This window comes from Plectropomus leopardus, chromosome 8 (genome assembly GCF_026936395.1).
Source record: "Plectropomus leopardus strain MGB_pleo_1.0 chromosome 8, ASM2693639v1, whole genome shotgun sequence".
NCBI lineage: Eukaryota > Metazoa > Chordata > Actinopteri > Perciformes > Serranidae > Plectropomus > Plectropomus leopardus.
The window spans coordinates 17,118,846-17,348,563 of NC_142183.1; the positions used below are offsets into that span (position 1 = coordinate 17,118,846).

The following is a 229,718-nucleotide window of genomic DNA, read 5'->3' on the forward strand; positions in this document are numbered from 1 at the left end:
CCATTTTTAGGAGCGGTCAAATTTTGCCTTTTGTCGCCATACTATACTATTGCCTTGTTGGCCATTTTTTTGGACATGCTAAATTATGAGGTTTTTGGCCATTTTTGGCTTTTAATCCCACTTTGTATATTATAACACATTACTACAAGCTATTCTAAGTGGTTTTCAGCCATTTTTAGGAGATGTCAAATTTTGACTTTTTTCGCCATACTATACTATTGCCTTGTTGACCATTTTTTTGGACATGCTAAATTATGAGGTTTGGGGCCTTTTTTGGTCTTTATTCCCACTTTGTATACTATAACGCGTTTCTACAAGCTATTCTAAGTGGTTTTCAGCCATTTTGAGGAGATGTCAAATTTTGACTTTTTTCGCCATACTATACTATTGCCTTGTTGGCCATTTTTTGGTGATGCTAAATTATGATGTTTTTGGCCTTTTTTGGTCTTTATTCCCACTTTGTATACTATAACGCGTTTCTACAAGCTATTCTAAGTGGTTTTCAGCCATTTTGAGGAGATGTCAAATTTTGACTTTTTTCGCCATACTATACTATTGCCTTGTTGGCCATTTTTTGGACATGCTAAATTATGAGGTTTTGGGCCTTTTTGGTCTTTATTCCCACTTCCTTTACTATAACGCGTTTCTACAAGCTATTCTAAGTGGTTTTCAGCCATTTTAAGGAGATGTCAAATTTTGACTTTTTTCGCCATACTATACTATTGCCTTGTTGGCCATTTTTTTGGACATGCTAAATTATGAGGTTTTTGGCCATTCTTGGCTTTTATTCCCACTTTGTATACTATAACGCGTTTCTACAAGCTATTCTAAGTGGTTTTCAGCCATTTTCAGGAGATGTCAAATTTTGACTTTTTTCGCCATACTATACTATTGCCTTGTTGGCCATTTTTTTGGACATGCTAAATTATGAGGTTTTTGGCCATTCTTGGCTTTTATTCCCACTTTGTATACTATAACGCGTTTCTACAAGCTATTCTAAGTGGTTTTCAGCCATTTTTAGGAGATGTCAAATTTTGACTTTTTTCGCCATACTATACTATTGCCTTGTTGGCCATTTTTTTGGACATGCTAAATTATGAGGTTTTGGGCCTTTTTTGGTCTTTATTCCCACTTTGTATACTATAACGCATTTCTACAAGCTATTCTAAGTAGTTTCAGCCAGTTTTTGGAGCGGTCAAATTTTGACTTTTTTTCTCCATACTATACTATTGCCTTGTTGGCCATTTTTTTGGACATGCTAAATTATGAGGTTTTTGGCCTTTTTTGGTCTTTATTCCCACTTTGTATACTATAACGCGTTTCTACAAGCTATTCTAAGTGGTTTTCAGCCATTTTGAGGAGATGTCAAATTTTGACTTTTTTCGCCATACTATACTATTGCCTTGTTGGCCATTTTTTGGACATGCTAAATTATGAGGTTTTGGGCCTTTTTTGGTCTTTATTCCCCCTTTGTATACTATAACGCGTTTCTACAAGCTATTCTAAGTGGTTTTCAGCCATTTTTAGGAGATGTCAAATTTTGACTTTTTTCGCCATACTATACTATTGCCTTGTTGGCCATTTTTTTGGACATGCTAAATTCTGATGTTTTTGGCCTTTTTTGGTCTTTATTCCCACTTTCTTTACTATAACGCGTTTCTACAAGCTATTCTAAGTGGTTTTCAGCCATTTTGAGGAGATGTCAAATTTTGACTTTTTTCGCCATACTATACTATTGCCTTGTTGGCCATTTTTTGGACATGCTAAATTATGAGGTTTTGGGCCTTTTTGGTCTTTATTCCACTTCCTTTACTATAACGCGTTTCTACAAGCTATTCTAAGTGGTTTTCAGCCATTTTAAGGAGATGTCAAATTTTGACTTTTTTCGCCATACTATACTATTGCCTTGTTGGCCATTTTTTTGGACATGCTAAATTATGAGGTTTTTGGCCATTCTTGGCTTTTATTCCCACTTTGTATACTATAACGCGTTTCTACAAGCTATTCTAAGTGGTTTTCAGCCATTTTGAGATGTCAAATTTTGACTTTTTTCGCCATACTATACTATTGCCTTGTTGGCCATTTTTTTGGACATGCAAAATCAGGAGGCTTTTAGCCCTTTTTGGCCTTTATGCCCACGTTTTATCCAATAACCCGTTTCTACAAGCTATTCTAATTGGTTTTCAGCCATTTTAAGGAGATGTCAAATTTTGACTTTTTTCGCCATACTATACTATTGCCTTGTTGGCCATTTTTTTGGACATGCTAAATTATGAGGTTTTTGGCCATTCTTGGCTTTTATTCCCACTTTGTATACTATAACGCGTTTCTACAAGCTATTCTAAGTGGTTTTCAGCCATTTTTAGGAGATGTCAAATTTTGACTTTTTTCGCCATACTATACTATTGCCTTGTTGGCCATTTTTTTGGACATGCTAAATTATGAGGTTTTGGGCCTTTTTTGGTCTTTATTCCCACTTTGTATACTATAACGCATTTCTACAAGCTATTCTAAGTGGTTTTCAGCCATTTTTAGGAGATGTCAAATTTTGACTTTTTCATCCATACTATACTATTGCCTTGTTGGCCATTTTTTGGACATGCTAAATTATGATGTTTTTGGCCTTTTTGGTCTTTATTCCCACTTTGTATACTATAACGCTGTTTCTACAAGCTATTCTAAGTGGTTTTCAGCCATTTTGAGGAGATGTCAAATTTTGACTTTTTCGCCATACTATACTATTGCCTTGTTGGCCATTTTTTGGACATGCTAAATTATGAGGTTTTGGGCCTTTTTTGGTCTTTATTCCCACTTTGTATACTATAATGCGTTTCTACAAGCTATTCTAAGTGGTTTTCAGCCATTTTAAGGAGATGTCAAATTTTGACTTTTTCGCCATACTATACTATTGCCTTGTTGGCCATTTTTTTGGACATGCTAAATTATGAGGTTTTGGGCCTTTTTTGGTCTTTATTCCCACTTCCTTTACTATAACGCGTTTCTACAAGCTATTCTAAGTGGTTTTCAGCCATTTTAAGGAGATGTCAAATTTTGACTTTTTTCGCCATACTATACTATTGCCTTGTTGGCCATTTTTTTGGACATGCTAAATTATGAGGTTTTTGGCCATTCTTGGCTTTTATTCCCACTTTGTATACTATAACGCGTTTCTACAAGCTATTCTAAGTGGTTTTCAGCCATTTTTAGGAGATGTCAAATTTTGACTTTTTTGCCATACTATACTATTGCCTTGTTGGCCATTTTTTGGACATGCTAAATTATGAGGTTTTGGGCCTTTTTGGTCTTTATTCCACTTTGTATACTATAATGCGTTTCTACAAGCTATTCTAAGTGGTTTTCAGCCATTTTAAGGAGATGTCAAATTTTGACTTTTTTGGCATAATATTCTATTGCCTTGTTGGCCATTTTTTTGGACATGCTAAATTATGAGGTTTTGGGCCTTTTTTGGTCTTTATTCCCACTTCCTTTACTATAACGCGTTTCTACAAGCTATTCTAAGTGGTTTTCAGCCATTTTGAGGAGATGTCAAATTTTGACTTTTTTCGCCATACTATACTATTGCCTTGTTGGCCATTTTTTTGGACATGCTAAATTATGAGGTTTTGGGCCTTTTTTGGTCTTTATTCCCACTTCCTTTACTATAACGCGTTTCTACAAGCTATTCTAAGTGGTTTTCAGCCATTTTAAGGAGATGTCAAATTTTGACTTTTTTCGCCATACTATACTATTGCCTTGTTGGCCATTTTTTGGACATGCTAAATTATGAGGTTTTTGGCCTTTTTTGGTCTTTATTCCCACTTTGTATACTATAACGCGTTTCTACAAGCTATTCTAAGTGGTTTTCAGCCATTTTGAGGAGATGTCAAATTTTGACTTTTTTCGCCATACTATACTATTGCCTTGTTGGCCATTTTTTGGTGATGCTAAATTATGAGGTTTTTGGCCTTTTTTGGTCTTTATTCCCACTTTGTATACTATAACGCGTTTCTACAAGCTATTCTAAGTGGTTTTCAGCCATTTTCAGGAGCAGTCAAATTTTGACTTTTTTCGCCATACTATACTATTGCCTTGTTGGCCATTTTTTTGGACATGCTAAATTATGAGGTTTTGGGCCTTTTTTGGTCTTTATTCCCACTTTGTATACTATAACGCGTTTCTACAAGCTATTCTAAGTGGTTTTCAGCCATTTTTAGGAGATGTCAAATTTTGACTTTTTTCGCCATACTATACTATTGCCTTGTTGGCCATTTTTTTGGACATGCTAAATTATGAGGTTTTGGGCCTTTTTTGGTCTTTATTCCCACTTTGTATACTATAACGCGTTTCTACAAGCTATTCTAAGTGGTTTTCAGCCATTTTGAGGAGATGTCAAATTTTGACTTTTTCGCCATACTATACTATTGCCTTGTTGGCCATTTTTTTGGACATGCTAAATTATGAGGTTTGGGGCCTTTTTTGGTCTTTATTCCCACTTTGTATACTATAACGCGTTTCTACAAGCTATTCTAAGTGGTTTTCAGCCATTTTGAGGAGATGTCAAATTTTGACTTTTTTCGCCATACTATACTATTGCCTTGTTGGCCATTTTTTTGGACATGCTAAATTATGAGGTTTTGGGCCTTTTTTGGTCTTTATTCCCACTTTGTATACTATAACGCGTTTCTACAAGCTATTCTAAGAGGTTTTCAGCCATTTTGAGGAGATGTCAAATTTTGACTTTTTTTTGCCATACTATACTATTGCCTTGTTGGCCATTTTTTTGGACATGCTAAATTATGAGGTTTTGGGCCTTTTTTGGTCTTTATTCCCACTTTGTATACTATAACGCGTTTCTACAAGCTATTCTAAGTGGTTTTCAGCCATTTTGAGGAGATGTCAAATTTTGACTTTTTTCGCCATACTATACTATTGCCTTGTTGGCCATTTTTTTGGACATGCTAAATTATGAGGTTTTGGGCCTTTTTTGGTCTTTATTCCCACTTTGTATACTATAATGCGTTTCTACAAGCTATTCTAAGTGGTTTTCAGCCATTTTAAGGAGATGTCAAATTTTGACTTTTTTCACCATACTATACTATTGCTTTGTTGGCCAATTTTTTGGACATGCTAAATTATGAGGTTTTGGGCCTTTTTTGGTCTTTATTCCCACTTTGTATACTATAACGCGTTTCTACAAGCTATTCTAAGTGGTTTTCAGCCATTTTGAGGAGATGTCAAATTTTGACTTTTTCACCATACTATTCTATTGCCTTGTTGTCCATTTTTTTGGACATGCTAAATTATGAGGTTTTGGCCATTTTTGGTCTTTATTCCCACTTTGTATACTATAACGCGTTTCTACAAGCTATTCTAAGTGGTTTTCAGCCATTTTGAGGAGATGTCAAATTTTGACTTTTTTCGCCATACTATACTATTGCCTTGTTGGCCATTTTTTTGGACATGCTAAATTATGAGGTTTTGGGCCTTTTTTGGTCTTTATTCCCACTTTGTATACTATAACGCGTTTCTACAAGCTATTCTAAGTGGTTTTCAGCCATTTTGAGGAGATGTCAAATTTTGACTTTTTTCGCCATACTATACTATTGCCTTGTTGGCCATTTTTTGGTGATGCTAAATTATGAGGTTTTTGGCCTTTTTTGGTCTTTATTTCCACTTTGTATACTATAACGCATTTCTACAAGCTATTCTAAGTGGTTTTCAGCCATTTTAGGAGATGTCAAATTTTGACTTTTTTCGCCATACTATACTATTGCCTTGTTGGCCATTTTTTTGGACATGCTAAATTATGAGGTTTTGGCCTTTTTGGTCTTTATTCCCACTTTGTATACTATAACGCTGCGTTTCTACAAGCTATTCTAAGTGGTTTTCAGCCATTTTGAGGAGATGTCAAATTTTGACTTTTTCGCCATACTATACTATTGCCTTGTTGGCCATTTTTTGGACATGCTAAATTATGAGGTTTTGGGCCTTTTTTGGTCTTTATTCCCACTTTGTATACTATAATGCGTTTCTACAAGCTATTCTAAGTGGTTTTCAGCCATTTTAAGGAGATGTCAAATTTTGACTTTTTTCGCCATACTATACTATTGCCTTGTTGGCCATTTTTTTGGACATGCTAAATTATGAGGTTTTGGGCCTTTTTTGGTCTTTATTCCCACTTCCTTTACTATAACGCGTTTCTACAAGCTATTCTAAGTGGTTTTCAGCCATTTTGAGGAGATGTCAAATTTTGACTTTTTTCGCCATACTATACTATTGCCTTGTTGGCCATTTTTTTGGACATGCTAAATTATGAGGTTTGGGGCCTTTTTGGTCTTTATTCCCACTTTGTATACTATAACGCAGCGTTTCTACAAGCTATTCTAAGTGGTTTTCAGCCATTTTGAGGAGCGGTCAAATTTTGCCTTTTGTCGCCATACTATACTATTGCCTTGTTGGCCATTTTTTTGGACATGCTAAATTATGATGTTTTCGGCCATTTTTGGTCTTTAATCCCACTTTGTATACTATAACGCGTTTTTACAAGCTATTCTAAGTGGTTTTCAGCCATTTTGAGGAGATGTCAAATTTTGACTTTTTCGCCATACTATACTATTGCCTTTTTGGCCATTTTTTGGACATGCTAAATTATGAGGTTTTTGGCCTTTTTTGGTCTTTATTCCCACTTTGTATACTATAACGCGTTTCTACAAGCTATTCTAAGTGGTTTTCAGCCATTTTTAGGAGATGTCAAATTTTGACTTTTTTCGCCATACTATACTATTGCCTTGTTGGCCATTTTTTTGGACATGCTAAATTATGAGGTTTTGGGCCTTTTTTGGTCTTTATTCCCACTTTGTATACTATAACGCGTTTCTACAAGCTATTCTAAGTGGTTTTCAGCCATTTTAAGGAGATGTCAAATTTTGACTTTTTCGCCATACTATACTATTGCCTTGTTGGCCATTTTTTGGACATGCTAAATTATGAGGTTTTGGCCTTTTTTGGTCTTTATTCCCACTTTGTATACTATAACGCGTTTCTACAAGCTATTCTAAGTGGTTTTCAGCCATTTTAAGGAGATGTCAAATTTTGACTTTTTCGCCATACTATACTATTGCCTTGTTGGCCATTTTTTTGGACATGCTAAATTATGAGGTTTTGGGCCTTTTTTGGTCTTTATTCCCACTTTGTATACTATAACGCGTTTCTACAAGCTATTCTAAGTGGTTTTCAGCCATTTTTAGGAGATGTCAAATTTTGACTTTTTTCGCCATACTATACTATTGCCTTGTTGGCCATTTTTTGGTGATGCTAAATTATGAGGTTTTTGGCCTTTTTTGGTCTTTATTCCCACTTTGTATACTATAACGCGTTTCTACAAGCTATTCTAAGTGGTTTTCAGCCATTTTGAGGAGATGTCAAATTTTGACTTTTTCGCCATACTATACTATTGCCTTGTTGGCCATTTTTTTGGACATGCTAAATTATGAGGTTTTTGGCCTTTTTTGGTCTTTATTCCCACTTTGTATACTATAACGCGTTTCTACAAGCTATTCTAAGTGGTTTTCAGCCAGTTTTTGGAGATGTCAAATTTTGACTTTTTCGCCATACTATACTATTTCCTTGTTGGCCATTTTTTGGATATGCTAAATTATGAGGTTTTGGGCCTTTTTTGGTCTTTATTCCCACTTTGTATACTATAACGCATTTCTACAAGCTATTCTAAGTGGTTTTCAGCCATTTTTAGGAGATGTCAAATTTTGACTTTTTTCGCCATACTATACTATTGCCTTGTTGGCCATTTTTTTGGACATGCTAAATTATGAGGTTTTTGGCCTTTTTTGGTCTTTATTCCCACTTTGTATACTATAACGCGTTTCTACAAGCTATTCTAAGTGGTTTTCAGCCATTTTAGGAGATGTCAAATTTTGACTTTTTCGCCATACTATACTATTGCCTTGTTGGCCATTTTTTTGGACATGCTAAATTATGAGGTTTTGGGCCTTTTTTGGTCTTTATTCCCACTTTGTATACTATAACGCGTTTCTACAAGCTATTCTAAGTGGTTTTCAGCCATTTTAAGGAGATGTCAAATTTTGACTTTTTCGCCATACTATACTATTGCCTTGTTGGCCATTTTTTTGGACATGCTAAATTATGAGGTTTTGGGCCTTTTTGGTCTTTATTCCCACTTTGTATACTATAACGTTTCTACAAGCTATTCTAAGTGGTTTTCAGCCATTTTGAGGAGATGTCAAATTTTGACTTTTTTCGCCATACTATACTATTGCCTTGTTGGCCATTTTTTTGGACATGCTAAATTATGAGGTTTTGGGCCTTTTTTGGTCTTTATTCCCACTTTGTATACTATAACGCGTTTCTACAAGCTATTCTAAGTGGTTTTCAGCCATTTTTAGGAGATGTCAAATTTTGACTTTTTTCGCCATACTATACTATTGCCTTGTTGGCCATTTTTTGGACATGCTAAATTATGAGGTTTTTGGCCATTTTTGGACTTTATTCCCACTTTGTATATTATAACGCTGCGTTTCTACAAGTTATTCTAAGTGGTTTTCAGTCATTTTTAGGAGATGTCAAATTTTGACTTTTTTCGCCATACTATACTATTGCCTTGTTGGCCAATTTTTTGGACATGCTAAATTATGAGGTTTTTGGCCATTTTTGGGTTTTATTCCCACGTTGTATACTATAACTGCGTTTCTACAAGCTATTCTAAGTGGTTTTCAGCCATTTTGAGGAGATGTCAAATTTTGACTTTTTTTCGCCATACTATACTATTGCCTTGTTGGCCATTTTTTGGACATGCTAAATTATGAGGTTTTGGCCATTTTTGGTCTTTATTCCCACTTTGTATACTATAACGCGTTTCTACAAGCTATTCTAAGTGGTTTTCAGCCATTTTTAGGAGATGTCAAATTTTGACTTTTTTCGCCATACTATACTATTGCCTTGTTGGCCATTTTTTGGTGATGCTAAATTATGAGGTTTTGGGCCTTTTTTGGTCTTTATTCCCACTTTGTATACTATAACGCGTTTCTACAAGCTATTCTAAGTGGTTTTCAGCCATTTTTAGGAGATGTCAAATTTTGACTTTTTCGCCATACTATACTATTGCCTTGTTGGCCATTTTTTTGGACATGCTAAATTATGAGGTTTTGGCCTTTTTGGTCTTTATTCCCACTTTGTATACTATAACGCAGCGTTTCTACAAGCTATTCTAAGTGGTTTTCAGCCATTTTGAGGAGATGTCAAATTTTGACTTTTTCGCCATACTATACTATTGCCTTGTTGGCCATTTTTTGGACATGCTAAATTATGAGGTTTTGGGCCTTTTTTGGTCTTTATTCCACTTTGTATACTATAACGCGTTTCTACAAGCTATTCTAAGTGGTTTTCAGCCATTTTAAGGAGATGTCAAATTTTGACTTTTTCACATACTATACTATTGCCTTGTTGGCCATTTTTTGGACATGCTAAATTATGAGGTTTTGGGCCTTTTTTGGTCTTTATTCCCACTTTGTATACTATAACGCGTTTCTACAAGCTATTCTAAGTGGTTTTCAGCCATTTTGAGGAGATGTCAAATTTTGACTTTTTCGCCATACTATACTATTGCCTTGTTGGCCATTTTTTGGACATGCTAAATTATGAGGTTTTGGGCCTTTTTGGTCTTTATTCCCACTTCCTTTACTATAACGCAGCGTTTCTACAAGCTATTCTAAGTGGTTTTCAGCCATTTTGAGGAGATGTCAAATTTTGACTTTTTCGCCATACTATACTATTGCCTTGTTGGCCATTTTTTGGACATGCTAAATTATGAGGTTTTGGCCATTTTTGGCTTTTATTCCCACTTTGTATACTATAACAGCGTTTCTACAAGCTATTCTAAGTGGTTTTCAGCCATTTTGAGGAGATGTCAAATTTTGACTTTTTTCGCCATACTATACTATTGCCTTGTTGGCCATTTTTTGGACATGCTAAATTATGAGGTTTTGGCCATTTTTGGTCTTTATTCCCACTTTGTATACTATAACGCTGCGTTTCTACAAGCTATTCTAAGTGGTTTTCAGCCATTTTAGGAGATGTCAAATTTTGACTTTTTTTCGCCATACTATACTATTGCCTTGTTGGCCATTTTTTGGACATGCTAAATTATGTGGTTTTCAGCTATTTTTGGCCTTTATTCCCACTGTGTATACTATAACGCGCTTTCTACAAGCTATTCTAAGTGGTTTTCAGCCATTTTCAGGAGATGTCAAATTTTGACTTTTTTCGCCATACTATACTATTGCCTTGTTGGCCATTTTTTTGGACATGCTAAATTATGAGGTTTTGGGCCTTTTTTGGTCTTTATTCCCACTTTGTATACTATAACGCATTTCTACAAGCTATTCTAAGTGGTTTTCAGCCATTTTTAGGAGATGTCAAATTTTGACTTTTTTCGCCATACTATACTATTGCCTTGTTGGCCATTTTTTTGGACATGCTAAATTATGAGGTTTTGGGCCTTTTTTGGTCTTTATTCCCACTTTGTATACTATAACGCATTTCTACAAGCTATTCTAAGTGGTTTTCAGCCATTTTGAGGAGATGTCAAATTTTGACTTTTTCACCATACTATACTATTGCCTTGTTGGCCATTTTTTGGACATGCTAAATTATGAGGTTTTGGGCCTTTTTTGGTCTTTATTCCACTTTGTATACTATAACGCGTTTCTACAAGCTATTCTAAGTGGTTTTCAGCCATTTTGAGGAGATGTCAAATTTTGACTTTTTTCGCCATACTATACTATTGCCTTGTTGGCCATTTTTTTGGACATGCTAAATTATGAGGTTTTGGGCCTTTTTTGGTCTTTATTCCCACTTTGTATACTATAATGCGTTTCTACAAGCTATTCTAAGTGGTTTTCAGCCATTTTAAGGAGATGTCAAATTTTGACTTTTTCGCCATACTATACTATTGCCTTGTTGGCCATTTTTTTGGACATGCTAAATTATGAGGTTTTGGGCCTTTTTTGGTCTTTATTCCCACTTCCTTTACTATAACGCGTTTCTACAAGCTATTCTAAGTGGTTTTCAGCCATTTTGAGGAGATGTCAAATTTTGACTTTTTCGCCATACTATACTATTGCCTTGTTGGCCATTTTTTTGGACATGCTAAATTATGAGGTTTTGGGCCTTTTTTGGTCTTTATTCCCACTTCCTTTACTATAACGCTTTTCTACAAGCTATTCTAAGTGGTTTTCAGCCATTTTAAGGAGATGTCAAATTTTGACTTTTTTCACCATACTATACTATTGCCTTGTTGGCCATTTTTTTGGACATGCTAAATTATGAGGTTTTGGCCATTCTTGGTCTTTATTCCCACTTTGTATACTATAACGCGTTTCTACAAGCTATTCTAAGTGGTTTTCAGCCATTTTGAGGAGATGTCAAATTTTGACTTTTTCCGCCATACTATACTATTGCCTTGTTGGCCATTTTTTTGGACATGCTAAATTATGAGGTTTTGGGCCTTTTTTGGTCTTTATTCCCACTTTGTATACTATAACGCGTTTCTACAAGCTATTCTAAGTGGTTTTCAGCCATTTTGAGGAGATGTCAAATTTTGACTTTTTTCGCCATACTATACTATTGCCTTGTTGGCCATTTTTTTGGACATGCTAAATTATGAGGTTTTTGGCCATTCTTGGCTTTTATTCCCACTTTGTATACTATAACGCGTTTCTACAAGCTATTCTAAGTGGTTTTCAGCCATTTTTAGGAGATGTCAAATTTTGACTTTTTTCGCCATACTATACTATTGCCTTGTTGGCCATTTTTTTGGACATGCTAAATTATGAGGTTTTGGCCTTTTCTTGGTCTTTATTCCCACTTTGTATACTATAACGCGTTTCTACAAGCTATTCTAAGTGGTTTTCAGCCATTTTGAGGAGATGTCAAATTTTGACTTTTTTCGCCATACTATACTATTGCCTTGTTGGCCATTTTTTGGACATGCTAAATTATGAGGTTTTTGGCCTTTTTTGGTCTTTATTTCCACTTTGTATACTATAACGCATTTCTACAAGCTATTCTAAGTGGTTTTCAGCCATTTTGAGGAGATGTCAAATTTTGACTTTTTTCGCCATACTATACTATTGCCTTGTTGGCCATTTTTTGGACATGCTAAATTATGTGGTTTTGGCCTTTTTTGGTCTTTATTCCCACTTTGTATACTATAACGCGTTTCTACAAGCTATTCTAAGTGGTTTTCAGCCATTTTGAGGAGATGTCAAATTTTGACTTTTTTCGCCATACTATACTATTGCCTTGTTGGCCATTTTTTTGGACATGCTAAATTATGAGGTTTTGGGCCTTTTTTGGTCTTTATTCCCACTTTGTATACTATAATGCGTTTCTACAAGCTATTCTAAGTGGTTTTCAGCCATTTTGAGGAGATGTCAAATTTTGACTTTTTTTCGCCATACTATACTATTGCCTTGTTGGCCATTTTTTGGACATGCTAAATTATGAGGTTTTGGGCCTTTTTGGTCTTTATTCCCACTTCCTTTACTATAACAGCGTTTCTACAAGCTATTCTAAGTGGTTTTCAGCCATTTTGAGGAGATGTCAAATTTTGACTTTTTCACATACTATACTATTGCCTTGTTGGCCATTTTTTGGACATGCTAAATTATGAGGTTTTGGGCCTTTTTGGTCTTTATTCCCACTTCCTGTTACTATAACGCTGCGTTTCTACAAGCTATTCTAAGTGGTTTTCAGCCATTTTGAGGAGATGTCAAATTTGGAATTTTTTCGCCATACTATACTATTGCCTTGTTGGCCATTTTTTTGGACATGCTAAATTATGAGGTTTTTGGCCATTCTTGGCTTTTATTCCCACTTTGTATACTATAACGCGTTTCTACAAGCTATTCTAAGTGGTTTTCAGCCATTTTGAGGAGATGTCAAATTTTGACTTTTTTCGCCATACTATACTATTGCCTTGTTGGCCATTTTTTGGACATGCTAAATTATGAGGTTTTGGCCTTTTTTGGTCTTTATTCCCACTTTGTATACTATAACGCAGCGTTTCTACAAGCTATTCTAAGTGGTTTTCAGCCATTTTAAGGAGATGTCAAATTTTGACTTTTTTCGCCATACTATACTATTGCCTTGTTGGCCATTTTTTGGACATGCTAAATTATGAGGTTTTGGGCCTTTTTGGTCTTTATTCCCACTTTGTATACTATAACGCAGCGTTTCTACAAGCTATTCTAAGTGGTTTTCAGCCATTTTGAGGAGATGTCAAATTTTGACTTTTTTTTCATACTATACTATTGCCTTGTTGGCCATTTTTTGGACATGCTAAATTATGAGGTTTTGGGCCTTTTTGGTCTTTATTCCCACTTTGTATACTATAATGCATTTCTACAAGCTATTCTAAGTGGTTTTCAGCCATTTTGAGGAGATGTCAAATTTTGACTTTTTTCGCCATACTATACTATTGCCTTGTTGGCCATTTTTTTGGACATGCTAAATTATGAGGTTTTTGGCCTTTTTTGGTCTTTATTCCCACTTTGTATACTATAACGCGTTTCTACAAGCTATTCTAAGTGGTTTTCAGCCATTTTGAGGAGATGTCAAATTTTGACTTTTTTCACATACTATACTATTGCCTTGTTGGCCATTTTTTGGACATGCTAAATTATGAGGTTTTGGGCCTTTTTTGGTCTTTATTCCCACTTTGTATACTATAACGCAGCGTTTCTACAAGCTATTCTAAGTGGTTTTCAGCCATTTTAGGAGATGTCAAATTTTGACTTTTTTCACATACTATACTATTGCCTTGTTGGCCATTTTTTGGACATGCTAAATTATGAGGTTTTGGGCCTTTTTGGTCTTTATTCCCACTTTGTATACTATAATGCGTTTCTACAAGCTATTCTAAGTGGTTTTCAGCCATTTTAGGAGATGTCAAATTTTGACTTTTTTAAGCCATACTATACTATTGCCTTGTTGGCCATTTTTTTGGACATGCTAAATTATGAGGTTTTGGGCCTTTTTTGGTCTTTATTCCCACTTCCTTTACTATAACGCGTTTCTACAAGCTATTCTAAGTGGTTTTCAGCCATTTTGAGGAGATGTCAAATTTTGACTTTTTTCGCCATACTATACTATTGCCTTGTTGGCCATTTTTTTGGACATGCTAAATTATGAGGTTTTGGGCCTTTTTTGGTCTTTATTCCCACTTCCTTTACTATAACGCGTTTCTACAAGCTATTCTAAGTGGTTTTCAGCCATTTTGAGGAGATGTCAAATTTTGACTTTTTTTTAGCCATACTATACTATTGCCTTGTTGGCCATTTTTTGGACATGCTAAATTATGAGGTTTTGGGCCTTTTTTGGTCTTTATTCCCACTTTGTATACTATAACAGCGTTTCTACAAGCTATTCTAAGTGGTTTTCAGCCATTTTAAGGAGATGTCAAATTTTGACTTTTTTCATCATACTATACTATTGCCTTGTTGGCCATTTTTTGGACATGCTAAATTATGAGGTTTTGGCCATTTTTGGTCTTTATTCCCACTTTGTATACTATAATGCATTTCTACAAGCTATTCTAAGTGGTTTTCAGCCATTTTTAGGAGATGTCAAATTTTGACTTTTTTCGCCATACTATACTATTGCCTTGTTGGCCATTTTTTGGTGATGCTAAATTATGAGGTTTTTGGCCTTTTTTGGTCTTTATTCCCACTTTGTATACTATAACGCGTTTCTACAAGCTATTCTAAGTGGTTTTCAGCCATTTTGAGGAGATGTCAAATTTTGACTTTTTTCGCCATACTATACTATTGCCTTGTTGGCCATTTTTTGGACATGCTAAATTATGAGGTTTTGGCCTTTCTTGGCTTTTATTCCCACTTTGTATACTATAACGCGTTTCTACAAGCTATTCTAAGTAGTTTCAGCCAGTTTTTGGAGCGGTCAAATTTTGACTTTTTTTCTCCATACTATACTATTGCCTTGTTGGCCATTTTTTTGGACATGCTAAATTATGAGGTTTTGGCCTTTTTTGGTCTTTATTCCCACTTTGTATACTATAACGCAGCGTTTCTACAAGCTATTCTAAGTGGTTTTCAGCCATTTTGAGGAGATGTCAAATTTTGACTTTTTTCGCCATACTATACTATTGCCTTGTTGGCCATTTTTTTGGACATGCTAAATTATGAGGTTTTGGGCCTTTTTTGGTCTTTATTCCCACTTTGTATACTATAACGCGTTTCTACAAGCTATTCTAAGTGGTTTTCAGCCATTTTAAGGAGATGTCAAATTTTGACTTTTTCGCCATACTATACTATTGCCTTTTTGGCCATTTTTTGGACATGCTAAATTATGAGGTTTTGGGCCTTTTTTGGTCTTTATTCCCACTTTGTATACTATAACGTGTTTCTACAAGCTATTCTAAGTGGTTTTCACCCATTTTTAGGAGATGTCAAATTTTGACTTTTGTCGCCATACTATACTATTGCCTTGTTGGCCATTTTTTGGACATGCTAAATTATGAGGTTTTTGGCCTTTTTTGGTCTTTATTCCCACTTTGTATACTATAACGCGTTTCTACAAGCTATTCTAAGTGGTTTTCAGCCATTTTGAGGAGATGTCAAATTTTGACTTTTTTCGCCATACTATACTATTGCCTTGTTGGCCATTTTTTGGTGATGCTAAATTATGAGGTTTTGGGCCTTTTTTGGTCTTTATTCTCAATTTGTATACTATAACGCGTTTCTACAAGCTATTCTAAGTGGTTTTCAGCCATTTTGAGGAGATGTCAAATTTTGACTTTTTTCGCCATACTATACTATTGCCTTGTTGGCCATTTTTTTGGACATGCTAAATTATGAGGTTTTGGGCCTTTTTTGGTCTTTATTCCCACTTTGTATACTATAACGCGTTTCTATAAGCTATTCTAAGTGGTTTTCAGCCATTTTGAGGAGATGTCAAATTTTGACTTTTTTTGCCATACTATACTATTGCCTTGTTGGCCATTTTTTGGATATGCTAAATTATGAGGTTTTGGGCCTTTTTTGGTCTTTATTCCCACTTTGTATACTATGACACATTTCTAGGTTATTTTCAGCCATTTTTAGGAGTGGTGAAATGTTGACTTTTTTCGCCATAGTATACTATTGCCTTTTTTGTCATTTTTTGGACATGCTAAATTATGAGGTTCTTGGCCTTTTTTGGTCTTTATTCCCACTTTGTATACTATAACGCGTTTCTACAAGCTATTCTAAGTGGTTTTCAGCCATTTTGAGGAGATGTCAAATTTTGACTTTTTTCGCCATACTATACTATTGCCTTGTTGGCCATTTTTTGGTGATGCTAAATTATGAGGTTTTGGGCCTTTTTTGGTCTTTATTCCCACTTTGTATACTATAACGCTGCGTTTCTACAAGCTATTCTAAGTGGTTTTCAGCCATTTTAAGGAGATGTCAAATTTTGACTTTTTCGCCATACTATACTATTGCCTTGTTGGCCATTTTTTTGGACATGCTAAATTATGAGGTTTTGGGCCTTTTTTGGTCTTTATTCCCACTTTGTATACTATAACGCGTTTCTACAAGCTATTCTAAGTGGTTTTCAGCCATTTTGAGGAGATGTCAAATTTTGACTTTTTTCGCCATACTATACTATTGCCTTGTTGGCCATTTTTTTGGACATGCTAAATTATGAGGTTTTGGGCCTTTTTTGGTGTTTATTCCACTTTGTATACTATAACGCTGTTTCTACAAGCTATTCTAAGTGGTTTTCAGCCATTTTGAGGAGATGTCAAATTTTGACTTTTTTCGCCATACTATACTATTGCCTTGTTGGCCATTTTTTGGACATGCTAAATTATGAGGTTTTGGCCTTTTTGGTCTTTATTCCCACTTTGTATACTATAACGCTGCGTTTCTACAAGCTATTCTAAGTGGTTTTCAGCCATTTTAGGAGATGTCAAATTTTGACTTTTTCACCATACTATACTATTGCCTTGTTGGCCATTTTTTGGACATGCTAAATTATGAGGTTTTGGGCCTTTTTGGTCTTTATTCCCACTTTGTATACTATAACGCGTTTCTACAAGCTATTCTAAGTGGTTTTCAGCCATTTTAAGGAGATGTCAAATTTTGACTTTTTCGCCATACTATACTATTGCCTTGTTGGCCATTTTTTTGGACATGCTAAATTATGAGGTTTTGGGCCTTTTTTGGTCTTTATTCCCACTTTGTATACTATAACGCGTTTCTACAAGCTATTCTAAGTGGTTTTCAGCCATTTTAGGAGATGTCAAATTTTGACTTTTTCGCCATACTATACTATTGCCTTGTTGGCCATTTTTTTGGACATGCTAAATTATGAGGTTTGGGGCCTTTTTTGGTCTTTATTCCCACTTTGTATACTATAACGCGTTTCTACAAGCTATTCTAAGTGGTTTTCAGCCATTTTGAGGAGATGTCAAATTTTGACTTTTTTCGCCATATTATACTATTACCTTGTTGGCCATTTTTTGGACATGCTAAATTATGAGGTTTTGGGCCTTTTTGGTCTTTATTCCCACTTTGTATACTATAACGTGTTTCTACAAGCTATTCTAAGTGGTTTTCAGCCATTTTAAGGAGATGTCAAATTTTGACTTTTTCTCCATACTATACTTTTCACTTGTTGGCCATTTTTTGGACATGCTAAATTATGAGGTTTTGGGCCTTTTTGGTCTTTATTCCCACTTTGTATACTATAACGCTGCGTTTCTACAAGCTATTCTAAGTGGTTTTCAGCCATTTTTAGGAGATGTCAAATTTTGACTTTTTTCGCCATACTATACTATTGCCTTGTTGGCCATTTTTTGGTGATGCTAAATTATGAGGTTTTTGGCCTTTTTTGGTCTTTATTCCCACTTTGTATACTATAACGCGTTTCTACAAGCTATTCTAAGTGGTTTTCAGCCATTTTGAGGAGATGTCAAATTTTGACTTTTTTCGCCATACTATACTATTGCCTTGTTGGCCATTTTTTGGTGATGCTAAATTATGAGGTTTTTGGCCTTTTTTGGTCTTTATTCCCACTTTGTATACTATAACGCTGCTTTCTACAAGCTATTCTAAGTGGTTTTCAGCCATTTTGAGGAGATGTCAAATTTTGACTTTTTCGCCATACTATACTATTGCCTTGTTGGCCATTTTTTGGACATGCTAAATTATGAGGTTTTGGGCCTTTTTTGGTTTTTATTCCCACTTTGTATACTATAACGCATTTCTACAAGCTATTCTAAGTGGTTTTCAGCCATTTTTAGGAGATGTCAAATTTTGACTTTTTTCACCATACTATACTATTGCCTTGTTGGCCATTTTTTGGACATGCTAAATTATGAGGTTTTGGGCCTTTTTGGTCTTTATTCCACTTTGTATACTATAACGCAGCGTTTCTACAAGCTATTCTAAGTGGTTTTCAGCCATTTTGAGGAGATGTCAAATTTCGAACTTTTTCGCCATAATATACTATTGCCTTGTTGGCCATTTTTTGGTGATGCTAAATTATGAGGTTTTGGGCCTTTTGGGGTCTTTATTCCAACTTTGCATAGAATGACGCATTTCTACAAGCTATTCAAAGTGTTTTTCAGCCATTTTGAGGAGATGTCAAATTTTGACTTTTTTCACATACTATACTATTGCCTTGTTGGCCATTTTTTGGACATGCTAAATTATGAGGTTTTGGCCTTTTTTGGTCTTTATTCCCACTTTGTATACTATAAGCGTTTCTACAAGCTATTCTAAGTGGTTTTCAGCCATTTTGAGGAGATGTCAAATTTTGACTTTTTTCGCCATACTATACTATTGCCTTGTTGGCCATTTTTTGGACATGCTAAATTATGAGGTTTTGGGCCTTTTTGGTCTTTATTCCCACTTTGTATACTATAACGCGTTTCTACAAGCTATTCTAAGTGGTTTTCAGCCATTTTTAGGAGATGTCAAATTTTGACTTTTTTCGCCATACTATACTATTGCCTTGTTGGCCATTTTTTTGGACATGCTAAACTATGAGGTTTTGGGCCTATTTTGGTCTTTATTCCCACTTTTGTATACTATAACGCGTTTCTACAAGCTATTCTAAGTGGTTTTCAGCCATTTTGAGGAGATGTCAAATTTTGACTTTTTTTGCCATACTATACTATTGCCTTGTTGGCCATTTTTTGGACATGCTAAATTATGAGGTTTTGGGCCTTTTTTGGTCTTTATTCCCACTTTGTATACTATAACGCTGCGTTTCTACAAGCTATTCTAAGTGGTTTTCAGCCATTTTGAGGAGATGTCAAATTTTGACTTTTTCACCATACTATACTATTGCCTTGTTGGCCATTTTTGGACATGCTAAATTATGAGGTTTTGGGCCTTTTTGGTCTTTATTCCCACTTTGTATACTATAACGCGTTTCTACAAGCTATTCTAAGTGGTTTTCAGCCATTTTGAGGAGATGTCAAATTTTGACTTTTTCGCCATACTATACTATTGCCTTGTTGGCCATTTTTTGGTGATGCTAAATTATGAGGTTTGGGGCCTTTTTTGGTCTTTATTCCCACTTTGTATACTATAACGCGTTTCTACAAGCTATTCTAAGTGGTTTTCAGCCATTTTGAGGAGATGTCAAATTTTGACTTTTTTCGCCATACTATACTATTGCCTTGTTGGCCATTTTTTGGTGATGCTAAATTATGAGGTTTTTGGCCTTTTTTGGTCTTTATTCCCACTTTGTATACTATAACGCGTTTCTACAAGCTATTCTAAGTGGTTTTCAGCCATTTTGAGGAGATGTCAAATTTTGACTTTTTTCGCCATACTATACTATTGCCTTGTTGGCCATTTTTTTGGACATGCTAAATTATGAGGTTTTGGCCTTTTTGGTCTTTATTCCCACTTTGTATACTATAACGCGTTTCTACAAGCTATTCTAAGTGGTTTTCAGCCATTTTGAGGAGATGTCAAATTTTGACTTTTTTCATCCATACTATACTATTGCCTTGTTGGCCATTTTTTGGACATGCTAAATTATGAGGTTTTGGGCCTTTTTTGGTCTTTATTCCCACTTTGTATACTATAACGCTGCGTTTCTACAAGCTATTCTAAGTGGTTTTCAGCCATTTTAAGGAGATGTCAAATTTTGACTTTTTCGCCATACTATACTATTGCCTTGTTGGCCATTTTTTTGGACATGCTAAATTATGAGGTTTTGGGCCTTTTTTGGTCTTTATTCCCACTTTGTATACTATAACGCGTTTCTACAAGCTATTCTAAGTGGTTTTCAGCCATTTTGAGGAGATGTCAAATTTTGACTTTTTTCGCCATACTATACTATTGCCTTGTTGGCCATTTTTTGGTGATGCTAAATTATGAGGTTTTTGGCCTTTTTTGGTCTTTATTCCCACTTTGTATACTATAACGCGTTTCTACAAGCTATTCTAAGTGGTTTTCAGCCATTTTGAGGAGATGTCAAATTTTGACTTTTTTCGCCATACTATACTATTGCCTTGTTGGCCATTTTTTGGACATGCTAAATTATGAGGTTTTGGCCTTTTTGGTCTTTATTCCCACTTTGTATACTATAACGCAGCGTTTCTACAAGCTATTCTAAGTGGTTTTCAGCCATTTTGAGGAGATGTCAAATTTTGACTTTTTTTAAGCCATACTATACTATTGCCTTGTTGGCCATTTTTTGGACATGCTAAATTATGAGGTTTTGGGCCTTTTTGGTCTTTATTCCACTTTGTATACTATAACGCGTTTCTACAAGCTATTCTAAGTGGTTTTCAGCCATTTTAGGAGATGTCAAATTTTGACTTTTTCATATACTATACTATTGCCTTGTTGGCAATTTTTTGGACATGCTAAATTATGAGGTTTTGGGCCTTTTTGGTCTTTATTCCCACTTTGTATACTATAACGCGTTTCTACAAGCTATTCTAAGTGGTTTTCAGCCATTTTGAGGAGATGTCAAATTTTGACTTTTTCGCCATACTATACTATTGCCTTGTTGGCCATTTTTTGGACATGCTAAACTATGAGGTTTTGGGCCTTTTTTGGTCTTTATTCCCACGTTCTTTACTATAACGCGTTTCTACAAGCTATTCTAAGTGGTTTTCAGCCATTTTGAGGAGATGTCAAATTTTGACTTTTTTCGCCATACTATACTATTGCCTTGTTGGCCATTTTTTTGGACATGCTAAATTATGAGGTTTTGGGCCTTTTTTGGTCTTTATTCCCACTTTGTATACTATAACGCGTTTCTACAAGCTATTCTAAGTGGTTTTCAGCCATTTTTAGGAGATGTCAAATTTTGACTTTTTTCGCCATACTATACTATTGCCTTGTTGGCCATTTTTTGGTGATGGTAAAATATGAGGTTTTTGGCCTTTTTGGTCTTTATTCCACTTTGTATACTATAACGCGTTTCTACAAGCTATTCTAAGTGGTTTTCAGCCATTTTGAGGAGATGTCAAATTTTGACTTTTTCGCCATACTATACTATTGCCTTGTTGGCCATTTTTTGGACATGCTAAATTATGAGGTTTTGGGCCTTTTTGGTCTTTATTCCCACTTTGTATACTATAACGCTGCGTTTCTACAAGCTATTCTAAGTGGTTTTCAGCCATTTTGAGGAGATGTCAAATTTTGACTTTTTTCGCCATACTATACTATTGCCTTGTTGGCCATTTTTTGGACATGCTAAATTATGAGGTTTTGGGCCTTTTTGGTCTTTATTCCCACTTTGTATACTATAACGCGTTTCTACAAGCTATTCTAAGTGGTTTTCAGCCATTTTGAGGAGATGTCAAATTTTGACTTTTTTCGCCATGTTGGCCATTTTTTTGGACATGCTAAATTATGAGGTTTGGGGCCTTTTTTGGTCTTTATTCCCACTTTGTATACTATAACGCGTTTCTACAAGCTATTCTAAGTGGTTTTCAGCCATTTTTAGGAGATGTCAAATTTTGACTTTTTCGCCATACTATACTATTGCCTTGTTGGCCATTTTTTTGGACATGCTAAATTATGAGGTTTTGGGCCTTTTTGGTCTTTATTCCCACTTTGTATACTATAACGCGTTTCTACAAGCTATTCTAAGTGGTTTTCAGCCATTTTAGGAGATGTCAAATTTTGACTTTTTTCATATACTATACTATTGCCTTGTTGGCCATTTTTTGGACATGCTAAATTATGAGGTTTTGGCCTTTTTTGGTCTTTATTCCCACTTTGTATACTATAACGCTGCGTTTCTACAAGCTATTCTAAGTGGTTTTCAGCCATTTTTAGGAGATGTCAAATTTTGACTTTTGTCGCTATACTATACTATTGCCTTGTTGGCTATTTTTTTGGACATGCTAAATTATGAGGTTTTTGGCCATTTTTGGGTTTTATTCCCACTTTGTGTACTATAACGCATTTCTACAAGCTATTCTAAGTGGTTTTCAGCCATTTTGAGGAGATGTCAAATTTTGACTTTTTTCGCCATACTATACTATTGCCTTGTTGGCCATTTTTTTGGACATGCTAAATTATGAGGTTTTGGGCCTTTTTTGGTCTTTATTCCCACTTTGTATACTATAACGCAGCGTTTCTACAAGCTATTCTAAGTGGTTTTCAGCCATTTTGAGGAGATGTCAAATTTTGACTTTTTCGCCATACTATACTATTGCCTTGTTGGCCATTTTTTGGACATGCTAAATTATGAGGTTTTGGGCCTTTTTGGTCTTTATTCCCACTTTGTATACTATAACGCAGCGTTTCTACAAGCTATTCTAAGTGGTTTTCAGCCATTTTGAGGAGATGTCAAATTTTGACTTTTTCGCCATACTATACTATTGCCTTGTTGGCCATTTTTTGGACATGCTAAATTATGAGGTTTTGGCCTTTTTGGTCTTTATTCCCACTTTGTATACTATAACGCGTTTCTACAAGCTATTCTAAGTGGTTTTCAGCCATTTTTAGGAGATGTCAAATTTTGACTTTTTTCGCCATACTATACTATTGCCTTGTTGGCCATTTTTTGGACATGCTAAATTATGAGGTTTTTGGCCTTTTTTGGTCTTTATTCCCACTTTGTATACTATAACGCAGCGTTTCTAGCTATTCTAAGTGGTTTTCAGCCATTTTAGGAGATGTCAAATTTTGACTTTTTTCGCCATACTATACTATTGCCTTGTTGGCCATTTTTTGGACATGCTAAATTATGAGGTTTTGGGCCTTTTTTGGTCTTTATTCCCATTTTCTTTACTATAACGCGTTTCTACAAGCTATTCTAAGTGGTTTTCAGCCATTTTGAGGAGATGTCAAAATTTGACTTTTTTCGCCATACTATACTATTGCCTTCTTGGCCATTTTTTGGTGATGCAAAATTATGAGGTTTTGGGCCTTTTTTGGTCTTTATTCCCACTTTGTATACTATAACGCGTTTCTACAAGCTATTCTAAGTGGTTTTCAGCCATTTTTAGGAGATGTCAAATTTTGACTTTTTTCGCCATACTATACTATTGCCTTGTTGGCCAATTTTTTGGACATGCTAAATTATGAGGTTTTTGGCCATTTTTGGCTTTTAATCCCACTTTGTATATTATAACACGTTACTACAAGCTATTCTAAGTGGTTTTTAGCCATTTTTAGGAGATGTCAAATTTTGACTTTTTTCGCCATACTATACTATTGCCTTGTTGGCCATTTTTTGGTGATGCTAAATTATGAGGTTTTTGGCCTTTTTTGGTCTTTATTCCCACTTTGTATACTATAACGCGTTTCTACAAGCTATTCTAAGTGGTTTTCAGCCATTTTGAGGAGATGTCAAATTTGGAGTTTTTTTGTCATACTATACTATTGCCTTGTTGGCCATTTTTTTGGACATGCTAAATTATGAGGTTTTGGGCCTTTTTTGGTCTTTATTCCCCCTTGTTATACTATAACGCGTTTCTACAAGCTATTCTCAGTGGTTTTCAGCCATTTTCAGGAGATGTCAAAATTGGACTTTTTTCGCCATACTATACTATTGCCTTGTTGGCCATTTTTTTGGACATGCTAAATTATGAGGTTTTGGGCCTTTTTTGGTCTTTATTCCCACTTTGTATACTATAACGCGTTTCTACAAGCTATTCTAAGTGGTTTTCAGCCATTTTTAGGAGATGTCAAATTTTGACTTTTTTCGCCATACTATACTATTGCCTTGTTGGCCATTTTTTTGGACATGCTAAATTATGAGGTTTTGGGCCTTTTTTGGTCTTTATTCCCACTTTGTATACTATAACGCGTTTCTACAAGCTATTCTAAGTGGTTTTTAGCCCTTTTTAGGAGTGATCAAATTTTGACTTTTTTCATCATACTATACTATTGCCTCCTTGGCCATTTTTTGGACATGCTAAATTATGAGGTTTTTGGCCTTTTTTGGCCTTCATTCACACGTTGTACACTATGAAGCTTTTCTAGAAACTATTCTTAGTGGTTTTCAGCCATTTTAAGGAGCGGTCAATTTTTGAGTTTTTTCGCCATACTATACTATTGCCTTTTTGGCCATTTCTTGGACGTGCCAAATAAGATGGTTTTTGGCCTTTTTTGGCTTTTATTCCCACTTTGCATACTATGACGCGTTTCTAGAAGCTATTCTAGATCGTTTTCAGCCATTTTTAGGAGCAGTCAAATTTTGAATTTTTTCCGTCATATTATACTCTTGCCTTGGCCATTTTTTGGTGATGCTATGAGTTTTTTGGCCATTTATGGTCTTTATTCCCACTTTGTATACTATGACGCATTTCTAGAAGCTATTCTAAGTGGTTTTCAGCCATTTTTAGAAGCGGCTGAATTTTGACTTTTTTCGTCATAGTATACTATTGCCTTGTTGGCCATTTTTTGGACATGCTAAATTCTGAGATTTTTTGGCCTGTTTTGGCCTTGATTCCCACTTTGTATACTGTGACGCATCTCTACAAGATATTCTAAGTGGCTTTCAGCCATTTTTAGGAGCCGTCAAAATTTGACTTTTTTTGACATACTATACTTTTGCCTTGTTGGCCATTCTGTGACATGCTACATTGTGAAGTTTTTGGCCTGAAGGGTACATTCTGCAATTCTGCATCATCTTGGTGTTCATCATTCACAGACCAAATAATTAACATTCCATGTAAATGTAAATACTGCCTTTTGCCAGTAGGGGGCGTAATGAGTAGGACAGGCAATTGACATGGTGATGTCTTTGGGTCTGCAATTTGATTACACCTGTGCAAGTTGGTGCCGATGGGGTGATGGAAAGCAAAGTTACAACAACCTCCTGTTTGGCACACAAACTGCATCGTCATGGCAACAGCGTTGAAGGAAAGCCTATAATCTTCACAACAAGGCATGATCAAGGTTTTAAGGCTTTTCTTACCAACTCTGAGCTGAATGTGATCAACCTGTGAGGAGGTGCCCATCACAATATAATGCATGTAACTGGGGAACATCAAAATTCAACAATGTGCCATGGGAAAATTTAGCGCGGACTTTTGATAACTTTTCATCACAAAGGTGTTAAGATTGGACACTGCAAATTTGAAATCCATTGGATTAATCCTGTAGGACGAGTTTGCAAAAGTATGAGGGGTTAGCACAAAATTCAAAATGGATGACTTCCTGTTGGGTTTAGGGGGTTGTGTCCAAGAGGCTTTTTTTGTACATCTGGATATGATAGACACCTGTGCCAAATTTCATACATGCAGGTGAAACACAGTGAGAGGGCTGCCGACCGCAGGCACTATTGAAATTGATGGAACCATTATTAGGACTTATTAGGGACCGAGCACTTGCTTCCACTTTGCATTCAAAGAGGGTCCTCGCACAGTTCGTGCTCGGGCCCTAATAATAATTCCAATAATTTCAATAGGGCCTTCGCAACTGCCTGCAGTCAGTGCTTGGGCCCTAAAACTACATCACTGTATTTTATGTCAAATTAAAAAATGCAATAATATAGTATGCCATAAAATAGATAGATGTATTTTGTGTTTTAAATGTCACTTTTGAAGTTAAAATGTATCTTTTTCTTTATGCACAACTCAATCAAACCCCGTTGGAACAATTTAAAATTTTACGCTGCTTCGATTTTAACCAATATTCATTGCTCTAACTCTTGTGATAATTTTTAATTAAGTGTAAGTGAAGAAAAAAGATAAGCCTCACTGAACAAAACATTTTATTTCAACACACACTCAAGGACGCTCTCCAAACAGACATTCAAAAACACCTTGTAGCAAATAGTCGCTTTTGTTTCAGCACAAAACCACCACCTCTGTGCTGAAAAGCTTTAAGGAAAGAGAGGGGGGCGGGCCTACCTTATGTACAAGGCCAAGACAACAGTGGCTTAGTGCAATTACCTGGAGCGTGATGATCAGCCATGCTATGCTGTTTGCAACTACAGACACAAAGGCGTGATGAAAACACGACAATACTTACATAAACTAACTTCACGCACTGAGAAGCAACTATATAAACTTACATGTGGAATCATCTGGTCATTGAGGTTATCTGTGGCAGTCATAAAGTATCCATAAGTAAACTAACACACTTTGGGGTTTCTTATACAATATTCTTGGGTTCAGAACACAAATGTAATACTTTATAAATTTGCTGTGAGACATAGTGCATTATTAGTTGGGTTTGATTTCACAAAGTCTGGGCTGGAGGTGCTCGGTACAAAACTATGTAAAATACTCATTTATCAAAGGTAAACAGCTTCAGTGAAATGAAAAGTTATCTGTCCGTATGTTTGATGAATAATGGCAGCAGTAAAGGTGAAGAAACAAGTCGGACCACTTGTCTGTGCATCCCTTTGTGTGACTTGGTGCATGGGTGTGGTATGTGGGGAGTGTGTGTGTGTCTTCTACAACCTCTCGAAGCCGACAGAGCAGAGGAGAAATATGCCATAGAGCAGTATGAGACAGAGTCCCAGCTTGCGGTCCAACCTCCAGCAGTTCAGGTGGACACAGAGGACCTGAGGACGGAAAGAGAGAGAGAGATTTATTTCCTGAAAACAGAGGCGGGGGCTCTCAGGCCTTAACAGGGAAAAATTAGATGAAAAACATTGGTAAAAAAAAAGAGGCAGCTGATGTTGGTGCAGACTGTTCGCTCATGCTACAATCTAAACTTTATCTAAATGAATAGTATATCATAATATTTGTCACAGTATAGTATGTTTTGAAAATTAAAAAAGATCAAGCAGAGTTCTTCATAAAAAGAGAAAAAGTGAGAGGATAGTATGTCCTTAAAAGTGCAAAAAAGTCATAGTATTGTAAGTCAAAAAGTGAAAAAATGTTGTAGTATGTTAATGAAATGTTATGATATAGATTGTTATAAAAAAGTCATAGTATAGCATGACGTGAAACACGAAAAACCGTATTATAAAAATGACAAAAAAAATCCTTTAATGTAGTTTCCTTTAAAAAAATGAAAAAGTCCTTGAATAGTATATCATAAAAATTGTCAAACAATCTGAAGATTGAAAATGAATCAGCTTTAGTCGGATATGACAGAGCTCTAACTCACAGTGAGCGTGACTGAGGCCAACAGAAGAATCACTGAGTACACCAGGCCTTTGCTGTTGATAGTCACCTAAAAAAACAGAGACATGAACCATTAACATGTTGTAAAATCATGCGATGGTAAATTCAGTGTCTTAAGGCATTTTTATACCTGCCTTGTTTTAGTTTGGTTAAATCAATTTCGTGTACGAACAGATTTCGTACACAGGTTTGGACCAAAGCAACCAGACTGATACCCCGTTAAAGAGGTGGTCTCGGTCTGGTAACAAACAAACTTTGGGACAGTTTGGATTGTTTGTGTCAAGACAACATGATCCAGCCATGATCCCACCAAACTGAGAGAGCATTGTGCCGTTTTTGGATTAAACCAGCTCCGGTAGTCAGTTGCACTGCACCTGTGTTTGTACTTTGGCTAAAAAAAGAACCTACACTTGTCCTTTCTATTCACATTAGTGCTGAACAGGTGTCGACTGTGTTGAAGACCATGCCAATACCTGTTGAATCTTTAGAAATATTTTAAGCCTTTGAGCAGTTTAGTAGGATCAATATGTGTATCTTCCTCTGAACTGTCTTGGAATGAGCCTTCCCCAAACTCCAGTCAATGCACAACATTGTAACATATTGGTACCTGATTTGGATAAAAGCGAATAAACTATAGGTGTTAATAGGTGTCAAGGTGCTCTATATTGATACACATTTATTTAATTACTTTGGCAACTATTCAGATATAAAGACAAGTCTTCATTTTCTCTTTGAAATCCTGAACTAAGTATTTTCTGGATTATTTTTGCCTTTTTTATATAAATAATTGGAAACTGAAGAGGTGACAAGAGGAAGAGACGGGGGATAACCAATAAAATACAACTCTGTTTTAGGATCATGGGTGATTTCAGCTGTATAAAGATATGAGGCAAAGAGAGACAGTTGTTGTTACCACTGATCCGTAGCTGACGATGAGAGTCCTCAGCGCCCAGGGGAAACCCAGGCCCAGCAGCACATCAAAGATATTACTGCCAATGGAGTTGGACACAGCCATATCACCCATTCCTGCAACATGTGATACACACACAATGAAATTCATATAAAATATGTGATGCAAAGGCATTCAAATGTCATCATTCAGTCAAACAGTTTAAAGTTTTCTAGTTTTTGGCCAACTATTAACTATCAACATCAGATTTATTTTTGTAACATGACAAAACGTGCAACAAAGGTTGATAATGTAAATATGTTGTCAGACAGTTAAAGTAAGTCGCCACTAAAAATGTGATATGCTTACGTTTATGTCCCCTAAAATGAATAAGCTTGGCTATTCTGATTTGTATCTGTGCAAAGTTTATCACTAGAGAGGTGTTTTTACATTCCTCTGCTGAAGGAGGTGATGTCTGTGCACTTTCCTACAATCAATAAGAATAAAACGTATGCCAGGCAAGATAGATTAGGTATGTCGCAAATACAAAAGCCAACCATCGTCTGATACGGAAAACACATAACGATGGCGAAAATGACTTTGACACAAGACAAGCAAAGAAACCTGAAACCCCGAGTGCAGAGCGGCCTCGTCAGCATCGGCATAGTGAATGTTTTGACAGCAAACATGGAAAAATGTGAAGATTTTGGAGGAAAACTGGACCAATGTGAAGTGTAACATCATGGCATATTATTTAGATTTTTATATATTGGATCACATCCACTAATGTTGTGTCAGCCACAGCCAGTTAGGCTACAAGCTAACAAACAGCATAAACCAATAAAACATACTAACTATGCTTACCATTCTGACATGTCTGCTGGTCGCTGATTTTTGCATACAACACACTCCTAACCTGAGTCTGAGACTCAAAAATGTATGGCAGACGGCCTTCTTCAGCGTGTAAATATGAAATATCACAAAAAAACCCACAGGTGACACAGTGCTTCCCAACAGGGACAGCTGGGTATTATGTATTTAAAACAAAGTAATAAATATAAAAATAGATCAATAAGTAAATAAACAAAGTAATAATAATAACTGTCAATAACAATAACAACAATAATCATCATCATCATCTCTGTAATTTTCGTCTAATGCTAATCATCTTGATGCTCTTACACCACTCAACCTTACGAGAGCAGTGATGGAGAAAGTGGCAGGAAAATCTGGTGTCGGCAGCTGTTGTGGACAGAGCAGAGGCCAGATCCTGGATTTCTTAATGAGGAAGACAGAGTAGATCTACATCCAGAGTTTTTTAACCATCATGTGGGAAAACCATGTTGAAGAAAAATTTAGTAAAATAGTAAAATATCCTTTAAAACCTGTCTGGAAGTTAAACACACAGGTGCATCACACACATGAGCGAGTGCACGCACACATGCACACACACACACACCTTGTCTGGCAACGATGAGGCTAGCCATGCAGTCGGGGACGCTGGTTCCAGCTGCCAAAAAAGTGATGCCCATGATGACTTCTGGGATTCCAAGTGTGTAGCTGATAATGGTCACCTGGACAGAGTCAAGAAAACAACAAAAAAAAAGAGACATTTTACACATCATTAATATGGCTTGTTGCTATGATCACACTAATAACCTGTTTTTAAAATTAAAACCATCAAATTCAAAGATTTGGTATATTATAAAATAACCTAAATAATGTTTAGAGCAAAAACAAAATTATTGCCAGGATGTGTACAACGTTGTTTTTTTTTTAATACAGAAGAGCAAATATGATTTAAGTGCTTTTCGTAGTTTTTCTGTACCAAAAGCTAAAAAAAGCCATTAAGAGGAGATGTGTTTCTGTTGTTGGGGTTAAAATATGGAACAATGGTGATATAAAATCACAAAAGTGTAATTCATTTTTGGTTTTCAAAAGAATGGTTTACAACATTATTTCTGAGGGTTACGAGTCCGAATGATTTCCTTTTATTCTTGAAAGGGTGGTTAAGACTGATGAGAATTAGACAGTTATATATAAGCTTTTGCTTTTTCAGTCACTACTTAACACATACCGTTGATTTTGTTCATACAGTTTGTATCGTTAAACTGAAGTAAAACTGAAACACAGAGGCTGTGTATATTTATGTCTCTGTGTGTGTGTGTGCGTGTGAAAGTGTGGCGTTGTTTTAGCGTGTTTCATACCATCCAGACCATGAGGTAGGAGTAGAGGGCTATCCAGAGTGTGGAGGACAGGAAAGTGAGCAGGTACCAGCGCTCCCAGCGTGGCAGGTTACAGTCGGGGATGGTGCAGTAAAGCAGGACGCTCACGGGCCAAGAGAGCAGCCACTTCACACGCACACACCAACCATCTGAGGAAGTTATGAAAACACACACACACAAACACGTGTGCACACAAGTTTCCCCACAGGGATCATTACAGATTCATTGAAAACTTTTCAATTATTCATATGTGCAAATCTTGGCATTGACCCTTTTTAATTAGCTCCATTAGCAATGAAGCTAAAGAGGAATGTTTGTTACAGCAGCATCGATCGTCACACACAGTTATGAGTGATAAAAAGTAGCTTGTTGCCAAAACAGACCAGAGACTGTTAGGACCTGAGAGACGACGAGCGTCTGCTGTCATTCACCGCTCACCTGGCAGAACGAAGGGTTTGAAAGGAGTGTTCTCCTCCTCTCCGTCCTCCTGCTCTTCCTCCTCCTCCTCTTCTTCTTTAGGTTGCCCGCCTGCCTCTCCACGCGTCTCTTTACACCTCTCTCCCTCCAGCGGCTGCCTGTCTCCCTCCGCCATCGTCCCGTTCTCCCTCCCCCAGGCCCCGTTAGCACCCAAACCTTCCTCCCCTGTAGCCCCCCCCTCCTCCGCCCCGCCCCGGGCCCGAATCAGCCTCTGCCTCTGTTGATGAGGAGGGAGTGAGAGAAGAAGGAAATGAAAAAGGGGGACAACAAAATGACATGATTTCATCTGACTGAAGCTGACAATGTGAAAGCTGTGATCAGGCAGCCAGGCATGTCCGCACATTCTCCCGGGGGGATTTGGAAAGCACTGATCGGGGGCATGGTAGCAGGGGCAGCAGTCGCACTTTAATTTGGCACTGAAAATGGCAAGCACACATGCAGGAGAGCCGGGAGAGTGAAGGAGCCGATCTGGAGATTGAGTTCTTGTCTGCTTTTGTGTGGGGGATAATATTATGCATTAGGCAGCAGTCTCTGTGTGTTTGTTTGTGTTTGTGGGCAGCAAACAGGATGCTGTTTGATATGAAAAATCTATCTCTCCATCTTTCTACCTGCAAACCTCCTGATCAAAAAACTGCGCTGAGAGTACAATCTTGCTGCACCTATTTTAACAAATCAATATGAAAAAAAAAACAAAATTATACACAAATAACACCACCACCGAGCTGAAATGGCAGCTTCTAAACTCAAAGGGACTTTTCTTCCGGCACAAAAGGAGCATAAAGATTTCTCATGATGGCCGAAAATAACCTGTTTGGTTCTGCGCAGCAAAGACAGCAACAACAAAGAAACCACATTCTCACTGACCTCCTGTTTTATCAATATCCATAATTCAATATATAAAGCTGCACATTTTCTTTGTTGTCTGCAATGACTGACTTACTAAAAAGTGTAATTTAGTTTAACAGTAACAAATATTTTCCACATATTGTAAACTGTATGAATACTAACAAACCTTTCATCATGTTTACCTAGAAATTTAACATGCGGTACGTTCACGCTGCAAGCCTCAGTAGTCAGTTTGAATTGTTGCTGGAATTTTTTGTTTAATCATTCACATTATTTTCTAAATGCAGCCAGTATCAGATTTCTGTGTGAACTGGTCACAGTCCTGAACTGACCAACATGTGCAAATCAAGAAATAATAAAAGCTACGTTCACATTACAGATTCTTTCCCCACATTCATGTTTGAAGTGACCCGTATCTAACCTAATCTATTAAACTCCTCACATGCATGCTTTTGGGAAAAATGAATGAAATACTGACAACACTATTTTGCATAATATTTAGCCATGTGCTTCTGTTTGTGAGCGTTTTTTTTTCTTTCTTTCAAAGAATGGTCGAGAACCGGTTGGATCGGATTAGACCTGTATCTGATTCACGACCACGTAAGACAGTGGCCCAAATGAGAATTGAAATGATCTGATACTGAGTGATTTGTGCTCTTCATACTGTTAAGAAAAAAACAGATCAGTCACATATGAGCAAAAAAAAATAAAAAATTTTTTTTTTGCCTGCAGTTTGAACATATCCATAGTAAAAGACCCTAAAACAGATCTTTTCCCTCACAGTTATGTTGCAGCTTGTGATGCTACAGTGACTTTTATGAGTTTTAATTGTGCAATGCAACATTTTAAAGAAACTAGCTATTATTTACTAAAAACTTAGAAAGGACTTTACTACACAAACTTAGGAATGGATGAATGCATAGCTGGGCAAGTTTCGGTACACAAGGGTGAGCGCAGTGATCCTTCATTGTATCTAATTTCACTAATATGACTCTGCTCATCTGACAGTGACATGTTAAAGTGCTGCACATGCACACTGACATACCCACCACTCTAGATGTAAACACCACGGGAACTTGAGGTTATGTCAAGTGTGTGAGGAGCGCGTGCAGTGTACCTCATTGATGACCATGCGTCCTGCCATGCGCAGGCGGGTGAAGGGGGGGAAATGCGGGGTGATGAGAAGGCGGAGGCTTGCCTCTGAGAAGGAGAGCTGGTGGGGGTGCAAGTTCAGCAGCTCATCCACCATCACCACCCCTGAGTCCTGGCCGGCCACCACAGACGAATCTATGGAAAGTGCGGGGAGATGGATGCAGGTTAGGAGGAGATAACGGCGTAATAACGCAGCAAACGATGGACAGCTGATAAACAAGGAGACAAAGAGGACAGAGTGATTGAAAAAGTGGAGAGAAAAAAAAAATCTTGTCCATCAAGGTGGTCTAGTTCTATTTCAGCCTGTTGGAAATCCACAGGGGAACAGAAATGGGTTTGACTGGCAGCCTAAACTGTGTCACTAGGTCTGCTGAACGCCGGAGCTTCTTTTATGTTTTGGATGTACCCATGCACACGTACAAACAGGAGCTCCAGCACCTGGCTTCAGCGGCACCATGTCGTTGTCACAGTCTCCAATGTTTCCGACAGCAGTCGTCCGCCGCAGCCCGCTCAGACACGGCTGACCTGCTCTGCTGCAGTGTCTCTCGACCAGGCTGCACAGAGATCTGTTGAACCTACACACACACACACACACACACACACACACACACACACACACACACACACACACACACACACACACACACACACACACACACACACACACACACACACAAAGATGTTGTGCTTAGTGGAGCACATGGTGGATTGATACCAACAGGATGGAGATGAGGGAGAAAAAGACTCACTTCATGATGATTATGTAGATTCCGTACATCGAGATCAGGATGATGGTCTCCCACCTGAAACATGCAAATAAACACAGATTCATCGCAGTGAGAGTCAGCTATGTTGCAGACTGATACTCGAACAACAGAGAACGATGTGTAATAGTGTAATTAAGTTTCACTGCAGTCTCACCACATGACTTTTTCATCATAGATCACCTGCAAATAAGATACAATATCAATCAACCAATTAAAAATAATAAAGAAAAATGATAAAATAATAAAAACCCAAACAATTACATGTCCTAGTAACAGAACATTAAAAAACATTTATTGGCTATATCAGATATGATAGTATTTGCATCTATGCCAAATTTCTGATTGGCTAATTTAATTTGCCTCAGTGGAGTCTTCAGGGCAGTTAATTGCCACAATGCTTATCTGTTTCATTGTTGGTAATTATCTTTGTTGCTGGGGTTCTTGTTTTTGTTTTGTCACTTCTTTCTCAATCATCTTTATTGCTTAAATTGCCTGATTTTATTTGTTTAAATCCTGCAATGTTTTAAATCCTGTTTAAGCATGAGGTAACTTCATTTTAAGTGCTTTATAATTTAAGTTTATTATTAGTTATTTATTATTATTTATATCTTTATTTTTGTACATGTGTAGATAGGGGCTATGAAATGTTCTGCACAGTAAAAATCTTGTTTAAAAATCTAAAAAAACAAACATATTTAAGGTATCCTTATGATTTTGTTGATTTTGTTTCGTTGTTTTTGTTATGTGTTTCAGTAAATCAATGACTGGTAGGATGGAGTTTTGTCCTCGGAAATCTGGTATCAAACTAAGCAATAACATCATATAATGTGCGCAGTTTCTCTCTACTGACAGCAGAATATATGCTGATTTCTCACCAGGATAAGCACCACTATGGACAGGATGTAGAAGACGGCATCACGAAACAAAGGCCACCAGCTCAGCGAGATCGGCTGACGAGAGAGGACACAAACATAATATTTTCATTAGTTATAGTAAAGTATAAAATGAAAGATAAATAATTACAGGATCATTTTCTGGGTTTTACACTGGCAAAAAAGGCGTAAAATAAAAAAGCAAAAATTGCTTTTATTTTTACTTAATTTCTATTTTGTCATTTGTCCTTTTGTAGTAGGTAAAAAGTGACTCTGAGTCTTCTTTTAGGTCCTGGTCTGAACAGGCTGCATGTACCTGTCCAGCAAAGATCCCACAGAGGCCGATGATGACCAGGATGTTAAAGACAGCTGATCCCACAATAGTTCCCACACCTACATCTCCTTTTGTGATAAACACCCCTAAAAACACAGAACAGGAAAGAGCAAGTGATAAATATAAGCAAAAACGGATGTGACAGTCTGTAAGAAATGATGGATTTTACCTCCATCACATACATAAGGCTGCACGTTAAACATAATCTTTCTCTCCTCTGAACAGAAATATTGCATCTTCAGTTATAAGATATATATCCACAGGGGCTGTGGATCTTTTATCTCGTGCTACTCGTGTGGAATATTCACTGCAATATTGCCTAAAGTCACTCCAATACTTATGAAAGCCAGCCTTTCTTCTTTAGAGAATGAAAGCAAACCTTTTTTTCTTTAGAGAATAAAAAGGATTATTTCTGAGGCAATACATGAGGAAATGTCCATTCGTAAAAATTAAAGCAATACATCTGTTACGAGGCTATTTTAATAAACAGTATGTTATTTCTTCTTTGAAAAGCTGCAATATCCTGGATAAATCCCCAAATAGTGTTCTAGTTTCTTGCAGTGTGCGATGGCTTCTGTCTCTGTTTTGTATCTGGGCCACAGTTTCCAAAGACTGAAAACACCACACTTTCTTTTTAAAATTTCTCTCTGATTGATCTCATTAATGCCAGTGCCTAGATTTTAATATTCACCATTTCTCTCTTCATACTCTTCATTTCTTTCTTTCATACTCAAGTTTTTTTTAATCCAAGATTCCACTACGTTTGCAGGTAACTAAAAATGTTACTAATTAATTCATCAAATTAAATAACTCAAATATAATTGCTAATATCTTTTGTCTATTTTTGTCTTGATCACAGCAGACAAACGAAGCCTATTCCCTGGATTTTTTCCAGATTAAGATCTAACGTCACCTGTAGTAATTTGTGGCTGAGGTCACCAACACTCGGTTAGTGTGTTTTGTTTTCCAATGCTTAATTTTCATCTTAGCATTAATGGTAATATTTAACAGTTCTCCTGTTCCACACTGTTTCACAGCAAGATTAAACTAGTACAGCCAAGTGTGCATTCATAAAAGAAAGGAAGCAGATATTTTAAATCAACACAAAAGTAACTAATTACTTATATATGCTGTAATTGGTAAAGTAATTCAACTACTTTTGAGAGAAGTTACTGTAACTAATTGTACATTTTCAGTAACTTGCACATCACTAGCCATACGAGTTTAACTTAAGGTCATGGTGCTGGGTGGCATACTGACTTATTTTCTAATTCACAACGAAAATGAGTGAATTAACTTTGGGAACCTTTTTCGTACTTTAATATAAACAAAAGCATCAAAATAGAGCTTGTTTATAAATGAAAAACAATCGTGGTGAATCCTCAGACAATGGTCTAGACCAAGCCCCAAAAGTCCTCAAACCCCAGAGACGCCCTGTCGTACACCTGGCCTGTGAGGGGCTGCTGCTTCTGAATTTACCTCTTGAAAAGACGACTGGGGACAACAAAAATCGAAAGGTTACATGTCAGCCTGTTCTCACGCACTGTTCATTTTTCTACGAAAAGTAACACATCAAAATTTATACATGTCCTATCTAATAATGAGCCTGCAATTAGTACAAAACACATGTATTTTAGAATTCTGCTATCAGATAAACATTACGGGCTCTCAAATCACAGGAGTTTTTCCTGGGACTTTCCTCAGGAAATCGGTGTTCGGAACCATTTAGTGAACTAGTCATTAGTCATTTGAAGGTACATCCTCATCATGTGTCTTTGCCCTAAAGCCTGAACCTGCACATTAGTTACATTACATTAATAATGCAACTTTAACGTTTGGGGGTATCGTCATTCATGGGGTGCTAATTCATCAGATATCCTGTGAACTGTTTTGTGTGCGTTTTCGTAAAATATCGTACAAACCATTGTATGATAAGTTGCATTTATACTGAGAAATATTATTGTTTGTTTAGATCTGGCCGCTGGCCTGCTGTCATTTTGCAGAAGTTTGAAAGCCAAGGTCCTAAGTGCTTTGTGAGAACATGCGGACAAGTGAAGTAATTTGCAAGCGAGCTGTCAAACCATCAGGCAGAAGCGAACATGGTCATCTTGCTGTCTTTGTTTGTGTCTTCTTTAGGCTTGAAATCAGTGCTTCTGCCTGCAGACACTTGACTCCTCTCAGTCCTAATCAATTGAAGATGCATCTGATTGCAGATAACTGGAGTGCTGATGGAGCAATCAATGGGCTAACTTATTGGAGTGAGGAACTGATTAGACGAGTGTCGTACTGACCAATCAGAGAGGTGAAGAGCTCGGGGGCGGAGCTCCCGGCTGCCATGAAGGTTGCCCCGGCAACGTCTTGACTGAGCTGAAGGTTCTGAGGGACAAACAAATCTCAAATCAATGGATCAATTCAACTAATGACTGTTGTCTGAGTATCCAAAACCCGAGAGCCGTGGAGCTCCATTAAAATGTATTAAAAACACATTAAAGGGCCACATTGTTGTTGCTCTAGTGGATGTGTTTCTTTATTATGAAAAATGTGGGCACTGTAGTCTAATTCACATCAATCCCACATGCTGTAAATAATCACCAATGTGCCAATTGTGTATTAATCTACAATTGAAAGTGGTACAAATGCAATGTTTTCTCATGTTTGAGTAATGTTTTCTAAAAATGACAGTGACCTTTGGTTTGGGGAGATTTTTGAATCTTTTAAAGTAACAAAAAAACAATATATTTGTGATTTGTTATTAAAGATGTGACTTCTGTTACAACAAACAAAAAAAAGCTTGGGGCTCAGTGACACAGAAGGAGAAGACGGAAAGTAGTGGTAGATGGACTAATGCATTGTTGGTTTACATCTTTTCATGGGAAATATTAACAGCTACAAAGTCCTAACACAAAGAAAACATCACCTATTTAATTGTTGACTCGGGTTTTTTTCAAGATCAAAAACTATTATTTATATCCTGCATGATTTATTCATTTATCATGTCTTGAGGTCATACCTCTGATACTTTTTCCAGTGATGGCACAAAGTAAACGTCACACACAATGGCCAGCGCATGAAACATGTAGATCGCCTGTGAAATACAGGAGACAGATTACTGGCCACATGGCTTTCAAGTGTGTCTGTTTGTAAGTTGAATGCAACAAAATGAAGCTTCTTTAATCTTAAATTCTGACTGATACTCACACAGAGAACATGAAGGAGTACCGCTCCCTGTCTCCGCTGCTCCATCGTGAAGATGTCTTCAGGAAAATCGCTGATAGCTGGAGAACAGAGAGACAGAGGAACCTAATGATGTATAAAATGAGGAAAATCCCTGAACTAAAGATGAAACGATAAGTAATTAATTGATTAAAGGAGCCATAGAAGAATCGGTCACGAAGTAGAATTAATTAAAGAGGGCCTATTATGCTCATTTTCAGGATCATACTTGTATTCTGGGTTTCTACTAGAACATCTTTACACGCCGTAATGTTCATAAATCACAAGATTTTCCTCATACTGTCAGTGCCTGAACACCTGAATTCCTCTGAAAGGTTTTCTGAGCCTACATCCCAAAAAAAACCTAGTCTGCTCTGATTGATCAGCATTTCCACGTCTTCTATAATTCAGTGTCTCTGCATCATTACTGCTGCTGAGGAATGACTGTAATGCAATGCAGTGGCACTTTCTACCGTGAAAAATACCCCCAAATCTTCTAAACCAGACATGTTCCAGCAGAAATATGATCTGAAATCAGGGAAAGATTTACACCATCAGCAACCAAGCTTTCGTGTTTCCCTGGGGTTCGCAGAGTAGCTATATGTACCAGTTGAGGCTACATAATGTAAACACTTTGCAGGCACTATGTATTTTTTTCCCCAAGAGTGTTTCATCTAGTCACGCCCGACCGTGCTTCGATTGGCTAGTACTTGTCATATCGACGTGTCCAAGGTGGAGGCGGTCAGAAATATTTGAAACTTTGGCAACATTTAATAAAAACATCCTTCGTTGTAACATATGACAGAAAATAAGGAAAAGCATAAATCATAGATCCTGGCCAATCGTGTCATTTCATAGCAATAATACCAAAAATTCTCCAAATTCCAGCTCCTCAGATTTTAAGAATATTGCTTAATCCTTCTCTCCAGTCAGTCTTTGTCACTTTCAGGAATTTAACTTTTTAAAATACAACATACCTGATCATGCATCTCTGTTTTTAAAGGAGTTTTGGTACCCTTTGACCTCTGAGAGGAGCCCCAGGTCTTCAGAGCAGAGACTTTTAAGGTCAAAACTGGAAACTTAATGTGAATTTAGTTTTGCTGTGCTTTGTCTTTTGTGATTATAAACAGAATATCTGGGTTTTGGCCTGTTGGTTAGACAAAAAAAAAAAGCAATTTGATGACACTGCCTCGGGCCTCAGGAAATTATAATTGGCATTTTTCTGTTGATTAATGAAGAAAAATAATCAGCACATTAATCAGCGTTGAAAATAACCGCAATTTGCAGCTCTACCCTGAACCTCCAGTCACACGCGTGTACATGTGCAAAATGTGTACGTGTGTGTGTGACTTTGTTGGATGTGTGATCGGTTGTATCCCATAGCAACAAGTGCAGAACCAGCTTGAGGTTAAAGTGGTGCCACGGTCATGTGACTACACCAGCTCAGTCGCATTATAATTCAGTTTTTCGCCCACTTTCTTTGAAATCGCTCATCTTGTGACTTCACACTATCCCTTATGCAATCTGCACCCAGGTATTCATGTTCACATTCTCTGTCCAAAAAGACAGCGGTTCCCATAAAGTCAACCTTCAGAGGCATCTAATTCGGCTGAGTTAAGATGGTGCACAACAACCGCCCTCTGTCCAAACGCAAGACAGTGTTTTGCCAGACTGCACTGTCTTACACATAAGCTCAAACAAATGCCACGGCTCACTGCGCCATGAAAAAGTTTTTATTACGGGGCAGTTCAGAACAGCAATAATCTGGAACGCCAACTCCCAAGTGACTTTCTGATTTATTTGAGAGTCTGGATTTATAAAACTGCCACTGAAGATGAAGGTGACAAAACATGTGAGTGAAACAAGTGTGACTGAAGGTGGCTGAGATCCTGCACAGAGGCAACATTATGCAGAGAAACATGGATCACGTGAAGGGATGAAGACACAGATATGGTGTGATATTATGACAACCTGTCACATGATGTTGTTTGGACATAGATCAAACAGTGTATTTTTATCACCAAGAACAAGATGCGCTCTTGAAAATTACAATATGGTAAAAAGAAAAAAATGTCTTAAAGGCCTTGAAGTTAATCTGTACTGTATTTCCCTGAGGCTGATTTTCTATCTCAATATATGCATCTCCGTATATTCTCTGTAATTGGCTACAAAATCAGGCTGTACATCAGGCACATCAGGCTGTACGACGCTGTCACTGTTTCTCTTTCTTTCAAAAACAGCCAAATAGATCCACGCAAGCGATGAGAGAACTGCTGATGAGAGGCGACTAATCAGCAGGTCACCACGACAGGGCAGACACTTTGAACAGCTCCAGATGCACACGCCATCCAACCACAAATTCAGCATTCAGTTTCCTAGCAACCGGGTCTCCTCAAAGGCCTAACTGTGTTTAAACATCTAGATGTGCGGAGTTCGAAGAAATGAAGGATGAGGTTGAGTGGAGAGGTGGATCGATGCATGCAGGAGATAGTCTTAAACACATTAATAGAGACGGGACTTTCTGCCTCAGCACACAGAACACATACTGATGTTACGGAGATCACAACTGTGATTATACATTCATCACTGCATTAATATACAAACTCAAATATAGGCCTGTTAATGACTGAAAAGGATCATCACTCAAACTTAACAACCTGAATAGTGGCTTTATTTTTTTGTATATACGTTAGGGACTGTTAGTTATTTATGGGAGGGGAGGGGGTGGTGCAAAAAGAGGGAGCCATATCAAATATTTTTTTAAAATTGAGGAGGGACATGCTTTTTTTTAAAAAATTAGTCTTAGATGAGGGACCTACAACTTTAAATGGCTTTTTTTTTTTACCTCCAATATTCAAACCCAAACCTGGGTTTGAAAGCCACGTTTTCTATAAAAATTGCCAAAAGTACACCATTTATTATAGCCAAAATCTGTAAAAACCATGAATTATTATTTGATCATTTTAAGTATCCAACGGTCATTAAACATATAATGTGGGATGAAAGCTTCAATCAAAAAATCTATATATCCTAACCAAATCTGAGCTTAAAATAGTGATATTCCATTAAAATGGCTGTATTCTACATGTCTGATTTATGAAGATTCTCAAAAACAAGCAGTTAATTGACCAGCGTGCACAATGAGGGTGAAAAACCGCGACTTTATCCAACTTTGGGATTTCATCTTCAACTTTTAACTTTTGTAACATCAAATGGTTTTAAAGATCTAATAACTAATACAGTGGAGTGTGGGTCACGCATTTTCTGCCAGTAATTTAGGGAAGCTGAAGAAAAAATATTTGTCACACCCCAGTCACCATCTTCTCTGACAAATGAAGTACAGTCCCTTAAAATGAATTCACCCCCCCCCCCCTTTCTGTAGGTGAACCCACATGAAAAATGTCTTACCAGATCTCCTGCTGTCAGTCTGGTTGTTGTCCTCATGTTTGATAAGCCCTCTCTTGGAAAAGGAGATGTCATGATCCACAGTGTGTCCACGGGAGCCTAAAAAGAGGCATTGACATATAAATGCACTACTGATTAAAAAAAAAAAATAAAAATAGGAGTAATTACACTGAATATCTGTGTATTTGTCATATACAATACATTTACCCAACTTTGTGGTATTTATGTTATCCACTGTAGCTAAAAACTCTTTTAATGAGCCTATAATGTTATTATTACTGCAATCTAACATCTGAATGATGAACACATGTAACGGCTGAGTTTAGTTCATATGAATTCAGGTCAGTTTTATGTAAATTATACTTGCGAGGCACCTGCAACATCACTGAAGTTAAAGATCCAGGCAGCTGTGAGCAGACCGACTCCACAGACGCAGAACCGGGGGAGGAGCCGCGTCTGCCTCGGTCTCCTCGGCGCCTTCATCCCGCCAGCCGCCGCCGCTCCCCGGCTCTCCGCTCAGAACATGTCGCCTCCTCCACCTCCTCCTCCTCCTCACACAGCCGGTCCAGTCCCCTCTTTGCAGACCGGATCTAACTGGCCTGTTGCTCTTTTTTCCCCTGATTTATCGTCTGTCAGCTAGTCTAACATCCATCCACGGTACAGGTTGGAGAGGTCCGGCCTGCCATCAGCATCTCAGCGCGAGACACCACCGACGCAGCATCCGCATCCACGCGCTCAAACTCCAGCAGAGACACAATGAATCACCAGCCAGCAGCTCCGGTATAAAACCATCTCTAGATACAGACCGTCCTCTCGTCCCTCCTGCCCTACATCTGATCCCCCACTTTATGATTTTCCGTGAGAGAGAGAGGGAGGAAGGGAGGGAGGGAGGGGGTGTTTTCCTGAAGTCACAGACGAGGAGACCACCAGGGAGCGCCTTCAGCTGGGAGGGGCGACTGGAGACACTGGAAGGCATGGGAGCAGAGACACATGTTTACTGCAAGTAATTCAAAATGTGAATAATAGTGAGATTTATAATGTAGTGAAACTATTAGACTTACCTTATAATAATAAGGACGGGCTAGTCTGTTGTGTGTCTGTATCAGTGATCTCAATGGCTGCCTGGACTGCTGATCTAAGCTATTTATACAAGAAAAAAATTAAGAATTAATATCTTTATGAAAGGATATGTTTACTTTATTCGAGTGCATCTTAATACAATAACCATATGTACATTGAATGAGTATTACTGGTTGCTTTGACCACTTCCCCACACTGGCCACAAAGAAATCCCTGCCATTAACAGAGATTAACACAACTGACAAAGTGCCTAAACAGGAGGAAAAAATGCAGCAAACAAAAGCGAAAATGTTTCCAATGTGCATAGAACATGTGAGCACTGATAACAATGACAGGGTTAAAAATCATATTTAAAAAAAATAACTATACATACTCACACACACACATACATATATCGTTTGAGCTGTTTTCTTTTTTATTTCATGCATCTCTCCTTTTGAACCAAAGTGAAGTTTGATGAACATTTAGGCAGCAAATCAACATTTTTACTGAGCACTTATGTTGATAGATATCTGTTCTCCCAGTTCACATAAATCCAAATAAGTCCTGCTAAATTACAGCTGCTATAATTTATAGCATTTAAAATGAAAAACAAAAATACAGGATTTCTGAATGCAGATGGTTCATCAACGGGCCTTTTTCATCGCAGACATTTTGACTTGTTTTTTTCAGGTTATTGCATTTTTTTTTAACTCATTCATGCATTTACAGAAGTTACCAAACTCCTAATAAACGTGCAAAAATGATTTATACTCTAAGATCCCATGTTGTAATTCAAATAAATCTTCAGACTTAGGATCTGCTGAATAGTTATGAAACAACAAAAAAACAAAATCCAAACACAATCAGCCAGGTAATGCAGTGATAGCGAGTGTTCAGATCAAACAGGAGGCAACACCCCGTAATGCACACTGCAGTAGGGCTGTAACATCAGGTATGCACTGCTCCACAAGTTGTTGATGGAAAAAAAGTTTCCCGTGAAGCTTCCTGAAGCCAAAAAGGCCAAAACAGTGAGAATGATGACGGAAAGCAGAAATACTTCTGCTTTCTGGACGGCTGTCTCCAAGATACCTGCACACCTTAGACGACAGAGAAACCAGAGGGATGATAACGGATGAGTAAACATTACATACATAAGTAAGAACTGTAAGAACTCTACCGTCCCTCCATAAACTCCTTCCCCCGACACAAGTCTGTGCAACATCTTTCTGTGTGGACTGAGCAATAACATATCACACTGCTTCTGTTCATATTCTTAGCACTCTCTTTTTTCCCCTCATTATTCAATTATTCACTTGTTTATTCACCTTTATTTATATTTTATATTATATTTATAGGATTTGTATTTTAAGGGATGCACAATAATTATCAGGACCGTTAATGGCTGTTACTTAGGGTCTGCTCTGTTGCTGTGGTGCTTCGTGACATTTGGGAGATGTTCCACTATAACTCAAACAGAATATTATTTTCAGCATTATTTTTGTACAATTCAAGTTGACATAAGAAAGTAAGAGCGAAAAACCCCCCCCCAAAAATACAAAAATGAAATTGATTTTTCTTTTGAAAATGACTTTCTTTTAAAAAATGCAATTTTCCCAGCGATTAGTCTGAAATTATGTTTTTCTGATGAAAATGAAGATCAGTTCTTTATCTTGTTGTATTCATTGTTTTTATATTCAAAACACAAAATATTCTGGAGGTCACAACAGTCTACAGTCTATCTGTATTCAACAGTGTTTTATCTACAGACTAAGCAGCCGTAGGCTTCTGGTTGTATAAAAGCTATTATATTTCTATTGAGTGATACAATTTAGAGCCACTCTGATTTGCCAGATTGTCAGAGCACTTCATTTGAAAATAAAATGTCCATTTGAAGAGTCAGAACTGTTCTTGTTTTTGTTGTTAAACTGCAGTGATGTCAGTTATATTTGGTTAGGTCAGAGCTATAATGTTAAATTCATCTGTTCTCACTACATCTCAGCCTTTCACACCCTCAGGTAATGAAAAACAAACAAAAAGAAATTGTCGGTTATCGGTATCTTATCGGCCAAAAGAAGCTGGAAATTATCGGTTATGGTTATTGGTTGAAATAATCATTATTGTGCATCACTGGTATTGTACTGTAATATGAGCTGCTGGACAGCCAAATGTCCCTTTTAGGGATGAATAAAGTATCTTCTGTCTATTATGTCTATTATGTCTGTCTAGTATGGAAAATGTATCCCTGCACAGAATAATGTTGTTATGGTTTGACCTTTCGTACATCCCATTCCTCTAGTCTATCAGAGCTGTTCTGTGATGTGAAGCTTAAGCACCTTTTGATCTGAAGGTCTACTGTGAGACTTTGTGGTTTCTGCTGCTCCTCAGCCTCAGTTTCCTCCTGCTGACACAGAAACAGAAATCACAGATCTCCTAATTTCTATATCTGGAGTCACGCAGCTGCTGTCTGACAGACGGGGTTTGAATCTGGGCTTTGTATTGGCATACAGGACACTCAAACAGTGACAAATCTACACTCAGTCGGCCCGTCAGAGGATTTACTGAAGAACTGTTGCATCAGAGTGTCTTAATTTGAACAGGGTGTATCTAATAAATAGGCAGCTGAGTAAATGTTGTATTCTTTCAGGTTTAAATGTCTAAAACACAGACTGTATTAAAGAAGTGGATGCAGCTTCAGGTTCTGAAAAGCGGAGCTTATACATTAGAGCTTTAAGCCTGCATTCTTTTTAAGTGGATGCAAATAGAAGATATATTGTATTTAAGTCTATGAGAAAATGACCATACTTCTCACTTTATTTATTACTTCAGTAAACATTTTCCGTATAAGTTTATGGTCTCAATCGCTAGTTTAAAGTCTTCTTCAATAAAGCATGAGTTTCATTTAGTAAATTATGGCCTCATCTAGAGTAAAACAGATGATAAAGCAGGGTATGCTTAAGGGTGTGGTTACCTTGTGATTTACAAGTCGCAACCTGATTTACAACCTGTCAGTCAGGATCGAGGTGTAGCATTGCAGACCGCCCCCAACTCAACCCTCTCCTCCAAATGAGGCATGAAACGTGGTTTTTCACCTGGATGGGCGTGGTTCTGCAGGATGCAGCAATGCATGCTTTGTTGGCTCTGAGACTATTTCAGCCTGTGATTGTGTTTTCAGACTTTATATAATTTGTGTGCACTTTTGTAAGAATGCAAAATGAATAACTCCTTAATTATTTTGGTTTGATTAAACCAAAAAGTTAGAGTGATGGGTTAGTTTTATTTCTAAAGCTTTGAAAATTAGGCAAACTAGTCTAAATAATACATGCAGTTAATCTGATGCAGGTCAAATACGAAAGCATACAGATAATACTATTTGTGTTTTTCTACAATTTTAGTATTTGGTGTCACACCTGTTTACACAGAAACTGATAGTCTGCCTTGTAAGTCCATTTGGGCTCGACATCTATTGATGCAAGACACTACACTGACATCAGAGTAGAGAACCATCATCTGACCAGATGTTTTGTTGTTGGACATATTTTAGTTCATCTAAATGTTTATATATTTCTGAACCATTTTTCTGTACATATTCCGCAGTATAATGTCACGATGGCTGATTTCAGAATTTATCAGCAGTTAGGTGAAATACATTTTTAAAAATCTGCAGGGAAGTCTCATGTTAGCTGCAGTTGCAGCTGTGTAACAGTACAAGTAACAAAAAATCTGTAGTGTATCTTCAAAAACCATGATCACAGAAATACATAATCTCTTTTTGTGGTTACAGTTAGGCGTGAAGTCTTCTGTAGATCTAATCTTAGGGTTAAGGCAAGGATTAGTTTGTTAACAACTTTTTAGGTTATGGTTTTGCTAGCTTATCCAAAAAGTGACAAGACAACCGAATGCGAGCAGACGAGAACATGCAATGTGCAAAAAACACTGTGACGCAGGTTTTTAGGGAGTCCCTCATCCATAATGGCCACTTGTGGCTCTAATAAACCTTGTCAGTGCTTTAAAAAAAAAAAAAAAAAAGAAAAAAACCTCAAGGCTTCAACGTGGTTATCTATAAATTGATGGGTAACACCAATGTTGCTATGCACATTTCTTACAGTCTGTGGTCTAAACACAGGAAGAAGAGGTCATACTTGTGTAAGATCTGCGGAGTCTGACATGTTGTTTTTCACTTCAGCTGTAGAGGCCAGCAGCTTCATTTCCAGTGCGAAGGACAGCGGGGGACTGAGCGATCCTTCCTTTCCTCCAATTAGGTCTTTCTCAGTAGCTCTAGAAACAAACAGGCACACAATGCAGTATGAGTGCAAACAGACGACTCGGTGTACGTCACAATATGAATTAAAATTAAAAAGATATTGTGTGTCAGGGTTACAATGAGGCCTCATCCAGTCTGTCCTCCAACTGCTCTCTCAGCTCCTGATTGGTCAGCCTGAGAGCCTGGAGGAGAGAAACGTGATCTCTACTCAACAAGACACACTTCAACAGCTCATAACATGAAGCCCTTATCTTACAGCTGCGAGTAGCTGAGTGAAAACTGTTTTTTCTGATCTTTCTTAACTGAACAGCGATGGATGAGAACATCTTTACCTCTATGACGTTAGAGAACTCTTCTATTGTTTCCTCTGAGTGCTTCAACTGCGAGTCTCTCTATCACAAACACATGAAAAAATGTGACGTTTGGTAACTTCTATAAATGTGACTTCAAAGAGAAAGATCAATATTTATGAGAAAATCCTGACTTTTTAGTCAGTCACTGCCTCGTACTTAAGTCTCTGTTCCTACCTGATGAATAATCTCATCCCTAACCTGCAGCCCTAACTCAGCCTCCTCCATTTCACACTGAAGAGACACACAGCATAACAGATCAGGAGCTGCTGGACGATGTAAAACAACTAATTGTAGGTTGAATGTTGGGAGAGAAATCGTTTAACATCTCAAGGTTGAATCCATATTGTTACCTCGAGGGTTTGAAATGCAGCCTTGGACTTTAACAAGCTCAACTTGTCCTGGTCTCTCTCCTGTTGGAGGCTCTTGAGCTGAAAAAGTCAGAATGACGTTTAAATGTGCACGTTGTCTCGAAATCCTGTCAGCTTCTTTCTGCAGCATATGTTGACAGATTAAAGTTGCTATGTGGAGAATAACAGCCACCCTACCTCTGCAGTAAGCTTCTTATTCTGTTCCTTCATCATGGTGGATTCCTTCTCCTGAAAAACAAAAACAACAAACAAAACAAACACAGCCTATTAGACTGTAATCAGCAATGTACCCGAGGGCACAGAACCGACGACTGAATTGTCTCTAGCAGTGGTCAATGCATTCGGTACATAGATGCTTTTCTCGTTCTCTCCCACGAGGCCTACCTCCCTAAACCAGTATCACCAATAAGATTGACTTTGCAGTTTCCTGGATACTGGACGCGTATCCTCTGACCAGTAGCTGTGTTTGTGTCAGTGTGTATACTTCCTACTGAAAAGCTGAGGGAATCGGCTGTGATCTGCACTTTATCGGAGGTGCTGAAGTTAACATGTGTGGACAATAAGTCGCACAATAGCGAGATTTGATTTGTCTAATCAGAAGTTTTTCCAGTTATTTCCAGTTTTCCACCTACAATAAAAACAGTGCAATGCTGTGTGGACTTTGTCTCATCTATAGTCCCAAATGGGGTTATGTGTCTGGGAGACACTCTGAAAATATGTACAACATACGAGTTTCTCTCCTTAAATTTTATCTTTTTTTTCCTCGATATAACTGTATGACCAACACATAACTGAGATATGTTTTGAATGTGCAGAAAGTTTTGAACATGAGCAGTAATCTTGCTAAAGCACAAGCGCTTACTGAAGTCACGGGGATTATAAATGGGATGTGATTTGATGTGATTTTTACTCACATTTGGTGACTGGTGGATGCTAATTATGGACCCTGACCTGATATCATCAAGGATTATAATGTGCCTGATGTGGTAATTTAGCTCAAATGCGGTCTTAATTATGTTACATTTTCATTTAAAAGTTTATCTAATAAGTCTACCCACCATTTCCTGAATCTTTTTTTCACTGCATCTCTTTTCATCAAGGTCATTAGCCTGCAGACTCCTGCAAGGCTCTGTTTCAACCTGCTGTATTTTACTGATGATCTTCTCCTGGCTGCAGGCACACAAACACATCTATAAGCTACTGACAGTTTTTTTCCACCAGTGTTAACGCACTGGCTCAAAAGTGCAAAGTAAAAAATAAAGTATGGCAGGCACATTTATGAAGAAAAAATAATAATAAGGGCAAAAGAGATCAAAACATAAAAGCTTTAACATATTCTGTGTTGGAGGTCAGCCAACAGCATATCTGTGTGCAGCACACAGGGAGATCAGATGATAAATACACTTAGAGATGACTGCAGTGTAAAGTTTGATATTGAAATGGTTCAAGGACCCTTCTGCTAATGAACAGAGACAATCATGTGTGGATAGTTACGCTGACACTTGTTTCCTGAGGACGGCGTTCTCTGATCGCAGCATTGCCATATCATCATCTGAAGCATCCAACCATTGCCTCATCTTAGCATTCACATCCCTCTGCTGGCTTAAGCTGTAATTCAGCTCCACTATTTTTTCACGCATTTCCTTCAGTGTCCTGCACACACACACACACACACACACACACACACACACACAGAAGAGAAGAAATGTTAGATATTGTCATGTAACTAAACCAAAAACTTTTTTTGCGAGTGCCTGGATTTGTGTTCAGTGAACATCACTCACGTATTTTCCTCTGTGACATCATCCATCCTGCTGGCTTAATCCTCCCTGGTACTTTTGATCAAGAAAAAAATCACCATGAGGAGCATCACACAGTTTTTAACATGCATATATTTTACATTTTTTCTTCCAAACGTTTCTCTTTGGAAAAAATAACACATTGTTTTTGTTTTTTTTTTGTTTGTTTTTTTTTTTTATTTTTTAACCTGTCCTATTCGGCAGCTTAGGCATGCAGTATGAGAGGTCTGGATGCATTGAGGTGCCATAACAGATTTGCTCTGCAAAGGAGGGGTGTGACATACTTCCTCCTGTTGCAGTCCGTACTGAGATTTATTGGCAAGGCTACCGGACAGCACAACGTTAGAGTGGATAGGAAGAGAGAAAAGAGAGAGGTTGGGGGACACAGAAGGGAGGGGAAGACACAAGAGATAACAAAAACAACAGCAACAATAACAACAACGACAATGAAAACGGTGACAACAATGCTAATTACAATAATGGCAGCTGCAAGTATTTACAACAGTATTAACGGTGGAAGCAGGCAGGAAATGATTTTTTAAAAAAAAAGAAAAAAAAGGAGGAAAAGAAAAAATAAATAAGTAAGTAGTTAGAGAGAGAAAGGAAAAAAAATTAAAATACAATAGAATAAAGTAAATAATAAATAAATGACGTAAATAATAAATAAATAAAAACAACAAACAAACAAACAAAAAAAAATAGTGTTGACGGTGTACAGCGTAACTCATGACGCTACAGTGTTTGGGAAGTAGTTACCATGCAACTATAAGTACTTAGTATAAAAATATGTCATTAAATTACTGTTACTAACCAAAATACGTTTTGTTTTTCAGGACCAGTCGGCACCCGTCCTTCGGGTTTCTACAGACTTCGTTAGCTAACTGTGACGTTTAACGTTTAGCTAGCAAGTCAAACGGTCCTTCCCCAAATACCAAGTTGACCAAAGTAGTAAAGCCTACTGCTAAAACTGCTAATGCTTTATATTGATATTCGCTTTACAATTGATCACAAAATAACTTACCGGTGACTAACTCCAAACGGATGAGATAAACGTGCAGAAGTTAGCTACCGAGCGTGAGGGGAAATACGTGTCCAGGTGAGCTCGTGCTCGACAGCGCGGTTACTACAGCGTAATTATGACGTCAACACGTAACAGGTAAAGATCCCCCCCCCCCCCACCCCCTTTTTCCTTTTTTTCACATTTATTTACCAAAATATATGTACAAAATAGTCACACTAACAACAACACAGATATACATGAGAGCACTAAAAGTAGACATATGAAGATGCCCCCGGTCACGTTTTCGTGTAGGTCCTATGATATGTAAATTTATAAATTTATATATACATATTCGGCTTTTAAAAGAAAATACAATTATTAGAAAATCTTAGTGTCTAAGATTTTCTCTTTTCCCCACAGCAGCCCTGTAACCAGTGTTAGGAAGTAACTAGCTACAGGAATTAAATAACAAAATAAATATGTGATGAATTACAGTTGTTAAAATGTTGATTACAAAGTGGTTACAAGTCATTTTCAGTGAAAAGTTTTCTTTTTACCATGCAGGAATGCCTTCTTTTGGCATATTTTTGGTTGAGACAAATTTGAGTGCGACATTCTTGCACTTCTCTTTTTATGTCTTTTTAGCTTTATTGCTCTATTTAAAATATTTATTAGAAAACCAATCAAAAGTGACATTACTTCCATGAAGTAATTAAAATGGTTACGTAACTTATTACATTTTTAACAGGATAACTCAGAATTTGTAATCTATTACATTTCAAAACTAACCTTCCCAACACTGCCCGTAACAGAACGCACAGTTCTGATAACTCTTATATTAGGGATTGTTTGTTACTAATCAGAGGAGGGGGTGGCTGGGGTTTGACGTTTTTTGTTTGTTTGTTTTTTACCTTCCCCAAAGCTGCAAATATTTTCCTTGAGACTCACTGAGCGACTTGGGAAAAATACATGACCCTCCCTCCTCCATAAATTAGTTATTAGATTTTTTCTTCCCTGTTGATATTATCCTGAGCCCAGCTGTTTAGAAACAATCTGATCAGATTTCTGCCATGGGATTGGATTAAATCTTGAAATTGATTTATAAAGGGATGCTGAAATCGCATTAGATCGTATAATCTGGTCTCGGTTTTGATCTGGATCACACCATCAGTAGGTGTTGATGAAAACCTTTCAATAGGATCAGTATAACTTTGATCAAAAACATTGACAAGATGCAATAAAACTCAGTTTGGTCAAATACGTATGCATATATTCATATTTTTCACTTGATTTGTTTAACAGTTATAGTAATGACAGAGATAAAGTAGACATTTGGCTACATGTTATGCCTTTCAGTACCGTAAAGTAAAAAAAAAACAAAACAAAAAAAACATTTTGTCCCTAAAAAAGACAAATATTAAAAGTTATAATCTCAAAGACCTTTGTATGGTTCTGCTTTTGTAATCTTGAAAAGTTCATATCTGATATGGGTGATCCAGTCCAATGTTTCTTTGAAAAACCAGCACAAAAGTGAAACAGAACAGCTGATCCTATATTGCATATTGTGCTTTTTTGTGGCATTTTTGAACAACTGGGCCCCAGAGTTAAAGAAGCATTGGTTTTTCACTCCTGTCGAGCATGTTGGTTGGTTAGTGCAAATAGTTTATTTTTGGCAAAATGTTTAATGAGATGTATAGAATAAAGTGATTTTGTTTAAATATCACTATTTTAAGCTCAGTTTTGGTTATAATGGAAATATCTGTCACTCATAATGTGCTCTAGGACTGTAGGAAATTCAAATATCCAACAATTATTCCTCTTTATACAGTTTTTGGCTGTGATTTGTTTGTAATTTTTTCCAAACCCTGCTGGCAGATTTGAAAAGCATGTTTTCTTTAAAAAATCAGCAGTAAAATAATTACAAAATACAGCCAGTTAAAGTTGTATGCCCTTCACCTATAGGCCAAAATAAATTAAAAAAAAACCTCCCCAGTGCTTAAAAAAAGCTGAAAAGCCTCCCCCTTTTTGCACCACGCCCTCCTTTTTTCCTCTTTTTTATTATCATATAATTATAAGCTAATTATTATAAAAGGTCTATGTTTTTAAACAATTACAATAACAAAAGACAAAAAAGTTGTATGGAGCACTACTTCCCTTGAAACAATTTATTCAAGCACTTTTAAATGGCAAAACCAAACATCAAATGGTGTGACCCATATGAAATAGCACAAAAAAGAAAAAGGCAGACATTAAGCAAACACTTAAAATAATATTTACCAACAATATTTTTGGCTGTAATGTAGATTTAGTGTAAGACAAGTAAAAGCACCTGTCAAAGCAAATACTCAAAATGTTTCTCTTCATTTTAAGGCTAGGAGGATAAAAATCACAGAAGCAAAAGTGCAAAAAGAGGAGGAAAAAAAAGATTGCACTGAGGTAATAGAAGTCCAGTTGGCTGCTGTGAGACATGTTAGCTGTGTCCACAATCTGTACTGCATACTAAATAAAAGCAGCTTTTGAGTATATAGTGTGTCCTACATACTCTAAAACAGTCAGGTGAAACAGCTGTGGGAGCACCTCAGAAAAAAAAGCTATACATTGTTTTTTGGAAAAACATTGTCAGTGTATTTATCAAACACATTGTATAAAACAGCAATGAATGTTGATTTCCTGTATATGTACTGCAAAAACAGGATGCTGTACAGGTTATGTACAGTATATACTGTTTACAGTTAGAATGTAGTAGGGATTTGGGACACAGCCGCTGCTCGAGTCGGTACATCGTGTTGTTACGCTGTGGGTTTGAGTTCCCTGACTGACTGAAACATGGATAATGTAATGTGACACGTGGACAAAGAGTCACTATTTGACTTCAGTCTGTAAACTGCAACATTAAATATCAACCAAACCACGAGCTAAGGATGCCACAAGCGGATCAGATGGATCAGCATCACAGCTGATCAGTGCATTTTTTTTATTGACTAGGATCAGTTATTTTGAGCACGCGACCGATCCTTTGTTTAAGTCCGCAGTCACACAGATGTCGTAAACGAAGAACACGATTTGCAGCATATATTCAGATTGTATTGTTAATGCTGCTACTCCAGTAAGTAAAAACTGTTTTTTTTTATGTTCGTCTTAAACTGCTACATCATCTTAAGTGGCACTGAAATTTTTGTTGTTCATTTTTATTGAATTATTTTTTCTATAATGCTGTAATAAGTGGAACTGTAGCCAATTTTTATTTGTTGTGACTGGGAATGTTAAAGTTCAGTTAAACCACTACTGTGAAGTTTAATGTAAGCGTAAAGATTTATTAAGAAAATCAGTGGTTTTCAGAGGTTAAAATCATTTGATCATTTTCTGGTACAAACCAACTTGCTTACAATTTTGTAAACCAAAGTAACAACAGCTACTTGTTCACAGCCAAACTATCCTTCTTAACAGGTAATTTAGTTCCAAAATATTACGTTATCAGAATATTTTGGGACTAAATAACTTGTTAAAAATGATATCCAGGTACCTATTGTATGACTTCGGTTCTACAAAAAATGTAAGTTTGTTTGTTCTGGAAAACAGTAAAATAATGAAATGTTTTGAAAACTCTGGAATCAGTGATATTCAGAGTGAATCGCAGGTTTTATAAACATTTCACCAACATTTTGGTAGAAATTCCTAATTTTCCTTTGGAAAGTTTGGGATTTCTGATGGAATTTAAAATGAGGTTAAATGGATCCGAGCGACGTTTAGCTGAAACACAGGAGCCAGTGATCGGTCTAGCAGAGTTTAAGAGCTTAATATTTCCTGTTGCTCTAATCTCCTATTGCCACTTTGTTTTTGCAAACATCACAGGTGCCTGCGCTAACAGACTGCAGTAATCAGTAACTGGATTATTATGATTTGTCATGTATACGGAGAATATGAATAACCCAATTTGTCTACGCTCATGTAAACGCCATGTCCCAAATCTGATCATTATCAGGATGAGCCTCATAAATGAGGTATTCATGTCCATGTAAACGCACTCATTGTCTCACTTGCTGCATAATATCAAGTAAAAAGCTCAGTGTGGTGTGTGCTCAGCTGGAGCTCAGGAGTGGATGTAGACCAATGGAAAGCACAAGCACATCATGACCGTAGCGGCTAACGCACAACAGCAGATTTAAAATCTTATGGACTATCCAGGAGCAGTGCAAGTCAAATTTCTATGACGTTAAGATTTAGGCAGAATAAACACTACAAAAAAGGCTCATGTAAGTAGTGATCCCATGAGGGTGACCACCCGGGAGGTGTAGTCAGTAGCTGCGACTGCTTGTTTATGAAGATTAAAAAATAATTTGTCAGGATCAATAAAATACATTCTCATTTCAGTGTTGTTTACATACATTTTCAGTGCTCAGTATTCCAGAGGAACACCTCTAATTTCTGTGTTAATATCCTGAGGCCAGCCTCAATGAGCGTTAACTTTGGGTCAACGTACCTTCTAAAGGAGACCCATCATTTCTTTGTCTCAGCACAGGTAAAGGCTACGGAGAAAAATACTGGTAAACATTTAAACCCAGTTACATCTTAGTCAACCACAAACTTTATCCCATCACAAGCTACCTCTTCTTTAACCGAGGCGATCGTCCCCGCTGCTGCTTCCCGACAACATTAACCATCACCACTAAAGCAAACACACGCAGTCTGTTAACGTTCAGACTCTCATCTGTTACCGGGTGGGCTCCAGCGACCCTGTGACCTGGAACGTTATCCCGTCTCCAGGCAGTGGTGACGGGATGAGCGGGCAGAGCCAGCAGTAGTACCAGCGGAGGCCCAGAGCGTGACGCAGGTTGCCCAGGAGCCCGAGGCTGTAGGGTCGGCGGGTCGAGTACCACTCTCTGGTGGTCTGTCCCCGAAACAACAGGAAGAGATGGAAGAAGAAGAAGGCGGAGACCAGCAGAAAGCCCACTACGCACGTGTCGGCGATGAACGCGAAGGCGAAGGCACGTGCTGAGACCTGGCCTGGGGAGAGAAGGGACAGCAGCAGCACTGATTAAATCACAGCCAGCGATACAAATTCAGCTTTGGTTAAATTTGAACATGAAACTGACATGGACAACTAAACTGCACACCACATGCAAGAGACTCACTTACGCGCTTTTTGGGTGTCTGAGAGCTAATCGGCTGCTTGTAGATGATAGTAGATTGTAGTGCATAATTACGTAGAAATATGAATTTGTTTTGTATGCGTATTGGTTTTTAGGGGGGTTTTCTGGTTGTTTTTTTTAATTTATTTTTTGTTTGTTTAGTTTTTTTGTGTTTTTTTTTTTGAAGAATTACTTTTGCCTTTTGTATTATGTAATTTCTAAATATTTTAAAAAATAACTTTTAAGTATTAATGAAAGAAAAAAACTGTACACAAAAGAGTTGGTTACATTTGTGGGATTAATCTCATGACAAACAAGGTTGTAAATATATCACACAGTGCTGCACCTAAATTTAGAGAGCTGTTAGAAATTTAAAAAAATGTTTGCATTCACTTATGTCCCCAATTTGGCTCTTAACGTGTCATTCCCATGTATTTATGAATTCAACTTTCCCTGCTGAGCTCTGTGTGTGATTAATGGGACACTCTGACCGGAGCTTTCTCTCTAGTGAATTCTGGCAGATAAAAATAGAGCATACAAGAAAATAATGACGGCGGCAACACATGACATCTATTGCATGTCTGTATGTTGCTGTTACTGAGGTTTCACAAGATGATCTCCCTGATAAAGGGTTTTTAAAGGAGTTTTTCTTCATCACAATCGAAGGTTTTAGGACAGAGTGGTATGCTGTGCAGATTTAAAACCCCTACAGGCACATTTGTGTTCTGTGATTCTGGGTTATATAAATAAAATTGAACTGACTAAACTTAAAACAAGGACGTAATTACACATCTCAAAGTGCATATTGCTGATAGTTTGTCCCTTTTGCGTCTCATACTAGATGTCTGATTATAAGAGTGATATCGAAGTAGAAACTGTAACAATTAGTTATTTAAATAATTAGTTGATCACCACAAAATTAATTGCATGAGTCACTTTTCAAACAAAGTGCCAAACATTTGCCTCTTTCAGCTTCTGAAATGTGAGAACTTTTGGTCTTTCTTTTTAAATGTAAACAGAATATTTGAGAGTTTTGGACAATTGTCAGATGAAACAAGACATTTGACAAAGTTATTTTTGTCTCTGTGATGGGCCTTTTTCCATATATCACAGATGAAACAACTAATTGCTTAATCAAGAAAAGAAGTGTTGATTAATCCAGAATAATTCTAATCATTAGTTGCAGACCTTTATGAACAGAAAACCAAAAAAATTTACGATCACTTTCTTTCCTCTGACATACCTAGTTTCTACGTAGATGCTCATTCTCCTTTAAACAGCGACACAGGAAACCTTATAGATGACTTTCTACTGATCAGTGTGTACAGTACGAGTCACGCTGGCAGAGAAAAAGTGACACAGCTACAACAAACAGATGTGAAATGGAGCAACCCCTCGAGGACAAGGTCGTACCTGAAACCAGCATGATCCAAGGTATGAGCAGCAGCAGGATGCTGTGCATGGTCACACCCTCCTTCAATATGACGATGAAGACCTCTGCATTCATCAGAGTGGCGTAAAGGAGCCCCGACCACATAAATAACAAGCAGCTCAGGAAGTAGCGGTAGTTACGAAAGCCTACACACTGGCCAAAGAAGACGCAGTGGTGATCCCGCCGCAGCACGCACACTTTGCAGTCATAGCAGTGGGAGCAGCGAGGAGGAGTGTGTGTCTCGCACGTATAGCAGAACCTGTGGGAAAAAAAGAAGAGGAAAAATACTGTTACTTACAGAATTTTAGGATATTTTTATATTTTGGGACATTTGTCAGATTTTAGGATGTTTCTAATATTTTCTGGGCATTTCAAGGATTTTAGGGACATTTCTTGGATTTAAGAATATTTGTCATATTTTAAGATGTTTCAAGGATTTCAGGACATTCTTCAGATTTTAGGATGTTTCTACAATTTTATGGTAATTTTATATTTTGGAACATGTGTCGGATTTCAGGGCGTTTCCAAGATTTTCTGGGCATTTCAAGGATTTTAGGGACATTTCTTGGATTTAAGATTTTTGTCATATTTTAAGATGTTTCAAGGATTTCAGGACATTCTTCAGATTTTAGGATGTTTCTAGAATTTTAAGATATTTTAATATTTTGGGACATTTGTTGATTTTAGGGTGTTTCTAATATTTTCTGGGCATTTCAAGGATTTTAGGGACATTTCTTGGATTTAAGATTTTTGTCATATTTTAAGATGTTTCAAGGATTTCAGGACATTCTTCAGATTTTAGGATGTTTCTAGAATTTTAGGATATTTTTATATTTTGGGACATTTGTCAGATTTCAGGGTGTTTCTAAGATTTTCTGGGCATTTTAAGGATTTTAGGGACATTTCTTGGATTTAAGAATATTTGTCATATTTTAAGATGTTTCAAGGATTTCAGGACATTCTTCAGATTTTAGGATGTTTCTACAATTTTAAGATATTTTAATATTTTGGGACATTTGTCAGATTTTAGGGTGTTTCTAAGATTTTCTGGGCATTTCAAGGATTTTAGGGACATTTCTTGCATTTAAGATTTTTGTCATATTTTAAGATGTTTCAAGGATTTCAGGACATTCTTCAGATTTTAGGATGTTTCTACAATTTTAAGATATTTTAATATTTTGGGACATTTGTCAGATTTTAGGGTGTTTCTAAGATTTTCTGGGCATTTCAAGGATTTTAGGGACATTTCTTGGATTTAAGAATATTTTCCATATTTTAAGATGTTTCAAGGATTTCAGGACATTCTTCAGATTTTAGGATGTTTCTAGAATTTTAAGATATTTTAATATTTTGGGACATTTGTCAGATTTTAGGATGTTTCTAATATTTTCTGGGCATTTCAAGGATTTTAGGGACATTTCTTGCATTTAAGATTTTTTTCATATTTTAAGATGTTTCAAGGATTTCAGGACATTCTTCAGATTTTAGGATGTTTCTACAATTTTAAGATATTTTAATATTTTGGAACATGTTTCGGATTTCAGGGCGTTTCCAAGATTTTCTGGGCATTTCAAGGATTTTAGGGACATTTTTTGGATCTAAGAATTTTTGTCATATTTTAAGATGTTTCAAGGGTTTCAGGACATTCTTCAGATTTTAGGATGTTTCTAGAATTTTAGGACATGAGAGGCTTTGCTGGGACCTCTGTCTGGGGGGTGCAGGGAGATCCTCCACTGGCACTTTTTTGACAAACAAGCTCAATTCTGATGCTTTTTTTATGCACTCTGGTGCCTTGTGTGTACCACAGAAACGATACCCAGCATGAATCACTTTATTTTTATTGTTATGAGATAACGGATGGGGAGAGCACAGGTGGACCGTGCAGCGGCCGTATGCTACATTCTGACTGAAATCCATGAACTTCCTTGTCTGCAATAACCTCCACAGCCCTCTCCTTACCTCCAGCCCTGACCCATGCCCTCTCCTCCCAGGAACACCCCCTTGATGCTGGGGCTGGTCCTGAGGAACAGCAGGGAGTTCCAGCAGATGTTCCCCAGCATGAAGTACTGGGCTAGCAGGTGGACCACTTTCCACCAGGTGGTCCACACCGTCCTCTTGTGGTCCGCCTCCAGCGGAGCCTCGACCAGCACCAAGTAGCTCACCTCTCCGGTGATGGAGAACACCAGGAAGGTGTTAAGGACCACGGGCAGGTGGCGACACACCTTGTCGACTTTGAAAAACACTTTACTCGCAAAACTCGCCATGTTTCCTGCCCGTCCACCTGGTCTCCGTGATCTGACAGCTCAAAGGGCGAGGACCGATTTGACAGACGCACTGTGGCAGCCGTTGGTTAGCTTAGTTAGCTCTCTCTCTGCGGGATTACACGAACCGCATTATATCAACAACACTTTAAATAGCTTCCGGACAAATTAATGTCATGTAAGAGTTCAAAAAAGACGCGGTTGGTGTCTCTACAGTCTCTTTCTACCACGATGTCTGCTGCTGGACGGAATGAAGCGTCTGCTAGCGGGTGCTACATGAAAATACAGCCGTTGTGTAACAACAAAATGGTTCCGCTTGTAACATCTTCCTCTCTCTGATTATTGGCGGATCGTATTTTGTGACATCCCCTGCTATTATATATATATATATATGTATATAAATAATTACTCTCTTTATTATTATTATTATTACTACTACTACTACTACTACTACTACTATTATTATTATTATTATTATTATTATTATTATTATTATTTATTAACTTTATTTATTTATTTATGAATTTATCTATATAAAATAATTACATATTAATATTACACCTTTAAAACCTGCATGGACATTTTTTAATATGGGAAAAAAGGCAAAACTTCAAATGTCACACAAAATTGAGTAGATTTCGATTTTTTTTAAAGGGTTGGAAAAAATGTCCACAAAACTATATTTATAAACTGTACATAGCCTGTTTTCAATAAATAAATAAAATGACTTTAAACTTTAAAAAAAAAACTCTCACTAGTGACTATCCCCGTAAGCACACCCATGTGTGGATTGGCAGTATGTGTCTGGTCCCTCCTCCCCCAAAGCGCAGGTCTTAATCCGTGATAATCTCTGCATCCACTGAAGGTCTGCAGTCATGGCTGCACCGAAGGAGAATTTGTTGTCTCTTGGACATCTGACCGGGGCAGGGAGAGACAGTTTCATAAAACAAAGAGAGCACAAGCTAAGAAACAGGTAAAATCCTTGCTTTGAAGTCAGAGAAAAGGGATTAGACTTTTTTTTTCTTAAAACATGCATTCATTAAATATCATTACAAACAGAATTTACCAGAATATCACTTACTCCTCTCTCTGATGATTTTGTGTTCATTGTCTTAATTGTAGTGTAGCGGTTGAATTGTTCATTTTTGTTTGGTCTTTTCAAGACTTTGTTTTCTCAGTTCTTGTTATTCATCTATGTTTGTATGTATAATAGGACCCCCTTAAAACCAAGATGGCTCATCTCAAGGGATTTATCCTGATGAATACATTTGTACAACAATATAACTGGACTTCTTGTGCGTATGAGTAATATTTAAAGCGATAAAATGTGATGTCAGATGGAGAATTTAGTTCAGTCAACTCAGGGTTGTGTGCAAGGGTGAACAAGTGTGTTTGGCACGGCTCTTGATGATGCTGCATCATGATGCACTCTCGTTCTCTCAGTGTCAACAGGCACGTGATGTTGCAAACTGACTTTTCAACTCCTCAGAGTCATCAACAGCTGTAAGTGCACATACAAAATGCAGCCAGATGCTTTAATGCATCATTGTGCATGTTTGTGTTAATGTTTTGAACCTGTGTGTGTGTGTTTGTGTGTGTTTTCTGTAGCAGAGCGATGCATCTGCACCAGCACTGGCAGGAGCTGAAGGAGAGAGAGCTCGCAGCCCAAAAACACAACCGACAGCTGCTGCAGCAGTTTGAAGAAGCCCAAAAAACACTGAGAGAGATGATAACCCTCAATGCTGCCATGAAAACTATTCGGGTGCACAGCCACAAAAAACACAAACACAACACTCATATCTGTACTTTACTTCTGCCTCTGTGACGCTCTGGTGCTGAACCTTCTTCTTGACCTTTGACCCCTGCAGATTGAATATGACAGATATCTGGAGGACAGCATCCCCCGCTGGCATCAGCAACTAAAGGAGAAAACACAGGCTGCTCAAAAGAAGGTACAAGCTGTTCACAAAGTTTGTGGTAAATGCATAAAGCAGGTTCGGTCGTTTCTGTAGAGCCAAATGGGACTGAAAAAATGATCCTATAAAATTAAACTCATTAAGTATGTGAGCATCAAACACTTAATTTCCTGCATTCTGGCAATTTTCTTGATTGAATTTTCTGCATTAATTTATGGTGTAAATGTCTTTAATTTCATCAAAATGAAAGTCCTCTGCTACTTTATTGTTTTGAATTGGGGGCGCAACTGTTTTACATGTTGAGGGGGGCATGTCCCTAGTGTTTCACCCAAAACTTTGCTTATTAATCTTAACCATTGTAACCGTTTTTTACATCATTCTGCCTGATGATAAGATTGTTTCCATTTGTCAAAAATATATCTGAAAATAACTTCTTGTTATGAAAGTAAAAGGCTTTTTTGTTGACATGTTACTGCTGTGCAGCCCCGTCTGTATGAAAAAAATGTTTCTTTGACAGAGGATGGAGGATTATTTGAGGTCATGTCTAAAGAACACAGACGAACGAGTGACAAAGTCTGCAGATCGGCCTTTACTTTCACAAGGTTTGTCCTCCTCTTCAGTGGTTTTAGAGTTACATGTACATTTATTCTTCAGTTTTAATGTTGAATTCCAAACCAGGGTTCCTACAGCATGTTAGATATAAGACTTTTTAAGACTTTTTTGAATGCCATTCAGAATGAAATTTAAGTCCAATTTTACAATAATTAAAACTGAAGGACAATTTTGCCTAAATATTTATTATAACATAAAGAGGGACATCTTTTGTCCAGTGAAAAATATGGATTTTCTATGTGGAGAAAAAAAAACTTTTTTTGAGTGGAACTCATGGAAGAAAATTAACATACTATGTTTTAATAATTGATTTGGTTTACCAACCAAAGTGGCCAATAGTTGACAGTTGTTAGCAAATTTTCTTGATGATTTGGTGTTTTTCCCTCTGCATGTGAAATTTCACTGCCTGGACTCCCAATCATGGCATAGAGATTTTGGTCAATTATTTAAAAACAAAAAAATATGCTGCTAATTATTTTGAGATTTTACAATACAATGAAAAAAGAAAAATCCAACTTCCCATGACTGAACATTTTTAAAGACTTTTGAAAGATTAATTTAAGTCATTCTAATACAAATTAAGGCCTTATTTTTAGATTTCTGATGCCAATGGCTTTTAAGAATTTTTAAGGATCCGCAGGAACTCTGCAAACACATTAAAACTCCTCATACGTATCTTTACTTGCAGGTGCTACCACAAAGCCACAAAAAATGGCTGCACCTCCGAAGCAGTACAACCAAAACAATCATTTAGACTACAACCAAGACGTCTCCCCTCATCTCCCCTACATGCAGCCCTCCTGGCAGACCCACCCTCAATCCCAGACAGCCAGGTTTCCTGTCAGAGCCCCCTATCGGCCTCAGGGCTCCTCTCATGGCCCTCCATCTTTCCTCCCACCAAGCATCTTCCCACATCCTCACTCATTCCACCACTTCACCTCCACGCCCGCTCATCATCACCACGGACCCAGGCTCAATCCACCAGGCTGGGCTTCCCAGCAGTCCGACTACCCCTGGTCCTGGGCTGCTGGTGCAGCCGGGGTCCCTTCGGGCTCTGAGGCTCTGTGGGGTCTGCTCCACACGGAGGAGCCTCCTCCTGAGATGAGGGTGGCGCAGGTGGTGGAAGAGGAGGCTGAGACAAGCACGGCACCGAGCTCAAAGCGAGAGAGAGGTGTCGGGAGCAGGAGCAGTCATTTATCCCAGGAGCTGGACATCAAACCAGGTGAGGAGAGAAGATATGACAAGTTGATCCTGAGTGTTTCTTTAGCTAATTTTGTCTGTGTGTGTGTGTGTGTGTGTGTGTGTGTGTGTGTGCGCGTACGGTATCTAGTTCGTCTGTCAGGTGGCCATGCAGAGAGCAGTGAGAGCAGCAGGGACTCCAGTCGAGTCAGCAGTGAGAAGAGGAAGAGGAAGGAGAAGAGGAGAAGTTCCCGGTGTTTCTCCTCGAACAGAGAAAGCTGCAGCTCTAAGGAGTAAGTAATATCCAATATATTTATGTTGTAATTGTTACACCCAATTTACTAAGCCATCCCTAGATACCGCACAAGCCTGTAAAATTTCAATGCAGTTCTCATCCAACCTGCTGGTCTGCTTCATCCAGTTTACATACCTACATCCCTAATTCGTTTCTTTGATGTGAATCTGTGTTGGTGGCTCCCAACTCGTCTGGCTTGTCTGCCTTTAAACGAAAGAAATGTGAAATGAAATGTGAGCAATTTCATTGAATTACAACACACCAAGGACCAGCGGGTAACTGAACACAAATATCAGACAATGCTGCACAACTAGTACCAATCTAGGAATTTTGAAAACATAATTGCAATAGATTAAAGGGACATTTAATCTCCAAATCAGAATTATATGTATTTATCCTCTTACTTGTAGTGCTGTTTATAAATCTAGATTGTTTTGGTGTGAGTTGCAGAGAGTTTGTACAGATATCTGCCTTCTCTTGAATATAATAGAACTATAAATATGCATTTTTGATTTTGGGGTGAACTGTACCTTTAATAGTTGAACGGGAGAACTACAAGTACTTTAAGTGGTCACCCCAAAACAACCCCTTTCCTCCAGACAGGTACATTAGTTTTTTATAGGTCAGTTTTAGCATTAAATATACTTTTCAGTCCTTCTTTGTAGTAATGCTAGTGTTTTTTTTTACGTTTTCTATGCTTTGTTTTTGAGTTTCATATTTAATTTTATGTTTTTATTCTAAGCTTGTCTGTCTCTTCTGACCAGGAAACGCCTGAAAAAGTTTTTTTTATATTTAAAGATGTTTTTCTGGTTAGTTAAAGGTTGTAATAAATAAAATAAATAAAAATAAATAAATAGGGGCTTTTAAATAAATAAATAAAAATGAGTTATACATTGAAATACACACAAAAGGGAGAGCAAAGCACGTCTCAACTTCCATTTGATAGTTTTTACAGGACTGAGGAGGTGACTCTATTCAGTATATCATAACAAAAGAAAGAAAAAATGGAGGAGAGTGAGATTTTTTTCTTGCTGACAATCTTGCAACTCCAACTTTTTGGGTTACTCCCAGGTTGGGAACCACTAATCTATTGTCCTGCCTACTATTTTATTTCTTTTCATCCATTCTTTACTTCAGGTCATCTCAGACCTTCAGTGCCATCGTCATTGCTGCAGTCGCTGCAGCCCAAAGCTCAGAGAGTGACGACTCCTCCGTGAAAAGTAAAAACAGCTCCAGTAGGAGAACAAGGAGAAGTGGTGGACTTGCTGTTGGATCACCGAGGGCTGAGAGTGTAGCAGAGGAAAGCAAAGGAGACAAATCAGGAAGTCAGAAGGAGGAGAGTCAGTCTACGAGTGAGGATTTGGGGAGTCCAATCGAGGAATCAAAGGGCGAAAAAGTGGGCGATCGAAGTCCTGACGACAAATCAGAGAGCTGTGAGGAGTCTGAATCCCAGAGGGAGGAGGAATCAGGAAGTGTCAGTGTAAAGATTGAAAATGGAGAGAAACTGGAAAAGCAGGAGAGCAGCCGCTCTGAACAAAGCAGTGTGGGAGAAAAAGACGAGGAAGAGGAGTGTGAGAAAAAGCTGGGAGATAAAGATGATGACGTTGAAGGAAAAGAGAAGAGTCAGACAGATGAAGAGCCAGAGGAGGGAGATTTGGAGGAAGATGATGAAGCTTCTGAAGAGAAGAATACAACAGAGGAAGAGGAGGACGAGGCAGAAGACGAGGCAGAGGAGCAGAAGTCGGAGGAAAAGAGCGATCATGAAGAAGAGTCAGACAGATTGAATAATGAAGACGGTGAAAACGGACAAAAGGGTTCTTCGCAGGATGAAGAGGTGGGCGAGGACAAGAGTGAAGGAGGTGAGGACAGCATGGAGGAGGAAGGAGAGTCAGATGAAGGGGAGGAAGATGCAGGAGAGGAGGAAGAGGAGCAGAAAGGAGACAAAGCAGCACTAGAGGAGGAAGGAGATTCAGAGGACAGCATCATCTTACCACAGAGCAGGTAAAATGATTCAGATTATTTAATTCTTTAATCGCAAGCGTCACCACCTGATCTTCACTCTGTTTTCAGATCTAAAAAGATGCTCGTCATCCCCGAGGAGGCGAGTGAGGAAGATGAGGAGGAGGAGGAGGAGGAGGAGGAAGCGGAGGGGGGTAAAATGGGATCCTCTGATGGCGACTCAAATGAGTTCAGTGATGAGGATGATGATGTCGAGAATCTCCTCGCACCTCGAGAACAATCACAGAAAAAAGAGTGAGTCATTTTTTTACTTCTTTGATGGAAAAACTACATTCTGGAAAATGTCAAATTTATTTTTTTTACGCATTTTTAGTGAAAAGGACGTGGGAGCTGATGAGAAAACCAAAGGTACAGTATCACCAGTCGCTACAATTAAAGGATATACTGGATGGATACATAAAAAGTTCTAAAAAATGGTGATTTTTGTTTATTTATCTTTTCAGCCGTTTGTGACAACGTGATGACTTTTCAAGCGAAGCCGGACAAATCAAATAGGTCTGATCAAGCAGGTGACTCGGATGAGTTTGACGACTTTTATAGCTAAATGGGTTCTTCTGACATCCCGAAACCCGAGAATAAAGGACTAAAACACCACCTCAGAATTCAGTGTTACATCAGGTTATTATTTTAAACAACTTATGTAAAAGTTAGAGGCGATTGTTTTGTTGGATCACAAATCAATGTCTAACTGTTGCATCATTTCCATCAAAAAATAAAAAAAAATATCTCACCTGGAATAACTCCACTTCATTAACCTGCATTATTTACATATTAAGAATTTATTTATTTTAGTTTTTGGACAATTAGAGCCACCAAAGCAGGTTTCTTTCACTTCCAATCACAACAAACCTGACAAAATGCCCTTGAGTACTTTAAGTGTGTGAAAAGTATAAAAAAAGTACAAAAAGTGACAATAATTTATTGAAAAGAGATTGTAATTGCTGTTGAGTCTGATACTCTACCACAGTAATGACACCGAACAGACATGTTTGTCATATAAAAATAAATCCTTGGGCAAGACAGTTCAGTGAATTGTTTTTTGTTTTTTTTTTTAACATATTTTCCATCAGCATGCCTGGAGAGCGCAGTGCTCAAAGCTGCTTGCACACTTGTCCTGGTTATTTGGCTCATTTCTGGTGTCAATGAGCATTCAAAGTCTCAATTTCTTCTCAGATTTTCACCACCTGAGCAGCCAGACAGGGGCTCACTCTCTGCGCGTCCACCGATGTAGCGCTGCGCTGAATTAGCAGCCTACCGTAGGTCCCGCCCACCTGGCCTTTGGTCAGCCGTCCAGGATTGACACAAACACAGCCGACCACATCCTGACAACAGGGGGAGAGGAGGTTTAAAAAACAAACATGTAAAATAATCTAAAAAGAAAATGCCAATCGTAAGTGTTTTTTTCTCAAGACAAATGAAATAAAGCTTTCTGTTTTTAAACTGGGCTAAACGCTACATTAAAGTCTCTTCATAAAATGTTGTTTTTTTGGAGCACCAGGCCTTGCCTTTCTGATATAATGGCAAAACCGCAGAATTAAAACCAGTGTTGGAAATTAACTTTTTTGTTCACCTGCCACTTTGGCTGGTGGACTCCAACATCTACCAGCCACTCAACAGATTACCATTGTCTTTTGGGCAGGTGAGTAAAGCCGCCACTTCGTATTTTACCAGCGTTTGGCTGATGGCTGGTGTCAATTTCCAACCCTGACTACAACTTCCGGGTCCATCATGTGATGCCATTGGGCCCAGAAAAACTTTCTTTCTTCCGTAGACTTACATCAGAAAAGAGACGTCTGTAAATCACTGCATATATCATTCTGAGCCTCACAACCCCTGCAAAACGACTATTTTCACATCAGAGTTTGATAATATTTCAAAAATCTAAAAAAAAGTCACACAGTTTAATAATTGCATCCCCGTTCAAGTCAGTGGAGAAATGAACTGTAAGTTAGTTGCTTAGCCGGCAAAAGTCTCGGTGCGCTTCTTCTATGGGCCCCACGATGTAGACTATCAGAGTAATTTTACACACTGAAATTAAAACTTTTTTGGCTTCATGTGCTACTGAGCAATTTCACAGGAATAAACAGGACCCCATCTCCAACGCTGTATCCAGTTCTCTTTATCCATCTATGACCCGAACTCAAAGCTGCTCTTATTTTCATATTGACAACGCATGAAATGACCACGTTGACCATGTAATCCATAACTGCATTAAATGTTTGTATAAGGATGTGAACGTACATAAACATGCGTTCTGTACCTTTACAAAATAGCGCAGCTCGGAGGGAACAATGAGGACGTCTGGGGTCAGCGGCATCTGGCCGAAGTTTTGGAACTTCTCGTAATCCATGTTGATCTCCTCCGCAGGTGGGTACAGCGGGAAATAACTGGAGATGAAAACACAAAAAGGAGAGTCCATTAACACTGAAGCATCTTCAAAATGGAAAGAACAAGCAAACTGTTTTAGGAGCCTTACCTCCTCTGTGTCAGCATGTGTTTCAGTATGCGTGAAAATCTGTCTGCTCCAGTGCCACTGAAAAACAACACATTTTCAGATACAACATAGCACTGCACAGTGATGCCACTCCTTTAAATATATGATAAATACTATGCAACTACTGCTTCTAGTATTTGAGTGAACTCCCATCGACATTCAAAGACTGAAAAAAGTTTGGCTAAGAGGTTTGTTAATATGAGTAATATAACAAAACTTAGATTTTTCAGTTCATCAACGCATTATGTCTCATTTCTAGCTCAATTATTGGATGAAGGAATGTTAAAGTTGGAAATTTTCCCCACCAGCTGATCTCCTCTGCCCCCATGTGAAAGAGGATGTCAGTGGACGTCAAGCCAAAGGTCACACCGTCGATCAGCAGGGTGCAGGGGTCAGGGACCAGAGTGACACGCTGCAGAGTATGAAGAGAAACACTCGTAAAGCACTGAAGCTCAAGTAGGCTGTTTTATTGAAGTATTATTGGTGAAAAAGCCCCTAATAAAATGCAAACATATTGTAGTTCAAGTAGCCTGAGACAAAACCAGACTTCTGCAACTCCGTTTGGCTGTTTTTAGGCTTTACAGAATCTAAACTGTGACGAAAGACTTTGTCCATCAACAGGCAATTTTCTGTTCCAGCATCGGCAACAGCTGCTTACGCTGCAAAGCAACCCTAAAAAGGAAAATTCACTTATCAAAGAGTCTGACAATGAACCAAATGAAACGTATAAACATTGGTTAAGCGTTTCAGAGATAGCACGTTGATAGAAGTTGTTAATAGCTTTGCCTTCTGCTGGTGGAGCTAAAGGCTCAGGGCTGCGTTTTTCATTCGAAAGATTTGACTGAATTTGAGCGACTACAGCCAACAACCAAAGTGCGTCTCTGACGTGGTCTGATAAACAGAGAGAAACAGAGAGCGGGGCAGGGGGAGGCACAGCCAAAATACGATGAAATGAATCAATGTATGGTCATATCTGGTTTCTGTATGATGTGCATGCATATGCTTGTGGTTGTCTGGTGGGAGGGGCTTGAGACGGAGCGAGAGCTGCAGGAGGAGGGTGCATTTTCAAATTCTGCTTTTTTAAATCCTTTCCAGATTTCCAGCTATCAAGCTCTGAGAAGTCAGACACTTTTATGAGTTCTTCTACTTTAGTCTTGTTGATGAGAAGCCTCAAACAGGTTTTGCTACATGACTTACTTTAAAACTAACAACTCTAAATCTGAATTTTTAAATCATACTATGAGGTTTGCCACGATTGCTCACTAGCCTGCTGCATGAGCTCCTTAAGCAGCAGCTACAGTCGGGTCTTTGAGTGTCTGACCTGGGCTTGCTCCTTGTTGAGGTTCGGCAGCGTGAAGGGAGGCTGCGGGTAGATGAAATGATGATGGATGTCTCTCTGGGACGGCACGAACACCAGGTGGCAACCAACACTGGAAAAAAGGAAATCGTCCAGATTCAGCTTTATTATGGCAAACGTTTCTGATAACAAGGTACGGTGACAAAAATGCTAGCCTTAAAGGTCCTCAGAGGATTAAATAGTTGAAAACACAGTTCGGGGAGGTTATGAGACAAACCTTGTGGTGCCATCCACAATGCTTTCGACGCATCTTGAGAAAATGGCCTCAAACGTCTCGGTCACCTGGCCTTTCTATTCGAGAAACAGGTGCAGATAAAGATGGTCACATATATCATCCAACAGGATTTAAAGATTTGGACACAATTAATTAAAATGTTTTACCAAAGAAACTTTTATTAGGGCTGCAACTTACAATTGTTTTCGACATCGATTTACCTGCATATTATTTTCTTGATTAAACCTTTTGTCAGTAAAATGTCAGAAAATAGTGAAACGTGCACTGTGTAATTTCAAAGAGCCCAGGGCGACGTCTATAAATACTAACACTGTTATACTGATTTATGACAAAAGAAAAGCATCAATTTCTCAAATTTAAGGAGCATGAAGCTGGAAAATGTTTGGCTTTTTTTCTTAAAGAAGAACTAAAACTATTATTCGATGATCAAAGTAGTTGCCAATTAATTGTCTTGTCTTAATTATCAGACGCTTAATCGATTGATTGACTGATTGCTGTGGCTATAATAAATGATGATGTATTGATTGTGGATGTTTCAATTAGTTTTAAAATGCAAAACAACCTCATTTAGGCGCAGTGTGTATTCTGGCGTAAAGACACAAACTGTCCACCGTTAAACGTACCTCGATTTGTTCATGTTTGGAATCCACAAACGGGCCCAACTGGAGAGGAGAAAGGAGAATTACAACACCCATACATACACAGATAACATGCAGTAATGTGCCAACTGTTTCCCTGAAGCTACTAAACTGTCACCAAAGAACGGATTATGAGCTTCTTGCGAAACATACATTTGTTTGCCCGCCTGTATGTGAAAAAACAGCTTGTGTCACAGCAAACAAAATTAATTAAAGAAAGTGACTCTACCAGCAGGCAGACATCAGGACGGTCCCTGACAATGATGCTGATCAGGTCCAGCAGAGGGTCGTAGTTCAGGCTGTCAGAGGGAGTGTACGGTCCACACGCCACCAGCACGTTCATCGGCTCTGCAATCACACGAGATGACGAATGTGTATGAAATTTACATGGAAGAGAGAAAAAGACGTTGCAAAGCAACAAATTCGTCAGCGTGTGCTGTAATGACCGAGCAAACTGAGTCCTTCTGCTCACGGCACCGCCTACATGGATCAGGATGCTCTGAGCGTTCTGGAGGGCCCCTGAATTCTGTATCCTCACGGCTCATGCAGCCACCGACTCTCTGCTTTCTGCTAACATTTCTGCAGTCTTATACTCTGGCTGAATATCAGAGTCAGCCAAAACACTGCAAAATGTAACATTCTCCACACTCATATTTGCTGCTAATTTTTGCTGTTGGAGATGCAGCTGTTTTGCAATAGAAGTAAAGAAGACCAGGCTAGAAATGCAAGCTGAAATAACCTGTAGTTCTTCATTTCCTCCAACTACGTCACATCAAATGACGGCGGAACAGATTTTGCAGCTGCAAACTCGGCTTTCTCAGTCAGTATAGCACACACTGAGGAATTTATGGCTCCCGTCAAGTACATTTACCATCAACACTGAATGGACATTCACATACAAGGTGGCAAATTTTCCCTTTAAAGATATAAAGTTATTACAGGAGAAACTGAGAGTGAGGTTCATTATTTGTTTCATTGGGCTGAATATGAAGACTCGAGGATGTACTTTTCAGTATAATGACCTCCATTTACTTTGATTTCTCTTCATCTGATGACATTTTGGACTGATCACTGAAATAATATTGCAACAGTGTCTTGTAAAGCCATGAGGCTTTGGGACGTTTGTGTGCAAAACACTAAATAAAGAATCAATCACATTAATTTAATCACTAGATTTACAAAAACCTTTACAAATGTTATAAACCAACATCATTTACCTTCGTCTGTCTCCATTTTGGCCTCAGACGTGTAGAAAGGAAGAGGGACTCCCTAAAAAAGACAAGACCTTTAACAGAAGACAGACAAACAATCCCCAGTTCTAAAAGTTAAGACACTCTGAACCAACTCATTTTCTAAACAATATTTCAAATAAAAGCCACTTTGTAAAGACATTCACTTTGACTCTCCTAATGTGTCTGCACTTGTTACTTGTGACTGACCTCGTAGAGTTTGGACGCCATCAGTTTTCTTCCTGTTGTGTTCATTCCCTCCATCACCACCACCTAAGGAAACAGAACAGAGTTTTATATGCTGCATGCAGGCGGTTACTCATACTTATGTGTGAACTGTTGACTGGTTGTCAGAGTTCTCGGTCAGACGCTGGGTGAGTCTGCTGCCCAGGTCCTTGGCATGCTCTGTTACTCTTGGTGGCCGTGTAACCTGCTGCACACGCCTCAGTGCACAGGAAAAGGAGAGACCACCGCTCATTAATACTGCAGTCACAATGCACTCTGGTCTGGTGACTTACAGCGGCAGAATACCAAACAGAAAGTGGGTAAAAAAGTGGCAGAGAGCTGCACAGTCAGATAGAAGTCTTTTTATAGTCAACAACTGGGGTGTGCCATAAAATAACATTCACGATAATACCAGTTTAATGCTTAATATGATAAGAAAAACTCATTGCAATAATGGTGATATTCCAACTTGTTGACATAATGACGTCATAACGTTACTCACTGCATCTATAACCATGGCTGAAAGCAAAACTGCCACCGGCTCCACGGTTAGAGGAGTTAGCTTCTGAGTGGCGTCAGTATTGGGGAATCATTGGCGTTGTTAGGTCTGTGTGTTGCAAATGTTTCATTAACAGCACCAGACTCGTAGCGACTTACCGCTCAGAGTAAACTCGCAGCGTCTCCCCCCTCTTCTCTCTCGCGCACGTGCACATAGGAATTGCGGTCGTCAGGTAATTTTATGATATGCCTGCCATAATGTAAACCTAAGTGATGCTTGCAGCTCAACAAAAAAAGCTATATAAATGCAAATGGGTGATGGTCATCACAAAATAACAGTCTGGTCTCAGTGTGTAGCTGGGTCTGATGGTCAGCGCTGAGTGACACTTTATTTATAGATATTTATAGATTTAAGGGTATTTTTTTGTATTTGTCAACTGTTTAGATGTCTAATTTGTGCTTGATTATTTTTTGTGCATTTAATATTTTGTACCACATCTGAATCTAACTCTGAGTTCAAGTTGTTGTAGATAATTATTTCATTTTTACTGAATATTTGAAGGCAAACTGTTGTTTATGTTGACATATTAAACCATAAAACCTATACTGTTTCAGTTTTATGTTCTTGAAATGAATGTAATATTTTTCTTATTTTGTCATATCATTAATGCAAAAATGCCCCCAGACATTGTGAAATTATTTTAGGGCCATATCACCCACCCCTAGTCATCAAATATGAAGGCTTTAAAAGCAGACCCGACTGTAGCTCGAGCTGCAGAGACAAAAGTTTCCTTCTGCTCACCTGACCAGGAAACAGGGAGTACTCTTTCAGCTCCGATAGGTCAACAGGTACTTGCTGACCGCCTTGCTCCGGTCCCGCCTCCAACAGCACAGAGTGTGCATTCAGTTTGCCATTACTGTCACAGCAAATCTGACCCAACACTGTTATACTGTCCTGCAGGTGGAGAGATAGAAAAACACCAAACTAAACATTCAGATTATACTTAATGCAATAGACACATTTAATATTTACAAATAGCATCTAGTTTAAGTCTGCTAAAATAACCTGGAGCACATGGTGAAGCTATACTTTTCATAAAAACTCAAAGATTAACATGTTTAACCTGCAGATACACATACTAGGACTAACATTTTCCTGCATGTATATTCAAATATGCAGTAATATGCAATACAGCTAATTCAAATAAGCGACATGTAAAGGCTGATTTGTTTAGTGTTCAAAAAGTTTCCTAGTTAAGAATAAAACTGCTGAGTAAAATATCAAGTTATATCTATAAGATGTTGGAAATCATGGGTTTAAGGCTTCTGTGCTTTTACTGGTTTTGTCACAGCAGTTACACCTCTGTACCTGAGCAGGCAGAGAGACCGGGGAGAACTCTTCGATGTTGAAGTGAGACCTGAGGCCGTCGCCAAGCTCCTCTATCTTCTCCGTCAACACTAGATAAAAAAGACGCAAAGATCTTAAACTTTAAAAAACGTGTTATCGTGTGTGCCGTTTCATCTGAGCAGGGTGCCATGGTTTCTTATATATTTTGAGAGGCATGATTGAGTGCCAGTGTGATGCTATGCGACAGGCTGTATGAGATTTAAAACAAAGGACTCTTCCCTCCAAAGAATTTCTATGAATTCACATGCTCGTTAACTTTTTTGTCTCTTACCATTTCGAACATCGCGCAGTCTTTGGAACATGTACTTGTAGCTGCAGCGGAGGGAGTCTTCAGGCCCTTCCAGCAGCTCCAGCTGAACACCGGCGCTTAGAGCCTTCCTGCCCGCCCAGCGGGTGCCCTGCACGGCCCCAAATGTGACCACCACCTCCCCTTTGGCTCCTCGCTGGCTGTACTTCTGGGACGGTGTTGCACTTTCAAAGAGAGAAGAGGAGAGTTGGGAAACTGTGCAAGAGATGTACATCTCAAAAAGTGATTCAGTGAACTGGTAAAAAGTTATGTTTTCGGATGCCTTGGTAGCGAAGTATTTATGGCGCATGTCATTTAACCTCAAGTACCCTGATTCAATTCCAGCCTTGGGACTTTTGTTACACGTCATACTACACTGTCCGCAGTTAAATAATAGGTGAAAATGCCCAAAAAGTACTCCTTAAATAAAAAAATAAATAAGTCGGACAGTTGCACATAAGGACACATTTAAACAAAGGGGTCAGCTTGAATGAAAGTCCTGATCCCGCATTTTCTGGTTTCTTGCCACTAATACGCAATTATTGTGTTTTTGTATTTTGAATATTTGTAACTTGTCTTGAAAAAAGAATTGAATATATATATAAAAAAAAGGAGACTGCCAAGCCAATAAAGAAAATTACATTTAGAAACACAACATATCCCCACACTAGCTTTGTTCAAGTTGTCCACTTGGTTTATCTGAGAAAGTAATTTTAATACAAGTCAAAAATAAATTATTCGGATGTACGCTGTTTGTTTAAGGTATGCTATGCAAGATTGGTCAGCAAAAGTGAACCTAATAACGGCATTTTGCCTCACTATATTTGCATTTCAGTGCCGTCTCTGCAGTTTTTGTAGCTTCCTCTTAGATGTGTCCTGTTTACGGTCATAAGTCCTGACCTTGCCTACACGCTGTGCCAAAGAAAGTCCTGCATACAAAAAAATATTAATAAAATACAGGCAGAGGGCAGAGTCTCTACACATACATACACCATCACACACTCCAAGTGGGAAAAAAGTGAGAAAAAGTGAGAAAGTTTACTTTTGTATGAGTCTATATAAACTTGGGGTTTTTTTAAGTGAAAAACCTGCATATTTACATTAAACAACGGACAAACATCAGAGCCAGGAGCAGTATATGTTTGTGTGGTTTCAGATGTTTCCCAGCAGCTCACTGGCTGTTCGTCCATGTTTTTGCGGAGTACCTGGGAGAAAAGCTGGCAGGAGACAACAGCAGACTCGGGCTGGCCAGCAGAGCTGCAGTTCGTTTAGATTGAGGGTGTTCAGGAGTGGTCAGCGCTCGCTTCTGAGAGCCCTACACACACGCGCACACACACACACACACACACACACACACACACACACACACACACACACACAGAGTCAGGGTCGAGCACATCAGTAAGTCACAACTAAAATCAGAAGTGACGGCTAACCTTAGCAGGAGTGGAGTAAGCGTCGAGCAGATTCTCCTCCTCTTCCTCAGCTTTGATTCTAAACAAATAATGTCAAGGACTGACGAAACAGCAATACCAAATCATCACAACAGACATCAGAAAAACTTTACAAGATTAAAAGCTTCTTTTCTAACTTTGAGTCAACTGTGAAGGATACAAGTCTTGCAGTGAGTGGACGTCTCTGGTTCTGTTATGAGTTTCTTCTTTTCTGAAGCTTTGTTTGGATTTATTTCTCTTATTTAACACCTGCAAAGAACATAACCTTGCTCTAAATACAAAACTGATGCACCTATCTGACGTTAAAGGCCAGCGTTTTGACTAACAGAGAGCCAAGTTCAAAGCAGAAATATCATTAACAAAATCCATATGATGTGAAACAAACAGAAACATCAGTTTATTACCTCATGTTCGAATTGTTCCAGGGTGTCCGTGGTGAGTTTTAGTCCATTTTTTGTGTGGCTGTAGGCCACCCACTCCAGCACCATCTCATCAGCCTGTATCCTGTTAATAATACACTGCTCCACCACTGAGGGACGGAGGAGACACAAGAGAAATAGAGGACAGCAGGTAAAAAGGGAGATGTAACATGTCTTACAAAAAAAACTGTAAATTAGCAGCAGAGGATAATTACTACACATATAACAGGTGTGCTTAAGTGTGAAAAATCTCTCTGAACTGAGCATATTTATATCAAACAGCAGTACAAGAAATACTTGGGTATTTTACCTAAGTAAAAAATAGCAATACCATGGTGTAGTAATATTTTGTTACTGGTAAAATCCCTACAGGGAAAGTTTTATTTAAATAAAATCACAAAAGTATCAGCATCAAAGTATAATTTAAGTAGTAGTATGTGAATGTACCCTTTATGCACAATGGCCCATTTTGGAAACTTATATTTTATATTTAGGGATTATAGTTTGAAAACAACAAAGTTTTCTTGACTATATCTTATTTATTTATTCATCACAAAGACTACAAACTATTAAACATGAGTCTGATGTAAATGTGGCAGATTTGACCATCTGCAGTCAATGATAAGGTTGATGTAAGGCACTGAAAGAAACACATGGGCATCACAAAAATAAAATTAAAGGTCATATAATAACGAGCCAAGGCACAACTAACGAGAAAACTAATAACTTCCGTCATAAATTTCACACTGAAAAGTTAAATTAGTATAGCAGTAACATCGGGTCACGCTACACCCTGTTTTTTGGGTGGTTGTTGTTCTTAGCTACTATTGTTGACATATTTACCTACCAAAAGGACAGATATTAGCAGGTATTAGCTACTTACTCTTGTCGAGGGCGAAGTCATCTTGACAGGGTATGTCAAACATTTCCAGCTCTGTTTTTAGGCTTTCCCCGGTAACTCCTGCCATTGTTTATATGCTGTGTAGAAACTGTGTTATTGCAGAAAAGATAAAACTTCAGACGGTCCGATGTCTCGATGATACTTTGTTAGCTAACGTTAGCTTTACTCTCACTTCATATCGACGCCGACGAGCTAATTCTCCTAATAATGCGATTTCTAAACACTAACTTAAGCATACAGTTTCACGTTATATTTCAGAATACGTCTTATCAACATCACATGCCCATTTCATCTTATGATTTTACCGCGAAAAAGCGCTGCCGGTGTTGGCGGCCGGATCTGACATCACATCCCATAACAATAATAAGCGGAAGTGAAAAGCGCCACAAAAATAAAAGCCTCTACCACCATCTAGTGGTCACTATCACAGCTGTTATTTAGTTTCAGGCCTCGGGCTCGTCGATATACACACATTATGTTTATCCGGTCTGGTTATCCTAGTTAAACTTGTTTTACACCATTAAACAATAGCGTGAACTATTATACCATACGATGCAACCGTACCCCCTTAAAAACACATTTTTATGAATGTGCTTTCACAGTGTTTATGGTATGAACTCACCTTTATATTGAAGTCACTTCTTAAAACCTATTTATATTCAAAGGTATTCCCTTAACTTTTTTTTTACTCTAACTTGTAGCTTTATAACTTCTACACTTTTTTAATTTATTTTTTTTAATTGCCATTGTCTATATATTTTCTTCATTTTTGTAGTTATTCATTGATTTTATTTTAACTTCTTTTACTCTCTCTAATGTGTGGCTCTTTTTGTCCCACATTAAACATCTTTTAAACTTTTAAACTTTTTCTACAATTGTCTAGTGCTTTATATTTTTGTAAAGCACTTTGTAACTTTGTTTCATTCATTTTATATTTATTTTACCCTCTCTTTTGTGTAGCTCCTTTCATTTTTTTTATAATTTCCTACAATTTGTTACAATTACTACAATCTTTTGTTAAATAAAGTTTCTTCTTATTATTGTTACAGTCTTCATATTAAAGGGTACTTAAAAAATAAAGTTTGTGTTTATTTAACGGTACAAAAAAAAAGAAACATTAACAAAGAATTATCTTAGATGGGATATTTAGTTGAATGTAAATCTTTTTAGAATTGTGTTAAAGAAACATCTGGTGTAACACACAAACTATGATAAATAAATCAATTTCTTTAAATTAAAGGTTAAACAGATATTTCTATTCTATAGCATATTTACAACCTGCACTACTGCCCCGCTTTAAACTACAAAGATATTCTGCTTCCACAGCTTTCTACCAGAACAAAACTATTTCCATACAAACACAGACACGCTCAGATTTCTGTTCTTGCGGGATCATCATCACTCTCAGGATGTTCTTCCACCTGTGAGAGTAATGGCGCGGTGTTACGATTATGGAATAAATGGTATGTCTATGAGCACTGCAGTGCTGCTATAGTAACTGGGTGGTGTCAGTGAACAACAAACATCCCACTCACCTTGGCTGAATAACACCTGCCCCTGGGAGTGAATTTCCATGATGTCACCCTCCTCAGTGATTCACAGAGGGAGGCGGACAAGTCATGAGTGTCACGCACCTGACAAACACATACATTATGGATGCACATCTGACCTCTGCCACACCATCAGCAAGTATACATGTATATAGGTGCATTTATGTGGTTACATCTCTGCAAGTGTCAAATCATGCACGTTTTGGAAGTGAATAAGTCTTATTTAAGAATGAACTGTATGAATCTGTACATATGGTTGTAAATTAAATGTTTTCACACCTTCATTGTGTTCAGACAGGCGTTTCTGAAGTCCATGTTGCTGCTACAGCTCACAATACTGATGGTCGAACTGAGAATCACCTCAGCAGCTGAACGCAGCTTCTCTTGTTCCTTAACATCAAAACATTTACTAAATTAAATCCAAATCAGTTATTTTTCATGAATGTATTGATTTTTTTTTCAAATTATTGACTCTTTTACTGTATAAAGTGTCAGAAATTAATGAAAAATGACCATCACAATCTCCCAGTGTCCAAAGTTGACATTTTCAAATGCAACAACAGTCCAAAACCAAAATATGCTAAATTGACAATGACAAAAGTCTGAGAAATTTAAAAAAAAAAAATCCTCAGATTTGAGAAGCTGCAAGAAGCAAAAAAATGACATACTTAGGGCTGCAACTACCAATTATTTTCAAATTTGACCTGGACAGTCGCAATCATAATAAGATGTTCACTGTATTCACATTTAATAAGCTGAAATGAGAGAATTATTATTACTTTTTCTTGAAAAAAAAATACTCCATCCCAATGAATCAATTATCAAATAAGTTGGCATTAAATAACAGCTGACGACTAATCAAATAAATCATTGCTGCTTTTTGTTTGATAAACAACATCATCAATGAACTGATTATCAGTCAAACAGTTGTTGAGGCATTATACACTATTACGTGACACTGTCAAAATTATACATATATATAAAAAACAACAAACAACAACAACAACAGTATGTTAAAGAAACATTCCCTCTCTGGCAGTTAGTGTGTATGTGTGTGTCACGCTTGCCTTTTTTCTGTGGTTTTGGGCTTTCAGTGTGTCCTTCAGTTCTGTCTGCAGGGCTGCTGTGACCGCCTGCTTGTTGTTGCTCAGAATATCCTCCAGATGTCGCTCTATCAGCGCTTCTGTGGCTGTCGGGGGATCAAAGACGGATTCAAAAAGTAAGTATGACTAATTTTAACACGGTGTTCTGCCATTGCACATGCAGCTGTCTCTCACCCATCATATCAGAGAGCTGTTGGGTGAAAGGGTCACTGTGCTGCAGGAAGAGGAAAAGCAGGAGTCTCTGCTGTGTTGGGCGAACACTTGATTCTTGCCCTGGATCCTCTCTGTTTTCTTGCTCTACTGTGTACACAGTGCTCCCGCTGTGTACAAGATCTGCAGGGAGGATGTTACAACATGTTTTGCAGTGTGAAAGATGAGACCAAAAGGAGATCATTAGTTAGGATATTCACGATATTCAAAAAGTAAACACTACAGGTCTACACTGGTTGAAGGCACACCAGCATACAGCTATGAGGATTAACAATCACAACATGTGCGTAATATTGTGGTAATAGAAGACGCACCTTTGGGTTTGGCAAGTAATTTTTACATTTCGTGTGTTTTGTAACATTTGGTTTACAGCTCTGGTTTCAAAACTTGATTTCACTGAGGTTGAATGAGTTGACGGATGTTTACAAAGTCCTTTCTTGGGTTGTAAAGTAACAACAATTTTGAGGCATTCTGAAGCGCTGATACCTCAAAATAGATCCCTCTAGGCCACAACAAATCTTCTCTTCAAAGAGCAGAGCAGGCTGTATTATGGAGCCTTTTTTGTTTATATTCTTGTGAATGAATAAGCATCTTGTGATTTATGCAGACGTGTGGTTTTGTTTCTGGTTGTGATTCATTGTGTAGTCGGCAATGACAGCAGACTATTATTACGCAAGGGCAGTTTCTGCGAAATCAGACAAATTCCCAGATACAGATACTCTAGTTACTGCAGGACTAAATGAAGGCTTAAACATTGAAGAAGGCAGAAATACATTCAGAAAGGAAGACTGTTGTCTGGACACACAAGGATTTATTTGGACTATTTCACTGAAAATTTCAACCACCTGCTTTTCAAGTATACGAGAAATTCAGTCATTTTCATGAGATCCATTTAAAAACCATGTTTGCAGGTACAAAGAAAATGTTCCTAAGAATTATGTTCATGTTTACTGTTAAATATACATATTGGAGAAAGTGTAATGCGCCCTAGGTTGTCTATTTTTAACCATATCAGACAAAAATATTTGTTTTCTAAATGTTTTTAAACTGTTATGTCCAACTGTGCTCTCTTCAAAGCCACCGGATGCCTTTGACATTTGACACAAAAAGAAAAAAAAAGAAGTCAAAAGAGTCTGGAGGCTTTAAAAAAGAGCATAGATGGGTATAATGGCTTCTGCTGCCCATCAGATAGGGCTGTTTGATGTCAAGGTTAAGCGCTGGAAATATTCTTAATATATACACTTGTCATACAAATGAACTGTAACACAAACTGCTTCACACAATAAAAAAAATAAAAAATAAGAATAATAAAATGATGTAGAAAGTAGTAAACAGACTAAAATGGGAAAGAGACTAAAGTATATAAATAAATAGTCAATAGATAAATAAAGTTCAATTAAGAGCCAAACTAAAGCGAAAAGCCAAACTAAAAAGGTCGAGTTTATTAATAATTTGACGGGGTTGAAAAAAATTCAAATGCAATTTCAAACAAGACAGATTAGAGTGGAGTAATTTTGTATTTTCAAAATACTTAAAATACTTTCTAAGTGATTCCCAAAACATAAAAAACAAGACACAGCCAAAGCGGTCAAGCCATTCATGTAAATATATGTTAAAACTGAGAACAATAAACTTTGACACACTTAGAACCCAGAGGGGAGTTGAAAAAACCCTGAAATATCGCTTTAAGTTTTGATTAGATGTTGGCAACGAAACCCACGTAGTTAAGGTCAGTGAGACATCATGGTCAAAGTTAAATATGTCAAACAGTGATTTCTAGGATAAGATATGAGCATCCAGTATCAAACTCAAACACTGTAAACCTTTTCTCCAGCCCAAATCTCTTCTGTGAGAAAGTTTTTGCCATCTGGATGCACAACAACAACACGTCTTGCATCATAACTATTTGCAATAACCATAAGCCACTAATGCAGATGAGTTGCATGTGGATGAATTCACAGGAGACAGATTTATAATAATGCAGAGACAATCATTTCACTGCCGGAGCCCAGATTTGCAGCGTTTGGAGCTCTTTGTCTCTTTAAGGGGTTTTGTTATTGTATTTTGTGGGTGTTTTTTTCTCCCTCCATTGTTCGGTCTGGTTTCATTCATATGATTCAAATCAGCGGCCTTTTGTGAACCATTAAAGTTTAATGTGCAGCTTTAGGCCAAGGCTGCGTGCTCATTCTCTAACAAATAAAACCAGGTGGTTCAAATTAGTCCTCTTCACTTCAGGCCTCATTAAATGTTGCAGATGCTCACTTTTTAAAACAGGATTAACTGTACTAGATTTTTAGTTTTACTCTAGCCAAGAAAACAGGCCCCTACAGCTCCACTAGGAAATGACCTAAACTGTATCCTGAACATCTGTATGTGTTGTTCCCATCAGTGGTTGATGTTTACCTTTGGAGGAGCAGCAGCGGAGAGCGTGCAGGCCCAGTTCCTTACAGTCCAGATGAGCAGCAAGGTTCTGGAAGAAGATGGAGGAGCTGGTGAAAGGAACATTACTGGGGCCGCATACCAACACCTGGACACATGTGAAGTCAAGGAAGACTAGTCCAAAACAGATACTCCTCAACTATATCGACAGAGGAGCAGCGGCTCCACTAAGTATTACCCCCAGATGTCTGATTTCACTCATTTTTGCTTATTAAAGCTCACAACTGTAGGTGAGGGTTGGAATGTAGATCGACTGAGGTTGGGGGGCTGTATCCAACCTTTTCTGTAACTTTCCAAAATCGACAATGACAACCACTTCAAGCGGTGATTGGTCAGTGAAAAAAAGGTGGTTGAACTAGGGTTGTAAAAAGTAAGCACTTTTCTTTAATTTATTATTGGTAAGACCAATTAATCGATTATCTGAAAAACACTAGAAAACTTTGCGTTTTTTTAAAAAACACTATAAAATCCCTTTTCCTCAGTCATAGCTAACAGCAACATATTAACGATGTAGGTATTATTTCTGTTAACTTCATTTGAATTGTAATGCCGTATGTATTTTATTATGTATATTTATGTATTCTATAATCTTTTCTGACTTCTGTAGTGTCCTTGAGTTACTTCAAAAGCGCTTTATAAATAAAATGTATTATTATTATTATTATTATTATTATTATTATTATTATTATTATTATTATTATTATTATTATATTGCACATACTTTGACAGCATTACATAGCTATTGATTGATTAAATTTCACATGATTAATTAAATTTTTAACAACCAATTAATCTATTTATTTTAATCTATTATTTATTCTATTTTCTATTAATTGTTATTATTCCTAGTTTTAACGGTAGTTCCCTTTATGCATTAAACTATTTCTGCAGTTTCGTGTGAACAACAAAATGCAACACTAGAAATGCCTTTTAGAGTAAACATGCGAGAAGAAATGTGCGCCGTTAATTCCCATGTCTAAACAATACAGTGTCTCCTGCCCCACTAAATTTCCATCCCCTCTTCTCTACAAGCTGTTTTATGCACAGTACAAAACGATTTTCTGTCATATTTTAAAAATTCAACAGGACACCGCTGACTCACATGAACGAGGTTTTAACTTAGACATTTGCTGAAATACACATATTTTTTTGCATGGAGCGATTATCGCCTACGGCACAGTTATCATCGTGAGTAGTTGTCTTGATGTGAACACCGTTCAAATTTTTGTATAGTCATGCCTTCTCGTCGCGCTGCCAGCTTGGTTCGTATCGCAGGAATCCCAGCATGCTAGACAGACTGAATCAGTTACTCTCCTCTGCCCACAAGATGAATGGTAGTGAAATTCTCCCACTGAATTGCGTCAGAAGACAGACGACTTTTTGTTGCACAACCGTGTGTGGCTGTTTGTAACAACTATGAACATATTTCATTTTGACACGTCTTCTGAACTAGTTCTGTTCAGCATGTGGTCATACTGTAATAAGACAACACAGTCTTATGAGAACTGTCGATTTGTATCATAAGAGATCCTGTTTTTTTTTTTATTCCAATTATACTTTGGATGGCCTCTCAAGACGCGCATTGTGTTTTTTTAATTGTTAACAGCACAGTAAAAAGAGCATATAAGAAAAAAATCCAACTCACATCCTCACTTGCAAACAAGACTCCAGGATACTTGAACTACTTACTAGTGACTTATTCCCAATGGGAAGGGAAAAAGCCAGTATTTTCCAGCACAACACCATGGCCTAAGACCTGGGGGTATTGACCCTCATAACTGCTTCCAAACTACGAACAGTCCCAATGCACACTGGGAGTGATGGTCTGATGGGGACAGCTGAACTGTACCATCAAAAAAATAACCATGAAAACCAAAGACTCATGATAAATTCAGCAAAGGATATTTGTATGTGAGTGAGTTGTGTTGTCAGATTGGGGTACTGCAGCACACAGGGGCTCAGGAGTGTGACAGGCTGGATGCTGAGCTCCCCAAACAGGCCCTGGTCCATGGCCTCGGGTGGGATACTGAGAGGCAGCCTGCCTCCAACGACAGGGTGTCCTCCCATACACCAGCATCCTTTCTTCACGCAGTCTGGAGGCCTTTAAACACAAGAAGAGAGAATCGCTTTCTATGAATAACAATGAACATTATGGCCAAAATGATAATCACAGTGATTTCAATCAGAACATCACTTTAACTTCCATGTTGTGCTACATTCCTGCTAACGTGCTAATCTTTGAATTAAAATATGACTTAAAACAAGGTTCTTCTTAACCTGAATTCAGTGCATCTCCTTCAGATATACATATCCGTTGCTTTATTTTTCGGTATGCTTTTTTTGAACAGCAGCCATGTTACCATGATGCAGTGTCGCTATCATGGATGTCTGCAGATTGTGGTGTTTTTTGGGGGTTTTTTTAAAAAGATTTTTTTTTTGGGCTTTTCATGCCTTTATTATAGCGCAGTTTTAGAGTGACAGGAAAGGGGGAGAGAGAACAGGGATGACACGCAGCAAAGGGTCACAAGCCAGAATCAAACCCAGACCACTGCAAAGGACTCAGCCTATATGGGGCGGATGTTCGACTCAATGAGCGAGACGCCACCCCTGATTTTGGTGTTTTTTTCAAGGTGATTTGACAAGTTAGTTGTGACACTTTGTTTCACAGACACAAGTCTCATGCACTCTTTGCATATGATTTGTTCTTTCCTAAATCTGAAATACTTCCAAACAATGGATAATGATGATAGATGATGGATTATTTTTGTCCTGCCGTCTGCAACATTCAGTAAGGTTTTGCACAGGCTGCTGCTGCAGGGTGTTCGCATAGCTGCATGACAGCTCTTCAAAAGTGGAGTGCTATTAGTTTCGGGAAGGCTTAATTTTAAACTTCAATATTGCAATTGATCATGTTTATTTAATTGTGAGAAGCCAAAATTGTGATTGTGATTAACAGCCCTTTTGCAGCCCTAAAACATACCTGTGTATTTATTTGTATCATGTTTGTGTTGCATCTGCACCTTTTGGATTCTATTAAGGCAACACTGATCCACACAAACAACCACACATTAAATTAAAATAAAGCAGCGTTACTTACTTTGTACTAGAGGTGACATCCAAGGTCAGTGACGGCTGGTTTGCCCATGCAACTCTGCTCTTCATCGCTGCTCTGCAAGGATATGAGCACAACGTTAGCACCTCGTAAAAACTGAGGGCAGAGGAAGTTCTGACTGGAGTATTGATCCCCTGTGTTTGTTATTATGTTGTAACTCGAAAATCCAAAAACAGCTGCTATTAAAATTTAATCTTCTGCTGTGAGGAAATTTTTTACTTTTTATGTTTAGTAACTTTATAACAAGCACTTTATAAAAGAAAACAGATCAGTTTCATATATTACAGAGTAAATGAATAAACCAATATATTAAATTAAAATTGAATAACACTATTCCATCATGAAGTCATGCAATCCAAAATTTGCCAGATTTTCCAGAGAATAAAGCTATGCAGGGTTCCCACACATGTTAATGGGCAGTATTTCAATACTATTCCATGACTTTTCAAGGACCCATCTTTTTTTTGCCCCACTCCCCTTGTGTTTTTCAGACATATCAGATTTTAATCTCTATTCAAACATAATTTCAGCTATCTGGCATAAATGAATGAGACGGGACAATGAACGGAGAAAAGAAAAAAACATAAATGGATAGTACACGAAATTTCGTCAAGTGCTGCATTACGTCAGCATCTACAGAACTTATTGTTATGTTACATTACATGGAAGGTTATCATCCACACAAGATTACTGTCAGAATTTCATTACACAGAATAAAATTCCATAATTTTTTAAAACTTTCAATGATTTTTACCACGTCTATGACTCTTCCACACCTGGAAAACATGACTGCAACATTCTGTTGCTTTTCCAGGTTTTCCATGATTATGGGAACCCTGTCTATGAGCTTTGCCTACAAATTTAGAAGTCATACCTAAAGTCTCGCTGGAAGGTCTGCTGACTGAATTTGAATCTGAGGTGGATTTTGACCTGTGAAAAAGAGGGGCAGTGAAGTTTGCTTCCCATTTTAACACCATACTGTGTAAACACACAGGGAAACAGATCGTACCATTGCATTAGCCAAACTGAACGTGTGTAGGAACGCTTCCATACGAGCACACCAGTCTGGACTGAAAAGTCTCACATCTTTAATCTGTGTGAAAGCAAAGATGTAGACAGAGATGATATGTCACTCACAGGCTCACTGTGATCATCTATATGGGATCACTTTGGAAGTGAGAGGAAATCTATCAAAAAAAAAAAGAGTAGCATTAGTTCTTGACATTTTGTGTTATCAAGTTTGGTTCAACTACTACAATCAGTGAAGTGATCCCAAATATCTTGCTCGTAAAAAAGGCAATACCCAGGTTCCAATATCAGCATTTATAGCTAAGTATCACTGTTGTTTGTACCTGGAAAGACAGGAGCAATCTGAGGGAACCATATAGGTCAGTGAAGGCCCCCAGCTCCTCGGGGTCAGGCAGAGGACACGGCCAGGAACAGGGAAACAAGCCCTCCTTCAAATCTGTAAGGACTAATATAATAAAAGGAGGTGATGAAGAGTACTGAAGCTCAGGATTTGTGTATATGTCAATTGTGTGTTTACATACCAGGCTGGAGTGCTTTCATTTGAATCCCTGTGCACCAGGGACCAGCAGCAGCAACTGCACCACAAAATGTGAACACTGTCAAAGCACTTAATGTACCTGCTATATGTCCAAACAGCTGCTGCCACTTTTCATTATCCATAATCAAGTTGTTGGATATGGAGATGGACATGCTTATTGGTGTGAGTAATTAATAATTTCCAATCTATTATGGTGATCTGTTTCTCTTTTTGTAGTGGGTGGACTGCTCTTGTTGTTTATATGTGTTTTTACCATATCTTGCAGATTTTTAAAATGTTTTTTAAAATAAAAAAAATTACATTTAAATTTTTTTAATGTTGTTTTATTTCTAAATTGATTATTATGAATGTTGGCTTTGCTATTTTTTATTGAAACAATCTAAATTTATTATACTGCTGTTGTCAGTGGTCGACTGTAACTAAGTACTGTACATTTATTCAAGTACCTCGACCCCCTGCAACCTGACCCCAGATAAGCAAATGAAAATGTATGGATGTATAAATGTCAGTACAATTTTGACATTCTTGAGTATTTTCATTTAAAGGTCCAGTATGTAGGTTTTAGGGGTATCTGTTGGCAGAAATTATATATAATATTCATAACTATGTTTTCATTAATGTATAATCACCTGAAAATAAGAACAGTTGTGTTTTAGTTACTTTACATCTCTATTTTACACGTAAAGTTACCTTTTATATTTAAAAACATGATATGATGCAGTACTGTGCTACTAATCTATTCACCAATTTGTGTAAACACGTAGACAATGTGGACACACAAACAAATACAAACACTCTTAATGGTGGCTTTCTACAAACTGAACACCTTAACTTTTGTTATTTTCTGTGCATTTTGAATTCAGGATTTTTACTTGTAGAGGCGTATTTCTACACTATAGCATTTCTATTTTAATTAAGTAAAGCATTTGAGTACTTATTCCACCACTAACTATTGCAACTGTTAGTAAAGCTATTTAAAATTGGACTTTGGTCTTTGGTGCATCAAACATTACATGTGTTTGTAAATAAGGCATCTCAGTTTATCAATGTTTTGATGCTCTTTCCGTTTTAAGTCATTAACATTTTACACGTGCTATATTCAAATTCAAGTAATAAAATGTACACCCTTTTTTATGTAAGTATAATTATTCGTTGTTCAAGTACATTCAGCTTCAATTTTTAACAACCTTTTAAGACACTTTTATTGCACTGTTAGATCATCATCATGAAACCGATTATGAGACCGTGGTGTTGTGTTAAAACTCACCAGTGCAGTTTAGACTTTGGACAGAAGCTCCTGTTTCAGTCCACAAAAGTACCAAAAGTCCCCCTGCAGTCCTTAAACCATGCTGTTGTCTTTGCTTTCCCAAAATCATGACCAGCCGCAGCACCTGCAGTGAAAATAAAAACCGCAAGCTACTACTTAAGCTAATGTTTATGTTAGCTTACTTCATGTTGTGCTAGCTAACTTCAACCCTCGCTAACCAGTCTGCCGTTTATGACCGATTATGAGCGGAGATTAACTGCCTTTTAAATAATTTTACATGTCTAAACTTTACACTTCTAGCAAAAAAAAAACCAAAAACAAAAAATCGACGTTTACATTACCTGTTGTATTTTTTTGAGCATCTTTCACATACTGAGGGAATCTCATCGCCATGCACGCGCTGACTGAGCTTGCACCTTGCACACGTGCCCGGATGCTTATTTAGCTTTACCAAAATTATGTTGTTACTGCGGTCCCAATCACTTAGTTTATAGTTCCCTTCACCTGTTGTGCTGGACTGAGTAGTTTTAAGTGTGCATTTAATTTTGCTGTTTATTTTTCCAAAACGCAAATGTCCGTTTTTGTTGGTATTTATAATTTGTGGGTTCAGAAAATGACGGTTTATGCTGATTTTTGTCACTTTTGTGTTAGTATAGGCAATAATTTACAGCATTGGTGAGTTGGCTGTTACTTTTTATATAAACTGTAATTACCGAGATTATTTTGACACTGTGTTATCAGCTCCATATAACGTGCCCTAAAACGCTCCTTGTCTCCTGATTGATGAACAATTGCACATTTCTGGACTTTTTATGTAATGTTTTGTTTACCAATCAGATTGCGGTCGGCACTACTTGCAATATAATAATATATAATCTTTTTTGTCTTTGTGACACAGCAAGCAATGAAATACACGGATAATACCTCACGAACGAGATGAAAAATATACAGTACAATACAATGACAAATTTGTAGAAATAGCATTGCCTTTTTCATTTGATTGGGCTCCTGAAAGTAAGGTCATAGTCGGGGATTAAGAGATACGGTGGTGGTAAATCCAGATTTCATCAGTCAAATACTATAATACATATTAAAAGGTATTTCAAAAATAAAATAAGAGCTGTCCAGACAATTAAAAAAAACAAACAAACAAACAAAAAAAACTGAAAAAAAAAGGCAGAAAGGTCTTGGTGAATCAAATTCTACAAACCCCTGACTGTGTACAAATAAAAAAATAATCCTGCACATTTAGGGAGTGTATTTTATTAATCAGAGTTGGAGTGTGACCTCATTTCTTGTTTAGGAACCTATGGGTATTTAAAATAAAGAATTAAAAAACATTTAAAGGTAAAGCTCCTCTCCTCTCCTCCCCACCCTAATAAGTAATGAACAGTAAGTGCCTTACTGCTTTATGCTATTCAATCACATGTATTTGAATATTTTTTCCACGATATTATGGTAAAAAATATGTAAGTGTACCGAATCTGTACTATATTATACATGTTTAATTATAGAATTAATTTTTGTCCTTAAATTGCACCAAATTTACAAAAACAACTGAAGACATAATCTTCCACTTACAAGCTTTTTCCTGAGCTTTCAGCCACATCTCACAGTTTTCCTCAGCTGACTTTTTGCTACAGTACACCATCTGTAAAACATTTGATCTTTGACCACTGTCATGTTTTCGTCATGCAGAAAATTTAGTCTCTCCAGTTTATTCATGTCGGGATATTCAGCTCTCTAAAAATGATCCCCACAAATACATGTATATCTGTGTAGATAACATGACTTATTTTATTTGTATTTATTGATATATTATAAATACAGTGATGTAGAGTATGAAAACAAAACAGTATAAAAATATTCTGTCTGTCTAGCTTCCACAGCTGCTATTTGTATAAATATATAAAAGGCTTTCTTTCAACGTGAATCACTTTCCCTCTTTCTCAGACCACTCCTTGAATCCTCCAGTGTAGTTACGTGCGCTGAAACAGAAGACAGAAGGACAACTTTCAGAACAATGAGAAAAAGAAAATCAACATTTTAGTGAAGAAACAGACAAAATTGGTCTCACATGTATGGAAGTCTTTGCATGGGGTCATTGGATACATTTTTAAACAGTGATTTATGACATTAATGTAGGAGACATGTGCTGTCTGTTTAAAAGCAAGATGGGCTGTGTGTAGCCTATATAAGTTAAAGTAACCAATAACTTATTCACTTCACATATCCAAGCATGTTAGCTGTGTTCGTGGCAGTTTGGCCTCGCTTTCCTATCTGGCAGTGAAACACCAGCTCTGGCGTGTCCACCGGTGGCTTGGTTACTCCGTACTTGGCTTTGAACTCCTCTGCTTCCAGTCCAAAAGCAGCCTCTACCGTTTCAACTGAGTGAATAAGGCAGGAAGAGAGAAAGGCAGAACAATATTTTAAAATGAGATTATTCATATATATATATATAAATATATATATTTATATATATATACACATATTTATAGAATTATAGATAATGAATGGATTTTTCCCTGCTGTGTAAATTAATTTACACAGCAGGGAATTTATCAGGAGAGCGAATCAGATTTAACTGCCTAAATTAATTTAGAAGAAGCTCACCTGGGATGTGAATGGATCCTGGAATTCGTCCATTATCCACTTCTCCTTTACTCCGAACATCAACCAGAAGGAGATTCTGACTTTTTCCCAGAAGATCTTTCAGTTCCTCATAGGTGATATCCTTAGTGACTGGCGATGAAAGAGGAAACATTATCAAGGCTTTGGAAAGTCCGCCAGTAAATACTCCCATAAAACTGCACCATTCACGTTTTTAGTTAGTGAGATAACAGCCATGAACGGTTAACCATTGTTTCCCTGACAAATGCACACACACTGAGCTACAAAAGTGGAAACAGCCGCCATGATAATTACGGCCATGATGTGACATTTCATTAAATATACAATATGTAATTTTTTGCCGCTAAGAGGTGTCTCAGTGAGAACAATATCAAAAGACGGAGCGATAATGTCAACGGAAGTCCTTGAGTGTTTAAAAATCAATGTTTCCTCTATGCTGTTTCACTTGTAGTGAATGGGCTGCTAGCCCAGCTCCTGAGCATGTGTGCTCACATTTTTTCACAAATAACTTAAAATCAAGACATTTAGGAAGTTTTCACAGGGAGTTGAATCATCCACAGAGCTCCCTGTCTCTCTGAAACAAATATGCCCAGTGATTTAGACTGGTAAAAACATTTAATGAAGCAACGTCAGTTTAACAATGCTGCATGGATTCCTATTGTGACGAGTTTAAGAAAAGGAATTCATTAGATTATTTGACAAAAAAAATAAATGTTACAAATGATTTTAAGAATTTACGATGCAATGTCAGAAAAGATGATTCATAAAATTCAACTACCAATGTCTAAGCATTTGTCAGACATTTAAAATATGAATTCAAGTCATTTTAATACCTATTAAGGCCTTATTTTTAGATGTATGAATTCAATGCCTTGTAAGACTTTTTAAGGATCTGCAGGAACCCTGAGCGACGTATACAGATTTTGCATTTAGGGGGAAAATAAGCAGTAATATTGGTACTTGCAAAATATCTTAGGTTGAGGTATCCTAATCAGTGTCAGGAGAGCAAATCAAATTTAACTGCCTTTTTGGTTTAAACTGCAGAGAAAATTATAGGACTAGAGTGATGACGAAGTCAGAAACCAGGCTATGATAAAAAGGGCTAAATAAAAAGCTAAATCCTGATTTTTTAAAAATCTTTTTAAACTCCTGATGACCACCTGCACCTTCAGGGTACATTACTCTCCAAAAAATTGTTCCTTCATGTTGGCACACATAGCCTCCTTGTTTTTTTTCAGACACTGTATTAGTGTGTGTGTGTGTGTGTGTGTGTGTGTGTGTGTGTTTGAGTGTGTGTTTAAAAAAATAGGAGTAAAGACTTAGACTTAGATGTTTATTTATCTCACTTGTGGGAAATTAACTTGTCACAGCAGCCGTGTGTACAGAAAAAATATATAAAATATCAATATATACAAAATATAAAATATACAAAAAGTGCAAAAATAGGCATGTATCAAAGAAGAAGAAAAAATGTACAGGTTTTAAATACAAAAATCAAAGAAAAAAATCAAAGATATACAGATTAAACAAGGTATACTTCTCCCACTTGCCTTTGAAGTAAAAGGTTTAAAGTATGCAAACACTTATTGTTTGTTGTTGCTGGTTGTTGCTAGCTGGCATGCTCTGAGGATACAGGTAACTTCCGGCTCATATCAACACTTCTCTTGATTGCTGAGTCATGCTGATCATGCATATTAAGAAAGAATTGACCTAATTTTCTTAAAACAATATATTTTTTAAGTGTAACATTTTTTGGTTTGAAAAATCTGTTCGTGAGGTCGCATTAAGTTGCAACTACGGAGCCAGCGTCAGCGTTAACCCCTTATAATGCTACTATTAATGCCGCTTTGCATGCGATAGTTATTTAGCTAGATAAACAAGTATTAGCTAACTATTTAGAGCAAAATACTCGACATTAGGGATGTGTCAAGTCGTGCGTAATGTTCAGGAAGGCTGGGGGTGGTTAAATTGTGGCTGTTTCTCTGAGAAAAGTAGAAAATGACTCACCCTGGCTCGCCATCCTGCTTTTATGAATGGTAAATTCAGACGTTGATTACGTTCCTTATAATACATCCATGTACAAGATACACTCTCTTCCTCATACATTGTTTAGCGACAATTCATTGGCTTAGACGCCGAGGGAAGGCGGGACTTAGCTTGAAGTTCTTCAGTCATGAGCCAATAAGATCCACGCCCTACAAGCAGTGTTTTTACAAAACTTTCAAAATAAAAGTTGAGGCTGTAGTTACATGAGTTCAGACCATAGATTGTATATAAAGTATATAAACTTCATATACAGTCTATGGTTCAGACAATGGAAAAGGATTCAGATGAAGACAAGGATAGTTGTAAAATTGTAAAAATATTTGGTTACGGTTCAAACTCCTGCATTTGAATTTTAACTAAAAGCATTAACAGCAAAATATACTAAAAGTATCATTAAAATACTCAATGCGCAAAATGGGCCTTTTAAGAGTTGTATTTGTCATATTATTTAATGTAGTTGGTCGAGTTAGAGCTAATTTGAACAACACTATCCTGATAGTTTAATAATATGAAAATGCCTTATATTCTATAAATTTATATTTTGTTTTACAGCAATAAAAAAGTGCAATACTTCCCCCTGAAATGTAGAAGAGAAGTATAATGTAACGTAAAGAATTAAAGATAAACCACTTAAATACTTTCCATCACTGCATACAGACACATAGCAGAGTTCAAATATGAAAAAAGAGAATGCTGATGTTTCCATATAGCATACAGGGGGCCATGAATGGTTAAATAAGTTTAAAATTCTGATCATAATATTATGACATATGATTATGAGACATATACTATGCCTCTACAGTTGACAGATCTCAACCAAAATCAGCGTGGGACATTTTGGGCCACCTGTTTAACTGTACCACCGGTAAAGTTTGGTAAATGGACCTAAATTTGTATTGCGCCTTTCTCATCTTATGACCAGTCAAAGCGCTTTAACACTACATGTCACACACAGCCAGTCACACAGTGGTGGCAGAGGCTACCATTTAAGGTGCCACCGACTATTCAGCTTAAATGCTCTCACACGCTGATGAAGAAATTTGGGGTTCAGTATCTGTCCCAAGGACACTTCAACATGAGCCGGGGACCGAACTTCCAATTTTCTGATTAATGACGACCTCCTGACCTCAGAGACTTGATGCAAGGCACATTAAAGCAGCTCTTCTCCTTGCTGAATGTTACAACATATAGGCCTTTGCAAAACCTTTAACATAAAAGCAAAAATTCAACCAAGACCTTTTAGAAAGTTTTTATTAAAATAAGTTTTAGTTCTTACAAAAATCAGTATTTATATCCTAAGAATTAATACTTACAATTAAATGCAGCCACAATAAGACAAAAAACAACCCACTACAATAAACCTAAAAAGGTCAATTTGCCAGCAAATAAACCTGTAGTTCTATCACAAAATAACAGAATGAGTTAGTGTTTCTCCCATGAGCACATATCCTCTCTCTCCCAATATATTTACATATTCCTCGAAACAGGTCAGTAAAGAGCTTCTTAGTTTTATAATCAGTTACAACATCAGCCTAGAACTGTTTGTCTTTTGTTCATGATTGCACCGTTGCTATGTCCCCTGTCCACAGGGGCCCGCTTAGTGTGACCAGGATGGATTGTGTGTGCTGATCTGGATCACAGAGTCCCCTCTGTACTGTAAGAAGGGTTCCCTAGTCCATTAGTGGAGTCTTTCTTTGCCTTTTTACGCATCTGATGCATCCAGATGATCACACCTCCTAGGATGAGAAGAAGAAGGAGGGCGACTCCTCCTCCTATAACCCCAGCCAGCAGTTTATGGTCAGAAGATTCAGGGGGCTCATACCGCTTGCAGGAGAAATCTGAGGGGGTGCTTTGTCCCGCATTGTTCACCGCCTCCACACACACCTTAGTTCCAGCCTCCAAAGGTTTGAGCAAACCTTGTCGTGAAATGCCCCTAAATTTCAGGACTTCACTCCCATCTATCACCACTCTGTACTCAGACACCACAGAAGATGGAGCACACCACTTGATCTCTATCTTCCCTCTGTCAACCCCCTCACTGACTGGCAGCAGCCCTTGGATGCGGGGTGCATGAGGAGGCTTATCAGCCCCGCTGACCCCAGGACAGAGGCACCTGGTCCTTTCTGAAAGCTGTTCACAGGGCTCCTGATTCTCCATGCAGGGGTCAATTTTGCAGAGCTGCGGCGCTTGATAGAGGGTGGTTTTCCTCCCCGATACTACCACTTTAGGAGGAGGGCTGGGTTTTCCAAAGATGTCATCGTCCTCTTCATCATAGTCATCTGAGCCTGGGGCAGTCATGTATATGATACGGAAACGAGTGACAGGAGGAGAAGCGGAGGCAGCGTGAGTGAAGAGGCAGGAGTGGAGGAGAGGGGAGGCACTCAGAAAAAGGAGAAGCAGAGCCGGGTTCCTGCACAGTGACGTCATCTCTATATGGACAGAAATAACACATGATGAAAATGACTTCTAAAAATACCAATCACCACAAAAAAAATACAGAAAATAATAACACTGTTAATAGTATGTTTATTTATTCAGTCTGAGAAAGAAGATACATCTTCACTGGTCATTTCTTCTATATTGACCTTGTATATTAAAGGTTTAGTGTTCAGGATTTATCGGCAGAAATTGAATATAGAATAATCAGCCTTTTTTGATAAGTGTATAATCACCTGAAAATTACTGCTATGTTTTTGTTAGCTTAGAATAAGCTGTTTACATTTTGTCCCTCGCAAGGATGTTAAAAAGAGTAGAGGTCACAGCGTCATATTGTGTCATATCATTGGGGTCCAACACATGCGCGGTAAAATCTCCCCTGCACTTGCTGATAGGCTCAATAGCTGGCACACTATCATAGAAGATGGGGGTGTTTGATTCGTTTCACTGAGGCGTCCACTCCACAGTTAGCCTTTGGTCAGAATATATTTCATATGAAAAATAGACATATGGAGGAAACTGCAATGTTTTAAACTTTCTTAATTACAGACAACAAACAACTCCTTTCTATGTAAAAATGCTCTATCATATATTGGCCCCCATCCATTCCAGCACACCCAAAATAGCTTAACACACCCGAAGAGGCTAAAAGGAGCGCACCCATAGAGCACCTGGGCATACGTCATCCCTTTATTTCTAGCGCTGTCTGCTGTAACTCTCAAACATCGCAGCTCCAGTTACATTGCACGTGTCATACCCCATAGCTTACATGGAGTCAGAGAGTGTGTCCTTCTTTGTATAGCCCTGGTCCCTTGTCCACTGTGTCCATCATGTTGGACTACCATGTTTCTATGGTAGCCCAGAATGAACAAACTAAAGACTGGCTCTAGATAAGGCCATTTGTGTTTTCACGTCAGCCACTTCAGTTATCAGTACCTCTGCGACATGCTGAACAGTGTTGAAAAAACACAGATTTTGAACATAAAAAGCTCTTTTTTCAGTGTTTTTACTGGTTTTAATCACCCAGTTAGCTTGTTTCAGAAAGAGACCTCTGTGAGGATAATTTGGCTCCCTGTTAAAACCTCCTGAATGTCTGGATCTTAAGTTATAAGAGAAAAAAAGGGTGAGCATACATTCGTCGGTGCTGGGTTTGCTGCTTGGACAAACACTATTTGTAACATGAAACTGCTTCATTCAGTGTTTTTACCAGTTTAAATAACTGTGTCCATTTGTTTTGGAGAGGAGGAGACCTGTGCAGGTAATTCAGCTCCCAGTACAAACCTCCTGAACCATGAACATTGACGTAATCCTAACTAGGAGTTCACGCAACACGGGCTGGTTACACTGCTCCTTTAAAATTTCATTTCTTATAAATTTCCTTATCGTATCAAGAAGGAATCTAAAGTGTAAATGTGGTGGAATACATGAAATCAAGAAGTCACTGCATTGGTCAATGCGTAACAACACAGAAACCAAACTACAAAACTTATAATATACCAGACAAAGATTAACAAGGTGAGAATCCACTGTAAGCGTTAAGAGATTTTTTCCCTTTTGACAAAAGACAAGAAAGTTTCGTTGAGACTGCTAAGACACAAAGCCAGTTTCTTTGTCTTGTTGACTAAGCAAAGTTTATGGCTTGGAAATGACTCTGTGTGTAATCAAACATTTGCGGTGTTCTAGTTTCCATCCTGTAAACAGCTTCAGATAAATAAATGCTGAGTGCTGGAAAAAGAAACACAACTTTTGGGGTTAAACCATCAGCGCTTTCATTCTCTGCTGGCACCAAGCCATTTGAGTTCTGTGGGAACCCAGAGCTGAAGAACATATGGATTTTCACTTTACGCATTTCGAAGATCTTTTCTCATGCTTTTAAACTCTACTGATGATCTAACCTCTAAGAATAGACATCAAATCATGCCAGTATTTACATCTGGTCGACACACATATCAGCATAAATGTGACTTAAAGAAAAGTGGTTAAAATGGTTTACTGTACCTGTTTGATAGTGGTGGATATTTTCAAGTCTTTTTCTCTTGTTCCCACTCTGACTGTTCTCACTGTGTACTGACTACAGTCTTCAGCTCTCACCGTCTTAAGTTGTTTCTCTCAGACTCTCCCCTCCTCCTCAACACCCCCTCATTTTCTCCCCTCGGTGCCTCTCCCTCCCTTTTTATTCTTTCATGCTCTCTCTCCTCTGTCTTTTTTCACATCTTGCCTCCTTGTCTTTCTCAACTTGCAGCCGGTCGTCATTGCTCTCTCTTTGTTTGGAATTTTTGTGTGAATGCGTGTCGGGGACGTGGACGGGGGTGTTGAGCCACCACCATGTGCCCGTGTGCTGCTCAGCATATTAATTTGCAGGAGGCAGGCTTTGGCTTGTTGTAGTATGTGTTTGTGTAATAATCTGTAGCTACCTGTTTTTGATTACCTTTTCAAGTGCTAAACTTCCTGCGTACTCTGCAGGTGTCCTCATGGGAACTAACAGCACATAAGGTCACTTCAGTGTGTGTATGTGTGCCTTTGAGAGTGGGGGGTGAAGAATGCATGCATGTGTATTTATTATAGACCCCTTCCACATCTCTTGTGGCCCCCATTGTGACAAGCTGGCTGCAGGGAAACGATAAAAGCTCTCTCCTCTCCCGTCCTTTTATGGGGTAAAGCTGGCATAGAAACCGAGTACTTTCTTATTCCAAATGCCCCCATTGCACTGATTAGAGGAAAAGTACCAGAGCAGAAGTCTCCTTCGTTCCCAACCTCAAAACTCAAAAGATTTAAGCAAACTACACCAAACTAAACATCCTGATGACATCTGCTTTTTCTTAGAATAATTGGCTTCATTGAAATGTGAGCTGAGTCTGTTAATTGTGAAGTACATTGCGCATGCAAGGAATTTTCAGAGGAACAAAATCATAAAGCAAATTACATATTTGAGGTTGTGAGAGTATGACCTGCATGTACAAATGAACTTATTTGGTTCACGTGAAGGCAAAATGGTTTAATAATATTTTCACAAGAAAAGGACTGAAGCAATAAATCAATGCGAGATGAATAAACATCAAAGACAGACTTAAATGTACAGCCACTTAAACTGTACAGCAGGAAACAGAGTATAGATTTATGTACCATTTTTGTTAGTATTTTGGGAGAAATGTGGTATTCAAAATGATGTATGTTTTATTTGTGTATCTTATACATGAATTAGTTGTACAGATAAAGTACAGATTAAGATAATATGTAAAAGAACAGTGAAAAGTGTGCTGCACACCAAAACCCACTTAACTTGAGAGATGTAGCCTGTGGCAGTGGTGGACAAAGTTAAAAGAACAAGTTTGCAGTCAAAATTGTACTTCACCAAAAGTACAAAATTTTAGCATTAAAATATACCTTATGTACAAGCACTAATTATTATGGGTTGGAGTCACCAGAGGTATTTATTACTTTAGTTTTGCAGCTGGTATAGGCGAAGCTCATTAACTTTATATAGTGGCGGGTGGCTTGTGAAGTTCCCCCTGAGGATCAATTAAATTTTTATTCTGATCTAAAATATTACAGCATTTGTTGATTATATTTCGTTTTGTTTATCAAAAAACAGTAACTAAAGCTATAAAACAATTTAGCAAAATACAACATTTCCCACTGAGATGAAGTGGAGTAGAAATGTAAAGCAAAAAATGGTAATATTCAAGTAAAGTACCCCAAATGTGTACTTGGGTAAATGTACTTTTCACCACTGAGTTTATCATTCTCGTAATTTACCTCCTAGCTAAATAAAGTTTGATTTGATAGCTGAAAAGCACAATGAAGTGGACTATTCACTCATCCTGAACTTACAAAAATACTGAAATAAATAATAATAATAAATACTGCTTCAAGCAGGTCTGAATGTTGTTGAATGTTGTTGAATGTGGCCATCATTTTTGACTGTGACATCATGCGCTTACTCAAAGGGATTGAGGGTGAGTCATTAATGACGGAGTGACAAGTTCTCTGTAACAAAGTTATTTTAAAATGTGTTGTTCGTAGGAGAGATTGTGGGGAAGCTGAAGTTCTGCATTTACTATGTGAGACTGATCGGAAAAAGGTGGTGCCTGGGCCGTCAGTGATGGCGTTACTCCTCTTAATTCTTGCCTTGATGTAAATGATTTTTTCTTGGGGCTAGTTGACACACCCAGCTGTGTTCTTCAGTAATGCGTGGCTGCTTCCCGCCAGATATCAGAAGAAAAAAGGAAAAGATGCAATGGAAAAGTAAATCGACCCTTCTTGGAACAGACTGAAATGTTTAACGTCTGTTCTTGGGAAATCATACAGTTCCCAGGATGTTTTAAATGTTGATTATTGTTGACATATGTGGAGCTGCTGGCTGATCACTCCACCACTTTGGACCTTTTTCCAGCCTGAAATATCTCAACAAATGGAATACATGGAATTTATTTTTTATTGCGAATTATTATACAAATAACTTCGGTGGAAAACTCAGACGTATTCTTTAGAAAATGATGTAGATGGATCATTGAGAAGGATCCCTCCCAGTCTTGCTCTCAAATCTACATTTTTTTAGCTTCAAGCACCAGGTTGTTTTGGCTGTGTGAGACAACCATCTCTTCCGCCCCCCCGTCTTTCCCCCTGCCCGCAAAACCAGGAGCTGATAGCTTTCAACAACCTGCCTGTAACTGCATGGTACAGGTTACTGTGACTTATCAGAAGTTATGTGATTCATCTCAACATTCATTCCTGCACGAAACAATGCAGGAACTTTGAGTTCCACATTTTCAGGACACTAGTCATTTCACAATATTTCATCATCAAGCTACATGTGGTCATTTTAGAGTCAGAATCGGGTTTATTGCAAAGTAGGTTTTCACACACAGGGAATTTGCCTTTGTGTGTAGTTGCATAACATTAATTTAGTTAGAGAAACTTAAAGTGTTAGTGTGTAGGAATTAGGGGGATATTGGCATAAATGGAATTTAATATAAATATTATTTTTCTTTAGTTTATATTCCCTTGAAATTAGGCATCGCCATATTTTCATTATCTTAGAACGAGTCCTTTATATCTACATAGGGTGCTGGTCCTCTTCTACAGAGATCACCATGTTGCACTGCGATGTTTCTACAGTAACCAAGAATGGACAAACCAAATGCTGTCTCCAGGGCCATTTGTAGTTGCGCTGGCAACCATAGTTAGCAGCCCCTCTATGATGAGAGCATCAAAAAAACAGAGGCTTTAACATGAAACTGCTTTATTCGGGGTTTTTACAGTTTTAAATTGCTGGGTCTGTTTGTTATGGAGAGGAAGAGACCTCTGCGGATAATTCAGGTCTGGTAAAAAATCTCTCAAACATCTGGATCTTAAATTGTAAGAGAAAAAAAGGTGAGCACAAATTAGCAGGTGTTAGTGCTTTATTTTCAAATAGCAAACAGCGGCGGAGAAATACTGATTTGTAACGTGAAACTGCTTTATTAAGTGTTTTAATGGTTTAAATCACATGGTCTGTTTGTTTTAGAGAGAAAGATTGCTCTGCACATAATTTGTCTCCCGTTAAAAACCTCCTGAACAATAAACACTGAAGGAAATCTATCTGGTAGAAGTTTCAGCTGGTTGCAATCTGCAATCTCATTGCTAGAAGCCACAATCCCCCCTTTGGGCCATTAAATAAAAAAAACAAGTATTGCAAAAATCAAGAGACATAAATATAGAATAGGATAATGTTGCAATAAAAATATGAAAAAATACTATTAAATATAAAATATAGCCTAAGCCATAATTCACATTTTGAAAACATGTCATCGTGTGAATGGACAGTTTCAATTATACTAGAATAAAATAACATACATAAAAAAATTAGAGACACATTTATGGCACCGTATGTGGGTGATCACAGAATTAGCCTGTGATCAGTACAGATATTAATATTTTATGGATGAATCCTTAGAAGGCATAGATATTAGAAAAAAATTGACAAGCTCTTGTGCTATTTGTATGAGTGAGCTCATTCTTGTGCTCGGGTAAGATTACATCGTAAAACTAAAGCGCTCCTCTGTTGTTCAAATAAGGGAAAAGGACAAGAAAGAGGAGAAAAGAAACAAGTATGTTAAGTTTTTACAGCGATCCCAAACCATCAGGGTTTTTTTTTTGATCGACTCTTTTGTATTTTGCCTCTGGCTATTACATTCTTCTCATTTATCAGGGAGATTAAGAAAAGGCTTTTGGCTTTTTTTGTGCTCTTCGTTCAGTGACACAGACACACGTCCCGCAGGTTGGTCAATCTCTGATTAATCTATAGACTCATCTTCTGGGTGAAACTAGGCGCTGCACAGGAGGCAGTCATAACAGCGCTCAGATTGCACCACTGATTTCTTCTCATTGGTGACAAGTTAAGCTGTCAAGTGTTTACATTCGAACTTTGAAGTCTCTTCAAAGTGGACAACATCAATAAGGACACAATGTTCACTGTATACAATTTTCCACTGCCAGTGACAGATCAGCATGCTCAATTCTTTTTAAGCTGTGGCTCCAAGGCCCCCGAGGGATAAAGGAAGCCACGGAGTGTGAGTCATCCTACTCGAGATAATGATGAGCCCGCCAGTGCATTTTCCCTCTCCCACTACTACAGCGTGTTTGTGCATGCTGCTGGACATGTGTCAAACAACCTGCACGTATCCCAGACGCCATCCTCCGATTGTAGATAGCGCCACAATTTCACCAGAGCGTTGTAAAATCTTTTAGACACTAAATACTTTTATTTCTTAAGTCAATAATGCAATAGACATTTAGAGCAGGAATTCCCCTCTGTCTGTTTAGCAAGTTGAAACAAACACACTCAGCCGTCATCCCTCGGAGCGTGACTTTATTAAACTCTGAAATGTGTGGGCCTCTCTCACAGATGCTCATTCCCTCTGCTACCCACACCTCTCTGAGGAGTTGAAGTATTCTAATTTAAACAGGAAGCACTACTATTGGCTATGTCCTTGTCACCTTTGACCTCCATTTCATTCAAAAGGAATGCCACGGCAGTCTTGTAACCAGACTCTGTGAAGTTGTGTGAATTGCTGTTTTTATCTTAAAAACACTGGAGCCAGAGTGGGTTATGCAGACTAAGTGGGCTAATTGGAAACAGACGTGTGATGATAAAGCGGCTCCAACCTGATGACGAGGTTTCACATTCCTGCCTCCACTGCATGTTTGTGTGATTATAAACTATTTAGAAACAAAAGAGCGGGCTTACAGAAAACATCCTGGAACACACAGAGTTCACCTTAAATCCACCCTGCTTATGTGATTTTGCATGGATGTTGATAGATATTAACCTTTGTTAGGGGAAGAAAATCTGCTTAATGCCCATTTATGTATATCATATTAATGTTGATAAAACATGATAACTCAAGGCACTATTTACTTGGATTAAGAGTTGATGCTATGGCAACAGCACATGTTGATATGTCTCAGGGTGTTTTTTGTTGGCACACCGTAAATTCTAACAGTTTAGTACAAAACTGGGAAACAGATGCAGAGAAAAGCACAAAACACCAAAAACAGTTTATCAAATCCAAATCTTTACTTAAGTGATCAGGGCCACATGCCTGTTGGCAGTCAGTGAAGCAGAGAAATACATTCAGGGAAATCACACAAGTAACAAAGTCCATAAATCCGAGCAGAGTCAAAAACAAGGTAAGAAAAGACAAGGAAAAGGCTGGAGAGCAAGAACACACTGGGGCGACAATGACAATCTGACAACTGAAAAGAGAAAACACTGGGCAGGTGAGTGACACAGGTGAAACACACGAGGCAATTCAAAAAGGCGGGAAACTCAGGGAGTAAATTTACCCCTAAACACACTGAGAACACATTTCAAAACCAAACAAAAGTGGAACAGAAACTTGTCAGAATATAACATAAATAGATGACACAATACAATATGCACAAAGTGTGAGTGGAAAGTGGGCATGTGTCCGTACTGTGCCAGTGTGACTGCAGGACTAGATCATAATCGAGAATTACTGTCGGCCTAAATACTGCAGCATGTTTCTAGTGGTCCAAAACACATCTCAACTATCCTACATCAGCCTGGTCTCAATCCCAGTGTGTCAAAATATGCATCCTCTGTATGAGGCGCACCAGGCTTTCCACCAACTTCAGTGTCAACACATTTGCATTGTTATTAGACTCTCAGAGCAACAGATGTAGTTTTAAGAGTGTGAAAGTTTCTGTGACCTGAGTGACCAGTGTTTGAGACCAACAAACAACACCGTTTGTGGCATTTGTGCCACTCAAAGCCAGATATTTCTGAGCAACACACTGCGGCATTTCCAGCCCCACTTGTGCCACTCAAAGTCAGGTGTTTTGTAGCACCACACCACTGCCTTTCAGGCCACGTTTGTGCCTCTCAAAGCTAAGTGTTTTTTACCAACATCCGTAATCTTTTTTCAACCATAATCTTGCTGCCAAAATCTAACCAACGACCCCTTCTTACTCCTATGTTTGTGCAACTTAAAGCAGTGTTTTTTAAACAACATCCCCGGTCTTTTCCTAACCATAACCGAGTAGTTTTGCTGCTGAAAGCTAAAGCTTCTCACTGTCTACTTATGTGTCAACATACAATACAAAATGCTGACCCTAGCATCATTTTTGTCCAAGCAGAAGATGCGATGTGTAGAGATGAGATCACATTGTCTATGTGCAGTGTTGGGGAAACTACATTAAAACTGCAGTTGACTAACTACTCCACAATGATAAGAGGTTTAACTATATAATTACTCTAGAAACATTTTAGCTTGTCAAAGTAAAACTACTTTCAAATAGAAGTTTAACTACATTTAACTACTGTACTTAAGGAGAAATGATCACAAGCTGAGTTTGTAATCTCTTATTAAGATACAGACATTGAGTAAAGTGCAGGTGTGTTTGATTTTTTGATTTAGTGACTAGGGCAAGTCAGTCCTCACCAGGGCAGCCTGAGGATAAGTTTTAAGGTGAGGATTGAGAACAAGTGCTGGGGTGAAATCAGGAAAATGCTAAATTTCAAGGGAAATTCACAGTATTTGATTGCAAACATCATGGTCGCAAATCAGTGGGGATTTTGGTCAAATAGTGGGTGATTGTCATTAAATGGCAACTGTTGCCAATGTTAATGGCATTGTACAGCATTACAAGATATACTACAAATATGTTATTTTTCATTAAGTACATCACCCAAAGTAAGTAACTACTGTTAAATGCTACTTCAATTTAAATGTAGTTAAACTGCCAAACAAATACTGCAATTGTAGTAAAACTAGTAATCAGACTAGACACAGATAAATATTTCCCAACACTGTACATGATATGAAACAATAATTTAAATTAGTTTAAAACTGTGCTGTGTGTGGTATAATTCTGTTGATTTTATATTAATTATTAATAGTGGTTTAATTACGGCTGCTTACAACCTGTTGCACAATAACCAGGTAACAGGAGCACTGACTGATCACCCACAGCACAGACTTTCTTTCTATTAAGTGCACGTATAAAATATGACAGTGTGACAGTGATCCAATATGCACAACAAAAGGACTCTGGGGGTAAAGCCGTTACATGAGATTCAGCCATCACTCATTTTATATTTTACATGTTTTTTCTACTGCTGTCATAACGTGCTCAATGAAAAAGTCCTACACACTTCAAAAAATGGTGTTGTGATATCTGAAATAGCAAAACAAGTGCAAATAACTCGATTAAGTTACAAACTATTGAACCATAATATATATTTGGAAAATCTTCTTTGAATCAACTCCACTGACAAATGTTGGTTAACCTGAACAAACACTTACGCAGAGCTGCAGCTCCACTTAGTGGTGAATATTTTCTCAGCTGTTGTCAGATGAATGCAAAAAAACAGAAGTCTCCTGAGTATCTCTGAGAATAATCTGACAGTGGCTGTTGCCTATTTGTGGTTATCTAATGGAATATAATGGACTGGTAAAGAGATTTATTTGTCAGATTTGGGAGGAAACAGGCATAAATTATGTCCAAACACACAAAAAGGCACTTTGTGGCTAAACAGATTTCATATCATTAATATTGCATAGTTGGCATGTAAAAGATTATGATGAACTGTCTGCCCAAGCTGGTGTTTTTGTTGCTCACTCACTTAAAAACTCTGTTCAAGCGTGAAATTATTTCACTATAATTATCTCTACCAGGGGACTTTCCTCCCCTTCTCACTCACTTCATGAAGGATCAGCAGAGGCAGAACATCTTTTGTTTTGAAACTGTATGGTTGACCTACATGTTTAGAAACAAATATAATTATCATCCTGGCCTGACTTCAGCCCATAAACTGTTGTGTTTTTCAGTGATGTAAGAAGTATTCAGATGTTTTACTTGATTAAAAGATAAGTGATGAAATATGTACATTCATCCCAGCATACTTTATTCTTCTATTCAGTGGGATATATTTCAGATGAAAGTATTGTACTTTTTACTTATCGACAATTATAGCCTATTACAATGGAAGTTACTTGATAATTTGTAGATTCACTTTTTACATATGTTACATTTATTTAGCTGAAGACGCAAATTACAGTAAGTGCATTCAACCATGTGGATACAACCCAAAAAAATGCAAGAAAGATGCAATACATCAACTTTACGTATGCTGAACTGCTTTAAGTGCTACATATAGAATCAGTGAGATTGTAAAAATTTTATTTTATCATTATTTTTTACTACACTGCACTTGTCTGACAACTGCAGTACCTTGTTAGATAAAAAGATAACATTCAAACATATGAAAGGCTTATTTAACATAAATGAATTGAAACAGATTAGACGACATGCATGCACGTACTTTTTTTTTCCTGCAAAGATAATAGGCAGTTGATGAGTTTAAAATAATATGGTTTAAAATTTATAGGCTCCCGTAATTAGTTTATTTTAGTTAATTTTAGATTGCCACAGTGATAAGCAAATGTACTGATTTCATTGTGAATTTGGCCAAAAACTGCTGTAGCATACTGTATATTGTTTGTGCAGTAACTTGCAACACTGTATATGGATTTTGCAATATTGTGTACAGTACATCGTGTATATTCTGCTCATAGCATCTGAATTCAGGTCTGATTTTTATGTCTATATTTCATTGTCTCTATTTTTTGCATTATATTTTTCATTTTTTTCTGTTTTCTATTTTTTTTAAAATTTATATTCTCCTTTTTTAAAAAAAAATCTGTGTTCAATGTTGCACTGAGCATCTGTAAGAAATGATTTTCCCTGGTATCAATAAAGGCTATGTTATCTTACTGAGACACCTCTGTGGATGTAATGTTGGCATTAGTTATAATTTGGATGTTTGTTTGCAGAACTGTGAATAGTTCCTTTTTGGAGGTAAAGAAATGGTAATGGTAATGGTAAAGTTGCATAAGATGTAAATACTCAAGCACAAACCTCCTTATTACTTCCCAGCTCTGGTTTTTGAAAACACTTTTGAGTCACTGAAGAGTGGACACTCACCTTAGCTACAGTCAGACCAGAAATGGGCGGGAACATGGAGGTAGCCTTTCACTCCCGGTACAACATGTTCAGGAAATATTATGTAGGCTTCTGCACATGGGGAAGGAAAGCATTAAACACATAAACACATGCGTTGAAACACCTCTTTTGTGAAAGCACCGCATTGTTATAGGTGCACCGACTGAACAAGCTCACGTTTATTCGTAACAAACTGTTAACACCTCCTTAACTGCATACTTAACGCGCTGAAAAACAGTAAACCCAACCGTCACTGACAAACTAAAGACCCCTTTCAGCAAACGGTGAGTGTACTGGTTTAGCAACACGAATTTCCCTTTTCTAACCGAAAATCTGAGAATATTTTTTTTCTCAAACTTGTAAAGTTGTACAACATGTTTTATAACTAATAATAATAATGCTGATAATGATAATGATAATAATAATAATAATAATAATAATAATAATAATAAAATGTAGAGGAAATAAAACAAAAACAAACCTTCAGGCTCTGCTGTACAGACTGAATTAAATTCAAATTTTTGACAGAAATATTTTCATTTTTAATTTAAGTGCAAAATTCCAAATATCGGTTATTGGCTATTAACTACTAATAATTGGTGTCGGCAGTGTTGCCAGATTGGAAATGTTAAACTATCGTACCAGAGGCTCAAAATTATCTAAAATTGAGAAAAATTATCATACATCAGTCACCATCATGAGGATGAATAGGTTAAATGTATAACTTTAGTAAACAAGTATTAAAAATGTTTAACTTTTTAACACATCTACAAGTAGGCTACCCACTGCCTTAGAGAGAAGCTGTTTCTTCTACACGGCTCAGCTAACAGCTGACGTCAGTTTTATTGCCAGCATTTTGATTGATGTGATTGGCTGTAAGGAGATCATGTGAGAAGTGTTGTGTAAACACAGATGTAGGAGCCTGAAAATGAGTTAAAATTACATATGTAAACTAAACTAACTTCTCATGTCAAGTGTCACTATAGTCAAATTGTCATACATCACAGCAGTTTTGGAATAGCTGATTATAAAAATAATAATAATAATAATAATAATAATAATAATAATAATAAACTTTATTACAGACTCAATGGTCCAGATTGAGCAAGACAATACATACAAAAGATATAAAAGACATATAGAAGTACCATACACAACATATTCACAATGCAATAAGATCACTTAATAAAAAAAATAAAAAAAAATAAATAAATAAAAAAAATCCCCAATACAATATGTACAGATCACTTAAAAAACAATTAAAAAAGTCAATGACCACAATATAAATCGTAAAGAAGGAACAATTAACGTACAAATATTCCTACGATAATTATCATACATCTGACGAAGCTGTGTATCAGCCCTGAATAACCAATATAGGTCGACCCCTACTATCTACATATTTCCTTTATGTTATGGTTGTATTTTAGTAAAGAGAAAACTCATAAATAAACATGCATGATCATTAGAAACTTGCTAAAATAACAACGTTTAAGGGGGCTTAAGACTTTTGCACAGGATTATAATGTATCAAGAGGAGAGAGAAAGCTGATGTCGGTGAGAAGTACTCGGGTCTTTCCGTGAATCCGATAACACACGAAGCGCAAACTCGTCCCACAACTGTACCGTAACTGTACTGAAGCTCCGCCATTGGCTCCAACCGTCATCCGCCGGGAGAGGGAGGCGGGGGCGAGCTGTTGAATGACGGCCGTAGCTCTGTTGACACTTTTCGGAGCCGAGACAGCCTCCGGGACCTACACAGGCCTACCTATTTTACATTAACACCGTGTAAAAATAGCAGATGAAAGGGGAGGAGCGCCCTGTCGTTTGTTTAATCACCGGGGGATGTTGCGGACAGAGCGCGGACTGCGTGACGGGACGTCGCGGTGTCGATACCGAGCGGACGTTTACACAGGTTGATGATCCGTTTGGCGCCGAGCAGGGAAGCCAGCAAAAGTAAATATACGGTTTTAGTCTATAGGGCTGTTTCTAGAGGCTTACTTTTAAAGGAGAGAAAGGCGTTGCCGTCTAGTTCCTGGAAAAATACATACCATAATGTCACTGTTACCGTTTGCAGGTTTATTCGCTAAAGTTGACGCTCAGACTTGGGCTACAAGCAGCGTGTAGGAGTCAGTACAACGATCTGTCTTGCACATTTTGACAGATAGCCAATCAAATTTGTTATTCAAATCGGTGCTCTTATGTCAGTGACCTATATCTCATGCATGTGCGCCAAGAGCCCACAGTAACCTCTCCACCAGTAGACCAGACAGCATGGGGATCGTTGGGTTAGACAATCAGGCGCAGCCGTCCAGCGGAGTGTCCCAGACGGAGGATCCAGCTGCAGACTCTCACACGGAGCAGAGAGATGCTCCCCATGACAGCAGCAAGGAGGACCAGGCGGCGGGCAGCGAGTTCAAAATCGTGCAGGAGGACAGCACCGTGCAGCTGTGCAAGTCGCCCGAGTCCCCGGCTTCTGAATCCAAGGTCCAGGTGGAGGAGCACGGCCACCGAGCTGCGTTCGTCCCACCCGAGGGAGGTTTCGGATGGCTGGTGGTTTTTGCAGCAACCTGGTGCAATGGCTCGATCTTCGGCATTCAAAACTCTTTTGGCATCCTGCACATGATGCTGGTGAAGGAGCATGCAGACCCAGACGACAAGACGGCTCAGTTCAAAGTGGGTGAGTACCAGACGGTCGGCTGAGGCGAGTCTGATGATGACGACGAAACAATGCATCAACCGGTGCACACATGCACATCTGACCAGGATGCATCACCATCAAACCATTGTTTATTCAAGGGAAATTGACTGAGCACTTTTGCAGCAATGTCCTAAATTCACATTAGTGGGCTAAAAGGATCTATAGCACATCATAGCAATCGCAATAATACGATAAATTCCATAAAGACAATAACTAGCAGTAAGTATATCAAAAGTTTTAAAAACCATTTTAACCCCCCCCCCCCACACACACACACACACACGAAAATGAAAAAGTGAAATAGCAAATAAATCTGCCACTAGTAAAGGATGCATAACAACAACAACAACAATACAAAAAGAAACAATAACATTTTGAAAATAATAACTATCATGTCTGTGAATTAACTAAAGCAGGAGCACTGTGCAATAACCATGTTATCTAGCTTACACTTAAAATGATCTACCAACACATACCTGTCTAATGTCTGTACCTCATGCTCCGTTTATGTGATGCAAAAAAAACCTAAAAGCTAATTTATCAAACTCAGCACTGATCCGAGGAGTTTCGGGGGATAAAAATTCAGCGAGAGAAGACCACCCCACATTCTGATAAAGCTCACAGTGGTGAGTTAAAAAAACAGTGATAAAAGGGGAATATATTAATATAGGGATGCACACCTGGTTACAATCATTCATATGAAAATGAAAATGTGGAACCTGGAACTCCAGTGGATATTTTTCATTTGAAAGAGAATCAGCATGATGAAAACAGTATCTTTATGTAACACCAGCTTAATAACAAATTATGCTCTGTAGGTTACATGTCTCACACATGCATGTGTTTCTAAAAGAAATGTGGGTCAGCTCAGAGTTCAAGTGGGTTTACCCTGCACTTTAAGTGGCACACTAAATAGTATTACATTACACATATGCATGTAAGTACGTTTAAAGTCTACATATGGTGTTTGTTTAGAAAAAGTACTCCATACTCCTTGTTTCTTTTTTAGTGTATGCATTTAACCTTTATTTAGTCAGAAAAACATATTGAAATTACAAATGTTTTTTTCAGGAGTGTCGTAGACGGGCAGCAACATAACGTACAGACAGACAACATAAAACAAAAATACAAAATCAAAAAAAGCAATATAAAACACAAAAAGAACACAATGTGAAATTATTACAAAGTGAAACTAAAAAGTACATTCATATAAGCTATAAGTGATAAAAAAACAAAACAAGAAAAACTAAAATACTAGCTAAAACACACCCTGACACTGGCATATAAGATTTTCTTCTTCCTGCTGCTGTTTATTCATCTAATGGGTGTAAGTGTTATGAGGAAAAAAAAACATATAATGAGTTTTTATCATTGTTTTGGAAATCGTACACTGGCATGAGCAAATAAACCAAATATGAATGAAATGAGTGTTTGGTAGATGAACCAAAGAGTTCAACTTTAAATGCTTTTTTTTAGATTTCCTACATAAGGAGCTGCGTACTGCAACTCCGTACATACCCTCGGTATAGACAATAACAACATGTCCTGTGAATGGGTTGGTCAGTTGCATGTTTTGGAGAGCACCAGATGTTCAGTCATCAGCAGGAATCTAACTGACTAACGGTCTACTTGGTATCCATTCTTCAACCCCACTGTCATTTGACTACTGCTGCAAATCCATTTCCGTTTGGCACGAATGGCCCTTTGATAAAGTTTATTCCCCTGAAGGCTGAATGTTATAGATGTGTACCACAGACATCTGAACTGTACTTGACGGTGTGAGCCAAAAAAACTTTCCTGCTTGTACACGGTTTCATCTCAGAATGTTTGCACCCCCTAAATGTCCCACAGAAGCGGAAATATCTTTATTTCATTGCCTTTATGGGGGGTTTCCCTGTTCTGGCTGCAGTTAAAAGACACGAGAGAGAATGTGAAGTGTATAAAAAGCTAAAAGACCTCATGATCATTTAATTCCAGGATATTTTATTCATTGTGTCACATTCAAGCTGCTGGTGACCGTTTATTGTGGTATTCGTGACTGGAATAAGGCCAATGGTCACCACTCTGTCTCCCTGCGTGCTTAAATTTAAACCAGTCCGTTGAGGATTTTATCACAAGTTTTCTCTGTCTCTCACTGGATGGTGCAAACGTGTTGATGATACAGCTGTTTACTGTAGCAGACAAGGAGAGAAATTACTGATGTTACTTTCAAGGAGTGACACCATTTAGGACTGCACAACTGAACAAAAACATACACAACAAATTGCCAAGTGCAAATTGCAGGAGCTGCAACTTTTTGATGAAGGTAAAAGTGTCACTACTTACGCCCCTACAAAAAATATATATCAGATGTAGGAGAACATGCATGTTTGGTACAGACCCCAGCAAAAACTTTGTCATTATTTTCACTTTTTTTGTTGTTGTGAAAATTAAATGCAAAAAATGACCAGTCCTACTCAAATCCCGACTCATATCGCCATCGCAATATGATTGCTTTTGCATGTTGTGCAACCCTAACACTGTTCAGACTTGTTTCATGCAGAAAAAAACATGGAGTTTAAAATAAAACAGAATAGAACAGCTTTATTATCACTGAACATAATTGTGCAACAAAATTTTCTGTGCAGTACCTAAAAAGTGAACACAAAAAAAACACCATAGAAGGCATTAAGTAGCACAGAACAAATACTGCATGTCCTAAGTTATTGCAGGTTATTAAAATAGGAGAATTTAAATATTGTTGCACATTTTAAATAGCAGATAATAGTCTATGATGTGTAGTTTGATGTGTAGGGAAAAGACTCTCTGAGCCTCTATCAATAACTGACAGTTTCTTGCTTGAGCTCAAAAGCTATAATTTAAAGTCAGCACCATATTTATTGTGAGTGAAGCATCTCTGGAGCTTTGGTCCCTTGATGGCATTACAGAGTCTCAGCCTCTTTGAGGTCATTAATCACATTAACGAACACTGAGTAAATGAGTAATTATTAGTTCATTTCAGGGTTAGGGACTTTCTGTATGGTGTGCTTTAGATTATAGTGACTATAGTTATTGTTTTTGAGGAGGGGAGTAAACTTCCTCTCAAGATCCACAATCACCAGTGTAGGTTGAGGTCGGGTTGTCGGAGGGGATTACAGCTATAAGACTGCTGCCTTAAACAAAGTCAATTCTTTCTCATGTGCACGAAGCGAAAAAAACATTTGTGAGGAGGAGAAAAGATGAAGTGAAAATGCTCAGGCAGGGATCAGGCTCATTTGATTCGTTTGCACTGTTGTTAATGACATCTTGCACCTTTTTATTTCTAATTTATGCGAAGGAAATTACATGTGTCTGGGGGCAGCATGACGAGGCATCACATTACTTTCGGGTTTTGCGGGATAGAGAGCCTGAGAGCGCCTGAAAACAGATACCAGGTCAGATGTATTACTTATATCGTCAACCGAGAGCCGTTGCTGTTAAGGTATTTCTATTCCGTTTCCCCTCTTTTTTTTGCTTGTGGAGGATTTCCAGCCGTTCCTCGGGATTTGATTCCTGGTTGTTCTCATATGTGAAAGGATTAAGCTAGCAGTCTGAGCACTGACCTTTTCCCCCCAGCAACAGAAGAAAACAGAGGGGAACGGCTTAACAACAATAGTCACGCTTGTAAAGGCTGCTTTGGAGCAAGTCTGAGAGGGAGCAGTCAGGAAAAGTTCAATTCACATGTGTAGGACGTCTTAAAACAACATGTAAAAGCTGCTCACAAGAAACAAACTACAGGACCGGAGGGAGAGGAGGCGACGAGAAAAGATCGGGATGGGAGTGTCTTTAAACTGAGCTCCATTATAGGGGGTATTTATTAAGCCTTGAGGGGTAAACAAGAGATGAGCGAAATAGCTCAGAAGTATCAAGGTGGGGGATCAGAACAACTTTCTTTTTAAGTAAAAGAAGGTAATAAATAAGAGGGTTATGAGCTGCAGATGTTGTTTTACTCAGTGTTACAGCATGGCACAGTTGGAGGTTTTTGTTGTGACCACTTGTACCAAAGTGCTGGTATGTTAAGGTTTGTAACCAACATTCTTTTAAAATAAAAAAAACAAACAAACCGGCACTTTTATGATCGGCGGGGAGTAATGAGGTGATGTGCGGTTGGACGTGATGGTCAGACTGCATCCAGCACTGTTTCTGCTGCAGCAGAGTTTGCAAAGCAAAAAGGAAAAAAAGAGAACGTGTGGGAAGGGGAGGAAGTAAAGGACTAAGTGAGCGAGTGATAAATATTTTATTGATACTTGAAATGATTTCCATCTATATGCCACCAGTGGGGAGACTTTGATGAGGCAAAAATCGGAGGCTCACGCAAGTACATTGTGTCCCATTCATGTCTAAATGTAGAGTTGAAGAAATACAGAACAATATTAATTTGATTTTTTAAATTTATGTTAGAGAAGCTCTGTATCTTTATCAAAGTTATAAAGGTAAGAGTTATACCGCAACACAGGCTCCACCAGGAAAGGAGAGGTGGGTTTTTTTACTCTAACTCCAGTTTAAAGTGGATACATATTAATACTTTATTACCCTTTAAAAAGGAAATTTGTCTTCTCACTCTGTATAGACAACACTCAAAACAGTTAAACTCACAGGCTGTAGACAAGAACATCACAGTAAACATGAAAACAAGTCTTCAGCAGTATGACCACGGGCACAAAACTCCTCCATAAAAGGGATTTCTTGTGTGGACAAAGTGGACAAACTGTAAATCTTACTGACAGCATCACTTGGCTGTTGTGTGACTTTTCCATGAAAAGACACTGATAATGTAAACATGACACAAAACAGGCTTTTAACAACATAAGTGGGAAAATTAATTACTATCGGAAAGCTACAAACACCTCTGTGCCACACCTCTACGATGACGCACACAAGTTATTTCTCAGAATATCTCCTAGTGGCTGCAGTAATATTTGAGCCACGGTGGTTAAAATGTAAGTTAAAATAGTCAGGGATTAGGTTATATGTCAAGTTGTTTGCTTTATCATGCCGCTGTCCTCGTTGTGTAACCGTGTTCTGGGTTATTTGGCTTGGCAATCATTTATACTCATACTCAAAATATTACTTTTAAACATTAATTGTGTTGAAGCTGCAGAAAAACAGCATTTATTAGGTGTTTATATCACAGGGCTGGGCCAAATGTTGTCAGCGTAGTGATATTGTGTTATGAAAATAGATATTGTCTCAGATTTTGGATATTGTGTTTCTTTTCCTGGTTAGGTTTTAAAGACTGCATTACCTGCCTGGGCCCAGACCTCTGAGTCCACCCGCTCCACTGAGTTCGAGTTGACTGATGGAAACACAGTGAAACGAGTTGATAGTATTTGTCTTATAAACAGGCAACTGCACTGCAGTGAAGTGATGACATTTCCTGTACTTATGAGCCTGCTCTAGCCATTTTATTATTTAGCCACATATCCATAACGTCTACATTACTAAATATTGTTTAATCAAAATCTCATTGTGTAAATATTTTATGAAAGCACCAATAGACAACACTACAATAATGTTGCAATATTGGTAGAGGTATTTTGGCAAAAAAATATTGTCATATTTGATTTTCTCCATATGCCCAGTCCTACATTTCGCAATCAGCATTAACTTCACCAAAAGCTGAAGCAAAAAACTTGATTATTGCCAGGACTCAAACAGATATCTTCTCAAATTATTATCATACTGCAGTGTTCTTTGTAGTGCTGTACTGTTGCTCAGCTGCTCCATAATTCACCAGCATCTCGAGGGCATCCGTAAATCCCAGGTTGGCAGATCAGACAGTGCTGTGGCATTTTTGGGATTCCAGAGGGCAGGGGAATGGGTTCAGGTCGGATCAGAGTCTCTGCAAGCTCCACACACCCATAAACAGGTAGATAATATATATGATCAGAAACAGAGACGGACTGTTTTTGTTAAATATGGGTTTTTTTTTTTTGCTTTCTAGTTGTTGAACACTTCAGGATTTACTGAAACAGAAAGCAAACAGTACCTCACTGATGAAAAGGACTGTACAGATTCAAAATAGCGTCTTCCTTTTTACAACCAAGGCAAGTGTTTGTGGGAAACATGGTGCTAACTTAAAGAAAAATAATCTCTTTAAATCACACCAGCATGAGACTGAGGCTGCCAGGTTTAAGTCCGTATTAGAGTAGCACAACAGATTGCGTATGAGGAGTCTGGGAGCTGAGTTGCTACACTCACACGTGACACCCTGTACTCTCTGCTAAACATATCCAGTATATATCCATACAAACCCCTCTTGCATTATTAATAGTGTCAACACAAGTGGTTTGCACTGCAGTGAATATTGTTAAGTTGGTGCTCAATATGACTATAAACATCTCAAGGAGTTGTTCATGGTGGTACCAAGTAAACAACTCATGAAGCATCCAGAGGTTTCCTGCTGTTAGAACACATTTATTGGCTGCGGCTGACTTGTTTGAAGACACTCCTGCTAGTTTCTGACAGCTGCTATGCAGCCTGAAGTGATGTTCTGTGAGTAGTTAACCTGTTTGGTAACTGCTGCCGTACAATGATTTATTAACACAATTCCCATGTCATAATACAATAGCAGCTTGTAGAGAATTACTTTGTTGAAAGTATGAGGAACTCTGCCAACAAAGTAAAAGCCTTTATTTTATTTCTTATTGACACTTGCCACATTTTGTTTGATATAATGTTATGTGTGCTGTAAATGCTGCCACTTTTTAAAGTAGTTTGTTTTGCTAACATGCAAGTGACACATGCTTATATGAGCTACTTGGCATCTCCTATTCAGCAAGTGGCAACCTATAAGGCTGAAAAATGAAGCCAATGCAAAAGGGCTTAAAAAAATGTAGTTCATTTAATGGCCACTTGAGGCTGACTCCAAAAGACATTCACCCCCCCCCCCCTAATTTTATAGCTACTCTTCATTTTTTTTACTCACTGATTAGTGTACACTAGGGCTGCACAATATACTGTATACATATACTATACATGTATTTTTAATCATTATTGCTATGCCAACTTTGTCAGTGCCAAAGACTGCAATTTTGCACTGCCTCTAGGAGCAATTTTATCTGATTTGCGCCATGCTGTTAAATCTCTGGCTAATCACACAGAGCCAGACTGTTAGGCATGCTAGGAAAGATCACAATCTATACACATGTGACTGGGGTTTTATTAGATAGATTCAGCTGTTCTCAAACTTTTTCCTTTTCTATCATTGAGTAAACCGAAAACCCCTGATGATGTGTGACATATTTTATGGATATTTCTTATTCAATGCATAATAATAACAGTACAGAACAACTGAAAAACTGCACGTTTAACCCAAATACTGAACGTTATAGCTGCAGGAAGTTTGTGAAAACAAGCAGTTTGGATGTATTTTGAACAGAATATTTATTGTGAGTGCGGCAACAGAGATAAATATTTTCTGATGTTTTTAGAATTTTTTATATGATTCTTTGTATGATTTAAGAAAAAGGTCATACTTAATAGTCTTTTTCATCGCCCTGATGCTTGTTGTTCTGTAGCTCCTTGGCTGTTTTACTTGCATACTTTTCTAATGCAGGCTGTTCAGCAGAGAGTTAAGATTGTGAATATAGATTGTGTTCAGGTCTTCAGGACTTGTGAGATTTTTTCAAAGGTTATATCTTAAATGATAATGTTACCTTTAAAGACTACAATTTCATTTAGTTTTCTTAACAGCATTAATGAAATGCTGAGATAAAAATTCTTGCCATAAAATCTTACCTGATTCCCACAATACCATAAATTCTATCTTTTAGTGTCCGTGTTTTTCAGTTGAAATGACCATTTACGTCATACAGCAACATGTGGCCAGGCGCAGAACCTGCAGAAGGCGTTAAATGTGGCCTTGAGGAAATGGCTTTGAACCTCAGGCTTTCCGCTGATGTTACAAAAATATGTACCATCATGTACCCATGAAAATTGGAAACACAAGATGTTGCATTGTTCAGTTGATGGAGCATTTCCCCCCAGCATTGAAAGAAAATGACTCTCGGAAATCAATTGGACAGTAATGTTCTTTTAATTGTTTTGGCTCATTGGATTTAAAATGACACAAGGACTTTTTTTTTTTAGATAAAAGGGTTACTCAAATCAAATTCCCCCACGAAAATAGCTTAATTTTTGCTACTTTATTTACCCAATTTTATCAGATTTCTGCAACCATCACATTAATTAGAAGTGAATAACATTTTGTTGGCAATGCACAAAGCATCGGAAACTTTTTTTTTTAAGTCTGCAGCAACAAGCCTTTCTGGGAACAATGTCTTTGTTTAGGATAATCCACAGAGCATGCTGTAAACACTTTTCTCTCTCTTACAGTAACGTTTTGTCCACTAAAACTGCTAGTGCTATAATACCAACAGTGGTCATTTATTTGGAATGTTAACACCCTAAAATTGAAGCAGAAAGCGTGTGCTTTAACCTCATTGTTGCATTTCAATTTCATCTATTGTCTTGTAGTATAAAGCAAACACAACAAAATGGTATCACTGTCTAAATATGTAAACAAGTGGGGCAGCTTTTGTGAACTGTAGCTGCGGTGCCGCAGTGTTGAGGTAATCGTTCCATCACAGTCATGTAAATACTTTTGTGAATGACAGTTTTGTTTTAAAAGGAGTTAGAGCATAGGCCGCTGGCAGCCAACAAAGCAAATGTTCAGCTGATAAATGGGTTCATCCCTAATGGTACAAAGTATATTTTGTTTGGTCTTTTTCTGTCATAATGTACAGTGGGAAAATACACATAGTTCTCAAAACAAAGAACACGGATATCCTCCATGCATGCCTAGTACAAGCTGTGCTCTTGGCTAAATCTCTTGGTACATTAAAGCGTCTCCAATAGCGCTTCCCTGCCATAGGAAGTTCGTTCCTCCGACGTACTGATGAGTCCTATAGAGACTCTCTCTCGCTGTCAGACTGCATCCGTCACGTAAAAAGAGGAAAGCTTGTTAAGCCTCCTCACAACACACACACACACACACACGCACACTTTATTTTCCTTTAGTCTCCCTCACTGTGTCCTTTTTCTTTTGTTTGAAAGTGTTCAGGCCTAATTGTCTATAATGAGTACACTCCACTCAGTCTATTCACAGACCTTTTGCTTGTGCCAGGACAGAGGAAAATTGGGGTTTGAAGGTGGAGTTGGCAGGAAAAGAGAAGCGAGAGAGTGGAGGAATGAAGCATGTTTCTGTTAGCCTCTGATGGACCTTGTTACGTGTGTTGTAGACAGTAACATGGAGTGCACTTTCAAACGGGGACTGCAATCATCTTCTTCACAATGGTTCAGTCAAGAGAGCCTCAGATGCAGGTGTGTGTGAAGTAATTGCATAATAATATGACAACAACTGACAACTGATAGTGCTACTGGTACTTGCATGTTGCCTTGCTCGCTCCAGTTAAACAATTTTCTTCTTCTGAAGTATTTTCTTCTGAGGCAGGATAAATGATTAAGACTGTGAACAGAAGTAGGCTGAGGAAGATTAACCCTTGAGCATAGTGCAGTGTGCCTCAACAGTAAGTGGTCTGTTCGCTTATCTTTCTGTAGGTTTTTCCTCATTATTCAATTCTGTCTTTTGTTTTAACCTCTTTTTCAACCAACATGGAACTGGTTCCATTGTAGTTTCCGCACCTAATTTTAAGCCGTTTCAACTGTATCTGGATGGTTCAGTGTCAGAGTTAGCTAGGTGCTAATTGGCATTTGTTGTTCCTGTTCAAGTAAACAAACAAACAAATAAACAAACAAAAAACACAAATAAACAGAACAGTGCCCTACACTACCTAAAACAGGACAATACATAAAATCCCATAAACATTTCACTGCATAAAACAATACAATACATAAAAGTCCATCAGCACAAAATCAGTAAAACAGACTGTAAACAAAGCAAGCATTGGCGATTACAGTTTTGTGCAGATTTTAGACAAAACTTGCATTTGGGAAAGGCAAATGATAAAAACAAGATGGAAAGAGCAGTTATCTAAGACTCAAAGGACCAGGCTTACCACTCTGATCGACTATAAAACATTTTTACGAGGACTCCCAGGGATGAACCGCCAAGAAAGCATGCAAGACACAGTCGGAAATAGCAGACGTATAGCAGTACAAGTCACCACAATGGGTGGCTGAAAAAGATTTAAGATCATGTGGTCTCAAGTGACAGCAACATCCATAAGCAGCAATATGAGCAACTGGAGAAAAACCAGTGAAGGCAAAATTGATCCCAGGTGTAGAAGGGTGCAAGTCTGTGAAAATTAATTTCAAAACAACCTAAACATTGCCCAATTCTGTCAGGAGTTTTGGGCTGAGCATATTTTTTGGGTGATTAACTTTTAGAGAGATACACATGGCATTAAATTTCCAGGATGTATATTTTATTTCACAGTGGAGGCTGCAGGATGTTATTGTGGCCCACGTCCACTACAATAGTCAGGGGAGTCATTTAAGGACTGCAATGTTTTTTTCTCTCAGAACCAACATCAAGTCAGGCTCAACCTCCCTATATGCACGCACAGCACAGTAACCCCAAACTGCAGAGATTATTGGCCAAAGTCAGCATTCCTCTGAGCGATTTCTAGTTTGCCGTATGCAAAAACCCATATAGAGCAGTTTTGCAGTTTTGCATACGTTTTGCAAACTGGAAAGCCCTATGTTAACTCCTCAGGGCAAATGTGGGGCAAAAACTTAACAGAACAAATGTGTGACACACCAGAACGTAAATTTCTGCTTGACTTTGTCTTTTGATGATCTGTAAGTGTCAAGGGTTCAAAATGTTTAAAGCTGCTGTAATCAATATTTTTATATCAACAATGGATCATATGACAATGAATGTGTAATTTTAAAAGGTTCGCATTTAGTGATAAACCAACAGAGAACTATAGCTCAACTCTGCAGGTCCCCTCAGCACTATGGACTCCTGCGTTTTGATTCACTCTTGTCATGAGCATAATTTCCGCCACAGCAGGCAGCTGTTGGTAGTGAAAAATCCCAAAAGCCTACTTTACGCTACGAGCTGCCCACCACTAAACAGTAGACAGGTTAACTTGGTAACTAGCAGCTGGAAAAAGTTACGCATTTAGCAGCTAATAAGTCAGATATTTCCACTGAATACCCAGGAGAAGTGTGGGGTACAGGGTCAAGCATAAGGCTGCATTCACACCAAATCTGGCATTGTGGCAAAAACACCGGTCCTCCCAAGCGTTGAATGTGGGTAGTGGGGCTACACTGCTGTAATCACGTAACAAGTGAAACAGTCCCTTTCTGTTGTTAAATATTATCACAAGTAGAAATAAAGTATGTATTAACAGCTCGTGTGTACCGTCCTGCAAAGGAGAGCACTCGCTTTGTTTGTGTACATGTGCAGGTGTGTCTTTTGTGGCAGTAAAGATCAGCGTTGTGGCTGCATACAGTGAAACCGTATACCGTGGTATGAAAAGTGACAGCAGGTACAACAGCGTTTCTTTGGTATAAATAATGTAATGCTGCGTACTTTGACACCGTGAAACCATGATACTTTTTTGGGAAGGTTATCATACCCTAAAACTCATGCTGTTGAAACCAAGTGAAGATACAACAGTAGGCTAAAAATCATTCTATAGATCATGAACAAATGAGTTGCTGTGATGAAAAATTTGATCTATAGTTGGTCTCCAACCTTTAGTCCTTCACCAACCGGCGATTTAAGCGACGCTCCTGCACCGCCTCACAACCTCTGAGAGTAAGCACCACAATGCCTGATTTAGTGTGAAAGCAGCCTACTCAGAGTGGTTTTTAGCATTTCAAGATCAGTGGTGCAATATGGTGCAATTGTAATACTAAGGTGCTTATGGGAAGCCAAACGCCTTGGCTTATTAAGTAAAGTGGGTTAATCTGATCCAATGCAACTTGATCACTGATTTCCATCTCTATGGTATATTCTTTTTATGGTTGGTATTTTAGTTGAAATGGGTCACTTTACCAATATGCACTTCTCTATATACTGCTGGTATGTGCATAAATTCAGCTACTGTGTTTTGTTCCACACATTATTTAACTTTAAAGAGACTGGTATGGGTTGCATAAAAATTTCAGAGGAAAATGGTTACTAAGGACCATCTAGCAATGAATGATGGAATATAAAAGTATATAGGGGCAAACATAGATCAAGGTTTTTTTTCTTACAATGTCCCAAGGAAATCCTTGTGGTGACTTTCTGCAACATTTTTCTTTTTGAATAAAAACTGAAGGGCAACGTTAGACTAAGTAGTTTTATGTAACCAGTCGCTGCTGTATGCCTCGAAATGTGTTACGAAATGCTTTTGCCAACAACAATGAAGTGTTTTTGTCAATGTTGCGCCTCAAGGTGAAACATTGAACACTTTTTAGGGAAAGTTACAGTGGGAGTTCATGAAGTTTCATAGAAGAATTCCCCCTCTCTTGTTCCATTTGGATAAATAAACTGTAGGAAGGCTAGAGTGCAGTCCCGCCCTTAACATATACAAAATTCGACTTTGTATTGTACTTTGTGTACCAGCAGATTCATAGTACAGAATGTTTAAATCAACTCTTACAACAAAGACGTGTTTGTACAGTGATAGCGCTCGTGTTTCACACTGAACTTAGAGTGTGTGTGTGTGTGTGTGTGTGTGTGTGTGTGTGTGTGTACGTGTGTGCAGGAAGGTAAAATCAGTCCATCCACCTGTTTATCAGCCCCTCTGCTCTCATTCCCAGTTAGCTGTTGGATCAGTGTGACCTACAGCCCAGACACCACGGTAGACATTAAAGCTACCTTTGCTCCCCGGGGTACTGGGCCCAGACATTTGTTTGTTTGCACTTCAGGGTACGCAGTGTCTCTGTTGGATCATTCTGGTTCGTTATGTTTTAACACTGGATGGATATTACACCACAGGCCGGATCTGTCCACTTTGATCCGCTTTTTGATCTGCTTAATCACGATGAGAAATCTTATAGAGTGTGTCTGATGTAAGTAAAGACACAATAATGAGCAGTGTTACATAAATCTTTATTTATAGCAAATCACATCATTGGCGGAGGGTCGCAGAGAGAAAGAGGGAGACATTTCAAAGAAAACCTAGTGGATACAAAGGGTTATAGTTTTTCAAAGCTCCTGCAAACACGACAATTCAATGACTTCACGGTATTCATGTTGTCTGAGACATGAAATGCCGACAAGATAATGAGAGAACAAGACTCAACAGCTTTACATTTGACTGATGCCTCCATTGAGTGCTCAGGTGACACATTGTTTATATAGTGACTTCCATTTGGAAACACAAGGATAAGTTATAAATTAGATTTTCTGTTTTCCCATCTTTTTTTCTATAACAACCTCTAGTTCCTTTCCTCAAGTGGGGTGATATAAACTGCAGTTGTTTGACTATGTAACAGCTGCTGCGAGGCAAACTCTCCAGCTGTATGATGATGTAGGAACTGTAGTAACTGTTAAAAGATCACCTATGACAAAATGAGTCCGTGAATTGTTTTCATGCAGGAAAAGACAAACATTCATCCTCGTTATTTTTACTCCCTGTCAGATTTATTGCATCCTGTATACCTAATACATATTAATTTACAGCTCACTTTTCATGTTACATGGACTTTGGTCCTTGTTTGGTGTGCAAACAGGTCAAGATAGTCTTTTCTGTAGTTACAACATTCAGGGTTTCTCCATGTTTCTGACAATGAATTATCTCATCTCTACTTCCTCTCCAGCCTGGGTCGGAGCCCTTGCCATGGGCATGATCTTCTTCTGTTCGCCAGTGGTCAGCATGTTCACAGACCACTTCGGCTGTAGGAAGACGGCTGTCAGTGGAGCGACGCTGGCTTTTATAGGGCTGCTCAGTACATCCTTTGCAAAGTAAGCTGCTGTACATTTATCATTTAAAACATCCCTTGCCTCAGCCCCAGACTGTGCTTCTGAGGTGTTGCTATTACATGTTTTCCACAGAGTAAAGTATTTGTTTTTCTGAAAGATAAATAACCTGCTATGTTTGAAAAGCCCCAAAGTGAATCTAACAACACTTAAAGCTTTCCCAAAGGAATTCCCAAAGTCTGTAATAATCCAGGCTGTTCTCATCCACTCTCCATACTAATACATGTAAAAAGTAATGCACTATATTAGCATGAAACTCCCAAAATCATTAGCCAGGAGGCTATGACCCTGTGACCTATGTGCTACAGGGTGTTGGGAGCAAACAGGTCCCCAGGAAGCCTGCAGGGCTTTGAAGCTGATTTCCGTAGTGGCCAAAAGTAGAATTACAACTTCTGAGCCCATCACATGATGCCATTGGGCTCAAAAAGACTTTTTCCTATAGATGGTATGAAAGAGATGTCTGTAAATCAGTGTTTACATTATTTGAGCGTCACAACCCACTGCAAAATGACTCGCTTTTCTATAACAATTTGATCTATTTCATCTGATAACATTCAGAAAATCTAGAAGAGCTACACTATTTAATTGCTTTATCCCCATTCAAGTTTGCAGAGTGCTAAACCGAAAGTAGCCGGCTTGGCTGGGAGGAAGTCGGGGTGGTGGTTGGGTCAAAGAATCGCAGGACTTAAACTCAGTAGTATGCCTTTTGCGTCACTTGTGAAACCAAAAGTCAACACAGAGTTATTTTAAGTTATGTACGTACGCAACGTCACATCACACCATGCCACATTAAGTTCATCATAATACATACATCATAATGTGATGACGCACAACCATGAGTCATTTTCTCAAACAAACCTAACCTAACCAGTAGGGGCGCTAGTTCATAAGATATCATATGAACCATTGTACAAAGATATGTTAAATAAACTTGTTAAAAAAAGATCAACTATCTTGTCTCTCATCATTGACAATTATAGCTCAAAATGAACATTTTTAAACTTTGGTTGATGTTGTTAAACAAAGCAAAGACATTTCAGGTGACAATCTTTGTTTGGAATAGGGGACAGAGTCACAGCTGTCTTTTTTGATTCTGGAAATACTTAAAGAAAAGCAGTAAATTGACCTTTGTTGTTTGTCAAACATAAACTGAGTTGCTTAGTTTATGTTATTAGGTACAAAATGGGACTAAACTTGTCCCACTGCAGCTGAAGTATGAGGAGCCTTAGGCATGCAACCTGCATACAGTTTGTGTTAGGAATACTGAAACTGAACATTTTCAGCATTGTCATGACAATAAGAAAATTTCAGTGCCACACCCATAATATGAAACTGCTTAATTCAGTCTGAGTGGCACAGGCTCACTCATAATAGTCATGCAATTAGTCACACTTAGCATCTGAGGTGCCTTTAATAAATTAGTGTTGTATATTTACACATTATTTGGGAACCATTGGCCAAGTTTTGCACTAGTTTAACACTCACAGAAGCTGCACACAGTGAGAGAGAAAACAAAGGCTACTGAGATACAAGGAAAACAAAGTTAGATTCCAACCCAACAGATGTTAGGGAAGATGTCTCAACTCAGTCCACACTTTAGATGTTTTATTACTGACAAAGATCTGATATCAGCGGCCAGAATTACAGTTCTTACACTCGTTGTTTAACTGTGAGCCTTGTACTAAATGATTCTTATTGTCTTTTTATTGCTCGTTTGGATAATATAGTCAAGTCAATATTATTTCTATAGCCCAGTGTTACAAATCACAAATCTGCATCAAAGGCAAACTCTTTTCCTTTGAGCCTCAGTTTATACAATAATTAATGCTACAATAAACATATGGTCAAGTAATAACCACAACTCCTCTTTTTTTCTTTTGTATTGCAGCTCCTTGGGCCTTCGCTATTTCACATATGGCATACTGTTTGGCTGTGGCTCCTCTTTTGCCTTCCAGCCCTCGTTGGTTATCCTTGGCCACTACTTCCGCCAGCGTCTGGGCCTGGCCAACGGCGTGGTGACAGCTGGTGCCAGCCTCTTCTCAATGGGCCTCCCAGTTTTTCTCCAAAAGGTGGTGGGACCTCTAGGCCTCAGCAGGACCTTCCAGATCCTCAGCCTCTTCATGCTGGTCCAGGCCCTCCTGGCGTTACTGTTCAAACCTTTACTGCCTGCTGGAGGAGGCATGGGGCCCCCTGGCATGGGTCCTGGTCCTGCCAAACCCCAAACCCAGCCAGGGGCCACTGTTCAGGGGGGGAGTAAGTGGAGCAGGGTCCTGGGTGGGGTCAGGAAGTACTTCAACCTACGTGTGTTTCACATCGTCACATACCGAGTGTGGGCGTTTGGAGTCGCCACAGCTGTACTGGGCTACTTTGTGCCGTATATCCATCTGGTAAGAACAAGAATAACTTATGATGTACATTTTGTGCTTCCTTCTGCCTTGAATTAAGGTATTTAAACTCAAGACTGTAAATTCAGCTTTGTTACATTCTGTTTAAATTGAAGAGATGTTGCTGGGAAATTGTTCTAATGATTTTGCATCAGTGACAGCCCCGGCTGAAGGCATTATGTTTTAAGGGTTGTCCGTCCATCCAGTCCATTCTGATGAACAAGATACTTCAAGATGGCTTAAGGGAATTTCTTTAGATTTGGTACAAGCGTTCACTTTGACTCATGGATGAACTGATTAAAATGTGGTGTTTAAAGGTCAAGTTCACTGTGACCTTGTGTCTGTCTCATTCTCGTGGACGCAGTATCTCAAGATGGCCTTTGGAAAATTTCCTCAAATTGGCACAAATGTCCATTTGGATTCAAAAATGTACTAATTTAAATTTGGTGGTTAAAGGTCACTTTGACCTCACAAAACATGGTTTTGGCCATAACTGATATCCTATTTATGACAGAATTTCACACAAATAGTATATAATAATGAAGTGATGATATTTCATATCCAAAAGGTCAAAGATCAACTTCAAAGGTGCTAATTGTATAAATCTTATGTGCTGCTGGGTTAAAGATGGTTTTCACTGACATGAGTAAAAACTATAAATACTTGTTTACTCAGCAGTCGTCGATTCATCTCAGTTGTGCTGAAACATGATCTAACATGGAATACATACTGTAACTTTCTCGCATATTTTTGGTATGTGACTGTGAAAATATAGGAATCCTGACCTCTTTATTGATATTATAGTTATGCAAACAGCATTACGGAGTTGATTAGTCTGAGTTGTGTAATCACATATCTGGCATGTATTGAAACTGCTTCATTTTAAATCATATTTGCATGAAGCAATTTTGTCACTGGTCTTAAGCTGACTGGCGACAAAAGAGCTTCAGACTTTAAAAAAAAAAAAAACAGATCAGCTAATAAGTTCATTTTTGCCTCATTTCCACTGCATAGTTGGGCTCAGAATGACTCAACTTTTGGGTGCTAGATCTTTAGTTTTCCAATGCAGATAGTACCCCCTCATTGTAGGGAAGATTTTCAGTTGATTGCCGTAGTGAATGCCATGACATCATCTTTGACACAACGCTTAGTGAATCTTTTCAACGGCTTTCATCAGTAACCAAACAGAGTAATGTTTGCTTTAAGAATGTCAGTTGTGCAGAGTAGTGAACATAGTGTACGCTGTAGTTCTGCAGGCTGCAACTTTTAAAATCTGGGTCAAGTAAATAAAAAGATTATGGCCACTATAGACAGTAGCTTAGGTGTTTAAAAATGGAGGGTTTGTGCAGGATGACCCATGTCGTGCAAGTATATATACCCTCAGAGCAATCAGTGGTCTGCAGAGTTTTAACCATAGAAACAGAAAGAGTTGAAAGGACATTGAACTGTTTGCCATGGTCATCTGACTGAGGGAGATTTTTTTTTTTACTATTAACACATGTCAGTGGGGACATTGAGTGTCATGAGACTGAAAGCAGGTGGACCTAAATGCAAGAGGCAACAGACAACTAGATCTCAAACAGATAGCTTTTGGTTTCAGGAGCAGAAAAACAGCAAACAGAAAGTCACACAACCATGATCCAACAGAGAGTGAACTGAAAACCAGGACTTAAATACAAACTCCAATGACGAGGGAATGAAGTGCAGGTGCAGAAAAGCGGCGGAGAAGCCCAGGTGAGGAGAATAAGGTGATGAGGCAGAGGAGAAGGCAGGGAGCTGAGTGACAGGGAGACACTGAGGAGCAGAGAAGGACTGATGAGGCTGACGCAGGGCAGGTGTGCAGATGAGCAAAGGAGGGAGAGGCAGCACAGGAGCATAGTAATTAAAAAACACAGCAAACTGTACCCAAAAACCAAGAAATAACAATTCTTCTTGATAATAAACCAACCAAGTGAAAACAAAGACAGCCTAATGAATGAAGGCAACTTAAATGAGTCTTAAACAAACACTTAGTTCAGTCTTCACAAAAGTGTGAAGGAATTAGGACTCTGATTGTGACAGTAAAGTGTGTCAAACTCACAATTTTTTTCTGGTTTGGCCTATTTTTACATGTATTTTCTTTACTGAACGGAAAACAGAACACCAATCCAAGTTCCTCTCACTTACCGAACTAACAAACACACTTTAACAAAATTCAAATTCACACTCAACAAAAAACAAAATAAAACTCTTCAGTGACGTTTTACAGAGTTCCCACGTTCATGAAACTCCTGGATAAGTTCTGAAATTTAAAGTACTGTTTTTTAGGCCTGGAAATGCTTTGGAGTTAAGTTTTGAAAAAGTTTTAATATTCATTGTTATGGCTTTTGTTTTAATTATGTCCATAAAATTCCCAAAACATGTTGAATATCACACAAAATATGTTGTATTTAAAATCTGTGCTGTGTGACCATGGATTGAAATTTCTTCATTCTTTCCATTACAAAAATGTCATGAATTATATCATACCAGTTCTCTGCTGATGGAGTATCTGGCTGGAGTAATTTCCTTGTAATCGCTTTTTTTGTTTTTATGTTTGTAGATGTTGAAAGTAAAATGCCAAACAGGAGTTCATTCCACTTAAATATGATGGTTATCCCAAATCTAGTCCCTAATACTGCATAAATCATATGCCATAAAGCATTTACTTTTGGGCAGACTCAAAACAAATTGTACAAAATCTACAGAGACTCTACCAGCCAAAAGTCCTCCACTCAGTTTAGCTCGATATCCTCCATTGACATTCACAATATTTCTTTCAAACTTCCTCTGAAATACAATACAAGATTCCCTCTCTTACTTTTGTTTTACATAATTGATATTTACAGTCTTGCCCTCCTGAAGCCTCTTGTTTAGTCTTGTAATTATTTTAAGCCCTGAGTCTGTCATATAGGCAATGACATGCATACCTACTCCGCTACAGCCCTGTTTATTTTCTGCGCTTCTGGAAACTTGGCACCATATTTTTGTTGGTGATCGAACAGAGTCAGCAGGGTAGGCTGCAAGTGTTTCTATCTAGTTGCAGGTCGACTTTTCTCATCTTCAATCTGGGACTTTAGGAGAAACATAATACTTTTCAGACACAAATAATGGTGTAAACTTGTCAGATTAGTGTCACAGACGCGCAGGACTGATAACATTGGCTGCGTAGCTCGCACATTAAAGGTCGTTTTATTATTAGCTGTTTGCTGCTATCTTAATGATAGCACAATAGAAGGCTACTGTGACTGTTGGCTAATAGCTAATAATAAAACATAATGTTAATGTGTACCATTGGCCAGATTAACATTAAGGATAAATGTTTAATACTTTAATGATCTTGAAACAGGAGCTTTACTAACCTGGCACTATAGGTATCAACACTGTTGCAAATTAGTATTGTATCCAGTACTATTTTTTAGTATTGATTAGTGTCTGAATATTAAGTTTTTTAAAACCTTAGTATGGTTTTAACTCGACCTTCGAATATTGGCTCAGCTTACTTGAAACCTTGACCGAGATGGAGCCAACAAAGTACCAGGTGCTATTCACAACTCTTGCCAGTTGAAAACTAAAAAACAGCGAGTCCGGTTAAATAGAGCTGTGTCGTATCATGCAGCGGAAATGTGGCATTGGTGTCTTGTTCCCCTGCTGGTGCTCAGCCTACCAGCTGCCGTCAGTTAAAAGGAGACACCGCATTTTAAGTGGCCAAAAGGAAAGGCAATCTTTGTGATATTTCTCCAAAGACCTCTTTTTCTTTCTTTTCAATACTAGTAAAGAAACTCTTTACAGTATATCTAAGATAACACTGACATTATTTTTTGATTGCAAAAAGGATGACTTATTCTGATTTCTGTTGGAATTTAATAACATCGTGATGAAAAAAGAAGTTGGATCTCTCCCAAGTCAAAGCACAGTAATTTTGCTTATAGTATATTTGAAAAATCTTCACGTGACCTATTACCGACTTTGGTGTGAGATAGCCAGAAAGTGAAGGATGAGGGTGAAGGATGAGGATGAAGTGTAAAGCTGCAGCGTGGAGCTGTGAAGTTGATCTCCCTCCATCCAGATGTCGGATGTTCCAGCTCCGGCCTCCCTCTGTCAGACCTGTTGTTTCAGGCCGAGGCCCAGATGTAAACACAGCCCCGGTCTTTGTATTGGCTCGACCACCTCAGGAAACCTCTCCTGTATGGCCTCTCTGTATCCCTAAACATGCCTATCCTATGGCCATTGATGAATGTAGAGCCCTTCAAAGCAGAGCAAATATTTCGCAAGTTCAGGAAAGACTTCAGAGGGCGGTTTAATGTTTTGGATCAGATTTGGGTGGTCAGGGCTGAGGGGAGTGGGAGGGTCTGACCTATATGCGTTGGGTCTTCCTGTCCTGTTCCAAAGGTCTGTGGATGATGACATTTTGTTGTTGTTAGGCCTTGGCTTTGGTGTTATGGATGGACATACCTCCACTCCATCGAATGCACACCCATGTGCAGAGTTCATTGACATCTTTAGCGTGAAGCATGAGAATATGGTAAAGTTCACCTGCTGGTTGTGTGATATCTGTAACTCATTATTGGAAGCCTCTCAAGTGAGTTTCTTTGCAGCACAATCATATCTAATCACCAAACACACAGCCAAAGCTCACACAGCATTATGTCTTTTTCTCTCTATATCTCAGATGAACTTTGTGAAGGAGCAGTTCAAAGGGACCCAGAAGGAATGGGTGCTCCTGGTCTGCATAGGAGCTTCATCTGGGGTGGGACGCCTCACTTTTGGCAAGATCGGAGACCACATTCCTGGTCTTAAAAAGATCTACATGCAGGTGAGGAAATGCCTGAAGACATGAAATGTAGGCACTTCATTTTTTCTTTTAAACTCATGTAATAAAAAATGCTATGTGGGCGTGGAGCATTGAGTTGAGATTAAATGTGGCTTGATTTGTAAAGAGACCTGTTATGCTTTTCCATATTTTGTGTCTTATGTAGGGTGTTACAATGAATAATGTTCATTTTAAATGTGTCAAAAGTTTCAAATAATGAATGGACCTGCACTTGTACAGTGCTTTTCGAGTCATTCAACTACTCAATCATATTAACATTATGAGTCACATTCACCTATTCACATGCACATTCACACACTGGTTGCCATGGCTACTGTACAAGGTGCCACCTGCTCCTCAGTTTTTAGGCATTCATACCACTGGCGCTAATTTAGGTTCAACATTGGGAGTGGGGTGGTTAAGTTTGATAGCATCATCACGCTATTAGTACATTAGTTTCAGTCTAATTGTGTCATACCTTAAAAAATATGTATATGAGCTTTATTACATCAAGTGGAAAATGTGCATATTTATGTAAATCCTCCTGTATTCATGTAAAAATGTCCTTAGACCAGCAGCGGGTGTGCTCCGATGTGCCTGTACCACCTTACTCTCAAGCTGGCACACCCAGCCAAATCCTAAGAAATATGAGTTAACAGCAAATTTAAAAATCTTAATATATTTTATTATTTTGTCACAGACATTACTCTTCAGTTAACACGCTGCACAATTGAGCGCTTGTTTTTTTACTGTTAACGGGCTCAAAACAAGCAACAGGGTAACTATGCTCTCGGGCTGATTGAACAGTTGATCCATTCTTTCATCTGGAAAGGAGCTGACAGAGGTTTCGGGTTATAATAAATTATTTTTTTTCTTTTCGACCAAGCCCCACTGCCTCACACTGTGATGCACTGGTATGTAGCCTGTGTTAGATTACAGTAGTTAAATAAATGATGTTCTATAGAGACAGCCTCGTTCATAGATGTAGAGTCCAACACTTCTATCTTAAAATTACTGCAAATCTAAAAATCAAGGTACTATTAAATATAAATATGTGTGTGTGTGTGTGTGTGTGTGTGTGTGTGTGTGTGTGTGTGTATGTATGTATATATATATATATATGTTTTTAACTTGTTAATTCCTGACAATAACTGAGTTCAGGATATCATCCAAACTACACCCATACTGAAAATCAATCATTTTCACTGTATCAGAGTTTGTTCAACTGTAAGATATCCGCTGGTTTTACTGGTCAAGCCCACCCAACATCAAATTGTGCTGTGTGTGGCCCGAACTAAAATGAGTATGACACCCCTGGTGTAGAATATGACACTCCCACTGAAAATGATTATTTAGTGTCACTAGTTTGAACATTACACATTTTGCTTTGCTATCAGAGTGATTCAGTGTGCGTCTTTACAGGCTCATAGGCTGCAGGTAAACATGACGCAGATTCTAATTCGCACACATTTACAGTACCAGAATAAAAAGCTTTCATGTTGCTGAAAGAATTATTCGTCTAGATAATAGCAGCTGGGATGATTCAGTCCTGAGGAAATGGAAGCACAGCAGTTCAAAGCAGGTGTGAGAGTAGAATACAAACAGGATTTGACATATCTTTCCCATCTATAAGTAGCTCCTGCTGAATGCAAACACACAGCTGATCCATGGGATGTGTTGTCCAGAACCACCACACCCCCGTCTGCATGTTGTTTATAAGCAGAGGGGCACTGACACGGATGCGACACGCGTGCTAAAAATGTGCAGATATAAAAACACAAAACATATGTTTCAATTGCTGCTAGTGGATAATAAGATTGTGCTGCGATAATGTTTTCCACTGAAAAAGAAAATCTGCAGCAAATTCACTGCCATTTCTCTTCTGCTATTATAAAAGATAAACACACTGGAGTCTTTTATAGATGGGAATGTTTGTTCTTTCTCTTATCCAGGGCTTAACGACTTTAAGGTAACACTTTTCAGTACATTGCTGAGGCACAGAACCCTCCTTCAGCGATCACAGTATTAAACTCATGAACTCTCTGAGCTCAGTGTAATGCAACAGTATAAGCTGACTGTTTAGATTTGAACAAACAGACAGGCAGCCTCTGCTAGCTGCAAACAAAAACACAAAGAACAGACCTTAATTCCTTGCTCAGCCTATAGAACAGATGGTGTTAGGGAGCTGTTTGGAAATTCCTCAGATTTATATTGCTTTATCATAGCTATAATCTCCACAAAGCTTATTATTTCAGCTAATCGTGCTCAAAGGGAACAAAAGCAACATACTAGATCAAAACGTAACAAATTTACTGGAAAATGGCATTTAACTATTTTGTAATAATAAAGTCAGTTTCAGCTCTCAGTTTTCAACATTAGGATTCCCCTCTGTTACTATCATCAGTGCTTCTGTAAATACTAGAGAGAAAAAAAATAAATAAATTAAATAAATAAATAAAAAAAAAAACTTCTCCCAGTTATATTTCCTTCAGTGTTCATTGTTCAGGAGGTTTTTATCAGGAGACGAATCATCTGCAGAGGACTCTTCCTCTCCAAAACAGACAAACCAGGTGATTTAAATCAGTAAAAACAGTGAATAAAGCAGTTTTGTGTCACAAATCAGTGTTTTTTCCAACGCTTTTTGGCTCATTGCAGATGAGCCGCTAGCCCAGCACCTGCCGATGTGTTCGGACCTTTTTTCTCTGAAAACTTACAATCTAGACTTTCATGAGCTTTTTACCAGTAGACAAATTATCTGTAGAGATCTTTTCCTCTCCAAAACAAAGAGACCAGGTGATTTAAACTGGTAAAAACACTGCATAAAGCAGTTTCACATTAAAAAAATCTCTTTTTCTGGCACAATTGCTGCTGAGGGGCTGCAAAAACGTAAGTAGCTTTTTGGAGAGACAAAGATAGGTTTGTTCGTTCGTTGGCGGTGAAACCTAACGGACGCCAAGGATGGGGACTTCCCTATGTAGATGTAAACAGCTCATTCTAAGGTAGTAAAAACAAAAAAATATATATTTTTTTAGGGGATTACACGCTAAATAAAACATTCTTATTATATTCTGTTCTATTTCTGTCAATATATGCCCCGAAACCCTACAAAGTGGACCAAAACTTGTTTTATTTTAGTGCAGTACTTAAGGTACATTCATACAGGTGCCGTAATTCCAGTTATACAAGTGCAATAAATATTATTATTGTAGTGCAGTTTTGCAGTACGTTTATGTATTTTTCTTGTTTTTTTGGAACCTGTTTTGTCCGTTTTGCTGAAGTTGTTTTCGTATTGTTTTCCTGTGTCTTTTTTTTTTTTTACATTGTTCTGTAAAGCGCTCCTGGTTTCATTGTATTCTGTACAATAACAATTAAGGCTTTCTTTTCTATTTTCAATGTGTCTGTTTCAGGTGGCGTCCTTCTTGGCTCTGGGCCTGATGTCTATACTAATTCCTCAGTGCTCGGTGTTCGAGGGTCTGGTGGCGGTGTGCGTGTTCCTGGGGCTGTGTGACGGCTGCTTCCTCACCATGATGGCCCCCATAGCGTTTGAGCTGGTCGGGCCCATGCAGGCCTCGCAGGCCATAGGATACATTCTCGGCCTTATGTCTCTTCCCATGACTGCGGGTCCACCCATTGCTGGTGAGAAGCAAAAAAAAGCGCTGAAGATGTTGGCAGTAACAGTGCACAACAAGCTGATTGATAGAGTAAAACTGTATGTAGGGAGTAAGGGGAGAGAGAGACAAATGTAGGGCAGGATAGACTGTACAGAGGATTGTATTTAGTGTTGAGAGGTTTTGGGCATGTGGCCAACTGTTGGCTGTCTCTAGGGATTTGTCTTCAGGGGAAAAAAGTACATACAGGGTCAGATCTCAGAACTCAACTCCCCTTATGTCTCCTCTTCCTCCTTCCTCTCCTCTTCTCTCCAGCTCTCTAACAACACAAGTGTATAGAGGAGAACTGAGGGCAGACCACTCATTTGATGACTCAGGCATCCTCCTGCTCTCTCTTGCCAACCTCTCTCAGATCTCACACAAACCTGAGCAGCTTTTACTATAAAACACTTCCTTTTGTGGCTGCTGCTCTGCATACCATATGTTTTTATTCATGGTTTCAGATGTTTGTCCAAATTTAATTTCTCAAGCTCAAAACAAAACAACCCAGTTTCACTTTTTAAGAATATCCAAGTTTCTTGATAAGGAAACCATGAGGACATTAGCTGCATAAATAGTTCAGTACCACTATGATTACACCTACATAAGCAGGTACAGTGGGATAAATAAAAGATCAAAAGGTAATCTTCTAAAAGCTCAGACTAAACTAATTAGGGTCGTCCTTAATCACAGTCCAAGAATGCAGATTAGCCCCGAGCGGGAACCTCCGAGGCTGGAAAATAAAGCCAATGTGGAACTGCAAAAAAAAAAAAAAAAAAAATCTGCAGATAATAAATTAAAAAAATGACAGTCGACAAACCAATGGATGATGTTATGGTAGCTGCATCCATAATTATACAGTCTATGATTAGCTCAAACCAATCAAAGAGAGTTTAGGTGGCTCCCTGTTGAAGGTAGAACAAAGGTAGAAAAGTATGTAAGCGGTTTATTTGAATAGATAATATTGATGCTGAATTGACCAGACTGCTGTCAACATATGGTGCCTTTTATCTTGTGTTTCTAGAATTAAATTAGAGTGTTTTTATGGACACCTAACTCTTGAAAATGGGGATCTTGCAGGATCACTATTTTCAGATCTTTGCAGATCTTGTAGTGTATGACTGAAAAGTCACATTGTTGTCAGATGTGAGAGGGTTTTAGACTTTAGTCTTTTCAATGTCTTCCAGTGCAGTGGTTCCTAACTGGTCCAGCAATGGGGTCCAGATTTCTCCTTAGTCATTAGTTCAAGGTCAATACATAAGAAAAATTACCACATTTTCAATTTTATTTGGGCTTAAAACACAAAGAAAAAAACATATTGTAAGAATAGAACAATAGAACAGAAATGGCAAATAAAAATAAAAGCACTGTGCTGGAAATTCACTGTACCCCATAATAAACTGTATTGCTTTTTTGTAAACTTTAGTTTTACAGTTTGTTCGTTTTTGGTAACATACAGAGGAAACATTAAGGCTGGAAGGAGTTTTGTGTTGAGAAAAAAATGCAATTACTTTGCCCCCCACTTGTAGTTCTCTACAGCCAATTTTATGCCTGAAAAATCTCTACTTTTGTCAGTGACTATCACCCCATCCATTGCATGTGGAGATAAACCATCCAAATGATTGCATTTTTTGTCTTTGTACACAATGACCTACATTCAGACACAAAGTACAGCACAGTGGCATAAATTTTCCTCTTGACTGAACACAGATGCAGATGTTATGGTTATAGGTTAAGCATAACATGTAACATGTACATGATGCATGCTATTTAAATGTGTAATATAGATTTTCTATTTATTTGTTACATTTTGTTTAGTATAAAAAAGCCATGCATTTACCCTGCACCCAAAACAAAGGCAGCTCTGCTCCTCAGAAGTCTGAATGTGATTACCACCGTGCTGTTCTGTACAGTCTGTACAGTTCATGAGCAAGAATGCATATGGTACAGTCAACAATGTGAGCGCACACGCCTCCTACTGCTCCCACGTCACAAGCTCGGCGGTAGATTAAACATGTAGTGCAGTGTGTTAAACTCGTTGACCTTGCTTTCTCACTGTCGGTACAGCTTGTTTGCCTGTGCTCGCGTGCAGATAAATATAGAATGTGGACATACGACCTGCAGACCGGGTGAGGTTTTAGTGCTGTGTTTCAACACAATGAGACAATCCCCCTGTTAGCCTCCACTGTTGAAATATGTTACAGAATTACTGTGGACATATCTTGTTTTGTCCTTTGACCTTTTTGAACCTGCTTTAGTGCATTAATGAGGCAAAACAATGGTGAGCCAAATCTAAGGATATGTCAGTATATTCAGCGCTGATGATGTCATGGTGTACTGACACGCCCACCTTTACACCTACTGCAGCAAAGTGAGACATAAAACCTCAACTGGTCAGAAAAATCAAGATTTGTAGCTGCTGTTATGTCACTCTTTTTAAATAAATAGCTCACCATCTTGCTGAAAGCTGGTAATTTTTTTCCCCAACTTTTTGACTCACCGGCCAAGGTGACTGGTAGATAAAAAAAATCCACTGGCAAAGTTTTTTTTTTCCAACTGACCCAAATAATACATTGCACTTTTGTGCCACATATGCTTTAGTTTCAGTAAATTGAATCAAGATAATAGGCTAAGATATTGACCATTGGCTAATACAAGCCTAAATACAACTCAATAAGTTGTTTCCGCCAAATTTCATGAAAGGAGACTCACAGCATGGCTATTTTGGTACAAACATTTACCTGTTTGTGAGGTGGATAACCTTCCGAGATTTTCTAGCCAAACAGAAAATCTACCTACATTTGGTCAAGTGTTAATTTCAGATTATGAATGCGAGCTGCTGCACAAATGCAGCACTTCTTTCGCTAAAATCACAAATAGATCTTTTTCAATGCAGACATTTCGACGTTTTATAGCTTAACTTAATAACATTAATAATAGTTGCATTCCTCGTAGGGGAGGGCTTAGTATCTTTTTTCAGACTATCAGCTAAGCTAGGCTAATTGCTTCATAGCTCAGGTTGTGTTTCAAAGATTTAAGACATTATAAATTAACTCTGTCCCTCTGCCTCCATTGCACAGGTCTGCTACGCGATCACTTTGGAAACTACACGGTGGCCTTCTCCCTGGCCGGGGTGCCTCTTATGGTGGGGGGCGTGGTGCTGTTCTTTGTGCCCCTGATACACCGCAGGCTCCAGGCAGCGGCGTCACCAGAGGAGACATCCACAACTGCCCACATGCTGCCCACAGCCTCACCAGCGGGGGAGCCCAAGAGCTGCTCCAATGGAGACATCCTGCCGGGCTACACTGACGTGGAGACACACATTTGAGTCGCACCGTACAAAGGTTACATACATTTACATCGTGTTTGTACACCGGAAAGTCTAATGCACACATATTTTCTTATATTGTACTCTCCTTTTGCTTTTCTTTCTCCCAGGGATTCAGCCCACCAGCACCTTTTCTCATGCTTAGATTTCCCTCCTCTCAACCATGGACTTCCTGTCGGCTGACCTGTAACCCTCTCACCCTCCTGGACTCTCATGGGCTGTTTGTTATTTTCACGTGGAGAGAAATCGAAAAGGGCGCTCTGGCTGCAAGCCACAGAGAGGACGAGAAGAAGGCACATCAGCGTAGGATGATGATGGGAATATATGAGGGGGAAAGCACAACACAGTCTCAACTATGATTGTTTAATCAGTGGGGACTCTGTAGTAACACGTACCTCCAAGAGGAAAGAAATGAAGAGATTTTAACCGACAGTGGTTTCTGATTTCACTGCATTTATTCAGCTACTTTTGCTTTTTGAAGCTCTAAAAATACTTTGCTTTGTTTCTAGATTCCATATAAACACATGGTTAAGAGGCATATAAAATAAGAATTAGGGAAGGGATACATTCACACTTTCTTTGAGTAGTACCTCATGCATCTGATTTTTTTCTTAACATAATGCATTTATTTGTGTAGATGAATAACAATCTCATTTTGAGTTTATTCAACTCTGCTGTTTCTGCTGGGACAGCTACAAGAGAAGCATCGCTTGTAAATGTCACAGAAGTTATCAGCGATCAGACACAATCACCTCAACTCAACAGCACACTGTACTCACATCCAGGGTCCAAAATACTTCAGCAACATGACTTCAACTGCTTTACTGGCTTGCCTGCATGGCAGACAGATGTGTGATTGTGGCAGCTGGTGATTCCCACTGATTCATGTCACAAACCCCCTTGGATTTTTTTTCACTGTTTGAATTTAGGTCAGTGACTTTGCTGCTTGTGGCAGGTTGAAGGGATACTTCATCCCTGATATGACCATTTGTTTATCATTTATTCACACAGTTGTATGTTGAATTTGTAAGGAAAAATTCTCGATGAACTGAAGTCAAAGGGGTCGGCATTTAACAAGAGCAAAACCACATCAACATCCCTTCACAAACTCTTACACAACTTGTGCAGTATAATGTCATTTGTCCAGTCACATGCTCAGAGCATCCCGAACAGACAGAAGTTGTGTGAGATTTTGTGTTGATACAGTTTTGCTGTTGTGAAACGAGGTTGCCTTTGACTTAATTTTTCTCAAATTTCTTATTCTTCGTTAATCATGGATGCATCTGAGAAAAAATTCACAAAATTCTTTCTGAATTCAGTGTAACACAGGGTGAGTAACTGATATATAAATATTCATTTTGGAAGTCGAAGCATTCCTTTAACTTATGCATTCAGTAGTGGTGAGCTGTGAGAGCTGTGTATCTGCTGCCTGATATTAATGTAACTTTACAGTTGGTACAAGGTCTTCTCATGAGTCTGTACAGCCTTAACTCTGTTTTTTTTCAATCATCACTCTACAGTTATTATTGGCCTTTTAAAGTTTCAGCAGGGTGCTAGACAAATCTACATAAACTGTTTGTTACGGCTTTGACAGTAGTTTTTTGCAGTGTGCACGCTGAGTTGGAATCATGCAGTCCTAATGGGAGATTAACAGCTGTTGGTAGCATAGGTTTTCATCAATTTCAGACTTGGATCATTTTGTTTAGAACCTTCCTCTGTGTGAAAGTTTGGCACTTGTGCATCTGCATTTATGACAGTAGAGGCAGTTACGACATTGCAATCAGTTTATGAGAGGGGACTACTGAGATCGAAGCTGCCAAATGGCCCGAGACCTCATCAGGCCATCTCACAGATAATCCACTCAATTTGCTGCTTTAGTTTAGCTCCGTGTCCTGAGGGCATCACTCACTGTGTTGGCAGTAACGAAACAAATCGATATAGTCCGTGACGAGGACAGTTTGCAGTTATTATTTTTGGTAAACATTTGGACCACTTACCTCTGCACTCTTAGATTACAAGTTCTTTTGAACTTTAATGAACAGATGTAAAATAGAGCTGCAATAATCGACTGTTCAAGTTACACTCTGGTTATGCGCATAACTGAATAGCACAGAGGGGAATTGGTACACACAGTCAGGAAGGAAATGTTCCTTTTTGTCAATCCCCCTCTTTGCTGTCACTGCCATTATTAGGTTGGTGTCTGTGTTACAACTGTTTAGAACCTGAAAGCTACACAAACCTCACTGCTGAGTGTAGCTTTTTTGGTAATGTTACAAACAAGTCTGAATAGGAAACATACATCTATACCTCAGTAATCAAACAATCCTCAGCAATCCAGTTGAACAAGTTCTTCATTACTTTAATTTCACTCTTCTGTGTCGTGGTTTTGTTGTTGGAATCATGTCTCAGAGCTGCAAAGCTGCCAAACGCCTGTTTTCAATCACCGTTGCTTCCTTGGAAACCTCATTAGCGTCTGTTAAGGAACCACAAAACTGTGGCAATGTCAAACTTCCATTCCCTATAATCTTACAGTTGGTGCATAATCCATGTAGACATTTACCCTTCATCATTATTTTGCCTTCAAATCCATTTGCTCCTTTGTTCTTGATCTACACCATTCCTGCTCTCTCACCTCTCCCTCCATGTTTAGTGGTTTCTCTGTTCTAAAGCCTCATTTCTCTCTCTATGTTTGAAGAAACGCATTTATATAAATGTCTAATATCTCCAACTAAAGAAGATAGAGACACTAAACTATAATAAGTGGAGACCCATGTGATGGTGAAAGCATGTTTGAGAGTAAAAAACATCGGCTTCTAGTTTGGCTGAGGAAGTGTTACATTTTGTTGGCAGTGCAAACAGTTGTTGGCACTTTTCGCAGCTGTTGCTAGCAGACAGAAACAAAATGTAGTGGTAATTAAACAGTACCTGGCTGCCTGAATTGTTCTCAAACAAGCCATGTAAGCTAACCAGCATCATAAATTGTTATTACAGTCAGAGTTTCATCTGCCTCCAATCAAAATCACATTAACCTGAACATATAGCTCCTGCACAGTAATCTAACTAAAAAAACTGAGACCAATTCAATCTAAAAAAAATAACAAGGCACTTTATTTTAAAGTATTTTTCTAAAGGGCTTTATGTGACCGAATCAATATTCTCCTACCCACTGACGTTTTTAAAAAGGTTGCAGGAGATGCTTTTTATAAAAATGCATGAAAAATCAGTAAGCCAAAGCTTTAATTCCACAGCATCCACTCACAATGTAAATATGACATTTTTAAAGAGGTAAAATAAAAGAGGCAACATTTGATAAATAACTGTTACTGTGCCGAGTATTAGTTACAAGTTGCACTAGTTTATTGCTGTCAAACTAGAGGCCTGTGTCCTGCAATCGGGTAAATGAATGAGTGAATGAAAAAAACCACAGAGGGCCTCCCCTCTGGCGGCCACATTGGAGGACCTCAGCTTTTCGGTTAACGAAGGCTGCAAAGGCTGATTGTGTGTCTATGCACAAAACGTATCCGTCTAAACAACATTAACTAGAATGGTTTTGTTTTTGTGTTATTTTTGACTGTGAAATCCATCCATTTTTCTTTGTGTTAAATGTATCACCTTTTTAGCTAGCAGCTCAATGTGTTTTTAAAGAGGAGATGAGGACTAGAAAAAAACTTTTGAGGCACAGCAGTAACTTCAAATCTCAATCCATTCGCCAGAGTAAATGTCGACATTGTACATTTCTGCAAACCAAGGATATGTAGCATTTGTACGTTACAATGTTGAAACTTTATGAGGGTTTCCAACATATTCATTTATTTGGGGTGGCCTGCTATTATTAAAACATCTATGGCCACAAATAGATTCTCTATTTTTAGAGCTGGGCTTTTTATTAGGAGCACTATTGAAATATATATGCAATTCAGTTTGGCATTGCAGTACAATCTCGTAGTGTAGAGTGTATTCTGGGCACAGATGGAGCAGCAGAAAGTCAGGCGCACTGAAAGTGACACTTCACCGTTTATTCTGTTGGGTCTAAAATATTGCTCATCTCATTCATCAACCTGATCGGATCAGGTCTGATATGATCAACAAATCAGTTACAAACTGTTGCTGAGGAAGAAAATAACTCATGGAGAGCTCCACCTGCACTGTTCTTGGACCTGCAAAAACCTCTGAATTTAGAAAGGGGACACAGAATGATACAAAGGGACACACATGCATATCAGCCACTGCCACACATACACTCTGTGTTTGTGTGTGGGAAACACTCATTACAGTTCTTTATGTATTAACAACACTTTAGTAAACGTGTGTTTATTTTAAGGCACAAAAACCTCTTGGTTATGGTTAGGATCATTGTCTGGCCTAATATACCCGGTTTTGGTAGCACAATCCCCACCAAAAATCGTCTGTTGGTTTTGAACAGTGGTCTGCTGCTGTCTTGCTTCGATGCCACGTCCTCCACTATCCCTTTCTCTTAATGATAACAAAGTCAGCTCACATACATTTTATCAGAATTAAGTCACTTTAAAAACATTGATAGGATGCGTTTGAAACGTACGAATGTAACGTGTCAATGGTTTGCAGAAACTTAAAATGTCAATGTTTTTTTTTTTGTTTTTTTTTCGGCGATTGGGTTGTAAATCTGCCTTACAGTTACTGAACCAGCTGTGATCCACCAACACCAGATTTGATCAGAGTTGCTAAATTTAAGAATGTATAGTGCATTTTTCAGATCTTATCATGACTTTTTACTCAGTATTGTTCTGTGTTTTTTTTTTTTCATTGTTAATCCTGGATATTTTCTTAACAGCCTCCTCACTTGAGTCAGACACCCAGTTTCTGGTCAGAACCAGCTGAGTGTTTCTTTGTTTTTTCTCAGTAGATTCATGTAAAGAAATCTGACATGTATCAACATATGTACTTTATATACTTTGTAATGGTTTTTAATTAACCATAAACTGTTTTATTGTTTTTAAAAATTGATTTTTATGTGTTGGCGTTTGTAGTGATACACTTCAATGACTACTGGAAACTGTTGAGTTGGTTTATGTGCTCAGATTTGATATGAAATGTAGAAGTGAAGGAGCTGAATGAATGAAGAATGATACAGTACGTCTGGATGGTTGCACAGTGTCTGTGGAACCAGTGTTGGGCCTGCCAAAGTCTATTTGTCTATGCAGCATCGCTGGGCTCGCGGTCCACTCCCTGTGACCGCTTCACTTTACTGAAGTTAAACTCGAAACGATGAATGTTTACTTGGATTCCAAGTTTGCATTTGTCTGCTGTAGCCTGCAGTAGTTTCAGGACCAGTTAAAAGTAAAGTAAAGCCCCTTATCTAAAATATATACTACTAACGACACTACTTACTGTTTTTGAAGAATTTTTGTATAATTAGCATGTTTTCAAGCTGTTGTTGGACTTAAAGCTGTTTTCCCTGACATTCAAAATGATAAAAACTTAAGGGGACAGTTCAACCGAAAATCAAAGAACATATTTTTCTTTTTACCTTTAGAGCTATTAATCATTCTAGATAGTGTGATTTGCTGAGTGTTGGAGATATCTGCCGTTGAGATGTCTGCCTTCTCTCCAATAGAATGGAAATAGATGGCACTCGGCTTGTTGTACTCAAAACGTCAAAAATATACATTGAAAAACTCAATGTCTTTTTCCAGAAATGATGACCCACTTACTTAAGGCAATCCAGAGATCTTGTTTGTGGTTTCTTGTTGGAACTATTGTTTTTATAAACCAAACTGTACCGTATCACAGACGGAAGAAAGGCTGTCCTGAATACCAATTTTGGGGTGATAGTTTGGATAGTGTTGCAACTAAAATACCATGAAAATACGCCACTTTGTGAGCATGCATGCAGTAACATTAGCCATAATAGCTACAAAAAAATTGAAAAAAAGTAAAGCTGTTTTTTCAATTTTCAGGTGATTTTCTAAGCTGTTTGCCGATTTTTGTTTGACCTGTGGCAAAACTGGCACTTGACTTTTTGCAGGTCATCTTTGTAAATTTTTAAACAATTTCAGACACTTGAATTTTTTTTAACATCTTGCGAGTGAATCTGTAAGCCCTTCACAAATGGCCAAACTGTCAAAGTAACAAAATTGCACCTATCACAAAGTTTAAATGTCCTTGTCTTAGAATAACCACTCAGAGTTGTGATGGACTTTATTTCTTAATTTATGGGCAATGTGGGATTTTTGATGTAATGGTATAGAAAAATAGGGCATTCAAATATGGGTTTGGACATTGAATACCATTGCAATGATTGAAGCGCTGAAGCATCCAGGTCAATCCTTGAAGCATCTACTCATGGATGCAAGATGTAAACAATAATGGCCTCCTCTTAGGCTTAGCTGTAGTGTCAGCATGCTCACGGCTGGCAGGTGAAGTTTTGTGAAAGAAATTAGTTACATTAAACTGCCCACAGCAAGGTCTGTGGATTATCTTGAGCAACTGGGTCATGATTTCTGGAAAGAGACAATGCTGTTGAGTTTTTCAAATTTACTTTTTTGGCACTTTGAGCACCACAAGCCAAGTGCCATCTAGTTCCATTATATTGGAGAGAATGCAGAAATCTCTACTTTAAAAATCTCCAGCACGTGGAAACTGACACCAAAAAATAATTAGATTGATAAAAAACACTACAGTTAAGAGGACATTTTTATATTTTTAATTTGGGGTGACCTGTCCCTTTAATATTTCTCTTGTGTTTTGTTCTTTTCCTCTGGTGCTTGCCTGTGGTGTACAGTCTGCACGTCAGAGCAACAGAGAGGCACATTCAGGCACTATTTGGTCTTTTGTTTGGTAAATTCTCACAAGATGAAAATGTGTTGTATGTACTTATTTGATCAGTTTGTCACGTTATCCAACTCCAACTATCGGCCATCTAACCAGTCTCACCTCATTAGACTCTGACCGGACATGACGTCAACCCAAACTACAACGATATTGAGCCTTGTTATTTGACTCCAACGTGCCATGTCTCTGCTCCTCTGACCTCACACTCTGCTTGCTGTTTAACTGCTGTGCTTTCAGCCTAAAACTGTGCAAACAATATGTGGAACAGTATAGCTTAAGGTCAAGGAATTTATCATGAGCCATGATTTACAAAACACACCATTAACTGCCATGGACCACCTCCAGCACCATCATTTAAAAAAAAAATGTGAAGGAAATCTCACCTAAATACCGTCTTTATGTGCTCCATATGTTCTGTGTTGTTCGTGCATATTTTTCACAGCTATAAATAATCCAACTTTTTCTTGTGGTGTATATTGCTGTACGGTGCCAACACTTGGCCCAGGCCTTCCCACAGCCTTACATGTTGAAATATTTGTAATATTTCACTGCAGAGCTCTGCTAAACTTTCCTTCTCTGAACCTCTCTAAGGTTGCTGCAGTTAAACCTCTATTGCCTCTCTTCACTTCTTAAAGCTGTCCTCTGTCCTCCCTGCACAAGCTATACCTTTTTATACAAATACATATTTGTTTTAGTCATTTTACAAAATGTTCTAACAAGGCCAGTGACGCCACAAGATCTGAAATTAAGTCATGCTGCTAGAAAAATTAATGTAATTTTTTGTGTTTTTATTTCTTTTTGTTGAAGTAATTTTGAATCTGTATCAAAAGAGGCACATTTTTTTCTATTAAACCAACAATAAAGATGTAATATGAAAACAACCCATGCTGTCCCTGCCAGTCACTCTTTTGTTGGCTGTGTGCTTTCAGTCCTCAACTGCTCCACTTCCACGTCACACGCTGCAGGCAATCACGCTGGAGATTAACCCCAGACCCCCTTGAATGCTCGAAGACGTAAACACTCTGCTGCTGTTTCGGGACACACTGAATGTGTCTTCAATCGTTCGGTCTGCCCGTTATCACCACAGCAACGCAGTTGAGTTCATTCAGGCACTGAGTCCTCCCTTGACTCTCCCGTTCCCCTATTTAACCTCGGTATCTCACAGCCAGGCAGCCAATCATGCTGAGTCTTAAAGATCACGCTTTGCTGAATCAGTTCCAGGCAGCAGAGCTTTTTATTTACATACAGGGATCTGTTGTTTGACATGTCACAAGACTGAGAATACGTCACTTGTTGAGCCTAGCGTTGAGCCTGGGGCCATCGTTTCTCTTTTTGAGAAATAAGCATTAATAGAAAGACGAAAAATCTTTAACTGGGGCTCAAATGTAACAAATAACCATGTTATTTTATGAAATGCTGCCTTACTTCCTCTATTAAACCATGATACAGCTCTTTTACCAATCTAGCATGATTCTTTTTTCAACAAGGGTTCATTTATATGATCAGAAAGCTGCTTGTATTTTAAAGAAAGATTCTGCAGATCACTGCAACAAACAAGGTTTCATGCATGTTGCTTTGGAAACACTGGTGGGATTTTTTTTATTTTAGTTCATTTTTAAAAGCATAAAATTGTACATTTTCAACTTCTTAAGATGGATGTTTCTGCAGCATAATTCTCAAACTTCTGTGTGGATCAGTTTTGTTTTATTCTAAGATAATTCAGGATAATGAGCCTTTGGTGATTAATTCTTTTTTTATCAGACTACTTGATGAAAAAGTAGTCAGTTTTTCAGTCACGCTTGCACAGGTACCATACTGGGAGTGAAAACTCTACATGAATGAAATCATGTTAAATGTCACAACCCAGCTTACAGGCCCTGTCTAAGAGAAGGAAATGCATACTGGTGGAAAGGTCAGTCGGCAGATCATTCGTGTAGTGTGTGAAAGTGCATAAAATAAGTGCAACCAAACCAAACAAAATAAAACATGTGGTGCAGTCAGGAGAGCCAGGAGTGGAGTGAGAGGAGCGAAAAGTGTGGCTCCTATATGCAGTCTGGGTGGACTGACCAGGTGCATCCAGTTGCACTAATTCACTCTCAGCTTGCCAGGACCTGACGAGAGACGCAAAACACCTGCAGCAGCTTGGAGCACGACACAAACATCTAGGATGTGACAGAACCAGAAGGCCGTCACATAAAGCTGAGTGCAGCATAGCTCAAGGCTGAAAGAGTGACAGCTGCATACTGTCTCTCCCTCATGTCGGGATGAATGAGTTTAAACGATGCAGACTGTACACATGCAGCCATTTTACTGTATACTTGTGAATACACATGCTGGCAAGTGGACCTTTTTGACAGCAGACTCTTTGACTTGTTGTAGTAGGAAAAGCACAGGTGAAGCTGACAGCATTTATGATGGCTCAGATGCATTAAGAGTCTTTGTAAGCTCTTGCAGTGAGCCAGCATTAATGTTATTGAACAAACCTGTCCTTTCCCTACTATGACATGTCAAAATGTCTGTTGTGAAAAAGACCTAGATTTCTCCATCCAGTAAAACGCACACCAGGACACCAGTGTTTCGATGCAAAAACTAATGTAACACTGTGTGTTCTCCATTAGGGGGCCCCGCTCCCTCATTTCTGTGAGTGAATGTATTTTCAGACAATTTTAATAACTTCAGTATATTCCAAAGATTTGATTTGTCATTCAAAAATTTTACTTTAATTTTACTAAAAATCCAAACTAGTTACATTTTATGATCAAATAAAATATTGTTATAGCTTATTTTTTTAAATCTTTTTTTTTTTGTTATATTATTTTTTATTTCTTTAATTTTCTGAAAATATATGCTGTATAAATAGTAATACTGGAGTTACAAATCATAGGACAAAGACAAAGAACAGAGGATAAATAAGAAAAAGAAAGAAATGTTAAAAAATACAAATGATTAATTGATTAATTGTTGCCTGATATTGAGCTCATAGGGTGTAATTTAACTGGTTATATAAATATCATTACAAAGTATATAATTTACTGATAAATGTAAGTCAAAAGATACATTTTATCAACAAAGGACATGACAACAGGTGCCAAAAATACACACATATTCATCTGCAAACAGGCAACTCAATCTGTGTGTATCATTCATATTTACAAAATCTAAATTTCTGCATGTATTATCTTTTAGTATTTGGCTTAGGAAGGTAAGGAATCAATAACAGCTATTCTGAAACTTTAACCACAAAGTTAGAAATACATTTACGAAGAATGCTGGTTCTGTTTATTAGTAACTAAAAATCAACCCAATATGACTCTCTCTGAACTAAAAATCACTCACATTTTAAAATATAACTACATGCGTCATGTTGGTGATAGAAAATATGACTCTTCTGGAGAAGTTAAGGGCATAGGTTTAATGTTTGGTTTGAAGTCAAGTGAAACATAGAATGTGTTTCCTAGCAAATGGTGAATAGTGGTTGTGTTGCTATGCACATGCTAACCATTTTTGGACATTTTCCTCCTACGAATTGTGAGAAATGGCAATATCTGTTGTTGTAATCAGAGAAACATTGCTTCCTCTGCTGCATACTATAGTTCCAGTGTATTGCACAGTATGTAGACACACATGGTGTCACTTTTAACGGTGTCACCATCAAAAAGAAAAGGTGAAAATCAGGTCTACTTCTGGTTTGTGTTACTTACAGCCCGGGCCTCTGGTTCCTCAAGGGTCTTAGGACCAAAACAGGAAGTGAAAACTGTGGTCATTTTTTCACTGTTTTCTTTCCTGCCCTCTTCATGGCACTTCCTCACAGAGAAACAGATTCCTTTAAGCTGCTCTTACATGTTAGCGGGTTGTGTCAAAGGAAAATGTGGCAATCATTCACTGAGGTCCAGAGAGACTGAATGCACAGATCATTCATTTCTCATGTCTGGAAATTTTTAGGTCTTACGCAGTTTCATTGTGGGTCTTCTGACAGTTGAATAAATGATGGTTTTCTTGGAAAACAGCTGATCCGTTTTTCACAAATTTGTAGGCCTATAAGACATTTCAGCTTGGGCTTCTGCTTTCGAGGGTTACCAATCTTTAAAGGAACTTTGTGGTTTATTGCCAGTTTTAGCCCATTAACCAAAATAGCTGCAGTGAAGATTTAGTTCCTTTCCTTAGAAGCAAATTGCAGAAACTTTTGAGAAGGATTTGAGAGTTGCTTGAGACAGGTCATTACTTCATTGTGGATTTTGAGAAAAAAACTGAATTAAGAATTCTTGGTATTTTTCTGCATGTCAGAGGTTTCTGTTTGGCAGCAAACTCTTAAGTCTTACTGTAGATGTCTGTGCTTGTAATTTAATTAAATACCAAAATAATTAATTGTTGAATAAATTTGATCAATTTGTTTATTTCAGCTTCTAAGATATGACATTTATGGTTTTCTTATTGAAAGGTGAGAACTTTTGGTTTTTGGACAGTTGGTTGGACACAACAAGAAGTCTAAACACATAAATCTTGATTCAAGTTCTGAAGTGCATTTTTTCTTTCCATTTTTGTTATTTTATTTATTTAAAAAAAACCCTATTTCCTGAGATTTTATTCAGTATGGAAGAGTATCGAAGTTATGCATGAGGGGAAAATGAGAGGAGGAAGTCAAAATATCAAAAATAAATTTAAACTTACAGCATGACCATGCGTAATAATAAATCAGGAGAGGATGTTTTGGTTTTTGCATTTTGGAAATAAAGGCAAAATGTTGAGAATAAAATCTAAATGGCGAGAATAAGCTTAAATTTAGATAATAAACTTGACATTTCAATGTTAAAGTCGAGCTTTTAAAATAAATCGGTCTACTAGAGTTGGAGCATTTGGCTCGCTCTACAGAAAGCCTTTTGTCGATGAATTGGTTAAATTGTACTTAAGAATTGGTTATATAAACGAGGAAATTAAATATAACAAACAAAAAACCCAAAAGCAAGAAAGCAAAGTCCTTAATTTATTACTGTACCGACTTAATTATTGACATTCCAACTTTCTTCTTAAAATTTTGACTTTACTTTCCAAATTAAAATAAATAAATTAAAAAAAATAAAAATAATAATGCTAATAAATCACACACTCTCCCTCCATACCTATTTAATGATGGATTGAAAAAAAATCAACTGACTGAACAATATTATAGATATTATATATGGATTAACTGTCTCAAACATGTTTTAAATTCTGCAAACTGCCTTGAATTAAGGACATTTATTTTAAAATTAAAAAATGATGCAGTTAAGTCTGCAGCAATATGAAGTACAGGCTATAGAAATTTGAAGTTGATGAAGGGATCATGTAAAAGCCTCAGTTTGGCCCCCTGTGTTCACTCTGCTCTCTGTGTGATCGACCTGTATTTGTTGTTGTTGGTTCTTTCACACGCTGCAAACACAATCCCTGCAGCTGATAGGTAATCACACCTCGGCAGCAGGCCATGACCGCCGCTCACCTCTGTTTCATTTGGTGCAGATCGTTTGTATTAACCATGATTCAGCCTTCAGCTGCACACAGGTGCTCTGTCTGCTGCAGAGATTACAGACGGTGTGTTATTGTTTCCACAGAGATAAAGTGTGACAGCCAGGCATGAATGTGCTGCTGCCATGTCTCTGCCAACGCATGTCCTGTCCTCCAAAAGAAACTCACCCCCTGCCTGGAAATTTCCTCACTTGATAATAAGCTGATAAAGGCTGCTCCTGTTTTCACCTTTCACACAGTCAAACCCAAAATATACAACCTGAGACACAAGCACGCACACACCTCGTTGTTCGTACTGTTTCCCTTCCAGTCACCTCATCATTTCAGCCTCATCCGTGAATGTACTTTATTTCCTCTGTAAAACACGACTGTGCACTTCAGCTCGTAACAGAACAATGTTGGAGCAGAGCTGTTCATTGTTTCTGCAGGGAGGGCCTGGTGGAGGTGGATAAGCCAAAATAACAGTTCAGGAACATTTTGGATAGATTAAAGACAGACGGTTCGAAGACAGAACAGAAATAGTGTGCTGTAAAGAGTGAAACAAAGAGAAAAAGCGTTACATTTTCTCCTGACACGGACATGAAGAACAGGACAGGGAGCCGTGCGTAGTACAGTGAAGTTGGTCAAAAATTTTAAAAGCACAAATGACCTGAATGTGTGTGGTTTGAAAATTTAGTGTTTCCTGTTTTTGTGTTTGTGTGCACAAGATGTTATCACTTCTCAGGTGTTAAATAAATGCCAGTGAGACACATTTCAAGATTCATTGTTTATAGAAACTCTAATAAAGCAGCAAAATACATTAAAACAAACTACTCCAACAATATACATCAACCATTCAAACTTTATACATCCATCTGAAATATTTACACACATTCAAAAGGTTTGCTCAGTAGCTTAAGAAATAGTTCAACCATCAAATGACCGTTTGTCCATCAATTACTCACTCTGTGTTAGATTAAATTCGGCAAGAAAACTTTTCTTTTTCTCACATATGTCTGGCAAACGAAGAATCCAAAAAATGAGAAAATTCTTCATGAAATGAAAATTTAAAGGAACAGGGGTCCACTTCTCAACACCATCAAAACTCTACCCACTTGCTAGAAAAATGTTTGCATTGTACGATTGTGCACACCATGGATATGGTACATTTGCACATTATTATGTAGTGGATACACTGCCGTTAACGTTAAAGATCATGTTTTGGCTTAACATGATTTGCAATGAAAATGAATTGCAATTTCTCATCTAAAAAAAAAAAAATCTTTCCACTCTCTCCGCTGGAATATGCCCTGGAAACACAACATTTTTGTTGTTTGTTTGTCTCCAACAGTGGTCTGCAGCTTAGCATGCATCTCACCTAAGTGACACTTGTCTATATGGTTTTCAAAGCCAGACTCCATTGGCAAAAACAGTAATTTTACCTCGCTGAACACAGGAGCTGCAGGTCTACTACTGCCTTGAACAGTTTTTTGTGTTATTGTGTGACTTTATTGTTTTAAATGGTGAGTTTAGATTCACCAAAGTCACACAATAACACTATCAATCGAGGCAGTGGTAGACTAGCAGCTTCTGTGTTCAGTGAGGTAAAATCACTGTTTTTGTCAATGGGGTTTGGCTTTGAAAATAGCAGAAATAAGTTTCACTTTCAGGTCAGTTTTCTGTTGTAGAGGGCTGTCTGTTTGGGAAATACAGAGCATACAACTGGATAAATGAGACTTGTACTGCATCAGAGTTTGCAAATGGCTTTTCAGATATAGTTTTGCTGTTGCTAAACACAAACTCTTATGACTTAAAGTCATCAGGAATTTTCTTTGTTTCTGCATTCTTTGTTCACTTTGAAGGTATGTGAGAAAAACAGTTTTCTTCACAAATTCAACATAACAAGGAGTAAGTAATATACAAATGATCATTGGGGGGATGAACTACTACTACTTAAAACAAAGAAAATACTGTTACGCTCAGTTTTGTTTTTAACAGTGACATGACATCAAACATGATTCTTTGTTAAATAAAGGCAAAAAATATTTTTTTCTGAATGAAATGGTTAAACTCGATGTTGTGAAAAAGTTGTAAATGTAAACAAAGTTGTGACCACAGAAGAAATAGCTTCTCTTACACAAACAGCTACATGTAATATATAACTTTTAGTGCTCTGCATAGCAAATAACTTTTTTTTTCATCGCTTGTCAAACTCCAAATTAAAACCAGGATATATCATGATACTAAAATGTTGCTGTATGGCGTTGGCGGGTTTGCCTGGTGGTGTCAGAGCCCCTGCTGTGTGTCACAGCCCAGGACCTCCAGACGCAGGGCGATGTCATTGATCCAACCCCGCGGGTGGATGCGGAGGTAGCGACCAAACAGAGGAGGATCAAAGACAGCGAGAGCTTCGTCGTCTGGATCGCTGTTTCCTGTGAAGATCTGAGGGAGATAAGAAACACCAGATGGATAAAAGTACTGAACCAGCACTGAAAACTATGTGTCACTAAAACATGAAAACACACTTTGATAGGATTCCTTTGGTGGGTTGTCATCTCTATAACACAGAGTGACTCATTCTCCTGTGTGATAGTGAAGGAAACTCTGAGCTAGGCCTTCTGCATTAATGATAAATTCAAGGAGCAAGCGAACTCAGTGAGGAACGTTTTAGTCATTGCACTTTTATTGGACTCTTTTAATGGAGCCTTACTCAGACAGGAACCTGATAAACTGAGATGTGTACCTTTTCTCTTTGGGAGTTCTCCTCCAGCACACTGCTCCAGGAGTGATTATCATGACTGAAAGTGACGGAGAACTCCGTCACCATCATTTGTGTCAACAGTGATCGTGCTCCTTGGGTTACGACTCCCGTGATGCGTTTTACTTTCCCCAAATCGACCTGAAGCCACTCGTGGGGGTTGTTATTCTGAAGTAAAACAAGGAGGGAAAACACTTTTAGATATCAGAAAAGAAAATAATAATGAAAAAGAACGACGCCAAAAAACAACATGCAAACAGGTATACAGGGTATGAGTCTGTTTTACAACTAATCTCACTGAATTTTTTTCACTTTTTTCAAAATTCTTGTGGTCTCCTACAATCCTTCAATCAATGATCCTACAGCATTAGACAATTAAGACTCAACGCTTTTTAACTTTTTTAAATGCAACTTGGAATTAAATTAAATAAATGTTAGACAACCTACTAAAACTTTCTAGAGTGGAACATGTGAAAAACAATAAACATTATATTTTCATAAAAGCATTGATTTTGTTTGCCTTGAAAAAAGCTTGTTAATTTGTCATTTAACTGGATGAGTTCTTGGTTCCTCTGCATGACGTAAATGTGAAAGGCATTTTGCAAATGATTCAAGTGACAGAGTTATTTTGAGATGTTACAATACATTACAATACAAAAAAAATCATAATATCCTCCTTTCCGTGTCTTTGCATTTATAAGACTTTTGAGAGATTGATTCATGACACCTTAATATTAATTAAGGCCTTATTTTCAAATTAATTGATGTAATGCCTTTTAAGACTTTTGAAGGATCCACAGGAATCCTGTCTATAACAAAAAAATAAAATATTCTTTTCCTTTTTCTGTTGTCTCCAAATTAGAACTACACAATATTACAGAAGGACGGGATTATGAAATAATATGACTGGAAATACAAAACCCTTAAGTGTAATGCATTAAATAAAAAGACAATTTCCTGAAATGGAAAGAAATAGATACCAGCTTCTACATAAAGTAGAAGGAGACAAAGTAAAGGAAAAACAAAAACAGATGAGGGGAACACTGCAGCACTTCCTCTCCCACATCACTATGAGACCATTAGGAAACTTATAAACTAGGAAAGTTTCTGGCAGTGCTTCTTTTTTTCCACTGACACGATGCGGCTGCACACAGCAAACCCAGAAGAACTGTTAATGCTGGTATTATTATTATTTTTAATCATTTTAACTTATTTATCCACAGTTCATTAAAAATGTGTGATTTTAAAGGGGACCCATTATGCTTCTCCTATTTTCCCAGCCTTCACAGCATGTCAAAATGACGTCAGGGAGACGTTGGACTCTTATGTTGGATTATTGGTTGACTGTATTTTCATTGTCTAACGGCGTTTGAATTTCAGGTTGTGTGGACGTTCACATTATGATGTTTTGTAGACTTTGGGTTATGCTGTCCAGACCTCATGTTCTAAATAAAGTTATTCTTTGTTAAGATGATGTTGGCGTCATTTTAAAATGTTGGATTTTTTGTTCGGACAAATCACTACATTGAGCAAACAAAGTAAACACTTTTGTTTTTGCTCCCACTTTTCACAGGTTCAAGTTAAGACTTTTTTTCATTCACTCAGTAGATCACAAATTTGTTTGAATCACTGTTATCGCACACTTCTCCTTTCCCCAAATAAACCTTCCACCCAAATGATCAAACTGCATCTTGCAGAGAGGCTTTTTATTGTGACCATCCCAGCGCACACCTGTGTGGTAATCATGCTGCGTAATCAGCTTAATAAACCACACCTGTCAGGGGGATGAATAATCTGGCAAAAAGACACAGATTTTAACAAATTTGCGGCCAAACCTTGAGAGAAATATATACTGACTGCACCAAAAAGTCTCAGATTTTTAACTCAAACCTGTGAAAAGTAGGAACAAAAAACAAAAGTGTTGGGTTAAATTTGTGTTAAGTGAATAAGTGTAAACTATTGTTAGTATTCTGCATCAAATTGATGTTATTAAAAATGATGTTGGTATTAAAAATAAGCATAATAGGTCATCTTTAACTGTACAGAAACGGTTGCTTGGCAACAGGAGCCGTCAATTTTAAAACCCTATCTAAAATCAAACCTCTCCCATGTTTATAAACAAGGAAAAGTCAATTAAGGTCATCCCGTTTGATTTGTTTCCTGGAACACATTATTTGCAGGACGTTTTCCTGTTTAGACTGATGTTGAGAACAATGAAAAACCTGATGTTGGCTGCAGCTGCTGTTAAAGCTCCTGCCGGTCATCTGTTTAGGTCATTGCAGCCCTTCAGGAGGCCACATTCAGATAATAGTTGGCCCACGGTGGCTGACCTCTGTCCATGGATTACAAGTGCTGCTATTTGACATGTGACCTTTAATGACATCTCAACAATTTGACAGAGGGACAGCTCACACCTCTACACTTCAGTGCTGCAAAGTGTGAACCCGATAAGCTGAGAAAGAGGAAGCGAGGAGCGATTACAGAACAAAATAATAGCAAAAGTGTGATAAGTCGTATTCTGCACATCCCTTTTTTATATCACAATGTGAAGAAGTGAACAATATCACTTTGTCTTCTCAAAGTAATCATGTTTTGTCAAATGTTTGATTTTTCTATTTTTAGGAAATAAGTGCTTAAGACATGAACAAAACCCCCACAAAAAAATTTTTTTTGAAGCCCTGACGAAGACCGGTGGTCGTTGAAACATGTTTTTTTTTTTCAATGATATAGCCTTTATAATAAAGTTGTTTTTTTTATGTAATTCCTCCTTATTTTTCATGTTTTTCATACTTTTGTCTGGATTTACCTTCTGTTTTAATCCTGCTGGTTCCTGTTTTCTGTGAGCACCTGATACAAGTTTGTAACCAACTTTTGATTATAGTTTACAGAGAAACCAATCATCTATCTCTTTTCTCTAAGTATTTGGCTTTTGTTTGAAATCTGGTGTTGGCAAAAAATGTTGTTGCAAATTTCCTAGCCATTGTTGGTGTAGTTAACTTGTTCATTATATTTCTGTGATGTCACCCCCACTGAATGTCCTGCTCAATGGGTTAAAAAAGGAATAGTCAAATACTGATGTTGAATAGCAAATTCTGATTTGACGGACATAATCGTGAGTCAGACACAGTCCTAATTCATTAAGAATTTTCTCTGCTTTCGGATTCTTTGTGCACCGTAGAGGCATGCAAGAAAAACAAACTTCTCTTCACAAATTCAGTGTAACACAGGGTGAGTGGTTGATATAAAAATGGTCATTTTGTGGATGAAGCTACAGTTTTTTGTTTTTTTTTTGTTTACCCTTGGCCTCCAGGCATTGGCGCCGCCATCCTGATGTAGGCGAGCGAGGCTGGGACTCCAGGTACGCAGCAGAGATGAATAAAATGAGGAGGCGCTGAAGCTGCTGTCATTAATCTGCCTCCTCTGGAGCCCGAGAGGAAGAGAGCAGCCTGAACACACACAAACACACACACACACACACGGCAGAGTCATTCTCTGCCCTTTCAGTAAATTTAAATCTGTGACAAATTTTGCTGCTGTTGCAACTCACTGTTGAGATCGCAGCCCAGCAGCTCCAGACGGAGAGCAGGCTTCTGTGTAAAGTCATCAGGCTGAATCCTCACGTAGCGAGCCACAAATGGTGGAGAAAAGGTGTTGTAGTTCACCTTGGAGCTGTCCATGTTGCCAAAAAGTACCTAAAATGAAAGTCACACAAACCATTCAGCTCACAACTCATTATCTGAAGAATAAATTCCTTTGTTGCTGTCAAATGGTAACTGTAATAGATCTAGACTCTGTGAACCACAGCAGGGCACATACATCGTTCTTCCTGGTTCTGTTTCCTCTGTATGTGGTCCAAGTCTCCTGGTCCAGGCTGTAGGAGACTTTGAAGATAGTAATGTAGTTCTCCCTTAGCTTCGCCCTGACTCCCTGCGTCTGCACACCGTGCAGCAGGGTGGGCCTCAGAAGGTCGACCTAATAACACACACATTACATTAAATTTCACTGTGTTCTGTTTCTGTTTTACACATGGTCATTACAAAGAGAATATTTAATTTAGGTCTTTCATTGGATACACAGGACATCAGAGGTTGGGAAAGTAATCGATAATGCGTAGTAGTACAATATTTAACGTCGCAATATTGCATCAATACACAAAAGAAGCCGAGTATACATTTTTTTATCATATAACTTATTAATATTACAAATGCAAATTAAACTTTTGGTATTCTACTAGAACAATAAAATCAATTGCTTTTTCCACTAGATATATTTTGCCTCAAGAAAAAAATGATTCAAATGGAGAAACTTCATCTTCAAAACTTAATCTTGTCAGATAAAACACTTTGCCCATTTTTTTCCTTTAGGGACATAATTTACATTTGCAAAATAAATTGAAATATATCACAATATATGTTATTGCAGTAGGATACTGCAGAACATCTAAAATTGCAATAATATTGCATCATTACTAAGGTATCATGATGATATTGCATGACTGGGCCTACTGGACCCGAAATATTCGCTCATTCATTCATTAGCCATAATCGCTAATACTGTTGAGGGTTGCAGGGGGGCTGGAGTCTCTCCCTGCTGACACTGGACAAAAGTCAGAAACACCCTAGACAGGATGCCAGACTATCACACGGCTGACACATAGAGACAGACAAACATTCACACTCACATGGACACCTACAGACAAGTTGGAGTCACCAGTTTACCTAACCTGCATGTCTTATGACTGTGGGAGGAAGTCGGACAGCTGCTACTACTATTACTAATAATACTAATAATAGGCTGTATATCTCACCTGTAGCCATGAGTTCTTGTCTCTGCCTATCCAGGCATTGATATAACCAGTCTGCTCCAGCCGTGCCAGTCTCGGCTCCCAGTTATCTGGACAAACATGAGTAAACACAGATTCAGCTCAGTGTGGGTCATTTCCAGGCTTTCATATTTCATAAAGCTATCTTGGCAGCCACAAGACTGGGGCGTTTTTATTTTGAGTGCACTGGGTTTTAGTGGTTAGCACTTCCTCTCTCTGGAGGCACTGAGACTCTTCTTGCTGCGTTTTTAAACGACAAACATTCTTACCTATGTGATCTGATGCTGTGATCTGCGAATCCTCGATCCTTCCTGACTTCATTCCCAGAGGCATGACACAATCTGCATGTCAGTGCGAGAAAATTCCAGCTCAATAAAGCATGTTAAAATACCAGGTGTACATACCTATCTCTTCAAAAAATACCCAGTTTATGTGCAATTTACACATGTGGACAGCACAGAACTATATTTTGTCTGTTTTTACATTTCTGGAAATGATGACTTGTGTGATTCTACAGGTTTACCTAAGATATTTGACCATGCAATATTGGAAGGCCTCATTATTTTTAAAAAGCCCCATAAATGTCACAATAACAAAATACTTCTCCCAAAGTCTCTGACATAATACTTACAATGTGATGAAACACTCTGTAGTGCAGTGACAAGAGTTTCTACAATAAATACAACTGTCATAATAAAAGCTTGTCGTGTTCCTCAAACAACTCCAACTGAACTGTGATGCTGGAAAAGTGAAATGTTTCATCTAATAGTGGCCCTTAAAGTAAAAACAACTTCTCAGCCTTCCCACACTAGTGTTTCCAAGTGTTATTATTATTGGCGCTGTGATTGCAAAGACAACTGGATCGCTTTCAGTGTTCATCAGAGCAACAACCAAAGTTTCCACAGTTACTTTTGTTGTTCCACCGTTCACCATTTCCACTACTTGAGTTAGTAATTGCAGTATATTGATACTCTTTGGTAATTTGGGATGGCTACCAAAAGTTACTGGGGAAAACAAAAGTGCTATCCTCTTTCTGTGTTGGTTGCACAATGGTTCAGTGACTTCCTTAATTTTCTTCAGAGATTGTACCCGGTGGCAGACAGAAGTGCACAGTAAGAGCAAGGCCTATAGGAAACCAATCTTATATCAAATTCTGTTACCATTTTATCGTCATACCATTGTACAATCAAAATTTACTTAAAGCTAAAAACTTTAATAATAAAATTAGGGAGAAACCAAAATGGGTACAAAAATCAGCTACAGTAAACCCACAATGAAAGCTCTGATTATCTACTAGATTATATTGATATTACATGATAAATGTTAACAATATCTAAACATTTTTCACAGCGTGTACCTACCTCGGTTATAGACCAGTAGTTTCGCCCTCATGCCGGCCAGCTGGTACTCTCCTATAGTGCACTCCACCAGCCACGTGCCGACTGTGGGGGGTCTCATCTCCACCGTGCCAAACACTCCTGGGTGACACAGAGAAATGCAACACATTAAGAAATAGTGAATAATCAGGTTTTCAAAGCGCAAGTAAGCTAATTATTTAAAACAAGATGAAAAAAAAGAATGCTTGATTGTTTTTAATGTGGTTAAATTTGTTTAGTTGGTAAAAATACTGTCAGGATTCATGGAATAAGGAATCGGGAATGTGCTCTTGGGTCTATTCTCAGGGCTTTTGTTGAATGAAACTTTGCCCAAAAACTATGAGTCTAAAGCCTTGTTCGCATGAGGCTAGTATCACCATGTGATTTCAAAATCACCCCCACATCTGTGTTTCATGCAGCACAGTCACAGGGAAGACTGTATTTTACTTGAATTTACTGACATTATCCCCAAATATGATGTGCACAGTCATATGTAATTCTACTTTACACAACACAGAAACACTACACAGCACTTCTGCTGTAATGCATAGTGCTAACATCCTTTTTTCTTTCTTAAATTTAGGTAGAATCAACACAACTGATTCTGTCACGTCATCCAATTATCATCTTTTGAGATTTCACTCTTTTGATTGATTTGATATTTTTTGTGAATGGGTCTTGATGTTGTGTAGTAAGATGAGCCTCCTGTACCAAAAATGCTGTCAAAACTTTCATTCATAATTGCCAATGCAGTCTTTGCAATTCAGCAAGGAAAGAGGAAGAAACAAGGCACATAAAAAAACAAACAAAAAAAAAAGCCAACTTGCGTCAGACTAATATTTTCACATGACCTGTGTGTGTGGCGAAATATGTAGGTAATTTGTGGTGAAATTTGTACTTGATATATCACAGACATGGCAGATTTGCAAAGGATTAAAATCACAGATGATCTCAGCAAGTATTACAAATTACTAGAAGTCCCCAGATAATGCAAGTCCCCTGAAATAGGCCTCTGTTGATATTAAATGTGTATTAGGAGAGTAGTTCACATAAATTACTTTCAACATGCAGACTTGTCTGTGGAGTATAATCAGGCAAAATCAGGCTGATAAATAAATGTAGCTTTAGTCAAAAATGTGTTTTACAATAGCAGCATTACTCTACAGGATTCTGGAAAAAACTTAGACTCAAATCTGCTAAATGTTTGTGCAAATGCAAAGTTACACATCTGCATGTGTTAATGTGTGTAATGTATATAAATGTGAAACACAATGTGTATACATGTGTGTGTTTACCAGGGAAGAGGTTGTAGACACCCATGCGATGTTCCTCTTCGGTGTGAACAGTGAAGGGCAAACCATGGAAGTGGACAGCGTGGTACTCGCCGTCATTTCCTACATTCAGCAGGTGCCACCTGACGGGCTGGTGCTGGGCGATAACCAGACCAGGAAGTGTCTCAGCCACATAACCATTTATTGCTATGGAAAAAAACGTAGGCATTATTTATTTATTTTAAGATTTGTACACTCATTACAATGTAACATCAGCAGTTAATCTTATTTTCTCCACCTGCAAACTTATTGCTGATGTGGTACCAGGTGTCTTCGGTGTTGGCCTGACAGGGTGGAGCACAGTGACGCTGCAGGTTCTCCTCCAGGTACCAGCTTTTAGTTTCATCAAAGGTGTGGAAGAGAAGGGCGAACTCCTGGATATCTCGCAGCGTCTTCCGGAGCGTACCGGACTTACAGATCACCAGTGGACCAATCAGACCTGAATGAAGGTCCCTCTCCTGAAAAAAAAGTACAAAAATATTTATTTTTTTCCATATTATTTATTTAACTAAAGCACAAGATTTTTAGCATTTATTCAAAAAAGATGAAATTTTAATCAATGTGGAAAATGCTTTTGTGATTGTCACTTATTAAATGAGTTTGGATTTTATAGAATGAATACAAACATAGAGAACATGTTGTATATCCATGGATAAGATAAAATGGAATAAGTTAAAAGTGAAGACACACCTTATCCACAGTGGAGTAGTAAGCCCCAGTCTTGCAGTCAAATTCCGAGTTGGTTGGTCCTTGTTTTTTGGTTATTTTCAAGTTGTAGGTCCGCACCTCCCCAGGAGGAACAGGCTCTCCTGGGACCCCGAGTGGTGGAAATGAGGGATTGGTTTGAACCATGCCAGCCCCCTGGCTGCGGTCATAAACTCCCTGGAAGTGAAAGGAGTAAGGCCTCGACGCCTTGTTCTTAAAGACCACCTAGAACAAGACAGAGAGGGTAAAGTTATGTCACCACGCACCGATAAAAACATCAGAGACCGTTTCGAACAGAAAGCTACTGCACATCGTCTAGTTTTATAATTCAGTTGTTTCATGAAACATCAGTGTCCACGTTTCAATGAAATTAGACACTTCTGTTTTCTTTTTTTATTGCTTCACTGCAGTGTCACTCACAGTGAGGAGATCCGAAATCTCAGCTCTGATGAACGGTCCCATGATCCCGAGATGTTCCTGGGGCTCTCCTCTGCCTACAGGATGTTGGAAGTCTTTATCGCTGTAGGCTCGAAACACCACCTTCTTATACTCAGGCAGGAACTTCCTCATCCCTCGACGCATCTCCCTAAAGGAAGAAGTCAAATCAATATTGCTGATTCAGACATTAATTAGATTAGATCACCATCATTAAGCAAAAAACATGTTTTTTCCCTCTTTGAAATCATTTCTTCTTTTTACTGTGAAACATTCTGAGTTCTTCGGCTAGAAGAAGTTTTCAAAAGTGTGGACACCCCCCCAAAGAAAACCCCAAAACAAATCATTCAAAACATTCAAAACAATAAACTTATATTCCATCGGTGGGGCAAAGTTTGTTTAATTTGCACAGGAAGCTGGATAAAATACTATTCCTACCTGGGTTTGATGAGCTGATGTGGTTTTCTGATGCCGTAGTCCCAGGTGATCTCCTCTGCAGCTATGTAATAGTGTCGATATTTGGTCCCTCCGGAGCGCAGGTCCATGTAATCTGTGGCAAACATGTCTGCTGTGCCATTTACCTGTAATAAAATGTAGCATTTGTCTTGGGTGAGGGGAACTGTTTCAATTTGTGATTCGGTATCCACAATGATTGGTAAGCACTTAAAGAGTAACTTTAGCATTTTTAACCTGGACTGCAGTTTTAAATGTTTGTGTGGCTAATTGACCAATGTGAAATACATTTACTAAAAACTGGTCCAGTTTGAGCGACAGCACAGCAGACAGCAGCAACAAAACAGGCTGAAATGTAACCTCTGCGGGCATGTCTGCACCGTCGATTCACATCCACTAAAAGTGCTCTTTTGGTGCTGACAGACTCAGACTGTTATTCTCAGTGTCTAACAACATTACTCAAAGGATCACAAACAGAGATAAACCTATTAAGATCATTTTTCTTTATATGAAATAGCCCCTGAAATTGCTATCTCAAATGTTTTCATTCAAATAAACTCTAATTTTATTATCATCAGACACACTTCATTCAAAGTCGTCAGGCACAAAATAAAACTCACAAAAACCATCTTGGATTTCCTTTCCTTCCAGCTCTGGTTTGGTTGAAATAAACCCTTATTTCACCCAGTTAAAATATGCTGGCTCTGTAAATGATAATATTGATGTTCATGGAGTCTGGTGAAACTGGTGATGGCTATTTTGTGGCTGTTTCTGGTTTATCAAAATGGATCTAACTCTTTAACCCTTTGAAACCTTGATCACTCTTCACGTGCTGCATTCAGATGCATTTCACAAGTATTTAAACCTTTGAACCGTAAGCAAATTGGTTTTATTTCTTTTGGAAAACATGGGGAAGAAGGCAATGAGCAACCTGGCAGAATTGTCTTCATGGCAAAAAATGAATAGATTAAGAAAATTATTTTTAACAAAAGCTAAAGAAAAATATCAAGAATACATTATTCATAATCATTGTAATTATATATTTAAAATTGTTTTACAGGAGTATTGAAATCTTATAAGTAAGTTTTTTCAGGTCATTTCCTGCCCAGGTTTCAAAGGGTTAACAAAAAGGTCTATCTCTGTAGGGATGTTTTCAGATACTTGGAATACCAATCTTTCAGTCTGTCAGTGGTACACACACACACACACACACACACACACACACACGCACACACACAGAGAGAGAGAAAGTAGTACCTCATCGCTGTAGTCATCGTATTGGAGGGACAGACTGATCCCTGCCGTGTCGTTATCAGCGGTGCGGTTGTACTGCAGACCCGGCAGATCTCCTGTAAGTTGTTCAGGTTCAGACTGAATGTGGTTTTGTGACACTTCTGAACTAATTTGCTCTACAGTTGAGGATTTGTCGCTCAGCTGGCGATTGCTGTTCAGCAAGATGTCGTTGCTCTCTTCAAGGTCTCCCTTTGTCCCGTTATTCACACTTGACATTTCACTCCTCTCCTCAGATTTTACTTCGACACCAGCGTCAGTCCCGTTTCCAGCATCCTCTTCTCGAATCTGTATCCCAGTTCCTCCATCTTCTGCAGACGTGATGTCTTCAACTGTCCAGTTGCCCTCTGCTTGTCTCCTCTGTCTTCCTCCTCTCTCTCCTCCGTCAGTCCCATTCTCAGAAACCGTCCGCTCACTGTCTCTCTCTATTTCCTCCAATATATCCTGAGGGATTCCTCCGTCAGACACCTCGCCAGGGTCTTCTCCTCTCGGTGCTATCGTCACTTTCTTCATCCGACAAACTGACCGTCCTTCAGCTTCCTGGGATTTATCATCAGTGACATTTTGGCTGGAAGCGTTTACTAATAAAGTGTTGTTATTGGCGAGGGGTTTCTTACACACTCGAACCAACACTGTGCGATTTCCATGTCTTCTGCCCCGCGGCTGTAGACCTAAATAATCGGTATAATCAGAGATATCTTCGTCAAGCCCATCATGATCAACTCGATCTCCATCATAGCTATGAAGAACGCTGTAACTGACGCTCATCCCTCGGTTCTTGAGGCTGCCATCATAGGCACTGATCTCCCATTCACCTGAAAGAAGACATAGTTAAAAATCAAATGACTCAAGACAAGAGAAACACTCTGGCAGCTCCAATTCTCCGTCAAAACTTGATTGGGTCTTGGCCATAATTTCTCATTACTCTCACACAATAAAAATAAGCAAGTATCAAAAATAAGTATCAAAATAATAAATGAATGAGTTACTTCATATTTGGGTGGTGCCTCCAAAAAAGTCAGTCTTACCCATCACCTCCATTTCCATGGGAACAGTTATGCCAGTCATGGGGAAGAGGGTGAGTACAGACTGGTAGAGGCCTTGGTGCTGAAAGAGGTTTCCGGTGAAGTAAACAGAGAGGAAGTCACTCTGGGTGCCCACATAGGCCACATGCCAGAAGGCGACGTCAGTTTGAAACGCCACAAACTGACGTCCAGCGAACATGGTGCCGTTTATACCTGGAGGTAAAGGAACAATCACAGATATTAAATTAATTGTTGGATTGCTCAATGCATGATGGGCTGGGTGCACAAACAAAGACATAACAAATATAAAAACTAACAGTACAGTAATGTCTCTCTTTGCAACAATGCATCAAATAAAAACGTGAGAACGATGTGACAATGTGAAAGAGATTGACTGTAGCGGTGAACCTACTGTTCGACATAACAACGTAAAAGGTAACAATGTGTCAGTGTTGCACTCACTACTTGTGTATGCTGCCCCCATGTGGCCAAAAAATGCAGTTTTTGCAGGTTCAAATCTGCATAATTTTGGCTCAGAGCATATCTCTTATTTTATCTCATATCATTCATTCTGTCAATATTTCATTGTTGATTATTCCACCAACAACTGTTAAATAAACTGAGTACACAAAAATAACCCTGAGGTGAACTTACTGTAAATGACATTGGAGTCGTAGAACTCAGGGCCGGTGACGTTAGAGGAGTTTTGGCTTGAATGCAGCATGCTTTCATTGAAGTACCAACTTCTGTTTTCATCAAACACAGCAAATATCAGGCTCCACTCTCTTTCTGGGCCCAACTGCAGGCAACAGTAGATTCAGTAAAAAAGACATGGGGTGTTAAAAAACATTAGTGCAGGAGATACAACATGACAGCTTGTATTTTTAAAGGATTTTGAAAGCATTTTTATGCCTCGATGCATAAATCATTTTGGGTTTGTCCGTCCCATTCTTGTGAATGCCGTAACTCAACAATGCCTTGAGGGACTTTCTTCAAATTTGGCACAAACGTCCACTTGGACTTACTGATGAAGTGATTAGATTTTGGCGGTCATACGTCAAAAGTCAGGGTAACTGTCACCTCAACTGTCTTTTTCTTGTGTACGCACTATCTCAAGAACACTAGGGTATTTTTTTGTTCAAATTTGGCACAAACATCGACTTGGATTAAATGATTATTAGATTTTGGTGGTCATAGGTAAATGTCAAGGTCAGTGTGACTTAATCTGTCTTGTTCTTGTGACATCTCAAAAATACCCTGAAGGATTTTTTTCAAATTTGGCTTAAATGTTTTCTTGGACTTAATGATGATCAGATTAGAATTTGGTGGTAAAAGGTCATTGTGACATTTCATCTGTCTCGTTCTCTCTCACGTGAATGAGATATCTCAAAAAGGCTTTGAGGGAATTTCTTCATATTTGGCACAAACGTCCACTGGGACTCAAAATATAAAGATTAGAATTTGGTGGTTGAAGGTCAAGGTCAATGTTACCTCATGAAACATGTTTTTGGACATAGCTCAAAAATGTATGTGTAATTATGAGAGAATTTCAAACAAATGTCTAATAGTATAAAATTATGAAGACATTTTATAGCCATAAGATCAAAGGTCAACTTCACTGTGACATCATAATATTCTGCATAAAACACTTTTCTGAGCATTGTTTAATGTCATAACTCTGTTACAGGCCAGATACTGAATTTGTGACACAAATTTTGGATGTTCACCTTGAAACTGTGCTGACTGTATAGATCTCATGTGCTGCTTGTTTGAAGATGTAAACTGTAACTTGACTTGGTTTGTGGAGGTAAACAACCACAAGACAGTAATTCTAGTTTGAAAATAATCCTCTCACATGATTTGCCTGTAAAAAGCAGCAATTCTGCAAGTTCTATGAGGAGGATATTTATCATTGCAGAGATGTTCTTCTCACCAGACGTCCACTGAAGTCCATGGTGTCTGACTTGCAGATAAGCAGGGTGCCCACCAGTCCAGAAGCCAAATCCCTCTCTGGGGAGATGGTGCTCTGATACAGCTGGGTCAGACACTGGGGGTCTCCCTCCAAGGGACCATCATCTGTTGTTAGCTTCCAAACGTAGGTAAACGTCCCATTTGGAGGCACTCCCATGGAGCGCAAGTCTTTCTCTGCAGCTGTTTAATTAGATGAAATTAGATGAAACTTTGATGGTAGAAATCTGACGAACTGCAGCAACAGAAAATAAATGAGAAGAGGACCCCTCAAGGCAAAACACCAAATAAGAAAAATAATACACTTATTACTCAAAGGTCCAAATCAGATTTTTTTTCAAGGAAAGAGGTCAGGAACATTTGGTGACAACAAAATAACTTTTTACTAACTCACTTTTAAGCAACGTACATTAAAGCACAAGACAGTCAAGATAGTTACAGTGTTTTGCAAAGACGTGCCCCTGCCTACAGGAAGGCTCCTCAGTGTTGCAGTCAGCACTTGTGACTCGGCCGTCATGAAACCATAAATTACAGGTTTTAAGAATATTTGCAATTTTGCACTTGAATATGCTAGAAACAACAACAACAACAGCAGACAACTGGTTTGTTTATGTTTTGTTAGCACTGCTTGGTCTAATGACTACTTCATACTTAAACTTAGTCCTATTGCAACACTTTCACAAACAAATGGAGGCGTCTGCTGCACACAACGTTATTCGGTCTACCTCAGCATCTACGGTTAAAAGTCCGCCAGAAATGATGGATTTGGATCAGGCTCAGTCAGAGCAGCTGATGGTGGAACATTTTTTATATTGGGATTAATGCTGATGAGGAGGGGAAGGAAAACTTTTGCATGTCCTGAGCACCACTTTTGTCTTTGAGTGAGCGTTTTCATCCTTACGTTGAAAGGGAAGCAAAGATGATGAAATTTCTAGTAAGAATTCTAGTCGTTTTCGTATTTGAGTGTGAACAAAGATAATTTGTAAAATGAAAGGCATGCAGAGAGATTTTTTTTAAAGGAGGGGAAGAATATCTCTTTTATAAAAATGTTTGTATATGTGTAGAAAAAATCCTTATCTGTTGCTTTATGTTCATGCCTGAGCTTACCATTGGCAGATCTGTGCAGTGGATAGATCCTGGTGAGGCCATTCGCGTAGATGTTGAAAGGGCGACTGGCCATGTTTCTGAGAGTGATCTGAAGACACAAACCGAGACGTCAGCAGAAAGCCATACAAAGAGCTCACAAGTGATATATATGTTTGCTTCTGTTATCTGTGATTGACAAGTTCTCTCTTTTTTTCTTTTTGTAGCTTAATTTTGATCACGCGCAAAAAAGGCAACTTCTGATATCTTCTGTCCAAAAACATTTGACTCACGTGGATTTGATCGTTGACTTTTCCCTTCAAGAGTGGACCCAGCAGTGTCCTGTCAGTGTCTGGGTTCTTCCTCTGAGTGAAAGATGCGTCTGTGTACTCCACATATCTCGCCTTTTTATACGTGTAGCCCAGGTGATGGGGAGCTGCAGGCAAATATCCAGACTGCAGCTTACTAATGTGTCAAAAGAGAAAAGAAACAATCAGTTCAGTTCAAATCTACATTTACTTTATGTTATTCCTCTTCCAGCCCCTACTCTGAAATTCCCACCTGTCTGTGGGTTTTAGATGAGGGGCGTAGCTCCACGTGATCTCTTCAATGGCGATGTAGTGCTTCCAGGTTCGAGGTAGCTGTCCCCTGCTGGATCTCACTTGCACTTGTGGTTTTTTAGGGTAAAAGCTTATGGTGTTGAACAAATCCTCGTCGTCGTCAAAGTCTTCACTGCTGTCCGTGTGTTTGACTTTACGCAGGTCGGGTCCCGGCAGATTGACAGGTTCGGGACAATTCTCCACCGTGAAGACAGCATTCATACCGTCTGGGTAGAGCAGTAGTAGCACAAAAAACACAAGAGTTATCATTTAAAAAGAGGAGGTGAAGCTGATACAGGTTGTCCGAACCTTACAGGCTTTTCTTACCATGTCGGTGAGCGTATATCTGACAGCTCATAAGGAAGCGACCGAGAGTAGCAGGTCTCATTTCAGCAGTGATGAATGTCATGGGGGTCACCTCCATGGTGACTTTACGATGGCTCAGCACCTAAACAATAACAATAAAAGTGTCAAAAGTGAGCTTTAGAAGTGCTGGAAGGTGCATTTGGAAGCTAAGATAGCTGCAAGATCAGTCTTTTCATTTTACTCTCAGAGAGAAGCATATTTTCAAAACTGTCCAGCTATGCCTTTTTGCAACTGTAAATGGGAACTTTAAATATATCTGCTATGACTCCTCTTTTATGTGAAAACTTGAATTACCTGCAGAGTGTGATCCTGAAACTTAATGGAGTGGATTTCTGGAGCTGTGCCCATCCCAATCAGATGCCAGGACACGTGACTACGTCCCTGACACATTGTCAAACCTACATACAAACAGAGAGAGAATGAGGCCAAAATTCCACAAACCGCTGATACACTGAGCATAGTGTGAGCAACACTTAACATTACTACACGGCTTCATGGAACAAACTCCCTGTCTGTCTGCAGCTGCTCTGGTTCATTACCGGGCAACGTGGAGTTGACATATCCATTGATGGTGTGGTATTCCTTCCTGCCGGCGCTCCTCTTGAACTTCTCTCTGCTCTTCCTCTCTCCGACCTCTCCGTACCAGCTCTTGGTCTCATCAAATACAGCAAACAGCAGGACAAACGCTGTGTTTCTCCTCTGGCCATCATCTGTGAAGGCACCTAGGAAAACAAACAAAAGATCTATGTGATGCAAGATATTATGATATGCTTGCAATGCTACTGTGCAGTCTTTTAACAACCTAATTATTCTCTTTTAAGTCGCGTGAAACTTTGCCAGAAACAACAATATTGAGTTTTGGTCCGCTGTCACTGAACTCATTTTTGTTCAGTGAAGACAGACCAAAACTCAATATTGTGTTCCTTTATACTTGCATGTATTTGTGGGTAATAAGTTGATGACACATAGTGTCAATTGTTTGTTAATTAATGTCAGAAAAGCAGGTGACTTAAAAACAATGAATGATATAAAGACATAAGACTTAATGTCTATTTGTGAGTGAAATTAGATGCTGTGTATATGTGTGTTGCCCTCCTACACACTGACTTGCTTTGCAGATGAGCAGAGCACCGATGAGTCCGGAGTTTACATCTCGGACTGTGTCCACCTGGGATGAGTAGGAGTAGGTGAGACACTCGGGGTCACTGCTGGTGGGACCGTCTTTAGGGCTGATGTCCCACACATACTCATAGTATCCTCCAGGAGAGACGGCGTCATCCTCCTTCTCCTGGCCCGCTGTGGAGTCATCATATCCGGCTCCTGCAGAGAAAAGACTCAGCATGACTCCTCTGTATTTCAGCAGTGCAGGGGGGTAAAAACAAGAAAACTGGTGTAATGCACGTCATTGATCAAATCTTCACTTATGGTTTAACCCTTTCAAACCTGCGCAAATTGGTTTGATTTCTTTCAAAGACATGGAGATAAGGTGATGAGAAACTTCACAAGACATGTCCCAAAAGTTAGCAAAAAATTTGTAAACAAGTTACTAGAAAATTGACCGAAATTAAGCCAAAAAAGACAGAAAAAAATACACAAGAATATTACCTAAAATAATGCTGATTTTTAAAAAAAAAATACATATGGCTTTATTTTATATATATTTAATTCATGTTTTTCTGTAACATAATATTAAATGTAAAATGGTAATAATTGTAAATGTAGTTGTTTTCTGGACATTTTCCCCTATATAAAAAAAAAGATTTCCCTCCACTCTCTTTGAAACCAAATTTTTGGGTAATTTTTCTTGTCACCTTTTACCAATTTGGCAGTTGGTCATTGCCTTTTTTCCCATTTTTTTTTAAAGAAATTAAACCAATATGCTCAGGTTTCAAAGGGTCGAATAGCTTGTGAAAGACATCTGAACGCAGCACAAGAAAACTGATGTCTATCTAGGTTTCAAAGGGTCAAAAAAAAATCCTACGGAATTCCTCAAATGATATTGCTGGAAATGCAATAAATAAATAAAGTCACATAAAGTTTGGAAAATCGTGTCCTGTGAACTTTCACTATAAAAACCATACATACATACATACATCAGGATTCAATGTTATGCTGCTTTAGAAAACACACCAAAAAAAGCACTGACTCATGATAATGTGCAATAATGTCATATATCGGACACGCATGCATGCATGCCTGCACGCGCGCGCACACACACACACACACACACATACAGGCAGTGACCTTTTCCTTCACCCTTAATATAGCACGTTGGTGCGATTAGGTCTGCTTCATGACGCCTCATTCCTGGACGTGACAGGTGCAGATTTTCAGGTTAGATAATGAATTCCATTATATGAATCGACCCTGTGGCAGGAAGACGTGAGCCGTTTACACGAACCGACTGCTTAAGATCCACAGCAGCATTAGGACATATGCCAATGGCTTCTGTGAAGGGTATTATCCTTCAGAAGCTTCCCAGATCAAGGATTTTTACCTTTGCAGTAGGCTGTATTGTAATTCAGAAGCACCTTACATTGGTTATCACACTGTAAGACTGACCGTTTGAAAACAACATGCTGCACCAAGAAGATAATGATAACCGTCGCTCACCGTAATTTCTCAGGAAAGAGGAGGTAACTCTGGTTTTTAATCACTTTAAGGAAAACCTCACCCACAAAATGATAACTTGTGTATCATTTACTCACGAACAGTTCCACTGAATTTGTGAAGAATACAGTTGTCCTTGCATGCCTCCACAGGAAAAGACAAACATATTGTTTTAGTATTTATTAATCATTTATTATTATTATTTATTAATAAATCTATCTTGAACCTTATACCTTATTGATTTCTATAGGATTACTATTGACCCTATGTGAAATTAAGTACTATCGTTGTATGGCATGGCTCAGGTTAAATCTTAAAACCTAAGTAAAATATTACCAGATTTATTAGGAACCAATTCTTCTTTTCCACTGTAAAACTATAGTCTACAGTGGCAACACAGTGCAACTCTTATAGTAGGCTATTGTTTTAGAGTGATAAAGAAGACTTGATTTTTAAAACTCAATTTTAAAGTGAGTTTGAATCTGAAATTTGAATCTAAAACACTGCCCCTGGGACAGATGTAAAGCTCTGGGTAGCCCTGCGCTAAAATGATCAACTTCTTCTCCATATTTATCACAGACTGATATTTACAGGAGAAAAAGAAGATATCTGCCAGCTGTGATCGGTTGTTCCTCTTCGACTGACACGCAGTGCACTTTGCTGCCTTTCAAAAGTGGAGCTTTATCTCAGGAAGCAGCCATTGCACCTGAAAAATAGGTGCTTGGGATGCATTTAGCTTTTGCTTTTGAACCCACCTTCAGCATTACTAAAATGCTAAATGTGTGCAGACCCATTTACTGCATGAGTTGTGTGAGATTTTGCAAAACAATGTTTTGATATACTTTGCTGTTATTAAATGCAGACCTGTATGACTTTTATTAATCAAGAATTTTCTCAGTTTTTGGATTTTTCATTCACTGTGGAAGCTTTTGCTTTCCATGAATTCAATGTAACTCAAAGTAAATGATATACAATTACATTTTGTGGGTGAATTATCCTTTAAATGAATGTTCCCGCGCTATTCCTGATTTGACGTTTGTTAGTAGTGCATTTTCCATGAATGGCTTTCTCTTTTTGGCTTCCAGAATTATTTCAGACTTCAGCAAAAAAAAAAAAAAGTGGGTGAGTCAGAAGATCAGAATCAGATTGCTCCGTAAAGCCCTTAAAGTAGGATTTGACCGGTAAGCTTTTTGCCATTGACTCATCTACGCTGTAACATGGACTTCACATTATAAAGTGATTATGAGTCAAAATGCTGAGTCAAAAAATGAACAAGAGGAACATCATGCTCCTCGATAAAGTTCAGTGTGTGCATGAGAAAATCAGCAGCTCCCTCCATTCAGCTCTCTACCTTCAGACTGTTTCCAGTAGGTGATCCCCAAAGGGCTGATGCTGTAGGACTGAGAGGCCAAGTTCTTGAAGTGGACCACCACCCTGTCTCCAGCCCGCGCAACAATCACTGGGCCTTGAATACCTGCCGTCAGAGACACAATCCATATACATATGACCCACAAAAACTAATCTGAAGATACATGAAAATATTACATTTAGTTATTTTGAAAAGTCACGCAATTATCAAATTTGTCCACAACATTAAAAACAAGTCACTACTGTGCTACAATAAAACTACTGAAAACTACAATCTGATTGTATTTGTAAATTTTTGATGGGTACTGACCACTAATATAAATGTGATAAAACAATACAAACATGATGAGGCCTACCTGTCCACGCTGGTCTTTGCTTGGGGACAGTGTATGTGGAGTCTGTGTACTCCCTGTAAACTGCCTTGATGTATTTTTGAGGAACATCTTTGAATCTCCTCCTAAAAGAAACAAAATAGAGTAGACTGGGGTTAGTTGGCAGCTTTTTAACTGTGTATATAACTGTGACTGTGACTTTTGAGAGGTGACATCATTTTGAAACATTAAAAACTTTTTTTATTGTTAGACATTCCTACTGATGAATTACTAAAAAGTGTTGTTTTTTTGTTTAAGAAATGCCAGATATTCTATCAAATATTCTTATTTTCTGGTTCTTATTTAAATTAAATGTAAGGATTTTAACATTGTGCCATGGGGCTAGTGGGCACAATGCACATTGTGACTTTATTTGCAAACCACCTAGTTGTAGAAAACATTTGTGTTCATGAAAACATATTTATGTAACACAAATCAACTGTATTAATATTACACTATTAATACAAACATGCAGCTCAAATTGCTTCACATAGCAAAAAGAAGCCCAGACACTATTTAAAGGATTTTTGTTTTGCAAGACTAGAAAATCACAACAATAAGACAACATATACATATATATATATATATATATATATATATATATATATATATATATATATATATATATACACACACACACACACACACATATATATATACATACATACATATATACACACACACACACACACACACACACACACACACACACACACACATATATATATATATATATTCATATATATTCAAAGTCTTTTGAATAATAAAATAAATAAATAAATAAATAAATAGATTAGGGTAAAATTAAACAGCAGGGATGAAATAAGGTAAAAATCACAGATTAAAACTTAAAAGTAAGACTGTCATGTTACTGTTATGTTAATTTATGGTTGAGATATTGATCTTTGATTTGCTGCTGGTTAGAATATTCTAATATAATTTATGCCAGCGAAATAAAGTAGAGTCCAAAGTGTGCAAACCAATCCCGGTCTCCCCTGCAGGCTATTAAATTAAATTAAAAAAATCTATAATAATAGCAAAACTGCTAGGAAACACTTAAAACACCCTTTAATCAGCCCCACACATGATTTTAATTTTGCCAGTATTTTAACCAGTTTCTGAAATAATCATCCTAAAACATGAGCCTGTTCCAAGTAGGGTAATTCAACAAAACGTGGCCATGCGGTCTGAAGTTATATCAGTGTGCTACTGCTTGAATTAAACAAATAAATACTCACCTTTGGTCGGACGCTGCTGGCTCCACATCGTCCAGGTAGACATAGTCCCAGCCGATCTCCACAGCTGCTATATAATACTCTCTGACAGCAGCGGCGGACTGCGGCTCCTCTCTGGCGGAGCAGCAGAGCAGCAGCGGCGGCAGCAGCAGCGCAAGGATCGTGGCTTTCATCGCGGTCAGTCAGCCCCACCGTGTCCCGGGTCAAACTCTGCCCGGCTCTGCTGCTCCTCCTGCGGGCTGAAACTTTTAAAGGGAGGGGGGAGGAGAGAGGACGAGTGACAGGCAAGCTGAGGTTGCACGTGTAGGCGCGTGGTGGTTAAAGAGCGCGTGGGTGAGATTGCGCGCGCTCTGCTATGATTAAGTTCAGGTGAAGCTTTACTGTGTCTGGGAAGAAATTTGTCTTTAAAGATTATAATTTATTTTCAGCCTTCCAGAAAATTGGACATTAAACTTATTTTAATCTGCAGCTATTAATGTGCTTGTTTTTTTTTCTACTTTTTTTTTTTTTTAATTGTCTTTTAATTCCTTTTCCCCCCCTTATTTTTTACCATAATAGTAGGCCCATCGTTTTTAATTTAATACACTACATAGTATTTATCATTCTTGGATTTTCTTTTATATATTTATTTTAATTATTAATAAAGTATCTATCTAGTATTTATTCTCACGTTTTGTTTTTTATTGTCTATTAAAAACATAAATGCAATTTTAATGTTTTTTTTACGTCTTGTTTAACGTATTTCAGTGCAAACAGTACTAGTAGTTGGATTGCACTGTGTCTGAACGGTGCTGTATAAACTGGCCATGTTACTGCATAATGATCTCAAAAATACAATAAACATATGAAACAAACATAAATACATACAATATTGCCATATATAATATTAATAAAATATTATATACATGCCATATATAATATACAAATTGTGGGCTATATATAACATGTTACACATTGTATAGACTATATTTAACATGTTGCACATTGTTTATATTTTATATAGGCCTATTCTTATTGCTAATTTTCTTCACTCAGCACATTACCAATGTTATAATTTAAATATTCACACATAGTGCTAATTGTCTATTACTGTATTTCTTACACACTTATATACTCAGCATATTTTTATACTTTATTTTCAATATTTCCATACTGTGCTAATTGTTTGCTCTTACTGTATACCTATTTTCTATTTTTTTTACACTTGTACTTATTTCTACTTGCGATAACTATCTATCCTGGCATCAGAGCGACTGTAACCAACCACAGTTTCCCCCTGGGGGTCAATAAAGTATTTCTGATTATGATTTGATTCTCATATGGGGTAGGCCTATTTTTACCACTTTGTAATGAGATCTTCATAGATAGTGACATTAAAAACAGTGGATTTTAGGTTAGATTGTCTGTCTGGTGTTTATGCTGCTTCAGCATCACACTGGCTGAAACATCTGGATCAAAATCCTATTATTAAAACCTTGTTAACATTTACAACTGCACACTTGAAAGTGAGAAACACGTCACAAATTATTAATGGATTGCTGCAATATTACAACACAGACAGGGTAAACAACAATCAAAGAAAGGTTATTAATAGAATATAGCTTATGACTAATCAACCATTTTTAAAGCCATTAGTTACAATTTAAGAATGTAAATAAAGTGTGGCTTATTTGAAAGATGTTATTTTGTGAGTAGTAAAACACACTGTCTGTTCTGTTAAAAAAAACAGTAAGATTTTGTGTAAACTTTGACCACAGTTTGATAAAATGACACATTTCCAGAGTTTTTACCTGATTGTGTGGTGTGCTGTTAATATTGTATTATATGAATGTAGTACAAAAATAATCTACACATATTGGAAATGCAAATGGCACTTTTAACAATTTAGGATTCAACAAACTGACGCCCAGGGCAATGGTTGCAAGAGAAAATGTTAGTCCAAAAACAAAAATGTTCACAGGAAATGATGGGAAAATCTACCATTTATGTTTTCATTACTGTGCTTAACTGCCATCTTGTGGCTAAGAATAAGTACTGCAGAATCCTGCATTCTGCATCAGACTGATGAGGAGCAGCGTTAACTCTGAAAATTTAGAGGCAGTTTACAATAAGTGCTTTTAGTATTTTATTGCAAACATGAAAAGCCTTGTTTAAAAAGGATTCATGGACAAATCCACAAACAAGCAAAACTCCATGTTAACAACATGTGTATAAAACTTATTTAAATAGTCAGTAAAAACAAGCAAAACAACAAAAACAAAACAGCAACACAACACGCTGAAAATAGAGAGGGAACTTCAAATAAAAAAACTTGAATTCCTGTAGAAATGGGGCAGAAAGGCTAACAACAAAAAATAGATAAGTGCCAGAAATCATCAGAGGATGTGACAAAATAATGTCACCAACTGCCAATATGTTTGCAGCCACTGCAAACTTGATAAGTGGTGATTAAAAATTGAAAAATAACTTTAAATTCCAACTCAAACTTTGCGTAAGAACACAGAACAAACATATTAATCTTTGTCAACAAAACTCTTACAACATAATTTATAGTTTCAGTGAGTTGACCTCTATGATCTGCTGCAGGATGTTGTCCACGTCAGTGGTGTCCATGCTGATTCCAGCCAGGTCCAGTTGGGGCAAGAGGGCAGTGAGAAGCACCACCACGTTGTTACGGATGCTGCGCAGATTCTCTTGTGAAGATCTGATTGGAGAACAGCTTCATTATTAAAGTTATTAGATATAACAGATGTATATGCAAAACTATCTAGGGGAAATATGCATTTTATGTATGCATAAGCAATGAGAATAACTGACTCGTCTTTGTTTCCCTCCACAAATCAGTCGAGTTTTCTTTAGAGTTTACATCCATGTCTGTGAAAATGTGGATGCTTCACACAGAGAGACATCTATACAATCAGCACAGTTTCAAGGTGGGCACCCAAAATTCGAGTCACCACTTCTCTCCTTCTGTTCCCAAGAAATTATGAATAACAGACAGAAAAGTGTTTTTGCAGAACATTATGATGTCACAGTGAAGTTGACCTTTAACCTGTTAGATATAAAATGTTATTGCTTCATTACTTTATCCTATTAGAACTATGTGTGCTATTTTGTCATAATCAATGTATGAATTCTTCATTATTCTGAGTTATTGCCAAAAACATGTTTTGTGATGTCACGGTGACTTTTGACCATCAAACTCTAACAAGTTCATCGTTTACTCCAAGTGGACGTTTGTGCCAAATTTGAGGGAATTTCTTCAAGGCCTTCCTGAGATGTTGTGTTAACAAGAATTGAATGGACAACCCAAAAACATTATAATAATTTTCAAAAAAAAATCCTAAATAATAATACTAAAAACAGAGAACAAGAACGTATGAATGACGACATTTAACAGCATTTAAGGGCATCTAGAGTCAGAAATGGTATATAATATACGTAGCTATGTTTCTTATTACTCTATAATCACCTGAAAAAATAATCTGTATTTTTGTTACCTTAAATTGAGCTGTTTATATCTACATCGGTATTGGGTCCTCTCCCAGAGTCTACTATGTTATTCTACAGTAACCCAGAATGGGCAAAACAAACACTGACTCCAGTTAGGGCCATTCACATTTTTTAACGTCAGCCGTCGAAGTTCTCCTAAATACTGGCAAATGAGAGAATCACCACTAGATACCACTAAATGCTGAACTCTAGACGGGCATATGTTTTTTTGGGAGAAGTGAAAGTAGAATAAACAGTAGAAAGTTGGTAAAGAGAGAGGCAGACATTCATACTATAATTTTTGGATTGGTTTAACACCACCTGCTGAGGTTTTGCTCCATCTGCTGCTCCTTTGGCCCACAAACAGCTCTCTGACCCAGGACCACCACCCCCTGATGTCCTGGAGCCTGGATCGGGCTGCTGGATGAGGTAGAGCTCTGGTGCGGAGGAAGAAAAGTAGAAGAGTACTCACAGTTTTCTGTTAGAGCTTCATTTTGGATTAACCCTCTGTGGTATGCATTATGAGGCCAGTTGGTAAAAAAAACAAAAAAACCCCAAAACGTTTGTAATGGTTTTTTGTCATAAAATAAGTAAACATGAAGACATTTTCAATAAATATACAATACTATAGGGAAAATATTCAAAATTATTAAACTTATCTAAGTTCATTTGCAGAGATAAAAAGAAAATTATGATGACTGTTTTGCTATAAAACTAAATATTGGGATTCCATGATGTTAGACTACAATGTTTCATGGCAACATTTGCATTTTAGCAATTTTCTGTTGATTCATTTCCAAATTAAGTGCCTTAAACAATTAAAAAAATCAACTTTACAGACAGATAAAGATGTTCTCGGACCATTTTTGCGGAGAGAATTAATGGGGCTGAACAATGCGAGGAACGCCCTGAAAAAAGTAATGTTACAATATATATACAGTGCCACTGCTTTCCTCGGGGTCCTGGCTCTTCTCTAAAGTATTGCAGTATCATTGAGGATGTGTTGTGTGAGTGAGCAAAAAAAGGGTGTTACCTTTAGGCAACACGGTACTGTGGAGGGTTAAAGGGACAGTTTGGATCTTTTGAGATAGGGTAGCATGAGGTGCTTATCCGTAGTCAGTGTATTGCAAACAGTAGATGGTGGTCAGCATGCCCCAATTTGGATAAGCAGAGAGAAGAACTGCCTCAGAAGTTAAGCAGTCTACTGCTGCGGAGGGGGCAGCAGCAAAGGAACTGCTGGTCTATAACTGCCTCTATTGGTTAGTTTGTTTCTGCTTTTGTCTAACTTTGGTGAATCTAAACTAAGTCTAGTCGGAGTCCAGTGGCTCTGAAGATAGTTTAGATGGATGTAATGGCTTCATTTTCCCATCTGAAATCGTTGTCTGATGGCAAAGGTAAAACAGGTAGAATCTTCTAAATAAAGCGTACACTGACACTGCTTTTGATTTTTTTGGGGTGGCTAAAAATACATTTAGTGGCTGCCCCATCTACAGCAGTAGACTGCTTAACTTCTATGGCAGCTCTCCTCTCTGCTTCTCCGCACTGGGGCATGCCGACCACCATCTACTGTTTGTAATACACTGACTATCGATAAGCACCTCATACAACCCTATATTTTGAAAAGATCCAAGCAGTCCCTTTAACCCTCCACGGTACCGTGTTGCCTAAAGGTAACACCCTTTTTTTGCTGTTTACACTCAACTTTTCTAAAGCGTACACTTAAAATGATAGTCTCCTTTAGTCAGACATTTTTAGGTGGCTGACCCCGTCCACAACAGTACATTGTTTAGCTTCTGTGTCAGTACACCTGTCTGCTTCTCTAAACCGATGGTGTGTCGCTGACATCTGTTGTATGTAATACATAGACCTCATACAGTCCCACTCCCAAACATCCGAACTATCCCCTTAATGGGTCTGAGCAGATGGCCTAGCATTCTCAGTGCTCATATGTGATAATAACTTATCATCATAATGAGCCTAAAATATTGGGTATACACTCTGCTTACCTGAACCATGTCCGTCTGGCAGCCGACCTCTCTCCTCGCTGTCGGTGCCTGTGGAGTCACCTGCCCTTCTTTTAATTTTTCAGCACTGCTGTCAGGTGTCGTCATTGTGCCTTGAGTTGTTTTTTCGATTTCCAGACCCAGAAGCGTCCTCAGCCTCTGGGCCTCTTTCTCCAAACCGGCAAGCTTCTGCACGTTAGTTTCCCGGTCATTCCTGTCCGGAGGCAGTGGTCTGCACCGTGGCTCTGCTGTTCGACTTAAAGGAGAAACCATCACAGTCTGGGTGGAGGGGAGCGAGTTCGTCCAAGTGAGGGTTCGCTGTGCAGATTCTCCTGGTTTCTCTACTCGACTGTCCTGGTCGATGCTCTTCAAGGAGAGTTTTTCAAATATATTTGTTTGTTTCTCAGGATTCATCTCCTCTTCTGCCATGTTTTCTGAGTCAGGCTGTTGCCCCTCCCAAACACATGGCTTCTTTTTCACACAGCAAATGTATGATCCTGATTTCCTTTTGTGGCTGCAAAGGACAAAAGTCGGTCAGTTTGTTTATTTACTCTGTGAAAATTAATAACTGTACCAAATGTTATTAACATTGAAAACTTCTATTAAGGTTTTTTGAATACAGCTTCCAATGTCTGCCCTCATATTTTATCACATCATCACCCTTAAAAAAACAGAAACAAAACATAACAAAACTCAAAAACATCCTCAATTTGAATAAAGTGATTAATCTCACAAAACGACTTGGTTTTTCTAATGTAAATGTAATTGATGGTGCTATTAGACTGCTGCTGGAACGCCATATTAATAAAGGTGTATGGAAATTAGTTTTTAACCCGGACCGAAAATATTGGTTTTGAAAGGCTAAATGCCAACAAATATGGCCTGAAGCAAAATATGCAATTTGATAAAAACATGTCGTGAATTTTGGAAATAATTGTATCTATCTTTCCTCAATTAATTTTGACATTTAGATTTCACGACACTCTGGAGTAAATGAAAAAATGGAAGACTATTCATATGAGGAAGATTATTCATATGAATCTTAACTAGCACACAGTGGGCATGCAACATAACCCACCTTAATGTGTCCGTATTCTCCTCCTCTCTCTCCGTGTTTGTGTTTTTCTCTTCCAGCCTGGGATCATCTGTGCCATTTTCCACATGTGTGACTGTGTGGTCTTTAATGACCGTGCCTCTTCCCACGGGTCTCTGTTGTGTGTCTCCAGCTGTGACTGTACTTTGTGTCTGTGGATCATCAAGTGTGTCTGTAACGTTTTCTGTCGGGTGATCTGTGTTTGTCTGATCATGTTGCTGTGTGTTTTCCTCTGTGTGGCGTTGACCTGCTGTACTTGTGTGTTCAGGTGTGTGTGTGGACTGGAAGGTGGGCTGGCTCGGCTCTGATGTGCTGCGTGAGAGGATCTGATGTTTAGCCGCTTGACCCTGGACTCCACACACCTGCAAGAAAAGCAGCCAACCAAACCTACAGTTTACACAATATATCCAGATTCGGTACCGTTAAACAGCACACTGGAACAATTAAAAAATAGTTTCTAACTTTTCACCTACCTCCAATGATTTTTCTCGTTTTCTGCTTTTGGGATGCTCTCTGTAGGAAAAAGAAAACAGATTAATGCATTAAGAGGGGCAGATATTCAAAATATGATGAGGTTTAACTACAAATACACATACTTATTAGCCTCAGCCCTTCCTCAGCCCTCAGCGAGGAAGATCCAGGGAATGAAACCAGGTATTGCCCCTTGGAAATCAAAAATGAACTGAGAAGTTCAAGACTGACTTGCATTTGTAAAATAGTCTGACGATCTAAGGCTACTTTTTTGTAACACCAATAACTGAATTAGCTCTTTCTTAGATGTACTTATCTGCCCTTAGCTACCTGAGATCTATTAGAGTGTTACAGTGTGCCATAGAGGACTGCATTGAGGCGTAACACAAATCTCATGGGAACAGGCAGTTTTATCTTTGCCAGGTTTGGAGCAGGCAGTCAAAAAAAAAAAGAAAAAAAAAAGAAAGTGCACATCCCGCTGATAAATTAACATGAATGACAGAGATGTCAATAAGCGAAGTGGAAAAGAAGACAAAAGCAGGACATTACAATACAAAAGAAAGGCAAATCACAATCACAGAAACACCAGAATAACTGGAATTATGAATGTAGTTATGCAATATAACACATTTTTCAACTTATTACTGACAGGTATGCATAGCTCATTTAATACTACAGTATATGCTTTACCTGCAGGACGAGAGAAAACTCAGCATATTGAATATCAATCTGCTGTGCGGGCATGTTTGGTAAGAATGTTTGCAGGTGCAGGTAAGAGATGGCATACTGTGTGGTAATGAGCGGTGACAGATACACACTGAGAGAACAGGCGGTAATGGTCAGAAATCAAGTGGGAGCCAGCAGGACTGGGATTAGGAAAACAGGTAGATCTAGGGGATCTAGTGTGCTACATTTTATCAAAAAAAAAAAATGCTGTTAAAAAGGCTGTTTTGGCTCCAATCTGATGCTAGTAGGACTATCAGTTATTATTAAAGTAGGGTGGCAATGAAAATATAGAAAGTAGGCACACCACAGCCATAATTATATAGTTTATACAGTTGTGGTTAAGTTTTTAAAAGGCTTTTAATATATCTCAACTACCTGTCTTGCTAACTTCTGCCATATAAACAGCTGTCTGAGCTACTTAGCTATTTTGATGATTCCAGCTAAAAAAAAAAAAAAGCTAGTAAAATCTTTCTATCTATATCTGATGTGAAATTTATTTAAATTTATATTATAATTTATATTTAAATTTACATTTTATGAGCAACAAGTGACCATGTTTTTGCAGGACAGACTGATTTCTCGTTTCAGTCCCTCTTTGTTTATCACTGTTGCGCATAGTGAAGCAAAACTAGTCTCACAGTCATTTGAACCGGAAATAAGAGCATTAAGCTAACTGACTGATGGAAACCACAAAATTGCACGTGAACCATACACTCTCACGCGCATACAGGCTTGCAGAAAAAGCAGCGCTTTGAAATTCTGTCTGCGTACAAACTCAGATAAAGGTTTAGAGAACTAGAGAAGTTAAAAAAAATGTATGTACTGTTTCTTGTGGTTTTTCTGGTAGCTGGGTGTTAACAGCTCCAGGCTGTCCTCTGCTTCCTCTGGTGAAGAGCAGCTTCTGAAACACAAAGAGAAATACTGCTAAAGTTCAACGCAGGCCCTTCCTGTCCTGTTATAGCCAACACACACACACACACACACACACACACACACACACACACACACACACACACACACACACACACACACACACACACACACACACACACACACACACACACACAGGCCTCTATGTTAGGGCACATGCAGATATCTTGAGTCACGAAAGCTTATCTAATGAGGTTTTGCATCTTATAAATCAGTCAGAGAGATGAGCATGTGATCACTTTTTATGGTATTTTGCAGCATTTTCAGCCTTCATTACATGCAACAGAAAGATGACATCAAATAAGGGGGAGAGAGACACGACACAACTTCCCGGACAGATTTGAACCAAGGACGTTGTGGCCGTTTGTCAGCCACAGGGAACGGGGAACATGCGAAAAAGGCAGTAGTTTAGTGGTGCACATCATAAGTTTGGGGATGATACAAATTACAAAAAGATACAAATTATAAAAAAAGAAAAGTTAAAAATGTATGCACCAGAGGAAGCAAAGACATCCTAACTTTTCTTTTGAATGGGTCAAAAGCAAGTGGCCACCTCTGGGCCTGAAAAACGAAGCTAACACAGAAGTGCTACAAAAAACGTTCTTGGTCTCTATAGATAATCACAAGATTCATGACGGAGTGTAACTCTTTATGTAACACAGCCGTTTACAATTAATGAAGTCTTAAAGTTATACATTTTTAATGGCGTTGCTGCTTTGACTGAGAGGCTGTCTGTTAACACTGCCCCCAGGCTCTCCGTCAGATCTACCGCCTGCTCCTCCACAGCTCCACCCTCCCTCCCAAATCACGGATGTATTAAGAGACCTTGATACAGCATTGTAGAGCATTCCTTTGAATGTTGGTCAGTAGGACATAATGCCAAAATTGTTCAACGGCTGTATGTAAAACGACTTGGATTATTGGGCGCTGCTTCCACATCACTGGTCCCATAGTTTATGTGCACTAGAGACTTCTGCTGGCTGAATCAGCAACTACCAGTTTAGCAATCCACTAACTTGGGGATAAAAATATTAAAAATATTTAAACTTTCAAAATGTAAACTGTCCGCCCGATGACAGCTGGGATTGGCTCCAGCCCCCTGCGACCCTTACGAGGACAAGCGGTTACAGAAAATGACAGAAAATGTAAACTGGCTAAATTAAATCTTGATGGTAAAATGAGTCATTTCTTGGAGGTTGTAACATTAAAAAAAAAATGTATCCACTGATTTACAAATTTTCTCTTTCCAACTGTCAGTATAAAGGGAAAAATCTTCTTGGGCGCAATTGCATCATGTGAATGACTTTGGAGCTGTAATTCCACTGTTTGGCCATTACAAAAATTGTCTGATACCCCTGGCGTACTTCCTGGTCCCAGTATGGTCAACTTTGTTTAAAAAAAAATCTAAGATGCCAATAAGCAAAATGGTGTAATTTTACTTCATTTATCACTGAGTAGTTTTTACAGGAATCAACGGAGCTCTGCCTCCAATACTGTATCCAGTTCTCATTATAGATCCATGTTTAAAATGTGAGTCCACAAACCAATGGGTGACGTCACTGTGGCTACATCCACTTCTTTTATACGGTCTATGGTCAACATAATAATAAAAAATATGCACAATAACTACAACTCACAACTGTTTTTCAAAAGACCCTCCCTGGTTGGTATAAGCCAATGTCTCCACTTTATGCCTTTAGTACATTATGCAAGTTCTCTAACATTTTAACCCCCAAAAAGCAATAATTAAAAATACAAACCTGTAACGTGGATTTGGGTTCTGGCTGCAGTTCCAAGATTCAGGAGTCACCTTGTAATGATTTGCAGGGATGTTTCGCCACTTCAGGCACTCTTCACACTGTAACCAAAGGGGACCCCTGTAAATACAGACATACATGTGTGAGAAGTGTCGGAAAATAAAAGCTGTCATCAGAGGGAAAGTCCAAACAATTTTTTATTTAATCTCAGCACTTGGTTGTGTATGCCTCATATGCTCAATTGGTTATAATGGCTCTTGAAGTTCCCTGCTTTAGCATGTGTACTGTCAACAGAGCAGCTCAAGAAGCAGCGTCTAAACTCTCTGGTTTCAAGCTTTGTGAAAAAGAAAGTATCTATTTTCACTTCCAGTTTAACTAAGAAGTTTCTACATGAGATGATTATCAATTGACCTGCATCTTCCTTGACTGTGGCCTTCAGTACAGAGACAAGTTATTTTATTCTTCACGTGGTTTAGCTATTTCAGATAGAGATTTAGAGCCAGATAAACCAAAATCCTCTTTCAGCAGCACACAAACAGAAAAGTTTTCATACACTTAAAGGGACAGTTCACCCCAAAATCAAATATATGTATTCATCCTCCTACCTGTAGTGCTAATTAGGAACTATTTTCTTTCTACCAAACTACACTTGGCAACCATAAGACAGACATCTCTACGGCTGATATCTCCAACACTCGGCAACTCAAACAAAAATCAATCTCGACTGATAAGCAAAAATTTAAAAAAAGGGTCAAAATATGTAGTTTTGATTTTAGAATGACCGTTCCCTTTAATAATACATTTTATTTTATGGGGACATTTGTATTTGACAAGAAAAAAAATAGTTTCCACTTGCTGCTCTACATCTGTCGAAAGCAGTCGACACTCACTCGTCCACCTCCTGCTCTTCTATATGTTCATCTTTCTCTAGAGCCTGAAACTCTCGTTCTCTGGCCCTCTTCTCTGTCACCTCTTTCCAGTAGTCATTCAGTTTTAGGCCCAAAGCACCGAGGGTGAGCCTTGGAAGAAGAAAAAGGGAAAAAAGTGAGTAAATTTCTTAAAATGTTTCTTAATATCATAACCACAACAGCACAAGTAGGAGTGTATTTGGCATATCTTTCTCAAAAGGTTAATTTCACTAAAAGAAAACAAGCTGTGTGATCAAAATTTGATACTGCGACCAATATCAGCTTCCCTGTTGTAAAAACATTTGCCCTCTCATTTTCAAAAAAAAAAGGATAGAGGAAAAGCTGCATGAGTGATTGGAGTTATGTGTCCTCATCTTTGTAAACACAGTATGTAGCGATATTTTACAGTACACCCGCTTACTGCATGACAAGCATCAACCAAAGCAGATTGTGAACTCCACTGCTCATATTACCACAGAAATGATTTCATTTTTGTATGTGTGTTGTACCTGTATTCTTTGGTGTACTCAAAGTCTTGCTTGTTGTGAGCAGGTTTGAGAAAGTTACACTCGATGATACCGATGACCCCAACTCCCACCCTTTGACCTGAGGCCTGTAGGGAATTGGGAGGTGAAATTTGAGCAGAGACAGATATTTGTTTCTACTAAATATCGAGCAGAGCGTGAAGACATACAGTGAAATAAATTTTGTCTACCTTCAGCTGGCAGCCCACTTTCTCGTAGGCTTTAATGAGTCGGTTCCTGTGGTACATCATGATGCCATAGTGGTCTTTGTTTTTGGGGTCCAGCCCAAAGGTCACTTTCACCTTCTCTTTCTGACAGACATTAGTCAAAGTTAACAGCACCAGCACTGGAATATTATCAGGTTAAACAGACATTCTGCAATCTTAAGATATCAGTGGTTAAAAGAATTAAAAGCAAAATTTGACATTTTATGGTTGATGCTAATTACTAGGGGTAATCAGATTGATTTGGATTGACAGATTTATTTAGAAATCAACTATTTCTACATTATAAATGTAAAGAGACAACATCAATGTATCGTCTTTAAGATACGCCTTTACGATGTCAGCATACACACATATATATATATATATATATATATATATATATATATATATATATATATATATATATGGTTATATATAGTGATAATATTGTCTTGTGATTAAACTTATGATTTAAACCTGTACTAATTCCAGGAATATTAATGAAAATGAATTATAAGTAAATATTTATATTTTATATTATATATTATATTAATATTTATATTTTATATTTTCATTGCATATGAACCTATAATTTTAGATGACATGAGGTTTGTTTCATAAAGCGTAAAACAGAAACTGCATGAAACTGAAGTGTGCATAAAGGACCTTTTTTGAAACAGCAAATCCTTAACAGTATTCGCCTTACACAGCCAGACTACAACTCACAAGTATAGTTTTATGTGATCTATGTTAACAAACAACAGCTTGTATTGAATCAGCTCAGAAACATATACATGTAAAATGAATACGACTGGGTGTTGATGGCAAATAAACAACACTCATGCTGATACTGTGCATGGGTTTCGGATTCAGTGTAAATAGATTTTTGACCTTTTAGATATAAACCAATATTTTTGCGAAACCTTTTTTGTATTAATTTCACAGAAGAATCCAAAGTTCTCAAATCTTAAATATTGTCATAATCCAAACAGTGGAAAGTCACAAAAGCAAAGCTGCATTAAAAAAATTCTCAGTGTGCATCTGAAAGTGAAACGATAACACATTCTCAACCGATATGAAAACCACATGAATTTTCATTTTCACCTCCAAAACATCTGGTGCTTTGTTGGATCCCAGCAAAACTCACACCGACTGACTCATCCCCAAAAGCAACTAATTCCCCACTTCCTGTTTGCATCTGAATATAGGCACAAATACAGATATGGCTTGGCTTTATACCACACACACACACACACACAGGTGGTGTAAGGATACACTGAAGTGAGGTTTGTAAACATCATGCTCGATGTATTTCAGCCTCTTTGACACCAGTTTAGCCAAAATCTTCTTCCCCCGCAGTATAATCTGTGTCCTTGGCTTCAGGTACAAGATACTGAGGTACGCCTGAGATAAACACAGAATCAGACAGAGAGAGTGTCAAAAGTAAAACATTTTAAATTTAAAACACATACTTGTGATTGAGCTTTTGGTCTGACAAGATCTGTTAAACGCACACTGCTTTTAAAACTCTGTTAATATAACTAACTTAATCTAATTATGGCTGTTACAACAAAGACTGTTAATACAGAGATTAGATTTACAATCATCAATATGAACGTGCCTTTCAAAGGAAACTCGGGCAGTATTACTACAAAACCACAGGTGTGTCAACAGCAGTGAAGAAGTACTTAAAACTGGCACACCCACGCACACACACACACACGCATGCGCACACACCTACACACGCGCACACACAAACACAGACACGGACATTTGCATTTGACTTGTATTTGCTGTGTACGGTGGGGGATACCCAAAGCGTAACCAAAACCACTGCATCTCTTACGCCAAATTTTACTCTAACCCTCATCTTAACCACTAACAGTGATGCAGAACCACTTCAGGTGTCCTAACAAGCCTAAATATCTGCACTGTATATTGAAGACCATGTATCGCCAGTTTTAGTGATTTTCAATTTTCCAGATGTTTAATGATTCTGAATATCTGAATCTCTGCAGTAACGATACCAATTACACTTTCTCCCACTTTCTTATTGTCATTTTTACTACGGTCATTCTGCTGCTCTCTGCTATTAACTAAGAAAATAAAAGTTAGAGTTTCCATGATATAGCCTAGCTTTATTTCTTTTTAAATAAATGTTTTACTTTTAATGCCCTCAATGTCAATTTTTCTTGCATCCCAGCAAGATAGGGCTGTGATGGTAACCGCATTACCCCAATATTATGGCCACATGACGCCACCATAGTGATGAGGCCTCATTGTATCGTTTTACTTTTAAGCCGTTATTAGTAATTTATTGAAAAATGGCTTATTTTGGCTCTAATACAGCCCCCTCTCTCTGCAGTTTCCACTCTGTAACCCCATTCAATGTCTCGCCAGCACTATCTGATTGATCACGTATTACAAGTGATATTCTATTAACACTAAAGGCCGCAGTGCAACAGAGAGCAGAGACAAAGACTGGAGCGGCTCCAGCAAGTGAGTGGACTCAGAACTGCTTGTCGAACATAAACCAGCAGATATTACTAAGCCCGAAATTGCAAAAACAGACCAGCATTTCCGCTGATAGCGTTCTGCCTTTAATAATAGTAGTTACTGAATGTATCGTTAGTTGTATGAATATGAAAACTGCAAGGAGAGAAAGAAAAAGTGAGACCCGTAGGGAGAGATTATCTTAGTATATTAAAATGCAACGTAGTGATGATACAGACATTTTATACACCAGGCCTGCTGATGTGCATTTAACCTACGTTGGATGGTTTGTATGAGTCAACTGAGACTTCAGTCTGCAGGTAGTTCATACACTTCACTGATAAACCAGAGAATTATACAGAAATATTCATGATGTACATGCACAAATCGTTCTGGGCATATGGCACCAGGCGCCAACGGGGGGACACTGTAAAATAAGACCAGTTAACTGCCAAACCGCGATGATATGTTGCTTTTACCGTGGTAAGAAAAAACCCATAAAGTGAACTTTCAGTGTCTAAATGAGTATTGATCAGGAAACGGAAATATAAGCATCTACAACTGCATAACAACTGGGAAAACTCGAAATGAAATGAAGATCCTGTGATATGATCCACGGGTCCGAATGGACTTTACAATGACACCGTTTTGTCAATTTATACAATGTTGGTGGGAATTGGCAATGTAACTGCACTGCCTTGGATGACAAAATTTTTCATCGAGAGTCGCATGACTGTTGCACATCAATAAATCAGTACCATGTAAATACTGAAACAGCATTTTAATTACTATAAATATATACCATAGGTAACTGATTCAGTAGTGCTTCTGTGCCATGCAATAATTACCACAAACACAAAAGACTAGCATTATAAATGTCATCCTTGACATTTGATGATATGACATACTAAACTAAAATAACACAACGGTACAAAATAGGACGTTATGTCTGTAGGATCAGACACAAATATGTTTGTTTTTTGGCAACAACAAACATCTTCCTCTGTGTTTATAGAGATCATATGTTTTTGTCAGACTCACCCTGAGACTGTAGTGCATGTCCGGGATGTTCTGTTCGGCCCTCAGGGATCCAGTACTCCTCAGACCCTTCTTCAGCTCCTCAATCTGAATCTCAGGCAAACGGAAGTCGCTCACATCGGTCTCAAAGTCTATCTCTGGCTTGTCATCTTTGGCCCTTTAGAATAACATAACAAAGGGAGCAGTTGTTAAAATAGGAAATTATGCATTTTATATCATTTTCTGAGACATTTCGCAGAATTCAGATGTGGCAGATTTTCCAGAGTTAAAACTACATAAATTGGTTTTGAATGTGTCTAATGTACCGTAGTGTCCAAACCAATATGAGTGCATCGCCTTACACTGGGGTTCATTTTATATGATCTTAGTCACTCTGGCCAGTTCTGATAAGAGCAGTACTTAGTATGTGCTGATAATGACTATAGAAGAGACATTTTTTTACTCCAATGTAAAGAAGAAGTGAAACAATCTGAGAAACCCCTTACCACGAACTATTTTTCTAAGGTTGTTTTCACACCTGTAGTGTGGTTAATTTGGTCCCGCCCAAGGGAAAAAAATGATACCTTTTTTTTAGTTCAAATGCAGTTCCTGTTCAAACGGACTTTTTACAAATTACAGCCTGACCTACATTGGATTTTTGGGCTGATGCTGATACCAACTTTGGGGAGTAAAAAAATTCTGATACTGACGTATCCATCGATATCATATGTATGCAATTATGTAATGTTATGCGAATACTTGTAACAAAGATATATAAAGACGGCAGGATGTTTTACAATTTTACAATAAACTTCATTGCAAAAACAACATCAGTGTACTGAAACAGTAAACTTATATCGAAATTTAAACATTTGAAATTAGAATAAGCAGCTTTTTCTGCATTATGTTCAGTTGCATATTGGAGAACATATAAGCCAATACTGATGTATCTGTGAAAGGGCTTATATTGGCCAATAAAATCAGCTGACCGATATATATTGATCGGGCTCTATTACAAATGAGCCAGGAGGAGCAAACATGAAGTTATACAGATAGGTCGGACAGTTGGTGTTTGTCCTCTGGCTTCAGGACCTACATGGGGAAATCCTTGTGACTGACAAAAATGTATGCAGCAGTTTAAAGGTTGCGATGTGTTTCTTTATGTTCTTTGGTTTCACAAAGAGCTCAGGAGGATTTAACTTATTATAAGCATTAGTAATAATTTTACACTGCAAATTGACTGCATGGTATTACTGACAGGTTGAGACAGGATGAAGAGGAGGTGCCCTATACAGTTAATAATCATTACCGTGGGAACGCTGTTACACAATTTTAAAGGATCTTTATAACCTAGAACAAGGAAACAAGCACAACAGTTAGAACAGCCGCTCACATAGTAATCAGGAAAAGTACCTGTGCTGGCATGTTTACGTGTTACCATAGTTACAGAATAATATAATAAATAGGTACAGATCATCTTACACAGATCTTCTTAAACAGATTTCATGATCAGCAGATGGATTTATAAGTAGTTTAGCTTTTGAAATCATGCTAAAATCACAAATCTGCTAACACAAAATCCTGCTGTTGGTTTGTTTGCTTTCAGACTACAAATGAACCACACAAAAGTCCACTTAACAAGCAGTCTCTTTTCCATCATTTGGTCCACATCGGGGTTTGACTGACGGCCTTCATACTGGCCCAAATAAAATGTATTTAACCTTTTTCATTTATTTTAATTGAGCCAAAAAGGTTATGAGTGAAAACAGACTCACTTTAGAGAACTGTGCTTATGAAAGACCCACGGAAAGGGACCTTTATTATTGTTTGTAAACAAGCTCACCGGCTAAAATGAAAGCAAACCACAGATTCACTGTCTTTGGCGTTTCACCTCAGTATATTTGCTTTTTTAATTTTTCTTTTTTTATTCGGTGCTGTATGTCTTGGTTGCCTAATTTAAAAGTCTGGCTGCTGGTCACTACCTTTTTATACAGCCCTGACCACACTTAAGTGCAGTGGGGGTACACACCCATAAACACTCCAAACACAGAAAATAAGAAGAAAATACAGACACATGGCAGAGTCTCTGCAGAAAAATACACCACCACGCACCGAGAATAATGATTGAGAGGAATTACTTCTGTATGTGTCAATACATGGTTTTGTAGGAATACTGTGCACAGTATATTTTTAATTTCAAACTGTCTCTGCTCTTCATATAATGAAGATGATATGAGCCTTTGGTCCCTGAACATGTTGTTTTGCATGGATTTGTATAAAAGCATGCTTAAACAAATATCATATATGTGTGTGTTCATGTTTATCTGCCTGTCTCTGTGTTTGCATATTGCATCAATCTCACAGGCAGTACACATCAGAGCAACCGTCAACTCAGACAAAAAGTTTTTGTGTAAACACAAAATAAAGCAATGGATGGTGGATTGATGCCACTTTCATGTCTGTATGGAAATATGAAGCTACAGTTAGGAGACGGTTGGCTTCACAAGAAACCTGGAAACACGTTGAAACAGCTCCGCTCTGTCCAAAGGTAATGAAATCTGTCTACAAGCACCTTTAAATCTAACTAATAAACACATACTCTATGTGGTTATTTACTTCCTGAAATAGCAAATTAAAAATGACAGCTGTGAACTAAAACATGTTAATAAATGTGCTTTAAAAGTGTATGGCACCTTTTGGAAAACTTGGCTATTTCCCACTGCTTGTAGTCTTTATGCTAAACAAAGCATCTCCTGGCAGTAGTTCATGATTAATCCTTAACACCTGGATGCACATCAGTCTTTTTGTGCTGCACCCAGATCCCTTTGAATAGCTTTTAAAGCTCTAAAACCTGAGAAAACTGGTTTGATTTCTTTTAAAAACACAGGATAGCATTATGCAGTAACTTGGCAAGAGATGTCCAGTAAACTGCAAAACAATAAAGAAAACCCCCTTAATTATATATTCAAATATATTCAATTTTTTTTTGGGGGTGGGGGGGTTATTCTCAGGTAATTTTCTTATGTTTTACTTTTTACTCATTTCTTTAAAATTTTTGGGCCATTCCTGCTTGTTGCCCTCTTCCCAGTTATATCAATTTGCTCAGGCTTCATAGGGTTAATGGACAGATACAAGGGTGGTATTAAGGTGTATTCACATCAAATGCGATGAGCGCTTTTTATGCAGCGAGATTACATACAGAGTCAATGCATAGGCGCTAACAGATTGAGCCCGATGTTACAGAAAATCAGTAATGGAGGAAAAACAAAAAAAGTTGCCGTCTGTGGGCACCTGGAGCTCTGCCACTCAATGTCAGGACTTTACAGAGACAAAACTAAAAAGGAGAGGGCTCACAATTTGGGGCAAAGCCATAGGACTACATGGTAAGTCCTGACAATGTATTTGTGACTTGTGTAAGCTTTTTTGTTGTGTTGCCTTTAAATGCTCTGAGTAATTTCAGTTGGTCTTTTATTTTGGAAAGTAAACAACAGAAGCAGTTAGGTGGTAATGTGCTGCTGTGACAGTATGTAAAATAACAAAGAGGGATGCCGTCTTTATTTACACTGGTTCAGAGCACGGAGCCTCCGTGTTTATATTGCTTTATTCCAGCTATCGGTTGTAAATACCTGCACACTAAGTAAGCCTTTAGCACAGCTGTTAAGAGTGAACACAACCAGCTGCAAAATACTTGCTCCAGCGGCCATATTTGCACTAGTAACATAACATGAAAATTTACATTGTGTTTGATGTGAACACACCATTACTCTTATTGTTTCAGCAAGAAAGTGAATAAGTGCATTTTACAAAAGGTTGAAGTGTTTTTTGAATTACTAACATGCAGGGAAAAAAACAACATCTGTTATCTTTATTTTCCCCCTACATTCAGCATGAAGAAATGAATGATTCTGACCTGCGGATGTTCCAGATTAATATCTTGGTTCCCTTTTTGGAGAGAATGGAGTCAAAATGTGCGAGTATCTGCTCCTGGGAGGTGATGATGGAGTGGTGAAGGATGGCTGCCAGGCTGGCCTCTGAATCCTCGGTCACCACCAGAGACTGTAACACTGGGTCAAGGTCGAGATATACTGGAACATATTCTCTACTGATTAATGTGAAGAACAAAAACACTTTTTTCACTTCACATGCCTTATTGTTTTGTGGAGGATATTGGTTTGTTGGTTGAAAGGGACGATGGGGACAATGACAGCCTGGGCCTTGACGTTTTCCAGGTAGGTCTGAGACAACATTCCCACAGTCTGGCAGCCGCCGTTCTTAGTGAAGATGAGCGCATCGCGGCCCAGACGCATGGAGCCCGACTTGAAACCGTTCCCGTACACGCCGATGGCCTGCTGATTGGCTTTCCCCAAACCCTTTTCTGTAAAACCAAAGCTGGACATATGGGGGAAGGGAGAGTGATGAAAATAAAGATATGTTTTTGTGTGAATATTAGAGCAATAATTAATGATAATTTTCACTGTATAATTAAGTGTCGTCAAATGGGAAAAAAACAGGCAATTTTCCAGAGAAAATGTATCTTCATTTTACTTGTTTTGTCTAACAGACAGTCAAAAATCAATAGAATTTTCATACACAATATGAGACAAAAGCAGCAAATCCTCACATTTGAAAAGTTGAAACAAAAAATGTTGAGCATTTAGCTTATTTATAAACCTAAAGTGGAAAGAGACAACTTCTCAACTTTTCCCTGGCTGTCGCAAAGACAATAGGATAATTTTCTGCTTTTCTCAGAGCTTAGCAGCCATCACCAACCCAGGACAACGTTTCCAGTTTGTTCACCTTCCTCACCATCCAACGTTTCTGCTACTGGGGATTGTGCTGCAAAGAACTTACATTGATGCTCTTTGGTAAAAGGCAATATCTACCAATAGCTTTCGGGGAAAACAAAAGCGCTACCCTTTTCCTGTTTTGGTTCTGCAATGGCTGACACACTTCCTTTGTGCCATAAACGGAGCGCTCACTTTCCAGGGAGATTGTACCCAGTGGAGAACAGAATTGCATAGTGAGAGCGAGGCTCATAGGTAGCCAATCTAAAAACCGATTGTGTCATTACTCTATAGTCATTACAATGTGCCTCAACATTAACTTTATGATGATAAATTAAAGGTTTGGTGTACATTTAGGGGGGTATATCTGCAGAAACAGCATACAAGTATTTTTTTTCTTTAGTGCATAATCATCTCAAAATAAGAGATGTGTTGCTGTTATAATGAGTCTACACAAGGAGCATTTTGTTTCCTTTTCATACAATAAGACAAACCAAATCCTGGGTCTAGATGGGGCCACTCACATTTTTTAGTTTTTTATGTTGGCCACCATAGTTTACAGCCCCTGAGTATTGGGGAAAAAAATGAACACAAAACTGCTTTATTCAGTGTTTTTACTGGTTTAAATCAGCTGGTGTGTTTGTCTTGGAGAGGAAGAGACCTCTGTGAATAATTTTGCTGTCTGGATCTTAAGTTATCAGAGAAAAAGGTGTGCACACATTAGCATGCACTGGAATAGTGGACCGTCTCCAGCAAGTCGAAAAATGGAAGAGAAACTGATGTGTAACGTAAAAATCTGCTTCAATCAGTATTTTAACCAGCTTGAAACACCTGATCCACTTGTTTTGGGAGAGAAAGCGGCCTCTGCTGATACAATTGTAACAGAACTACCTGAACGATGAACACTGAAAGAGTTCTAACAGGGAGAAGTTTCAGCTGATTGCAATCTGCCATCCTCACTTTAGGGTGATTTCCACAAAATCACCCTAAATCTTGAACACTGTTCCTTTGAAGCAAAAAGAAATAAAAAAATGTCCACGTCCATTTCAAAGGACTGTTGGATTAGGAAACTTGTAATCAATTAAATTCATATCATTCTTGTAATTGATGAATCAACTAATTGCTGCAGTTCTGTGTATATAACAGTAGCGTCATGCTTGGGTGATTTTGATTAACTCTTTGACATGTGGGCTGAAGAAATGCTGGTGAGTCACTCTTGGTGGTTTTACACACAGTGTAAGACAAAGTCAAATGTCAGCGCGTGTTACTACAAGCAAGAAATAAGTTTCTGATGCAAGATGCAATTAGATCTTCTCACGCGTTTCATTTACATGTCAGCTTTATGTGGATGTGCATGTGCGTGTCTTACCTGAGCATCTTGTGTAGCTTGCTGGGCGTCATGCCGCTGCCATTATCAGTGAAGGTTAGACACAAGTGGCCGGCTACTTCTACTACATCTATCCAGATCTGTTTAGCCAACACACCAGGATCTGATGCATTGTCTGCAACATGACAGAAAGAAATAACAAAAGGGAGAGAGAGGCAGTTAAAAAGATTGTAGGATAGACAATGTTTTTTTTTTTTTAAATGAAGTGGCCAATTATCTACTCTAATACATTTGATGTACCTTAATTAGAGCCAGGCTGATATATTTTATATCAGTTTTATTGATTTTATTGGCCGATTATGGCCTCTAAGATGTATCAGTATCTGTGTATATGTTGTCCAATATGTGTCAATGTGAGTTTTATTGTACAGAAAATAATTCAGACAAAGATGCTTTAAATAATTTCTAATAATTAAATTCCCAATATGTTTTCTGTTTCAGTGCACTGTTGTGGTATTTACCACTTATTTTTTATTGTCAAATGTGATAGATATTTGAAGGAAATTGAATTGTATAGATAGATAGATAGATAAATGCTAATTTGTATCTAGTCATGTTTCACTTCTGTAATCTTTACCATGCACCTGTTTTCATACTTTGTTGCTGTGACTCTTTACTTTCCTTGCTTAGCATGTTTATCTTGTCTCATATCTCTGACACTCTCATCTAAGCTGTGCAGGTGATACTCTCAGAGTTATTTACCTAAGGGCTGGATGTCCAACTGATATCAGAACCACATCAGGCTTTAAGGCAAACATTCAAACTCTGGGAGAAATAAATACCACCATCTCTTTACTCATTGCATCATGTGAGCAGCAAAAGCAGGAGTGATGTCAGTGCATCTGCATTTAGACAGGACACCCGCACTGCTCTTCCTGTTAAAACTCAGCAGCCAATAAGAGAGCACAGAGTGGAGGACTGACAATGTTGACAACCCAGAGACAGACAGCTTTGATCATGTGGAGGGACAGATCATCGAGTGATTCATGCTATACTAAAGTCCACACTCTGTGTCCCTTTTAGCAGACAACACACACACACACACACACACGCATGATGATTACAAATACAATCACTGTAAAACCTGACCACTGTTTTCAAGTTATATATGGATATAATGCTCACTGCCAGGAGATAAACAACATAAAGTACAATAAGCTTACGTGAAATTTCTTAATAACATAATTATTGCCGTGACACTCCTCTATACTGTCAACATACAGCCGCGTGACAGTGATCAGTTGAGTGTGAGAAAGAGGAAGTCCAATCGGTCCATTTTAGCACCGACACAATTTGTTGAGTCCACTTTACGTGCCACAGCGGAAGAGTGCACAACATGAAACAGTGAAAAGTTGCATCGAGCGCAGAGCAGTGCACCAGAGCTGCAGGTGCTCAAGAGTAAAAAAGTCTGAGACCTACCTATCAACTCTGCCACCGCGCTGAAGGGCCAGGTGTGACTTGTAGAGTTGCTGTTCAGGAAGGAGGGACTCATCTGGAAAAGATATAAAATTAAATCACTGAGTTTGTTTTCTTTACAAACATCTTGCACAAATATGTGAAAAAATGGGAAATACGCACAGAACTCAGGCGGATCCCATGCTCGCTTAACCTCGCCATGACTGCGACTGCGTGTTTTGGCTGTTGTTTGCGCCTGCAGTGTTTTCTGCGCGCAGGCACGTAAGCAGACAGATGCAAGCGGTGGGCGTAACGTCCTGCGGGCTGTTCAGTCAAAGGAAGTCAACTGACAGAGAGATTAAGAGGTGAGCATGCAAGATCGCACTTTTCACTGGAGCACAAACAGTCTAAAGGATGTTTGAAGCAATATTTTAATTTTGCTGTAGAACTTATCTGTGAACTTGTATGTGATTAAGTTCACAGACACACTACAACCTTCCCTAGTCCCATCAGTATTTACTATGTGCCCTTATGTTGACATTTGCTCAATTTGGCATGAAATTTATGTTTTACCGAGCTGTTAAAACAATGCAGAAAGACCAAAAAAATAACTTGTGCTTTTGGCAGTTCCTGTCAGCTGTCACCTGCCACCAGAGGCTGATACTTAAGCATCATTGTAAAGAAAGTTTCCACCACACTCATTATTATAAAGCTGCACAGACAGGAATATCAACATAAAGTGCATCCAGGGGCCAGAAGCATAAATCTCTGTGTAAACTGCAAAACATCACAAAATGATTTTATGCACCTCTTGTGTCTTTCGGTCATTCCTGACAGCTGTAGGCCTTTACGTGTAGATTTGAGGGGGCAATATTTAGAGCATGTGCATTTGTAGAAAAGGAACAAATTGGTGCATAAAAAATCACCAGAATGTATTGACATAAGTGTTTGGCAAATGATTCTCAAACCCCTTGTTTCATAGGTGTACCTCCCAAATGTTGACACCACAGACTCTTTAAATATTGGACGTAGTTGCCAGGACATCACATATTGGCTTGTGAAATACAGTTTTGAGGTCTTGAGTTTGGCATTTCGCTGTTATCATTTAGGTTTTTTAGAGCCAGAAGTGACCATATTTGGAGCAAAGGATGAATCTGACTCACAGTCACACCTCGCAGACAACCTGACACTTAAGCAGCCCCATCCTAAAATATGCATAACTACTCTGTTTTGGAGTCAGCCTCAAGTGGTCCCTTGATGAACTACAGTTTTGGCACTTCCACGGTGACTTCATTTTTAGCCCTGGAGGTTGCCACTTGAACAAAACCTACGCCCTTGTGATAGTTTTCAAACACACATTTCCCAGCTGGCAATGGATGTCAGAAAGACATTGGGCTGTTACTTTGGACAGACGTAAAATTTTGATTGCAATGAAAATTAAGTTGGCAATATTTTAAATGTGTAACAATGGCAGAATTTAACATTGTGTGGACGTTAACATTATGATGCTTTGCAAATGTTTTGTTTTGTGCATCTTAGAACTAAATGGCATCATTCTACGTCAAGATAACATAGCATGGGAAGTTTGGAAGATGTTGGATTTTGGTAACATCCCTGGACAACTTAAAACCAACAATATACCAATGTTTTCTATCATCAGTATGTTATGTACAATTGTCCTGACATTGAATTTGATCATCTGACGTCACAACCTAAATTTAACCAAATATCACCATCTAACACCAGCTGGATACCTTTCCTCGTCCTATAAATATTCACCTGAGAGCCACATGCCCTTATTGTATTGTCAGTGTTTCACTTCGGCATGACACTGATGTTTTACTGAGCTGTTACAACAATGCAGAAGCGACAAAAAGAGAAGTTGCAAAGAAAAATAGAAAACCGAAGCACCTGTTAACATCATCTGTTGTCAAAAGACTGCTTGCATCTCTGATGTCTTTCTGCCATTCCTGACAGCTGGAAGCCTGTAACCCTGACTGAACATTGCTTCAACCTTCAACAAATTCTCAGCTGAGCTGGGAAATAGCTGCCACCCTCGAGTGATACTTCTGCATCATCGTAAAGAAAATTTCCACCAGACTCACAACTTTAAAGCTGCTCAGACGGAAATGTCAGTAGTAAAGACTGAGTGCATCCAGGGGCTCGAAAAGGTTTGTGTTGTTGATCATCAGCTGTTCAGAATGTGCGACATCCGTTGACCCACAATATGAGTGTCTAAGTGCGCCCATTAAAAAAACACACTTGCTAATTAGTTAAATGTCTCCGAAGACAGATGTGAGAGGTCCAACAACTTTTTGCCCCAAGTCAGGGGCTGCTGGTCATACCTGCCTCCGCATCACTGCCAAACAATATGTGTCGATCATTGCTTTTAAACAGCCGGCTGCCTGAAGGTATCTGTACAGAGGTGGACTGTGAATACAGATAATGAGCAATTAAAAAAACAAAACAACCTGTTTATTTTGTTTTATTATTTTTAATGCCCCGTAGCTTCTGCTTACTGCAGCCAACTCTTGAGGCCTGGCTGTTTGGAGGCACCCCTCAGACCGGAAGCAATTGCTCAGGCATGCAAAGACTGATCACACATTATGTTACAGCCAGCTTATGTATATCGTATTATAAAATACGGCACATTATAGTTTTAAATCACATTTTATGGGACAAATTTTACTGTTTTTTCAGGCCTCAGCATCATCAGAAAGGCTGTTTTATAGCTTGGTAGCAGAGCTTTGTATGTTTTGAAACATCCGACTAGTGTGACTAGTGTGAACTCGAGTCACAAATTGGACTTGATTAAACAAAAATCACAAAAGACTTGCACCTTGACTTGGACTTTAACATCAGTGACTTGTGACTTCACTTGGACTTGGGCCTTTTGACTTTAAAATTCTCAATGCCATCCCCAGAGCCCAAAGGTTAAAGAGTTTCAGATTTTAAATCTCAAACGTTTGCCACGGTTCAATTTACTTTATTTCACTTTCAGGACAACCTTAATGCTATTCTTTCCCAGCAAGTCGACATCTAATTTCCCAGAACCACTCTTTTTGAACCAATCAGTCAGTCATGATGCAGGAGGGAATCAGGAAGAACTCAGGTTACATTACTGAGCCGCCGCTGGGAAAAATGATATGATTTTTATTTGTCCATTAAAACTATGCAGTAGTCAACAAATACCAAATTACGGCATTTGAATCAGACAGGTCAAAAATGACAGACTGAGATGCAAAAACTTTCTACAAACTTGTTCTAACAAATACACTCAACATTTTAAAAGAGTTCATGATTGTTGTAACTTTTATATCAATCTGTTGTTGACAAATGGTAAATTACATTTAGTAAATAGTGCATTTTGACTTGTTTAGGACTGGAAACTCGTAGTTAAGGATCAGAACTTGAGACTTAGTTGTGACCTGCAAAACAATGACTTGTTAGTCACTGTCTTGTAAGTGACAGTGTAAGTGTTGTTTTCACACTGAATTTAGGCTACTGGGATTCAGAACAAACCCTAAATGTTCTTTCCCGTTAATTGCATGTCACAGAGGAGATTTACACAGACAGGCTGACACTTCATAAGCTCATTGTGTTTCACATCTTTGATAGTTTATTTACTTTTCACAAGATGCGTCATGTTGAGCAGCCTGCCTGACCAGAAATAGATACCATACAGTCTTTGTTAACACAGAGCTGCTGTTAAACTCACTGACACACAATTAGAAGTCTAAATGAGTAATGGCGACGGGCAGCACCTGCGCTCACTGTAAGTACGAGTCGGACAAGTTCTGAACCATCTGACTGTGCTGGCAAAAGTTCTACATAAAACAACTGCCAACCAACAAAACCAGTGACTTTTTTTTATCATTTAGTAATTGATTTCACCTTGTATCTCTTTTATTGTAAATCTGTATATTTAATTATGTTTTTATATTTTATTACTCTGTAAAGCACTTTGAATTGCCCTGTGTATGAAATGTGCTATACAAATAAAGCTGCATTGCCTTGTCTTTTCTTATATAGTTGTATTGAGAGATGATAGTGAAACATTTGCTGCATATTTTAGGAAGACTCAGAAGAGGTGAAACAAAAACTAAAATTTCTTACACAGTGAAGGTCTTGGTAATATATAATATTGTTTTATTCAGTATTGTATTAGAATCTGTCTTTTAGGGACTGTTCTTCATTTATCAGAAGATGTGGGGTAGCTATGGTGTGACTCCTTTTTTTTTTAAATCTTGACCCTTCTTGAAGTCCCAAATATTTTTTCTTGAGCCTCCCTGAGTCACTGCAGGAAAATGCATGGCCCTCCTCACCGATGCAACAAGCAAACAGTACGGGAGTGAGAGTTATCACCAAAACAAACAGCTAATTTCTTGAGCAAAATGCAAATCACATCATTACCATCACACGTCTGTATGCGCACTTCGGCAGAAAAAAGAGTGCACGGAAGAGTGTATGTAAAATAAATACAAGATACATCCATTCAGTGTTTTTTGTCCCTCCCCTAAGCCAAAATAAAAAAGTATAAGTCTCCCACTTTTTGCGCCACTCCCTCCCCCTAGTAAGTAATGAACAGTCACTTAATCTAACCAAAAAACATGTTGTGATTAAATTCTAGTTCTCATGTTTAGATGAGCAATAACAAATTAAACTTAATTAACAGTAAATACTGTGTAGAAAAAAAGGATTTTGCCCTTTGTCATTCCAAAGACGTCAATATTGTAAAACTGTATTAAATGTTATTTATTTATTTAAATCGCTCACTTAATCAGTGAGTCCTACACTTTGATGTGACTGTTTCTTTCAGGTTTCTCAAAATTACTTTGAATCCTTAATAGGATTTTATTTTTCAAACAAACAATTAATCTAAGACAAAAGCATAGACAAATAATAGGAAATCCCTTTTTATCTTTTATTTTTAATTCTTAGTGCAATCACTCAATCCCTTGAAGCATAAAAGAGTCCCCACCGTTGGTCACCACTGTTTGAGCGTTCCAGTTTTTCTCTCCATCCATTTACTATCGCAAAATAATCCTCTTCAGAGAATTCCTGCAGAGGACAGCAGGCAGGTATGATGAGCAATCATCCAAAGAATTTAGAGAGGAATTTATGTTCACTCGGTTCAATTAGTTTGAAAGATTGTGCATGCTAACCTGAATGAATTCGTCCTTGATGGCCTCCGCTCTCTGCAGCTCTGTCTTTATCACCTGGATGAACTGGGCTGTCCGGTCCTCTGCCTTAACATTACAGAAACCAGCTTCCTGAATGAACTACAGAGGAGAGACAGGACAGGATGAAGTAGAAACAGCACCACCAGCTGATGATACATTAGTAACACAGAGCACACAGTCACATTGTTTGAGCATTGAAGCTGTCTGTGCAGAAAACTTGGACTTTTTTGTGCCACTGCAAACCTTTAACATTTCTGTCTGATATGCAGACACATGAGTGGTTTGTTTAGGGGGTTAATAAAAAAGACATTCATTCAATTCATTAAAATATATGCAACCTTAAATAGCAACTATCTTAATAACTTGAAATTGTAACTGAAGTTGTTTTATGTACACAGGCCAAACATTTAAATGACTGTATTAATTATATTGTGTTTTTTAAGACTTCTTTTATGGCATTTCATGTATTTAAGGGACATGAAAAGTGTAGGTATATTTAACATAGACTTTATATAAAGATGGATTACACGACAACCCAAAAGCAAAACCAAAACATCTTGATCACTCCCTGATGGTTGGCTGTAGTGAAGGTCATAAACTCGCCCGTCCGTGTCAGCAAATGGGACACGGGCTTCACTAAAAAATCAAAAAACATGTTAAATTACTTTTTCCCCCAAATATGTTTTTTTTTTTTTTTTAATCATTTTAGGTAGTTCTTGTCATACTAAAATGTTCAAAATGTTCCAAAATGTTGATTTAATTTTGGTTATTACTGTTTTTTTTGTTGCTATAAAAAGGATGCAATGATTTACAGCTGGGTGTGACAACTAGTGCTCTTGTACACATTGGCAATGGCTGCGATTAGTCAGACGGCGGAAACTCACTACTTGCTACTGTGCAGACTGTCTCCAAATGATGTCATCGGTGTGAAAGGGCATCAGCTGTATATGGGATGTTATGGTTTCATTTTTGTTAAGTGGGGGGAAGCGGACACATGTATTTCATCTTTATATAAAGTCAGTGATATTCTACACACACTCACACACACATATATTTATGGTGATCTTTCAGCAATGCTGTTTTTTTCTTCTTGGCCTAAGGGACACTGTAACCAACTTGAGGTGTGTTCAGCTGATGTTACATTGTCTTGCACTGTGAAGTGATGGCAGAGACGCTGGACATTTTACTGCTCAATAACGTACTTGTCAGTGCTATCTGGCTGGCTAACTATGTAATGGTGACACAGCTTCTATATTCTGCTTAACACATCTTTGGTTTTCTATACTCATAATACTTACCTACTCATATTACTTACATCATATAAGCCAATATACAGTATATGGACAAAAGTGTCGGGTCACACCTCCTAATCACTGAATTCCCGGCTTTCTTTCAGTCCCATTGCCACAGGTGTATAAAATCAAGCACCTAGCCATGCGGTTTGCCTTTACAAACATTTGTGAAAGAATGAGTCATTCTAAAGAGTTAAGTGAATTTGGGCGTGGTAATTTAATGGGATGCCGCTGATGCAACAAGTCAGTTCATGAAATTTCTTCCCTCCGAGATATTCCCAAATCAACTGTAAGTGGCATTATTGCAAAGATGAAGCATTTAGGAACCACAGCAACTCAGCCATGAAGTGGCAGGCCACGTAAAGTTATAGAGCGGGGTCGCCAAGTACTGATGAACATAGTGCGTAAAAGTTGCCAACGCTCTGCTGACTCAATAACTGCAGAGTTCCAAACCTCCTAAGGCATTAACATCAGCACAGAAACTGTGTGCCCGGAGCTTCTCGGCATGGCCGAGCAGCTGCACGCAAGCCTTAAATCAACAAAGACAACTGCAAGTGTCAGATGGAGTGGTGTAAAGCACGCCGCGACTGGACACTGGAGCAGTTTAAGCGTGTTCTGTGGAGGGATGAATCACGCCTCTCTATCTGGCAGTCTGATGGATGAGTCCGGGTTTGGAAAATTCCAGGAGAACGTTACCTGTCTGACTGCATTGTCCTGGGGTTGGCGTCAGCCCCTCAGTTAAACGAAAAGGAAATCTTAATGCTTCGGCTTACCATGACATTTTGGACAATTCTATGCTTCCAACTTTGTGGGAACAGTTTGGGGAAGGCCCTTTTCTGCTCCAGCATGACTGTGCCCCAGTGCACAAAGCAAGGTCATTAAAGACATGGTTGGATGAGTTTGGTGTGGAAGAACTTGACTGGCCCACACAGAGCCCTGACCTCAACCCTATCCAACACCTTTGGGATGAACTATAACGGAGATTGTGAGCCAGGCGCTCTCGTCCAACATCAGTGTCCGACCTCACAAATACTCTTCTGGATTAATGAAAAATTCCCGCAGACACACTTCTTGACACATTTTGTAGAAAGCCTTCGCAGAAGAGTGGAAGCTGTTATAGCTGCAAAGCGAGGGGACCGACTCCATATGAATGCCTATGGATTTAGAACTGGATGTCATAAAAGCTCCTGTGGGTGTAATGTGTAGACGGCCCATTACTTTTGTCCATATAGTGTATCTGTGATAAGCTAATAACATCAGATTATCACTTAGTTTACAGATCAGATGTAACAGTGTGTGAACAGACACTGCAGTGTGCTCAACAACAATACATAAACATATTGGTAAAGAGCACCAAAGTTCCCATACGACAGTAGAGTCCTTTCACAAACTATCACATAATTTAGCTGTAATGTATATTCACCTTGCCATACTGTGAGGGTGTATAAAGGACATAGCCTCTCTGTTTGACGTAGGCCTCGAACATCGGCGTCCAGGGCTTCTCCCCGCAGCAGTAATCACTGATGAGCAACTTGCCACCTGGTTTTAACCATGACTGAACACAAACAACATGAACATTAAAATACAAAGCAGTTAAGTTACACAGGATGAAATCACATGAAAGGACCTAGTTTCTCAAAGAAATGCATGACATATAAAAATGTTGCTTTTATGTGTTTTGTAAGATTCACCACATTCCCTCTCCAAGCTACAAATTCAAACAGAGGTTTGCATATCAAAGACAGGACATAATGCTGCCATTTCAAAAAATTTGAGAAAAAGCTCACATGGAAGCGTTTGAAGAGAGCCAGTTTGTCATCTATGTGCAGGATTGTGTCTCTGCTGTAGATCACATCAAAGGAACCTTCGGGGAACGACCTCTTAGTGGCGTCAGCCACCTCAAACTGGACCTGAGGTAAAGCGTATGCCATGACTCATTTGGGGAAAAAACATTTAAGTGGAGAAAGACAACTTTGCTTTAACTTATTATTATAAAGTAAATGTTGATTGTACAATGTAATGACTATAGAATACTGACACAATCAATGTTTAGATTGGATCCTTATTGACCGAATCACCGCGACGTCACGCTATCAACAACAATAACTTCCTGGTAGACAACTGACAGTTGATTTGAATTGCGGAGATGTGTGAAATCAACTAACTTGTTTATTTCTGTTGTCATTTTCAGCTGTAACTGTAACATTTAATGCTATATGGTGAAACAGGGTGGTCCGACCTATCAGATGTTTCTGCTGTGATTATTATATGTACTACGTTGCTTTGTTGTAAACCAAATCCACCGACATGAAAGCTAAGCAAAGTACTGCTGTGGACGGGGCCACAGCTTAACATATTTTAGCCACCTAAATTAATAACAATTTAGATACATTGTACTTAATATGTGGAATATTTTTACCACTTTAAATTTCACACTAACCAACCAGTAACGGTAGACTAGCAGCTCCGTGATCCACTAAGTTAAATTACTGTTTTTGTCAATAGACTTCAATGGCTTTGATATAACAGCTTCAAACCTTAAACTGATAATGATTTTTTTGGGGGGGGGGCTTTTTTAGGTGTCTAAAAACCACCTGAGCAATGCAGCATTTTCCCAGTACCATCTGATCTTATGTATGTGACACAAGGATGTTCTACCGAGAAGTTTTTGTTAATAAACACTGTTATTTGGTCTATAAGCTTCACTTTTGTTTTGTTTGGAGGTTTGTAATTCTGTCTGCCAGCGAGTACAATCTCCTGGTAAAATGAGGGCTCACTTTACTGCACAAAGTAACTGCATAAACCTTTGCAGAACCAAAACAATAAGAGGTTAGTGCTTTTGTTTTCCCTGGTAGCTATCGGTGGCTATCCCCAGTTGCCAAAGAGTATAGATCTTTGCAGTTATTATCTACAGAAGTGAAAATGGCGGTGGAACAAACAAAGTAACTGAAAAATTTGCAACAGAAGCCCCAACAAAAATACCACTTGAAAACGCTAGAAGGGAAAAGTTGAAAATCTTTGCGCTTCAATCCAGCTATTATCAGTGGTATTTAATGACATACTGATGGCATCTTCTCAGTGGTTGCCCTCTCCATGGCGATGTCCACCATGTTTTCTGACAGGTCCAGGCCAAGCACCTCCACTCCAAAGGTCTGAAAAGTAATAATTATTGCGATCACTACAGTCCTTTCAATCATTACAAAATCCCTTTTAATCATTATTAGTGTCACCGTGACTGTGCCAGATTCCTCAGCTCCTACCTTTGCCATGTAGAAGTCTCCTCCACCAATGCCACAGCCGATGTCTAAAACCTTCTGTCCGGGCTTCAGGTTCAGCAGGTCCACAAACTCCTGTCAGCAGGAAAAAAAGATTTCGTTCATTAGTTTAATAACAGTCCAAAGAAAAAAAGCTTCATGCTTCTGCCTTTATGTGCTCAGTATGTCCATTGTTTGGGAAAAAATGTATGATTAGGACAAAGATATTGAGGGTTGCAGGTTTTATGCTACTGAGTTTATTTCAATAGTCATATCTCATATCCTATACTACACAGAGAGCAGATGCATGTAGATAGAAAACACAGATTTCCTCACAAACAGATAATGGAAACTTTCAAAGACGAGCAGAGGAAGCAGGAGGGAAGAGGAGTATCCGCTGATAGAGCTGCTATGATAGAGACTGGCTCTGTTGCTGTTGAAGGTCATTTATAGCAAACCGGTACTCCCTGGAAGAAGGGATCTTATATCTTAATGGGACCTCCCTGACCAAATAAAGGATAAAATAAGAAACATTTGTTTGATAGCCACACTACGAGTCTACAGTCACAGTTTCAACTCTATGAGGTTGTGTTTAGGTACAGCTGTGATTCATGATCATGTAAACATGTTGATGTTAAGTAAAGTGAATGTTTTTGTTTGTTGTTTTAAAGACTATATTCCTACCTTGGTGGTGCTGGGTCCGCCTGTGCTGACGTAACCAGCCCCAAACATCTTCTCGTATCGCAGGATGCCGCGGTTGGTGTACTGCTGGTTGTCCAGGAACTGCTGAAAGGTGGTGAATCCGTTCTGGGTGCTCGAGGAGCGGGAGACCTTCTCCAGAAGCCAGCAGATCTGATTTGGATTGTTTTTCATCTAAAAAAGGACGAGGTCAGAAAAGATGGAGACAGGGCAGGGAGTGAAGAAGAGAAAGGAAGGGGTTAAAATCCTCACTTCTACATTACACACTCCAAAGCTGTTTTATTTTACACCTAAAGATTCACTAGACAACTCAAATGGCTCTACCTCAACATAGGCTTGAACTTTCTTTTTCAACACAATGTCGAAACCTAATTTTTGGTCCTCCTCTGGTCCCCGTACTTGTAGCGATGACACCAACTGGCTGTAATGTGCTTCAGTGCGGTAGCAGGTCGGGTTGAAGTCCCTCTTGGAGTCACCTTGGTAGAAAGTTACAAGTTAAATCTGATTGTTTGGCAAGAAAAAGATACTGGCTGCTGAGGAGTCGTCCTATTTTAATTGCTCAACTCAGATTCCACTCTCATCAATGTTTCAATCCTGATGAATAATCAGAATTGATGTGAGTGTTTTCTTGCAGGTTGAGTACCTGACCGGTGGTTGCAGGACTCTCTGAAGAAAAGAAAGCCACCGGGCCGAAGCCAGCCCAGCATCTTCTCCATGAAGGAGTTAAGCTCCTCATCGCTGAGATACATCAGCAGCCAGTTGGAGAAGATGAAGTCAATGCTGAGGGGAACAATGAAAGGATACATTTAACATTAAAATATAATAATATAATATAATTTTTAAAAAGTATATAATAAAAAGCTAAAACTATTTTCTTTTGCCTAAATAAAGACAGTAGTTTAGTTTTAAAAAACTATATAAGACCTGATGGCCAAAGAATCCAATAGCTGTAATGGGGTTGTTGCACATTACTGTCTGTCTTTTATCCTCCTTCAAAATGCATGATTTCCATCCTGCTTTAATCTGAATAAATGGTGCTAAATGAAAACTTTTGGGATCACCAAAGTGACTGAATATTCTCCGAAAGGAATGTGAATGTACCAATTACCAAGGCATTTCAGTAAAAATCATTGCCTGTATTACAATAATGAATGTAGCCACTGTGATGCTACCCGTTGGTTTATAGACTCCTATTGTGAAGCCTTGAGTTTGACATTTAGGTGGCTGCCATCACCTTTTTTATGAAGTAGAAGCGACCATATATACAAAACTTAAACTCACCACCTAAGAATCATAAGGTTCTGTCTGTATTATGAGCGGTTTTGAGATATTGAGCTTCAGAGTTTTCATTCCAAATAGGAAAAATAATATTAACCTTTTTGTTTTCTAAAAAAAAAAAAAAGCCTAAAAAGGCATATAACTTAAAAAAAAACATCTCACATAATGTAAATGAGTTACCACAAAATAAAAATATATGAATACCTAAATTTTGAAAAAAATGTCAGAAAGAACCTTATAATTCTAAGGTGATTTAGAATTATGTGTTTTTTTGTAAAAAAGAAAAAAAAAAAAAAAAAAAACAGGCTGTAAGCATGTTTATTTCTGCTGTGGTAAAGTTGGGCATTTTAACACAGGGGTCTTTGAGGACTGACTTTATTTTGGAGCCAGCCTCTAGTGGCCGTTGAAGAACTGCAGTTTTCAGATCTTGTGCCTTAGCTTTATTTTCAGCATCAGAGGTTGCTGCTTGGGAAAAATACCAAATGTCAACCTCATGCTGGTGCGTCAGGAAAAGTCTAACTTTAACCAAAGTTACAAGGCTTCATCTTCTATGAACAACGAATGCCTGGTCAACATATATCTTAGCACACACCTGTTTTCGGGGATATCCAGCTTTGTGACGTCAGCTTGGATGAAGGTAGCGTTGCTATGGTGACCATTTTCTTGCCTGTTCTTCTCCACAAAGCTTCCCATGAAGTCCACAGCTGTCACATGGGCGGCCTTGGTCAGCAGGTGGCTGGTGAAACGCCTGTAGAGACACGTCAATAAAAAATATCACAGTATTACCTAATTACTATTATCCTTAACAGTTACAATGACCCTTAAAGGAATAATAACAAAAGGGTTTTTTGTTGTTGTTTAACAAATGCTTTACAATAATCAGAATTTGTAATTTTTCTTTTAAATGAAAGTTTGTGTAAAAAGTCTGTCAGGAAGGGGGGAGGACAGGAGATGTGCATGTAAAAGTGAGATTCTCCACCTGGTTACATATTTTTTTTCACAACTGTAGATGAGCAAATGTATAACAGTTAATATACCTCAGTAGGCATTGAAACATGTATACTGCTTCAACCCTAGGTAATAGAAATATTAATTTTTTTTGAAGACCTTTTCAAGATTATTTTTGAAAACAATTTTAAGGCCAATTTTTGGAAAAATTCATATTCTCATTCAAGCATTTCAGGTAGGTAAGCAGTAGGTGGTCCTGTGCAGAGAGAAGTTTTGTGTAGAAATATGGTCATCAGAGTGGGTTAGGTTAATTTATTTTTCCAACAATTTGAAGACTTTTTAATAGCTTTTAGGCGTAATATGTATAAAACTGAATTTAGGACTTTTAGAGGACCCGCAGACACCTTGTTTTTTAATGTACCAACAAAACATCAAAAACATAATTTGATCACCTAAATTTAAAAATTGCTTTCTGATACAGGATCCTAAATTAAAGAGAAAACCCTGAAAAAACCTGCTCACACACATCCACCACTACTGACAGTCTGACGCCGCTCACCCAATGCCGGCTCCCAGTTCCAGCACTCTGAATCCGTCCAAGCAGGGCAGCATGGACAGGATCTCAGGCAGCTCACACTGGGTCAGCTCCCTGGCACGAGAGTCCAGCATCATCTCCTCCACTGTGGCGGCCTTGGAGTGCTCCTTCCAAAACTCTGTCATGTTGTTGCGAGCTGTGGGGCACAACCAGATTAAATCAGCAAAAACTATTACAAAATTTCTTACTGCAGAAGGATGATGAGCAAGAAGAGAAATTGCATAACTTTGCTTGGTCAAACAAAAGGAGAATAAGAGGAGAATATGTGGCAAAGTTCAAAAACCCCTGCCTGTCAATCATCTATCACAGGGTTCAAAAAACAAAAACAAGTATTCCATGTGTTTATCTTATCGATTATATCTGACACAAAATGTGCAACTAGACTTTTTTTTTTTTTTTAAAAAAAAGAGGAAACAGAATCAACTCAATTTACATGAACTCCATTGAAAATTGACAGAGATGTATGTTAATACATAACTTTTGAGCAAAAATTCTTCAAAAACAGTCAACCATTAGTCAAATCTGATTTCAGCAACTGATGTTAAAACAATACACTGGCGTGGCACAACTGCAGCTACTAGGCTGTGTAGATTTCCCTAGAATTCATATTTCATTTGTTCGCTAATACAATTTCAGATGTTTTTGTCTGGAGGCTGTGGAGTATTTACACCCACTACACAACAGGTTTTACTTGTTTTGTTAAGAGGGAGATGGATGCATACCATGCAGAGGTAAACAACAAACTCAGATCTTTTGCTTATGCAAAAATAGAAAAACCACAGTGTTACAAGTTATTATTACATTTTGCATTCAAAATTGTACTAAATTAGAAGAGCATAAGTAATGGTATCAAAATATACTTAATGTATGATAAATTCTGATTCTGCAGAATGTCCCAATTCAGAATAACATAAATTATTGGGTTATATAATTCATTATGCTTTAATCTTTAATGCTGCAGCTGGTGAAGACAGAGCTCATTTTAATCACCTCATGTAGTGTTTGGTAGCTGTGAATTTCTCCCCTGAGAATTGGTAAAACTGTATCCTAATCTACAATATTAAGTCATAGTTTATTTGTTGATTATATTTTGTATTATTAATCTGAAAAGTAAATAAAGCTGTCAAGTGAAGTAAAAATTACAATATATCTTTCGGAGACGTAGTGGAGAAGAAGCACAAGAAGCAGCAAGAAAATAGATATCAAGTAAAAGTGTCTCAAATTTGTACTTGAGTAAATGCATTTAGTTACTTTCCACCACTGATAACATGGTAACTGTTAATGCGGCAGCAAGAAATAATGCCCCAAATATTCAAAATAGTTGGATTAAAGTAATTTATCAACAACCTTGAAGAAAGCCATTGGTTTGTAATATCTACCAGCAGAAAAAGTTTCAGAACATTTTGCAATAATGCACTGGCAGTTTATTAAAAAACTGACATGTATTACAGCCTTTATATAAAAAAGCAGAAACAACGAAAAATATGGCAAAAATAAGACAAACTTAAAAAATAACTTTCCTCTCTTAAACATTCCCGATCCTCTGTTGCTATAAATCCACAGACACCTCATAAATTACACTTTGCTAAGCTATCAGCAGCGCACTGTATAGTGTGCACTAACTTCCACTTATCCAATAAAAAATGATAACAAAAATAAATGTGTCTTCACAGTCCAGGGCCTGGTAACACACTAAACTCTAGGGTAACTGCAGGTTAAAATTCAAGCCGGCAGAAGCCGCAGGGTCCAACTGACAGCTGAAAAAAATCAGTCAAACCACTGACACATTCCAGCACTGTGTTCACAGTGGGATTACTTCCACCAGCTGAGTGAACAATTTCCACAAAACAACATGTGGCTGCTCCAACAAAGTCCAGCATCAGTCTCATCAGGCTTAAAGACACGAGTCTTCACACCGGTAAAATATTGACTCTACTCATACCTTTTTCCATGGTGGTCTTTAGTTGATTTATTGTAAAAATGATTAAATACTTTACACTTTGTCTGGTAATTAAGGATCAATTATAAGAGGGTTAGTCCTCTCTGAGAGAGTGCAGGTTTCAGCATGTGTGCGCTCTTTAAATAACAGGACGCTCGGAGGAGATGGAAACTGACCATTAGGATGCGCTCAACATGAGGGGAGGGGACGGAGCGAACATGAATAATCATAGGGGGAACAAGGGTCCGCGCACTATCAGAAGCACCTTTATGAGCGTAAATCCCCGGACAGCGTGCGCACATATTAACCCACCCAAAGCCTTGAGACCCCTCGGATAAGTAAGTGTATCAGTGATGCAAACTCACGGTGGTTGGTTTATGTTGAATGGTGAAGTCGTGTGTGTCCGACGGCGACAGTCTCCCCTCACCGGCTCACCACGCCTCAGTTGTGCTGACAAGCAGGAAATGTCCTGTGGCATTCACGGATTACGCAACATTGCCTCATGGTGCAGCTAAAAAACCTCAGAGCTGTTAAGGTGGAGAGTGATGATTGCTGACAGTACAGGTGAAACTACGTAACTTCTCAAGGTGCTGACATTTTTTTTTTAATTGGAGCAAAGCATGCTGATGCACAAGGACACTCCGATTGTCTGTTTTAAAAACTCTGAATGTGCACATAAGTTATTATAAATGATTGATAATGAAATGATCATTGCTTTTGATCATTGCTTAGGTTGATTTCAAAGCTGCAACAGTTTTCAGTGATGTGTGCAGGAGCGGCCCAAGTGATGAACTTAACAAGGTGATGGTGAAAAGAAGCTCGGACAAAAAATGATTGTCACTTTCTCATAAGGCATTATAAGCTGTGACTAAGAGCTTTAAAAATGGTTAATACATAATTAACTAATTCTTTATAGTTCAGTAATAAGCTGCTAGTGAGCAAAACCTTTGGGTTGCCAGGTTAAAAAAAAACTATTGTCAATAAATGTTGGTAAACCATTCATTTTACAGTTACAGGTGTTAATAAAGTCATTAAAATGGAGTCAGGAGTTAATAACCCAACACAAAAAGTTTTAGCAATTTTAGATGTTATGAAGTCACTGAGAGACTTTTTACCAAAATTTATCAAGTATCATGATATGCCGTTACTGTTCTGCCTTTCCCAATAGAGTCAGATATCTGAGCTTGTGCATCGGCTAATAAGAAGTACCAATCTGATATGACTGTTATAAAAAGTAAAAACAAACAAGCAACAACAAAACAAAAAAAACCCAAAAACAGCTGTATACTCCTAACCCAATATGAATGTGAAATTATTGCTATCACTGTTGTAAGGCATGGCCCTAGTTAAACCCAATGTAAAACATGCAGAAAATACATACAAAGATCAAATGCCATAAAGTATTTTGCTATCGGCTTATGTTACACTATTTACCAGAAATCAATCTTTTGCTGCTCTAAAAAACAGTAGTTGCCAGAGTTCAACTAGCTGTTAGTCTACTGTTGAGATTGGCAAAGATGAATTGATTTCCAAAAAAAAGTGCTATGTTTTTATCCGGGTTTGAAACTGCTTTAAAGTTTATTAATAAATCACGTGGTATCATATTAATGAATAAACTCTGAGACATTTCTGATAAATAAGATAAAACGGGTTGTTGTGGAATTCTGAGCTCATCAGTTGTTTGCACACAGTTTTGGGCGGGTCACGTAGATGGCTGAGCCCGAGGTTAACAGCTATGCTTCTACACCGGCGACAGCTGTGGCCAGAGGCATTATGTTTTCGGGTTGTCTGTTCGTCCATACGTACATACATCTGGCCCACTCTTGCAAACGCTATATCGCAATATAAGAGTGCCCTGAGGCAATTGCTTCAGATTTAGCACAAATGTACACTTGGACTCAAGGATCAACTGATTAGATTTTGGTGGTCATAGGTCAAAGTTCAAGGTCACTATGACTGTCTCCTTCTCATTGTTGTGAAAGTGATATCTCAAAAACACCTTGAGGAAACTACCTCAAATTTGGCACAAAAATTCAAATAGATTTAAGGATGAAATGATTAGACTTTGGTGGTCAAATTGACCTTAGATCCGTCTCAATCTTGTGAAAGCGATATCTCAAGAACACCTTCAGAGAATTTATTCGGATTTGACACAAAGATGCACTTGGACTCAGCGATGAGCTGATTAGAATTTGGTGTTTAAAGGTCAAGGTCAATGTGATCTTTCCTCTGTCTCCTTTACATGAACGCAATATCTGAAGATGGCCTTGAGAGAATTGCCTCAAACTTGGCACAAACATTCACATGGACGCAAGAATAATCTGATTAAAATCTGGTGGCCAAATGTCAAAAGTCAAAGTCACAGTGACCTCATACAACAGGTTTTTAACTCAAGAACCATCTTGAAACTGTGCTGACTGCACAGATCTTCTGTGTCTGAAGTGTCCATGTTTTCAGACATTGATGTAAGATCTAAGTGCACGGAGGCATACAACCACATGGCGGTATATCTAGTTTACATACTAGTGTGAAATTGAAGCAAAATGCACATTTTTTTATGTTTTCTACTGCACATATTTAATTTTATATTTTCATTTTATATCTTCTTTTTATTTAATATGTTACTTAATTTTCATTTTGTACTTTTTATTGCTACTTCTTTCATTCTCTATGCTTGGCATCAGAGCGACTGTAATGAATCACAAAATCCCCCTGAGATGACGTATTTTTGACTCTGATTCTGAGGTTGTCAGTGCTTTCTACAAAGCTTCACCTGCTGGAGCTGGGGAGGTGTGGGTGCTTTGGGTTTCTCATACCCACAGAGTAACACATCCAGTGTGTCAGCCAGTTCTCAGCAGTGTGAGTGGGTGGTTTCCTGTAGCTGGTGGTGTTTTACATTTTCAGTGAAACTCACACTTCTTGTCAGTGTGTTTCAGTGTCAAAATTTTTATACTCACTTCTGCAGGCCCTCTACCTTGACCTAGTGACGCTGTCCAAGTTTGGCTGTGATGTGTCATTGTTTTATCTCTGCCAAGCTTTGCTGAGAACAGATAAAAACACACTAAACTGCAGAGAGCCTGCCTGAAGAGGAGGGTCTTGGTGGACTTCCAAAACTCTGGTGTGGTTCGATTTTATTTAGCCAACCACAAGATTGTGTGAGAGATGATTAGATGCACAATTATTATTTTCTCTTTGGTGTGGACCAGATGTCCCGAACAACAGGTGTGAAAGTGACCTGCGACAGTTCAAAAAGTACACAGAAAATTTTTACCACTCAGACTGCTATGGAGAAATGTTTTTAAGAGTTATGCAAGAATGATTTTCTTATGCTAAACCTTTCTTGACGAGCCATGATGATAATATGGTGAACAGAAGTTTACACAGAAGTGTATTTACTTAAACTAAAGGAATAACTTGGATTTTTGAAGTGGGATTGTATGCGGTATTATTTGTAGTCAGTGTATTACATACAGAAGATGGCGGTCAGCACGCCCCCAATTTCGAGGAGCAAGCAGTAGTACTGTCACACATTGGTGGTGCCCAAAGATGAACAAAGGACTACTTTTAGAGTGCCGTAACGTTCAGCGCATGTCATGTGACGAGGAACAACCCATAACAGCTGTCGGATATGTTTCCTTTCTTTTGTAAACATTCATCTATGGTACATATGACAGAGATGATCATTTTAGCGCAGGGCTATCCATAGCTTTACATCTTGCTAAGACAAAATTTTAGGCCTTAAAAAAACAACACCTGGGAGGCAAAGTAAAGAAACAGACAGATAGCGGAGAATTGGGGAGTGGACAACAGATGCACTTGTTACAATGTGTGAAAGCATCATGAGTAAAAATACTTGGATGACAGCCAACATAAAACAAAGGAAATCAATTAAAAAATGTGCTTGATCGGCACTGATACATATGTTTGAGACTGTATCAGGACATCCCGACTGCCTGCCTCTCTGAGCTTGAAGCATTCCCACCACCATGCACTCTATGTAATACACCCGCTATGGATAAATACTTCATACAACCATCACTTCAAAAATATAATTTATCCCTTTAATTTCAGTATCTTTCAAACTTCAAATTCAACTCAGATTGAGGCAATATGATTACAGGTCAAATGAGTTAACATTGCAAAATGAGGTGCATGGGTGACACAGGGGTGTTGTAATCTACCTGCATTTCCTCTGTCCCATGAACAGAACGCAGAAAATCGCAGTTAGGAGGAGCAAACAGAGAAAAGTAGAAAATATTTGTTGACTCCATTGGTTGATGGATTTGAAACTTTCATTTTGTACAAGAGAGAAAAGGTTTTCGGTACCAAAGCAGTAGAAATCTGTGTCATTTTGTGCATAGGTTATGTGTGTGTGTGTGTATGTGTGTGTGTGTGTGTGTGTGTGTGTATGTGTGTGTGTGTGTGTGTGTGTGTGTGTGTGATTTAGTGTTTGTGTTTGACTTCTTGCCCAGTTCCAACATAACCACATCCAAAGGTCATTGTAACTGGACTGAGCTGGATGAGGTCTGCAGGTGGGCGGGGTTTTCTGAGACTTTTAGGAATAGATAGTGAGTTGGAAAGTCCCTTCACATACTGATACATAATCAATAACTGTTACAAGGACATGATTAACCTGCTCATGAGGTTTATCCTGGTTATGATCATATCCAGGATACGGTGTTTATATGAGCACAAAGAAATTGGGTCATTCACATCCCATGTATGCATCCCAGTTTCTTTCAGAGTTTTCCAGATAGCATATTCAGGTTTCTCATAAATAAAATATGGTGTTTAAATGCTCAAACACTTTAATGGAATACTCCAAAAACTTGATCATAAACAGGTTATTCATATCCACGTAAATGCACTCATTTAAAAGTGTCTGTTTAAGGTATGTTTATGTGAACACAGACACCTAACCAAAGCCTGTTGTCACCAAGTCATGGATGTATAACTCAAATGAACCAAAATGAAGTAAGTTAAGTGATTATGTGTATTTGTACTCACTGTCCATTTGACCCTGTTTGTGGTGTGTATTTCCTCAGATGAGTTATCCCTGTATGGAACCGAATCAGAGCCTAATGTGTGATTTAGGCAGTGTAATTAAAGAAACAATGCAAATAAATGTCAGTGTAAAGGATATTATACTGAGAGAGAAAATTAACTTGGAAAAAACAATCTCACCACATGGTCCATTTGGGAGATTTTAATCTATCATTGATGAGAAGCGATTAAAGAACATTTGAACATCAACAGCTCCGTGACAACTGTCACATCCAGCTGTGGAGAAAGACTGTGTGATATGAGCACAAGCTCCAGGGCAGCTACTGCATGAACAATGTGGTGTGATTGTCTTCTGCTGAGGTTATTTTATATACTTTGTTGATTTGTTGTCATCCTTAATACACCAAATACACTGACACAGAAGCTAAAAGATGTACTTCTATGGATGGGGCCGCAGTAAAACCTATTTTAGCCACCTAGAAAAAAAAATCTGTCAGTATATTTGTATAATATATTTGTATATTTGCTCTGCTTTACCTTACACACTACATGACTGAGGCCGGGGTACATCAGCATCTCAGTGTCCTGCAGAGGAAAATGACTGTGTTTGGCAGTGGAGTCTGGTGGTTTTGATATAATGACTTCAATTCCACGTTATAAAAAGCTGTCTTACAGCAAGGTAAAGCAGTGAAAAATTCTAAATATAGTGTACACTACAATGGATATATATATTTTTTCTTTCAGGGGGGTTGGCCTCTATAAGTGGCTAAAAACCAACCAACTGAAGAAGAATTTGCTCAGCGCCATTTAGGTTTTTAAATGTGATGCAAGGATTTTCTACTCAGAAGTTATTAGAAACAAACATTGTGATTTGGTATGTTGCTTACAAAAAAGCTCATGTGCAAATTGCAGCACTTATAAAAGAATTAAGAAAAAAAAACAAATTTCAGCAGTTTTAAGACCAAAAGTAGCACATAAACATAAAAATCAAATGAAGTATTTAATGAGCTGGAGCACCATCTGAGCAGGTAGGTGGTATACAAAGCTTTGATAAAACAGCCCACACATATGTAGGATGATGCACCTTTGGAAGCTATCAGATCAAATGTTTGCTTCTAATTTTTCAAAAGTCAGTATCACACACCGCAGTGAAGTGCCTGTTAATGATTACCTCAGTGATAATATTGACATGGCTGTTTTGAAAGACTTAAACTTGAATGTGTCTACACCATGTGCTAGAGGCGAAAATTACATTTAGAGACATTCAAACTCTGGTGTGAGTTTAACTGACACACATCCAGATCTCAAACTGGGCCTTTTAAGTATGCAGGAAAAGTAGCTTGTGAAAGCCAGTGTATTTGAAGAATCACACTGGGTGTATGATAAACCCTGTTCCACAACATAAGAATGAGGACTTTGATCAAAGTTATGTTTGCTCAGTGCATCACAGCAAAAACTGAAAAATGGACAAACAGTAATATATGCACAAATCCCAATATGATGGAAGCCTCATAACCGTGAAACTGAAGCAAAAAACTGTTCAGTTGAAGATAAATGTGTTGGACTTTTTTGCTATTCATGACCATATGATTGAGAGAAGAGAAGCTTAGTTTGTTTTGGAATTGAATTTAGACATTTAGAAGACCTTTACTGCAGAAAAGTCCTATACGTCAGTGGTTTGAAATAAATATTCTTATACAAGAAATAAGAAAATTACTGCTGACTCACAATATCTGAGTATTTAAAAAGTGAATCAATAGAAAATATTTTCATGTATTTCATTTGAAAAATATTTCAAAGAAGGCACCACGGTTAGAAATGATTCATCCAGCCTTCACTTTTGTTCATGAAATACACTTTCTTCGTTGGTATTATCTGTTTCTTCAAAGCGAAGCTCAACTCAAAGCCAATCTTTTGAGTATGAAATACTCATCCATTGTAAACCTTAAAAAATGTCTGCAAAGACTTAGTTCCTTCACAAAGAACTGCTTGTATGCAGTCAGTTACAACAAATTCTTTCGGTGACTGAAGATGTCAGTTTAAAAAAGAGGTGCAGCGATATTTTAGCAAAGCATAACTATTTGGAACATACTGTACTGTGCAATGCACATGCATGAAGGAGAGACCATTTTACATACAGCTTTGGGTGATTTTTTGATATCCTCTGAGGTGGCAGTGCTTTCAGCAGTGAGGCATTATAATTGCAAGACAAACTTGAGTCTTAATTCTCCAGTAGAGAATATCAAAGTAAAGAACACATTCACTCTTGTCCACTAGATGTCAGAAAGGGCCCACAAAAAAATCTATATTAAAACAACACAGAGTTGTTTTGAGGTGAGGGGGTATGGGAAGTTCATGTACTGTACTTAAGCAGCAAAGTGAAAGAGTAAGTAAGCCAATCCAGACAATTATTATCTTCTTCTGCTCCCTTTCAGAGAACATCACAATTTCATAACAAAAGAGAGCAGATCTAATGGCCGAGAAAGATTTTAAACATCTGAAGTTGGGCAAGCAGCAAAGCAGGACACTTATTACATCATAGTGTTCATCTTGGAAGAAAAAAAAAGCTTCATCAAAGCTTACATAATACCCAAGAAACGCTCTCTGTATACTCAACTTAGTGTTCCACTTAGGTCTGTAGTGTGGGGAATACTTAAAGTACACTTAGAGTTATTACATTTTTTACAATGAGTTCTGCTATTTAACAGAGTTTGAAATGTTTTTTTTAGCCAACATCACATTCAACTCTCTGCTTTCAGGGCATTTTTCAGAATATTCATTTAAAAGTAGAAAAAAATGATGATGAAACATACTGCAAAACAGCAGTCGTATTCACAGTTGTTATTTAAGCAGTCAGAGAAAAATCATTTTCATGCTTATTTACTTATAAAATGAAATTAAATGATGCATCAAGGCTGAGGTTTATGATTCATTTGGAGCTCTGCATTTGAACAGGCTTTACATTTCTTGCATGAAGAGAGGTGTAATGATGATTATAATAGTCCACTATGATCATCACTTCTAAATATTCATGAGGCCTTTCATGTGGGAGACGGTTTGTTTTGTTTTGTTTTCTGTGCTACTCTCCAAAATTAGCAACTTCCTCCGGGACAGAGGAGCATCTTTGTCCGTTTTACAAACAGGTTCTCCAAACAGGAGAAGACAGGGAGAATCTTTTACTGCTTAAGTGCTGTTGCTGTTTTACAGTAGCTAAAGAAGAAAAGTGTTTGCGTCAATACAATGAGAAATGAACAAAGACGTATTGTGTGCGTGCTTGGTCCCAGAGAGAAAATAACATAATTGCACTTCACTTGAACTTGAGTGGAGATGAGTCGTCCCTGGAGGGGAAAAAAAACATCTTTGTGCATGAAAGATTCATCGTAAATCTCACAAACGGCATCTCAGTTATTCCAGGTTTTCTTACTCCCGTGAGAGAAAGTAAAAGGTGGAATAAAACAACAGCGGAGAGTGCGATCACAACGCATGTAAAATGTATTTATTTATTGATTTTACTACTGGGGATGCATTTCTGAACACAACAATGCTCTTAAAAATAACTTTTCACTCTGTTTTATGTGTGTTCATCCATCCACACATCCGTGCATCCATCCTTTCCACTTTCTATATGAACCCCACTCAAGGCCAAGTTTCCTGCGATATTGATCGGTCTCTGTGGGGACGCTCTGTGCCGTCCATCCTCCTTTAAACCCCCCGTTTCTCTTATCTGTCAAGGACAAACCGAGACCCAAACATGTGGTCCATTTCCTTTTGTGCCTGCAGGAGAATGCCCTCGCAGCAGAAAGCCGTGATGGATCATTCAGGACCATACAGTCCACTTCAAGATAGTGTCCAAGTTTTCTTGAAATAAAAAAAGACATTGATTTTTATATTATTTTTAGACTTTCCCCTATGTAGACCATGGAGACCAGTAAACACTGGCTCCATTTCTCCATCCACATGGGAGTTGATATATCACTGACATCGATATTTAACAGCAAGCGGAACACAGCAAAGACTCTTGGCTGCAGGTAAACATGCGCATATAGATGTAGCAGACAGTAGCTCCTCAAATCCTTGCTCCCTTTTTGCTATATTTTGCTATATTTTTCTATGTTTTTGACTCCATGGCCCCCTCTGCTGAAGCAAGACTTTTTTACAATAAAGAAGCACTTATCAACATCGGGACAAGTTGTAAAGGTTTTGGCCTGAACACCAACAGCATATGCCAAGTGGCCAGTCAGACCAGAGGTGAGAAACAAAACCAAAAGCACCGGACGAAGAGAGGCAGGAGAGCTGGCATCATGGCAAGGTTGAACCAATTTGGACTGAGAGCTGTTACTCTACCAAGCCTTCTTCTGGCTAATGTCCGGCTGCAGGAGAATAAAGTGGATGAGATGTGATTGAGGCTCACTCAGCAACAGGAAATCCAAGACTGCTCTGCACACAGAGATATAGTTAACCGCTAACATCCCAGATCAAACTACTGCACTGGATGGGTGGACCTTGTTCAGAGCTGACAGGACACAAGACTCTGATGCAGATTTTTTTTTAAAAAAGCACTGCAAGACTTGTATGATGCCATCAACAGTAACATGCCCCTCCAACCAACTGGAATTTTCATAGTAACTGGTGATTTTAATCAACTCCTCCAACCCCAAAGATGCAGGATCAAGGAAAACAATAAATTTCATGTTTAAACTATGTTTTAAAAATGACTACTAAATCCACCATGTCCCTTGCTGAAGTGCAGTTGTGTGACTGGACTCAGGCTGAACTCAAATTTCGGGACTTTACCACACTTGCAGAGTGTCGCACTTTGCGGGCATGCTCACAGGAAGTCTGCGGGTGCGCTGAGGGCTGTCCAAATCTACAACTTTCCAGTCTACAAGGGGCCTCAGACATACTTTCTGCAGACTTCCAGAGAGTCTGCATGGGGTGCACACTTCACCAGGATTTTCAGGTTTATTTAATAATAAACTTAACTAAGTTTAACTAATAAACTTAAATAAACTTATGAGAAGTTGTTGTATTAAAACATTACTTGAATTATTTAAGCCAGATATAATACTTAACCACAACATGAAAAATATGCGCAGCCTGTATGCTGTACAGAAATGTTTGAATATAATTTTGTTGAGTCACAAAAAAACAGATACATGGGATTTACATGTTGTCATCTGCTGGGACAGATGAGCAGACAGAATATGACAGCAGCTTTCACCATGGACACCTACCTCCAACCCCTGCTTCTGCCCCGCATGCTTGGACCACACCTATTTTCACACTGGGCCTTCACTGTGATCTCAACTACGCCCTTGTAAAGTTTCAGACTGCATCTTATGCTACTGTAAAGCTGACACACAAAATTTGTCCAGGAACAGACACACATATAAACACCTCGCTAGTAGTGTTCGAACTGCTTCTGTGGTGGTTCCAACTACAATGGATGTACCAAGAACCACATTTTGCCACAATGCCCAACACAGACACACACTGAAAACAATACAAGCTGTGCTGTCGCAGCAAATAATCATGATATCTCCCAATTTTAAACAAGAACAATACATTTACAAATGTGAAAACCTGAACTACAAGCATCCTATATCAGGCTGCAATGTCATAGAAAATACAGTTTTAAATAAAGGTTAAGATTTTCAAATACTTACTTTTCCTTCACCGCAGCTCAGACAAGGAAACCCTATCTGTCGAAAGACAAAGAGTGAATTTTGTACCGAAAAGAACTGGAACTTTAGGAGATTCTCACTTAATTGGCTGTCTCAGTCTGCTGAGGTCTTGTATTAGCTTTGACTAAACTCGAGGATGTCCTAATTTGCACAGAACAAAAATATCAGACTGACATCAGAGTCATGCCAGAAAGGGATCCCTTCACCATTTGTAAGAACCAATTTATACCTCTTAATAAAGATGGACCTAAATACTAACTTAATGGTAACTTATCTGTAAATGCTTCCTTGCAACATCTGTTTGTTCGTGCTGGTGGTATCTGAAATCTAAATGCTGTGAGGGCATCAGAGAGGTCTCCTCAGAGTGTGATGTCTAGAGGGAACTACTGTGACAGGAGGCACACTGAAAAAAACTGGCAGGACTGTTATGCTTTTTCACGCATGGAATAAGTTGACCTGTTGTGGCAAATCCTCACCTGACTAATCTGTCGCTGAGGGACTTAAACCAGAGACAGTGTGGGAGTGCAACTACAACATTGTTAGGGAAAGTGATGAGGAACGACACAGCGAATAGGTAATGCTTATTCATTCCTCAACAACAACAACTGTCAAGGTCCCCTTGAAAAAAAGTCTTGTGGAGTTTCTTTGTGACTTTGACATTTAAAGATGAAGCTCCCAGGTGTAAAACCATAACTTGCATTCACAGGTAAATGTTAATGATCCCCTTCAGACATTTTTTTTGTATTTAATATGCAAATATTGTTCATTTCAAAAGTTTAACTGCTGCATACCGGCCAGCAATTGGCTTTCAAACAATTTGTGATGGCACAAAATTCTCCTGATATGCCTTTAACGCAGATTTAAACAGCACATGCTTTAGGCTAAAAAAAACCAAACAAACAAATAAGATGGCGATGGCCATCTAACCATGATTATCTGGGTAATCTGTTGCGGCTGATTTCTTTTGGCTTCATGCGCCACTAAGCAACTTTAATTTGAATGAATGGGGCCCTGCCTCCAACTCTGTATCCACTTCTTTTTATACATCGACAACACACTCCAAACCAAATGCATGATCCCTTTCAAGCTTACGCCTGGCTGAGCTAATAATCAATAAAAATGTGAAAATGTATATTTTCCGTACATATTTATTGTCTCTGTCGTACAAAGTAGTTTGTGTAGACCGATCTGTATCACTGTAGGGCCGACTACAGGTCCAACAATCCCATATTCTGTAAACAATATTCAGTAGCGTCTGTATTTGGTGGAAACTTCAGTGTTACAGAAATGCAGAGGTTAGATGATTTCTGATTTAATATCAGGCATATTTTTCTTGTTTGGAGGCTGAGGTTGTTTCAGTATTAGAATGGTACCAACTTTACTAAGAAAGTAAACCAAAAGATACAATTTTGATGTATTTACACTAATGTGTATTTGATGTGCCTCCATTTTGTCCTTAAAAGTGAACATAAACACATAAGATCATTAAATATGTTTCTACGATTCATTGCAATAGAGTGGTTTATTAACGCAACAGTATAATAACAAAACACGGGGCCTGTTAGAACATTAAAATACTCACTAAATGTTGTGTGCAAGTAGTAGTTTTACACTTACAACATTCATGCTGCAGTAATACTGTTGTACTTTGACTAAAATACAATTTCTGAATGCAGAACTTTCACCTTGAATGAACTATTCTTTGCGTAGCATAAAATATTATTAGAAGACCTTTTACCCTCAAAGTTGATCAGAATTAAAACATGCACATTCCTGTACAGCAGGTGGCAGTGTGTACCTTGATGTTTCAACTGTATGCAAACGGTGTGCAGAGGAGAGTAACTGCTGTTTTCTTACATCTGATGACTAAATGCGGTTATTTATTGCTTATTGCTTTTAATAAATCAATTTTCTACCATGCACCCTGTTTGGTATAAACCTATTTGAGGTTATCTTTCTCATTTCTCTCCTCAGGTGTGATTGCATCACCAATACCACCTGCTGGCTCTGAGGAGACCACAGAGCCGATTTTTTATTTACACCTCTGAAACAAGGTTCATCTTTGCTCCGACTGGGGAGTTTCACAGTAAAATTAAATTCCTGTTGTTGGAAACTTTAAATTATTGACTAGGAGCCGGTTTCATCTTGTGCAAGTGAGTCATCATAATCACTACGGCTACTATGAGGTCTAAACTAACACTAAAGGTGCAAGTATGATCAAACACAGCTTGATGACTAATTGTCTCTGCCAGATGAGGCACAGTTAATCTGCTCTATAACTACAGTTGAACACTAATTATAAACAATCTGACCTGTTGTGTAAAATGTCTTATTTTCTTACAGTTAAATACCAAAGGAGGACATCATAACATAAATTATTCACCCTGTCAGTCCTTAACTTCTTTCCTTTCCCTCTTCTATTAAGCAGGTGAGAACAAAACAGGGTATTTTTGTCCCGAAGCGCTTAAAGGCATTGTATGCCTGAAGGAACAATAAATGAGCAAATTAGAAAAGAGTTTATTTAAGCAAGTCAAGATGAATTTAAACCACCAGACCTCATAGTATCAAACACCGCCCTGCTGGTCCGTTTATAGACTGAATTTACCACCTCGTCAAAGCTCTGTGGTTTACATTCAATGTTTAATGTAAATCCTCAGATTAAACAAAAATGACTGCACGCCGACCCTACAGAACAAATGACCACAGGAGGGTCATAGTGTGTGTTCAGGACAAAGAGCAACCTCTGGGGCTGAACATTGATGCCAACACTGAAGTGCCAAAATCTAAAATTCTTTGAAAGGACACTTGATGTTGGCTCCAGGAGCCTGTCAATCACCATAGACCACCATGTTAAAGTGCCAAACTTTACAGCAGAAATAACCATGTTTACAGCCTGTTACAAAAAAAACCTCCATCTTGGTTATTCTTTCCATCGTTAAACAAACATCGTCTTCCGTGTGATTGAAGTAAACCCTTAATCCACAGTGTTAGATAGAGTTCTTTGGAGAGGGACCATTACCAAAAAAAAAAAAAAAAAAAAAAAAGGTAAAAAATTATCCAAAAATTTGCCAAAAGCAAAGGCGAGGGAAGTTTGGTGCAAATGGTGCTGCAGCATCCCATATTGACAAGTGATGGAACAAAACAGTCTGTAAATGGCAAATACTTTGCCCTTAACTGATGGGCTACCTGAACATTTGTTTTAAGTTCTGAATAGCTTATAATAGGGTGTCTGTCAGAAAATATATGGAAAAAAAGATACAAAGAGAAACATTGCTACATTGTTACTTTGGACTGATGGAACCACAGCTGTACGTTCATCTGAGCAGCGTCTTGCAGCTGCTGTGTAAGGAGTCGAGTCATGCATGCACATTTATACTGTGCAGCACCCCTCCAGAAACATAAGTTCCCGCGTACATGCCATCCACCCAAATACAGTCGGCAAGGTTTTCACTAGTCATTGATAGCTGAAATATTTGCCCAACACTGGTGTACAGACTAGACTCCCCTCTCCTGTCACCAGCAATCTTTAACCCTGTCAGGCCTCTCCTTTCCTCTGGCCTTCTGTCAATTGTTGTCCTGGAAGCTAAACTTGAACCTGCACTTATATTGTACACGAACAGCTGCACCTCAAGTCACCAGTCTGTCAAACTTCTCAAGTTCGCTGACAACACCACCCTCACTGGACTCATCTCTGGTGGGGATAGGTCCGCCTACAGGTGGGAGGTTGACCATGTGGTAACCTGGTGCAGCGAGAACGACTTAAAGGTTAATGCTCTGAAGACGGTGGAGATGACTGTGGATTTCAGATGGTTTGCTGCCGCCCCGACCCCCATCACCCTCCGTGACTCCCTAGTTTCCACCTTGGAGTCCTTCCGCCTCCTGGGGACCATCATCACCCAGGACCTCAAGTGGGAAGCACAGGAGAGGATGTACTTCCTGCGGCAGCTGAAGACATTCAACCTGCCAAAGACAATGATGGTGCACTTCTACACTGCCATCGAGTCCGACCTCACCTCTTCCATCACAGTGTGGTACGCTGCAGCCACGGCGAGGGGCAAGAACAGGCTGCAGCGTATAGCTATCCATGACCTGTACACCTCCAGGGCCATGAAAGGGTGCAGGTAATACTGTGGCTGACCCCTCTCACCTAGGAAACAGACTTTTAGAGATCCTCCCCTCTGTAGGTTAATTCATATATTTAGACTGTAGATATCTGCACTGTAACTCCAACTTTTGCACAACTGTACAATCCCTCCATTGCACCTTTTGTACATACATTTTGTGTTCTTTGTATTCTATTTTTTCATTTTATATTTTGAAATTGCTTCTATATTTTTATCTTATGTCTTATACTATTTAAATTCAATTTTTCTATTCTTCCCCTATGTTAATTATTTTGCACCAAAACGCCAAGTCAAATTCCTTGTGTATGTAAAACCGGATTCTGATTCTGATTCCGACTGCATCTCATCATAAATATCAGCTGCATCCAAACACGCACAAACACTAAAATTTGGGATTGGCAATATCCCTCTGTAGGACTTGAAAATCTCTGTCGCAGGCCAGGGCCACCAGGGCAAAAGTAATTACACAATCTGTTTAGGTGTCATCAGCACATAATTTCTGTGGTTGCTCAAACATGAAGGAGACCTTGAGGTGCTTATTTTGTGAGTGTGTGAGTGTGTTTGTGTGTGTATGTTTGTGCTCCTCATCAGGCCTGGCGAGCTGCTGTCAAGGTGTGGAAATGTAATAAGTAATAAGAGACGCTGTTCTAACTGTTATCGATTTCAGATGCCCTTGCAAACAATCAGTCAAGAGTCTTTTATTGGGGAGAATGATGGTGGTGAGGATGAGAGGTGACAATTGACTACAGCTTTTCTTATGGACTGAACAATATGAGAAAAAGTTGGAAAACACACGTGTAGAGGTATGCACTTTACTAAAGTAGCTATGAAACAACAAAAATGACTGAATAATGCCATTAAAGACCAACTGAAATCCCATTCAATTGTCCCTTTTGGTCATCAAAAATAATTTCAGTGTGTGTTCTTTGAAATTCATTGTTGTTATTTATTATTGGGAAAGGAAGAAAAAGGTTATTTGTGGAAATATTAGAAATTTAACTTTTTGTCTCAGTTGCTGGAGGGATGTATAAGCTCATGTTTGATTGACAGCAGCTGGCAGGCTCAACTCCACAAGGGGAATGAGACAAAGTAAACAGACTTGCTCTGTGGCCTACAAGCCGTGGGCTGACTGTGCCGTACGATGAGGTACTGAAGAGTACGAAAACACGCAGCCATCAAAGACACTGAAGTGACATTTGCAGGTACATTTACATGCTGTTTATTGTGCTGCAGCTGAGTTGCTAATTAACTATCAAACCTGAAAACTGATGTAGGCTGTGCACTTTTCTTACGTAAAGTTTGTTTTGGTGTCTCGTTCAACAAAAGGTGCAGGACAAGATGTGTGTTCATGTCTACGGAAACTTTACGGGAAAGATTATGTTGTTTTTTGTTTTAAGTCTGTCTGGCTGCTTTGCTGTAAAGAATAAATACATGCAGTTTAATTACATGTTACAGTGTTTGTTAAAAATTTACAACAACTTTGGGAAAAGTTGGTTACTGTTAGTTGCTTGACAAAAACAATATCAGTAACACTGTAAGAACTGACCATATACAGTATATTCATTTCTTATACAGACATTCTGGAGTAAGAGTCTTATGACTGTTTTATCTATTTTTAAAAATAATTTATTGATATTATTTTTGATACATTTATATTCTGAAACTTGTGTGTTAAGACTTAAATTAGTTTGGTGACGTTAAAGTGCTTGCAGTTAGTTGGATAAGTTTCTACAAGATTAAAAATTTTGGCTAAATGAGTCAATAGTGGAATTAAAAAAAAGATTGTTTAACATAATTTATTTTGTATAAACACAGAAAAAAAATTATTAGTCTTATAAAAAATGTATCTCCACAACACAGTCTCACCAAAATATGTGAAATGGACAACCTTTCCATGACACATTGCATGGTGGTGGGGATGAAATTACGTGCTGGCATCTCGAAAACAATGCAAATGCAAAATCTATTCCCAAAGGTCGCAGTCTGGTTGGAAAACGGTCACAGTTTGGTTAGGTTTTGGGAAAGAAAAGGTTTAGAGAAAAAGAAAATACTTGGTTAGGTTTGGAAAGAGACTGTGGTTTTGCTTGAAATAACTACATATAAGATGTAAACTTAAGCACTTTGCAAAGGTACTTACAGTAGGTAAGTCACAAGTCATTTAACTACACTGACTTTTGGTTTCATGACATTCAGGAAATGAAAAGAGGTTACCTTGTTGAAAGTCCATTTTTGTTTTGACCCATTCATCACTCCTTGCACTCCACCCTACGTGGACTTTGAGTATTATTGTTTACTTGTTGCCATCTCTCATTTTAACAAACTTTATGTACACCACCTCAGTATGTGTTGTTAAGACTTCATGTCCATTTTCACATACTTACTGGATATGCTGATCTCCAGAACATTAACTTTTAATCGGCTTGGAAAACAGCCTTGTTTACATCTTTTTAACAATGCATTTTTTTTTTCAGAAAATCCAATTAATTAATGCGTGGTTTATTTATCTTAAGAAGTAGGAAATTTGTATGTAGAAGATTTAAAATCAACAGATTTGGCGATACATAGGAAAGACGTCACAATTTTGTGAGAAGTTCAGAGATGTTTCCCTCCTGGATGGATACTAAAAAAGTGTGAGAACTAGTAGGAATATTTGCCCAGAAAATTACCCAAATCAAGATGAATCTGTCTGCATACAGATGATAAGAATGCACAGCTATGCATTAATGTGGCTAATTATAGGAATATGACTGGTCACTGTTATATCTATCTAAATCTTTTAAGGGGTTTTAATCCAGTATGAAGGATGTGATTTCATGTCAAGAATGATAAATTTCACTTACATTTGCAAATTAAATTTACAAATGTAAAAGCATTACATAAATTTGTGTAAGTTAAAATTTGGCAGTACTCAGAAACGTAGCACTGAAGGATTTGATTGATTTCCCACCTTTGGACCAGCGGTGGACCACAAGCAATCTCTTCTTTTATGTGAAAATCAATTTTTAGAGTGAGTGTATGAAATCTTTCGTGATTTATTAGACTGCAATTTTTTAATCACATTTTCTCCCATCAGGCTCTCACATTACTGGGTTTTATGACAATATAAAGCTGCTGAGAAACACTGGTACCGACAAACAGTAGCTGCTGCAGACTCACTCTTTTC

At 38.2% G+C, this 229,718-nt stretch overlaps 12 protein-coding genes across 20 annotated transcripts; 2 read left to right on the forward strand and 10 right to left on the reverse strand.

The window, feature by feature from the left end:
- Positions 1-26,236: 26,236 nt before the first annotated feature.
- Positions 26,237-42,714, reverse strand: LOC121948087 (sodium/potassium/calcium exchanger 3-like). Of its 2 annotated transcripts, none has more exons than XM_088081005.1 (17): positions 42,168-42,714; positions 41,797-41,892; positions 38,374-38,450; positions 38,186-38,260; positions 37,467-37,551; positions 35,158-35,261; positions 34,845-34,919; positions 34,124-34,149; positions 33,952-34,005; positions 33,623-33,777; positions 33,168-33,337; positions 31,166-31,421; positions 30,710-30,876; positions 29,962-30,076; positions 28,527-28,639; positions 27,597-27,662; positions 26,237-27,045 (listed from the first exon to the last, which is right to left on the reverse strand). In XM_088081005.1, exons 1-17 carry the CDS (start codon positions 42,274-42,276, stop codon positions 26,935-26,937), a joined length of 1,854 nt encoding a protein of 617 aa, XP_087937131.1. In that variant the 5' UTR covers positions 42,277-42,714; the 3' UTR covers positions 26,237-26,934. The 2 variants fall into 2 exon arrangements, with proteins under 2 accessions (XP_087937131.1, XP_042349285.2); XM_042493351.2 differs by having other exon boundaries at positions 33,641-33,777; positions 42,168-42,712.
- A 266-nt stretch (positions 42,715-42,980) lies between these two features.
- On the reverse strand, positions 42,981-50,790 carry LOC121948492 (uncharacterized). Of its 5 annotated transcripts, none has more exons than XM_088081008.1 (12): positions 50,658-50,790; positions 49,622-49,672; positions 49,338-49,490; positions 48,896-49,007; positions 48,015-48,065; positions 47,820-47,897; positions 47,644-47,700; positions 47,449-47,508; positions 47,234-47,298; positions 46,995-47,130; positions 45,189-45,256; positions 42,981-43,952 (listed from the first exon to the last, which is right to left on the reverse strand). In XM_088081008.1, exons 2-12 carry the CDS (start codon positions 49,645-49,647, stop codon positions 43,754-43,756), a joined length of 1,005 nt encoding a protein of 334 aa, XP_087937134.1. In that variant the 5' UTR covers positions 49,648-49,672; positions 50,658-50,790; the 3' UTR covers positions 42,981-43,753. The 5 variants fall into 5 exon arrangements, with proteins under 5 accessions (XP_087937134.1, XP_087937133.1, XP_087937132.1 ...); XM_088081007.1 differs by having other exon boundaries at positions 42,984-43,952; positions 45,189-45,253; positions 49,332-49,490; XM_088081006.1 differs by having other exon boundaries at positions 42,984-43,952; positions 49,332-49,490.
- Positions 50,791-52,770: 1,980 nt separating this feature from the next.
- On the reverse strand, positions 52,771-59,765 carry zdhhc24 (zDHHC palmitoyltransferase 24). The gene is made up of 3 exons (XM_042493136.2): positions 59,157-59,765; positions 57,179-57,456; positions 52,771-55,640 (listed from the first exon to the last, which is right to left on the reverse strand). The coding sequence occupies exons 1-3, from the start codon at positions 59,459-59,461 to the stop codon at positions 55,348-55,350; spliced, it is 876 nt and encodes a 291-aa protein (XP_042349070.1). The 5' UTR covers positions 59,462-59,765; the 3' UTR covers positions 52,771-55,347.
- A 567-nt stretch (positions 59,766-60,332) lies between these two features.
- On the forward strand, positions 60,333-66,173 carry LOC148188885 (uncharacterized). Of its 3 annotated transcripts, none has more exons than XM_088081012.1 (11): positions 60,333-60,431; positions 60,902-60,961; positions 61,067-61,220; positions 61,327-61,410; positions 61,892-61,976; positions 62,675-63,208; positions 63,317-63,458; positions 64,598-65,461; positions 65,531-65,713; positions 65,793-65,827; positions 65,923-66,173. In XM_088081012.1, exons 1-11 carry the CDS (start codon positions 60,334-60,336, stop codon positions 66,021-66,023), a joined length of 2,340 nt encoding a protein of 779 aa, XP_087937138.1. In that variant the 5' UTR covers position 60,333; the 3' UTR covers positions 66,024-66,173. The 3 variants fall into 3 exon arrangements, with proteins under 3 accessions (XP_087937138.1, XP_087937137.1, XP_087937139.1); XM_088081013.1 differs by adding an exon at positions 60,672-60,753 and having other exon boundaries at positions 60,409-60,431; positions 62,675-63,458; XM_088081011.1 differs by having other exon boundaries at positions 62,675-63,458.
- A 66-nt stretch (positions 66,174-66,239) lies between these two features.
- pola2 (polymerase (DNA directed), alpha 2) lies at positions 66,240-76,948 on the reverse strand. The gene is made up of 18 exons (XM_042493236.2): positions 76,606-76,948; positions 75,708-75,832; positions 75,464-75,552; positions 75,286-75,343; positions 75,055-75,164; positions 73,835-74,034; positions 73,525-73,613; positions 72,958-73,110; positions 71,643-71,705; positions 71,421-71,472; positions 70,433-70,551; positions 70,189-70,227; positions 69,548-69,621; positions 69,295-69,403; positions 68,279-68,385; positions 67,956-68,012; positions 67,740-67,866; positions 66,240-66,801 (listed from the first exon to the last, which is right to left on the reverse strand). The coding sequence occupies exons 1-18, from the start codon at positions 76,688-76,690 to the stop codon at positions 66,649-66,651; spliced, it is 1,809 nt and encodes a 602-aa protein (XP_042349170.2). The 5' UTR covers positions 76,691-76,948; the 3' UTR covers positions 66,240-66,648.
- Positions 76,949-77,691: 743 nt separating this feature from the next.
- On the reverse strand, positions 77,692-89,498 carry top6bl (TOP6B like initiator of meiotic double strand breaks). The gene is made up of 14 exons (XM_042493486.2): positions 88,213-89,498; positions 87,872-87,995; positions 86,588-86,641; positions 86,390-86,511; positions 86,047-86,130; positions 85,912-85,967; positions 85,023-85,094; positions 83,831-84,026; positions 81,890-82,013; positions 79,451-79,609; positions 79,241-79,362; positions 78,453-78,563; positions 78,159-78,257; positions 77,692-78,044 (listed from the first exon to the last, which is right to left on the reverse strand). Exons 1-14 carry the CDS (start codon positions 88,231-88,233, stop codon positions 77,994-77,996), a joined length of 1,395 nt encoding a protein of 464 aa, XP_042349420.2. The 5' UTR covers positions 88,234-89,498; the 3' UTR covers positions 77,692-77,993.
- A 146-nt stretch (positions 89,499-89,644) lies between these two features.
- LOC121948181 (thiosulfate:glutathione sulfurtransferase-like) lies at positions 89,645-93,208 on the reverse strand. The gene is made up of 4 exons (XM_042493485.2): positions 92,510-93,208; positions 90,485-90,613; positions 90,096-90,258; positions 89,645-89,859 (listed from the first exon to the last, which is right to left on the reverse strand). Exons 1-4 carry the CDS (start codon positions 92,520-92,522, stop codon positions 89,805-89,807), a joined length of 360 nt encoding a protein of 119 aa, XP_042349419.1. The 5' UTR covers positions 92,523-93,208; the 3' UTR covers positions 89,645-89,804.
- Positions 93,209-93,782: 574 nt separating this feature from the next.
- Positions 93,783-97,143, reverse strand: LOC121948180 (uncharacterized). Its single transcript, XM_042493484.2, has 2 exons — positions 96,983-97,143; positions 93,783-94,977 (listed from the first exon to the last, which is right to left on the reverse strand). Exon 2 carries the CDS (start codon positions 94,973-94,975, stop codon positions 94,184-94,186), a length of 792 nt encoding a protein of 263 aa, XP_042349418.2. The 5' UTR covers positions 94,976-94,977; positions 96,983-97,143; the 3' UTR covers positions 93,783-94,183.
- Positions 97,144-107,945: 10,802 nt separating this feature from the next.
- Positions 107,946-144,977, forward strand: slc16a2 (solute carrier family 16 member 2). The gene is made up of 7 exons (XM_042493169.2): positions 107,946-109,172; positions 122,937-123,081; positions 124,985-125,483; positions 130,171-130,314; positions 133,719-133,947; positions 137,039-137,302; positions 137,397-144,977. The coding sequence occupies exons 1-6, from the start codon at positions 108,767-108,769 to the stop codon at positions 137,284-137,286; spliced, it is 1,671 nt and encodes a 556-aa protein (XP_042349103.1). The 5' UTR covers positions 107,946-108,766; the 3' UTR covers positions 137,287-137,302; positions 137,397-144,977.
- A 5,369-nt stretch (positions 144,978-150,346) lies between these two features.
- On the reverse strand, positions 150,347-173,602 carry f8 (coagulation factor VIII, procoagulant component). The gene is made up of 27 exons (XM_042493608.2): positions 173,373-173,602; positions 172,120-172,220; positions 171,747-171,869; positions 168,893-169,105; positions 168,325-168,507; positions 168,080-168,183; positions 167,747-167,867; positions 167,382-167,646; positions 167,114-167,285; positions 166,845-166,932; positions 165,703-165,920; positions 164,424-164,568; positions 163,773-163,982; positions 162,712-163,559; positions 161,440-161,582; positions 160,987-161,152; positions 160,552-160,791; positions 160,100-160,319; positions 159,826-160,008; positions 158,516-158,632; positions 157,424-157,495; positions 157,140-157,225; positions 156,149-156,304; positions 155,880-156,024; positions 155,630-155,778; positions 152,318-152,500; positions 150,347-152,016 (listed from the first exon to the last, which is right to left on the reverse strand). The coding sequence occupies exons 1-27, from the start codon at positions 173,540-173,542 to the stop codon at positions 151,861-151,863; spliced, it is 4,977 nt and encodes a 1,658-aa protein (XP_042349542.2). The 5' UTR covers positions 173,543-173,602; the 3' UTR covers positions 150,347-151,860.
- A 1,881-nt stretch (positions 173,603-175,483) lies between these two features.
- Positions 175,484-197,033, reverse strand: LOC121948264 (MORC family CW-type zinc finger protein 3). Its single transcript, XM_088081014.1, has 17 exons — positions 196,739-197,033; positions 196,580-196,652; positions 195,143-195,275; positions 193,157-193,378; positions 192,900-193,046; positions 189,014-189,167; positions 186,755-186,883; positions 185,465-185,584; positions 185,259-185,362; positions 184,732-184,860; positions 183,845-183,961; positions 181,978-182,055; positions 180,431-180,470; positions 179,943-180,319; positions 178,868-179,378; positions 177,183-177,298; positions 175,484-176,073 (listed from the first exon to the last, which is right to left on the reverse strand). Exons 1-17 carry the CDS (start codon positions 196,775-196,777, stop codon positions 175,917-175,919), a joined length of 2,646 nt encoding a protein of 881 aa, XP_087937140.1. The 5' UTR covers positions 196,778-197,033; the 3' UTR covers positions 175,484-175,916.
- Positions 197,034-201,465: 4,432 nt separating this feature from the next.
- On the reverse strand, positions 201,466-212,220 carry pmt (phosphoethanolamine methyltransferase). 2 transcript variants are annotated; one of them, XM_042492710.2, is made up of 12 exons: positions 212,109-212,220; positions 209,769-209,940; positions 208,854-209,009; positions 207,627-207,763; positions 207,308-207,459; positions 206,969-207,157; positions 206,291-206,380; positions 206,093-206,182; positions 204,818-204,940; positions 204,454-204,585; positions 201,721-201,837; positions 201,466-201,616 (listed from the first exon to the last, which is right to left on the reverse strand). In XM_042492710.2, exons 2-12 carry the CDS (start codon positions 209,927-209,929, stop codon positions 201,506-201,508), a joined length of 1,458 nt encoding a protein of 485 aa, XP_042348644.2. In that variant the 5' UTR covers positions 209,930-209,940; positions 212,109-212,220; the 3' UTR covers positions 201,466-201,505. The 2 variants fall into 2 exon arrangements, with proteins under 2 accessions (XP_042348644.2, XP_042348643.2); XM_042492709.2 differs by lacking the exon at positions 212,109-212,220 and adding an exon at positions 211,747-211,903.
- Between the last annotated feature and the right edge of the window lie 17,498 nt (positions 212,221-229,718).

Bases quoted from the DNA above. Each gene is read 5' to 3' on its own strand.
- LOC121948087 (XM_088081005.1), bottom strand. From the start codon at position 42,276: ATGAAGGCGCCGAGGAGACCGAGGCAGACGCGGCTCCTCCCCCGGTTC. The intron at 34,150-34,844 runs GTGAGAAATCAG...TCTTATTTGCAG, and splicing joins CCATAGTGGTGCTTATCCTG to GTGATCTATGATGAAAAAGT. The intron at 31,422-33,167 runs GTACACTGCACG...CCTCATCAACAG, and splicing joins GACGCATGGTCATCAATGAG to AGGCAGAGGCTGATTCGGGC.
- LOC121948492 (XM_088081006.1), bottom strand. From the start codon at position 49,647: ATGGATGATGTCACAGAGGAAAATAC. The intron at 49,491-49,621 runs GTGAGTGATGTT...GTGTGTGTGCAG, and splicing joins GATGTCACAGAGGAAAATAC to GACACTGAAGGAAATGCGTG. The intron at 48,066-48,895 runs GTGGGTAGACTT...TTTGTTTTTCAG, and splicing joins AAAAAAAGATTCAGGAAATG to GAGAAGGAATCCACCATGAT.
- zdhhc24 (XM_042493136.2), bottom strand. From the start codon at position 59,461: ATGGCGAGTTTTGCGAGTAAAGTGTTTTTCAAAGTCGACAAGGTGTGT. The intron at 57,457-59,156 runs GTAAGGAGAGGG...TTTTTCCCACAG, and splicing joins GGCATGGGTCAGGGCTGGAG to GTTCTGCTATACGTGCGAGA. The intron at 55,641-57,178 runs GTACGACCTTGT...TTCTCTCCCCAG, and splicing joins TTGGATCATGCTGGTTTCAG to GCCAGGTCTCAGCACGTGCC.
- LOC148188885 (XM_088081011.1), top strand. From the start codon at position 60,334: ATGGCTGCACCGAAGGAGAATTTGTTGTCTCTTGGACATCTGACCGGG. The intron at 61,411-61,891 runs GTACAAGCTGTT...TTTCTTTGACAG, and splicing joins CACAGGCTGCTCAAAAGAAG to AGGATGGAGGATTATTTGAG. The intron at 63,459-64,597 runs GTAAGTAATATC...TCTTTACTTCAG, and splicing joins GAAAGCTGCAGCTCTAAGGA to GTCATCTCAGACCTTCAGTG.
- pola2 (XM_042493236.2), bottom strand. From the start codon at position 76,690: ATGGCAGGAGTTACCGGGGAAAGCCTAAAAACAGAGCTGGAAATGTTT. The intron at 74,035-75,054 runs GTACTCCGCAAA...TCTCTTTGAAAG, and splicing joins CCTGCCAGCTTTTCTCCCAG to TGCAACACCGTCCCAGAAGT. The intron at 66,802-67,739 runs GTACAGAACGCA...CCCTGTTGTCAG, and splicing joins AGCTGCGCTATTTTGTAAAG to GATGTGGTCGGCTGTGTTTG.
- top6bl (XM_042493486.2), bottom strand. From the start codon at position 88,233: ATGCTCAAAAAAATACAACAG. The intron at 84,027-85,022 runs GTAAGTAACGCT...TTGTGTTTAAAG, and splicing joins GATGTCACCTCTAGTACAAA to GCCTCCAGACTGCGTGAAGA. The intron at 78,564-79,240 runs GCAAGCGTGACA...TTTGATGTTAAG, and splicing joins CCCAAAACCACAGAAAAAAG to GAACAAGAGAAGCTGCGTTC.
- LOC121948181 (XM_042493485.2), bottom strand. The intron at 90,259-90,484 runs GTGAGCTTCTTC...TTATTCACTCAG, and splicing joins AGGATCCATTCACATCCCAG to TTGAAACGGTAGAGGCTGCT. The intron at 89,860-90,095 runs GTGAATAAGTTA...CTTCTGTTTCAG, and splicing joins AACATGCTTGGATATGTGAA to CGCACGTAACTACACTGGAG.
- LOC121948180 (XM_042493484.2), bottom strand. From the start codon at position 94,975: ATGACGTCACTGTGCAGGAACCCGGCTCTGCTTCTCCTTTTTCTGAGT.
- slc16a2 (XM_042493169.2), top strand. From the start codon at position 108,767: ATGGGGATCGTTGGGTTAGACAATCAGGCGCAGCCGTCCAGCGGAGTG. The intron at 125,484-130,170 runs GTAAGAACAAGA...TCTATATCTCAG, and splicing joins TTGTGCCGTATATCCATCTG to ATGAACTTTGTGAAGGAGCA. The intron at 133,948-137,038 runs GTGAGAAGCAAA...TCCATTGCACAG, and splicing joins TGCGGGTCCACCCATTGCTG to GTCTGCTACGCGATCACTTT.
- f8 (XM_042493608.2), bottom strand. From the start codon at position 173,542: ATGAAAGCCACGATCCTTGCGCTGCTGCTGCCGCCGCTGCTGCTCTGC. The intron at 169,106-171,746 runs GTAGAGAGCTGA...TTTTCTCTGCAG, and splicing joins CTACTGGAAACAGTCTGAAG to GAGCCGGATATGATGACTCC. The intron at 164,569-165,702 runs GTGAGAAGAACA...TGTTGCCTGCAG, and splicing joins TGGACTTCAGTGGACGTCTG to TTGGGCCCAGAAAGAGAGTG.
- LOC121948264 (XM_088081014.1), bottom strand. From the start codon at position 196,777: ATGGCGAGGTTAAGCGAGCATGGGATCCGCCTGAGTTCT. The intron at 195,276-196,579 runs GTAGGTCTCAGA...GTCATGTTGCAG, and splicing joins CGCGGTGGCAGAGTTGATAG to ACAATGCATCAGATCCTGGT. The intron at 184,861-185,258 runs GTACAACACACA...TCTTCTTCCAAG, and splicing joins GAGTACACCAAAGAATACAG to GCTCACCCTCGGTGCTTTGG.
- pmt (XM_042492709.2), bottom strand. The intron at 201,838-204,453 runs GTGAATATACAT...TCTCCTCTGTAG, and splicing joins CACCCTCACAGTATGGCAAG to TTCATTCAGGAAGCTGGTTT. The intron at 201,617-201,720 runs GTTAGCATGCAC...TGTCCTCTGCAG, and splicing joins TCAAGGACGAATTCATTCAG to GAATTCTCTGAAGAGGATTA.